General features: G+C 41.0%; 4 protein-coding genes, 1 long non-coding RNA gene, 1 other non-coding gene and 1 pseudogene across 13 annotated transcripts in view; 3 read left to right on the top strand and 4 right to left on the bottom strand.

Moving 5' to 3' along the window:
- The first annotated feature begins 84,992 nt into the window (after positions 1 to 84,992).
- On the top strand, positions 84,993 to 144,379 carry HERC4 (HECT and RLD domain containing E3 ubiquitin protein ligase 4). Its single transcript, XM_070752165.1, has 25 exons — positions 84,993 to 85,362; positions 89,018 to 89,112; positions 93,471 to 93,756; positions 95,787 to 95,946; positions 100,388 to 100,464; positions 101,457 to 101,678; positions 102,091 to 102,182; positions 102,834 to 102,964; positions 105,982 to 106,142; positions 107,189 to 107,265; positions 110,908 to 111,041; positions 113,348 to 113,407; positions 113,505 to 113,616; positions 115,472 to 115,661; positions 117,534 to 117,706; positions 120,040 to 120,159; positions 124,250 to 124,348; positions 125,753 to 125,920; positions 127,039 to 127,182; positions 133,191 to 133,357; positions 135,037 to 135,103; positions 136,251 to 136,333; positions 137,739 to 137,922; positions 138,388 to 138,490; positions 143,930 to 144,379. Exons 3-25 carry the CDS (start codon positions 93,531 to 93,533, stop codon positions 144,136 to 144,138), a joined length of 3,159 nt encoding a protein of 1,052 aa, XP_070608266.1. The 5' UTR covers positions 84,993 to 85,362; positions 89,018 to 89,112; positions 93,471 to 93,530; the 3' UTR covers positions 144,139 to 144,379.
- Positions 144,380 to 153,823: 9,444 nt separating this feature from the next.
- SIRT1 (sirtuin 1) lies at positions 153,824 to 173,057 on the bottom strand. 5 transcript variants are annotated; one of them, XM_070752172.1, is made up of 10 exons: positions 172,490 to 173,057; positions 170,938 to 171,054; positions 168,667 to 168,908; positions 167,202 to 167,354; positions 165,343 to 165,490; positions 163,563 to 163,642; positions 161,350 to 161,536; positions 159,673 to 160,248; positions 156,696 to 156,829; positions 155,771 to 155,858 (listed from the first exon to the last, which is right to left on the bottom strand). In XM_070752172.1, exons 1-9 carry the CDS (start codon positions 172,986 to 172,988, stop codon positions 156,696 to 156,698), a joined length of 2,136 nt encoding a protein of 711 aa, XP_070608273.1. In that variant the 5' UTR covers positions 172,989 to 173,057; the 3' UTR covers positions 155,771 to 155,858. The 5 variants fall into 5 exon arrangements, with proteins under 5 accessions (XP_070608272.1, XP_070608273.1, XP_070608276.1 ...); XM_070752171.1 differs by lacking the exon at positions 156,696 to 156,829 and having other exon boundaries at positions 153,824 to 155,858; XM_070752175.1 differs by lacking the exons at positions 155,771 to 155,858; positions 156,696 to 156,829 and adding an exon at positions 156,833 to 156,915.
- A 13,233-nt stretch (positions 173,058 to 186,290) lies between these two features.
- Positions 186,291 to 205,822, top strand: DNAJC12 (DnaJ heat shock protein family (Hsp40) member C12). The gene is made up of 5 exons (XM_070752177.1): positions 186,291 to 186,486; positions 189,394 to 189,472; positions 197,523 to 197,662; positions 201,751 to 201,949; positions 202,720 to 205,822. The coding sequence occupies exons 1-5, from the start codon at positions 186,409 to 186,411 to the stop codon at positions 202,803 to 202,805; spliced, it is 582 nt and encodes a 193-aa protein (XP_070608278.1). The 5' UTR covers positions 186,291 to 186,408; the 3' UTR covers positions 202,806 to 205,822.
- Positions 205,823 to 213,895: 8,073 nt separating this feature from the next.
- Positions 213,896 to 226,567, bottom strand: LOC139167570 (uncharacterized). The gene is made up of 3 exons (XR_011559157.1): positions 226,472 to 226,567; positions 215,467 to 215,571; positions 213,896 to 214,328 (listed from the first exon to the last, which is right to left on the bottom strand). It is a non-coding gene; the product is annotated as an uncharacterized lncRNA (long non-coding RNA).
- TRNAS-UGA (transfer RNA serine (anticodon UGA)) lies at positions 226,472 to 226,553 on the bottom strand. Its single transcript has one exon. It is a non-coding gene; the product is annotated as a tRNA-Ser (tRNA).
- Positions 226,568 to 237,684: 11,117 nt separating the features above from the next.
- On the bottom strand, positions 237,685 to 251,090 carry LOC139167556 (plasma membrane calcium-transporting ATPase 1 pseudogene; annotated as a pseudogene).
- An 8,541-nt stretch (positions 251,091 to 259,631) lies between these two features.
- Positions 259,632 to 263,012, top strand: part of CTNNA3 (catenin alpha 3) — a 1,220,185-nt gene continuing 1,216,804 nt past the window's right edge. For 2 of the 4 annotated variants that reach the window (XM_070752168.1, XM_070752169.1), the window contains exon 1: positions 260,841 to 260,948. The gene's annotated coding sequence lies outside the window, so the exon portion shown is untranslated. Of the gene's footprint in view, positions 259,675 to 260,814; positions 260,949 to 263,012 lie in introns of those variants that run through there. The other 2 variants (XM_070752167.1, XM_070752166.1) reach the window with 2 other exon arrangements.

Below are 263,012 nucleotides of genomic sequence, written 5' to 3'. Positions count from 1 at the left end.
GGAGGGTGGGGGCAGTCCTAATCTCTGGGGGGAGTTGATTCCAGAGGGTCGGAGCCGCCACAGAGAAGGCTCTTCCCCTGGGTCCCGCCAGACGACATTGTTTAGTCGTTCAGACCAACTCTGTGGGACCTAACCGGCCGCTGGGATTCGTGCGGCAGAAGGCAGTCTCGCAGATATCCTGGTCCGGTGCCATGAAGGGCTTTATAGGTCATAACCAACACTTTGAATTGTGACCGGAAACTGATCGGCAACCAATGCAGACAGTGGAGTGTTGGTGTAACATGGGCATACCTAGGAAAGCTCATGATTGCTCTCGCAGCTGCAGTCTGCACGATTTGAAGTTTCCGAACACTTTTCAAAGGTAGCCCCATGTAGAGAGCGTTACAATAGTCGAACCTCGAGGTGATGAGGGCATGAGTGACTGTGAGCAGTGACTCCCGGTCCAGATAGGGCCGCAACTGGTGCACCAGGCGAACCTGGGCAAACGCCCCCGTCGCCACAGCTGAAAGATGTTTCTCTAATGTGAGCTGTGGATCAAGGAGGATGCCCAAGTTGCAGACCCTCTCCAAGGGGGTCAATGGATGGACAGATGGAGTTGTCCTTGGGAGGCAAAACACACAGCCACTCCGTCTTATCAGGGTTGAGTTTGAGTCTGTTGACACCCATCCACCTAATGTGTACAAACCCATTAGGAAAGAAATAAAAGCTCGGAATTTGGATGGGAGGAGGAGGAGGAAGAAGATGAGGAGGACAGTCGCTGCTGAAGGAAGAAGGTGAGGTGAGGGGAATCAAAAAAATCCCAAAGTTTAAGGCTTAAAAAAAAAGAGAGCCTCTGAGGCAGCGAGGAGGAGCATGTGCCTCCCATACACCCGGGGAGAGGCTGCCACCCATACACTGACTGCTGCTGCTGCTACCTGCTGCCTCTTCCTTCCCATGCTGAAAGGCTCCCGTCTCCTCTCGCTCACTCACTTTGTAGCCGTCGCCTTTCCTTCGCTGTGGTGACTCCTCAGCTGAGAAGACTCTGAAGAGGGACTATGAGGCAGCACCCAGAGAAAGGAAAACACTCCGATTGCTCTGGACTGCCCAGAGCAAAGGGAGCGTTTCCTTTCTCTGGGCACTGGCAGAGGTTTATTCCCTCTCTAAGTGCCCAGAGAAAGGAAAATGCTTTGTTTGCTCTGGACTCCAAAGCCTCCTTAAGCGCCACTGAAAGGCTCCTCTGGCAGCCCAGAAAAGCCCAAGATGGCTGGGATTAAAGGGGGAATGGCAGGAAACTGGCTGGGCCTTAGTGCAGCTCTCAAATTTCCTGGGAAAAGTTTCCAGGCTTGGGCTCTTAAGTCAAAAATGGTTCTTAAGAAGAGGCAAAAAAATCTTGAACACCTGGTTCTTATCTAGAAAAGTTCCTAAGTAGAGGCGTTCTTAAGTAGAGGTGCCACTGTACTCTAACTTTCTTAAAAGCTTAAAGTAAATTTTGCTGCACAAAGTGGTATTCACAATCATCCTCTATTAGAATTTGTCCCATTTACTCATTCAATTACCTTATCCAGGTTCATCCTTCATCCATCTAGTTCCTGTATTGTATGCTTGAAATTGCTATATTTCAGAAAGCGGCATTTATTTTCCCAACATCTGATATTCTTTTCAACTGAGAGCTAGGCTTGATTTTTTATTTGCATAATAATACTATTATGCTCTCCCAAATTAAGATTCTGCCATAACCATATGACTATTCCTAGTAGCAAGTGGTCATATTTGAATGCATATATGTCATGCAAATATTTTTTTATAAACAGATGCTCATAATCAAAAAGATGTAGCTTGAATTCAGCATTTTGCCAAGCCCTAATGATAGTTTGATGGGGATGAGAAATTCTTGCAAACTTACCCAGGAATTGATTGATTGATGATCTCTGCTTTTATAAGATCATTGAAGAAATTTTCACAGTGGAATTTATTTATTTATTTATTTATTTATTTATTTATTTATTTGTTTGTTTGTTTGTTTATTTATTTGATTGATTGATTGATTGATTGATTTTGTCCATTGCACAATGAGAGTTATATTGGCTATACATATAGTAAATATATAATGAAGGTTATAGAGGATATACTCATAGTAAAATATATCTAAGAAAGAAGAGAAGAGAAGAAATAGGAATAAAATATATCAGTGAAAGAATAGAATAAATATAGGAAAGGAGAATGGTATAGGAGATATAGGAGAGCAATAGGACAGGGGACGGAAGGCACTCTAGTGCACTTATGCACACCTCTTAGGAATCTGGACAGGTCAACCGTGGATAGTCTAAGGGTAAAGTGTTGGGGTTTGGGGCTGACACTACAGAGTCCGGCAATGAGTTCCATGGTTTGACAACTCGGTTACTGAAGTCGAATTTTTTACAGTCAAGTTTGGAGCAGTTAATATTAAGTTTAAATCTGTTGTGAGCTCTTGTGTTGTTGTGGTTGAAGCTGAAGTAGTTGCCGATAGGCAGGACGTTGCAGCATATAATTTTGTGAGCAATACTTAGATCATGTTTAAGGCGTCTTAATTCTAAGCTTTCTAGACCCAGTGTTGAAAGTATAGTCTCGTAGGGTATTCTGTGTCAAGTGGAGGAATGAAGGGCTCTTCTTGGGAAGTATCTTTGAACATTTTCAAGGGTGTTAATGTCTGAGATGCGATATGGGTTCCAAACAGATGAGCTGTATTCGAGGATGGGTCTGGCGAAAGTTTTGTAAGCTCTGGTGAGTAATGAGAGATTGCCAGAGCAGAAGCTACATAGGATTATGTTTACAACTCTTGAAGCCTTCTTGGCTATATTGTTGCAGTGGGCTTTGGCACTTAAATCTTTTTTTATTAATATACCAAGGTCTTTAACCGAGTGGGGATTATCTGTGATAATTTGATTATTCAGTTCGTATTTGTAGTTCAGATTCTTTTTCCCAATGTGTAAGACGGAGCATTTGGTGGTTGAGATTTTATTGATTTCTATCTGAATAGTTTATTTTTCAGGATATTTTGGCTCGTACTGTGTTCTGCCGGGTTCTCTGATAGGAGCCTCCCGAAAATTCAAGGATACAAATTTCAGACACACGTTTGAAAATTCAAAACAATGTTCTTTATCACAAAATTCAAAATAAACTAAGCACTCTTTTTGTATTGCAAAGAGCACTCTTCCCAAAACAACTGGGTAGTCTGTACAATTTCCCTTAAGCAGTCATTAAGTACTTAGCTAGCAGCTGTGAAGAAACTTCACACCCCTTCTTCTTCCAACGAAGTGAGACACACACACGTTGCTCTGCTTTGTTTTCCAAGGTGTGAAAAAGCAGCAAAGTCCAGAAAACACAGGATTCCTGACGAACTCCGACCAGATATTCTTCCACAACGGCCAAACCCACATGCTGCTATTTATAGCAGCAGCCCTAATTACTGGAGCCCCACCCAAACACAGGTGGCCTCCCTTATTTCCTGTAATATGTTCTTACTTGGTCTCTTCTACGCATAATTCTGCGCTTGCGTGGGTCCAAAATGTCATCATCTGAATCAAGGGAAGATAAGGGAGATTGACTGCCTGGGCTGTGTGCCAAGCCCTCCTCTGCCGAGTCACTCCCACCTTCTTTTTCGTCCAAGGAAACTAAACTCTGAATTGCTTCTGTCGGCAATAACACAGGCCTGTGACATGTTGAATTTTCCCCTGCATCCACCTCCCCATTCCCTGGGGCAGGAGTTGGGCCAGAGCCAACTACAACACCCTGTATCTCAAAATTGTACATATTTGATATAAAAGTTGAGGTAGAAAATGTCAGGAAGACCTGATTTTGGATAAATATGGTCCAGTCAAGACTGGATGGATCCTGGGGAACAACAGTCTTATTTCCAGAATTGAAATGAGACAATATCGTGTGCTACTTAATGGATCCCAGAGGCACTGTGAAGCACATATAGCTCAGTTCAGTCCAACTCATCAGCACAGGCTGTTCTTGGTGAACTCTTCACCATATCTAATCTTAGGGTGAACAGCGGATGATTCCACAATCTGCACTGACATTTAAGGACGCTGCTTAACTTAGACACAAAGTCAGAAATTACTGTACTTCCTGATTTGGGGAAAACAGATATACCTCTGTTTAAGACGGAGTGGCAGGCCAAAGTCTCTAACTCAAATGATGGCTTCCTTCTTGAAGATTCAAGGTTGAGTTGGGACAGTTGTCACTTGAGTTTTTGCTATAACTTGTAACTGGACATGTAACTATTAACAGTAACTACAGTGATACCTCGTCTTACAAACGCCTCGTCATACAAACTTTTCGAGATACAAACCCGGGGTTTAAGATTTTTTTGCCTTTTCTTACAAATTATTTTCACCTTACAAACCCGCCGCCGTCACTGGGATGCCCTGCCTCCAGACTTCTGTTGCCAGTGAACTGCCCGTTTTTGCGCTGCTGGGATTCCCCTGAGGCTCCCCTCCATGGGAAACCCCAACTCCGGACTTCCGTGTTTTTGTGATGCTGCATGGGAATCCCAGCAGCACAAAAACGGGTGCTTCGCTGGCAACGGAAGTCCGGAGGTGGGGTTTTCCAGCAAGGGGAGCCTCGGTGAAATCGCAGCATCACAAAAACACAGAGGTCCGGAGGTGGGGTTTCAAGGACTTCGGTGTTTTTGCGATGCTACGATTTCACTGATGCTCCCTTCTCTGGGAAACCCCACCTCTGGACTTCCGTTGCCAGTGAAGCGCTCATTTTTGTGATGCTGGGATTCCCCTGCTGGGATTCCCCTGCAGCATCACAAAAACACAGAAGTCTGGAGGTGGGGTTTCCCATGGAGGGGAGCCTCAGGAGAATCCCAGAACTTCGGCTGGCAAAGGGGTGAATTTTGGGCTTGCACGCATTAATCGCTTTTCCATTGATTCCTATGGGAAACATTGTTTTGTCTTACAAACTTTTCACCTTAAGAACCTCGTCCCGGAACCAATTAAGTATGTAAGACAAGGTATCACTGTATTTGTTTTAAATACTTAATTTTCTGCATTTTTGGAAATGTTTACTTTGTGGCTCTCATGACCATATTATTTGGTGAAACTGATGTAGCAAAGCCAAAATGTGTGTACAGAGGCCCAAATGTACACAGAAAAGACTACAGTGCTTTCAAGGGTATCTATAGGGAGAGGTGGGGGAAAAAAGGCAAGATGATGGATGTAAGTCATATAATTACAAACACATGTTTAAAAAAGGATAGGATTTTGATCATACAATGGTACCCACTGCCTTGCCTTTTTTGACCATTTCTCTGATGCTACTCCTTGACGTTTCCCCCCCAAAACACCATTAAAGTACCACTGCCAATTTCCTATCAAAATCTGGAAATTTTCCTAAAGCATTCTGCAATTTCTTCAAGCAAAATCATGTCCACCATTATTAGAACCTGACTTCATTTACTAGATACGTTTGGCCTGGGATAATGAGGGCATTTATTTTTATGGAAAACAAGAAACAAATGGGATATAAGAAGACAAGAAGTTTCTGAAAAGTCTGAGGCAGTCGGTTCCAAAGAATTTCTTTATTTGGTTCAGCTCTTATTGGAAAGTGACTTCAGCAAGGAACGCGACTGGTTTTACACAGAGCCAGACGCTCCTTTTATACTCTCCAGCTTCCCGCCGAAACCCAACTGTCAAAGTCTCAACCAATCAGAGACGCTCAACACAATTCCAACTATTTACATTGCTTCATTGCACATTTAACAGTTTCCCTCAGGTGAAACTAAGAATGAATGCCAGGACACCGCCATGCATGGTGAAGGTCTCATTTTCAGAAGCTTGTTTTTCGATTTCTCAGTCTATGCTCCAGCCCTGAATTCTCTCGTGGTCATATCTGTAACTTGTCTCTCCTTGCTTAGCTTACAAACCTAGTCCAGGTCATTGGCCAGATGCTACATCAGCCAAACTTGGAAAACGGAGGCAAAAGGTCACAAGTGCGATGGACAAAATTTTCATAAGTAACAGCAAGCACAGCTGACCTGATATTTGTTTTTTAAAAAGCAAACAATAAAACTTAGGATTCACCTAAGAGAGGGGAAGATCTGCTCTGAACTTTTAATTTTTAAAGTTCAAACCAAATCAAATAATTCATAACAGATTCATGATACAGGGTAAAATAAGTCTTATTTATTATGATGATTATTAACTTACAGAATAGCGTTAAAATAGAACATTAAAAAACCAAACAAGGCATACAGGATAAAAAAATGTATTGTACAGTAATGCTTGCCCTCTCTTGTTATCAGCAAATATTCAATCTATGAAAATAAAATTTGCAAGAGCCACCTTCTTGTCTTTATGCATTAATAAAAACTGAGCATAAATATGAAAGTGAGGTTAGAGGAGGATTTAGCAGCTCCTTACGTACAGTATATATTGATAGAAGTTATAGTGCTGCAGGATATACCATACATTTTGGAGTATAAGATACACCTTTCCCCCCCCTAAAAGAGGCCGAAAATTTGGGTGCGCCTTATATTCTGAATGAAACTTTTACTTAGCTTTTCTTCAGCCCTAACAAAGTGCTAAGGAATGAAGCAATCTTCCCGGCTATGCTAGCTAAGCGATTTTCCCTTTGCCCATTTTTTTTCACTGCTGCTCCCTCCAACAAGCAACTGGGCTTCTGGTTTTGTGACGAAAATGCGAAACATAAACTCCAATCACTCTTTGAATAGTAAACAAATGCAAACTAGAGCTAAGGAAATAAAAGAACATAAACTAGTAAATATTTGAACCCCCCCTAATTGGTGGTGGTGGGTATTGTCAGTCGGGCGATGGGCACATGCACTGTGAACTGTTTTATGTTTGTTTTATGTTATATACAAATGTGCAAAACCAAAAAATTTTTTTTTAAAAAAACAGGGCTTCTGGGCTTTATAAGCCTTTTTTCAGCCCTAACAAGGTGCTAAAGAGTATCTTCAGTCTTTTGCTAGCAAAGTGATCTGCCTGTTTGTCTTATTGTTTCTCTCTCTGAAGAGAGAGAGAAGTGAAGTGTTTTAGGAACTGTTTTTCAATCTCCAAACAGGGGATAAAAAGCAAGCACACATGCTCAAAACCAGCAAACTAATGTGCTGAAGCTGACCAAACTAAAGATTAGTCGGATAAATGCCTGGCAGGCAGATTATTTTTTCCCTATTTTCTTTCCCCAAAACTAAGGTGCGTTTTATACTCAGGTGCATCTTATAGTCTGAAAAATACAGTAGTTTGTTTTACAATGTTATTACAGGTAGTCTTGACTTACAAATACAATTTAGACCAGATACCTGCCTGTCAAAGACTACTTCAGCTTCAACCACAACAACACGGGACCGCCTTCTGCCGCACGAATCCCAGCGACCAATTAGGTCCCACAGAGTGGGCCTTCTCTGTCAACTAAACAATGTCGTTTGGCAGGACCCAGGGGAAGAGCCTTCTCTGTGGCGGCCCCGGCCCTCTGGAACCAACTCCCCCCAGAGATTAGAATAGCCCCCACCCTTCTTGCCTTTCGTAAGCTTCTTAAAACCCACCTCTGTCGTCACGCATGGGGGAATTAAGATATTCTTTCCCCCTAGGCTTCTACAATTTATGTATGGTACGTTTGTATGTATGATTGGTTTTAAAATAAGTTTAGCTTTAAAATAAGCTAAAATTGGTTTTAGCTTCTTTAGTATTGGATTGTCGTATGTTGTTTTTACCACTGTTGTTAGCTGCCCCGAGTCTACGGAGAGGGGCGGCATACAAATCCAATAAAATGAAAAAAATGAAATGAATGAACACAAGAGCACACAACAGATTCAAGCTTAACATTAACAGCTCCAAACTTGACTGTAAAAAATATGACTTTAGTAATCGGGTTGTTGAAGCGTGGAACTCATTACCGGACTTCGTAGTATCATCCCCTAACCCCCAACATTTTACCTTTAGACTATCCACGGTTGACCTCTCCAGATTCCTAAGAGGTCAGTAAGGGGCGTACATAAGCGCACTAGAGTGCCTTCCGTCCGCTGTCCTATAGTCTCTCCTATATCTCCTATTTCTTCTCTACTATATCCTCTATAACCTTCATTGTGTATTATTGTGTATTGGACAAATTAAATAAATAAATAAATAAATAAATAAATAAATAAATAAATAAATAAATAAATAATAAAATTTCTGTTGCTAACCATGGTGATTGTTCAGTGATTTGTGCCCCATTTTACAATCTTTTTTGGCCACAATTAAACAAATCACTGCAGTTATTAAGTGAACCATATCGTTGTTAAACAAAGGCGTTCACTAGTGACTTTGCTTTTTGGAAGTTGACTGGGAAGCAGTGAAGGGCTACCAAAATTTTTACTACCACACTGTGGGCATGGCTTATGCATTTTCTTTCAATATCTTTCAGTGCAAATTGGGTGCTCTGGGGTGGAGCTCCATTTTTGCTACCCCACTGCATTCCGCCCTGTCAGGGCAGTAGCCCACCCCTGCTGGGAAGGTTCCAAAAGTTAATCACATGACCCTGGGATACTGCAACCAAAGATACGCTGGTTGCTAAGTGACCAGATTTTGATCACATGACCATGGGAATGCTGCAATGGTTGCTTCAATGACTGTGTGAGGATTGGTCGTCAAGCAACCAAATCTTGATTATATGACCATTGGGATATGGTGATGGTTTAAGAGTGAGGACTGGTTTTAGGTCATGTTTTGCACTGCTTCTGTCCAGTCACTAAAATAAAAGGTTGTAAATTGAGAATTACCTGTAACTTTAATGCATTTGGAATTTCCCACAATTTTACAAAATAATGTGGCTGTCAATATTATTATTATTATTATTATTATTTATTTATTTATTTATTTATTTATTTATTTATTTATTGGATTTGTATGCCGCCCCTCTCCGCAGACTCGGGGCGGCTAACAACAATGGTAAAACAACATACAGTAGTCCCTCGCTATACCGCGCTTCACCTACTGCGGCTTCACTTCATCGCGGGTTTCTGAGGAAGTCGATCGGCAGATTTAAACAGCCCGCCGAACTTGATCGGCAGGTTTTTAAAAAAAAAAATAAATCTAAAATTGTAAATACTGTATTTAAATACTGTATCTAAAATAAATACTGTGTGGGAAAGGTTTATAAACACTTAAAACAATGAAAACTTACCAAACAATTACAATATAAATACTTAAATAAGTACTATCAGTCGATAAATTCCCCATCGCGGATTTCACCTATCGCGGCCAGGTCTGGAATGTAACACCAGCGATAGGTGAGGGACTACTGTATAACAATCCAATTTGATAAAACAACTAAAAACCCTTATTATAAAAAAACCAAACATACACACAAACATACCATGCATAACTTGTAATGGCCTAGGGGGAAAGAATAACTTAACTCCCCCATGCCTGGTGACAAAGGTGGGTCTTAAGAAGTTTGCGAAAGACAAGGAGGGTGGGGGCCATTCTAATCTCTGGGGGGAGCTGATTCCAGAGGGCTGGGGCCACCACAGAGAAGGCTCTTCCCCTGGGGACCACCAAACAACATTGTTTGGTTGATGGGACCCGGAGAAGGCCAACTCTGTGGGACCTTATCGGCCGCTTGGATTCGTGCGGTAGAAGGCGGTTCCGGATGTATTCTGGCCCAATGCCATTTAGGGCTTTAAAGGTCATTACCAACACTTTAAATTGTGACCAGAAACCGATCGGCAGCCAGTGCAGGCCGCGGAGTGTTGCAGAAATGTGGGCGAATCTAGGGAGCCCCACGATGTCTCTCGCGGCCGCATTCTGCACAATCTGAAGTTTCCGAACACTTTTCAAAGGTAGCCCCATGTAGACAGCATTGCAGTAATCGAACCTCAAGGTGATGAGGGCATGAGTGACTGTGAGCAGTGACTCCCTGTCCAAATAGGGCCGCAACTGGTGCACCAGGCGAACCTGGGCAAATGCCCCCCTTGCCACAGCCGAAAAATGATGTTCCAATGTCAGCTGTGGATCGAGGAGGACGCCCAAGTTGCGGACCCTCTCTGAGGGGGTCAATAGTTCCCCCCCCAGGGTAATGGATGGACAGATGGAATTGTCCTTGGGAGGCAAGACCCACAGCCACTCCGTCTTACAATATATATTATTGTAAATTAATCTAGATCTATGCACTGGTGTAGTCCAATTGTACCCAGTAAAATTTAGCAGGTGAAATGAAATTCAGCAAGTTCTGACAAGTTCTGAGGAACTGGTAGTGGAAACTTTGAGTAGTTTGGAGAACTGGCAAACCACCTCTGGTTGGCCCCAGAGTGGGGAGGGAATGGAGATGTTGCAGTATCCTTCCCCTGCCATGCTTCCCAAGCCTCACCCACAGAACTGGTAGGAGAAAATTTTTTAATCTCACCCCAAATTGTACCCTTGATGAGAGTTTATTATATTGTGTAAGCGCCACCATTTGCTGATGTTGTCCCATGGGCTTTGAAAAAAAATCTCTCTCTCTCTCTCTAAATATGGAGTTTCTACAATATTATTAGCTGTGCCAGCTCTTAAGATTAGTGAAGTAGACCCAGAGGCAGGGTTCAAGCAATCGGTACTTTTATTCAGCTCAGAGAACAAGTGACAGCTCAGCAAAGGCAAAGTGACAATTCAGCGAGTACCGACTGACTCTGCCTGGAGAAACCGCTCCTTTTATACATTTGCGGTTCCCGCCAAAGCTAGAGCCGGCCGCGTCTGAGCCAATCAGGAGACACTTCCTGCTTCGGCTCAGACAGCGCTGGAAAGAGGAACAAACTATTTACAGGAATTACAAGGTAGCCATTTCAGGATACAACACCCCTCCCCTCATAGTTGGACACATCCATCAGGAAAGCCATGTGACAAAGTCGTCCAATCGGTGGGGCCTCCGTGGAGCTCGCGCTGACCTGCGCAGTTCAATTTCTCCTTCGACACTGACTGTGGAGGATGGCTCGCCGCTGTTCTCCCGGCGCGGCGGACTTGGCCTGGCGGGCCCCACGAAGGCTTCGGAGGACGAGGATGGCTCGGCGTCGCTGGATGGTTCCCCCTGGCCCGATAAGTCTCTTTGCGTGTTTCTTAACTCGGGCAATGTGCTAAAGTCTGTTGAAGGGGGAGAGTCCATGTCAGCGGTTTGTGGCAATTGATTTTCTGTTCGCTTCCGAATGTGGTCTATGTGTCGTTTCCACAAACGACCATCCTCTAGTTTTACAATATAAGTCTTTGGTGCATTTTGCTTAACAACAATTCCTTTCATCCAGTTTACATTTCCATCAAAACTTTTTACATATACATTTTGTCCCAAATACATTTCTCTTTCAGGTTTTACACACATTTGGTTATTATTAACACAGAACCTTGGGTTTAACCTGTCTAGTGGTGACCTCAACTTCCTTCCCATCAATAACTCTGCAGGGCTTACATGTGTGTGTGAGTTAGGGGTAATGTGTTGGGTTAGTAAGAATTGGTCCAAGTTTTGTTGCACATCCCCAGGGCCTGACCTGCGCAATGCCTCCTTTGCCACCCGAACGTAGCGTTCTGCCAATCCGTTAGCCCAGGGCGAATAAGGCGAGATGAGGGCATGCCTGACCCCTAGGCCATCTAAGAACAATTCGAATTGCCTGGCTGTTAGCTGTGGCCCATTGTCAGACACTAAGATATCTGGGCAACCATGGGATGCAAACAGTCTACTCAATACCTTGATGGTGGCACTTGTGGTTATGTTGTTCATTGCTATTATTTCCACCCATTTGGAGAAAGCATCAACCACTATTAAAAAATACTGGGACCCCACTGGGCCAGCAAAATCAATGTGGATTCTAGACCAAGGACCAGCAGGCTGTTCCCACTCAGCCGGAGTTGTTTTGGGGGGACTAGGCCGTGACTCTTGGCACGGTTCACACTTTGAAACCCAACTTTCAATATCAGCATCCAGCCCTGGCCACCATAAATGCCCCCTTGCCAGGCTCTTCATCCTGACAATCCCAGGATGACCCACATGTAACATTTTGAGTACCTTTTCCCTTAGGCTTTTGGGGATGATCACTCTATCTCCCCACAGCAGACAACCCTTTACATACGATAACTCAAGTCTTTTGTTTTTGAAATCACACAATTCAGGTTTCACAACATCATTTTGCCATCCCTTTAGAACACAGTTCACCACTTGTTTAAGGATTTGATCTTGCTGCGTGTGTGCAGCTACCTCTTTGGCCGTGGTTAGTGGGTTATCCTCGAGTTCTATCATTAACACATCTGTGGAAGGAACAGGGTCTTCCACTAAGTCTGTTATGGGGCACCTGCTGAGGCCGTCTGCGTGATTGATTTCCTTCCCCCCCTTGTGGGTGAGCTCATACTGGTACCCTGAGAGGAAAAGAGCCCATCTGATTAGTCTTGGAGACATAAAAGGTGGAGTGGGCTTGTTGGGGGCTAGCAGACCTAGTAGGGGCTTGTGGTCAGTGACTAGTTCAAAACTTCTTCCAAAAATATAATTGTGAAACTTCTTTACCCCTGCCACTAATGCTAGAGCCTCCTTGTCTAACTGGCTATAATTTCTCTCTGTGCTGGTCATGGTTCTTGAGAAAAATGCTATTGGGGCCTCTGTCTTATTAGGTAGAACGTGAGCTAGGACTCCTCCTATGCCGTACGGCGAAGCGTCGCACGTGAGCCTAATGGGTAGTGAAGCACTATATTGGACTACTACACTTTTAGAAGTTAATAAATCCTTTACTTGAGAAAAAGCTTCACGTTCAGTTTTCCCCCATTTCCAGCCTGCTTCCTTCTGGAGTAAACGATGGAGAGGCTCTGCTACTGTTGCCTTCTGCTTTAAAAAAACGGAATAAAAATTAAGGAGGCCTAAAAATGCCTGTAGCTCATTCTTATCTTGTGGTTCTGGGGCTTCTCTAATTGCTCTCAGCTTTTCTGTTGTGGGGTGGATGCCTTCTTTATCTATTTTATATCCTAGGAATTCTATACTGTTGGTTCCCCAGACACATTTATCAGGCTTGATTCTTAACCCTTTGTCTTGTAACCTCTTAAGTACTTCCCTTATTCTTTTGTTTACTTGTTCCTGGTTTTCCCCTGCAATTAAGATGTCATCAAAGTATGGAATGGCCCCATTTACCCCTGACAATAGGCGTTCCATAATGCTCTGGAATATTCCTGGGGCTATGCTTACCCCAAACTGTAACCTCGTGCATTTGAAAGCCCCCCTGTGCGTTACAATTGTTTGAGCGTTTGCTGTTTGTTCATCGACCGGAAGTTGCTGGTAAGCTTGCGCCAGGTCGATCTTTGCGAACCTTTTCCCCTCCCCCAGGGAGTGTAGAAGTTGTTGCACAACCGGGATGGGGTAGGGGTGGTGTTGGAGTGCCTTATTCAGGGTCGATTTGTAATCAGCGCAAACTCTTAAAGAACCATCTGGCTTCAGAGGTGTAACTATGGGGGTTTCCCATGGCCCCTGTTCCACAGGGACCAAAATACCTTGGCTAATGAGTTTATCCAGCTGTATGTCTAGTTTGGGAAGAAGCGGCAGGGGGACCCTGCGAGGTTTTAGTCTGATCGGTGGGACCTTGGGGTCAATAGAGAATGATATAGGGGGCCCCTTATACAATCCCAAGGTGGGGCTGAACACTTCAGGGAACTCTTTCACAAAGTTAGGCATATTATCACAGTTTACATTACACACACCCGAAATCTCGATCCCCAACGGTTCCATCCACGCTAAACCCAGAAGAGAGTGCTTGGCCCCCGTTACAATAAGCATGGGAAGGGTACATTTAACATTCTTGAATGCAATAGGTACATTTGCTGTTCCCAGGACCGAGATTACTCCCCCTTGAAAGTCTCTGATCACCAAAGAGGTTTGATTTAGGTCAGCCTTAGACACATTAGGCATATACAGTTTAAACTTTTCCCAGGGCATGATGGTATATCTAGAGCCCGTATCCAGCTCCATTGAGCAAGGCTGGTTATTTAGTAACAGTGAGATAACAATTTTAGCCCCCTTTTTGGTTGCCGTGTTATTCACGGAAAATTGAGAGTTACCTCTATAGTAGTCGCGGTTAGCGGTTGAGTAGTTCCTTTGACCCGAGTTGCGGAACGGTCTCCTTTCTCGCGATTGGGGGGTCTGGTTTTGTGGTCGCTGGTATTGCGGTGTGGCGAATGTTTCTTCTGGTGCTGTTGCTCTGCATGCGATGGCGATGTGGCCTCTACGGTTACAGCGGCGGCATGTAGCGTCTCGGAAAGGGCATCGATGGCGCTGGTGATTTCCCCGGCAGCCCGCGCAGGGGGCTGGGTGAGTAGCTCTAAGGTGTCTCGGCTGGTCTTGCACCAGGAGGCAGTTGTCCCCGCTGTGAGTTGGTTGGCTGAGGTCGTCTGATTCCACGGCGCTGGGAGACGCGGAGTCAATTTTGGCAATGAGTTCTCGCCTTCCGTGCTCTTTCAATTCTCTAGCCGCTGCGTCGGCTGCTTCTGCGGTTTGCGCTAGTTTAATCACGGTTTGTAGAGTCGGCTCTTCTTCGGTGAGGAGTTTATTTCTCACTGTGGCGCTTTTCATGCCGAAAACCAGGGCGTCGGTGAGGCGAGCTTCCGGGTCTTTAAACTTGCATTGAGCAAGTACCGTTCGAAGCCGCGTTGTAAACTGGTTGATTGACTCGGTTTCCTTCTGAGCCATGATGGAAAATTGATGCCGAAAAACCATGGCCGGTTTGGTCGGTTTGAAATGGCTCGCTAGCTTTTCCTGTAGGACGTCCCACACTACGGTTCTTGCTTGCTGCGGTTCGGTGAGAGTTTGGGCCAGTCCACGGATTTCTGGGCCGCAGTAATTAAGGAAAATAGCCCGTCTGCGATCGGCTTCGGCGTCCTGTATTCCCGCCGCCTCGAGGAAGATCTCGAAGGTGGTCATGTATTCGTCCCAGGTCGTTTTCTCGGGATCGAAGCGTTCCGGAGCCTGGCCGATCTGGACTTTGTTCATGTTGCACGCGATGTTTCTTCCGTCCGTTCGTCGCCAGTGAAGTAGACCCAGAGGCAGGGTTCAAGCAATCGGTACTTTTATTCAGCTCAGAGAACAAGTGACAGCTCAGCAAAGGCAAAGTGACAATTCAGCGAGTACCGACTGACTCTGCCTGGAGAAACCGCTCCTTTTATACATTTGCGGTTCCCGCCAAAGCTAGAGCCGGCCGCGTCTGAGCCAATCAGGAGACACTTCCTGCTTCGGCTCAGACAGCGCTGGAAAGAGGAACAAACTATTTATAGGAATTACAAGGTAGCCATTTCAGGATACAACAATTAGAAATGAACCTTCAACCAGTGTTAAAACCCACAGTGCAGCGAAAGTTAAGAACGAATGCAGGAATGATCACGGGAGATGGTTGAAAAAGTCACAGTGGTATTTTACATTGATCAGGAGGGTTGTGGTCACAGCTTGACTTTTTAATGATTCTCTACAGATGTCTATGGGGATTCTCAGGTATCCAAGTCATGGTGGTGCCAAAGGTATTTTTTCAAGAGGCAACTGGACTTCCTGATTTTTCTTTGAATACGTTTTGTTTCTCAAAAGAAGCTTCTTGGATGAGAAGCATCCAAGAATTGCATTCAAAAGCAGAATCCAAGAAGCATCCAACAATTACATTCAAAAGCAGGCTGCCAACCTGCCTTCCATTGAGGACCTGTATACTGCACGAGTCAAAAAGAGGGTGGGGAAAATATTTACTGACCCCTCACATCCTGGACACAAATTGTTTCAACTCCTACCCTCAAAACGTCGCTACAGAGCACTGCACACCAAGACAACTAGACACAAGAACAGTTTTTTTCCGAACGCCATCACTCTACTAAACAAATAATTCCCTCAACACTGTCAGACTTTCTACTAAATCTGCACTTCTATTCTACTAGTTTTTCTCATCATTCCTTTCACCCATTTCCTCCCATGTTGACTGTATGACTGTAACTTGTTGCTTATATCCTAAGATTTTTATTAATATTGCTTCTACTGAAAGAGTAGTAGATCCTTGGAACAAACTTCCAGCAGACGTGGTAGATAAATCCACAGTAACTGAATTTAAACATGCTTGGGATAAACATATATCCATCCTAAGATAAAATACAGAAAATAGTATAAGGGCAGACTAGATGGACCATGAGGTCTTTTTCTGCCGTCAGACTTCTATGTTTCTATGTTTTTATGTTTCTTCATTGCTTATTTGACCCCTATGACAATCATTAAGTGTTGTACCACATGATTCTTGACAAATGTATATTTTATTTTATGTACGCTGAGAGCATATGCACCAAGACAAATTCCTTGTGTGTCCAATCACACTTGGCCAATAAAAATTCTATTCTATTCTATTCTTTCATTCCCCAGTATCCAGTCAAGATCTGAAGGTGCTTCTTGGATGAGAAGCAAAACCTGTTCAAAGAAAAACCAGAAAGCCCAGTTGCTTCTTTAAAAGGATCCTATGGGATCCTCTATAGACATTCTGAAATTTTAAAAAGCAAGGACATGAACTAAATCTGTTTTTCTTCTAAGCTACTAATATTATTCATCTATTTATTTTTGTAAAAGCAAATAGACCTTATGCAATAAACTTTGATAACTGTACGCATATAAACTGGTACCTCTACCTAAGAATGCCTCTACTTAAGAACTTTTCTAGATAAGAACTGGGTGTTCAAGATTTTTTTGCCTTTTCTTAAGAACCACTTTCTTAAGAACCCGAGCCCCAAAAAATTTCCCAGGAAATTTGAGAGTGGCACAAAGGCCCGGCCAGTTTCCTGCCATTCCCCCTGGGTTCCTCTCTCTGGCACAGTGTATGGGAGGCAGCCTTGCGCCAGTGGAATGGGAGTTACATGCTCCTCCTCGCCATCTCAGAGTCCCTCTTTTTTTTTTTAAGGCTTAAAGTTTTGGATTTTTAAAAATTCACCTCAACTTCCTTTGGGAGCGACTGTCCTCCTCCTCTTAGAAACATAGAAACATAGAAGACTGACGGCAGAAAAAGACCTCATGGTCCATCTAGTCTGCCCTTATACTATTTTCTGTATTTTATCTTAGGATGGATATACCGTATGTTTATCCCAGGCATGTTTAAATTCAGTTTACTGTGGATTTACCAACCATGTCTTCTGGAAGTTTGTTCCAAGGATCTACTACTCTTTCAGTGAAATAATATTTCCTCATGTTGCTTTTGATCTTTCCCCCAACTAACTTCAGATTGTGTCCCCTTGTTCTTGTGTTCACTTTCTTATTAAAAACACTTCCCTCCTGAACCTTATTTAACCCTTTAACATATTTAAATGTTTCGATCATGTCCCCCCCTTTTCCTTCTGTCCTCCAAACTATATAGATTCAGTTCATTAAGTCTTTCCTGATACGTTTTATGCTTAAGACCTTCCACCATTCTTGTAGCCCGTCTTTGGACCCATTCAATTTTGTCAATATCTTTTTGTAGGTGAGGTCTCCAGAACTGAACACAGTATTCCAAATGTGGTCTCACCAGCGCTCTATATAAGGGGATCACAATCTCCCTCTTCCTGTTTGTTATACCTCTAGCTATGCAGCCAAGCATCCTATTTGCTTTTCCTACTGCCCGACCACACTGCTCACCCATTTTGAGACTGTCAGAAATCACTACCCCTAAATCCTTTTCTTCTGAAGTTTTTGCTAACACAGAACTGCCAATGCAATACTCAGATTGAGGATTCCTTTTCCCCAAGTGCATTATTTTACATTTGGAAACATTAAACTGCAGTTTCCATTGCTTTGACCATTTATCTAGTAAAGCTTTTGTCCCACCAAAATTCTGAGCTTTTATTTCTTTCCTAATGGGTTTGCACACATTATTTGCTGTTACATTGATTCCTATGTTGCTTCTATTTACAAACTTTTCTACTTAAGAACCTGGTCACGGAACGAATTAAGTTCTTAAGTAGAGGTACCACTGTATTCTCATCACTTTTCCCAAGTTGCACTCTCCTCCAGCCTTATCTTTCTTAAAATATTATGAGGCTGTTTGGATAATGAAATAATTGGCCCAAACTCATCCAATGAATTTTATCTGCCAATGGCTAAAATCTGAATTTTTCTGCTTCTACTTCAGTGGTTTTAAATTAATAATAATAATTAATAATAATAATTTATTAGATTTGTATGCCGCCCCTCTCCGAAGACTCGGGAGCAGATACAGTATATCCCATTCATATCTTTTGAACTACAGGTGAAACTCAAAAAATTAGAATATTGTGCAAAAGTTCATTTATTTCAGTAATGCAACCTAAAAGGTGAAACATAATATATGAGAGAAACTCACTACACGCAAGGCAAGAATGTCCAAGCCGTGATTTATCATAATATTGCAACATTATTTGGCTGACGGGACCTGGAGAAGGCCGACTCTGTGGGCACTGATTGGCCGCTGGGATGTATGAGACAGAAAATGGTTCCACAGTAATCTGGTCCTAAGCCATGCAATTCAGCTTAAATACTGCATTTCCCTGAAAATAAGGCATCCCCGAAAATAAGCCCTCCTCCAAAAATAAGCCCTCCCTAAAATATTTAGGTAGACAGAGCTAGAAATCAGGTGAGATGGCAAGAGGAACCCCGCCTTGCTCCACGCACCCCAAAATAATAAGACTTCCCCAAAAATAAGGCCTAGTGCTTATTTCATGGTTTAAAAAAATATAAGACGGTCTTATTTTCAGGAAGACACAGTAAATTGATCCAATATGAGTAACAGAGCCGGGGTGGCGCATCAGGTAGAGTGCTGTACTGCAGGCCACTGAAGCTGACTGTAGATCTGAAGGTCAGCAGTTCAAATCTCATCACCGGCTCAAGGTTGACTCAGCCTTCCATCCTTCCGAGGTGGGTAAAATGAGGACCCGGATTGTGGGGGCAATAGGCTGGCTCTGTTACAAAGTGCTATTGCTAACATGTTGTAAGCCGCCCTGAGTCTAAGGAGAAGGGTGGCATAAAAATCAATCAATCAATCAATCAATCAAATAAATAAACAAACAAACAAAGAAACACCTGATTAAATACAGTAGAACAGACAATAATAATAATTACAATTACTTTTGAGTAATAAATAAATAACGCTAAATATGTTAAAGGGTTAAATAAGGTTCAGGAGGGAAGTGTTTTTAATAGGAAAGTGAACACAAGAACAAGGGGACACAATCTGAAGTTAGTTGGGGGAAAGATCAAACGCAACATGAGAAAATATTATTTTGAGCTTCCGGTTTGGCGGAGATCGCGGCGGGACGTGTCTGGCAGGGCTCTGCCAGGCGATCCCTTCTACCCCCTCCGAAGGTCGCATCTGCGATCGGATCGGGCCCGGATGGCCCGATCCATGAACAGAGGGCTCTCCTCTGCCCGAGGACCCATCGCCAGGACTCCGGAGGCAGCGGTTCGCCCCGCAGCTTCGGAGACGGGAGAACCGCTCCTCTTTGCCTAAGAGGACCGGCTAGCGCTTTCTCCCCTCACTCAGCGGGAAGAACAAAAATCTAAGAAGTGAAAGTACAAATATCTACATTGAAAAAGAATATAGCAGAGAAAGGACCTAAGGTAAAAATTTCCATTGTGTTTCGTGTTTAAAACCAGAAGATCGTGAAAGTTCTAAGTAAAAGTCTTTTTTTCTTCAGGGCGAAAGTGAAAGTTTTTCCCTGTTTAAACTCATCCGCAAATAACAGCCGGACCTAATTTTTTTTACTTTTACTTTTCCATCTTGAACGTGAACTTTGGAACCTATAAAATAATTTTCTGACTTTATGGTTTAACAAAATAGCTTAAATTTGACATGACTATTTAGAAAATTTTAACTGCTAAAGGAAATTCCTAGTGATGATCAGAATTTGTTGTTGATAGACTCTTAAAATCATAATGTTCTGGGCTTAATTTTTGAAGCGGAGGAACACAGTCTTGCTGCCTTTTTTTCTTTCCTGCTGCTCTTTTTCACAACATGAAATAACTTAATAACTATGAACTAAATGGAATCTAGAAGAGATTGAAATCACTTCTTTTTTGGATTACTTATTGTTGGATTAACCTATTTGGATTACTTGCTGAGCCTTTTGGATTATTTGCTGACACCTTTTGGATTATTTGCTGAGAATTCTTTTGTTTAACATCTGCCTGCTGCACGGAAATTATCTTGACTCCATCTTGGGATCTGTTTCTTTGTTCCTGTCTTGAATTTGGAAAATAAACTGACTTCATTTTGAATACAAGCAAGCCTTGGATTTGTCTTACTCCTTGAATCTTGAATTGAAATCAAATATAACTTCACCCTTTGAGACTTGGATCTCCATCTCTACTTCCTAGCAAAATTACAGGATTTATAAGAAGAACTTAAGTATATAATACTGTTATTGTGTCTTTGAATAATTATTTGTTTTTTTCCTGATTTTCCTTTGACTTTCTTCCCTACTCTTGGGTATTTTTATTATTAGAAGAAGTTTGGTTTGAACTATATGCATTGTTAATAACTCTTGGGTTCCTGCTCTATTTTAAATAGTTGAATTAAAATATTACCCTCCTTCTTTTTCCTTTTGAACAACTCTTTTCACTTTATTTTTTTTCCCCTTCTCCTTTTCCTTCCCTCCTCCCAAAGTTTCCCCTCCAATTCTTTTCCTTTTGTTTTCTACATATAGTTGATATTCCTTCCCTTCCTTTATTTCTTGCCTTTCTTTTACTTGAAAAGGTTAATACCTGTTCTTTTCTCCTGTGGCATTAAATAATAATATTTTTTTTTCTTCTTTTTTGAATTTTGTCATTAATTGAATTGCTATTGAATTGGTATAGTTATATTATAAGGGAATTTCTCTTTTTAACAAAATACACTGAACAGATTTGGAATTTATAGTAATTTTTTTCTTTTTCACTATATATAAAATTGAAACTAATTTTAAAATTTGAAATAGTGGATTCTAATTTGATAATGTCCCATACTTCAACCCTTGTTAAAACAGCAAAAAAACAAACTACACCAACTACCCTCTCTCCACAAGTGTCACCGCATTCTTCTCCCTCGCATCAGGTGTTAACCATGTCTACCAAAGATAAAGACAAAGACAAAACAATGCAGTCCAACCTTGCAACTATACACGAGACTTTGAATACTTTGAAGGACTTCATGGTTAAATCACAAGAAGACGCCACTCAACAAAGAGAGGCCATAAAGGAGGAGGCAACACAACAAAGAGAAGCCATAAAGGAGGAGGCAACACAACAAAGAGAAGCCATAAAAGCTGACTTGGCAGAATTTAAAGTGGAGATGGCCCAAATGAAAGCTGATATGGGCGAGATGAAAGACCAGATAAAGCAGATCCAACAAACACTCCAAGAAAGTGATGACCGAGTTAAAAAAGTTGAAGAGCAATCTGATAAAAATGAGAAAAGAATGGATTATCTCGAAGGGAGAGCTGATGAGAGATACAGAAGATATGATGAATCTATCATCCAGCTGGAGATGCAACAAGCTTCGTACGGACTTCGATTTCAGAATATAAAAGAGGAAAAAGATGAAGACTTAAAAATGACTATGGCGGAAATTATTGGAGCTATACTTCAAGAGGATCCTATAGCCTTACAGAGAGAAATCGATGAAGTATACAGAATCTCGAATAGCTATATCCGTCGACACAACCTCCCAAGAGAGATACATATTAAGTTTACAAGAAAGGCGTTGCGAGATGAGATACTTCATTATTCAAGAAACTCCCCGCCCCAACGACAGGGAGTAGAAATAAAGATACTAAAACAAGTTCCAAGAAGTGTCAGAGAAAACAGAAGAGATTATCACTTTCTAACTAAAATTTTGATCAAAGAAAATATCACTTACCGTTGGCTTATTCCACAAGGACTTTCTCTGACATGGCGTTCTACAAGGTACAAATTGGAAAACGTAGAACAAGCCATGTACTTTCTCGAAAAGAGTGGCATTGGCCACTCCGATTACGCAAGTAAGCAACAAGTGGTCCAACTACAATCAGCTCAACAGCAACCAGGGGAAAAATTACCAACTCAGCAAGAAGAAGATCTGGGGGCTACTGCTCAAGTAATAGAGCAGGACCAAGGTCCTAGAAGAGTGCAACCTCAGCGAGAAACCAAAAAACCCATTAAATGACAACAAATAAAGACTTAAAAATCTTTTCCGTAAATGTCAATGGACTTAACGAACCAAGAAAAAGGAAGCAAATTTTTTCTAAAATTAGAAATCAAAATGTTCAGATTGCAACACTACAAGAAGTTCATATTAAAAAAGATAACCAAAAATTACTGTTGAATCCCAAAATTGGAAAAATGTACGCTGCATTAGCAGACCAAAAAAAAAGAGGTGTAGTGATGTATGTTAAGAATTCTATAAATTCCAAACAAATATATAAGGATAAAGAGGGTAGGATACTGATTGTACAAGTTGATATTGAACCTAGACCTCTAGTGGTTGTTTCTATTTATGCTCCCAATGAAGACCAAATGACATTTTATAAAAATTTACACCAAATAATAATAGATTTAGCTATTGACAATGTATTGATAATAGGTGACTTCAATGCTATTGCGAATAGACAATTAGACCATTCAGGAGGGGGAGGTAGTAAAAAAAGGGGAAAAGGTAAAAAAACAAGAAGGAATTTGCTACCTAGCACTTTTCAAAAAATGAAAGCGGAATTATTACTAAGCGACATTTGGAGGGAAAGACACCCTCACAAAAGGCAATTTACCTTCTACTCCAACCCTCACAAAATTTGGACCAGAACTGACATGTTATGGGCACCAAAAACGGTGGCAGAACAAATAAGAGAGGTCGAGATAGACGTTAATACATGGGCTGATCACAACCCAATAGTGGTCTATATGACGATGAATAATAAACAGAACAACTGGCGGATGAATAGGTATATATTAAATGATAAGAAATATAAGGATTGGATTGAAAAGGAATTAAAAATATTTTTTGAAATTAATAAAACATCAGACACTACTCCACAGAATTTATGGGACACAGTCAAAGCGTATATAAGAGGTTTAACAATATCCTATACAGCAAAACATAATAAGGAAAAGAAATTAGAGTACTTACAATTAACAAATGAACTAAAACAATTAGAATCCTTATCGCAGCAACACATTAAGAACAGAGATCTAAAGACAGAAATAAATGTAATTAAACATAAAATTAGAGTTATAGAACAAAACCAATTAACTGAAAAGATCAAAAGAGCAAAGCAACAATATTTTGAACACGCAAATAAACCCGGCAGATGGCTAGCGTATAAACTTAGAAAACAGAGTCAATCAAAATTAATCCAAAAATTAGAAGATAAAGACGGTATAATAAAATATGATACAGAAGGTAAGGCAGACATTGTGTATAATTTTTATAAAGAGTTATATGCTAAAGATCATGTTACTGAAGATGAAGTTTTTAACTATCTAAAGGCTTCAAATTTACCACAAATAACAGAAGACCAACAGGCCACCATGGATGGACCAATAACAATGGAGGAACTCCTAACAACAATTAAAAAACAGAAAAGCAATAAGGCCACAGGCCCAGATGCCATACCTGCAGAATGGTACAAGATAGACAATGAAACAATAAGAAACCATATGTTAGAAACTTTTAATTTATGTAGACTTGAGGGAAAAATCCCTAAATCTTGGTCAGAATCACTGACAACCTTAATACATAAACAGGGTACAGAACCAGAAAAAATTAAAAACTATAGGCCTATATCATTATTAAATGTAGACTATAAGATTTTTATTGCCATTTATGCAGAGAGACTCAAAAGAGTTATAAATGGAATAATACACCAAGACCAAAATGGGTTTCTTCCAGGGAGACAAATTAAAAATAATATTAGAACTGTAATAAATATACTAGAGTACTATGAACAACACCCAGACAAGACGGCATCTCTAATGTTTCTAGATGCTCAAAAGGCCTTCGACAACGTTAATTGGATATTTATAAAAATGCAATTAAATAAAATGAGATTTGGTCCAAAATTTGTTAACCTAATAGATACCATATATTCAAAACAAACAACGAATATAATACTGAATAACAGTCAATTACCAACACTTGACATAAACAAGGGAGTTCGCCAAGGATGCCCTATATCACCATTGTTATTTATTATGACCCTTGAAACTTTATTAATTAAAATAAGAGCGGACCCTAAAATAAAAGGTTTAACCGTAGGAGATGAAACCTATAAACTCCAGGCCTTTGCAGATGATCTAATGTTTATAATTGAAGAACCGATTACAACAGTTCCTACTTTACTACAAACCATTGAACAATATGGAAACGTAGCAGGTCTAAAGATAAATAAAAGCAAAACACATTACTTGACCAAAAATATGAATAAAACACTAGAAACTAAATTAGAAAGTATTTCTGGAATAAAGACTGCAAAAAAGGTAAAATATTTAGGAATAAATTTAACAGCGAAAACAATAACATTAAAAAATGATAATTATATGAAATTACTAGCAGAAATTAAAAAAGACTTAGCAATGTGGAATAATTTGAAAATATCTTTTTTAGGAAGAATTGCAACAATTAAGATGAACATTTTACCCAAGGTTTTATTTCTTTTTCAGGTAATACCAATAAACCCAGGGGGAATCTTTTTAAAAACTTTAACAAACTTAGTTAAAAAATTTATATGGCAAGGCAAAAAAGCAAGGATAAAAATGAATTGTTTAGAAGATATTAAAGAAAGAGGAGGATTTGGCCTTCCAAATTGGAAACTATATTATCAGGCCGCTGCATTAACATGGCTTAGAGATTGGATAATCTTAGATAATAAAAGAACACTTGTCCTAGAAGGACATGATTTAATGCTTGGATGGCATGCATTTTTATGGTATGATAAGGACAAAAACCATTCATATTTTAAAAGGCATACATTAAGGAAATACTTATTAGAAGTATGGAAAGACATAAAGAAAAATCATTTTTTAAGTATCCCAGATTGGCTAGCTCCTTTAGAAGCAATAACGCATCCAAAGTCTATAAAGGACAAGAAAATAACTTATAGATATAAAGAACTATTAAATGATCAGATGAAGCTTAAATCTAGAATTGAACTACAAGAAGAAGGGATAATAATAGATTGGTGGCACTACGCCCAGATCCGATCTAGATATCAGAAGGATAAAACTCTTTACATTTTTAATAAAAGTAAGAATCCTTTAACTACTTTAATTACCACTAATTCAACAAAAATGATAGGGAAAATATATAAATTACTTATCGCTCATAAAAATATAGAGTTGACTTTAAAAGATACTATGATAAGATGGTGTAGAAATATTGGCAAGGAAATAGATATAGACACATGGGAGAAAGTGTGGATTAATAATTGGAAAATGACTAAATCAGTTTCCCTAAAAGAAAACCAAATCAAAATGTTTTATAGATGGCATCTCCCACCAAATAGGATAGCAAAAATGTTTCCCAAAACATCCCCAATATGCTGGAAATGTAAGAAGGATATAGGAACTTATTATCATCAATGGTGGACATGTGGCAAAGCAAAAATATATTGGAAGATGATTGAAAAAATATTAAAAGAAATAATAAAGCAAGATATAGATAATACCCCGGAATTTTACTTACTAGGTGTCACAAATCAGACCTACAAGAAAGAAATTTTTTATTTAATTATACACATATTAACTGCGGCTAGAATAATATATGCGCAAAATTGGAAAGGGGAGGAAATCCCCAAGGAAGAAGAGGTCATAGCTAAAATATTAGATTGCGCTGAAATGGATATGATGACAAGAAGATTAAACGATCAAGAGGATACTAAATTTTATGAAACATGGAACAATGTTTATAAATGGATAGATAAGAAAAAATAAGATATATCTTTAGTTGTTGTTTTTTTTGTATTAGTTTTTACCTAGGTGATAATAATATTAATATTAGTTTAAAAGGACTTTTTGACGATTATGATATAGTAGTGTATGTATAAGTATAAGCAACATACCAAGATCTTCGATGTATAATAGTTGAATTTAGTTTTACTGTTTGGATTGAAGGTTTGACACTATTTTACTATAGTAATTAGGATTATATTAAAGGTATTTTTTGGTAATTATGTTATACTAACCCTACCTAACACCCACATTAAGATTTGTAAAACTTTAACACGAATTTATTAACTTTTTTTTTCTATAATAGTTAACATATATTTAATTATGTATTCTTTTTCTATATTTGAATGTATACTTTCATAAGAAGCGGGGGAAATACACCCCCACTTTATGTTTATTGTTTGTATGTATTTGTTTGTTTTTATGAAAAATAATAAAAAAATTGAAAAAAAAAAAAGAAAATATTATTTTACTGAAAGAGTAGTAGATCCTTGGAACAAACTTCCAGCAGACGTGGTTGGTAAATCCACAGTAACTGAATTTAAACATGCCTGGGATAAACATACTGTATATCCATTGTAAGATAAAATACAGGAAATAGTATAAGGGCAGACTAGATGGATCATGAGGTCTTTTTCTGCCGTCAGTCTTCTATGTTTCTATGTTTCTAAATAAAAACCAATCATTGTCACTAATCAAAGCTTGGGTTATTAAAATGAAAGTTTGACTACATATCTCAAGAACTTTTAAGTCATTCAGTCATAAGAACATAAGGAGAGCCATGCTGAATCAGGCCAAAGCCCATCGAGTCCAGCATTCTGTGTTACACAGTGACCCATCAATTGTACATGGGGATCTTGAGCAGAAAGAGAAGGCAAAACCCTCCCTTTCCCTTGACCCCCAACAAATGGTACTCAAGGGAATCCTGCCTGCCTCAACCAACATAGAGGTGGCACTTGGACTTCCATAACTCTGTCAACCTTCCAATCAGTAGTGTGTTATTACCAGCGGTGGACTACACACCGGAACGCTAAATTGCGCTCGCTGCCACAGCTTGTAAGTTCTTGTGAGACCAGCGCGATTTTGCTGCTGCACCTCTGGAGGCTGTAAAATCGCGCATGGAGCCGTGCCCATATTTTGGCAAGGTTTTTTTTGCTTCCTCACATGCCGAAATACGGGTGCACTTGTGGCTCCATGCGCAATTTTTCTGCCTCCATATGTGCAGCAGCAAAATCGTGCTGGTCTTCAAAGAACTTACGAGTGGCGGCAGCAAGCACAATTCAGCATTCCGGCTCGTAGTCCACCGCTGGTTATTATCGGCACGGTAGAGCAGTGTTTTTCAATTAGTGTGCCGCGAGACATGGTCAGGTGTGCTACGAAGCTCAGAGAGAGAAAGAAAGTAAGAGAGAGAGAGAAAGAGAGAAAGAAAGCAAGAGAGAGAGAAAGAAAGCAAGAGAGAAAGAAGGAAAGCAAGATAGAAAGAGTGAGCGAGAAAGAGAACAAGAGAGAGAGAAAGCAAGAGAGAAAGAGAACAAGAAAAAGAAAGCAAGAAAGAGAGAAAGCAAGAGAGAGAGAGAAAGACATAGAGGGAGGTAGGGAGGGAGAGAGAGCAAAAAAGAGGAAGGAAGGAAGAGAAAGAAAGAGGGATGGAGAGAGAAGGAAAGATGGAGAAAGAGGGAGGGAGAGAGAAATAGAGCGAAAGGGAGGAAGAGAGAGAGAGAGAGAATTTTTTTGTCCAAATTTTTTTTAGCAGCCCCCCCCCCCGCTCAATGTGCCCCAGGGTTTCGTAAGTGTAAAAAATGTGCCGCGGCTCAAGAAAGGTTGAAAATCACTGCGGTAGAGGACGGCGCACCGGTAGCAAACGGTGTGCTGCCTGCACAGCTTCAGTTCTCTTGTGTGTGCGCACGTGTGCATCCCAGTGTATTTTTGCTTTGTGCACATGCGCAGAAGCAAAGACATGCTGGGCTGCACATGCGCATATGCAAGAGAACCAAAGCGATGTGAGAGCGCATCAGTAGCAGGGGTAATGGCAATCTGCCCCTGCTTCTAAGGACTTTTCTATAGAACCACCCCATTACAGTGTTCCCTCGATTTTTGCGGGGGATGTGTTCCGAGACTGCCTGCAAAAGTCGAATTTCCGCGAAGTAGAGATGCAGAAGTAAATACACTATTTTTGGCTATGAACAGTATCCGAAGCCTTCCCTTAACACTTTAAACCCCTAAATTACAATTTCCCATTCCCTTAGCAACCATTTAGATTATTACTCACCATGTTTATTTATTAAAGTTTATTTTAAAAAATGTTTTTTAAAGGCAGACAAAAGTTTGGCAATGACATATGACATCATCGGGCGGGAAAAACTGTGGTATAGGGGAAAAAACCGCAAAGTATTTTTTAATTAAGATTTTTGAAAAGCCGTGGTATAGACGTTCCGCGAAGTTTGAACCTGCGAAAATCGAGGGAACACTGTATTACAAATCCTTTTCACTCGGTTCTCTGCAGCCCTTATTTGACTTGACCCCACCTGTGGACTGTGGATGAGGATTTAGAAGAACTCTCCTTCAAGAATGAGCAACAAATAAGGGGTTATTAGCTGGTATCACCTTCTACTTGTGATGGATTTGCTAATCATCGCAAACCAAGTCTCTCATTGAAATCAAAACATTTCTAGTTCATTTGTGAACAATTAAACACCTAAATCTCTTTACTCAGAATTACACTCCAGGCATTAATCCTTTTCTAACAGCATACATTTGATTTTAGCCAATATCTTGTCGACTCTTTAGTCAACATTCTACTTAACAGCAAATATGATCATCTAAATAAGCACGCTGTTTCCAGCTACAGCATCCAGTTGATTTTCCAAGAATATCCCAAGTTCTGCCTGGACCAGTAATGGCGAACCTATGGCATGGGTGCCACAGGTGGCACACAGAGCCATATCTGCTGGCACATGAGCCATTGTCCTAACTCAGGTCCAACCTGCATGTGAGTGCCGGCAAGCTGATTTTTGGCTTGCACAGAAGCTCTGGGAGGGTGTTTTTGGCATACAGAGAGCCTCTAGGGGGGATGGGGAAGGGTGTTTTTACCTTCCTCTGGCTCCAGGGAAGCCTTTGGAACCTGGGGAGGGTGAAACATGAGCCTACTGGGCCCACCAGAAGTTGGGAAACAGGCTTTTTCCAGCCTCCAGAGGGCCTCTGGGGGTGGGGGAAGCTGTTTTCGCCCTCCCCAGGCATTGGATTTGTTGTGGTTAGCTCTGGCCCAGCTCCTGCCCCAAGGACTGTGGATGTGGAGACATCCACATGCTGCAGGCCTGTTTTGCCCCCGGTGGAATCTGATGATGAAGGCTCCTCTGACCGAGAAGACATGAGTGACAGGGAGGAGGAGAGTGTGGCAGACAGCTCAGAAGGAGATCCATTATCTAGCTCCTCCTTGGATTCGGAACAAGAGTTAATGATACAGCCACGCATGCGGAGAGCGACGCATAGGCAATAACAACTGAGAGATTATTATCAAAGAAAATGAGGCCACCTGTGGTTGGGTGGGGCTGTGGTAATTAGTGAGGCTGCTATAAAGAGCAGCCTGTGGGTTTGGCCATTTTGGAGGATTATCTGATCGTTGTGTTTCGTGACTGCTTTACTGACTTTGACCTTTTGTGTGCTGATTTTCCCCCACTTTGAAACTAACCCAGAGCAAAGTGTGTTTCACTTTGTGAAAGAAGAAGGACTGTGAATTACCTCACAGCTGCAAGCTAAGTATCACAGAACTGATAAGGGACTTGTACAAATTACCAGTTTGTTTGGAGACCAGTGCTCTTTGCTATACCAAAAGAGGGCTTAGGTTAAGTGAATTTTCATTATAAAGAACATTGTTCTGAATTTTCAAACGTGTGTGTGTCTGAAATTTGTACCTGTGAATTTTTGGGAGGAGTGTACCAGAGAGCCTGACAGAACAGGATTATGGCTGTGGGCACTCGTACACAGACTCTTAATGTTCCCCATCAATCAAATATTCTTAGCTTTCATTAGATTATACGACATTCCAATAAATTGCCATGACTGAATCTGTTTGTTCCAGCCAAACATCTAAAGAATGCTCCACCAACTCAGATATGTTGCACAAGTGTATGATGAAGACTTCCCCTGGAGGTTTTGCAGAACCCTCCATTCTGATGCTCTATTGCAGTGTTTCCCAACCTTGGCAACTTGAAGATATCTGGACTTCAACTCCCAGAATTCCCCAGCCAGCTGGCTGGGGAATTCTGGGAGTTGAAGTCCAAATATCTTCAAGTTGCCAAGGTTGGGAAACACTGCTCTACTGTACAAATATATTTTCAACTTGCTTTTAAGATTACTTACTTAATTATGGGTGCTCAATTTGAATGGATAACAAAAAGAGAAACAAGAACCCAAACTGAACTTCAAAGATTACAAATGCTTTATTTGTATTAAGTGCTTATTCATCCTTGAAGTAAAGCATTTTTCTCAGCATATCTCTTTAAGATATGCTGCCCATTTTGGCTAGGAATTTGGGGAATTATAATCCCAATTTATAAAGGTCTGGTTAAAGAATATCCTAAAATACTACTAGAGGGAGGAGTGGCAGGACCTGGGGTAGGAGTTTAAGGAGGGCTCTGTATAGCATTTCTACATAGCCATGTGGACTAAGTCCCACCTCTCTTGAATTCTGTGGGTCCTTATCTAACGCTTAGCAGGTGCTAATAAGTGGTGAAATCTAAAAAATTCCCCTACTGGTTCTGTGGGCATGGCTTGGTGGGCATGGTCATATGACCAGGTGAACTCAAAAATCAACATTCACATTTCACAGACAAACAACACAAAAGCCACACCAGTGACTCAGCTGACTTCATACAAAATGGCCCCTGCAACAAGCAGGAACCTCACAGGGTCACAGAGAACTCAAAAAACAACTATCACTTTGCACATAAATAACACAAAGCCACACAACCGACTTACACACAATGCAAAAGCACACAAAATGGTCCCTGCAACAACAAGCAGAAACCTGACAGAGCCACAAAGAGCACAAAAACCAACTTTCACACTTTACACAAAAATAACACAAAAGCTACACAACTGTCTCCTACACAACTGACTCATACACAATGCAGAAGCAGCCAGACTTCACACAAAATGGCTCCTGCAACAAAGCAAGGACTTCAAAGCAAGAAGACTCGGGGCGGCTCACAGAATACGAAAAACAACACAACAACAAATCTAATTGATTAAAAATTACTTCTAAAATTCCATATATATTAAAATTAGTCAGCCAACTCATTCACAACCACACATTACATCTCATAAACAGGGGAAGGGGGCTTGATCTAATTGTCCCATGCCTGGCGACATAAATGAGTCTTGAGACTCTTGCGAAAGGCGAGGAAGGTGGGGCAGTGCGAATCTCTGGAGGGAGCTGATCCCAGAGGGCCGGGGCCACCACAGAGAAGGGTCTTCCCCTGGGCCCCACCAGATGACATTGTCTGGCCGACGGGACCCGGAGAAGGCCAACTCTGTGGAACCTAAGTTAAAAATGCTTTTAACTTTTTAAAAGCATTTTTACTATTGGTTTGGAGAACAAGAAGCATTTGTTACTAACAGTTCAGGCGAACTGACCGAACCGGTAGCATTTCACCCCTGGTGCTAAACATTAGTTAATATTATTCCTGTGTATAGACATGAAGAGCAATATATCAATTTAATTGTACCTTCATATGTGGACCTGACTTATATGCCTGACAAAATAATTAGATAATAGGTAATTTCTCCATTCAAATCTATACTCCATTCAAATTGATACATAAATCTGAATACTGTAGTTGGATAAATCTAGGTAGCCATCTTTTTAATTTCTAGATATGGCTACCTATCCTTTGTTACTTGTTTTGGAGAATACAATATGAAGCATGATTGGGATATTTTGACTTAAAATTGGGTCCCACTGTTTGCACATCTCCAGTTCTTAAATAAAGCCACATTATTTCCCAACTCTTAGATTTTATTTAACTTTGAACATTATCTCAAAGTATTTCTACCTTGTTAATGTAAACATACAGTGTCTAGTTTGCTCTCTTTTTCCCATACCAACAATCTTGTTCTTTTTGCTTACAAATAGAAGCACAATTTTGAAAAAATGGATGATAAAGCAAAATTTGTTTCTCGACAGTAACAGTTTTAGATCACACATTATTGATTCACGCACTACACTATATGCAACTACAGATTCTGTGGTTGATCCATTACAAGTAGTGATGGGCAAACCCAACAGTGTTCGGGTTTGGCAAGTTCGGCCGAATTTTACGCAAAATTCGGTCGAACCCGAACCGAACCCGAATGGGGAATCCCTCCCACGAAGAGATTCCGGGGGTGGAGCTTTGATGTCACCGGCAGGTTGATAAGGACGCCAAGGTGATCACTTCCTGGATTCCATGGAATCCAGGAAGTGATCACCTTGGCATCCTTAGCAACCTGCCGGTGATGTCAAAGCTCCGAACGCCGAACACGACCCCGAATTTTGCCCGAAGTTTGGAAAAAGTTTGGGTTTGTGCTCGGCATACTGAACACCGCAAAATTCAGTACGGATCCGAATTGTGCGGGTTCGGTTCGCCCATCACTAATTACAAGTATTTCCTTGCTTAACAGCTTCTTTGTTTAATGATCATTCAGGTATTTTACAACTGGAAGGCTTTTACAGTAATTGAAGCACCCTACAATCCCATCACCACCATTTGCAAGCTTCACACCCAGCTTCCAAGAAGCAGATTCAATAGAAAAGCCAACAGTAAAGTCATACGTTGTGGCCATGTGATATTCTGCTTAATGAATGCAATAGACAAGAGATAGAATGTCTGTATGGTCACTTGATATCTCACTTGACAAGTGCATTGCTTGATTGCATTGCATTGCTCTGCTAATAAAGCTATTGTAATATGGATTTTGGCATGTTGAAAAGAATTTGACATGGAATCCATTTTAATTGCCTAGATGTTTGGTGCCAATCTCTTCCTTAGATATAATCTCTAAATAATCTGTATTGGCTTGATATGATCTATTCTTAACTCTTACTGACTCCCTATTTATTTCCAAACTACTTACAATCTTTAAAAAATTCACTGACCTAGTATTAAGGTCAGCTTAATACTCCCTACTAAAACAAAATTGCAATTTTAATTGTAGCTTCAACAGATCTTATCAAAGCTTTGCATATTAACAGTATACCGTAAACCCTTTCTATCTATATGCTTTCATTATTTGTTTGTTTGTTTGTTTGTTTGATTTATTTATTTATTTATTTAATGCCGCCCTTCTTCTTAGACTCGGGGCGGCTTACAACATGTTAGCAATAGCACTTTTTAACAGAGCCAGCATATTGCCCCCACAATCCGGGTCCTCATTTTACCCACCTCGGAAGGATGGAAGGCTGAGTCAACATTGAGCCGGTGATAAGATTTGAACTGCTGACCTACAGAGCTACAGTCAGCTTTAGTAGCCTGCAGTACTGTACTCTATCTGCTGCGTCACCTCGGCTCTGATATTGATCAACTGAGTAAAATATACTAATTAAGTCTTTCTATAATTTTGAAAACATTATTTGTTAAGTGATATTCTAAAACAATCATATTTTTTCCTTTTCAATTAAGAACAAAAGAAGATTTTAATATTTTTTAGAATACTAATTAATTATAATTAATTATAAAAGATATCTTATTGCTTTTATTTTAAAAATATTCATGTGCTATACAGATTTGGAAATGTGTCTATTTCTTTTAAAAGTTACAAAACTTTGCAATAAGATACTGCACAGCAACAATAAAAACATACAGTACAAGAAGGCACATGTATTTTTCAGCCTGCACAATGAACATTATGTGTCCTCTCTTTAAAAATGGCTGCAAACAATTTAGGTATGAGATGCCAATGTCCCTCAATGATTCATTATATGATAATTCAAAGTTAATACAGGTGCTGGTTTGAGCTACAGTTGAGACAATATGAAAGCTCTCAACTGGGACAGGAGCAGAGGTGAATAAGCACAGAAAGACCAGACATGTTGAAGCACCTTTTCTGTCCCAGAAGAAAAGTATGTTGACCAGAGTTACTCTTGATACTGATTATGACGATGATGATGATGATTACTATTATTATTATTATTATTATTATTATTATTATTATTATTAATTAGATTTGTATGCCGCCCCTTTCCGTAGACTCAGGGCGGCTTACAACACAATAAAACAGTTCATGACAAATCTAATAATTTACAATTTAAAATATTAAAAAAACCCATTATTTAAGCAAACATACATACAAGCATACCATACATAAATTGAATTGAATAGGCCCCGGGGAGATATCTCAGTTCCCCCATGCCTGATGACAAAGGTGGGTTTTAAGGAGTTTACGAAAGGCAAGGAGGGTAGGGGCAGTTCTAATCTCTGGGGGGAGCTGGTTCCAGAGAGTCGGGGCTGCCACAGAGAAGGCTCTTCCCCTGGGGCCCGCCAACCGACATTGTTTAGTTGACGGGACCCGGAGAAGGCCCACTCTGTAGGACCTAATCGGTCGCTGGGATTTTTGCGGCAGAAGGCGGTCTTGGAGATATTCTGGTCCGATGCCATGAAGGGCTTTAAAGGTTATAACCAACACTTTGAATTGTGACCGGAAATTGGTCAGCAACCAATGCAGACTGCGGAGTGCTGGTGTAACATGGGCATACCTGGGGAAGCCCATGACTGCTCTCGCAGCTGCATTCTGCACGATCTGAAGTTTCCGAACACTTTTCAAAGGTAGCCCCATGTAGAGAGCATTACAGTAGTCGAACCTCGAGGTGATGAGGGCATGAGTGACTGTGAGCAGTGAGTCCCGGTCCAAATAGGGCCGCAACTGGTGCACCAGGCGAACCTGGGCAAACGCCCCCCTCGCCACAGCTGAAAGATGGTTCTCTAGTGTGAGCTGTGGATCGAGGAGGACGCCCAAGTTGCGGACCCTCTCTGAGGGGGTCAATAATTCCCCCCCCCCCAAAGTGATGGACGGACAGGTGGGATTGTCCTTGGGAGGCAAAACCCACAGCCACTCCGTCTTATCCAGGTTGAGTTTGAGTCTGTTGGCACCCATCCAGGCCCCAACAGCCTCCAGGCACCGGCACATCACTTCCACTGCTTCGTTGATTGGATATGAGCAGCATGTAAATTTTAAAAATAAATAAAAATAAATGTTGGCATAACATTTTTTGTCTTGTTGGTCAAAACCCCAACGGTAAGGCTGGTAAGTTGTGCCATCCTTTCAGTTTTAAGATGAGGAACCTTAGAAGAAGTCAGTGGGTTCTTAGGTTTCATTAAGAATCCATCCCTCGCTTGCTGTCAAGAAATCATCCATCATTCTAATGTGGGATGGGGCAGGGATGGATGAGTGCAGGTGGGTCCTTGGGACAGTGGGTTTAAACACCTGTCAACTAAGATTGTAACTTTCCTTCTCCCAAGAGGATATTGATGAGATATTTTTTTAATGTTATTTGTAATTTTGTAATTGTCCATGGTGTTTTTTGTTTGTTTTGGTGTGTATGTTTTTTTTTGTTTTTTTTTTCTCTTTGTGTATTGCAAATATTGCAAATATGCCAATGTATATACTTTTTTTGATTATGCTTTTTAAAACAATGTAATAAAAATTATTTTTAAAAAATAAAAAGAAACACCTGTCAACTTGTCCAACTAACAATTCACAGGTATAGGGGTGCTTCCTGCCTATGATCTGTTAGTTATTCTGTTTCTGAATCCCTGGCCCAATGGTCTTTTGGAAAACTTGGTGTTGGCAAAATAGTGAACTGAAAGTTTAGCGGCACAGAAGGATGAAGAGGAAAGCAGGAGAAAAAGTGGTACAGAGCTCCCTTCTATTTCATCCTGTACCCTCCTCTAAGCCTGTGATGCAGAGGTGGGTTCCTCCCGATTTGCCCGAACCAGTAGCAACCCACTGGTGATGTCTGGAACTGGAAAAGGTGCAAAAAAGGGCATCATGAATGATAAAGGAAATGGAGCACCTCCCTTATGATACCAGGTTACAACGCCTTGGTCTCTTCAACCTTGAAAGACGGCGTTTAAGAGGTGACTTGATGGAAGTGTATAAAATCATGCATGGGATAGAAAAGGTGGATAGAGAAAAATTATTTTCTCTATCACACAATACTAGGACGAGGGGGCCCTCCCTAAAGCTCATAGGTAAGAAAATGAGGACAAATCAAGGGAAATATTTCTTCACCCAGAGGGTTATTGGTTTATGGAATTCACTTCCAGAAGAGGTCATGACCGCTGTCAGCCTTGACAGTTTCAAGGCAGGATTAGACAGATTCATGGATGCCAACGGTATCGGTGGTTATTGAAATGGATGTCCAAGTGCTGCCTCTATGTTGGTTGAGGCAGGCAGGATTCCCTTGAGTACCACTTGTTGGGGGTCAAGGGAAAGGGAGGGTTTTGCCTTCTCTTTCTGCTCAAGATCTCCATGGACAATTGGTGGGCCACTGTGTGACACAGAATGCTGGACTCGATGGGCTTTGGCCTGATTCAGCATGGATCTTGTTCTGTCTGGGTCCCCCCAGATGCCAACACTAACCAAAAAGAGTAGCCAGACACACTGGTAAAAAGCAAAGGCAGTTTATATACTGGAAAGCAAACTCAGGTAACAAAAACTGTTCTTACAGACAGGAACACGATGAAGCTTTACAGAGGTTTCACGAAGGCCAGGCAATAAAACAGGATTCTTGCTGGCAAAAACAACACTGGAGATAATAAAACCCACGCCTTCCCCAAGTCTTTCAGCCTTCTAGGCCACAAGCCAAGATCAGAGACGCCAAGAATCGAAGCAAGGTCACAGGACTCCCAGTTGATAACTCTCCACAAGACTGTAAGGGTGGGCCTGCCTTTTCAATCCTGCTGAGGAGAACCACACCCAAACCCAGCTGTTGCCAATTCAGGGATGGAGATACCTTTCTAATTGGCCCCTTCGTTGAGTTGCACGTCTCTGCCTCATGTCTATTATAGCCTGTGCGTCTTCACCCAATGAATCCAGGCTACTAGCTGGGGGGAGCCCCCCCCCGGGGGTCTCAGGCTGCTCTCCCTCCTCCTCTTCCTGACGTTCCTCTCCCCCGTCTGCCTGGTCCTCCCCCTCCTGGTCACTGTCCTCCTCCTCTAGGCATGGATCCGGCAGAGCTCCAGCCGGTCCCTGAGGAGCCTCAGGCTGAATCACAACAGATCTTCTTATGTTCTTATGTCATAATAGCATCATGGAACTGGTTCGGTCGGTACCAGTCTGTGGGTGCAGCCAACAAACTGTTGTTAAGTCGGCAGCAACCCACCACTGAAGTAGACCCTCTTTATCCTAAAGCAAAGTGAGACGGATCCCAGTTTTGACCTGTTCAGCAACTACATTGTTAGTAAAGGATGCTATGACAGAAATCGTATCAGGAGAAGATAGAAAATATCACAATCAAAACAACTAAAGATGTTTTTAAGGTGGTTTGTTCTGGCATAGGAAAGAGATGAGGACAATGTGGAGGGAAGGATGTCCCCCTAAGTTTTGGAAGGCAGAATAAGAGAGAAAGAATGAAGTTCTACATCCAATTCTCCAAAGGCATAATGGCTAACCATAGGAATGGGACAGAATAGCATTCTGCTCATTGGTCATGTTGCTCTTTTTTCCAGCTGGCCTGCATGTAAACTGTTAAGTTTCAAACGTCACCAGTTTCTAGAACAAATTTGGAGATTGGGCACTGAACATTTTGACTTAACCTTAAACATGAAGCTCTATCAATGACTACGATATTATGGATCTGAATATCGAAATACATGTAAAGCTGACCTTGTCATTTCAAATAAGTAAATTGGCATTAGAATAAGGAGAGTCTGACATAAATTAAAATCACAAGTGTGGAAAAAGCCACTTTGACGTGAAAGATAGGCAGGGGGTTGGACTCGATGACCTAACGGTCCCTTTCAACTCTATTAATAAATAAATAAATGTTTTTATTTGCAAGAAATTAAAAGAAAAGAAATTGAGTTTGTGTACAAGAATGTCCATAGGGTTTAGTAAAAATAAACTCAAGATAGTGGCTGCAATGGAGCAATTGGAGTTCTTCCAGTTTTTTTCAAGGACACAGTGCTGTTATCTTGACCATTTCTAACCATATCCTATGGATCAGGAACTGGGAGTGAAATGCTCCCAGTTCGCTTATGCCTGTCTGTCATGGGGGAACCAGTTGTGAAGGCAGCGTGATGCTTTTTCCACCTGCCCGGATGCTGCCATTTGTGTTCTTTTACCCTCTGTGTATGCACAGAATGCTTTGTGCACTGCCTTCATGACGGGCTGTCCGACGACGGTGAACCGGGAGCATTTTGCCCTTGTTATGTATACTCCTATAAAGATCTGTACTAGAAGTCGGGTATTGAATTAAGCCCAAATTATCCAGATCAAATAATGCCACCGATTCTAAAAAATAAAAACTTGCAGCTTCTGGGCTTGAACTCAGTTTCTCACTGACCTCAGATGTAGCCCATGGGGTATTCCATTGCAGCTGCATTTCATAGAAGCTTCAGGAAGTTGGATCTACAAAATCCAGGGCTGGGAAGTTTCTGTCTCATATTTTGCATTATTAAACCGTCTGCTACATGCTGTTCTGTTGAAGCCATGCATGTAGCAGCACATATCAGGTGGGATTAACGGTGGAACGGCTCTAAGGCACAATTTACTCCAATGACTGGGTAATGGAAAAGAGAATCTAGCAATATTTAATATAAGTTTGGTGGCTGTCCTGTCTTATCTGCTGATAAAGAATTCTTAAATCAAAAAGAAGCCTTGGCTAGGAATTAGAAGATATAAAAAAATGCTAGACCAATTGAAAGAAATACTGTATTGGACTTTGCTTGATAGCCTAGCTGCAGTTTTGAATATATTCTAAGCATAGAAAATTTCTGCTCATGGTTTTTTGCAATAAAAGTAATTTACTGATTTAATATAAGTATTTGGGAATAGATGATTTCTAGAATTTCAGTTGTTCTTCAAACTGAATGAAAAGGTGACTTCTGTTTGTACTAATTCTAAGATTACTGGTATTGAATCATTAACCTCTTTGATATGTTGAATAATTACTTGAAGTACAGTGCTCCATAATATAATCACAAATCTATAGATAATTTATAATATATTATCTCTGGCTTAAATGTCTCAAAATATTGATAGCCAAGAGGGTGGGGGGCATTAAGAACATAATCTCTTTTGTTTGGATATTCACAAGTGGAAATAACAACAACAACAACAACAACTGCAGAACTGGGTTATAAAATGCCAAAAAAAGAAACCCACTGGAACACCAAATTCAACTTGAAAATAAAATTTTAAAAAATTACGAGAGGATGTCAGCAATTTAAAGTACTTGAAATAAGGAAAACTAAAGAACAAAAAGCTGAAAAATAGTTTGCACAAAAAATACAACTTGTAAGGAAAAAAAACAATAATGGAAATCATGGAAGAAATAAAACAATGTGTGATAGCAATAGCAAAGACAATTGAAAGATATGAAGGATGAATATGTTCGTTGATATAAAAAAAAAGTTTTGAACTTTTGGAAAGAACTGTGGGAAAACCCAGTAGAATACAACAGAACTGCCTTCTGGATCAAAGATATTCAACAACAAACAACAAACAGAAATATTATAGTAACAACTGTAGTCCTTTGGGAGTTGGATGGTATATAAATTAGATTAGATAGATAGATAGATAGATAGATAGATAGATAGATAGATAGATAGATAGATAGATAGATAGACAGACAGACATAATTGCAAAACAAGCAAAGAAGATCAAGAACTGGAGTGCACCTGGCCTGGATGAAGTGAAAGGACACTGGCTAAAACAACCTGACTAGCCTCCATCATCATATGTCCACTCAATTTGATAAAATGCTTCAAAATGCAACAAGCGAAGAATGCTTAACAGCTGGCCCAACATACTTGATAATGAAAGATCCAGAAAAGAGTACAGAACCAAGCAACTATCACCCAATTATTTGTCTTCTAACAACATTCAAACACTTTACAGCAAAATTGTGCAAACTGATTACAAAGCTAGGCACAATTAAGTTGCTAAATTAGCCCATTGCTCATTATGAGCCAACAATGTGCAGCAGCAGCCAAAAAAGCCAATACAATCCTAAGCTGCATCAACAGGGGAATACACTCCAAGACCGGGGAAGTCTTAATACCACTCTACTATGCCCTGGTCAGACCACACCTGGAGTACTGTGTTCAGTTCTGGTCACCACGCTTCAAAAAAGGCATTGAAACTCTGGAGAAGGTGCAGAAAAGAGCAAACAAAATGATCAGGGGTCTAGAATCCAAGACTTACAAAGAGAGACTGCGGGAACTGGGCATGGATAGCCTAGAGAAAAGGAGGGCCAGAGCGGACATGATAGCAGTCTACAGGTATACAAGGGGTTGCCACAGAGAGGAGGGGATCACTTTATTCTCCAGGGCACCGGAGGGCCGGACGAGGAACAACGGCTGGAAGCTGACCAAGGAGAGATTCAACCTGGAAATAAGGAAGAACTTCCTGATGGTCAGAACGATCAACCAGTGGAACAATCTACCAGCGGACGTTGTGAACTCCAATACTCTGTACATTTTAAAGAGGAAATTGGACTGCCATTTGGCTAGGATACTATAGGGTTCCTGCTTAGGCAGGGGGTTGGACTTGATGACCCGCATGGTCCCTTCCAACTCTAACAATAGATAGATAGATAGATAGATAGATAGATAGATAGATAGATAGATAAATGTAAAAAATATGACATATCTGTATTTGAAAAGTCATGTGAGCACAAAGTAGAAAAAGGTGAAATGAGATGGTGAAGATCTTGTGAGACTTTCGAATGCAACACCCTAGATATCATAGTTGTCAAGGACCGAAGAGTATAGTTTATTGATATCACTGTACCAGGAGATGCCAGAGTCGAAGAAAAAGAACTGGAAAAAATAATGAAATAGCGCAACCTGGCCGTTGAAACTATATGGCAATGAATGAAACATGTGACAACGATACCCTTTGTCATTGAGGCACTTGATACCATGTCCAAGAATTTCACAAAACACATCATAAAATTGCAGATTTCTGCAATAACACCAGCGGCACTGCAAAAAACTGTGCTACTTGGAATATCATATATTTATACTTGGTTGATACCTAGGATGCTGGCAGCAATCCGCATCAACCATTAGCACCAGTCAATTATATTTGTAACACATTTTTAAATGTTCAGTTGACTGAGTTTCATGTGAAATGAACAAAAGAGATAACAACAACAGTGACAAATATACCTAAAGTGAAATGCTACAATTTAAGCTGAGACATTGCTACTAATTTCCATGGCATTATTGGTTTGAAGCCTAAGTATAACACATTGAATGAAATAAGCTGTGAAAAATATTTCAAAGGCATATTTCTTATTATTGAAAATTGATGCCTCAAAAAATTGAACTGCAATTATTTAGTTATTCCAGCATCAACTTTCAAGAAGTCATACCAGAATATGGTTTCAGAAGTGCATCTTCAACAATTTAACAATCACAGTTCAGAACTTTTCAGATATGAACATTTTTTTTGAAGGTTACATTCATAATCTACACCAGTGTTTCCCAACCTTGGCAACTTGAAGATATCTGGACTTCAACTCCCAGAATTCCCCAGCCAGCATTTGCTAGCTGGGGAATTCTGGGAATTGAAGTCCAAATATCTTCAAGTTGCCAAGGTTGGGAAACACTGATCTACACCATAACTGGCTGGGGAATTCTGAAAGTTGAAGTCTAAAAGTCTTAAAGTTGTCAAAGTTGGACATTTCTGGTCTACACTTCTAGTTTTTCTTCAGTTTGTATAGGGCTTTTACATAATTTGTTTCCCCAGCTTTGCTTTACAAATCTAGGATTTTAATTTTTTAAATTGATTTTTATTTAAAAATAAGAAGAACTTTACAAAGAATACTTTTTATGTTATGTGCCCAATAAGAGATCTGGAAACGTAATCTAATAAAGTTCCTATATGATCTTCTCTCAATTCATGATGCTGCTCTGCTCGCTGCTTAAAATTGCATGCCAAACATTTGCCACTGACAGTCAAAAACATTTTTTTCCAGAGAGAGAAAGAGAGAGGGGATGGTGAGGGTTGAGAGAGTAATTTTCTTCAAGCAAGACTATTCCTGCAGCTGTTGTGTACATTAATCCACAGAGCCGATCTCCAAACACTAAATATAGCCAGCCGTATCATTTTACATGACACATTCTCTCTCTCTCTCTCTTTCTCCCTCCCTCCCTCTTTCACTCATGTAAACTCACACACATTAGATTTTAAATAAGAAGTCATATTAATCAAGGTTTAGTGGAAATAAGATAAAAGATCTGTGACGGGTTCTTAATTAGGGATGATGAAATAACAATTTCAACTATGTTAAAAATCATAGGCGGAGAAATGGATTTAACATCTGTGCCATTTCTCCAAATCAGCATTTGGCTCAAAATAAGTAAAACAAGCATAGATAGGCATTTGAGGGGGAGAATTTGGAACAATTGACAAGTTTTTCATGTTCTGAAGATTCCTCCGCTTCTATTTTAATCTAGTTTGATTCTGGGTAATACTGTATATCTACAGTTATTAGCAATCTGACATATTATGGATCCCACCAACCCTCTGGGCACATGCTCCATTTCATCAAAACACCATCCACTTTTGAAAATCAAATAGGTTACCTTTTCTAATTCCTCCAGATGTTGAAATCCAACTCTGGCTCTCTGGCACAGTGACAATGATTCCTGGGTAAGAGATTAAAGTAACCAAAGTGATGGTGCTTCTTCAGGTTCTTTGGCACTGAAATAATTTCAAATAACTGACTCCATCGGTCAGAAAAATAGAAGTTAACTTTATGTTTTGAGGGAAGATAGCTGTAAGAAGCTGGACAACCTGTCACGACTGAAGCAATAGCATTTGTCACTTTGCAGGTCCCAAGTTATTTTGAGACATACAAACCATGTGCCTGTGAAACATTTCTCGTCATTGGACAGGGTAATATCGAGCAAAGGGATTTCACTGCTGTGGTGGTGAGGGATTTAAACATTTTCCCTCTCCCCCCCAACCTAGAATATTTTCCTTTGATGCTTCAGCATTCTTGGCAAGACTCATTCATGAGAAAATACAAACTGGGTTTGGTATAGTTTAATGCAGAGTCATGTGAAATGAAGTGGTTTTGTTTGAAAAGTAGACAATACAGTAATAGGGTTTCAGTTGTCCTCCTCCTCTTCCTCCTCCTCCTTCTAGACTCAGATTGTTGGGGGCAGCATGCTGATTGCTCTTCTTCTTCTTCTTCTTCTTCTTCTTCTTCTTTTCTTCTTCTTCTTCTTTTCTTCTTCTTGTTCTTGTTCTTGTTCTTGTTCTTGTTCTTCTTCTTTTCTTCTTCTTCTACTTCTTCTTTTCTTCTTCTACTTCTTCTTCTTCTTTTCTTCTTCTTCTTTTCTTCTTCTTCTTCTTCTTCTTTTCTTCTTCTTCTTCTTCTACTACTACTTCTTCTACTACTTCTTCTTCTTCTTTTCTTCTACTTCTTCTTTTCTTCTTCTTCTTCTTCTTCTTTTCTTCTTCTTCTACTTCTTCTTCTTCCTTTCTTCTTCTTCTTCTTCTTCTTCTTCTTCTTCTTCTTCTTCCTCCTCCTCCTTTTCCTCCTCCTCCTCCTCCTGTCTAGTCAAATTATGCGTGACAACTACCCTTACTATCAGATTACTTTCTAAAAGTATTTTCAAAGCTCAGATTGTTTAGCCTTTTCCAACCCAGCACTTCTCTTTAAGCACAACCACTGTATTGGTTGGAATCTTGGCATTTTGGATGCTGAAACATCTGGAAGACAACCAGTGGAGTTTAAAGGAATTTAAGATCTTTATGCTCCATAACCTGAAATTACACAACATTGGGCTGCTCACAACATTTTAAAATATTACAGGTTCATCCACATTGACCAGTTAAAATACTAATCCTTCATTTGGTAGAAACTTTAGAAATGTTTGACTTCTTTTACCTTTTGTATCTATTTTATTGTATTTTTATCATTGTTGTAAACCGCCCTGAGTCCTTTGGGATTAGGTGGCATAGAAGTCGAATAAATAAAAGAATATATACTGCCCTCATCAAAGATCCCAAACCTGACACTGGAATAATATTAATTATAGATACTGTCTTTCTTTACAATATGTAGGGCTGGGATTTGTGGATTCCCTTAGCCTTCTCTTTCTCCCTCCTACTGCATATCAGCCAACAGGAAAACATCCATCAATCACTCTCCCTAACATGGAATGGAGGATAGGTCAGTCAATGAAGCAGTGGAAGTGATGTGCCAGTGCCTGGAGGCTGTTGGGGCCTGGATGGGTGTCAACAGACTCAAACTCAACCTGGATAAGATGGAGTGGCTGTGGGCTTTGCCTCCCAAGGACAACTCCCTCTGTCCGTCTATTACCCTGGGGGGAGGAAGTATTGACCCCCTCAGAGAGGGTCCGCAACTTGGGCGTCCTCCTCGATCCACAGCTCACATTAGAGAAACATCTTTCAGCTGTGGCGAGGGGGGCGTTTGCCCAGGTTCACCTGGTGCACCAGTTGCGGCCCTATTTGGATCGGGAGTCACTGCTCACAGTCACTCATGCCCTCATCACCTCGAGGCTCGACTACTGTAATGCTCTCTACATGGGGCTGCCTTTGAAGAATGTTCGGAAACTTCAGATCGTGCAGAATGCAGCTGCGAGAGCAATCATAGGCTTCTCTAAGTATGCCCATGTTACTCCAACACTCCGCAGTCTGCATTGGTTGCCGATCAGTTTCCGGTCACAATTCAAAGTGTTGGTTATGACCTATAAAGCCCTACATGGCATCGGACCAGGATATCTGCGAGACTGCCTTCTGCCGCATGAATCCCACCGATCGGTTAGGTCCTACAGAGTTGGCCTTCTCCGGGTCCCGTTGACTAAACAATGTTGGCTAGCGGGACCCAGAGGATGAGCCTTCTCTGTGGTGGCTCCAACCCTCTGGAACCAGCTCCCCCCAGAGATTAGGATTGCCCCCACCCTCCTTGCTTTTCGTAAACTTCTTAAAACCCACCTCTGCCGTCAGGCATGGGGGAATTGAAACATCTCCCCCTTGCCCATGTAGTTTTTGTGTATGATTCGATTGTGTGATTTTTTTATATATATATTGGTGTTTCTTTTTTGGACTTTTTAACCTAAAACTGTAATTTAGATTGCTAAATATTAGATTTGTTACTATGTACTGTTTTTTACCATTGTTGTGAGCTGCCCCGAGTCTGCAGAGAGGGGCGGCATATAAATCCAATAAATCTAATCTAATCTCTAATCTAATCTATCACTTAAGTATGAGTTCATACTGAAAGGTTTCAAAGCTGATTAAGCATTAAACTTCAAGAATGCTAAAGCTGTGTCAGTAATCAACCCAAGCAAGAACCAGCAAGCATGGTGTGGGTTGCACTAGGTACATAAAAATCTGGAAATAGTATATAAAGAACTGGCCTTTGGAAATTTAGCCCCATTTAGTCTCTAAACTGGAGAGCAACTCAGAAACTGGCTGGTATGTAGGAGCTGTGGTGGTGCAGTGATTAGAATGCTGTATGGCAGGCTAATTCAGCTCAATGCCAGGAATTTGATCCTCAACAGGTCAAGGTTGACTCAGCTTTCCATCCTTCTGAGGTTGGTAAAATGGGGACCCAGATCGTTGGGGGCAATATGCGGACTCTGTAAAATCACTTAGAGCAATGATGGCAAACCTTATTTGGTTTGCATGCCAAAAAGGTGTGGTGTGCATGTGCTAGCACACACGCATGTGCCTACGCCCATTCCCTCCTCCCCATGCTTGCACATGCCCCATGCTGCCCCTGCACATGTTTACTTATTTATTTATTTATTTAGTCCAATACACAATAATAATGAAGGTTATAGAGGATATAGTAGAGAAGAAATACGAGATATTAATTTATTTATTTGTTTGTTTGTTTAGTCCAATACACAATACATATTGAAGAGAGTAGACATGAAGTATTATATATAAAGAGAAGATATAAAAATAGAGGAGAAGATATATGAGGGAAGAAAAGATATGTGAGATATGAGATAAGGAGAGACAATTGGACAGGGGATGAAAGGCACACTAGTGCACTTATGTACGCCCCTTACTGACCTCTTAGGAACCTGGAGAGGTCAATCGTGGAGAGTCTAAGGGAGAAATGTTGGGGGTTAGGGGTTGACACTACTGAGTCCGGTAATGAGTTCCATGCTTCGACAACTCGATTGCTAAAGTCATATTTTTTATAGTCAAGCTTGGAGCGATTAATATTAAGTTTGAATTTGTTGCGTGCTCTTGTATTGTTGTGGTTGAAGCTGAAGTAGTCATTGACAGGCAGGACGTTGCAGCATATGATTTTGTGGGCAATACTTAGATCGTGTTTTAGGCGTCATAGTTCTAAGCTTTCTAGACCTAGGATTGATAGTCTGCTTTCATAGGGCATTATGTTTCGAGTGGAGGAGTGAAGGGCTCTTCTGGTGAAGTATCTTTGGACATTTTCTAGGGTGTTGATGTCCGAGATGTGGTATGGGTTCCAGACAGATGAACTGTATAGGAGAGACTATAGGACAGGGGATGGAAGGCACTCTAGTGCGCTTATGTACCCCCCTTACTGACCTCTTAGGAATCTGGAGAGGTCAACCATGGATAGTCTAAGGGTAAAATGTTGGGGGTTAGAGGGGATGATACTACAGAGTCTGATAATGAGTTCCAAGCTTCGACAACCCGATTACTAAAGTCATATTTTTAACAAGTTTGGAGTGGTTGATATTAAGCTTGAATCTGTTGTGCGCTCTTGTGTTGTTGTGGTTGAAGCTGAAGTAGTCTTTGACAGGCAGGACATTGCAGCATATGATCTTGTGGGCAATACTTAGATCATGTTTAAGGCGTTGTAGTTCTAAGCTTTCAAGACCCAGGATTGTAAGTCTAGTTTCGTAGGGTATTCTGTTTTGAGTGGAGGAATGAAGGGCTCTTCTTGTGAAGTATCTTTGAACATTTTCAAGGGTGTTAATGTCTGAGATGCGATATGGGTTCCAAACAGATGAGCACGTACCCAGGCCTCATTGAAGCTGGGACGGTGAAAAAATGGTCAAATGGTCAAATGGACTTCTGGTTTGCCCGTTGGGCTGTTTTTCATACTCCGGAGCTCCAGGGAACCTTCCCTGAAGCTTCCAGAGGATGAAGAGGCTTTCCCCAAGGCCAGACATCAGCTGGCTAGCGTATGCATGCATGCTGGAGCTAACATAGGGTAACGCCCCACATGCCATCCGATATGGCTCCGTGTGCCACCTGTGGCACACATGCCATGGGTTCGCCATCACGGGTTTAGAGAGTACCGTAAAGCACCATGAAGTGGTATATAATGGTGTGTGAATGGTAATGACTGATTTTAAAGCTTATTAGAATTTTTAAAAGTGTTTTAATATAATAATTAGATTTTTTGATATGTACATGGTATATTGTTTTTGTCATGTTGTGAGCGGCCCCGAGTCCTCGGAGAGGGGCGGTTTACAAACAAACGAATAAACGAATGAACGAATGAACGAATGAACGAATGAACGAATGAACGAATGAACGAATGAACGAATGAACGAATGAACGAATGAACGAATGAACGAATGAACGAATGAACGAATGAACGAATGAACGAATGAACGAATGAACGAATGAACGAAAGAACGAATAAACAAATAAACAAATAAACAAACAAACAAACAAACAAACAAACAAACAAATAAATAAATAAATAAATAAATAAATAAATAAATAAATAAATAAATAAATAAATAATGCTATTGCTACAAAAGGATCTTGATCCGACTGGTTAAAACAGACTGTACTAGGAAAAAGTATATCAACACCAAACTAACATGGCTAGTAGGTGCTGACTGATTCTAGCCCCAGAATGGTTAGTGAATTATGACAAATTGCATATGTGGCACAACTTGTCTCAAGAGGAGTTTGAGGAGGAAGGGAACACCAACAAAAACCCGTGGTCTATTGGTTATACAGTGTTCTCTCGATTTTCGCGGGTTCGAACTTCGCGAATAGCCTATACCATTAAAAAATACTTCGCAGTTTTTTTCTATACCACAGTTTTTCCCGCCCGATTACGTCATACATCATCGCCAAACTAATGATTTTTGCAAATAAATAACAAAAAAAAAATTATTGTTAAATATCAGGATCACTAAGTGTCTTATTCAATGGTGAGTACCAGTAATAATGGTGAGTAAATGGTTGTTAAGGGAATGGGAAATGGTAATTTAGGGGTTTAAAGTGTTAAGGGATGGCTTGTGATACTGTCCATAGCCAAAAATGGTGTATTTACTTCCACATCTCTGCTTTGCGGAAATTTGACTTTTGCGGGCAGTCTCAGAACGCATCTCCCGCGAAAATCGAGGGAACACTGTACAGTGTTCCCTCGTTTACCGTGGGTGTCCCTCTATATACCCACAACAACCAACCATAGCGTAGATTGCCCCATGCATGAGCCAGCACTCTCCAGTCAATCAACTACAACTGTGTGTTCTGGCCCATTGTACACTTCATTGTTCTGATTTCTAAATTAAATATCTTATTTATTTATTTATTTATTATTTATTTATTTATTAGATTTGTATGCCGCCCCTCTCCGTAGACTCAGAGCGGCTCACAACACAATAAAACAGTTCATAACAAATCCAATAATTTAAAATTTAAAATATTTTTAAAACCCCATTATTAAGCAGACATACGTACAAACATACCATACACAAATTGTATAGGCCCGGGGGAGATATTTCAACTCCCCCATGCCTGATGACAAAGGTGGGTTTTGAGGAGTTTACGAAAAGCAAGGAGGGTAGGGGCAGTTCTAATCTCTGGGGGGAGTTGGTTCCAGAGAGTTGGGTTGCCACAGAGAAGGCTCTTCCCCTGGGTATCCCCAAACGACATTGTTTAGTTGACGGGACCCAGAGAAGGCCCACTCTGGGGGACCTAATTGGTCGCTGGGATTCGTGCAGCAGAAGGCGGTCTCGGAGATATTCTGGTCCGATGCCATGAAGGGCTTTATAGGTCATAACCAACACTTTGAATTGTGACCCGAAATTGATCAGCAACCAATGCAGACTGCGGAGTGTTGGTGTAACATGGGCATACCTTGGGAAGCCCATGACTGTTCTCACAGCTGCATTCTGCACGATCTGAAGTTTCCAAACACTTTTCAAAGGTAGCCCCATGTAGAGAGCATTACAGTAGTCGAACCTCGAGGTGATGAGGGCATGAGTGACTGTGAGCAGTGAGTCCCGGTCCAGATAGGGCCGCAACTGGTGCACCAGGCGAACCTGGGCAAACGTCCCCCTCGCCACAGCTGAAAGATGTTTCTCTAATGTGAGCTGTGGATCGAGGAGGATGCCCAAGTTGCGGACCCTCTCTGAGGGGGGTCAACAATTCCCCCCCCCCAGGTTGATGGACAGAGAGATGGAATTTTCTCTGGGAGGCAGAACCCACAGCCACTCCGTCTTATCCTGGTTGAGTTTGAGTCTGTTGACACCCATCCAGGCCCCAACAGCCTCCAGGCACCGGCACCATCACATCCACTTCTTAATATTCTGATTGTCAACATGCCCACTAATCAAAGTTAGCCTGAAATCCAAATGCAATTTTCAGCAGCTAGGTGTTTTTAGAGGAGCTGGATCATACAAATGTGTCTTGTCCGTGCAAGTTTTTTGTTTTGGGTAACATAGTTTCTTTTAAGTTTGTTTCCCTTCATCAAAAAATATTTACACTTATCCTCATATTAAAGGCCGAGACTTTAGATTGCTAAAACAAAACTAATAAATATTTAGAGTTGTATGTAAATACAGATCTCTCTGTGGGCTCTTCAGAAATATAACTGACACCTCCTTATCTAATGAAGCAGACACATGTTACATGAAAGCTGATGGCATAATAAAATTATGATGCTGTGAAATGCATTATCTTTTATGTACGATAACCTATGATTTGCATTTCTCTGAAAAGAAAAAAATAGGCTTCACGCTTGCACTCTTCTTAGGAAAAGAAAAGACCTTCAATTTCTATTTTATTAATTATACCATTTGACTCATGTGCCATTCCTGGAACTAGGTGGAACATTCTTTCCAGTAATGATAAATGAAGTCATTTCTATTTTCAACATCTTTAGACATTACCTGTGGACTTTATTTGGTGTCTACATATGCATGAATAAGAACATTATTTTATTTTATTTTATTTTATTTATTTATTTATTTTATTTATTTTATTTATTTTATTTATTTTATTTATTTTATTTATTTTATTTATTTTATTTATTTATTTTATTTATTTTATTTATTTTATTTATTTTATTTATTTTATTTATTTTATTTATTTTATTTATTTTATTTATTTTATTTATTTTATTTATTTTATTTATTTTATTTATTTTATTTATTTTATTTATTTTATTTATTTTATTGTTTGTTTGTTTGATTTTTATTTATTTATTTATTTGATTTTTATGCCGCCCTTCTCCTTAGACTTATTTTATTTTATTTTATTTTATTGTTTGTTTGTTTGTTTGATTTTTATGCCGCCCTTCTCCTTAGACTCAGGGCGGCTTACGACATGTCAGCAATAGCACTTTTTAACAGAGCCAGCCTATTGCCCCCACAATCCAGGTCCTCATTTTACCCACCTCGGAAGGATGGAAGGCTGAGTCAACCTTGAGCCAGTGATGAGATTTGAACCACTGACCTTCAGATCTACAGTCAGCTTCAGTGGCCTGCAGTACAGCACTCTACCTGCTGTGCCACCCCGGCGCATCATGTATTTAGTAGAGCCATAATAGCAGGAATGTGTGTCACTACTCAGGCAAATGAGCCAAATGGATTCAAAAAGTAAAAATCTGGATTGCCATATTTTGGAGTAAAAGCTCTAGCATATGTACTGAGAATGTAGAAAATTCCTCACTAAATGTTTTAGGTTCCCTGAATGTCTCATTTTCCTCCCAGAAACATTCTGATTCATTTCTCTGGCAACTTGTAATGCTCTAGATCTGGGTTGTCAAACTCTCAGCCCATGGGCCGGATGTGTCATGCGCTGGCCACGCCCCGTTTAGCAAAAGGGTAAAAAGTCCCAATTTGTACTGTGATGTCGCTTTGACAACATGACAACACCGGACCAAATTATCTCAGGGACCGTCTTTTGCTGCACGAATCCCAGCGACCAGTTAGGTCCCACAGAGTGGGCCTTCTCCGGGTCCCGTCAACTAAACAATGTCGTTTGGCGGGACCCAGGGGAAGAGCCTTCTCTGTGGCGGCCCTGGCCCTTTGGAACCAACTCCCCCCAGAGATTAGAATTGCCCCCACCCTCCTTGCCTTTCGTAAGCTTCTAAAAACCCACCTCTGCCGTCAGGCATGGGGGAACTGAGATATTCTTTCCCCCTAGGCTTGTACAATTTATGAATGGTATGTTTGTATGTATGATTGGTTTTATAACAAGGGTTTTAAGCTGTTTTAGTATTGGATTTCTACATGCTGCTTTTATCATTGTTGTTAGCCGCCTCGAGTCCACGGAAAGGGGCGGCATACAAATCCAATAAATAAATTAAATAAATAAATAAATAAATAAATGATGGTCAGCCTCAAGTGACCGGCCTCTCAATTGTGTAATTAATTATTTATTTTCTTTGAAAATAGATTTAAGATTAAGATTTATTAGATTTGTATGCCGCCCCTCTCCGAAGACTCGGGGCAGCTCACAACAACAACAATACAATACATAGAATGCAAATCCAATAGAGTTAAAAAATGAGATTTAAAACCCATAGATACTAAAAGCAATCATTACTGCACAATCACACCATTCTCATATATTACAGTCAGGAAAAAAAGGTGGTGGGGGGGGGAGAGATAGTTATTCCCCCCATGCCTGGTGACATAGATAGGTCTTCAACATCTTGCAAATTAAAATGCAATCGCTTTTTTCTTATTCTAACACATTTGTAAAAAATTCTGATTGCTTGTTATGTTATGCTCCCTCTATTGTTCCCAATCATATATTGCAACATGCAAAAAAAAGTCCCTATTATAATTATCTTATCACAGAAAATAACTTCAGACTAATTATTTTTTACTTTCCAAGTATTTACTCCAGGTTGATCAAATTCAGTTTGATGGATAGAAAGATTACAAAGATAAATTTGACCTCCAACTCATCATCTCAACAGGACAAAGAAATTTACAAAATGATCATGACTTCAACCTTTTTTTGGTATGTATATTTCAACTACCTATATGATAGTACATTCTCAGGTCTTGTAGAAATCTGAACTGCTGATAAATTACTTGTCTGATGCTTTAAATGTTACTTTTCTGCTGGTCTATTCAAATTTTTTTAATGATGAAACCATTGAACCAATTTTAGGCATACAGTGTTCCCTCGATTTTCGCGGGGGATGCGTTCTGAGACTGCCCACGAAAGTCGAATTTCCGCGAAGTAGAGATGCGGAAGTAAATACACTATTTTTGGCTATGAACAGTATCGCAAACTTTCCCTTAACACTTTAAACCCCTAAATTGCAATTTCCCATTCCCTTAACAACCATTTAGATCATTACTCACCATGTTTATTTATTAAAGTTTATTAAAAAAAATATTTATTAAAGTCAGATGAAAGTTTGGCGATGACATATGACGTCATCGGGCGGGGAAAACCGTGGTATAGGGGAAAAAACCCGCACAGCATTTTTTAATTAATATTTTTGAAAAACCGTGGTATAGACTTTTCGCGAAGTTCGAACCCGCGAAAATTGAGGGAACACTGTATTTGTAAATATCACAAACATTACCCTTTCATATCTCAATAGGAAAAAAATCTTAGCAATAAGCAATGAAAATCAACATTAAATGTAAAAATGTTAAAAATGTAAAATAATTTCATCTGTTTGGGATGTTAAAAATTCCAAACAGGTGGAACCTAGATCTTTTAAGTTCCATAATGCAAAATTTGTAGAAAAAACATTGCTATTTTGCCTTTCAGAATTTTAAAATTTGCTTTCCCCGTTTCAGTATAGAGCTTTCTCAATTATGTACTGTATATGATAGAAAAGTTTAAAAGATTTAAAAGAGACTAAAACATATTTTAAAAGGTTGCAGGAACTTTGTATGGCTAGTGTAGTGAAGAGAAGGACCAGGGGAGACATTTTATTTATTTATTTATTTATTTTATTTATTCATTTGTCCAATACACAAATACATAGGAAGAAAAATAGACATGTGGTAATATATATGAGGTGGAAGTTAACTTAGAGGAGAGGATATATGAAAGAAAGAGAATATATATGATAGGTGAAAGAAAGGAAAGACAATTGGACAGGGGACAAAAGGCACTCCAGTGCACTTATGTACGCCCCTTACTGGCCTCTTAGGAACCTGGAGAGGTCAATCGTGGAGAGTCTAAGGGAGGTGTTGGGGGTTAGGGGTTGACACAATTGAGTCCGGTAATGAGTTCCACGCTTCGATAACTCGATTGTTGAAATCATATTTTTTACAGTCAAGTTTGGAGCGGTTCATATTAAGTTTGAATCTGGTGCGTGTTCTTGTGTTATTGCGGTTGAAGCTGAAGTAGTCATTGACCGGTAGGACGTTGCAGCATATGGTTTTGTGGGCAATACTCAAATCGTGTTTTAAGTGCTGTACATGATAGCAATGTTCCCATATTTGAGGGACTGCCACAGAGAGGAAGGGATCAAGCTATTTTCTGAGGCACCTGAAGGCCAGACAAGAAATAATGGATGGAAACTGACCAAGGAGAGATTCAACCTAGAAATAAGGAGAAATTTTCTGGCAGTGAGAACTATCAACCAATGAAACAGCTTGCCTTTGGAAGTCAGGGGAGCTTCATTGATGAAAGCTTTCAAGAAGATAGGACTGCCATTTCTCATAAATAGTGTAGGGTCTCCTGCTTGGGCAGGGGGTTGGACTAGATCAGGGATTGGGAACCTTGACTCTTCTATGACATGTGGACTTCAACTTCCAGAATTCCTGAGCTAGCATGATTGGCTTAGGAATTCTGAGAGTTGAAGTCCACAAGTCATAGAAGAGCCAACTTTGCATACCCCTGGATTAGATGACTACAAGGTCCCTTCCAACTCTGTTAATCTAATCTATTAAAGATTATATCTATGGCTAATCATCTTACATATACGAACCATGCTAATATTATTTATTTATTTATTTATTCATTCATTCATTCATTCATCCATTCATTCATTCATTCATTCATTCATTCATTTATTTGATTTATATGCCACCCCTCTCCGAAGACTCGGGGCGGCTAACAGCAATCATAAAACAGCGTACAATAATAATCCAATATTAAAAACGATTAAAAACCCCTTAATATAAAAAACCAAACATACTTACATACAAACATACCATGCATAAAATTGTAATATACATCTATGTTTAAGATATAATGGGATGAATTTATCAATTGTTGAAGAAACTCAAGCATCTTATTTGACTGATGTTATAAAATTGACAGTAGTACCAAAAAAGGAGAATATTTGTAGCTCAAAGTTGAAATGAGGAGTTCTTGGTTTTGTCTGAGCTTGGTTGTTTCCTTGCAGATGTTTCATCATCCAAATTACGTAACAAAACCAGAGCTAGTTAATATCACTGCATTGCCCTCATTGATAGTAGTACAGTGGTACCTCGAGATACGAGTTTAATTCGTTCCGGACCTGGGCTCTTAAGTCGAGCAGCTCTTATCTTGAACGACTTTTCCCCATAGGAATTAATGTAAATAATTTTAATTGGTTCCAGCCCTCAAAAAACTCACAGTTAGTCTAAATTATGCAGAAAGACATGTTTTTAATGAAGAAATGTACATGTACATATAAATGAATAATGAAGTTTCTTTCACTTAACTTGTAAACTTTCTTAAACTTTTAAATTTACATATGTTCAACTTCTCTGCCACCCAATCCTGTAGGACAGAGGTCCCCAACCCTTTTTGCACCAGGGACCGGCTTTAAGCGATCAAGAGAGGAATGGGTGAATGAATGGATGGAGGGTGGGAAGGAAGGAAGGAAAGAGGGAAGGGACAGGAACAGAGGAAGGAAGCAAGGAAACTTATGAAAGGGGAGAGTAAGAGAGGAATGAGTGAAGGGAGGGAGGGAAGAAGGTGGGAAGGAGAAAGAAAAGAAGAAATAGAGGAATGGAAGGTAAAAGAGAGAAAGAAAAAGAGCAAGAAAGAAAGAAAGAAAGAAAGAAAGAAAGAAAGGGGGAAGGGACAGGAACAGAGGAAGGAAGCAAGGAAACTTATGAAAGGGGAGAGTAAGAGAGGAATGAGTGAAGGGAGGGAGGGAAGAAGGTGGGAAGGAGAAAGAAAAGAAGAAATAGAGGAAGGGAAGGTAAAAGAGAGAAAGAAAAAGAGCAAGAAAGAAAGCAAGAAAGAAAGAAAGAAAGAAAGAAAGGGGGAAGGGACAGGAACAGAGGAAGGAAGCAAGGAAACTTATGAAAGGGGAGAGTAAGAGAGGAATGAGTGAAGGGAGGGAGGGAGGGAAGAAGGTGGGAAGGAGAAAGAAAAGAAGAAATAGAGGAAGGGAAGGTAAAAGAGAGAAAGAAAAAGAGCAAGAAAGAAAGCTGCAAGCACCCCCCCGAGCCCCCCAGGCCGGCTGCAACCTTTTAAAACACGCGCGCCGCTTCGCAGCTGTCTCCTGAAGCCGAACGCGGAAGTTAGCGTTTGGCTTCAGGAGACAGCTCCTTGGCGCTTGTATCTCGAATTTGGGCTTGTAAGTAGAACAAAAATATCTCTCCCCTCCCAGCTCTTATCTCGAGTTGCTCTTAAGTAGAGCAGCTCTTATGTCGGGGTTCCACTGTATGACGTTAGGAGAGATCAGATTATAAAAATTAGCTTTCTCTTTTACCTATCACAAATCTCATGTAATTCGTTCTTTAAGATGCTTGTAGATACAATATTCATAGAGCTATTATCTAAAAGATTGTCAGGCTGGGACATCGGCAATAGTCACCATCATGACATTTTTGGCTCCTCTCTTTACTGATGTGCCTGCGTTGCGGGGTTTTTTCTGTCTATTTCCTTAGCAGATTTTTTTGGGTTAAGAAAAAAAGGTAGAAAACTATACCTTAGAAATGATATTTGTATAATATATGGGCTTCCCTAAATATGCCCATGTTACACCAAAACTCCGCAGTCTGCATTGGTTGCGGATCAGTTTCTGGTCACAATTCAAAGTGTTGGTTAAGACCTATAAAGCCCTTTATGGCATCGGACCAGAATATCTCCGGGACCGCCTTCTGCCACACAAATCCCAGCGACCAGTTAGGTCCCACAGAGTTGGCCTTCTCCGGGTCCCGTCGACTAAACAATGTCGTTTGGCGGGACCCAGGGGAAGAGCCTTCTCTGTGGTGGCCCCGACCCTCTGGAACCAACTCCCCCCAGAGATCAGAATTGCCCCCACCCTCCTCGCCTTTCGTAAGCTCCTTAAAACCCACCTCTGTAATCAGGCATGGGGGAATTGAGATATTCCCTTAGAATAAATTAGAATAAATTAAAATAAATTAGAATAAATTAAAAATTAAATTAAATTAAATTAAATTAAATTAAATTAAATTAAATTAAATTAAATTAAATTAAATTAAATTAAATTAAATTAAATTAAATTAAATTAAATTAAATTAAATTAAATTAAATTAAATTAAATTAAATTAAATTAAATTAAATTAAATTAAATTAAATTAAATTAAATTAAATTAAATTAAATTAAATTAAATTAAATTAAATTAAATTAAATTAAATTAAATTAAATTAAATTAAATTAAATTAAATTAAATTAAATTAAATTAAATTAAATTAAATTAAATTAAATTAAATTAAATTAAATTAAATTAAATTAAATTAAATTAAATTAAATTAAATTAAATTAAATTAAATTAAATTAAATTAAATTAAATTAAATTAAATTAAATTAAATTAAACTAAACTAAACTAAACTAAATTAAATTAAATTAAATTAAATTAAATTATTCAAACCATCCATAGTACTGTGTTTCCTCCAAAATAAGACCCTGTCTTATATTTTTTGAACCCCAAAATAAGCGCTTGGCCTTATTTTTGGGGAGGTCTTATTAATTTGGGGTGCATAGAGCAAGACAGGGCTCCTCTTTCCGTCTTACCTGATTTCTAGCTCTTCCTCCCTAACTCTAATCAGGGCTTATTTTGGAGAAGGCCTTATTTTGAGGAAGTGTCTTATTTCCAGGGAAACACGCTACTTGTAGTTAATATATCCTCTGGTATATTATATATACAGTATTTTCATATATTCATAAATAACCTGTGACCCTCTTAGATGCTGCTCCCAGAAACCTTGCTAAGAATTTCTCAAACTCATCGATTCGCAGTTCTGTGACCTCAGCAGTTCAATTTTCTCCACTCATCCATCTGGAATTCTCATATTCTTCTGCCAAGTGAGTGAATCATTTCTTTGCTCTGAGCTTACACTGCAGTTATTTATATACAAAGCGATCTCTATGAAGTATGCTATAGAAATATTTAATCAACTTACGAAAGAAAAACTCCTTTGCTAGTTGGTGGTTGCAGATTGTTCTTCGAGGAGTTGTCCAAGATCAACTAATAAGGAGTCAAACCAGGTTTCATACACTGTACCTCCTGAGAAATGTTGCTTCTCATCTGTATCCAATTTGTAGACTTATCAAGGCAGATATTTGTAGTTTGTTTGTTTGTCTGTCTGTCTGTCTGTCTGTCTGTCTGTCTGTCTGTCTGTCTGTCTGTCTATCTATCTATCTATCTATCTATCTATCTATCTATCTATCTATCTATTGGATTTGTATGCCGCCCCTCTCCACAGACTCGGGGCAGCTAACAACAGTAATAAAACAGGATATAACAATAATCCAATACTAAAAGCAGTTAAAAACCCATTATTATAAAAACCAAACATACATACAGACCTACCATGCATAAAATTGTAAAGGCCTAGGGGGAAAGAGGATCTCAGTTCCCCCATGCCTGGCGGCAGAGGTGGGTTTTAAGCAGCTTACGACAGGCAAGGAGGGTGGGGGCAATTCTAATCTCTGGGGGGAGTTGGTTCCAGAGGGCCGGGGCCACCACAGAGAAGGCTCTTCCCCTGGGTCCCGCCAAGCGACATTGTTTGGTTGACGGGACCCGGAGAAGACCCACTCTGTGGGACCTAACTGGTTGCTGGGATTCGTGCAGCAGAAGGCGGTCCCTGAGGTAATCTGGTCCTATGCCATGAAGGGCTTTATAGGTCATAGCCAACACTTTGAATTGTGACCGGAAACTGATCGGCAACCAATGCACACTGCGGAGTGTTGGTGTAACATGGGCATACCTAGGGAAGCCCATGATTGCTCTCGCAGCTGCATTCTGCACGATCTGAAGTTTCCGAACACTTTTCCAAGGTAGCCCCATGTAGTTATCATGTTATTGTTGTAATCCATAGTACCAGAAGGCAGGAAAGACAATGGATACTTGGACAGAAATAAATATTTGTCCATTGTCTTTTTTCCTTTGAATCAGGGGTGTCAAACTCAAGACCAATGCTTAGGTCTGGCCCATAGGTGGGTTGCTTCTGATTCAGACTGGTTCTTAGAACCGGTACCACTGGGCTCCTCCCACTACCTGGGACGCTTCTGCGTATACGCATGAGCACACATGTGAACTGGTAGTAAAGAATTTTAGAACCCACTATTGCTGCGGGCCCTCCCTTGAAACAGCTAAAGACTTGGGTACAGTCAGCCTGGGCTCCAGTTTTGGCTGCAATGGCCTCCTGCAGCCTTCTGCCGGTGAAAATAGCCTTGATGAGTGATGTTGAGTTGGCCATGCCCACCCAGGCAGTCAAACACAATCCTGATGAAATTGGGCTTGACATCCCTGCTTGTGAAGGCTAAAATCTAGTGCTGGCCCAAGTCACTTCACAACATAGCCTTCTAAATAATAATAATAATAATAATAATAATAATAATAATAATAATAATAATAATTTATTAGATTTGTATGCTGCCCCTCTCCGAAGACTCAGGGCGGCAAACAACAATAATAAAAACAATATAACAGTGACACAAATCTAATATTAAAAGAAAAAATATATAAAACCCCAGCAATTAAAACAATACAACACATACATACCAAACATAAAATATAAAAGCCTGGGGGAGGTGTCTCAGTTCCCCTATGCCTGGCGATATAGGAGGGTCTTGAGTAATTTGCAAAAGACAAGGAAGTTGGGGGCCGTTCTAATCTCCAGGGGAGTTGATTCCAGAGGGACGGGGCCGCCACAGAGAAGGCTCTTCCCCTGGGGCCCGCCAAATGACATTGTTTGGTCGACAGGACCCAGAGAAAGCCAACTCTGTGGGACCTTATCGGCCGCTGGGATTCGTGCGGTAGAAGGCGGTTCCGGAGGTATTCTGGTCCAATGCCATGTAGGGTTTTAAAGGTCATGAATTCTGACCGGAAACTGATCGGCAATCAATGCAAGCCATGGAGTGTTGAAGAAACATGGGTGAATCTTGGAAGCCCCATGATGGCTCTCGCAGCTGCATTCTGCATGATCTGAAGTTTCTGAACACTTTTCAAAGGTAGCCCCATGTAGAGAGCATTGCAGTAATCGAACCTCGAGGTGATGAGGGCATGAGCGACTGTGAGCAATGACTCCCTGTCCAAATAGGGCCACAACTGATGCACCAGGAGAACCTGGGCAAATGCCCTCCTCGCCACAGCTGAACGATGGTGTTCCAATGTGAGCTGTGTATCGAGGAGGACGCCCAAGTTGTGAACCCTTTCTGAGGGGGTCAATAATTCTCCCCCCCAGGGTAATGGACGGACAGATGGAATTGTCCTTGGGAGGCAAAACCCACAGCCACTCCGTCTTGAATCCAAGGTGATCTCTCCTGATCTAAAACTCTGCAACTGATCTGCACAATCTGAGTTTCGGGGCCACTGAAAAATCTTAATCCCCTCCCTAAATTCTGCACAGTAGTCACAACCAAATTGTAACTTCCAATGTGATATAACAATAAAATTGTTGAATATAAGCAGAGGTTTGTTCTGCTCATCCCTCCCACTTTGTCCTGGCCTTCTCTACGTTTTAAAGAATGTCCCCTAGTATATTACCAAAAGCCAAGCACAGTTGTCATACTGGAAAATATTACATTCTCCTGCTTTACTGGGTCTCTTGCCAAGAGTGTGAGCTGTATCTTTCCTTCTGTTGATAAGGAAAAGCAGTGAGGTCTCCCCTGACCCCTGGTGACATCATGGATTTGTCCATGAGGTTTTCTTAGTAGTAAAATTGTGACTGTCAAGAGTGAGATTTATTATTTATTTATTTTATTTATTTTATTAAATTTGTATGCTGCCCCTCTCTGAAGACTCGGGGTGGCTCACAACAACAATAAAAACAATATTCTAGCGAAAACAAATCTAATATTAAAAAGTACATAAAACCCCTATCATATTTCAAAAGCAAACAACACATACATATCCAAACATAAATATAAAAAAGCCTGGGGGAAAGGTGTCTCAACTCCCCCATGCCTGGTGGTAGAGATGGGTCTTGAGTAATTTACGAAAGACAAGGAGGGTGGGGGCAGTTCTGGGGGGAGTTGATTCCAGAGGGCCAGGGCTGCCACAGAGAAGGCTCTTCCCCTGGGTCCCGCCAAACGACATTGTTTAGTCGACGGGACCCGGAGAAGGCCAACTCTGTGGGACCTTATTGGTTGCTGGGATGCATGCGATAGCACGCAGTTCCGGAGATAGGTGGATTGCCACTGTCAAGAGCAAGATAGGTGGCCTTGACAGAAATACCATATTTTTCAGAGTACCTTCCCCCACCCCCCAAGAGAGGCTGAAAATTTGGGTGCATCTGATTTATTTATTATTTTATTTATTTATTTATTTATTGGATTTGTATGCCGCCCCTCTCCACAGACTCGGGGCGGCTAACAACAGTAATAAAACAGCATATAATAATAATCCAGTACTAAAAACAGTTAAAAACCCATTACAGTGGTCCCTCGATCATCGCGAGGGTTCCGTTCCAGGACCCCACGCGACGATCGATTTTTCGCGAAGTAGCGGTGCAGAAGTAAAAACACCATCTGCGCATGCGCAGATGGTGTTTTTACTTCCACCGCAGCAGCGAGGAGCCGAAGATTGGGGTTTCCCCGCCGCCTCGCTGCTGCCGCTTGTCCGCGCGCGCGCCGCCCGGCCTTCGCCCGCCCACCCCGTTGCTCTCGCTGCTTCCCAGCTGGGAAGCGGCCCCCGCGCGCGCGCCGCCCGGCCTTCCCCCGCCCACCCCGTTGCTCTTATTGCTTCCCAGCTGGGGAAACTCCACCATCTACGCATGCGTGGCCATAGAAAAAAAGGGCACGCATGCGCAGATGGTGTTGTTTTCTTCCGGGTTGAAAACTCGCGATATAGCCCTTTCGCGATGCTCGAGGACGCGAAACTCGAGGGATCACTGTATTATAAAACCAAACATACGTACAGACATACCATGCATAAAATTGTAAAGGCCTAGGAGGAAAGAGTATCTCAATTCCCCCATGCCTGGCGGCAGAGGTGGGTTTTAAGCAGCTTACGAAAGGCAAGGAGGGTGGGGGCCCTAACAAGATGTTAATGATCCTCCTGGCTTGCAAGCTTGTTTCCATTGCTATTCCCTCCAAAACAGCTTCTTTCCAGCCCTAACAAGGGGATAAAATAATGTGCTGAAGCTGACAGACTGAGGACGCTAACCAGATGAATACCTGGCAGGGAGATCCCCCCCCCCCCCTATTTTCCTCCCAAACACTCCAGTGCATCTTATACTCCAAAAAATACGATATATTAAGAAAAGGGGGCTAAATCATTCTTTATGCTCAGAATAACAAGATAACATTAGGAAGCACCTGAGGCAGATGCCTCCCTAGCTTCATAATTATAAGGTGGCAGAGACAATATAACTCATCAGACTTGCAAAATTTTGTTATTATAGCCTTTTTCAATAAAAGTAATTTAAACATCCCTGTGGAGTTGATTTCCTGTTCTGGTCAATCAACATGCCTCAAATTTCTTGAGATTTCCCAACTGATTAATATTTTGGGAACCAGCCAGGTGTGGTTGGTCAATTTCCTGGTGCAGGAAACTAATAAAGTTTTTGAATTTTACTTTCTTCAAGTTCTGTATGAATTGTTGGTTTCATCATACCTTTATGAATGAACAAAAAAGGTGATTTATGGCCATCGGTACCAACTCAGACAGGGGCCAGACAAAGTTATTGCCTTGTTTTTTCCATCACTGATATCTAAATGACATCTGTCTCATCACTCATATGTACACAACAGAGCTATGGTAAAAATCAGATAGCAGTCCCAGCAAGTGCAAGGCAGATCTATGAAGTGCCTGAAACAACCATACAGTATCACTAAGGAAGTTAATATCAGGCCTGTGTGTACCGAGATTTGAAGGGCAAAATGAAATTCAGGGAAATGTAGACGGGTATATAGCATCTAAAGAGAACCTTAAAGGGGCAGCAAGGCCAGACAAACCTAGAAGATGATGTTTCCATTGGGTTCTATGAACGTGTCTCACTTCGTATTTTGTTCTTTAGATCTGCAGATGGGTTAATATAGTTAATACATTAATATATTAACTATTAATATAGTTAATACATTAAAATTGTTAAGATGTATGTATGCATTTCTTATTTGTTTGTTTGTTTATTATTTATTATTTATTATTTATTATTTATTATTTATTATTTATTATTTATTATTTATTATTTATTATTTATTATTTATTATTTATTATTTATTATTTATTATTTATCATTTATCATTTATCATTTATCATTTATCATTTATCATTTATCATTTATCATTTATCATTTATCATTTATCATTTATCATTTATCATTTATCATTTATCATTTATCATTTATCATTTATTATTTATTATTTATTATTTATTATTTATTATTTATTATTTAGAATAGAATAGAATTTTATTGGCCAAGTGTGATTGGACACACAAGGAATTTGTCTTGGTGCATATGCTCTCAGCGTACATAAAATAAAATATACATTTGTCAATAATCATGTGGTACGACACTTAATGATTGTCATAGGGGTCAAATAAGCAATGAAGAAGCAATATTAATAAAAATCTTAGGATATAAGCAACAAGTTACAGTCATACAGTCAACATGGAAGGAAATGGGTGAAAGGAATGATGAGAAAAACTAGTAGAATAGAAGTGCAGATTTATTATTTATTATTTCAATTTTTATGCCGCCCTTCTCCTTAGACTCAGGGCGGCTTACAACATGTTAGCAATAGCACTTTTGAACAGAGCCAGCATATTGCCCCCACAATCCGGGTCCTCATTTTACCCACCTTGGAAGGATGGAAGGCTGAGTCAATCTTGAGCCTGTGATGAGCTTTGAACCGCTGACCTACAGAGCTACAGTCAGTTTTAGTGGCCTGCAGTACTGCACTCTACCTGCTGCGCCACCTCGGCTCTTGTTTGTTACCTATGCTTACATTTCGATGCCTAGACTCACCAAAGCTGTCCTTGAAAAGCATCAGCTTCCAAGACTTGCATTTCATGGTATTGTTATAATAAAATAAAGAGTGTATTAATATGAAAATTAAAAAAAAACAGATTTAAAAAAGGGATGCCAAAGGGAAATTACACACACACACTCACATACACATTATAGAACATTACATATTGATATGATAGATATATATTAGAAAAAGACTGAGAATTGAAATATTGGTCACTTAAAAGTTGGATTTCCAGGACTGTGTTGTGTTCGTTTAAAGAAATAACAGAAAATCGCTGATTGGTTAAGACACGGCTAGTTTTAGGTTGCCGCCAAAAATAAACGGTTGTCAGTAGAAAAACCTGCGCATTAGAAAGGGTCGATTAGCCGTTGCCCTTGTTGGGAGTTACTATTGAGAGGAACAGTTGGTTGTGATGTTTTGGAAATAAATATGCTTTGAATAAGAAAGAAGTCTCCGGTGCAGTGATTTAACAGTGGCGACGAGGAGGTCGAACTCCCGCTAAAGCAACCATGACCTCGGTCATGGCGCCACCACCGCCTTTCTTCAATCCGGACACAGAATCCTGGACATCTTACATGTCCAAATTTCGGATTTTCCTACAAGCAAGTAACCTGCAGGACGCTGATGACGACAGGAAGTGAGCTGAGTGAGTGATTATGTGCCATCAAACTGGTGCTGACTGTTAGTAACCACATGAACAGACGTTTTTCAAGAGATATGTCCAGAACCTGGCCCTTTAGCTCTTCCTGAATAGTTCACCCATTGCTGCTCTAATCAAGCCCATTCATCTTACTACTGGTTTTCTTCTTTGTTTTCCTTTCATTTTAGATGAGAGCTAAGATCTAAGTTAGCAAAAATATAATTTCTGTCATTTGTGCCTCATGTGAAAACTTTGGGTCGATTTGTTTGTTGAGCCGTTTCTTTGTTTACTTGGATATCATGGTAGGCTTACTGATCTTCTCCAGCACAAACATTCAAACCCTCTTTTTATCCTGCTTCTTCTAAGTCCAATTTTTATTTCTGTAAAGTATCCCACGCAAAATCATTGCCTGCAAGTTGTATTCTTGAAAATCCTAAGATATTTCCCAACATTTTGCTTTGTAATGAATACCACAACCTATACCAATTCTTGTATTGATACCCCAACCCACCCCGAATTTATTCTTCTGGTTCTGGTTGTTGCTGTTGCTTCTACTTTTTCTTCATACTGTACTAAGATTGCCAGATACAGTGGTACCTCTACTTAAGAACGCCTCTACTTAAGAACTTTTTTTTTATAAGAACCGGGTATTCAAGATAGTCTTCGGAGAGGGGCGGCATACAAATCTAATTAATAATAATAATAATAATAATAATAGCAACAACAACAACAACAATAATATTTTTTGTGTCTTCTTAAGAACCATTTTCTACTTAAGAACCCAAGCCCAGAAACATTTTCCAGGAAATCTGAGAGTGGGACGAAGGCCCGGCCAGTTTCCTGCCATTCCCTCTTTAATCCTGGCCATCTCAGGTTTTTCTGGGCTACCAGAGGCGCCTTTCGGTGGCGCTTAAGGAGGCTTTGGCAGCCCAGAGTGAATGGAGCGTTTTCCTTTCTCTGGGCGCTTGGAGAGGGAATAGACCTCTGCCAGCGCCCAGAGAAAAGAAATGTTCCCTTCGCTCTGGGCAGCGTTTTCCTTTACCTGGGCGCTTGGAGAAGGAATAAACCACTGTGGTGACTCCCTCTCACTGCCTTCCACACACCCGGCACGAGGTTGCCTCCTGGAGTGTCTGGGCGCAGACAGTCAAAAGAGGGTGCTTCGTCCCGGCCAAATCAACTCGGCTTCAGCCAAATGGAGGAGTCACCACAGTGAAGGAAAGGCACCGGCTACAAAGCAAGCCAGTGAAAGTGGTCCCAGTGGTACTTGGCACACTGGGCGCAGTGCCAAAGGATCTCGGTGGACATTTGAAAACCATCGGAATTGACAAAATCTCCATCTGTCAATTGCAAAAGGCCGCTTTACTGGGATCGGCAAACATAATTCGCCGCTACATCACTCAGTCTTAGGTGCTTGGGAAGCGCCCGACTGGTGATGAAATATGAAATCCAGCATAGTGATCTCATTTGCTGTGTTGTATTGACATAATAATAATAATAATAATAATAATAATAATAATAATAATAACAACAACAACAACAACAACAACAACAACATCACGCAGTCTTAGGAGCTTGGGAAGCGGCCGACTGGTGATGAAATACGAAATCCAGCATAGTGATCTCGTTTGCTGTGTTGTATTGACATAATAATAATAATAATAATAATAATAATAATAATAATAATAATAATAATAATAACCTCTGCGGACCGGTCACCGATAGTGGGCGGGACAGTCACAGACAGCTGGTGGGCCAGATGCGGCCCGCGGGCCGCCCCTTACCCAAGTCTGCTCTACAGCAATATTAACTCTTTGTATCAAAAGCTGTCTTTCTATTGTTAGGTGTTAGCTGTCACCCATACATACTTCTCATACATCTTTCGATATATATAAAGTGTATATACACAAACACACACACCTACATACACAAGCTTGTAAAGTTGAGAAAGATTCCTGTTTGCACCTGTTAATTAGCTTCATGAATCAAACTGATTTCTTAACTTCTAAAGTATGGGCTGACTCACAGTCATTGGGCAAAGCAAGGTAAGTCACAGCATTTCAAATATAGTCTTCTGTGATGAACTGGGTGTGAATGCAAACATTTTAAGACTAGTTAGTACATTAGTTCTCTAGGAAAAAAAGAGTACATCTGAAGCTATGAAAGTTCCTTTCCTCCCACTAATTTTTTTAATCCAACAAGGAAGAACATTAGGGCAAATTGAATCTTAGAACAAATCAAGAAAACAAACAAAGAGATGTTTGGGTAAGTCCTTAACATTTTTATAATGCTATCGGAATTTTTCTTTTTTGTAAATACAGATTACCATATTTAATATTATTTACCACTTCCCATTTATAGAAAAAATATTGCTTTGGAAATGTATTTCCACTGTTTGTTCAAGGTTTTTTGTGTGTGTATGAAATGTAGTAAAAATTTGGGAATAATACAAAAGAAAAACAGAAAACAGATTGTGTGAAGGAAAGTGAAAAAAACCCTAGCTTGGAAGAAATAGATAGATAGATAGATAGATAGATAGATAGATAGATAGATAGATAGATAGATAGATGATAGATAACCTTTTTTAGTTGAACAAATGTACATGCAGTAAGGCTCTCACTATTAGGTTCAAATTCATCATTTTTCTATGTTGATTATGGGCATTATTTTATGAATGTAAGCTATTCTGAGAAATTATTTTTAAGGGGCGTACATAAGTGCACTGGTGTGCCTTTCATCCCCTGTCCAATTGTCTTTCCTTTCTCTCACTTAACATATATATTTCCTTTCTTTCATATATCCTCTCCTCTAAGTTCACTTTACCCTTATATATATTACTACTACATGTCTATTTTTCTTCCTATGTATTTGTGTATTGGACAAATGAATAAATGAATGAATGAATGAATAAATAAATAAATAAATAAATAAATATTTAGCATAACATTTATACACTCCTCTTGGGGGTGGGTGGGAGATTTGTTGAGTTTGTTATTTTAAACTGGAAAATGTTCAACTATTTCCATTATAGTATTTGCATTACAAGGGAAAAAAATAGGAAACATTGTAAGTTTGTTAGACTGCTGGTTTTGAACTCATATGCTGTCTTTCTATTGTTAGTGGTCACCCATGGTGACAGTTGTATGGATTTAACATCTTTCATGTAGCTGAATAATTCGTTTGATTTCTTTTTATAAAAGCAGCAGGGGGTGGCCAATAGTTCTTTTGTTCAGATTATACTTCTTCTTACACTAAAATCTGCTGGGAGGCATTTACAGAGAAAATGAGTTTACATGTGAAAGATACAGCAGAAGTGTCCCTTTGTATGTTTCCTTGGGAAAAATACAACAGTAATGAACTTAATAAGGAAAATCTCCAATTTTTCTCCATTACTATTGTCTTCTGCTATTGTGCATTACTAGAACCTGAGATCATTGTTAGTTAACTCAACCAGGGATGCATCCTTACAAAGGATATGCCTTCTTCAATCTTGAGCCTTCCAGTCATGGGGACTACAGGATACCAGAAAATAATAATTTGAGACCAGTTGGAATATATGGTGCTAAATACCATGTTTCCCCACAAATAGAATAGAATAGAATAGAATAGAATAGAATAGAATAGAATTTTTATTGGCCAAGTGTGATTGGACACATAAGGAATTTGTCTTGGTGCATATGCTCTCAGTGTACATAAAATAAAATATACATTTGTCAAGAATCATGTGGTACAACACTTAATAATCGTCATAGGGGTCAAATAAGCAATGAAGAAGCAATATTAATAAAAATCTTAGGATATAAGCAACAAGTTACAGTCATACAGTCAACATGGGAGGAAATGGGTGATAGGAATGATGAGAAAAACTAGTAGAATAGAAGTGCAGATTTAGTAGAAAGTCTGACAGTGTTGAAGGAATTATTTGTTTAGTAGAGTGATGGCGTTCAGAAAAAAATTGTTCTTGTGTCTAGTTGTCTTGGTGTGCAGTGCTCTGTAGCGACGTTTTGAGGGTAGGAGTTGAAACAATTTGTGTCCAGGATGTGAGGGGTCAGTAAATATTTTCCCCGCCCTCTTTTTGACTCGTGCAGTATACAGGTCCTCAATGGAAGGCAGGTTGGCAGCAATTGTTTTTTCTGCAGTTCTGATTATCCTCTGAAGTCTGTGTCGGTCCTGTTGGGTTGCAGCACCAAACCAGACAGTTATAGACACAGTCTTATATTTTTTGGAACCCTGAAATAAGCACTTGGCCTTATTGCCATCCACTCAAAAGCTTGATTGGGCTTATTATCAGGGGATGTCTTATTTAAATAAAGGCTTTTTATTCATTTCAAGAATAGATAATCAGCTGATGGTTTGGGATCATCTAAGCTTTATGGCATAGATATTGATGCCCACAAGAATACAAAAAAAGGTCAATTTGCATCCAAAACTATAATGGAAATAAAAGCACTGAACATGTGTGTCTAGTTATTGAAGGAAACCAGAGGATCGTGGAAAAAGATTCCACTTCCCTATCAATATTTTCTAAAAAAACCACCAATAAAAAGACTCGATTTTAGGAAAAGTAGTAAAATCGTTTATGATTCACTTAGAATTCTTAGGAGTATTCTTAGCTCTTAAATCTCCGTCGTTTGCTTCAACAGGTCTCACAGCATTGGTCAATAATTTTGCCATATGCCCTTTCATAACTCTTTTAGTGTGAGCTTTCTGCTGAACATTATGGCCTAAGAAACAGCCTAGCATCTTTTTCAATACTGATACCTCAATGTTGTCTGGCGAGACCCAGGGGAAGAGCCTTCTCTGTGGCGGCCCCGACTCTCTGGAACCAACTCCCCCCAGATATCAGAGTTGCCCCCACCCTCCTTGCCTTTCGCAAGCTCCTTAAAACTCACCTCTGTCGTCAGGCATGGGGGAATTGAAATTTTCCCTTCCCCCCTAGGCTTATAGAATTTATACATGGTATGCCTGTATGTATGATTGATTCTTTAAATTGGGGTTTTTTAGATTATTTTTAATATTAGATTTGTTTACATTGTCTTTTTTATTGTTGTTAGCCACCCCAAGTCTTCGGAGAGGGGCGGCATACAAACAAACAAACAAACAAACAAACCAAACAAACAAACCAAACAACCAAACAACCAACCAATCAATCAATCAACCAATCAATCCTATTCTTCTTGTGCATGGATCTTTGCCTGAGGATCCCATCCAACTCCTAGTTTAATTTCTTATGAAATAATACCTTTCCAAAAAGAAAACATGAAATTGCCCTGCCACCAGGAGTATTATTAAGGAAGGTTATTGTGAAATAGCCTTCCTTATTAATATACGGCTGACAAACTGTACTCAACAAGTAGTCCTTAATGGTACTATGCCTATATGGTAGGAAGTAAATAATGACAGTATGGCTCAATGAGTAGTCCTCAACGATAGTACATCTACATGGAGAGATGTAAGTAGTGGGCTACAATAAGGTTTCGTCTTAGGCCAAGTGCTCTTCAATATCTTCATAAACAACTTAGATGAGGGAATAGAAGGGGAACATATCAAATTTGCAGTTGATACTAAGCTTGCAGGAATAGCCAACTCTCCAAATGTTAAGCTCAAGATCCAAATGGATCTTGACAGACTTGAACACTGTGCCCTAACTAACAAAATGAAATTCAATTGAGAGAAAAGTAAAGTCTTGCACTTAGACAAGAAAAACCAAAAGTACAGTACCAGTAAACACCCACTTCTGATTCAGACATATTTCTTTGTGCATAGAATATAAATACCTATGAAGTGTCTAGGCCAGGTCATCTGACATATTTTTGTATTACATAAAAACAGACCCGTGCTTTAAAATATGAGAGAAGATCCAAACTCATTTCAGGAAACAGATTCGAATTAGGTTTCTCTTCCATGCTTTCAAAAGTTTGCAGATCAAAAATGCAATGAATGCTTTTTTAATGGGTGATTCGATGTCCTGGAGATTTTAAGATTTCGGGTTATGGATATTGATGAGGATCTAATGGTGTGGAATACTCATGAGGTCCAGCACAAGTTAATTGTAACCCATCATTCTTCTGATAATTCTATTACTCTCCCCTTCCAAATTGTCCAGATCCTGCACCTTTCTTTAGTAGTAGGCTGACACTCTTGATGAGCCACCATATCATTATTTGATAGGCTATTTGAAGTGTGGTTGAGGCATAAAAATGATGCATAGGAAATACAGTGTTCCCTCAATTTTCGCGGGGCATGCGTTCCGAGACTGCCCGCGAAAGTCGAATTTCCGCAAAGTAGAGATGCGGAAGTAAATACACTATTTTTGGCTATGAACAGTATCACAAGCCCTCCCTTAACACTTTTAACCCCTAAATTGCAATTTCCCATTCCCTTAACAACCATTTAGATTATTACTCACCATGTTTCTTTATTAAAGTTTATTAAAAAAATATTTATTAAAGGCGGACGTGGTATAGGGGGGAAAACCCGTGAAGTATTTTTAATTAATTATTTTTGAAAAACCGTGGTATAGACTTTCCGTGAAGTTCGAACCTGCGAAAATCGAGGGAACACTGTACTTAGGCTTAGTCACTAAAAAACCCTCCTCAGCGATTTGGCCAATCATTTACTCCTTGCCCCAACCACCTCCCTCAGTTATTATGTAATTCAGATAACACGAACACAAACCTTCAGAAAATATGGCATTTTGTACTGTTGCACATTCAAAGGACATTTGCTATTCTTCTACTTCCTTTCAAAGAGGTAGAATAATTTATAAGGACTCACCGGTTTTCCACAGTTGGTCAACCGAGAAATAAGATGTTGGATTGGTTAACACTCCGTCCTGGATTTGAGGATACAAAAAAGTGAATCCTGGTTATTTTGATAATGGTTATAACTTTATTGTGTCAAATGTATAAGTGACTATTTGTTATATTTACGATGAAAAAATACAATTTTCTATACAATCAGCTTTTACAAATTGAGCAGGGAAAGGCAGGGTCCTCGGTGAACCTCAGAATTATATGATACCTAGTTCAAATTATATGCATGTAGGAAGAACTCACAATATATTACTTTGGTTGATAATTCTGAGTTAAAGGGTGCCCTTTTTCCTATTGCAGCTTTAAAGGTTTAAAAAGTAAATAATTTAGGTTGTTAGACTCTGCTTCATTATCTAGCTCAGTGATGGCAAACCTATGGCCCAGGTGCCACAGTTGGCACACTGAGCCATATCTGCTGGCATGTGAACTGTGCCCTAGCTCAGCTCCAATATAGCCTATGAGACTAGACTCTCAATCCTGGGCCTAGAAAGTTTAGAACTAAGACACCTTAAACAAGATCTGAGTATTGCCCACAAGACCATATGGTGCAACGTCCTGCCTGTCAGCGACTACTTCAGCTTCAACCACAACACAAGAGCACACAACAGATTTAAACTTAATATTAACTGCTCCAAACTTGACTGTAAAAAATATGACTTCAGTAACCGAGTTGTCGAAGCGTGGAACTCATTACCGGACTCCATAGTGTCATCCCCAAACCCCCAACACTTTACCCTTGGATTATCTACGGTTGACCTATCCAGATTCCTAAGAGGTCAGTAAGGGGCGAGTACAAGTGCACTAGAGTGCCTTCCATCCCCTGTCCTATTGCTCTCCTATATCTCCTATACCTTTCTTCTATTCCTATATCTCTTCGTCTATTCTTTCATTGATATGTTCTATTACTATATCTTTTTTCTATTATTTCTTAGATATATTTTACTATGAGTATCTCCTCTATAACCTTCATCATGTATTTTATTATGTGTATATAGATATATACCCACTAAAACCCTCATTGTGTATTGGACTAAATAAGTAAGTAAGTAAGTAAATAAGTAAGTAAGTAAGTAAGTATGTATGTATGTGTGTGCTGGCCAGCTGATTTTTGGCTTCCAGAGGTCCTCTGGGGAGGGTGGGGAAGGGTGTTTTTACTCTCCCCCAGCTCCAGGGATGCCTTTGGAGCCTGGGGAGAGTGAAACACAAGCCTACTGGATCCATCAGAAGTTGGGAAACAGGCCGTTTCCTGCCTCCAGAAGGCATCCAGGAGGCAGGGGAAGCTGTTTTCGCCCTCCCCAGGCCCAGGCATTGAATTATGGGTGTGGGCACTCACACATGTGTGATAGCGCACCCCACACACTCTTTTGGCACCCGAAGGAAAAAAGGTTTGCCATCACTGATCTAGCGGTTCAACTTTTGTGCTGTTTTAACTTTCCCGACACTGGTGTCTCAAACAAAAGCACATTGATGATAGGAGTTGTAGTATAATAACTGTGGAGGTGTAAAATTAGGAACGGTAGCCCTACATGTATCATCTTGTCTTTTTTAGGAATCAATAGTGATCTGACTTTTCCACCTCCATTTCCTAACTGTTCTGCCGGGAGCCTCCCGAAAATTCAAGGGTACAAATTTCAGACACACACACGTTTGAAAATTCAAAACAATGTTCTTTATCACAAAAGTCAAAATAAACAAAGCACTCTTTTTGTATTGCAAAGAGCACTCTTCCCAAAACAACCGGGTAGTCTGTACAATTTCCCTTAAGCAGTCATTAAGTACTTAGCTAGCAGCTGTGAAGAAACCTCACACCCCTTCTTCTTCCAATGAAGTGACACACACACACACACACACACACACTGCTCTGCTTTGGTTTCAAAGGCGTGAAAAATCAACAAAGTCCAGAAAACAGCAACATAGGACTCCTGAAGAATTGCGATCAGATACTCTTCCACAACGGCCAAACCCACATGCTGCTATTTATAGCAGCAGCCCTAATTACTGGAGCCCCACCCAAACACAGGTGGCCACTCTTATCTCCTGTAATATGTCCTTACTTGGTCTCTTCTACGCATAATTCTGCGCTTGCGTGGGTCCAAGAAGTCTTCATCCGAATCAATGGAAGATAATGGAGATTGACTGCCTGGGCTGTGTGCCAAGCCCCCCACTTCCAAGTCACCCCCCACCTTCTTCTTCATCCGAGGAAACTAAACTCTGAACTGACTCTGTCGGCAATAACACAGGCCTGTGACATGTTGAAGTTTCCCCTGCATCCACCTCCACATTCCCTGGGGCAGGAGCTGGGCCAGAGCCAACCACAACACCTAACTTAACCATATACTGGAAAACCATTTGTCCAGAATGGTATACAGTAATCCCTCGCCACTTTGCGGTTCACCTTTCACGGCTTCAGGCATTGCGGGTTTTTATAAAATATTTAAAAAATATATACAATAGCAATTTTCCTCAGACAGGCTCCCCACCTCTGATTTCCCCAACACCCGCTTGGAGGCGAAGCTTTGTCAGCATAGTTCCCTCTAAGCTGAGCAGTGAGCAATCGCTCACTTAAAAATCATCATCAACTCAGAGTTTTCCAAACCTGCCCAGAAGCCGAGAGGGAACGAGTCAGAGGGAACGAGTCAGAGAGGAAGAGAGGAAGAGAGGAAGAGAGAGAAACAGATAGAAAAAAGAGAGGAAGGAAAAGAGAAAGAAAAAGAATGGGAGTAAGGAAGAGAGAAAGAAAATCAAAATCTAGTTTGAAACTAGCTCAACTATTTAAGTGGCATTTTGATATTGATAGAGTTGCCCTATTATGACCTCACTGTTATAGACACACAATACAGTACAGTATTTTATTTTGAAATTCTCTGAGGCAAAACAGGGTGGGTTTTTTATTTATTTGTTTGTTTGTTTATTTATTTATTTATTTATTATTTCTGTGCCGCCCAGTCCCGAAGGGACTGCCGCTCAGACACTATACTTTTCCGCCCCCCCCCCAAAAAATTAGAGGGAACACTGTTTGTCAGAGCCGTTCCGTTGCGATTCCAGTCAGAGCAGATGGGCGGGGCAAGGCGGGAGGCTATCACCACCTTCTCCCCCAACCGACAGGAAGCGCCAGCAACAGGCAAGCAGCATAACAATGTGGAAGAAGTGTCGGCGACAGCTGCAGTAGCATCCGCTAATGCTGGGAGACCCTGGTAAATTTCATTTCATTTCATTTATTGGATTTGTATTCCGCCCCTCTCCGTAGACTCGGGGCGGCTAACAACAATGATAAAAACAACATGTAACAATCCAATACTAAAACAACTAAAAAACCCTTATTATAAAACCAAACATACACGCAAACATACCATGCATAAATTGTAATGGCTAGGAGGAAGGAATATCTCAGTTCCCCCATGCCTGACGGCAGAGGTGGGTTTTAAGGAGCTTACGAAAGGCGAGGGGGGTGGGGGCAATTCTAATCTCTGGGGGGAGCTGGTTCCAGAGGGCTGGGGCCGCCACAGAGAAGGCTCTTCCCCTGGGTCCCGCCAAATGACATTGTTTAGTTGACGGGACTCGGAGAAGGCCCACTCCGTGGGACCTAACTGGTCACTGGGATTCGTGCGGCAGAAGATAATTGTGCCGAGCCTTCTTCCTTTCCTCCTTTGCTGGGCTGCCCTGCTTTCTTTGCGCAGTTTGTGTTCCCATCATCTGCTCTGAAGTGGACCCTGCCCTCTGGCTTGTCTCTCTCTCACCACCACCACCCGTCTCCTCTCCTTCTCTCCTGGTTTAAGGCACAGGTAAAAAGGAGCGCTGGGCAAGGGGTGGGCGGCATTTTTTTACATTATATTTACGTTGTAAATATAGCATCCCTACTTCACAGCTTTTTCTTTATCACAGGTGGTCTTGGAACGGAACACCTGCGATAAGCGAGGGCTCACTCTAGTCTCTTGCTTGAACAGGGGGCTGCAAGACTTTCAAGATCTCTTCCAACCCTGTTATTCTATAATTTATCTTCACTGTCATCCTATATTTGATTCTCAAGAAATTTTCAGACATGAAGATATGGGGGGGGGGGGGAGGACATATTAAAAAAATATCTGTAGAAAAGAAAAGGCAAGTTCTAGGTTTTACATAACCAAGCATCTGTTCAAACAGCGACATTTGAGAAATTTCTGGTCTTTAGAGCAGTGTTTCCCAACCTTGGCAACTTGAAGATATCTGGACTTCAACTCCCAGAATTCCCCAGCCAGCATTTGCTGGCTGGGGAATTCTGGGAGTTGAAGTCCAAATATCGTCAAGTTGCCAAGGTTGGGAAACACTGCTTTAGAGAAACTGATTACATGCAGTTTCCAAATTATGCAAAATTCTGCATAGATACCCTACTCGAGACAGGGGAGAAAGCATGACATATATCTAAATCTATTCAATTGAAATTTCATGTTTCTATCGTCGCTGTTAAAAGACCACAGGGGCAAAAAATAGATTCCCAGCCTGATGCCCACTAGATATATAGAAATATTGTGTGGATCATCTCCAAACAATGACAGCATTGCCTGGGAATAATTGACTCACGTTGCAGCCCAACCCAATTCATTTGAAGGTTGAGAGAAGTAAGATTAAAAGTAAGAAATGTGAATTAGAACTGAGGATACTCAATTATTAAGCGGTCTATCAAATAAGTGTAACCTTAATTGACTGGCTACCTAAACCAACTTCATTTTTTTTGCCTTTGATTTTAGATGGAATTATTTCCTTCTTTTTGTGTCACCTGTTCTTGCCCATCATGGGCACAATACTATTGGGTTTGGACCATTGTCTCGCTTGTCCGCCCGTACAACAAACCAGAGACTTCCATCTCCCCTTTTTCTGGGATGCCTACTTACCTTTCCCCAGCTTCCCTACTGATTCCCACCTCAAAAGACCCTCTCCCCACATTTCTGCTTCCTTTTACTCCTTCCCAGAACACTGCAGCACATCACCTTACACCTAAACAGACTAAATTCTGGAAATCTGAATAGAAGCCAGCTGAGCTCACCGTGAAGTGGCGGGATCTGCTTGCGCGCGAGCCTTCCTCCACGCTACCTCTTTGCAATTCCTCTCGGCAAGCTGCATGGTTTACGGCATGCAGTCTTGACAAACTAGTAAGGAAGCTAATTTTAGGTTACTTCATCACAGGGCCATGAAAGATAAGGTGTCCTTCCCAAGCCAGCAGTGTTGGCAACGGCTGTTTTCCAGAAGACCTTGGGCCCCACCTTGCTCTGTCGTTGGGCGGTGCTTGATAGTTTGTAGAAATAAGCCCAGGCTTAGATGTATTGTCATCTGTCCTAGAGGGAAATGGTCAGGAAATAAGGGACCTTCTTTGGTCTCTATAGAGCAGCGGTCCCCAAACTACGGCCCGTGGGCCACATGCGGCCCGCTGAGGCCATTTATCTGGCCCGCGGGTCTTTTCCAAGACCGCGCTGGAAAAGCAGTGAGAACGTCCCCCTCAATCTCATCTCACCCGGGGTAAAGTAAGGCTTGCCAAAAGCCGAGCTGGGCACAACACCCACACATACACGCACACACTCGCCTCTTCCTCTTTGAGTTGCTAGCTCCTATTTTCTGAATGGGGATTGAATGGGAGTCCGGGGTCGGAGGGTGGAGGCTTGTCAGGTGAGTCCTCCATGGGGAGAGAAGAGGGAGGGTGAAAGAGGGAAAGGAGAGAGAGAAAAGTGGAGAGAAAGAAAGAAAAGGGAAAGAGAAGGGAAAAAAGAGCGAGGGAAAGAGAAGTGGAGAGGAAGGAGGGAAGGGAGGGAGGGAAGGAAGGAGGGGGGAGAAAGAGAGGGAGAGAGAAAGGGAGGGAGGGAGGAAGAGAGATAGCAAGAGAGAGTGAAAAAGAGACAGAGAGAGCAAGAGACAGAAAGAAAGTAAGAGAGAGAAAGAGAGAGAGAGAGAAAGAAAGAAAGAGTGAGTGAGAGAGAAAGAAATAAGGTATGTGCAGTGTGCACAGGAATCTGTTCATAGGTTTTTTTTATAGTCCGGCCCTCCAACAGTCCGAGGGACAGTGAACTGGCCCCCTGTGTAAAAAGTTTGGGGACCCCTGCTATAGAGACTTCATGCCCAGTTTCAATATTCTTACTTTCATACTAACTAGATCCATGATGGTGAACCTATGGCATGCGTGCCACAGGGGGCACCCAGAGCTCTTTCTACAGGCATGAGAGCCGTTGACCAGCTCAGCTCTACTGCGCATGTGCCTCCTGCTGGCCAGCTGTTTTTCGGGTCAGACATACGCATGCTTTCTCCTGACTTTCTGTGGCCCTTGCCTTCACATATCTTTGAAGATTCCACCCCAGTGCTGTTTGGGCAGCAAGGTTTTCCCCCCCCGGCAGCTCTGTTTGGGGAAGGGAAGCTCCTCGCTGGGATTCCTTTCATTTTTGCCAGCGCTGCTTTGAATCCCAGCGAGGGGAGGGTCAGGGAAATCCCAGCAACGCAAGAACAGGCACTTCGGCTGGCAACGGAAGTCTGGAGGCGGGGATTCCCAGCGAGGGGAGGCTCAGGGAAATCCCAGCAACACACGAATGGGCGCTTTGGCTGGCAATGGTAGTCCAGAGGTGGGGACTCCCAGCGACACAAGGCAAAAGGGATGACTTTTGGGATGGGGTTGCACGCATTATTTGCTTTTACGTTGATTCCCATGGGGAAAATTGCTTCTTCTTACAAACTTTTCTACTTACGAACCTGGTCACAGAACAAATTAAGTTCATAAGACGAGGTACCACTGTGTCTTCTGCATTTTGCTGGCCCACTAATTTAGTCACTTTGTCAAAAAATGAAATAAGATTTGATTGGAATCATCTATTTGTGAAATTTCTGAAAGATGCCCTAATTTACTAGCTTTGCAGGTTGACACTATTTTTGATCTATTTAGCTTCTGGTTATAACTTTGCTTACTTCTAGGGCAGTGGGTCTCAACCTGGGGGTCGGGACCCCTTTGGGGGTCGATTGACCATTTCACGGGGGTCGCCTGAGACCCTGGGAAAAGACAAATTTCCCCTGGGATATAATCCATCAAGTCCCGGTGATCTGAACTCATCTAGAGTGGACAGGTATTCTCTTACCATATTCTTGTCTATTTTATTTTGAATTCCTAGTCTTTTATGGTTCTGTTTTTGGTAGGTTATTTTTGTGTGTATGTGTGAAGACAGATACAAGGAAAGAATGTGTGAAGACAGATACAAAGAAAGAATTCTCTCATTAGTGAACTGATTCATTTTTGCCTTTTACAGGTTAAAAGAAATTTTAAAAATTATTTTTCACATTTGTTGCAAGTCTTACTTCATTCTGACCTTCACTTCATCTTTACAGATTTGGCCTATATGCTATCTATATTTGGGCTTCAACAAAACCTATTTAACAACAAGAATATATAACATTCTACTACATGTAATCTGCAACTTACAACAGTTTATTTAGTGATGGTTCAAAGTTACACTGAAAAAAGTGCCATGATAGTACCCTTAAATAAGAGTCTTTTAAATTAATTTAAATATTAGATTTGTTACATATTGTTTCATTATTGTTGTTAGCCGCCCCGAATCTACGGAGAGGGGCGGCATACAAATCTAATAAATAAATAAATAAATGAATGAATGAATGAATAAATGAATAAATACATAAATACATAAATACATAAATAAATGATCATTTTTCACCCTTACAGTCATTGTAGCATCCCTATGGTCACATGAACAAAATTAAGACGTTTGGCAGCTGACTTGTATTTATGACAGTTACAATGTCTTGGAGCTACCTGATCATTTTTTGCAATCTTCTGATGAATCTTCAGATTCACTTAAATTCATATTACCAACTTAATAACTTGAGTGTTTCGCTTAACTGCGGTGAGAAAAAATGTAAAATGGGGCAAAATTTACTTAACAAATGTCTCATTAAGCAGCAGAAATTTTAGGCTCAATTGTAGTTGTAAGCCAAAGACTACCTCTACACAGGGGTGGGCAGCAGGCAGGACGGGGTGGAACGCAGTTCCACTGGCGGAAATGAAGATGTGTGTGCAACTCCAGTTAATCGGTGGCTGTTACTTCCTGGATTACGGGTCTCGGCTCGGCTTTCCTCTTCTTCCCTGCTGCTGCTGCTGCTGCGTCTGCGCTCCTTGCTTTTTTCCTCTTTCCTCCTTCCTGGCTTCGGATGTGCTTCCCTCTCTCCTGCTTGGCTCCCCTCCAGCCTTACGCCGCCACCTTCTGCTTGAGGTGCAAGCAGAAGGCATAGGTGGAAACGGCACTGGCAGCATTTATGCTTCTGGCAGCACCCATTCGCTAGCTACCCAGCCTGAGGTGTAGGGGGGGTGACCCAGGAAGGGGAGCATGGGAAACGCGAAACAAATTGCCACCCCATCGAACGACACTGATAAGGTTGTAAGTCAGGGACTTAACAGTTCACTTGAACAATGATGATTGTTCAAGCCACTCCCACCTGATCTTATGGCTGGCAAACCACTCCTACCCAGTCACATGACCATTAAGCCACACCCACAAAATAAGCCACGCCCACAGCATGGCAGTAAAAATTTTCGCTACCCATTACTGCCTCTACAACTATCAACACATTATTGTACCAAGGGTTTAAGCAGATTTCTTTTTTTTAAAAAAAATATTTTTTATTTGGAATATATACATATACATATACACAACAATACAGAAACAAGATTTACATACCCCCACCCCATCTCCACAACAGCCTCATAAACATCTCTTAGATGGTGTATACTACCAGTGGTAGATTATTTGGTCTAAAGTATAACCAATTTTCTGATTGCAAACTTTCAACGTTCAAATGTAGATCTAATCCGATATGATTAAAATCCAAATTTAAGCTAATATTTTTCTTTTTATATTTTACAAAATTCTATTAACTTTATTTGTTCCCTTCTGTTGCAGCAATCTTTTTATTCATTCTTTGGTTCAACGATATGTAAAATTATTTCCACACCTCATGAAATCTTGTGTCTTCCTGGCTCTTAAGCTTCTGTGTCAGCTTATCTGCTTCCGCACAGTCTAATATTTTTTAATCAAATTTCTTTCCTTTGGCAGTGTTTCATTTTTCCAATACTGCGCTATGCATATTCGTGTTGCAGCTATCAAGTGTTGTATCAGGTAGTAGTGTTCTTTCTTCATGGCTTTGTCAATAATATCAAGTAAAAATATTTCGGGTTTCATTTCAAGTTTTATTTTTAATATTTCTTTTACCCAGTTCTGTATTTTATACCAAATTTTTCTAATTGAGGGGCATGTCCACCACATGTGGAAATATGTGCCACTTTTATCCCCACATCTCCAACAATTGGGTTTGAGATTTGGGTACATCTTTGCTAATCTAGCTGGTGGTAGGTGCCACCTACAAAACATTTTTATTATATTTTCTTTATATGAGGTGGCTTATAATTAGTTTGCCAATTTCCCCCCCACTGATCTAGATGTATAACGTGTCCAATATTCTTTGCCCAACCAATCATATTCCCTTTGACTATTTCCTCTACATTTTTATATTCCATTCGTAATTTATATATATTTGTAATCGCTTTTCTTCTCAGGCCTAACAGAATTTTCTTGTCGGATTGTATTCTGGATTTAATTTGGATATATGGCGACCAATGTTCCCTCTAATTTTTTTTCAGTGTGGGCAGTCCCCTTGGGACTGGATGGCATATAAATAAATAAATAAATAAATAAATAAATAAATAAATAAATAAATAAATAAATAAATAAATAAATAAATAAATAAATAAATAAATAAATAAATAAATAAATAAATAAATAAATAAATAAATAAATAAATAAATAAATAAATAAATAAATAAATAAATAAATAAATAAATAAATAAATAAATAAATAAATAAATAAATAAATAAAAATCCCTTCTTTTTTATTAAAAGAAATTAATAATTATAAAAACCAAAATCCATTACTATTAAAACTAAATCAACCAGCAAAACCAAAAACATAACTATTAATAAAAACAGGTGAGGGCTGGGTTTTTTTTTCTCTGTTATTATTTAAGTGCTTTTACCATATGCTTTAAATCAAGAGTCACTTCTCTCTCTGTTTCTCTCTCTTTCCTGTCATTCTCTGCCTCAATCATTTTCTCATTTCTCTTTTCTCCCCTTTTTTCTATCATTTCTCTCTATCTCTTCCTTCCCCTCTTCTCTCTCTCTTTCTTCCTCTTCTCTCTCTCACTCTCTTCCTTCCTCTCTCATCTCTCTCTTTCTTTCTCTCTTTCTCTCTTGCTTTCTTCCTCTCTCTCTCTCTTCCCTCCTCTCTCATCTTTCTTTCTTTCTCTCTTTCTCTATCTTGCTTTCTTCCTCTCTCACTCTCTTCCTTCCTCTCTCATCTCTTTCTTTCTCTCTCTCTCTCTCTTGCTTTCTTCCTCTCTCACTCTCTTCCTTCCTCTCTCATCTTTCTCTCTCTCCCCCCTCTTGCTCTCTCTCTTTCTCACTTTCTCTTGTTTTCTTTCTCTCTCTCTTGCTTTCTCTCTCTCTTTCTCTCTTGTTTTCTTTCTCACACTCTTTCTCTCTCTTGTTCTCTCTCTCTTGCTATCTCTTTCTCTCCCCCTTTCTCTCTCTCTCTCTTACTTTCTCTCTCTCTTGCTGTCTGTTGCTCTCACTCTCTCTCGTTCTCTCTCCGTTCTTCTCACAGCGGAGGCCGGCGAAGGTGATATTCAATGTTGGGGGCGCGCGGGCGGTTGCGTACGCCCCCCATCCTCCTACCAGCCCGTCCGGAACATTCAAAATAAGAAAATAAGAAAAGCCTTCTGTGAAATCAAACTGTCCACTTAGGAAGCAACACTGATTGACAATCAATTTCACATGCTGTTGTGCAAATGGAATAGACAACAGATGGAAATTATTGGCAATTATCAAGACACACTCAATAAAGGAGTAGTTCTGCAGGTGGGGACCACAGACCACATCTCAGTACCAATGCTTTCTGGCTGATGTTTTGGTCACTTTTGAATGTTGGTTGTTCTTTCACACTTGTGGAAGCATGAGACAGACCCTACAACCCACACAGGTGGCTCAGGTATCGCAGCTCATCCAGGATGGCACATCAATGCAAGCTGTGGCAAGGTTTGCTGTGTCTGTCAGCGTAGTGCCAGAAGCTGGAGGCGCTACCAGGAGACAGGCCAGTACACCTGGAGACGTGGAGGGGGCCCTAGGTGGGCAACAACCCAGCAGCAGGACCGCTACCTCCGCTTTTATGCAAGGAGGAACAGGAGGAGCACTGCCAGAGCCCTGCAAAATGACCTCCAGAAGGCCACAAATGTGCGTGTTTGCACAAATGGTTAGAAACCGACTTCATTAGGATGGTATGAGCGCCCGGCATCCACAGATGGAAGACTCACAGCCCAACACCGTACAGGATACTTGGCATTTGCCACAGAACACCAGGATCGGCAAATTTGCCACTGGCACCCTGTGCTCTTCACAGATGAAAGCAGATTCACACTGAGCACATGTGACAGATGTGAGAGTCTGGAGATGCCATGGAGAGCAATCTGCTGCCTGCAACATCCTTCAGCATGTCTGGTTTGGCGGCGGGTCAGTAATGGAGTGGGGTGGCATTTATTTGGAGGGCTGCACAGCTCTCCATGTGCTCGCCAGAAGTAGCCTGACTGCCATTAGGTACCGAGATGAGATCCTCAGACCCCTTGTGAGACCATATGCTGGTGCCGTTGGCCCTGGGTTCCTCCTAATGCAGGACAATGCCACACCTCATGTGGCTGGAGTGTGTCAGCAGTTCCTGCAAGATGAAGGCACTGAAGCTATGGATTGGCCTACCTGTTCGCCAGACCTGAATCCAATTGAGCACATCTGGGACATCATGTCTCGCTCCATCCACCAATGTCACGTTGCACCACAGACTGCCCAGGATTTGGTGGATGCTTTAGTCCAGGTCTTGGAGGAGATCCCTCAGGAGACCATCCACAACCTCGTCAGGAGCATGCCCAGGCATTGTAGGGAGGTCATACAGGCACATGGAGGCCACACACAATACTGAGCCTCATTTTGACTTGTTTTAAGGACATTACATCAAAGTTGGATCAGCCTGCAGTGTGCTTTTCCACTATAATTTTGTGTGTGACTCCAAATCCAGGCTTCCATTGGTTAATAAATTTGATTTCCATTGATGATTTTTGTGTGATTTTGTTGTCAGCATATTCAACTTTGTACAGAACAAAGTATTCAATGAGAACATTTCATTCATTCAGATCTAGGATGTGTTATTTGAATGTTTCCTTTATTTTTTTGAGCAGTGTATGTTCCAAGTTGCCAGAATAGAAACATAGAAGATTGATGACAGAAAAAGACCTTGTGGTCCATCTAGTTTGCCTTTATACTATTTCATGTATTTTATCTTAGGATGGATATGTTTATCCCAGGCATGTTTAAATTCAGTTACTGTGGATTTACCAACCACGTCTGCAGGAAGCTTGTTTCAAGCGTCTACTACTATTTCAGTGAAATAATATTTTCTCATGTTGCTTCTGATCTTTCCCCAAATAACATCAGATTGTGCCCCTTTGTTCTTGTGTTCACTTTCCTATTAAAAACACTTTTCTCCTGAACCTTATTTAACATATTTAAATGTTTTGATCATGTCCCCCCTTTCCCTTCTGTCCTCCAAACTATACAGATTGAGTTCATTAAGTCTTTCCTGATAAGTTTTCTGCTTAAGACCATTTTTATAGCCCATCTTTGGACCCGTTCAATTTTATCAATATATTTTTGTAGGTGACGTCTCTAGAACTGGAGGTGACCCCTGTGAAATGGTCATTCGACCCCCAAAAGGGTCCCGATCTCCAGGTTGAGAGCCATTGCTTTAACACACTGTTATGTAGAGATGTACATTGCTTGCTTGCAGTCCCCCTGGAATCATTCATATCTCATTCAAAATGGTAAAACTGAGGTTAACTTCCAAACACACTTTTCATCCTAAACAGGACCCCACCATTATTGGTTGGGTTTTGTGCGAGAGTATCTCCTGGAGAATTCCTCGTGTTGAACTTCAGTGGGAAACCTAGGATCGCCAGACCAACTTTGCTCAGCACTCTATCCCATATGAGGCCACAATAAGCCGCTTGGAAAGCCCAAGGCTTCCCTCCACAAGCCAGTTCCATAGTGGGTGGGCTGAAACCAGTGGACCACATTACAACTTCATTTATTTATTTATTTATTCATTTGTCCAATACACAATACATATGGAAGAGAATAGACATGAAGTAATATATATAAAGATACAGTAATATGTAAAAATAGAGAAGATATATGAAAGGAAGAAAATATATATGATATATGAGATAAAGGAAAGACAATTGGACAGGGGACGAAAGGCACATTAGTGCACTTATGTACGCCCCTTACTGACCTCATACCCCCACTGGGATAAAATCGGGTACAGGGCCACCAACCAGATAAACCCTAGAGCAGTGATGACGAACCTTTTTTTTCCTCAGGTGCCGAAAGAGCATGCACATGTGCTATTGTACATGCACTAGTGCCCATACCCATAATTCGAGGCCTTGGGAAGGGTGAAAAGAAGCTTCCCCCACCCACCCCCAGAGGCTGCAAACGGCCTCTTTCCAAATTTCTGGTGGGCCCAGTAGGCTTGTGTTTTACCCTCCCCAGGCTCCAAAGGCTTCCCTGGAGCCAAGGAGGATAAAATGGCCTCCCCCAGGCTCCCTGGAAGCCAAAAACTCCCTCCCAGAGCCTCTGTGGGAGCCAAAAATCAACTGGCCGGCACAAACATGCACGTTGGAGCTGAGCAAGGGCAACGGCTCATGTGCCAGCAGATATGACTCTGCTACCACCTGTGGCACCCATGCCATAGGTTCGCCACCACTGCCCTAGAGGAAAGGCGAAGAACTACCCGCCCTGGTTCTTTGGACTGGCAAAAACTCGCCGGTCCCACAGCAAAGCCAGGCCGGCTTGGGGGTTCTGCTGAGGGGCTAACCGGGCCCTCAGCAGAACCCTGGCGGCGAGCGAGCCCCGCGGCCAGAATCGCCGAGCATCGCCTCAGCAGAAGCGATAAGAGTCAGGGAGCGCTAAGAAAGGCCGGTCTGCCCCGCGCAGCGCCTCCCGTCCTATCGGGGCCCTCCGCGAACGGAAAGGGCGCTTGCGCGTTAAGACGCGCCGAGCCGGCGCTTCTGGGCCTGTTTCTCGCCCGCCCTGCCGCATTGGAAAGCCCCCGCCGGAAAGCAGCGTCGCCGCGCTTACTCCCGAGAAAGGGAGGGGACGCCTTAGCGGCCACGGTGAGTCCAGCCCGGGCGGGGGTGCTTCCCGGAGAGGAGAGGAGGCCGTGGGCTGCGAGGGAAGGCGCGGGTGGAGCCCTCGTGCCTGGCCGGAGGGGCGGTTTGGGAGGACGGCTCGGCGGAGCAGTCAGGGGAGAGAGCCTATTGCCGGCTGCTGCCCCTCTTCCTTTCTCCCCGGCAGGGAGGCCTTCTGGGCGGAGGGCAGGCCGAGCCAAGTCTTCAGGCAGCGCGACTCCTTTCCCCCCCGTTTTGTTTCAGAAAGAACCCCTTCCCTCAAATTTTGCAGGCCCCGTTGGACCCGCAGACCGCGGAGATGGCAGGGCTGTGGGCGGAGAAGGGGAGCCAGAAAACTTAGCTCTCCCCCTGCCATTACAATTATTGTATTTGATTTGATTTATTAGATTTGTGAACCGCCCAACTGCTTTCGGACTCTGGGCGACGTACAAGTACAAATAATATAAAACAGTTAAAACCCCATTAATAAAAGCATTCAATTAGGCTGTGGGATGCTCCTAGCCATGTTGTAAGGCAGTGTTTCCCAACCTTGGCAACTTGAAGATATTTGGACTTCAACTCCCAGAATTCCCCAACCAGCATTCGCTGGCTGGGGAATTCTGGGAGTTGAAGTCCAAATATCTTCAAGTTGCCAAGGTTGGGAAACACTGTTGTAAGGTCACCCCAAATTCAAAACCAAGCAGCCTCTATTTTACTGAAAGAGTAGTAGATCCTTGGAACAAACTTCCAGCAGAAGTGGTTGATAAATCCACAGTAACTGAATTTAAACATGCCTGGGATAAACATAGATCCATCCTAAGATAAAATACAGAAAATAGTATGAGGGCAGACTAGATGGATCATGGGGTCTTTTTTCTGCCACCCGTCTTCTATGTTTCTAAGGCGTTTGCTCATTGCCTGGGCATGTTTTACCTCCACAGGCTGCTTCTATTTGGCTACTGTGAGAAACCAAGGGTTTGGGGTTGGATGGGGCTTTCCTTTTCATTTGGAAACCCTCCTGATTGTAATCTTCCCAGCGGGGTCAGAAACCCAGGCTGCCTTGTTTATTATGGGCAAATAATCCCTTGCAGGCTTTTGGTTTTCCTTCCACGGATAAAATGGCTACAGGGGGTGGTTTTGGGGGGGTTGAAAAGTGAAGGTTGAAGAAAAAGTGAAAATTCCACTGAAGGGGACAGTAACTTCATAATGATGGGAAAGCCTGTTGTTTGATAAATCATGCAGCCCAACTTTTTTAAAGTTAGTCATAGTAGGTCGCATTACTTTTAGCAAAGCTTGAAGTAAGGAACATTGGATTGTAGTTCAATCTTTGCTTCTCTTTGTATTTCATCAGTCTCAGTTACAGCACCTGAAACTTTTGCTTGGGAACTGGGCTGTTGGGAAAGACACACAAAGGTTGTTGTGGGTTGCTGTGAAAGACACACAGAGGTGTGTCTGATATTTCTTATTGCACTGGCATTCTTCCAAAGTATACAAAACTGTTTTGTGTATCCTATTACACAGACAATTCCCATTGTGAAGTCCCATTATGCTTGAAAACATACTTGCACAAAAGTGTGTATAATTGTATAATCTCAGACCTCACTATCTAATGCTCTTTTTATGATGGAGCTTTCCATTAATATGTAATAATTGAAATAGCCTATCAACATATTTCTCCTTTTTCTTTCTACATAGGTGTTTAATATACTAAATATTAACATATTGTTTAGAATGGCTTTGTAATTCTAAGCTGCAACATTAAATTAAAACAGGAAAAAATGGTATAGGGTTAGGACCTGGAAATTGAGATAGGAAGATCAAGTGTGCTCTAGGTCTTAACAGTTCTTGGTATTTACTATTCACTGTTTAATTAGGGTGTAGATAATTCAAAAGAAACTGCAGAAATGATGTAGTCCTTGCAAAAGTAAAGATGAGAAGTTGAACATATCATTTATGTATGTGCCTATATTAGGAACGTTAAAACATGTATGTTGGTCCCATAGTCCTGGCAGAAAATGCTGACTGTAATCTTGTTCTGATTGTGTGGAAATGAAACCCAAAACTGCTACCATTAAATCCATGTCTGCAGTTGCACCTAATAGTCACATCAACACTCCCAGATATCTGTTTTCTTCAGTAGATACTCCTGTTTTTCTGTATCAAGAACACTAATATATGATATCACCCATATTAATATGTATGATCAGTTACCACAATGACACATTTATAGGAGTATTGAGAACTATTACTCATATAAGAGCAGTGTTGATGAAATATGCTGAACTAAGACTTGGGGATGTTGAACTGAAGCTGTGGGATATTTGAGGTAGACAGTCATGAGAGATTTTGGAACAAGCAATAATTTTAAAATAAACAATAGTGTCACTTTTAAGTAGACATTTCCGAATCTGTCTTTCCTGATTTTATCCCAAAACCGGCAGTTAATTATTTGTTAACTCTCTTACCAATATTTGTGCTTCCCAGATTGCCTCTGGTTACTAAGATTATATTAAAGCTTTAAGAAAGAAAGAAAATGTATAAATTTATGTTATAATAAACATAAAATATCAATACTTATCTTTTTAAAATGGGGTAGAATAAAAGTATTTTCATTTGGATCTTGCATAATGAATGGAGACTATTGTATTCATCTTGAATAAAGTGATGTTGCAATAATGATTCATAATACACAGTATGCTTCTGGAAAGCTCTAAGCTTATGCAGAAGATCTTTTCAGAATTTTTAGGTGCATGAATAAAATAAATCTGTAATCCATGAAAATGGAATAGAACTGTTATCAGATTTATTCTACCTATTATTCGATTTGCAAAGAGATTTTTGTAAATGTTTAGCAAAGGCAAACAAATATTTACAGTGCATTTATAGAGATTAATTCAGTAAAGGCCCTTGTTTTCAGCATTTTATACTGGGTATTCTAAGGGAGTTTAACTGTTCAAAACTTCTGAAGAGGGTATATTCTCTTTGGCATACAGATATGTTTTTCCCTATACCAGTGTTTCTCAACTTTAGCAGTTTTAAGATGTGTTGCCTTCAATTCGCAGAATTCTGGGAATTCATATCCACACATCTTAAAATTGCTGCGGTTGGGAAATAATGTTCTACATTATATTATAACCCTTTCTTAACATGTTAGGGACGTATTAAGTGATATTGATAGAATTTTTAAATAAAAATTTGTAAGTTAGTTAAAAATACAGTATAGGAATAAATTTTATAGGCATTATGACATTAGAATTTTAATTAATTTTATATAAATGGCAATTTACTTAAAACTTCTTCTTTTCTAAGAATCCATGTATTTATTTTTCAATCAGACTATATCTTGCCACTTTTTTTGTTTTTACATGGATTTGTTTTACTATATTGGGTTATTATTTCCCAAAGCTGTGGCACAGAAGTATTACATGGAGGGAGAAACTTTGTCCATTGCAGTACAGAATACAGCTTGTTTTTTAAAATTAGTATTTTATCCTTTCTAATAAATCTCTTGCTAATTAAATGGATGTGTTACCATTTCTTTTCATTGAGAATTTTTTTAAAAAATTCTCTCTTAACTAAAAAGTTAATTTATAGATTTTTTTTTACTTAGGATTGGACAAATCTGGATTCTATTAATGTGTATCTGTTTATTTTCTTGCAGGAGATTAAAATTGCACGTGAAGTAGTTGACATGAATGCATACATATCACTATGCGCTCCTCAAGGCAACATCATCTTAAATATCTCCTAAATGTGGTAGGCTTGAATTATAAATACTTTCTGTGTTTCAGTCTGAAGCAATATATGAATCATGTTTAGCTAGGAATAAATATATAAGATTCTAAGTTTGAGCGGAAAATCATAGTTGGAATTGGTTCAGATAGGAGAAATCCATGTGAGTTGTAGCACAGGATATATCCATGTTTCCAAAATTTATTTATTTATTTATTTATTTATTTTTATTATTTAGATTTGTATGCCGCCCCTCTCCGCAGACTCGGGGCGGCTCACAACAAGATGCGGCAAATCATAACAAATCCAAATAGCTTTAAAATATTTAAAAATATTTAAAAGGAACCCCATTTACTAACAAACACACACACAAACATACCATGTATAAATTGAACATGCCCGGGGGAGGTGTTTCAGTTGCCCCATGCCTGACGGCAAAGGTGGGTTTTAAGGAGTTTACGGAAGGCAGGGAGAGTAGGGGCAGTCCTAATCTCCGGGGGGAGTTGGTTCCAGAGAGTCGGGGCCGCCACAGAGAAGGCTCTTCCCCTGGGGCCCGCCAACTCACATTGTTTAGTTGATGGGACCCGGAGAAGGCCCACTCTGTGGGACCTAATCGGTCGCTGGGATTCGTGCGGCAGAAGGCGGTCCCGGAGATATTCTGGTCCAGTGCCATGAAGGGCTTTAAAGGTCATAACCAACACTTTGAATTGTGACCGGAAATTGATCGGCAGCCAATGCAGACTGCGGAGTGATGGTGAAACATGGGCATACCTAGGTAAGCCCATGATTGCTCTCGCAGCTGCATTCTGCACGATCTGAAGTTTCTGAACACTTTTCAAAGGTAGCCCCATGTAGAGAGCATTACAGTAGTCGAACCTCGAGGTGATGAGGGCATGAATGACTGTGAGCAATGAGTCCCGGTCCAGATATTTCTGGCATGTTCCCATACCCATTTCTGATTCTAAACTGTTAACTCTAGTCTATTTTCTATTAACCTGGGCAATATGCAGCATTTCATATTTAAAATGTTTTTTTTAAAAAAATCTATAAATCTATAATCCATTTGAGAGAAGAGAAACTCTTGGAAGATTTTTATGTGAGAATATCCCATGAACTACAGTTAGACCATAGTTGCTATAATTTCTTTTGATTCAGGCTTTATTTTTAATTTTGAAAGTGCCTGAACAATCATTGCATCAGGATTTCTTCTATAAGCAGTTTTATATTTAGGAAAACTGGTCCATAGCACCAGTGTGCCCAGAGTATGTCCAGAAACACTTCAAAAGGTGTACTGTCTTCCCCAAATACTGCTTAGCAGTATTTGTGAGTGTTCAGTTCTGTATATAATTAATGTGTATTTGGGGGGGGGGGGAGCTTTTACGAATGTTTAATATAAATGTATCGGGATTTGTATTTTTCCTTTCTGTCTGAAAGAACATTCAAGGCAACTTGTAGTTAAAACAATGCAAACAAATACATCCATGTGTATGTAATCAAATATACATGTATAAGCATAGATCAAATCATAAACAATTGCCATTTAAAGATCAGTGTTCCTAAAGAAGATTGAATGTCAAACATAGCTTCTGAGAAAGTACATTTCCCAGATCGGGATCAATGCAGAAAAGGGCTTTCTTGACCATGCTAGATAAATAAGCTTTGGAGTAGATGAACTCTAGAAGGTTTTGCACGGAGATTAGTGTCCAAGCAATTTCATTATGGCAGAGATTATCCCTCTTATAATCAATCCTAAGATGTTTATGACTTTAAAAGTTAATAATGGAAAACATTTGGCTATTTGGAACAATCTTCCAAATAGGCACTTCCTTACACAATTATTTTCAGAGCTTTAACACCAGTCCTCACCAAATTGGATTACTTAATTTGAAAATCCTTGAACGGCATTTTCAAGCATTGCTTTAACTTAATTTGTAATGATTGCCCTATATTTTTATGTTACATTCTTTTGGGGTTCCAAAAGTTCACTTAGATATTTTAATAGTTAATATACATATATAATTAGAAGTAACGGAATCTTAACTTAATGAGTTATTAAACTGTTTAGGTTTACTGCTAAATATCTTAATTGGTGTTCTGTTCGTGGTTTCCTATAATACTTTTGAATTCTCGAGGTGGGGAGGGGGTTGGTTTTTCTTTGAAACAGAACAATTGATGCTATATTGTTCTAGAACAGCGGTTCTCAACCTGTGAGCCATGGACCCCTTTGGGGGTCGAACAACCCTTTCACAGGGGTGGCCTAAGACCATCAGAAAACACATTTTTTTCGCCATCTTGTTTTTGACTTTTTTGCACTTATGGGGGGCAGCCTCCCAGCGCAGGAGGAAGTGAACCGGCAGCAGAGTAAGTTAGAACCCATCCCTGAGTTTCCTAATAATTTTATTATTATATGATTGGGAATCAGCACAACATGAAGAACTATACTAAAGGGTCACGGTATTAGAAACATAGAAGACTGACGGCAGAAAAAGATCTCATGGTCCATCTAGTCTGCCCTTATACTATTTCCTGTATTTTATCTTACAATGGATATATGTTTATCCCAGGCATGTTTAAATTCAGTTATTGTGGATTTACCAACCACGTCTGCTGGAAGTTTGTTCCAAGGATCTACTACTCTTTCAGTAAAATAATATTTTCTCACATTGCTTTTGATCTTTCCCCCAACTAACTTCAGATTGTGTCCCCTTGTTCTTGTGTTCACTTTCCTATTAAAAACACTTCCCTCCTGAACCTTATTTAACCCTTTAACATATTTAAATGTTTCGATCATGTCCCCCCTTTTCCTTCTGTCCTCCAGACTATACAGATTGAGTTCATTAAGTCTTTCCTGATACGTTTTATGCTTAAGACCTTCCACCATTCTTGTAGCCCGTCTTTGGACCCGTTCAATTTTGTCAATATCTTTTTGTAGGTGAGGTCTCCAGAACTGAACACAGTACTCCAAATGTGGTCTCACCAGCGCTCTATATAAGGGGATCACAATCTCCACTGTTCTAAAACAATATTTAGTGCATGCATAAGATTTTTGGAAACCGCTTTGAAAAAGGCTTTTAGAAAAGTATTACATCACTTCCAAGTAGCAATTATTTGAAAGCAGGAATAGCCCTTTACCACAAAGATGCAACTCAGGAGGCTACTTCATTTCTCTGAAAAGACAGGTTGTGGTCTTTGGAACTTCTAAAAGTTGTTTTTAATTTTTAATGTGATACAAAGAGATCATTATAGATGTGAGGAGCAGTCACACTAAACATATTCAGCTTGTGGAAAGTAAAATGCAGTTAAACAAACTGCCCTTTGACTTGATCACGCCTAAGTTTTCTGACATATTCTCTAAAAACCAATTTACTCTAGCAATGAAATAGCAACCGCACACTTAGGCTAGTTTTGAGAGCAAACATTTTCAAATCATATAATTATTTGAAACAGTTAAATTTATTTATTTATTCAATTTTTATGCTGATCTTCTCCTTAGACTCAGGGGGGCTTACAACATGTTAGCAATAGCACTTTTTAATAGAGCCAGCCTATTGCCCCCACAATCCGGGTCCTCATTTTACCCACCTCAGAAAGATGGAAGGCTGAGTCAACCTTGAGCCAGTGATGAGATTTGAACCACTGACCTTCAGATCTACAGTCAGCTTCAGTGGCCTGCAGTACAGCACTCTATCTGCTGCGCCACCCCGGCTCCTTATATTTTTTTGGGGGGGGGAGGGGGGCTCCTTCAACTCATTGTTGACTCATGGCTACTGTCCTTGTAGTGATTGGCCCAAGGGACCCAGCTGGCTTTGTGTGGGACTAGAACTCACACTACCTTCTGGCCAGAGACCTTAACCACGACACCAAAGTGGGTCTCTATTAGATATGTACAACAGTCATGTTTAAAATGACACATTCTGCTATCATTCTGAATAGATATACATTTTAAAAATTCTCACTGATTTTATTTGGGTCAGTCGTAAAAATTGAGGGGTGAAAACGGGTGGGTTCTAACTTACCTCCTGCTGGTTCGCTTCATCCTGCACTGCTGGGCTACACCTCATGGGCACATTGTTTGCGCATATATGCAGTGGCAATTTTTTTTTGTAAAAAAGCCAAATTGGTGATGCATGCGCAGTGCTGGAAACTCAGCTTCTGTGAACAGAAGAAAAAACCCTGGGAAAAAACTTGGGATTTTTTTTTTTAAAAAAAGATGGCGGCACCCATGGACTGGCACCAACCGAACTGGTTCTGTTACATCATTGTGACATCACCAGCGGGTTGCTACCAGTTCGGAGGAACTGGTTTGAACCAGGAAGAACCCTCCTCTGGGTGAAAATAGTGTACCTTGATATAAATGCTAACCTTCTTTTCTTCTATGACAGTAATGCTGGTGGAACACTTTTGCAGAGTGAAATTGGCAGACTATTGAAAGGACTTTCAACATGTTATGTTGGGGAAATGCATCTTTTGGACAACTTGGATTGGGCGGTATTGACGAAGAGATTGTCCTGGAACCCAGAAGATGCAGCTTCTTTATAAACAAAAAAATTCAAGATGTCGGCTGTGGACTGAGGCATACGGTGTTTGTATTGGATGATGGGACTGTGTATACCTGTGGATGTAATGATTTAGGACAGTTAGGCCATGAAAAATCTAGAAAACGACCAGGTAAGATAAAAAATAATGTTGATTGGTTGGTTGGTTGGTTGGTTGGTTGGTTGGTTGGTTGGTTGGTTGGTTGGTTGGTTGGTTGGCTGGCTGGTTGGTTGGTTGGTTGGTTCGTTCATTCATTCATTCAATTTTTATGCCGCCCTTCTCCTTAGACTCAGGGCGGCTTACAACATGTTAGCAATAGCACATTTTAACAGAGCCAGCATATTGCCCCCACAATCTGGGTCCTCATTTTACCCACCTCGGAAGGATGGAAGGTTGAGTCAACCTTGAGCTGGTGATGAGATTTGAACCGCTGACCTTCAGATGGTTCAATCCTGCACAGTTTTGATCCTAAATTTTTGTACAGATTTGCACACATGAAGGCATCTAATTAATTTATAACGTCAAACATATTTAAAGAACTTGACCACAGTTTGAAAACACTATATTTGAGGAACCTTGGCTACAACTACGCTTAAATTTTTCATGGTGGTATTTTTAATCCTGGACATCATTTTGAAAATTGATTATTTGTTCCAGGAAAGGTATATAATAAGGTGGATGGGGCTGATACAGTTTCCTTTTATGAAACGCTTGATGAAAAAGAACCTTCTTTATGTAACTTTCTATTTGTATGTGCTATTTCAGGCTCCACATGTGTTTTTTTAAAAAAACAGCCTGTTTTTGGTTTATTATACTTGAATTAAAGTCAGCTAATTTAAGTTTAGATGTTGAAATTTTTCATAAAACAGCAAGCACCTAGATCAGGGGTCTTCAAACTTGGCAACTTTAAGACTTGTGGACTTCAACTCCCAGAAATCTCCAGCCAGCTATGCTAGCTGGAGAACTCTGGGAATTGAAGTCCACATTCTGGATCTTCCAAACCATCTAGGTCAGAGATCTCCAAACTTGGCAACTTTAAGACTTGTGGACTTCAATTCCCAGAAATCTCCAGCCAGGAGCCGGGGTGGCGCAGCAGGTAGAGTGCTGTACTGCAGGCCACTGAAGCTGACTGTAGATCTGAAGGTCAGCGGTTCAAATCTCATCACCGGCTCAAGGTTGACTCAGCCTTCCATCCTTCCGAGGTGGGTAAAATGAGGACCCAGATTGTGGGGGCAATATGCTGGCTCTGTTAAAAAGTGCTATTGCTAACATGTTGTAAGCCGCCCTGAGTCTAAGGAGAAGGGCGGCATAAAAATTGAATAAATAAATAAATAAATAAAGTTGCCAAGTTTGGAGATCTCTGACCTAGATGATCCAGAATATCAGTACTGTATCAGTAATAAAATAAATGTTGCATGGCTTTACCATCTGTTTCTACAGAATTATTTTCTGAGGATGAATTATAGCATTCATACTTCTAGGAAGGTTCCGGCTAATCTGCATAACTAATGGATACTTAAGAAGGCAGGCAACTGAAGATTTTTTTAAACTTTTATATCACTTGAGTGAAATCTTAGTATAATATTTGAGGAAAATGATAGAAATGACAAAATGCTTTGTTATAGCTTGGAAAATTTGGGAAGGATGAATCTTCTATTCAGTTTTGCTTTCTAGGGAGGATAAGCAGGTATAGTTTATGTTTTCATGTAATCTTTGACTTACAATTGGTTGTTCTTTTTCCCATAAAGATATTCCTGTCTGCTTCTTGACCTTCTGACCAGGGCATCTAATAGGGGTTCCTGATCCCCAATGTCTCCCTCCTCCTCTTACTCAGACCTTACCATCCTCAGGATTTCTGCAGTCTCTGGAGGTTCCTCAGGTTCCAACTCTCCCTCCCTCTCTCACTCTCTGACTCAGTAGTCAAGAACAGTGGCCTAGGGTACCAAGACAGACCTGGTTCATCTTCCTCAGAATCTGTTACTAACTGTCCCAGTCATGGACCACTCACAACACTGGGTGCAATTATCATTAGACTTAGGGTTCTCAGTCTGTGACGTATTTTAGGCCAGAAATAGTATGAAATTGACTTGATCTCTTTGTAAAGACACCTGTTTTTGCTGTTTCTTCTGCTTAATAAAAGCCACTTTTTTATATAATTGCAGAGCAAGTTGGTGCCTTGGATGCTCAAAACATTGTCACCGTTTCTTGTGGAGAAGCCCACACGTTAGCACTAAATGACAAGGGTCAAGTCTATGCCTGGGGTTTTGCTGCAGATGGGCAACTGGGCTTACCTGGCACTGAAGAATATACCAGAGTCCCCAGGTAAAACAAAATAATCAATGTTTCAAAAAACCCTTAGGAAAATGCTTACTTATGGATTATTTTAATCGCTTCATTTTTGTACATTTGGCGCATGATGGCTCAGCAGTTAAAGGCATTGAGCTTCAAGACCAAAGTGCTTTGCGATGGGATGAGCTCTTATTACTTGCCCCAGCTTTTGTGCACCTAGCAGTTCAAAAGCATGCGAGTGGATAACTAGGTACCACTTTGGTGGGAAGGGAACCGTGTTGGCGTATACAGTAGTCATGCTAGCCATATGACCATGGAAATGTCTTCAGATCCTGCTGGCTCCCTCTGCTAAGAAATGGAGCTAGCACTGCCCCCTGGAGTTGGAAATGACTGGACAAGGGAAGCCTTTACATTTAACTATAGTGTTCCCTCGATTTTCGCGGGGGATGCGTTCCAAGACCGCCCGCAAAAGTTGAATTTCCGCGAAGTAGAGATGCGGAAGTAAATACACTATTTTTGGCTATGAACAGTATCACAAGCCATTCCTTAACACTTTAAACATCTACATTGCAATTTCCCATTCCCTTAGCAACCATTTGGATTATTACTCACCATGTTTCTTTATTAAAGTTTATTTAAAAAAATATTTATTAAAGGTGGACGAAGGTTTGGTGATGACACATGACGTCATCGGGCGGAAAAAACCGTGGTATAGGGGGGAAAACCGCAAAGTATTTTTTAATTAATATTTTTGAAAAACCGTGGTATAGACTTTTCGCGAAGTTTGAACCCGCGAAAATCGAGGGAACACTGTATACATTTACAATTTTTCAGATTCAGTTTTCTATAAAGTAATTTGCATCAATATAACTCTTGAAAGCAACTGAAAGTACTGAAGCAACCACTAACATTTCCTGAACATTTCCTTTTCAGTATTTCCTGAGCTATATCCTCAAGGGTAGACGGCATACAATTTTTTGTAATAAGTAAATACAATATTTATTATGCTGATATTCTTTATGAGACTCTAATTGGGGAATTTAATGTAATTTAAGTAGCGTGATAATTTATTTGTGCATGTGGACAGGACTGAAATGCAATGTATATTTGATTTAATTAAAATTAAATGAAATGCTGATAATATTTTATTTATTTAAATATTTCCCTCCTTGGTCACATTCAGATTTAGCCATGGCTTTTGGGATGTTTTTATAAGTCACATCCAAAACATACTGTATTTTTGCTAAAGCTAGCTTGTTTTCATTATTGGTAGATGCAGTTTTTTGAGTTAAGTATAAGAATAAGATAATAATATGAAGTCAGTTTCCATTTTAGCAGTTGCAGAAAAAAGCAAAATTTGTGAGATTTTAATGATTTTGTAGAACATTTGGAGATTTATTTTGATTTATTAAGGTGCCATTCTTAAACTGTGTAAGTAGCGTATTTTTCAACATGCAGCATTTTAATTCTGAATAATTTTTTGATAATTTGAAGCCCCAACATAAGAGCTTCATGCTTACGATTATAATGTAGCTATGTTAATTTCCATCACGCTTTCTTCTCAAAAGTTACCTCTCTTTCTAAGAATTAGGGCCAATTAAAAAATAGTGTGAGGATTTACTGGAGTGGACCTGCAGGAACAAAAAAGATTGGCTGGTATCCAGTACCCAGAGCACAAAGATTTATGTATTGCAGTTGGTAACTGCTGTCTAGAATAATAGGTAATTTCCAGTAGTTACTAGAGCTTTAGGTCTCCTTAATTTAACAGCATTGCTGCATTATGTCCTGTGTGTTAATCTTGGAGCAGGTTCAAAACCATTTAGAGTCTATATAACTGGACTAAAAAGCTATGTTGGGGCTGCAAAAAGAGGGAAGGACAGTGTGTTTTAAATACACTAATTTGTACGGCATGAATCAATATATTTTGGATGATGTGAATGTTTGCTTCCATTTTGATCTTAACCCACAATTTGAAAAGCTATAAGAGTTTAATTTGAAAATAAAGTGCTTTAAACTGGTTTTAGCCATGTAGATATGTATGAGTGTGGTAAATTTTAAGTTCTATCTTTAGATTTCTGTATGTTCTAAATATATAACCTGTCCCTCCCTGTTCTTTTGCATTTGATAGAAAGAGATCAGCCTTCACTTTAGATTTTAAATTTCATGCTCTGTCCAAATGTAGTCTGAGGGGGTTTATTTAAATTCCAGTTATTTAAAATAAAATTTATTTATTTATTTATTTATTTATTTATTTATTGATTGATTGATTGATTGGATTTGTATGCCGCCCCTCTCCGCAGACTCGGGGCAGCTAACAACAGTAACAAAACAGTATAATCCAATACTAAAAACAGTTTAAACCAATCATACATCCAGACATACCATGCATAAAATTTTAAAGGCCTAGGGGGAAAGTGTATCTCAGTTCCCCCATGCCTGGCGGCAGAGGTGGGTTTTAAGCAGCTTACGAAAGGCAAGGAGGGTGGGGGCAATTCTAATCTCTGGGGGGAGTTGGTTCCAGAGGGCCGGGGCCACCACAGAGAAGGCTCTTCCCCTGGGTCCCGCCAAGCGACATTGTTTGGTTGACGGGACCCGGAGAAGACCCCCTCTGTGGAGTTAGTATGTTTTCATACTCTTTTCAGGGGTGTCAAACTCAAGGCTCGCAGGCCACATCCAGCCCGTGGGGTGCTTAGATCTGGCCCGCAGAGCCAGCCCAGCCTCCAGTACTTCTTTCAGGCAAAACAGACCACGGGGAGGCTGCATGTGGCCCGTTTTCAACCTCCATGGTCTCCTGCAGCACTCTGCCGGCTGAAACCCCTCCTCATTTTGACTGTCAGAGTGCTTCAGGAGGCAGGCCCTTCTTCGCCTTCTCTTTAGCAGCATCTGCCAACTAGAAATAGGTACCGTTCAAGATCTGAATGGCTGTTATTCAAAAGAGCCAAAAATATCTGGCTCTTCAGCCAGGTCTTTGATGAGAGAGAATGAGACTCCTCATCTCACTGAGTTTCTCATCTTTTTTACCTGTGATTGATTTAATTGTAAATTTTTTATAATTGTCGTGATCCACCCAGGATCACTGAGAATTGGGGTGGTGCCATATACAGTGATACCTTGTTTTACAAACTTAATTGGTTCCGGGACGAGGTTCTTAAGGTGAAAAGTTTGTAAGACGAAACAATGTTTCCCATAGGAATCAATGGAAAAACAATTAATGCGTGCAAGCCCAAAATTCACCCATTTTGCCAGCCGAAGCGCCCGTTTTTGCACTGCTGGGATTCCCCTGAGGCTCCCCTCCATGGGAAACCCCACCTCCTGACTTCTGTGCTTTTGCGATGCTGCAGGGGAATCCCAGCATCGCAAAAACGAACGCTTTGCTGGCAACGGAAGTCCGGAGGTGGGGTTTCCCAGAGAAGGGAGAATCAATGAAATCATAGCATCGCAAAAACACTGAAGTCCTCAAAACCCCACATCCGGACCTCTGTGTTTTTGTGATGCTGCGATTTCACTGAGGCTCCCCTCGCTGGGAAACCTCACCTCCAGACTTCCGTTGCCAGCCAAGCGCCCATTTTTGCACTGCTGGGATTCCCCTGCAGCATCACAAAAACACAGAAGTCCGGAGGTGGGGTTTCCCATGGAGGGGAGCCTCAGGGGAATCCCAGCAGCGCAAAAATGGGTGCTTCGCTGGCAACGGAAGTCCGGAGGCGGGGCATCCCAGCGGCAGTGGTAGGTTTGTAAGGTGAAAATAGTTTGTAAGAAGAGGCAAAAAAAATCTTAAATCCCAGATTTGTATCTCAAAAAGTTTGTATGACGAGGCATTTGTAAGACGAGGTATCACTGTATCAGTTTTGTAAATTATTACTAATATGAAGTCCTCCTCTAGGGCTGTGCTAGCTAATAACAAAGATTGATAGACTGTTGGATACATCTGGAGAAATTGTCAGTTCATTTATACTCTGCTCCTCTACAAAAGAGTCAAGCCCCATAGTAGCTGGGGACTCTACATGTCTTCAGTCTCTACATTATGGAATTGAGACATATTTGTGCCAGAAAGTAAATCTCCCTTTGTCTGGAATAGCTGTTTTGAATGCAAAAGGGGGAAAAAATGCATCTTGAGCCTGTATCAAACGCCCATCATGGCCACACCCACCCCTCCAACCACACCCCCGGCCCTGCCCTCCAAGGTCAAACACAACCCTGATGCAGCCCTCAATGAAATTGAGTTTGACACCCCTGTTCTAATTTCTTCTCTAGCCCGAACAAACTTTGGGTGTTCAAATTGGGGTATTATAGGAATAGGAAACACTAATTTACAGTAGTTTCAGAAGTGGAAATTTCTCATACCTCTTATTTGTATATTGAGAAATCGTGTTCTGTGGTTGCTCTTTTTGAGTATTTAATACATACTTTTACAATTTTCTTAAAAGTATTTTAACTCTCCCGTGTTTTAATTTAATATTTTTTTATTTTCTCAAAGGAACATTAAAAGCTTATCAGACATTCAAATTGTACAAGTGGCCTGTGGCTACTGCCATTCCCTTGCACTTTCTAAAGGTAAAATATGTTCTTAGCTACATTTATATCTGTCTGTTTAATTTCAAAATGATTTCACTGCAACAAAGATCATAGAAAAGGGTGTGTTTTTTTGTATAGTAAGATCTGATCATTTGCAAGGGAAGGCTTTCTCGACCACAACAATTTAAACTTTAATGGGGATTCTGGGAGTTGGAGTCCATATAGTTCAAGGTTGCTGGGACTGAGAAATACTGTGTTTGGGAAAAGGGCATTTATTTACTATGCTTAAATGCACTTACTGTCTTCCACGCCTCTTTGCCCCCCAACCCAAAAGTATCACTTCCAGTCCATATTTTATTGGCCAGTGCTATAATACATACTCCAGATTTGAAAATAAGTTCTTTGAACTATGATCTGCTTGAGAAGAGGATTTTGGAAGTGGCTCAATCTGTTCTGATTTCAGTCTTATTTTTTATATAATTCTGAATGGGCTTCTCTCTGTTGAATCTGCTCTGTTTTGTTTGAATAATAATAATAATAATAATTATTATTATTATTATTATTATTATTATTATTATTATTATTATTTATTGGATTTGTATGCCACCCCTCTCCGCAGACTCGGGGCGGCTAACAACAGTGGTAAAACAACATGAACAATCCAATTAATAAAAACAACTAAAAAACCCTTATTATAAAAAACCAAACATACACACAAACATACCATGCATAACTTGTAATAGCCTAGGGGGAAAGGATAACTTAACTCCCCCATGCCTTGCGACAAAGGTGGGTCTTAAGTAATTTGTGAAAGACAAGGAGGGTGGGGGCCGTTCTAATCTCTGGGGGGAGTTGGTTCCAGAGGGCCGGGGCCACCACAGAGAAGGCTCTTCCCCTGGGGCCCACCAAACGACATTGTTTGGTTGACGGGACCCGGAGAAGGCCGACTCTGTGGGACCTTATCGGCCGCTGGGATTCGTGCGGTAACCTGATTCTTACAGTGATTTTTAACTACTGTTTCTTTTCAACAGGAAGTGAAGTTTTTTCCTGGGGTCAGAACAAGCATGGACAATTAGGATTAGGTTATGAATATAAAAAACAAACATCTCCACAAGTAATCAAATCTTTATTAGGCATCCCCTTTGCCCAAATAACAGCAGGCGGTGCCCATAGCTTTGTGCTTACTCTTTCTGGAGCAGTCTTTGGATGGGGACGGAACAAATTTGGACAACTTGGTCTTAATGATGAAAATGGTAAATGTTAAAATGCAGATTTTTCAAATGAACTTTTATAATAAAAATAGCTCTGTTTGCTCGGTGCTCAAATTGTTTGTGTTATAGGCTAGAGCTCTCTGAAGTACAAAACTTTGCGGAAATTGGTTGTGACTCTTATTAAACTACATGACTCGGCAATGCTCTGCATTCCTTAATTATTAGAACAATAGCACTGCCAAAACAATGGGTGAATTGTGTTAAAAAGTTCTGAAATGTAGCCTAAGGCCCTGCACTGTTGCTTGATGGCAATACACTCTGCGAAATTATGAACTTTTAAATTGTGTCAAAGTTCCTACTGGAGGCAGTGATCTGTCAACGAGAACATTTCTGTATTTTTGTGCATGTGTAATTTGCCACAATTTATAATTTACTAAATTATTACAATTTTTAGATAGATACGTCCCCAATCTTCTGAAGTCACTAAGATCCCAAAAAATCGTTTATATCTCCTGTGGAGAAGATCATACTGCAGCTCTTACAAAGGTGTGTTCAATCTGTCTTTGATTTCAGATTTTGATTGGGATGTGATGCAAAAGACTTAATGGTCTTGGTGGCCTTGTCCCATATAATTGGGTTGCATCAATAACGTAGCCAGAAATACCATGTCTGCTTGTGAAACCTATTAAGCCGGTTCCTGGTACTCTGATGCCAGAAAATGGTTATCTTTTAATTACCATGGGGACTATGTTTAAGGCACTGTGCCACCACAGTTCTGCATTGCCTAAATTCCATAGTCAGGGCAGAAGATAGAATCATGGGCACCCTTTCTTTTCTTCCTCCCCATTTCAGCCCTGATCATAGAGTCAATTTGTATATTAAAATAGTATTACACTTTTTCAACCATATATACACTGCTCAAAAAAATAAAGCACTCCCTCCTTCGCTACACTAGGTGTGGGTGTGGCCAGCATGGGACACATCTTGTCCATAGGCCAGGAATTTGACAGCAGTGCAACCATTTTATTCCTTTTTAATTTGCATTAGATGCCTCAATTGTTTAGACTCGGAGATATATATTTATGATTGTAATCCATTTTAGGCAATTTTATTGTTCCTTTATACATTCTGGGTAGGTATTTGCATATATAAAAAATAGTGAAGACAGATTTCATTCCGATTCAAAATATCTTTTAGGAAGGTGGAGTGTTTACTTTTGGAGCTGGAGGCTATGGACAATTAGGTCATAACTCTACTGCGCATGAGATAAACCCCAGAAAAGTTTTTGAACTTATGGGAAACATTGTCGCACAAATTGCCTGTGGAAGGTGAGTTTGCTTGTTTGCTTGTCTTCTATTCCGCCCAATCCCGAAGGACTTGAGGCAGCTTACAACAAAATATAAAAATACAGTTAACAATAAAAAGAAGTCCAATATAAATTAAAACAATAACCCACAAAAACTCACACCTTAGCAATCCAATCAACACAACATACCATTCCATACAATTTGGCCATGAAAGATGTAAATTCATGGTTTCCAGGTCTGCCGGCAAAGCCAGGTCTTCATAGCCTTTCGGAAGGCCAAGAGTGTGGGAGAAGTATAGACATCAAAGGCGGGGGGGAGGAGTTGGTTCCATAGAGTTGGGCAGCCACAGAGAAGGCCCTTCCTCGCAGGGAGGGAGTATTGTTAGGATGGAACTATTTTATAACTATTTCCCACCCCCGAAATGAGCTTATTTGGCCCAGCTGAAGTATTAATTACTTCAGATGTTTTTTAAAAAGCTTTAATATTCAATGCAGTGGTACCTCATCTAACGAACGCCTCTTCATACGAACGTTTCGAGATACGAACCGGGCGTTCAGGATTTTTTTGCCTCTTCTCACGAACCATTTTTGTCTTACAAACCCTTGCTTCTCTCGCGAGCAGCGGCCAAAACAAGCGATTTTAAGTTTGCAGGCTGGGCTGATCCCAAGGGAACAGGAGCCGGGCTTTGCCGTGCGGGGTCTCCCCCCTCCCCATCCCTTCTGCTAGAAAATGGCACGTCCGAGGAGCTCTCCGCAGCCGTCCCAGGGTGGCGACTGGATAAAGAAAGGCTAGCGAAGTCCTTGGAAGGCAGCGAAAGAGGGTGTGTGGGAGAAGCCAGCTTACGGAGTCCTTTGAGGGCAATGGGGAGGGATGGGAGTCCCTCGCAGTCGGTGTGGTGTGGAGCGTCCCATTGCAGAGTCTCCTGTGCCAGAGCCCTCCCATAACGGGCCTCGATCCCGGGCTGCCTGGTTGCACAGCTGCCAGTAGTTTCCCTTCAGGGAGAGAGCGCGCGATTCACCTTGCCCCCCCCCCTTGGTCACTTACAGGGCGGCAGTATCACATGGGCGGTGGGGATTCCCTGCCAAACGTATGAGCGTCCGGAGCCTCCCTGAGCTTCCCGCCTGCTTCCTCGTAGTCAGGGACGGAGATTATAAAACAAAGATGTAGGATTATTGGAACTATGAAGAAGGTTTGACTTGTGGGAAATACAATGCAACGTATCCAAATTATAGCCCTGAAAGATATTTTTAAGAGAGATGGTTACAACTTTTGTTTTAGTTTAGTAAATTAAATTATGTCAGATTAAGCTGACATAAGGATCCAGATATGCTTTCTGAAGCACTCTTTTAACAGGCATCATAAATTAATAACTACTTGCTCCTATTGTGAAACCTCGTTGGGGGTTCCAGTGATGTGCTGTTAACAGAGAACAGATTGCTATGATTTAGACAATACAATAATTCATAAGACCCAAGGGATGAGTTAGTTGCTTTGGCAAAATATTGTTTCATAGGCATAATAAGCTTCTGTTCACTGAATTGCAAGCTTTGTCCTTTTTGGGGCATCTTTATTTTCCTAGCCAAGGTGGAACAGCTGAATCCAAATACAGTTGTACCTCTACTTACGAACTTAATTTGTTCAGTGACCAGGTTCTTAAGTAGAACATTTTGTGAGAAGAAACAATTTTCCCCATAGGAATCAATGTAAAAGCAAATAATGTGGAGGCCCTGTTTCCTCCCAGGAGATTTCCTCCCAGGAGATTCCTAGAGAGGCCCCACAGAGGCTTCTCCCTGCCTTTTCCGGCCCTGTTTCCTCCCAGGAGATTCCTAGAGAGGCCCCATAGAGGCTTCTCCCCGCCTTTTCTGGCCCTGTTTCCTTCCAGGAGATTCCTAGAGAGGCCCCACGGAGGCTTCTCCCTGCCATTTCCGGTTACAGTTTCGGAGGCTTGGATTTGTAAGTGGAAAATGGTTCTTGAGAAGAGGCAAAAAAATTATTTTATTTTTTTATTTTTTTTAGATTTGTATGCCACCCCTCTCCGCAGACTCGGGGCGGCTCCCAGCAGTGATAAAACAATTTACAGTAACAAATCTAATATTAAAAGTCTAAAATAACAAATCTAACATTAAAAGTCTAAAAGCCCCATTATTTAAAAATCATTACACACAAACATACCATACATAAAACTACATAGGCAAGGGGAGATGTCTCAGTTCCCCCATGCCTGACGGCAGAGGTGGGTTTTAAGGAGTTTATCAAAGGCAAGGAGGGTGGGGGCAATCCTAATCTCTGGGGGGAGCTGGTTCCAGAGGGTTGGAGCCACCACAGAGAAGGCTCTTCCCCTGGGTCCTGCCAGCCGACATTGTTTAGTCGATGGGACCCGGAGAAGGCCGACTCTGTGGGACCTAACCGGCCGCTGGGATTCGTGCAGCAGAAGGCGGTCTCGCAGATATTCTGGTCCGGTGCCAGAACACCCGGTCCTTATCTAGAAAAGTTCGTAAGTGGAGGCATTCCTAGGTAGAGGGTACCACTGTTCAAGTATACATTGCAGGTATTTCTTGATTTACAACAGTTTGTTTAGTGGCCATTTTAAGTTACAACAGCATTAAAAAAAGTAACTTATGACTGTTTTTCACAGTTATGTCCCTTGCAGCGTCCCCAAGGTCATTTATGATGGTTGCAGTGTCCCAGGGTAATATGAGCATCTTTTGTAACCTTCTGATAAGCAAATGATCAATGGGGAAGCCAGATTCACTTAATGTGTTACCAACTTTACAACTGCAATCATTCACTTAACAAATGTGGCAAGAAGAGTCGTAAAAATGTGTCAAACTCACTTAACAAATGTCTCACTTAGCTACAGAAATTTTGCACTCAGTTGTGGTCGTAAATCGAGGACTACCTGTAGTACCTGAAACGGGATGCTTGGGTTAGCTAAACTGCGATAAATAAATCATTTATATTTTTAATGTCATTTCAGAAAAGAGTCTGGAATTTTCTCCTTTCTTACTTCCTAGATGTTTCTTTCCTCTTTGTTGCAGGCAACACACATCTGCATTTGTTCCTGCAACTGGAAGAATTTACTCTTTTGGTCTTGGAGGAAATGGACAGTTAGGCATGGGAACCACCAGTAATAGGAAAAGTCCCTTCCCAGTAAAAGGAAATTGGCTTCCATACAGTGGCCAAATTCCATTGAATTCAGGTGATTATATCTACTCTTTATTGGCCTGAAGTACTATTGGAGATACTGGCTGGGTTCATGCATTATTCCACAGTGATTTACACATTTTTCTTCATTTGATTTATTTCTTGGTTTAATCTTTTTACATTTAATATAAGCCACGGTTTATGCTTTGCGTATTGTGCACCCTCAGTTGTAGTTCAGTGCAAAAACTTTGACTAGAGCATGACTTGGTGGCACATTCAAGATTTATTTATTTAATTTGACTTAAACTGTTTCAACTCCTACCCTCAAAACATCGCTACTGAGCACTGCACACCAAGACAACTGGACACAAGAACAGTTTTTCCCCAAACGCCATCACTCTACTAAACAAATAATTCCCTCAACACTGTCAGACTTTTTACTAAATCTGCACTTCTATTTCTACTAGTTTTTCTCAGCATTCCTATCATCCTTTTCCTCCCACTTAGGACTGTATGCCTGTAACTTGTTGCTTGTATCCTAAGATTTTTATTCATATTGATTGTTTCTTCATTGCTTATTTGACCCCTATGACAATCATTAAGTGTTGTACCATATGATTCTTGACAAATGTATCTTTTTATTTTATGTACGCTGAGAGCATATGCACCAAGACAAATTCCTTGTGTGTCCAGTCACACTTGGCCAATAAAATTCTATTCTATTCTATTCTATGCTGCCCAATCCTGAAGGACTCAGATGTGCTGTTGTGATAAATTTAGTTCTTGGTAATATAACTTATGTCTCATGAAAAAGTATTTATTAAGTATATAATAGTAACAATACATTGCAACACAAGTATATAGAAAAAATCCAGTCTTTAGAAAACTGCCAGCACCGATTTATTCTATAAGATTATAAAAAATAATTGTAAATATAATGCAGAACAGAAATTGTTCTTGTTGTTAAATCCTGGAATAAAAAGTGTCAACTAAGTTAGCAAATGTGTCAGAATTACAGTGGTTACCCGTATATTTCTTAAATTAATTTCACTTATAGCTAAAGTAGCTAGTCCATTGAAGATATTCTTATTTTAATTATAGATGGTGAAGATTATTATTGTGTAAAGAGGATTTTTTCTGGTGGAGATCAAAGCTTTTCACATTATGCTACTCCACAGGTATGTTCTTTATTTTGAGCTTGCTTCTGTTTCACTAAAAATAATGACATATAATATAAACAGATGCTAGTGGGTTGTTTTTTAAAAAAAAATTCAGGAGCATGATTGGTGTGCCTGTTGTATATTAGCTTGCTTAATCTTTTTTTCCAAAAAGATTTTCCTAGAATTTAGATTATTAGATGATTGTATGTTTGTTGCTTAGTATCTGCATAATTATTGAGTTTGATTAGTGCCATCAAGTTGCTTTTGACTCCTGATTACCCTAAAGATAGATTTTCTTTCCAGTCTAGTTATTTAGATGGAACATTGTCACTCTTAACTGATTCCACCCATGTTTGTTGCTGGGTCGTCCTCCTCTTCTCTTTCCTTCCATCTTTTCCAGCATTAGAGCTCTCTCTAGGGCAGTGATGGCGAAGGCACGCGGAGCCATATCTGCTGGCACGCGAGCCATTGCCTAGCTCAGCTCCAATGTGCATGGTTGTGCCGGCCAGCATAGAGACACTGGGAGGACATTTTTGGTTTCCAGGGAAGCCTTTAGAGTCTGGGGAGGGCAAAATACAAGCCTACTGGGCCTACCAGAAGTTGGGACACAGGCCATTTCTGGCCTCCGGCGGGCAGGGGAAGCCGGTTTTCCCTCCCCAGGAATTGAATTATGGGTGTGGGTACACACGCATGTGTAAATAGTGCACACCCATGCTCTTTTGGCACCCGAGGAAAAAAAAAGTTCGCCATCACTGCTCTAGGGAATGGTGCCATAATGTTTCCAGTATAAGAGCATTTGAACTTGAATTGTCATTGTGTAATTATTACATAATCTTTTGCTTTCAAACTTGATGGATTAATCTGACACTACCAGTTCCATGTTTGAACAAGTCAGCCTGCTTGGAATGAATAGAAGCGAATAATGATGCATATACATATATATATATATATTGAGAGAGAGACAGAGAGATAAAAAAGCGATAGACATCATGATCTCCAGAATGTTTAAAAAAATTATTTAAAACTACTAAAAAGCTAGTAAACTTTCGTCAGCCCCTGCTGATTTCGTCAGCGTAAAATCCTCATTGAAGAAATGTTTGGTTTTATGTAATGCTTCTCTAGTCATTGCACGCATAATAGGCCCACACCCTTTCTTCCCTCCTGCAATTAACTTTGTTGTTTTTTCCTTAGTCATGCTGACAGATGACAATGCGATTTCTGTTGCCTCTTTTCCTATTGTGTATTGCTTCTTTCCCTGGGAAGGGGGGGGGGGGTAAAGCAGGGCTATCAGGCATTGCTTTGAAGGTATTTCTCCCGGCTCCCTTCCCCTTACTTATTCCTGTCCTTTTAGGCACACCATTGCCTCTAACATCTGAGCTTGTCATAGGTCTGCGTTGTTCTTCTTCACCACCACCACCTGGGTCTCTCATTTATTTTTTTTAATTTATTTATTTATTTTATTTCTTCAATTTTTATGCCGCCCTTCTTAGACTCAGGGGGGCTTACAACATGTTAGCAATAGCACTTTTTAACAGAGCCAGCATATTTCCCCCTCAATCTGGGTCCTCATACTGCTGCCCTTCTAGCATTCTCTCTTGCACTCGATTAGGATCTATCACAGCATCACTGGGCCAATCTCTATGCCTAATGGGGGGGATTTGCCCCCGATCTCCATTCAACTATAGTGATCCATCTCCCCTTAAGTCCTTCCTGGTGTCTTAATGCCTGGTATACTGGCAGCATATCAATATGTCTATTGAGAGAGTTGTTGTTAGAGGACCAGGCTTTCAAGAGGTGGCCTCCTTTTGTTTCATTGTAAGGCCTCCTGGAGATTGAACTCATGACTATGCTCCTCAATATGCACCCAAATCTAGGAGCACTGTTCCTTGCGTTGGACTGCTAGTTTGTGTTCATGCACCCTAGTTTTTAGTCGTTTTGCTGTTTTTCCTGTATAATGACCTACACAATTGCTGCAGTTAATACAGTAGATTATTGAGGAAGTCTTCTCCTTTGATAGAGCTTTTGAGGGAGATTATGATCCCGCTATATAGAGTGCTGGTGAGACCACATTTGTAATACTGTGTTCAGTTCTGGAGACCTCACCTACAAAAAGATATTGACAAAATTGAACAGGTCCAAAGACGGGCTACAAGAATGGTGGAAGGTCTTAAGCATAAAACGTATCAGGAAAGACTTAATGGACTCAATCTGTATAGTCTGGAGGACAGAAGGAAAAGGGGGGACATGATCGAAACATTTAAATATGTTAAAGGGTTAAATAAGGTCCAGGAGGGAAGTGTTTTTAATAGGAAAGTGAACACAAGAACAAGGGGACACAATCTGAAGTTAGTTGGGGGAAAGATCAAAAGCAACGTGAGAAAATATTATTTTACTGAAAGAGTAGTAGATCCTTGGAACAAACTTCCAGCAGACGTGGTTGGTAAATCCACAGTAACTGAATTTAAACATGCCTGGGATAAACATATATCCATCCTAAGATAAAATACAGAAAATAGTATAAGGGCAGACTAGATGGATCATGAGGTCTTTTTCTACCGTCAGTCTTCTATGTTTCTATTACTTTCTTCCTCAGCCTTTGGGTCAGGTCTGTGCGCCACTTTAACCCCATGTGGTGCAAGAATGTGTGCAGCAGTTTCAGACATCCCCACTATATGTATGGGGGCGCCCTCCACGTTGATGTTCCACTTGCACCCTCAATGGGCTGCTGGGCCCTGGGTGTGATACATCATTGGATCAAATCCATTGAGCAGCCATTGAGCATGCAAATTCGGTAAAGGTGTGCATGTTCTTTTCATGGGGGCTGTTGTCAGCTCTTATTCTTATATGTTCCTCTTGGCTTCTAGGTGGTCACTAAGGATTTTTTGAAATTACCATCAGATCATTAGTATTTTTTATACACTATTATATTAACACACTTTGATACGAAGGAGTTGGACGTTCTACTCACCCTCCCTAGCTGAAAAAAATCTCTGTTCCAACTATCAGTTGCCTTAACACGCTCTGATGCTACCCCTTCGCTAAACCGGGTATGGGTGTGGCCAGCGTGTGTCTCATCTGGCCTTAGGCTGGGTGTTTAGACATTCTATTTCCCCTCCCCACTTGAAAAGAACTCTGTTCTAATTGCCAGTTTCCTTATATGCTCTGATGCTAAGGGGTTACACATGCTATATAATTTTTCAAGCTTTAACTGTCAATTTATCAAGCCCAATCACATAGTTTCATAGTGAAGCATGGGTATCCAGCTACTAGTAGTCTATATTTTACTTTTAGAACAATTTCAAAAAATAATTCATATTTTACCTATGTTTTATCAAATATGTGAACATATAAAAAGTAGTCAAGAATGAAGTGACTTAAAAATTAAAATAGGGCAAGTTTTAAAAACCTATTCTAAAGGTTATAATAGAACAACTTAAAATGGGATTGTACATGATTTGATTGTTGCTAATTATTGTAAATTGTTTTCATGGTATTAATGATTTTATTATTTAGTGCTGTGTTATAAAACATGGCTGGCTTTAATGCAGGTATAAATAAGACAATGAGTGAATGATTTCCCCCCCCCCCCAACTATGAGCCTAGGGATTTGAAATTTATGAAACAATTTATTATGATACATCGTTTATCAATTAAATGCAGGATTTGGTACCAGCAGATGACTTCAGATATCCAAATACTTCAAAACAAATCTGGACTGTGAACGAAGCTTTCATTCAGAAATTAATAAACTATTCATCATCAAGTTCAGGAAGGCTCCCTGTGGAGATAGCAAAGTAAGAATTATTCCTACTTTTTGATAAATCTTACAAACCAATCTTTCCCAACCTTGGGAACTTTAAGATGTGTAGACTAACTCCCAGAATTCCCCAGCCAATAATAAAGCTGTGTGCTTTATCATCATCATCATCATTATTATTATTATTATTATTATTAATAATAATAATAATAATTAGATTTGTATGCCGCCCCTCTCTGGAGACTCGGAGCGGCTCACAACAACAGAACACAGTACAAATCCAATAGTTTTTTTAAAAAACAATTTAAAACCTTTAATATAAAACAGTCATACATCTGAGACAAACCATGCATAAAACGGAGCGGCCCGGGAGAATCAATTTCCTCATGCCTGTCGGCAGAGGTGGATTTTAAGGAGTTTTAAGGAGGGTGGGCGCAGTCCTGATCTCTGGGGGGAGTTGATTCCACAGGGTCGAGGCCGCCACAGAGAAGGCTCTTCCCCTGGGTCCCGCCAGACGACATTGTTTTGTCGACAGAACCCGGAGAAGGCCAACTCTGTGGGACCTAATCGGTCGCGATTAGGCGACCCTGGAGATATTCTGGTCCAATGCCATGAAGGGCTTTAAACCAACACTTTGAATTGTGACCAGAAACTGATCGGCAACCAATGCAGACTGCAGAGTGTTGGTGTGACATGGGCATATCTGGGAAAGCCCATGATTGCTCTCGCAGCTGCATTCTGCACGATCCAAAGTTTCCGGACACTCTTCAAAGGTAGCCCCATGTAGAGAGCATTACAGTGATCCCTCGAGTTTCGCGATCTTGATCTTCGCGAAACGCTATATCGCGATTTTTAAAAAAACATTAATTTTAAAAAAACCCACTTCCGGGTTTGGCTTCGGGAGTCAGCTGGGAAGCGGCGCGGCTGTTTTAAAAGGTTGCAGCCGGCCTGGGGGGCTTCCCAGCACCCCCCCCCCGAACCCCGAACCTGGGTCTTCCCGGCCGCCCACGCAAAGGGGAAACCCCGGCTCCTCGCTGATGCCCGCCGCTCGCCCGCCAGCAAGAGGGGGAAGACCCAGGGAAGGTTCCTTCGGCCGCCCAGCAGCTGATCTGCTCGGTAGCGCAGCAGCAGCGAGGAGCCGAATCGGGGTTTCCCCTTTGCGTGGGCGGCGGGGAACGCAAACCACCATCTACGCATGCGTGGCCATAGAAAAAAGGGCGCGCATGCGCAGATGGTGTTTTTACTTCCGCAACCCTACATCGCGAAAAATCGATTATCGCGAGGGGTCTTGGAACGGAACCCTCGCGATAATAGAGGGATCACTGTACAGTAATTGAACCTCAAGGTGATGAGGGCATGAGTGACTGTGAGCAGTGACTCCCGGTTCAAATAGGGCCACAACTGGTGCACCAGGCGAACCTGGGCAAACGCCCCCCTCGCCATAAGCTGAAAGATGGTTCTCTTATGTTAGATGATATTGCATAATCATATGGAGTCATAAAATAAAAACTCTGGAAATGAATAGCAATAGCAATAGCCCTTAAACCACTTCCCAATGCTTTACAGCCCCCTCTAAGCGGTTTAAAGAGTCAGCCTATTGCCTCCAACAATCCTGGTCCTCATTTTACTGACCTCAGAAGGATGGAAGGCTGAGTCTCAACCTTGAACTCCTAAACACACTTCTCAAGGCAGTTTATTTGAGTATCAACATTTATTTGCCGTCAGGCATGGGGGAATTGAAACATCTCCCCCGGGCCTATACAGTTATGTATGGTATGTTTGTGTGTATGTTTGGTTTTAATAATGGGGCTTTTAGTGTTTCTTTTAAATTATTAGATTTGTTATATATTGTTTATTATTGCTGTGAGCCGCCTTGAGTCTACCAAGAGGGGCGGCATACAAATCTAATAAATAAATAAACAAATAAACAAACAAACAAACAAATCACCAACGCAGGAGATGCAAAAAAGCTATTGGTGATTTCATTGTTTAGAGAGAAAACTGGGATATTAATGCCACAAATCACGTGACTGAGGGGGAGGAAGGACCCTCAAAACATTGAATATGCATCATAAATACCATTCTGGTGGGTCCTTTGGATGGTTGCTAAGCAGTGGGTCATAAATCAAGGACTACCTGTGATAAACTTTTTAAATGTAAAGCTGATTTAATGCCTTTTTACAAATTGTTGAACACATTTAAAAACAAAAAGGAAGTAAAATGGCAGAATACAACAAACCTAGATGGGAACACACACACAATAGAGAAGAAAAGGGTATGTCGGTCACCACTCATTAATGGACATGTATGTTTGTTTTTCTTTTTTTTTTCTTTTGATATTAGTGAAATAGATGGAATGTTTTCTTCTGCTGGCTGCCTAAATGGAAGCTTTTTAGCTGTCAGGTCAGTGGATAATGAATACATAATCGAATGAAATCCTTATTTAAAATGTTTTTTGAAAAGTTGCAGAAAGTAACATTTATCTTTCTTTTTTCTGTAGCAATGATGATCACTACAGAACGAGCGCCAGATTCTCAGGGGTGGACATGAATGCTGCCAGGCTTTTATTTCACAAACTTATACAGCCTGAATACCCAAACCTATCTCAGCAGGTTGGCCTTAAAAATCTTTTCAAGTTCATTTTGATTCCATTGCATGCTATTCTGTGTTAATGTCTGTACTGTATTCTTTTTGCTGTGCCATGCATGGGGAAATTTGATTTGTGAATATATTTTAATTTAATATTTCATTTCCAAATTATCAAAATGTATACTACCTCCGGAACCGCCTGCTACCGCACAAATCCCAGCGACCGATAAGGTCCCATAGAGTTGGCCTTCTCCGGGTCCCGTCGACTAAGCAATGTCGTTTGGCGGGCCTCAGGGGAAGAGCCTTCTTTGTGGCGGCCCCGGCCCTCTGGAACCAACTCCCCCCCGGAGATTAGAATTGCCCCCACCCTCCCTGTCTTTCGTAAACTACTCAAGACTCATTTATACCGCCAGGCATGGGGGAGTTGAGATATTCCTTCCCCCTAGGCCATTACAAGTTATGCATGGTATGTTTGTTTGTTTGTGTGTATGTTTGATTTTATAATAAGGGTTTTTAGTTGTTTTATTATTGGATTGTCACATGCTACGGAGAGGGGCGGCATACAAATCCAATAAATTATTATTATTTTTATTATTATTATTATTATTATTATTATTATTATTATGCCTTGTACATCAAGGTGAAATTATTTATTTATTTATTTATTTATTCGATTTGTATGCCGCCCCTCTCTGTAGACTCCAGGCGGCTAACAACAGTAGTAAACAGCATATAACAAATCTAATGTTTAAAATAATTAAAAACCCTTATTTAAAACAAAACATACCATGCATAAAATGATAAATGACCATGTAGCAGAAATCTGGTTTGCTTATACTTTTTATCTAGGCTTGTGTAACAAACTATGACAAGTGTTCGTTGTCCCATTTTTACAAAGTGAAGACTTATTTGCTTTTATTATTTGCTTTGCAAAGACCTTGGCGAATAACAAGAATTTGCAAAGCAAGGTGGGTGGACAGAGGGCAGCAAACAAATGGTGAAGCAAAATGCAACTTTCCTGAACTATGTTGCTTTTAATTTTATATTTAGATGTAACAATACATTTTGGTAGCAGGGATGTCCAAAGGGTATGGTTTAAAAGGGGAAGAGGGTGGCCTCAACAAAGTAACATGCAAAACCAGACAAAACTTTGATTGCTCTGACATTGCCATCTTGCCTCTTTTTTTTTTTTTTCCAATCCCACCTTTATTATTTTTAAAATAAGGCAGCCGGCCAGGAAGGATGTCTTTGTGACGTCAAAGCTCCGCCCATTGAATTCCCTATTGAGATTCCCCACCTCCTTTCCAGCCTCCCGACCGGCCCGACAGCTCCGCGGCTCTTTTGAAATGCTAACAGCCGGGCGGCGGGGCTTCTCGGTGGCCTCCCGAACGCCGAACCCGGGAGTTCAGCAAAAGTTCGGGTTTGGCGTTCAGGTTCAGGAGGATGCCGAGAAGCCCCCCGGCTGTTTCAAAAGGTGACAGCCGGGGATTGGGGCTTCTCGGCGGCCATCCGAACCCGAACTTTTGCTGAACTTCCGGGTTCGGCATTGGGAGAATGCTGTGAAGCGCCTGGGTGTTTCAACAGGTGACAGCTGGGCGGCGGCATTTTTTTGCGGTTTTTTTCTTGCACGCATTAATTCATTTTACATTGTTTCCTATGGGAAACAATGTTTCATCTTACAAACTTTTCGCCTTACGAACCTCCTCTGGGAACCAATTAAGTTCGTAAGATGAGGTATTACTGTACTTAGCTTTTAAAAATAAATTTTTAAAATTGCAAAAAAATAATATGCATCTCTTTATATTATTCTTATTGGCTTGTTCTCCCAGAACATGTTTTTAATTTAAAACTAGATTCTGTCTTACACAACATCCTCAGGTGGCAGCCAGCTTGGAGAAGAATCTTATTCCTAAACTGACCAGCTCCTTCCCTGACGTGGAAGCATTACGGCTATTTCTAACACTGCCAGAATGCCCCTTAATGAATGATGCAAACAATTACATGACTTTGGCTATTCCATTTGCAACGGCTATTGTGAATCTAGAAAAAGCTCCATTGAAAGTACTTGGTAAGGTTGGTTTGCTTAGGGTCAGTTATAATTATATATGTGTTAACTTTGCTGCAAAGAAAAATTGCAAAACTCAACTAGGTGTGTATGTACTGATTCTTAAACTATGGAAGAGGAGTATTGTTATAAGTTCACTTTCATATGTCTGATATAAAAGTAGCAAAGCTGTGATGGTTATTGGGAATAAGGCAATGTAGAATAGAATTTATTTTTGGATGAAGAGTTGGACCACCTTGTTGCTAGTGAAGGACATATGTTAAGAACTACATAGATTCAGAAGAAGACTTTGATGCTTTCTACCAATGACAGTTTATACCCTTCCAACCACTGCAATGTCCTTTTTGTCTATTACAGGAATTTTGAGCACTCTTTTGCAATTTGGTTGGTTGAGAACTCTCAAGTGTTAATGCAGGGGGATTTTATTAGCTGTTGTGTTCCTAAGGATCAGTTTTATCTCATTTATTATTTTTAAAGATGATACGGACAATATCCCACTTTTATGTTTTTCAGCTAATTCTCTACATAATGTTTAAACATAATAAGAGATGTCATGTAGACTAACAACTTCTTAAATGAGATAGAATTGTAGGAATCTAATAAGCCAATCTGGTTTCAGGTGACATTGTGCTTTGACCAAAGGGCTAACAGTACATTTTGAGACCACTTCCAGGATTTTTTTATTGCTTTTGGAAGATCCAAACTTTTCTGTGACTGAAAGATTGAGGACCGCTGTTCTACATGATATGAGCCTCCTCAAACTACTGCTTTGCTGGTCCTTGTTCTGTCGGGCTCTCTGGTACACTCCTCCCAAAAATTCACAGATACAAATTTCAGAGACACACACGTTTGAAAATTCAAAACAATGTTCTTTATAATGAAAATTCACTTAAACCAAGCCCTCTTTTGGTATAGCAAAGAGCACTGGTCTCCAAACAAACTGGTAATTTGTACAAGTCCCTTATCAGTTCTGTGATACTTAGCTTGCAGCTGTGAGGCAATTCACAGTCCTTCTTCTTTCACAAAGTGAAACACACTTTGCTCTGGTTTAGTTTCAAAGTGGGGGAAAATCAGCAAACAAAAGGTCAAAGTCAGTAAAGCAGTCACAAAACACAAGGATCAGATAATCCTCCACAATGGCCAAACCCACAGGCTGCTATTTATAGCAGCCTCACTAATTACCACAGCCCCACCCAACCACAGGTGGCCTCATTTTCTTTGATAATAATCTCTCAGTTGTTGTTGCCTATGCATCGCTCTCCGCATGCGTGGCTGTATCATTAACTCTTGTTCTGAATCCAAGGAGGAGCTCGATAATTGATCTCCTTCTGAGCTGCCTGCCACACTCTCCTCCTCCCTGTCACTCATGTCTTCTTGGTCAGAGGAGCCTTCATCAGCAGATTCCACCGGGGGGGGGGAGGGGACAGGCCTGCAGCATGTGGATGTCTCCCCCACATCCACAGTCCTTGGAGCAGGAGCTGGGCCAGAGCTAACCACAACAGTCCTGTAACCTTGACAGGCACTTTTTTTCCAAGAAACTCAACTGATAAATTTCTAGGGAGCTTCTATTGATCCTTTAGTTTTTGAAGCTGTCAGTTTCTACCTGCAATTTTCATTGTTTTTAAACAGGGGTTGTATCCTGTTTTAACTGGTTTCATAGGTTTGATTTCTTTATATTTCACTACATCATAGAAATGTTTCATGATTCAGAAGCACCTAATTTTTTAGTTAAAACGTATAATGTAGTAAATGGATGTTTTGTTTGATGTAGAGTTAAACAGTTGGTGAAGTGAGGTCATAAAGAATGTTAATTAAAAACTAATTCAACTAGCTATATAATACTTCAGTAACTTTTACTTTCTTGCCTGTCTGTAGAAAACTGGTGGTCTATATTGGAACCTCCATTGTTCCTCAGAATAGTGGAACTTTACAAAGATGTTGTCGTCCACCTTCTTAAATTGTACAAGTTGGGTATCCCTCCTACAGAGCAAAGAATCTTTGCAAGCTGCCTACATGCTTCACTTAAAGTTTTGGAAATATTACATAGGGTATGTCTTGGAAATCTGTATTCTTTTTTGCAAGTTAAGGTTCAGGTTACAGTGTTCCCTCGATTTTCGCGGGTTCGAATTTCGCGAATGGCCTATACCACGGTTTTACAAAAAATATTAATTAAAAAGTACTTCGCGGGTTTTTTTTCTATACCACGGCTTTTCCCGTCCGATGATGTCATACGTCATCGCCAAACTAATAATTTTTGCAAATAAATAACAAAAAAAAATATTGTTAATAAATAATTATGTTTATAAATATCAGGATCACTAAGTGTCTTATTCAATAGTGAGTACCAGTAATAATGGTGAGTAAATGGTTGTTAAGGGAATGAGAAATGGTAATTTAGGGGTTTAAAGTGCTAAGGGATGGCTTGTGATACTGTTCATAGCCAAAAATGGTGTTTTTACTTCCGCATCTCTACTTCGCGGAAATTCGACTTTCGCGGGCGGTCTCGGAACACATCTCCCGCGAAAATTGAGGGAACACTGTATATCTATCTTCAGTGTAATTGATGCAAATATTAATTTATAGGACTAGGTTCTTTTAGAGTGCTTACTGATTTTGTAGACAGTTGGAATTTATTTGGCAACTCTAGTTGTCATTGGAGAGAACTAGTGAAGAGAAATGCTTTAATAAAGCAACTGAACTGTAAATCTAAGCAAATGAAGTACAGTGATCCCCCGGGTATCGCGATCCCGATCATTGCGAACGGCTATATGGCGATTTTTCAACCCGGAAGTCAAAACACCATCTGCGCATGCGCACCCTTTTTTTCTATGGCCACGCATGCGTAGATGGCGCCGGGCAGATCAGCTGCTGGGCGGCTTCCCTGGGTCTTCCCCCTCTTGCTGGCGGGAGGGCGAGCGGCGGGCATCAGCGAGGAGTTTCCCCACCGCCCACGCAAACTCCTCGCTGCCGCTCGCCCGCCCTTCGCCCGCCCACGCCGTTCGCTCGCGCCGCTTCCCAGCTGAGTCCTGAAGCGAATTGGCTTCAGGACTCAGCTGGGAAGCGGCGCGAGCGAACGGCGTGGGCGGGCGAAGGGCGGGCGAGTGGCAGCGAGGAGTTTGCGTGGGTGGTGGGGAAACCCCAATCTTCGGCTCCTCGCTGCTGCAGCGGAAGTAAAAACACCATCTGCGCATGCGCAGATGGTGTTTTTACTTCCGCACCGCTACTTCGCGAAAAAACCGATCATTGCGAGGGGTCCTGGAATGGAACCCTCGCAATAATCGGGGGACCACTGTAATACCAATTTCACAAGTTCAACAGAAATAAATATTTAAACCCATTTTTTAAGAAGGAGAAAATCTTATTTTGCTACAATATGCCAAGTCAAAGCTGAAGTGATCAAAGTACAGTAATCTGTAATCACACTTACAGACATTCAATTTTGATAATAATTCAAATTAGTGAATACCACTTTTAAAATCCATTGTAATGCATTACTATTACAAAAATTCAAACAGAATTTTACCACAATTGCATTCTATAACCCAGGGGAAGAGCCTTCTCTGTGGCGGCCCCGGCCCTCTGGAATCAACTCCCCCCAAAGATTAGAATTGCCCGCACCCTCCTTGCCTTTCGTAAGCTACTTAAAACCCACCTGTCGTCAGGCATGGGGAAATTGAGATCCTCTTTCCCCCTAGGCCTTTACAATTTTATGCATGGTATGTCTGTATGTATGTTTGGTTTTTATATTAATGGGTTTTTAATCTTTTTTAGTATTGAATTACTATTGTACACTGCTTTATTGTTGCTGTTAGCCGCCCCGAGTCTCCAGAGAGGGGCGGCATACAAATCCAATAAATAAATAATCAGTTTTCTGTGATTTAACAAAAAATATATATATACTATAATTACAGTGGTACTTCAATACTCACCATTAATTGGTTCAAGGAGACACAATGAGTATTAAAAACTGAGCACTAAACAAATAATGTGACTTACCACGTGACCCTTTGCGTCTGCTGGGAAGAACTTCTTGTCTGTTCCTGTCCCTGTCCCACTCCCCTCCAAGGTCAAACACCACCCTGTTGCAGCCCTCGATGAAATCAGGTTTGACACCCTTACCATACAGGAGATCATTATACTACTTGTGATATTTGGCTATAGCTGCATACAGAAAATTAACATCTTCTTAAGCATTAAATTCTTTTCATCAATTGTTCAATCATTTTATTAGTCAGATGTAGCTTTACATTGTTATACAATGGAAAAGGGACATTGTTTATATCTGAATTTTTCCCCCTAGAAACATTCATTTCAGGTAGTTTAGAAGTGAAATATGAAATACTTTTTAGCAATAGATTCTCTTGTGTTTTTTTAAACTTAGGTGAATGAAAGAGCTGGGCAGATAATACAGTATGATAGATTCTACATACATGAAATACAGGATTTGATCGATATAAGAAATGACTACTTCAACTGGATTCAACAGCAGGCATATGGAATGGTAAATGTCTTAATTTTTGCTCCCATTGTGTCTTTAAAGGTTGTTACATGTAGATAGCGCAGTTGTTACCATGTAGATAGTGCATTCTTCATTTTTATTCCTTCCAGCCATCAGGGAGCACATTGCGTAATTTTGGCCATACAAAATTAGGCTCTGGTGAGAAATGTGGGTCATTTGGGGGTTGTGTTTTCTTGTAGGGATCCCCCCCCTGGCAAAATATGCCTAAAACAGATTTATGTTGGGATAAAGGTATCTAGAATGGTTTTCAATTTTCCTGTTATTTCTATTACCTGATGGAATGTCTATGTGTCAAATATCCAAACAATGTCATCTGGCGGGACCCAGGGGAAGAGCCTTCTCTGTGGCGGCCCCGACTCTCTGGAACCAACTCCCCCCAGATATCAGAGTTGCCCCCACCCTCTTTGCCTTTCGCAAGCTCCTTAAAACCCACCTCTGTCGTCAGACATAGGGGAATTGAAATTTTCCCTTCCCCCTAGGCTTATAGAATTTATACATGGTATGTTTGTATGTATGATTGGTTCTTTAAATTGGGGTTTTTTAGATTATTTTTAATATTAGATTTGTTTACATTGTCTTTTTTATTGTTGTTAGCCGCCCCGAGTCTGCGGAGAGGGGCAGCATACAAATCTAATAAATGAATGAATGAATGAATGAATAAATAAATAAATAAATAAATATGTCTTTATGAGCATGAAAAAATGTCCCCCCAAAATACAATATTTAATTACATAATTATGGCTGCATGAATATCCTTTGCACAATTCTGGAAAAACAAAGAGACCCCCGCCAGAAAATAATACCATAGACAAAATTTATAGATGTGCAGAAATAGATAGGATGACTATAGAGATTAAGGGAATTAGTAACTCAGAGTATTCTGAGATTTGGAATAATTGTACGATTGGATTTGTAACAAGGCAAAGACAGGGATAAAATGTGAAAGGATGTATTAAAAGGAATATATAAACATGTAATGTAACATATGTATAGGTGATATAAGAAATGTAACAAATAAGAAATCGGGCACAGATCTGTTTTAAACTATAGAAATGTTGTTTTTTAAAAATTGGAAAAATTAATAAACTTTTTTTTTTTTATGTCAACTACAAACCTGAATATGAAGGTACTTTCTGTATTTATAATACAGGAAAAAGTGATATATCAGTGTTGGAAATCTGACAAATTACCTGGGTTTGAAATTTGACAATTGCCTGGATTGTGAGTGTCCCTTGTTCAGAATTGTTTATCTCAAGTTTCCAGTGTGTTTTTTGTTTTTATGAGTTGCCAAGCACTAATTGAGATAATAGCCATGGCCTCTTAGTTTTTACTGAAAGTTGTATTAAACCTGAACTTCAAAGTGAAATGTTTTGAAACTACAAAACTTTTGCAACACCAAATGACTTCAATCAAAATGCTAGGACCTTGCTATGAAGGCTTTCTGCCCTCAAGTCTTTCCATGATCTGCATTGGCTGCCGATCAGTTTCCGGTCATAATTCAAAGTGTTGGCCATGACCTTTAAAGCCCTACATGGCATTGGACCAGAGTACCTCCGGAACCGCCTGCTACCGCACGAATCCCAGCAGCCGATAAGGTCCCACAGAGTTGGCCTTCTCCGGGTCCCGTCGACTAAACAATGTCGTCTGGCGGGCCCCAGGGGAAGAGCCTTCTCTGTGGTGGCCCCGGCCCTCTGGAATCAACTCCCCCCCGGAGATTAGAACTGCTCCCACCCTCCTTGTCTTCCGTAAACTACTTAAGACCCACCTATACCGCCAGGCATGGGGGATTTGAAACACCTTTCCCCCAGGCTTATTATAATTTATGTTTGGTATGTATGTGCTGTTTGGTTTTTAATTATGATAGGGTTTTTAGTTTTGTTTTGTTTAATATTAGATTTGTGCCAGTATAATATTGTTTTTATCGTTGTGAGCCGCCCCGAGTCTTTGGAAAGGGGCAGCATACAAATCTAATAAATAATAATAATAATAATAATAATAATAATAATAATAATAATAATTATTATTATTATTATTATTATTATTATCTACCCAGATACGTTGCCTTGTTAGGTTATCCTTGTTTAATTTCACAGTCTCAATGAGAAACGACATCTGCTTTTTTTCCCCAATTCTTGAATCCAGCAAAAGCAGGCTCTGAAATCACCACCGCCATCCCACTATGTATGATTGTATTTTTAGATCAAAAACACCTCTTTCTCTTTTTTTATATCTCCGGTGTGAAATATTTTTGGAATTGTTTTGGAAGAGTAACCGAGGAACTATTTAGAATAAATGGAATAGTGATATTGATTAAGAAATCTGCTCCGGCTGTTAATAACTCAAGAAATGGAAGGCTCTGTTTAGTTTTCCCATTAAGAGTGTCATTTTGTCAAAGCCTCTTAAGGATGATTGAAGAGAATACTGGGAATAATTATTCTAAGTGGCTGATACTGGAGATCCCTGTTCTTCAGCAGCACACTGATTTATTGGTTGACATCTTGTTAGAAATTGCCCTTCTGTTTCCGCTTCATCCTTTTACTTAATGGTTTTCAGCACTTTCACAGGTAAAAACACAAGATCTTTAGTATTAAGAGCCTGGAGTGGACAAAGAACCATAAATAAAGCACAAGAAAGGACACTCCAGCGAGTCTACGGAGAGGGGCGGCATACAAATCTAATAAATAATAATAAATAATAACACTCCCACTAGCAATCTCAGGGATAGTAATCCCATTGTCCTTGGGAGGTGGCATAATGATATACTGGGGGTAGGAAGATGGGCTAGCATGGAGGCAATATGCTTAGCTTAGTCTTTGCTCCTTGTTGGCTCATCAGCTCTATTCCCCGTAAGCATAGAACAATGTAGGTACTTTAGAGCAGTGATTTTCAACCTTTTTTGAGCCGCGGCACATTTTTTACATTTACAAAATCCTGGGCACACCACCAACCAAAATGACACTCTAAGACAATACATATTATACATATTATCTGCCCCTTGTGTGTGTGTGTGCGCGCGTGTGTGTATACACACTCTTGAACCATTTCCAAAAACAGGTGAGGGCTGGGTTTTTTCCTCTCTTATTCTTTCCAAAAACAGGTGAGAGCTGGGGGTTTTCTTCTCTTATTCTTTGGATGCTTTTTATCATATGCTTTAAATCAAGAGTCACTTCTCTCTCTCTTTTGTTTCTCTCTCTTTCCTTTCATTCTCTGCCTCAGTCATTTTCTCATTTATTTTTTTCTCCCCTATTTTCTCTCATTTCTCTCTCTTCCTTCCTCTCCTCTCTCTCTTTCTTGCTTTCTCTCTCGCTCTCACTCAGTCTCTTTTTCTCTCTTGCTTTCTTTCTCTCTTTCTCTCTCTTGCTTTCTCTCTCTCTCACTCACACTCTTTCTTTCTCTCTCTTTCTCTTGTTTTCTTTCTCTTGCTCTCTCTCCCTCAGTGTCTCTCTCTTTCTCTCTCTCTCTTGCTTCTTTTCTCTCTCTCTCTTGCTTTCTTTTTCTCTCTTGCTTTCTTTCTCTCTCTCTCTCTTTCTTTCTTTCTCTCTCTCTCTTGCTTTCTGTCTCTTTCTCTCTCCCCTCTTGCAGCACACCTGACCATGTTCCGCGGCACACTGGTTGAAAAACACTGCTTTAGAGAAATGATTGACCAGAAATACTTATGGTTAGGATTTAGCACTGTAAGAAAATGGAAATTCACATGCCCAAATTAACTGCACTTTTTCCTCTTAATTACTGCTGCCTTTTGTGTGTTGTGAATAGGATATCAGCCATGGATTAAACGAGGTAAGTGATTAATTATCAGAATAACAGTTTAGGAACCAGACATAGCAAAAGTAATTTCTTGGGTTTATTCGTAGAGCTTGAGATTACACTGATCATACCCACTTGGAAACCATCAGATTTGGATTATCAAAGAAGAAACTGCATATAATTAATGTATAAATAATAAAGGTTGCTCAACTGCATCTGTTGACTTGTACGTTTAAACCTAGCTTCTTGTTGTAGTCAACCTTTGGTTCATAAATTAAAGTAATTTTTTTCAAATAATTCTCCCCCCATCTTTTTTCCTCCTTAGGTGTCAGATGGGCCAGTTACAATTTGCACCTACCCCTTTGTATTTGACGCCCAGGCAAAGACAACACTCTTGCAAACAGATGCAGTCCTGCAGATGCAGGTAAATGAATATGGCTTTACTATTTTTAAAAGAATGTGCAAAGCAAGTATGATTATTCCTTGATTAATTTGACTTAAAAAGTGCGTGCTTTGCCTTTTCGGAATAAGTAACTTCCTGCATCTTCATTATTTGAAAGGTGCTTTATAATCCTATTTCTTATAAAATGAAAACTGGGCACTGTTTCTGGCTTGAGTAGCTTGCTGTAGCCATCACCTTTCAGAATGGGAAGACATATTAGTGTAGTCAGAATCAAAGCTAAATAGGACTTAATTCAATTGATGTAAGTACATGCATAGTAATCGCATTGTTCCCTTTCTGGGATAAGGAACATTATACCAGAAAAAGTAAGAAATTATAAGCCAAAGAAATGAAGGCAAGAGATTAGGGGGAGGGAATATTGCTAACTTTAGGTTATACAGTAGTACCTCGTGATTTGAACCCCTCGTGATACGAACCCCTCGTGATACAAACCCGGGGTTCGAAATTTTTTTGCCTCTTCTTACGAACTTTTTTTGGCTTACGAACCCACCGCAGATCGCAAAATGGCGCTTCGCTGGGCGCCGCTGCCTGGCTGTCACCTTTTAAAATGGCCGGGGGGCTTCTCTGTGTTCTCCGTAACCCGAACTTTTCGGGTTCAGGAGGCCGCCGAGAAGCGCCGCCGCCTGGCTGTCACCTTCTGAAGTTAGTTGGGGGAAAGATCAAAAGCAACGTGAGAAAATATTATTTCACTGAAAGAGTAGTAGATCCTTGGAACAAATTTCCAGCAGATGTGGTTGATAAATCCACAGTAACTGAATTTAAACTTGCCTGGGATAAACATATATCCATTGTAAGATAAAATACAGGAAATAGTATAAGGGCAGACTAGATGGACCATGAGGTCTTTTTCTGCCGTCAGTCTTCTATGTTTCTATTCAATATAATGCCGTTTCAATTTATAAAACATAAGTTAATGAAATGCAGCCAGTATGGTTTTTCTCAAGGTGTTCCTTTAGTCACACTGAACATGAAGACTGAACCTTTAATGAAAAAATAATAATAATTTGGGTGTCACATTGATGGAAATTTTAGTCTTTAGGCTTTTGGCTGAGTTCTCTGACACCCTGTGTTCCTGCAGTTGCCAAACAACTCCAGAAACAACATCATCATCATTACTGTTGAGCATTTATGAGGTCAGAGCAAGCTTTAGTCAGCAAGAAATTTCTTGGTTGGGAGCCATGTGCTTGATCATCTGAGGGGTTGGGGGAGAAGATGGAGAAAAACTTTGCTCTAAGGAGCAAGTGCTGGAAATCACCATTCATCTAATTTTACTAACCTAGTATGAATTTTCTGTAAAACCCTGTCTTCGTCCCATGTTCACTACCATAACTGCTACTCCTAAGGCTTTCACTTGATTTTTCCCAGATGGCTGTTGACCAGGCTCACAGACAGAATTTCTCATCTATTTTTCTCCCAGTATTTGAATCTGTCAATCCATGTCTGGTCTTAATTGTGCGCAGAGAAAACATTGTGGGGGATGCCATGGAAGTTCTAAGGAAAACAAAAAATCTAGATTACAAGAAGCCTCTCAAGGTAGGTCATGTTGGCATATTTTGAATTCATAATACACGCATCAGCTTAAACAATTGTGATTCTTCTTTCTCCACTCTTACCTTCTAAAGGTTTGTCTTGAGAATGCCCATTTTGGGATGCCAAACTTTTGAGCGGAAAAACAACTGGCCCATAAAGGCTTCTAGTAGCCCCAGCCATTCAAAAATACTATCACTGTTATTTATTTATTTTTTTAAAAACTGGAGATTCATTAATGTATTTGAATATTAAAATTAAGAGTAATTTGAGATCCATGACGAATTTGCTTTTAAATATATATGCAGTGATACCTCGTCTTACAAACGCCTCGTCATACAAACTTTTTGAGATTTAAACCCTGGGTTTAAGATTTTTTTGCCTCTTCTTACAAACTATTTTCACCTTACAAACCCACCGCTGCTGCTGGGATGCCCTGCCTCCGGACTTCCGTTGCCAGCGAAGCGCCTGTTTTTGCGCTGCTGGGATTCCCCTGAGGCTCCCCTCCATAGGAAGCCCCACCTCTGGACTGCAGAAGAATCCCAGCAGCTCAGGGGAATCCCAGCAGCGCAAAAACAGGCACTTCGCTGGCAACGGAAGTCCGGAGGTAGGGTTTCCCAGCGAGGGGAATCTCAGTGAAATCGCAGCATTGCAAAAACACAGAGGTCCGGAGGTGGGGTTTCGAGGACTTCGGTGTTTTTGCAATGCTGTGATTTCACTGATGCTCCCTTCGCTGGGAAACCCCACCTCCGGAGTTCCATTGCCAGCGAAGCGCTTGTTTTTGTGATGCTGGGATTCCCCTGCAGCATTACAAAACCACAGAAGTCTGTAGGTGGGGTTTCCCATGGAGGGGAGCCTCAGGGGAATCCCAGCAGTGCAAAAACGGGTGCTTCGGTTGGCAAAAGGGGTGAATTTTGGGCTTGCACGCATTAATCGCTTTTCCATTAATTCCTATGGGAAACATTGTTTCGTCTTACAAACTTTTCACCTTAAGAACCTTGTCCCGGAACCAATTAAGTTTGTAAGACAAGGTATCACTGTATATATTCTGTTATCCATGCAACAAATCTGTATTTCAAAATAACAATTATAACTTAGTACGCTAACTTCATTGCCAATGTTAGGTTATTTTTGTAGATGAAGAAGCTGTTGATGCAGGTGGAGTCCGCAAGGAATTTTTCTTGCTTATTATGAGAGAGTTGCTAGATCCCAAGTATGGAATGTTTAGATACAATGAAGATTCGAGACTGATCTGGTTCTCAGATAAGGTATGTAATCTGTATGATTGGGGAAGGGGGTATTTTTGCTACTGTCCTACCAGTGAATAGAAACATAGAAGACTGACGGCAGAAAAAGACCTCATGGTCCATCTAGTCTGCCCTTATACTATTTCCTGTATTTTATCTTACAATGGATGTATGTTTATCCCAGGCATGTTTAAATTCAGTTACTGTGGATTTACCAACCACATCTGCTGGAAGTTTGTTCCAAGGATCTACTACTCTTTCAGTGAAATAATATTTTCTCACGTTGCTTTTGATCTTTCCCCCAACTAACTTCAGATTGTGTCCCCTTGTTCTTGTGTTCACTTTCCTATTAAAAACACTTCCCTCCTGGACCTTATTTAACCCTTTAACATATTTAAATGTTTCGATCATGTCCCCCCTTTTCCTTCTGTCCTCCAGACTATACAGATTGAGTTCATGAAGTCTTTCCTGATACGTTTTATGCTTAAGATCTTCCACCATTCTTGTAGCCCGTCTTTGGACCCGTTCAATTTTGTCAGTATCTTTTTGTAGGTGAGGTCTCCAGAACTGAACACAGTATTCCAAATGTGGTCTCACCAGCGCTCTATATAAGGGGATCACAATCTCCTTCTTCCTGCTTGTTATACCTCTAGTTATGCAGCCAAGCATCCTACTTGCTTTTCCTACTGCCCGACCACATTGGAAAAGCAAGTAGGAAACAAAAATAGATTTTTGTTTGCCTTGCAAACTGACCCTAAGTGTGGTTAAAAAAAACCCATTATAACTACACTAGTTCACATCAACTATTGTTTTGTGGTTCTTGATGGGATTTCTACATCTGGCTTTGTGCTTCACCTTGAATGGGTTATCTTCCCACCTTTCTAGATTGGCAGCTATATGCCCTTTCTGGCTGAGGTCTGGTATTTGTCACTTGTGGGAGAGAAGAACATTTACAATGGGGAAGGGGGGCAGGATCCAGGCTTTGTACTTAGATATGGGACTTTAAGCTATGATTGTTTTGTTCTAGGAAAACGTATGTGCTGTTTTTTTTCCATTTGCAACATTAAAATTAACCCGCACTTAAAAGCATTACAGTGATCCCCCGGATATTGCGATCCCGATCATTGCGAAACGGCTATATGGCGATTTTTCAACCCGGAAGTCAAAACACCATCTGCGCATGCGTGCCCTTTTTTTCTATGGCCACGCATGCGTAGATGGCGCCGGGCAGATCAGCTGCTGGGCGGCTTCCCTGGGTCTTCCTCTTCTTGCTGGCGGGAGGGCGAGCGGCGGGCATCAGCGAGGAGTTTCCCCACCGCCCACGCAAACTCCTCGCTGCTGCCGCGCCCGCCGCTTGTCTTGTCCGCTGCCTGCCTGCCCGCGCGCCCGCCGCTCGCCCGCCCACGCCGTTCGCTCACGCCGCTTCCCAGCTGAGTCCTGAAGCGAATTGGCTTCAGGACTCAGCTGGGAAGCGGCGTGAGCGAACGGCTTGTCCGCCGCCTGCCTGCCCGCGCACCCGCCGCTCGCCCGCCCTTTGCCCGCCCACGCCGTTCACCTCGCGCCGCTTCCCAGCTGAGTCCTGAAGCGAATTGGCTTCAGGACTCAGCTGGGAAGCGTCGCGAGCGAACGGCGTGGGCGGGCGAAGGGCGGGCGAGCGGCAGCAAGGAGTTTGCGTGGGCGGTGGGGAAACCCCAATCTTCGGCTCCTCGCTGCTGCTGCGGAAGTAAAAACACCATCTGCGCATGCGCAGATGGTTTTTTTTACTTCCGCAGCGCTACTTCGCGAAAAACCGGTCATTGCGAGGGGTCCTGGAACGGAACCCTCGCAATGATCGGGGGACCACTGTATATGAGAAACAGTAGAATAGAATAGAATTTTATTGGCCAAGTGTGATTGGACACACAAGGAATTTGTCTTGGTGCATATGCTCTCACTGTATATAAAAGAAAAGATACTATTCATCAAGAATCATAAGGTACAATACTTAATGATAGTCCAGGAACAAATAAGCAATCAAATCATATTAGGAACCAAATATGTAATTGTAATACATATATGTAAATAAATTGTAATAATTTCCTCAACACTGTCAAACCATTCACCAAGTCTGCATCACCATTAATCTCAGCAAATACACTTGTGGGACAAATAGAGCTTTCCAAAAAAAGCAAATTCTTGAATCAAAACCTGGCACCAGATGAGCTTCTAGAAATATAATTTTGCAATAGGAAGTGCAATGTGGAAAGGGCCTTCCCCCAATCATGATCTGCCCTGCTTCAGAAAATGTTTAGAATTTAAGAAATGTTTTAAGAGAAACCCATTTACCCCAAAATAAGACATCCCCTGATAATAAGCCCAATTGGGCTTTTGAGTGCATGGCAATAAGGCCAACCACTTATTTCAGGGTTCAAAAACATATAAGACAGGGTCTTATTTTTGGGGAAACGTGGGACCACCTTCTGCTGCACGAATCCCAGCGACCAGTTAGGTCCCACAGAGTGGGCCTTCTCCAGGTCCCGTCAACTAAACAATGTCGTTTGGCGGGGCCCAGGGGAAGAGCCTTCTCTGTGGCAGCCCCGGCCCTCTGGAACCAACTCCCCCTGGAGATTAGAATTTCCCCCACCCTCCTCGCCTTTCGTAAGCTCCTTAAAACCCACCTCTGCCATCAGGCATGGGGGAACTGAGATACTCTTTCCCCCTAGGCCTTTACAATTTATACATAGTATGTTTGCTTGTATGTATGATTAGTTTTACAATAAGGTAAATAGTATTGGATTTACATGCTGTTTTTTATTGTTGTTGTTAGCCGCCCCGAGTCTACAGAGAGGGGCGGCATACAAATCCAATAAATAAATAAATAAATAAATAAATTATGGTGTCCCTTCAGCCAGACTGAGTACGAAAGGGCATATAAACATTTGTCTTAAGCAGATTTAAAGATTGAAATATCTCCATTTGTGTTCAAAAGTGCACAAAGGAAGCTACTGTAGTTATGTTGGACCAGTGCATAGGCAGCATTTCTTTGCTCCAATTTTCTTTTGCAAATCAACAGTTCGTTGGGACACGTGGATCTGAAAGAACAGCTGCCTCCTAATCACCCAGTATTTTTTGTGGCTGACTGTGGACTTGAGTCTTCCCAGTACTAACCCACTACACCAGAGGTATTCAAACCTGGAACTTTAAGACGTGTGGACTTCAACTCCCAGAATTCTCCAGCCAGCATACAATTCTGGGAGTTAAACTCCACAAGTCTTAAAGTTGCCAAGTTTGAAAACCTTTCTGCCCTACACTTTGAGGCTCCAATCCTCCCCCACAGAGAAGCGGAACCGACTAGGTGGTTCCGCCCCAGAAACCTGATGGACCCAGAGGGCTTTCAGAGGGCACTTGGGGTTTTACCAGATTCACTTGTGCACAGTTCAGCAGAGTCTCTTGCTGTGGCCTGGAACAAGGCTGCAACGGAGGCTCTTGATCGGATTGCGCCGTTGTGATCTCTCTGCGACACTAGACCCTGGAGTGCTCCTCCTGGGTTCACCAAGGAACTCCGAGTGTTGAAACGCCAGAAGAGACGTCTGAAGAAGCTGTGGAGGAAAAGTAAGTCTGAGTCTGATCGAACACTTGTAACAGCTCATATTAAGACTTACAAAGTGGCGCTCAAGGCGGCAAGATGTGCATATCATGCCGCCTTGATTGCATCAGCGTAATCCCACCCGGCCACTCTGATCAGGGTGACCTGCTCCCTTCTCAATCAGAGGGGAGTAGGAGAACCCTTGCAGAGCAGTGCCGAGGATTTTAACTCGTTTTTTGCTGATAAAGTCGCTCAGATTTGGATGGACCTTGTCTCTGATTGGATAGCAGTGTTGACTGACAAACAGTCAGTTGAGGTGACTGGGGCTCGTCCTTGTCCATCTGTCTGGGAGGAGTTTGACCTGGTGACACCTGATGAAGTGGACAATGCCATTGGAGCTGTGAGTTCCGCCACCTGTTTGCTGGATCCGTGTCCCTCTTGGCTGGTTTCGGCCAGTAGAGAGGTGACACAGACCTGGGTCCAGGAGTTTGTCAATGCTTCTCTGAGGGGGTGGGGTTCCTTCCCGGCTCCCTACAATGAGGCACTTGTGTGCCCCCTCCTCAAGAAGCCTTCTCTGGACCCAGCTATACTCAACAACTATCGTCCAGTCTCCAACCTTCCCTTTATGGGAAAGGTTGTTGAGAAGGGGGTGTTGCTCCAGCGGTCCTTGGAAGAAGCCAATTATCTAGACCCTCAACAGTCAGGGTTCAGGCCCTGCTACAGCACGGAAACTGCTTTGGTTGTGCTGATGGATGATCTCTGGCGGGCCCGGGACAGGGGTTTAGCCCCTTGACCTCTCAGCGGCTTTCAATACCATCGACCATGGTATCCTTCTGCGCAGCTGGAGGGGTTAGGAGTGGGAGGCACTGTTCTTCAGTGGTTCTCCTCCTACCTCTCCGGTCTTACTCTTCCTGCATAGCTTCTCTAGATGTCTCTTCTGGCGTTTCAACTCCCGGAGCTCCTCATTGAACCATGGAGCTCTACGAGGTTTAGTGCCACAGAGAGGTCGCAACGGCGCAATCCGGTCAAGAGCCTCCGTCGCAGCTTTATTCCAGGCCACGGCAAGAGACTCTGCCGAACTGTGGACAAGTGCATCTGGAATAACCCCAAGCGCCTTCTGAAAGCCCTCTGGGTCCATCAGGCGACTGGGGTGGAACCACCTAGTCGATTCCGCCTCCCTGTGGGAGAGGATTGGAGCCAGGAAATCAAGCCGCAGTAGAAAATGGTTTGACAATGACAAAGGCAACACTTCTAAGCCCCTTAGTCTCATACCATACTCAGTTGCTCAGAGAGGAATACCATGTCGGGTGTGTGTCCCCCCTCGTGAGTCGGACCCTGTACTACTTGGGTCAGGTCCATGGTTGTCATGGTGGCCATGAACTCCTGTATTGATCTCTAAGGATGCCAAGGAGAGCCTTAAATTGCTAATTTGATATTTCTGGGAGAAAGGGATCCTATTTACTCTTTGAAGTTAGCCTCTGATCTGGGGTATCAAACCACAATCTCCATCTTCTTCCTTTGACCAACCTCATGTTGTGCCAAGGCAACATTTGACTCCTAGCCATGTAGTGGCCAATATCAGTTTAATTTATATAATATGGGAGAATTGTTAAAATTGATAAGTGTTCTTTTTTTTCTGAGGGAAAGTATCAGTTTAGAAGAATTTTTAATAATGTAAATTCCAGTCTGAAATATGAATTAACTTTCAGTGTTTTGGCTTTCCAAAAGGTTCAAATTTTACTTAAGGTTTGATATTTATTGAACACACAGATTACTTGTAGAATTTAAATAATACAGTGATACCTTGTCTTACAAACGCCTCGTCATATAAACTTTTCGAAATACAAACCCGGGGTTTTTAGATTTTTTTGCCTCTTCTTACAAACTATTTTCACCCTCCAAACCCACCGCTGCCGCTGGGATGCCCCGCCTCCGGACTTCCGTTGCCAGCGAAGCACCCGTTTTTGCACTGCTGGGATTCCCCTGAGGCTCCCCTCCATGGGAAAACCCACCTCTGGACTTCCGTGCTTTTGTGATGCTGCAGGGGCATCCCAGCAGGGAAATCCCAGTAGTGCAAAAACGGGCGCTTCGCTGGCAACGGAAGTCCGGAGGTGGGGTTTCCCAGCGAGGGGAGCCTCAGAGAAATCACAGCATCGCAAAAACACAGAGGTCCGACGGTGGGGTTTCGAGGACTTTGGTGTTTTTGCGATGCAGCGCAAAAACGGGTGCTTTGGCTGGCAAAAGGGGTGAATTTTGGGCTTGCTTGCATGCATTAATCGCTTTTCCATTGATTCCTATGGGAAACATTGTTTCGTCTTACAAACTTTTCACCCTAAGAACCTCATCCCGGAACCAATTAAGTTTGTAAGACAAGGTATCACTGTATTAAGTTCTTCATGGAACAATGTAGCTTAACATTATTTGCTTTGCTTTCTGTTGAATTATTTTTCATTTGTGTTCACAGACCTTTGAAGACAGTGACTTGTTTCATCTGATTGGTGTTGTTTGCGGACTAGCAATATATAATTTTACTATTGTAGAACTTCACTTTCCATTGGCTTTATATAAGAAGCTTCTGAACAAGAAACCTTCCCTGGAAGACCTCAAAGAGCTAATGCCTGATGTTGGCAGGTAAACACCATTGTAGTTGATATTATAATATAGAAATTAAATTACCTGTACTTTGTCTTGTCTCATTAATGAAAATAATTAAGTTCTGTATTGTTAATCAGGAGATGACTTATAAATGTTGCTTATTTTGCACTGCTTAGAGTGTTAATATACACACATTTGTGGTTTAATCAATTTTGATGTAGCGTTCTTGATTAAAAACACAAATTTGATGATGATGATGATAAATATTTGGTGGGTGTACTAAGAAATTGGTGCTACCGACTTGAGATCATTTCTTCCCTTTGGACCAGCCTGTTATTTGGCTTCATATTTTTTCTGAAATCTGACTTAGAGAAAGAGCCATCACTTTGTCCTCTGTTGTCATGGTCAGACTTTATAAGGTGCTGAATGAACATACAAAATCTGCCTGGCATTTTCATTGCTTTTCCCGGGTTTGGAATTACGGTACAACTCAATAAAATTCAAAGCATTTTAACAAATGTATTTGTGCCTATTTAAAAACACATCCTTTAAGACTTTGGGATGAAGGTTATCAAAATAAAAAAGCAGGCAATGTAACAGGGTTTGCTTTAAGACAGTGCCGTCAAAGAGAATTTTTGCATAGTTGAGAATTGTGCCATATTTATCTATCTATCTATCTATCTATCTATCTATCTATCTATCTATCTATCTATCTATCTATCTATCTATCTATCCATCCATCCATCCATCCATCCATCCATCCATCCATCCATCCATCCATCCATCCATCCATCCACTTTTTATGCCGCCCTTCTTCCTAGACTCAGGGCGGCTTACAACATGTTAGCAATAGCACTTTTTAACAGAGCTAGGCTATTGCCCCCACAATCCAGGTCCTCATTTTACCTACCTCGGAAGGATGGAAGGCTGAGTCAACCTTGAGCCGGTGATGAGATTTGAACCGCTGACCTTCAGATCTATAGTCAGCTTCAGTGGCCTGCAGTACAGCACTCTACCTGCTGCGCCACCCCAGCTCATATGTTGGAATGTTAGAAAAAATGCCGGCAAGTGCCATAAAATGGTGCCTGGAATTACAATAAGTACTGTTGTAGTACTGTGAATGAAATAGTTACATATGGAGCAGTGATGAAATCCATATTTTGTTTACTACCGGTTCTGTTGATGTAGCTTGGGAGGTGTGGCAGGGGCAGGGTACTGTAAAATCCCCATTCCCTCCCCACACTAGGGGAAGGTTACTGCAAAATCCCTGTTCCCTCCCCATTCAGGGGCCAGCTAGCGGTGATATTTTCCAGTTTTCTGAACTACTTAAAATTTCCAATACCAGTTCTCCAGGATCTGTCAGAACCTGCTGGATTAACTCCTGATATGAAGTGATTGCAATGTAATTGTCAAAACAGATTTCAATATCATTGTCAAAACAGCATGCACCATCTAAGTTTGCAAAAACAAAATATATTTAAAGAGGGGAGGAAGCATGAAGAGTTGGGAGGAGGCCAGAAGAGGTACCATTAGAGCTGAAAATCCTGAAGGATGGATAACTGAACTGAAGGTGCTTATATTCTGCATTGCAGTGTTTCGTGGATGTATCTCATTGGGTCTCAGTTTTGGTAGAAAAATACCAAATACTTTCAAGTTTGTAGAGTCTAAGTAAGTTCTGTTGCTGAAATGAAAGATTAGAATATTTGATTTTCCAGGAGTATGCAACAATTGCTAGATTATCCAGAAGATGATGTGGAAGATACCTTCTGCCTCAACTTTACAGTAAGCATTATCCATTAGCACATTTGTCAGTTCATTTCAAAATGGAATGAATATTAATCTACAAATGGATTACTTTGTTGATCAAGTGTGATTAAACACAAGGAATTTGTCTCTGATGCATAATTTCTCAGTGTACATGCCAAAACAGCAAAGTAATAATATTCATAATAATGTTACAACATATAATTAAAACATAATGAAGGATAATCATAATAATGATACCAATAGAGAAGGTTAGTGAAATGGATGAGAAGGATAAAAGTAATACTGTACAGTGATACCTTGTCTTACAAACTTAATTGGTTCCAGGACGAGGTTCTTAAGAGGAAAAGTTTGTAAGACGAAACAATGTTTCCCATAGAAATCAATGGAAAAGTGATTAATGCGTGCAAGCCCAAAATTCACCCCTTTTGCCAGCCGAAGCACCCATTTTTGCGCTGCCGGGATTCCCATGAGGCTCCCATGCATGGGAAACCCCACCTCCGGACTTCTGTGTTTTTTCAATGCTGCAGGGGAATCCCAGTAGGGGAATCTCAGCATCGCAAAAATGAGCGCTTCGCTGGCAATAGAAGTCCAGAGGTGGAGTTTCCCAGCGAAGGGAGCATCAGTGAAATTGCAGCATCACAAAAACACTGAAGTCCTCGAAACCCCACTTCCAGACCTCTGTGTTTTTGTGATGCTGCGATTTCACTGAGGCTCCCCTCGCTGGGAAACCCCACCTCCGGACTTCCGTTGCCAGCGAAGCACCCATTTTTGTGCTGCTGGGATTCCCCTGCAGCATCACAAAGACACGGAAGTCCAGAGGTGGGGTTTCCCATGGAGGGGAGCCTCAGGGGAATCCCAGCAGCACAAAAACGGGTGCTTCACTGGCAACGGAAGGTCTGGAGGCGGGGTATCCCAGCAGGGGCAGTGGGTTTGTAAGGTGAAAATAGTTTGTAAGAAGAAGCAAAAAAATCTTAAACCCCGGGTTTGTATCTCAAAAAGTTTGTATGACGAGGCGTTTGTAAGACAAGGTATCACTGTATAACCATACTACATGAGTATATATGTTTCTGTCTTGAGTGAAAATTTGATGCAATGCTCCTTACAAAACAACGTTGAAATCTTCTGCAAGCCAACAGTAAGGTACTTGTTCTCTCCTGAACAGATTACGGTTGAAAACTTTGGTGCCACAGAAGTTAAAGAGCTAATTCCAAACGGTGCTGATATCCCTGTTGTCAAACAGAATAGGTAGGTTTTAATAGTTTACTTCATTTACCATTTCATGTTTCTATTTTTAATTCAAAATTAACTAAAAAGAATCAAGGCATCAACACACTAATGATCAGATATAAGCCCTCTCTGATTTCATAAACTCTGGCTAATAAAGCTGGGGATGAGCTGTTCTTAATTTTGGTGCTCTATCCCAGTGTTTCCCAACCTTGGCAACTTGAAGATATTTGGACTTCAACTCCCAGAATTCCCCAGCCAGCAAATGCTGGCTGGGGAATTCTGGGAGTTGAAGTCCAAATATCTTCAAATTGCTAAGGTTGGGAAACACTGCTCTATCCTGTGATGTAGGGGAAACCATTAAAGAAGCTAGTGCTATGTTAACTTAACCTACTTTAAATCAGACATAACAAGATGTTTGGGCTAAATGTATGTTATAAATGAAACTTCAGAATAAGGAGGAGAAACTGCTCTTCCATAACTATATCTGTTCATGACTTAGCTGAACCAAGCCTTTGCCTGACTAAATATTTTGTAGAATATAATAATAATTTATAGACTTGTATGCCGCCCCTCTCCGAAGACTAGGGGCGTGTTCTGTCGAGCTCTCTGGCAGAATCCTCCCGAAAAGTCAGATACAAATTTCAGACACGCACACGTTTGAAAATTCAAAACAATGTTCTTTATAACGAAAATTCACTTAAACTAAGCCTTCTTTTTGTATAGCAAAGAGCATTCGTCTCCAAACAAACTGGTAATTGGTACAAGTCCCTTATCAGTTCTGAGATACTTAGCTTGCAGCTGTGAGGCAATTCACAGTCCTTCTTTCACAAAGTGAAACACACTTTGCTCTGGTTTAGTTTCAAAGCGGGGAAAAAGCAACAAACCAAAGGTCAAAGTCAGCAAAGCAGGCACAAAACACAATGATCAGATAATCCTCCACAATGGCCAAACCCACACGCTGCTCTTTATAGCAGCCTCACTAATGACCACAGCCCCACCCAACCACAGGTGACCTCATTTTCTTTAATAATAATCTCTCAGTTGTTGCTGCCTATGCATCACTCTCCGCATGCATGGCTGTATCATTAACTCTTGTTCTGAATCCAAGGAGGAGAAAGATAATTGATCTCCTTCTGAGCTGTCTGCCACACTCTCCTCCTCCCTGTCACTCATGTCTTCTTGGTCAGAGGAGCCTTCATCAGCAGATTCCACTGGGAGCAAAACAGGCCTGCGGCATGTGGATGTCTCCCCCACATCCACAGTCTTTGGGGCAGGAGCTGGGCCAGAGGTAACCACAACAGGGCGGAACTTCAATATTTTGTAGAAGGAAGAAGAAATGTTCATAAGAAAAGAAAAATTGCCACTGCTAAATGGATTGTCTACGAATTCCTTCTAATGGGCTTTTCTTTTAATTTGATTTTAGGCAAGAGTTTGTGGACGCCTACGTGGACTACATCTTCAATAAATCGGTGGCTTCGCTCTATGATGCATTCCATGAAGGCTTTCACAAAGTGTGTGGCGGTAAAGTTCTTCAGCTGTTTGAGCCTAATGAACTGCAAGCAATGGTGATTGGGAACACAAACTATGACTGGAAAGAACTAGAGAAGGTTTGTGGCTCTGCCAGAAATTAGCTGCTGTTCAGGAATTGCCAAGATTATTTCCCAAGATTTCTTGTCCTTCCCTATGTATGACCTTTGGTAATACAGAACACTGTCATGAAAAGAAAGGAAAATTTAATATCTGTCAACTCACTATAGATATTGAACCTTTATGGTTGGTGGTAAACGTTCAAATAGTGGGTTAGAAAATGAAAAATTATGTATGCTGCAGTCCTTTGCATGTTTCCCCAGATATCTCATGATAAATATCACTTAATAGAAGATTGTAGCTAAAGTTTTTAAATAGCTTATTGAAGCATGCATATTGCACAGTTCCTTACAGTGTCCTTGCCTGCGCTTCAGTGTCTGTTTGATGGTCAACCTAGCCTACTATTAGCAGGAGAGAAGGAAGAAAGAATCCCAGAGATAATGTTCTTTAATAGTGTGATTTTGATTTCCCCCCCCTCTCCTTAGAATACTCAGTACAAAGGAGAATATTGGGCAGACCATCCAACAATTAAATTGTTCTGGGAAGTTTTTCATGAGTTATCACTGGAAAAGAAGAAACAGTTTCTGTGTAAGTATCTTCATAAAATGAATACATCTGGACCATTGGGATCCTATTTTGCATATACAATGGTACCTCTATTTACGAATTTAATTCGTAAATAGAGGTACCATTGTAGAAACATTCGTAAGTAGAAGCGATTTTTCCCATAGGAATCAATGTAAAAGCAAATAATGCGTGCAAACCCATTAGGAAAATCCAAAACTTTAAGGCTTAAAAGAAAAAGCGGCAGGCGGACGAAGCGAAGGCAAACGGAGTGGAAACAGGCAGCGAGGAGAAGCGAGGAATGGAGGTCCTAATGAAGACAAACAAGTGGAGACAGCAGCGAAGGAAGTGTCTGCCCCAAATTGCTTCCAAAATCACCCCTCCAGACGCTTCCTTCGCTGCCTGAAATCGCTTCAAAATTCACCCCTCCAAATGCTTCCTTTGCTGCCCCAAATCACTTCCTTTTGAAGCGATTTGGGGCAGTGAAGGAAGCGTTTGGAGAGGTGAATTTTGAAGCGATTTGGGGCAGCGAAGGAAGCGTTTGGAGAGGTGAATTTTGAAGCGATTTGGGGCAGCGAAGGAAGCGTTTGGAGAGGTGAATTTTGAAGCGATTTGGGGCAGCGAAGGAAGCGTTTGGAGAGGTGAATTTTGAAGCGATTTGGGGCAGTGAAGGAAGCGTTTGGAGAGGTGAATTTTGAAGCGATTTGGGGCAGCGAAGGAAGCGTTTGGAGAGGTGAATTTTGAAGTGATTTGGGGCAGCGAAGGAAGCGTTTGGAGAGGTGAATTTTGAAGCGATTTGGGGCAGCGAAGGAAGCGTTTGGAGAGGTGAATTTTGAAGCGATTTGGGGCAGTGAAGGAAGCGTTTGGAGAGGTGAATTTTGAAGCGATTTGGGGCAGCGAAGGAAGCGTTTGGAGAGGTGAATTTTGAAGCGATTTGGGGCAGCGAAGGAAGCGTTTGGAGAGGTGAATTTTGAAGCGATTTGGGGCAGTGAAGGAAGCGTTTGGAGAGGTGAATTTTGAAGCGATTTGGGGCAGTGAAGGAAGCGTTTGGAGAGGTGAATTTTGAAGCGATTTGGGGCAGCGAAGGAAGTGTTTGGAGAGGTGAATTTTGAAGCGATTTGGGGCAGCGAAGGAAGCGTTTGGAGAGGTGAATTTTGAAGCGATTTGGGGCAGTGAAGGAAGCGTTTGGAGAGGTGAATTTTGAAGCGATTTGGGGCAGCGAAGGAAGCGTTTGGAGAGGTGAATTTTGAAGCGATTTGGGGCAGCGAAGGAAGCGTTTGGAGAGGTGAATTTTGAAGCGATTTGGGGCAGCGAAGGAAGCGTTTGGAGAGGTGAATTTTGAAGCGATTTGGGGCAGCGAAGGAAGCGTTTGGAGAGGTGAATTTTGAAGCGATTTGGGGCAGCGAAGGAAGCGTTTGGAGAGGTGAATTTTGAAGCGATTTGGGGCAGCGAAGGAAGCGTTTTGAGAGGTGAATTTTGAAGCGATTTGGGGCAGCGAAGGAAGCGTTTGGAGAGGTGAATTTTGAAGCGATTTGGGGCAGTGAAGGAAGCGTTTGGAGAGGTGAATTTTGAAGCGATTTGGGGCAGTGAAGGAAGCGTTTGGAGAGGTGAATTTTGAAGCGATTTGGGGCAGCGAAGGAAGCGTTTGGAGAGGTGAATTTTGAAGCGATTTGGGGCAGCGAAGGAAGCGTTTGGAGAGGTGAATTTTGAAGCGATTTGGGGCAGCGAAGGAAGCGTTTGGAGAGGTGAATTTTGAAGCGATTTGGGGCAGCGAAGGAAGCGTTTGGAGAGGTGAATTTTGAAGCGATTTGGGGCAGTGAAGGAAGCGTTTGGAGAGGTGAATTTTGAAGCGATTTGGGGCAGCGAAGGAAGCGTTTGGAGAGGTGAATTTTGAAGCGATTTGGGGCAGCGAAGGAAGCGTTTTGAGAGGTGAATTTTGAAGCGATTTGGGGCAGCGAAGGAAGCGTTTGGAGAGGTGAATTTTGAAGCGATTTGGGGCAGCGAAGGAAGCGTTTGGAGAGGTGAATTTTGAAGCGATTTGGGGCAGCGAAGGAAGCGTTTTGAGAGGTGAATTTTGAAGCGATTTGGGGCAGTGAAGGAAGCGTTTGGAGAGGTGAATTTTGAAGCGATTTGGGGCAGCGAAGGAAGCGTTTGGAGAGGTGAATTTTGAAGCGATTTGGGGCAGTGAAGGAAGCGTTTGGAGAGGTGAATTTTGAAGCGATTTGGGGCAGTGAAGGAAGCGTTTGGAGAGGTGAATTTTGAAGCGATTTGGGGCAGCGAAGGAAGCGTTTGGAGAGGTGAATTTTGAAGCGATTTGGGGCAGCGAAGGAAGCGTTTGGAGAGGTGAATTTTGAAGCGATTTGGGGCAGCGAAGGAAGCGTTTGGAGAGGTGAATTTTGAAGCCATTTGGGGCAGCGAAGGAAGCGTTTGGAGAGGTGAATTTTGAAGCGATTTGGGGCAGTGAAGGAAGCGTTTGGAGAGGTGAATTTTGAAGCGATTTGGGGCAGTGAAGGAAGCGTTTGGAGAGGTGAATTTTGAAGCGATTTGGGGCAGCGAAGGAAGCGTTTGGAGAGGTGAATTTTGAAGCGATTTGGGGCAGCGAAGGAAGCGTTTGGAGAGGTGAATTTTGAAGCGATTTGGGGCAGCGAAGGAAGCGTTTGGAGAGGTGAATTTTGAAGCCATTTGGGGCAGCGAAGGAAGCGTTTGGAGAGGTGAATTTTGAAGCCATTTGGGGCAGCGAAGGAAGCGTTTGGAGAGGTGAATTTTGAAGCCATTTGGGGCAGCGAAGGAAGCGTTTGGAGAGGTGAATTTTGAAGCCATTTGGGGCAGCGAAGGAAGCGTTTGGAGAGGTGAATTTTGAAGCCATTTGGGGCAGCGAAGGAAGCGTTTGGAGAGGTGAATTTTGAAGCCATTTGGGGCAGCGAAGGAAGCGTTTGGAGAGGTGAATTTTGAAGCCATTTGGGGTGGCGTGGGAAGTGTCTGGAAGGGTGATTTTGGCAGCAAGATGGAGCGAAGGAAGCGGTAGGTGAGGGGGGGATTTTGGCAGCGGGATGGGTCGGCTGTGGGGAGCGAAGGAAGTGGAGGGCGAGAGGGGAAAGTGGCAGCGAAATGGGGCGGCTGCGGAGAGCTCCTTAGAAGCACCGTTTTGGCCGCTGCTCGCAGCAGCAACCGAAAGAGAAGTGAGGGTTTGTAAGTAGAAAATGGTTCTTGAGTAGAGGCAAAAAAGTGTTAAAGACACGGTTCAATATCTTGAAAACTTCATAGGTAGAGGCGTTCATAAGTAGAGGTACCACTGTAATGCTAAATCTGTCCTCCTTCTCCTTTCCAACATAAGCAAGAGCCACCCAGAATTATTCAGTTTTACTTTTAACTATCCAGAAGGCAGGTGACTGACTTACTTTGCTTTTTAACGGTTTTTAATTTATGATTGAAGTTTTTTGTTTTTGTCTTCATTGAGTACCCTACCCTGTGCAAAATCACATGCAAGTGAGAGGAGAAGCTGTATAAATTGAATAAATTGAGGGATTTTTTTAAAAAAAAAGAAATGAAAACCATTTTAGCTCTTGGAATGGGAAAGTCTGTTCCCCCCCTTCAGCAGTCCCTGGTACAAGATATGCCGATGTAAAGATTGGGTAATCTTACTGCAGAATTGGGTGTCTAGTTATGTATTTTTGTAGTCTATGTCTATCTTACAATTTATTCAAAGAAGCCTGGGTCAGTGATCAGAGTTTATTATCAAACCATAGTTCAGATAAACCAGAATTCCGGGAATCATGTAGAAAGCGGTTTTTCTCACCCCTTCACACTAGAGAAGAGAATATACCAGCTTGAAAATATCAGCCAATGTTGCCCATAAAATGTAGAATGTATTGTGGGAAGCATAAGTACAATACATTTTTAAAAAGCCGAGAAGGGGAAAAGTACAAAGTGAATATTTCAAACAAATACTATAGACTTATTATTTTAAGTTTTCTAAGAATCCTTAGCATTCTCTCATTTTATTAAACATAACTTTGTTAAACATTCCTTTTAATTCATAAACGACGTTCTTTTTTACTCTTAGGAAAAATCAAAACATTTTTCCTCCTAAATGGAGGAATGTATTTCTTTAGCTTATTTTAGAATTAACACGGAGTTTTGGATATCTGGTGTGTAAGTGTTGGGGTGATGGGTGGTAGCACCATGATAATAGTCTTCCCTGTGGTTAACTGATTCACTCTCTTAACGCTAAATTATTTTGTGGAACAGTTTATTTTCCCCCTACAATCTCCATGTACGCATCCGTGCATATATCATAAGTCATATCAAAACATACATAATTATCTACAGTAGTACCTCTAGATACGATCTGCTCCACATGCGAGTATTCCAAGTTACGAGCCATGACGGGAGCGAAATTTCTGTTCGACACCCGAGCTCAAATTCGGGATACGAGCCGAGCTTCCACTAGGTGGCGCAAGAATCCTTGCTTCTGGTTATCTCGGCGGGGAAAAACAAAGTCTAAAGTCATTTGTTCCAGATACAAGTTGATCGACATACGAGCTCCGTTCTGGAACGAATTAAACTCGTATCTAGAGGTACTACTGTATTTCTATTCAATATATCATAAATCAATATCCTAGTTTTGCACCCATTTATACCATTTATTAATCTGTTTTCCCCTCATTTCATAGCACCGTCCCCTCTCCTACTTCCCTCTCCTCCCCTCCCTTACCTTTCTACTTCCTCTTTCTCCCTCTTAACTTTTCCCTGAGTGATCCTAATCTGAGTTCACCTTATGTTTAACAGACTGAAAACATATATCCCTACCTGAACCTTCTTGAAGATTTAAATATCTTGTCTACCCATTTCCTGATTAATATAGATTCCATAAAAGTAAATAATTCTGTATTTAGCCAAAAGTATTTTAAAACAGTATGTTAACAAAAACTCTTTATATTGTAATCCAGTACAGTGTTCCCTCGATTTCCGCAGGGGATGCGCTCCGAGACCGCCCGTGAAAGTCGAATTTCCGCGAAGTAGAGATGCGGAAGTAAATACACCATTTTTGGCTATGGACTCACAAGCCATCCCTTAAGACTTTAAACCCCTAAATTACCATTTCCCATTCCCTTAACAACCACTTACTCACCATTATTACTGGTACTCACCAATGAATAAGGCACTTAGTGATCCTGATATTTATAAACATAATTATTTATTAACAATAATATTTTTTTTTGTTATTTATTTGCAAAAATTATTAGTTTGGCCATGAAGTATGACATCATTGGATGGGAAAAACCGTGGTATAGGGAAAAAACCACGAAGTATTTTTTAATTAATATTTTTTGAAAAACCGTGGTATAGGCTATTTGCGAAGTTCGAACCCGCGAAAATCGAGGGAACACTGTATATCATACACTGGTACACTGATAAACTTTTGATATTTGACTTAAATTATTCCATTTTCTTCCTTTTTAGTGTTTTTGACAGGGAGCGATCGTATTCCTATACTGGGAATGAAGAGCCTTAGTCTTATTATCCAACCAACTGGAGGTGGAGACGGATATCTTCCAGTATCTCATACATGTTTTAATCTACTTGATCTTCCAAAATATACCAACAAAGAAATACTCAGATCGAAGTTGATCCAAGCAATCGACCACTGTGAAGGCTTCAATTTAGTATAATGTAAAAACCCAGCACCATCCAATCATTTAATTGGGAACATTAAGCTAATGCTTAGATCTGCTTTGCAGTGTAAAATGAGTGATACCCAAGCGGTGGTGATTATACGAAGCTTGTTCATGAACTATGTTCAGTGATCTGATTCTTTCACAGGAGCCGAAAATCCTTATATTAATGATTGTCTTGATGCAAACTGTGGAATTGCATTTTGCCATCTTAATAAAAATGCAACGTTGGAATAAACACAAGTTTCATAACTAAATTTTAGTACTTCACATATTGCAAAAATGTTGCTGTGTGTGTGGAAGATGTGCTTTTCTTTTCAAATCACTGAAAATCAGACTAGGTTTTCATTTTGTTAAACTTTTTTTTTAAAATGCTCCAGCAGCAGCACCAGTAGAATTATCTAATGTAGAGGGCTTCAAACTTGGCAACTTTAACACTTGTGGACTTCAACTCAGTGAAGCAGTGGAAGTGATGTGCCGGTGCCCGGAGGCTGTTGGGGCCTGGATGGGTATCAACAGACTCAAACTCAACCCGGATAAGACGGAGTGGCTGTGGGTTCTGCCTCCCAAGGACAATCCCATCTGTCCGTCCATCACCCTGGGGGGGGGGATATTGACCCCCTCAGAGAGGGTTCGCAACTTGGGTGTCCTCCTCGATCCACAGCTCATATTAGAGAAACACCTTTCAGCTGTGGCAAGGGGGGCGTTTGCCCAGGTTCGCCTGGTGCGCCAGTTGCGGCCCTATTTGGACCGGGAGTCATTGCTCACAATCACTCATGCCCTCATCACCTCGAGGCTCGACTACTGTAATGCTCTCTACATGGGGCTGCCTTTGAAAAATGTTCGGAAACTCCAGATCGTGCAGAATGCAGCTGCGAGAGCAATCATGGGCTTCTCTAAGTATGCCCATGTTACTCCAACACTCCGCAGTCTGCATTGGTTGCCGATCAGTTTCCGGTCACAATTCAAAGTGTGGGTTATGACCTATAAAGCCCTTCATGGCACCGGACCAGAATATCTCCGGAACCGCCTTCTGCCGCACGAATCCCAGCGACCGGTTAGGTCCCACAGAGTTGGCCTTCTCCGGGTCCCGTCGACTAAACAATGTCGTCTGGCGGGACACAGGGGAAGAGCCTTCTCTGTGGTGGCTCCGACCCTCTGGAACCAGCTCCCCCCTGAGATTAGGATTGCCCCCACCCTCCTTGCCTTTCGTAAACTCCTTAAAACCCACCTCTGCCGTGGGGGAATTGAAACATCTCCCCCTTGCCCATGTTGTTTTGGTGTATGATTGATTGTGTGCTTGTTTTTTATATATATTGGGGTTGCTTTTATGAATTTTTTAACCTAAAACTAATTAGATTGGTAAATATTAGATTTGTCACTATGTACTGTTTTTGCCATTGTTGTGAGCCGCCCCGAGTCTGCGGAGAGGGGCGGCATATAAATCCAATAAATCTAATCTAATCTAACTCCACAAGTCTTAAAGTTGCCAAGTTTGAAGACCTCTGATCTATTGCTTTATGGAATTGGGGCTGCTTTGTTAAAATAAACAAAGTTACAATAAATAGAAAGAGAAAGCAAGTACAACATATTTCTCCATGTTTGGAGATGGGCTTGGTGAAAAGGCAGTAATTTACCATGATAATGAGGAAAAATTATATAGCAATCATTTTATCTTGCAACTATGATAGTTCATCATCTTTTACAATGAAAGCAATCAAGGGGATGTCAATGGTGTTTTCATTGGCAGTTCCTTCAAATGTCCAGAGAGCTGTTATTTGTTAATTAAAACTATGAAAAAAAAAATCCCTTAAATTTTGAGATTTCATTCATGGTAATCCAAACTCAGTTGCTTGGCATGAGTCCGGAATTATCAGCAAATTCTTATTTTCTCTTGGGCAGAACTAAGATTTTATTTTTCTTAGTCTCAATTATTGGAGTAGTTTTAAAATTTTAGTTAAATTATTTACTTTTTTCACAGTTTTTTAAAGACTTTGGTCAGGGAAGTGATACTTTGAACCAAGCAGATAAGAGTTATTGGAGGGTGGGTGTGGGAGTATGTCACGTTCCTGAATGTTTACATGTTATTAATAGCTGTGAAATAAATATTTATTTTTTTTAGATTTATAAACTGCAGTGAAACAATTCAAGCATAAAATAAAAATATTTGAATGAAAACGTTGGATAATGTATACATGGAAAAGTTTGATTTTTAAAAAAACATGGAGAAAATTTAAGTCGTGTCAAAATTATTTTATGATGGTTCAAACTTTATTGGAATCCTGTCAGACATACTCAGTTGTATATTCAGTTCTGCTGAAGTAATGTGTAATGGTATACATAGAAACATAGAAGATTGAAGGCAGAAAAAGACGTCATGGCCCATCTAGTCTGCCCTTATACTATTTCCTGTATTTTATCTTGGGATGGAGATCGTGCAGAATGCAGCCGTGAGAGCCATCGTGGGGCTTCCAAGATTCGCCCATGTTTCTTCAACACTCCGTGGCTTGCATTGGCTGCCAATCAGTTTCCGGTCACAATTCAAAGTGTTGGTCATGACCTTTAAAGCCCTACATGGCTTTGGACCAGACTACCTACGGAACCGCCTGCTACTGCACGAATCCCAGCGACCGATAAGGTCCCACAGAGTGGGCCTTCTCCAGGTCCCGTCGACTAAACAATGTCGTTTGGCGGGCCCCAGGGGAAGAGCCTTCTCTGTGGCGGCCCCGGCCCTCTGGAACCAACTCCCCCCGGAGATTAGAATTGCCCCCACCCTCCCTGTCTTTCGTAAACTACTCAAGACTCATTTATACCGTCAGGCATGGGGGAGTTGAGATATTTCTTCCCCCTAGGCCATTACAAGTTATGCATGGTATGTTTGTGTGTATGTTTGGTTTTATAATAAGGGTTTTTAGTTGTTTTATTATTGGATTGTCACATGCTGTTTTTATCATTGTTGTTAACCGCCCCGAGTCTACGGAGAGGGGCGGCATACAAATCCAATAAATTATTATTATTAATTATTATTATATGTTTATCCCAAGCATGTTTAAATTCAGTTTCTGTTGGTAATTTCTTCCTCTTTTGAGGCTTTAGCAGCATATGTTATCTGTTTTGCCTCCTTCTGTCTCATTTTATACACCACTCTGTCAGCTATACTTCCAGGCTCTTTATACCTCCTATAGGCAGACTTTTTTTCATTGACCATAGCCCTTACATCGTTACTTCTTCCTTTTACCTTTACATACAATCCAGTGGCTTTTAAGATAGCCTTTTTAAATCACTAGGCACTCGCTCCTGCCGTTTTATCCCTCCCCTTTAATTCATTATTTAAATATTCCCCCATTTCATTAAAATTTGTTTTTCTGAAATCCAATACTTTGGTTGTAGTATAGGATTGCTCACAATCAGTTTTTACATCAAACCAAAAACAGGTGGTCACTGCAACCTAAATTTTCTCCCACCTTAACCTCTGAAACCCAATTCCCATTCGTAAAAACTAAATCTAGAATATTCTCCCCTCTAGTCGGTGTCTTAACCACCTGTGCTAGAGCTGTTCCTGTAAGGGCCTCTACTATATTCTTACTTTTGCATGTAAGGGCACAAGGGATATTCCAGTCAACGTCAGGCATGTTGAAATCACCCATAACCACAATATCTCCATTTACTGCCATTTGGGTAATTTCATCCACCATCTTGTTGTCATATTCCTCAGATTGCCCTGGAGGCCTATAGATCACCCCAATTCTAATGACAGAACCCTCTTTAGTTTGCATGCAAATCCAGAGAGTCTCTAGCTCTTTACATGTATTTTGAATTAGTGTTGCTTTTAGACTTTCCTTAATGTAAATGGCTACTTCATCTCCCTTCACTCTACTCTATCCTTCCTATACAATGTATATCCTGGTACGGATATTTTCCATTAATTGGAGTCAATTCAATTCAATTCAATTTATTAGATTTGTATGCCGCCCCTCTCCGAAGATTCGGGGTGGCTCACAACAGTAATAAAAACAGTATAACTATGGAACAAATCTAATAATAAAATATATAAAAACCTCAACAATTAAAAACCATACAGCACATACGCATCAGACATGAAATATAATAAGCCTGGGGGAGATGTCTTAGTTCCCCCATGCCTGGCGATATAGGTGGGTCTTAAGTAACTTGTGAAAGAGAAGGAGGGTGGGGGCCGTTCTAATCTCCGGAGGAAGTTGATTCCAGAGGGCCGGGGCTGCCACAGAGAAGGCTCTTCCCCTGGGACCAGCCAAACGACATTGTTTAGTCGACAGGACCCGGAGAAGGCCAACTCTGTGGGACCTTATCGGCCGCTGGGATTCGTGCAGTAGAAGGCGGTTCCGGAGGTATTCTGGTCCAATGCCATGTAGGGCTTTAAAGGTCAACACTTTGAATTGTGTCCTTAAACTATGTCTCAATTATGGCAACCAGATCCAAATTATCTCTAGATATTATGGCCAGTAACTCACAGAGCTTGTTGCTCAACCATAGACGCCTTACAACGCCATGGGTTATCAATAAATCTTTCCAAAAGTCAGCTAGTCCCTTCCACAGTCGTCCAACATTTAGGGACTCAATTTGATCAGTTCAAGACGCAGTCTCCTTATCCCAGAATAGGTAAAGCAGCATCAGAGATTTAGTTAATCAGGTAAAAAAAATCAAAGTAGGCTCCTATAGCCCAACTATCATCTCTCCTAGGCAAAATGATTTCATGCATTGGCATCACTCCATGGGTGAGGTTACATCCCAAAGAACTACAATGGTGGTTATTACCGTTTCAGAGAACCAGCCAAAGCACCTCTTAGTGCATCATGGTGCTTTGGCTGGTAGGTGCACAGTCAGTGATGCGGTCTGGTAGCCCAGGGACAGGGTCAGCAACAGAAGCACAACCCATAAATTGGCTCGAACCTAGGGCAGTTTCATTGGCCCTGAAGCAATTCTGCCACCAAGTAGCAGGCAAACACATCTTAGTCCTCACAGACAACATGGCAACGAAGATCTACATGTTGCCAAGGGGGGACTCATTCCAAGGCCTTGATGTGAGAGACCATATGAGATTGGGATTGTGGGCAGAGATGCACATACAGTCTAACACCAGACCACATCTCAGGGAAACTCAATCTGCAAGCGTACTGGTTATCCCACCTGACTCCCGCATGACTCCCAGCGATCAGTTAGGTCCCACAGAATTGGCCTCCGGGTACCATCGACTAAACAATGTAGTTTGGTGGGACACGGGAAGAGCCTTCTCTGTGGCGGCCCTGACCCCCTGGAACCAGCTCCCCCCAGAGATCAGAATTGCCCCCACCCTCCTTGCCTTTTGTGAGCTCCTTAAAACCCACCTCTGTCGTCAGGCATGGGGGAATTGAGATATTCCTTTCCCCCCAAGACTATACAATTTATGCATGGTATGTTTGTGTGTATGTTTGGTTTTTTAATAAGGGTTTTTAGTTATTTTAAATATTAGATTTGTCATATGTTTTATTATTGTTGTTAGCCGCCCCGAGTCTACGAGAGGGGCGGCATACAAATCTAATAGACAAACAGACAGACCCCCCTGGAGAATGGAAACTTCTTCCATCCACATTCAATTAGAGCTGTCTCCAATTCGGGCACCCCACGGTCGACCCCGCAACTGCATCAAACTCTCAACTCCCTTGATTCTTCTCCAGGTTCTCAACTCCAGGAATGGAGGAAATCAAGCCCCCAAATATCCTCTATGCCTTCCCTCCAATTCCAATCCTATCGGATTTCATCCAGAAATTTTTATTTATTTATTTATTTATTATTTAGATTTGTATGCCGCCCCTCTCCGCAGACTCGAATACTTTTGGAGAACGCTCAGATCATTGTAGTCGCCCCACATTGGCCAAGGCGCACTTGGTTTGCAGACCTCCAGGCTCTATCCATTGTGCCACCTTGGTGATTCCCCGTTTTGGAGGATATGCTTCAATAAGGAGCATCATTTCACCCAGATCCAGAGCGGTTCCACTTGTCTGCATGGAGATTGTCCAGAGAGATTTAGAATCCCAGGACTATGAGCCTGATGCCATAATTGTGATGCAAGTATCCAGAAGGCCCTCTACAAATCGCATATATGGCCACACCTGGTCAAAATTTTGCAAGTACAGTGATCCCCCGAGTTTCGCGATCTCGATCTTTGCGAAACGCTATATCGCGATTTTTCCACCCGATGACGTCACTCCCTTTCTCATCTTTCTTTCTCTCTCTCTTTCTCTATCTTGCTTCTTCCTCTCTCACACTCTCTTCCTCCCTCTCTCATCTCTTTCTTTCCTTCTCTCTCTTTCTCTATCTCTCCCCCTCTTGCTCTCGAGCAGCGGGTGGCACCCAGGGAAGGTTCCTTCGGCCGCCCACCAGCTGATCTGCTCGGCAGCGCAGTAGCAGCGAGGAGCCGAAGATGGGGTTTCCCCTTTGCGTGGGCAACGGGGAAACCCCATCTTCGGCTCCTCGCTGCTACTGCGCTGCCGAGCAGATCAGCTGGTGGGCGGCCGAAGGAACCTTCCCTGGGTCTTCAACTCCCAGAGCGGCGGACAAGCGGAAAAGCGGCGGACAAGCGGGCAGGCAGGCGGCTCTTCAGCTGCTGGGTCTTCCCAGGTGTGGAAGTAAAAACACCATCTGCACATGCGCAGCCATGGAAAAAGGGGCGCGCATGCGCAGATGGTGTTTTTACTTCCGCACCGCTACATCGCGAGAAATCGATTATCGCAAGGGGTCTTGGAACGGAACCCTCGCGATAATCGGGGGATCACTGTAGTGCCTATCTGAAGGATTTTCACCAATTCACATACCACTTCCAAAAATAGTCCGGTTTCTTATGCAAGGCTTCCACAAAGGCCTCTCAGCCAATACCCTGCAGAGACAACTAGCTGCCCTGTTATCGGTCCTTGCAGGCCCTAGAGGCGAATCGCTCCAGAATTTTTCCGCAATTCAAGAATTATTTAAGGGGATATCCAACATTTGGCCCCCAGTCATTCACAGATATCCAACTTGGGACTTACCTCATGTTCTGTCGTCTCTTACCACTTCTCCATACAAACCTCTCAAAGAAGCTTCCTTAAGGCATCTCTCCTATAAGGTGGTGTTCCTCGTAGCCATTACATCAGCATGATGGATTTCTGAGTTGGTGGCTTTCACTTAGACAGGATCTCTGGCAATTCCATCTGGACAAGGTGGTTCTCAGATTAGATCCAACCTTCCTACTTAAGGTCAACTCTATGCATCATAGAACCCAGGAAATTACACTTCCTTCATTTTGCTCAAGCAGAACACCAGTTGAGCATCAGATGGCACACCCTAGATGTCAGCAGAGCTCTACAGATTTATATTGAGCGTACCAAGACGTTTAATAAGTCTGAAGCTCTCTTCGTAGCCTACCACCCATGTTCCCTAGGTAACAAAGGGTCATTTATCAATAGATAGGTCAGGAGCACCCATTACAATTCCGAGAGGCATCACAGCTCATTCAACCTGTAGTGCTGCAACGTCAGCAGCATGGGCAGCGCAAGTTCCTCTAGAAGTGTGCAGAGCAGTCACCTGGTCCTCTCCTAACTCAGTTATTAGCCACTACAAAATTGACTCTTACGCACCTGCAGATGCGGCATTTGGACAGAGGGTACTTCAGAGTGTGGTGGCACATGACCTATAACGGTTATCCCCACCCTATTGGGACACTTCTCTTTGGTATGTCCCACGTGACTACTGGATCCGTTCAGAATAGGCTTGGAGACTTACCTGAACACCTCTTCTTATATATTGGAGATAGTAGTCACCACCCTTCCTATTATGCCTTTCTTCCTCTTAATTTTTTCCTTATTCTATTCTGATTATCTGGCTGGGAGTCGACTCAGTCAAAAGCCAACAGGAGCCAAGTCTACGGATTTGTGAAACCTGGGAAAGGGGCGGATCCGGCTGTGTTTTAAAGACTTCTGGCTTGGTCCTGATTGGTTAGGACAGCGAGCTTACCCACGTGACTACTGTCTCTGTTCAACATATGAGAAGAGGCGTTCAGGTTAGTCTCCAATACCTGTTTTATTCTTCGCCTTCCTGCTTTACAAAAGAACCCCAAGCAAGGTAACCGGGGTGGCGCAGCAGGTCGAGTGCTGTACTGCAGGCCACTGAAGCGGACTGCAGATCTGAAGGTCAGCAGTTCAAATCTCATCACCGGCTCAATGTTGACTCAGCCTTCCATCCTTCCAAGGTGGGTAAAATGAGGACCCGGATTGTGGGGGCAATATGCTGGCTCTGTTAAAAAGTGCTATTGCTAACATGTTGTAAGCCGCCCTGAGTCTAAGGAGAAGGGCGGCATAAAAAATGAATGAATGAATGAATGAATGAACAAACAAATAAATAAATAAAACCTGGTATGTAACAAAACCAGGTTTATTTGATGACAGCTAAATTTTTTGTAGTGCTTTAAAATGTTGCTGTTATAGGGCTCAGATGATAAACGTGAATTGGTTTCATTACTAATATTGGTGTGATAGCATGTATGTGTTTCTTTGATCTTAAATGCTTAGTTTTAAAGAAAATTTTAAGTTAATTATTCTATTAATTGGCCTAGAAATGTTTTATTTATTGTATTTTTACTAAAATGTTGTAAGCCGCCCCGAGTCCACCGAGGGGCAGCATATAAGTCCAATAAATAAATAAATAAATGAATGAATGAATGAATGAATGAATAAATAAATAAATAAATCCACAAGGACTAACTACTAATTTTGTCTGACCTGGTTAGAAATATGCAAAATAGTGTATGAGTGATATTTTATGTCCATATATTAGTTTCATCTGTGTTCGGATCAAAGCCTATGTATTTTGAGGTGTAAAAGGCATTTGGAAAAAGCCTAAGGGTAGTAAATACAGGGAAGTAGAAAAAAGAGGGAATGGTATTGTAAGCTATGTAAGATGAAGAGAATCTGAAGCCTGCAAATATTTGCTAATCAGTGGCAGACCATAGTTCGCCTCAAGTGTACAGTATCGAATCTCTCTTCCTCCACCACTGTAGCCTTACTGCCACCCCCCTTTACATCAGTGGTTGAGGAACCTCACTTCAATAGGACCCAGAATTTGTAAGTCTGCTGCTCTCATCATCTTTTGTACTTCCCGTTTTGCTAGTATCAAGACTGTATATACCTGTTGAAGGTAAGTGCATGATGTTATCAGGAGCAAACAACCGGAGGTATAGAAAGCCCATATCCACCACTGGTAAACAGCATGTACACAATACACAGCAAGTTCAAGTGTCTTAGAACCAGTCAGGGTCTGACCATTCAGTGAGGAAACTAGCAAAGCACTATTAAATTCCCAATAATGATTAAAAAAATTGGCATAAAAATCCACGGAAGAGTATTCAATATTTAAAAAGAAGCTCCTTAAAAATTCCCTCCAAGTTGCTATGGTAATTTGGCTAAATAGTCCTGCCAGCCACAGCAGAAGTTGCTTGCCAGATGTCTCCCCACCCTAAGGGGTCAAAGCTTTTGGCCCAGTCTTTATTACATCAGAGGTCCTGGTTTTGGAGAGATTGTTATAAAAAATTTAAAAAATGACTGGAACAATATAGGAGCAGCAGCATATTACTTCTCACCAACTACATTACTTTGCATACTTAATCATATTGCATGCAAGATGTGCACACATTGTAACAGCGTCCAAAAGTTAACAATTTAATAGATTTAAATCAGACTGAGTATAAAACACTGGTTTTGTATTTCAAAAGTTGCAGGAAGAGAGCTAGGTCAATTTAAACAATCTTCTACAAAACATCTGCCAGTTGGTTACATAAAAGACACTATATACAATATAAAATCAGAAAATAATCCACACTGTAAAAATAATTTAAAACAAAATATTTCCATTTAAAATATCTCCTATAGCACAAATACAGTTTGACATGCATGCCAAGCTAAACATGTTGCATTCTTTAAGTGTCGTTGTTCAAGTTCTATTTATAACTTGGACAATAAGAAAACATGCCAACATTTCAAAAGAACACAAAATGCCATTTTTAACACTTTGTTATGCTGTGTTACAAATTGGATGTCCTGACTTGAAAAGAACAGCTGTCTATATATTTCAAAATGGAATATTAAAGAAATGCGAAAGAATTATTGGCAACTGGTTTTAACTACGGGTCCAACTGAAAAGTGGTTTGAAGAAATTAAGAACTTACAATCAAACAAAGCACAAAGGATTGAGACCATCTACAGCTGTAAAATTTGACATATCTACTTCAAGAGGCAATTTTGAAGCAGCATTGGAACTCATTTCTATTGCTGCTTTTTCTACTTCAGTCTATCAAGGGAGTGGTATGAGGTTCTCTGAACAGAGAAGCCTTTCAGCAGCATACTTTAAAATTAAGGTGAAATTAAATTTTGTGTTTTACTGAGTAGCTCTCATTGAATGTTGTATAAAAGTACTGAAAAGTATAGAAACATTTTTGTTCTTGGGCAAAAATTCTATCTATATCCTGAACATTATATATACACCTTCCAACACTTAAATATTCACATCTTGGCAGTGTACACAAAGATTTTATACATTGTTTTATATACCAACTTCCTGCACTAAATACTCATGTTAACAGGTTTAATGATTTCTTATCTAATACTTTTTTCCTGTAATTTTGTAAGCCAATAAGCATTATTGTGTATCTACAGAAAGTTGCTTTATTTTAGCCTTTATTTTAAAAATAGCATTTTCATTTATTTAAATAGGTTTTTAAAATGCTATTTTCTGGTAATTTAAGGAATTTTCAGATGCTCACTGATGTCTAATTAACTTCTAATATGATTGCATGCAAATATACCCAACATGAAGAGTTCAGAAAACATAGCTGCCATAGGTATTTGGGAAAATCTTCATATTTAACAACATATTTTTGCAGCAGCAGACTAAGGAGAGACATAAACTGAAATGTTGCAAAGCAAGAGAGGCATGAACAATACCATTCTTTGGTCTAGATTAGCTGTTCCCTTTATATTATATTAATATTATGATGGCTTTTTAAATGGTTCAGAAATAACACAGGGAGAAATTTATAAAGCCAAAAATATTGTATATGTGTGAATACACACACACACAAATAAAAGTGAATGTAGTGACAGTAAAAGATACTTAGTACCTTCCACAAAACTCAAAATGCAATAAAGATTAGTGTTGAGTGTGTCTTTATAGAATTCAATTGGAAAAGTTAGAAAACTATGCATGAAAATCTACTCTAATGTTTATAAACATCGTCATTTGCCTTGTTCTGAATTCAGTACACATTCATTCCAACATGCCCAAAATTGCTAACGGTGGTGGAAAAGTTCCTGAAATAAATCAGTAATTATCTTACAACTTGTCTGGCGAACTGTCAAATTCTATTGTCTGATTTATAGAAATTGATTCATCAACAGATGATTCTGGAAGGTCAGTTCCATCTTCTTCAAATCCATTCTCCTCTTCTCTGTCAGGAGTATCTTCCTCCTCTTCCTCATCCTCGTCTTCTTCTATGCCATTGTAATAATCTTCCAGTTCACTCTCCTCTTCTACATCTAAGCTTGGGCTCCGACATGATCCACTACCGCTGCTACTTCCACAAGAGCTGGAGGAGATGACATCATCTTCCGAGTCTGAATAAACTTCAGCACCATGGAAAATATAGCGATTTGGTGGTGAAAACAAATATTGAGTACCTAAAACAGGTTTGATCATCAACAAATGGAAAAAAGATGGCATCATCATTAAGAATACAATCTTACATAAATGCATGACACTTATGGTTCTGAGCTCTCCATCTTATATTTTAATAAGGAAATATTTATTTGTGTCAGTATCGTAAAGGACCAAGGGAAAACTATTACTATGCAGCACTAAATTAACTTGCTTTTCTCTCTTTTCTCTCTGCTTTCCCTCTTGCGTTTTACAACCAACAATAGTATGTTGATGTTTATTGCAATTTAGTTACAGTAACAAACGCATTGACAAATGTATCTTTTCTTTTATGAGCACTGTGAGCATATACACCAAAGACAAATTCCTTGTGAGTCCAATCACACTTTGCCAATAAAGAATTCTATTCTAGTTTCAAATGCTTCAGAAAAAAACACCGTTCCATTTTAATGACTCATGGCCTTTCCGAATTAACTTTAATTAGAACAGTCCTAACTTTTCACTATGCATTAACATGTATACAGTATTACGTCTCTTTAAAATGGCTCTGACAAATTCTGTTTATGGGGGACCAGTTTCTAAGACTTTTAAAGCAAGGCAAACATAAAGAGTTATTTATCTGTTACATTTATTTCCTGCCCATCTTCCTACACTGATGTACGATACATCAATACGATAACAGAAAAGATGGATGAGTCAAGAGCAAAAGGCACAGAGGAGGGGAAGTGGAGTCTGCCATCTATCTAGTAGCCACCCCCAGCGTGGACCTCCCCCACCTGGTCCCCAGGCCAATCGCTAACAGCCCGGTCTTCTTCAAGTTGTTGTGGAAGGATATGAGTTTGGAGGGGGGCGGATCTTACTTAGAGGGCAAGATGTTCCAAAGGATGGGCACGGCAGCAGAGAAGGGCTCTTCTCCTGGATCCCGACAATTTGAATTCTTTGACCAACAGGATCTGAAGTAAGCCCTTTGAAACAGCATGAGGACAGCTATGTCCTAAGCGGGACAAATTGGCTCATTAGGCAGCCTGGACCTATAGCATTAATGGCTTTAAAGGTCATAAGTGACTTCTTGAACTGCATCTGAAAGCAGACCATATGCAATTTATGTAATTATCTAATTGCCAAGATGTGTTTTAAGTCCAAATTAAGTCCAATTATTTTTCATTTCTTAAAATCAACTTCTTCTCTAAAAGTCAGGAATTATGTAAATCCAGTCTAATGACATAAATATGGCCCTAAGCTTCAGATCTCACCATAAAAAAAAAATAATTAAAAAATCAGCATCACAGACTGAATAACAGGACTGCAATAGGTCTAAGATTACCACAAAGGGTTTGCCCTACAAATATTCTCACAAAAACTAAGCAAGGGGTATGATAAAAAAAAACACATTTTTTTTTAAAAATAGGATTTTATCTTTAGCATACTGACATTCTGAAATGGAAGAAAAACAAACGAAAATATTAACAAAATGGATAATGTAAGAAATACAAAACACATTCCCACATTACATCTTGTAGGCAAAAACAAAAGCTTGTGAATAATATGCCTGCAGCAATATATCATATACCGGCTTCTACCTAATGCTGTAGAAAAAAGTATGAAGATAAATGATACAATTCACTTTATTACATAAGCTAATATGCACTTACAGCCTAAAGAAAAGATCACTTCCAATTTTTTTTCTATTTATCTTACAAGACTTGTTCTAAGGATGATAAGGTTTTTCATTCATTTAGTTTGAAAGCCTGTGGGCAGGGTTATATTTATTGAATGCATATTGGTCTGAAATGCTTTTTTTAAAACTTGAGGGTTCTGAAACTGCTCCTGCTCATTGGAACATCTTGCCACAGGAGATAAGACCCCCCCCCCCTCTTTTAACCTTCAGGAAACAAAACCTGATTGTGAAAGCTAGGGTCCTGAAGGAGAGGTTGTTAGCTAGAGATGGTTGGTGCACCAAAATATATTCCCTCCTCCTAACCCTTGTTTTTTAGTTTGTCTTAATTTTGTAACTTTAATCAGTTTTTATATGTATTACTGTTGAAATTGGATTTTATCTTGTAAGCCGCTCAGAGTCACCTTGAACTTTGAGATGGGCAGGAAATAAACACACTATAGCAAGATTTTAAGTAAATATTTACTTTATTAAGTAAATAAATTAGAACAACATGAGCTAAAACTTTCATTGCCTCAATTTCAAGCCCTTCTATAAAACCTTTGGGGAGATGTTGCAATGAAATGTACATTTATCCATAATAGTGACATTTCTATTCCAAGAGTCATAGGGATTGTGCCGTCAGAAAACAGAATGGGATCTCTTGAACTAGGCCTGTGATGGCAAACCTATGGCACGTGTGCCTGAAGTGGCATGTAGAGCCATTTCTCTAGGCATACCAACCATTGCATGTTGCTCTTCCGGGTTCTGGTGTGCATGGCAAAGACTGGCCAGCTGGTCTTTGCACATGCAGGAGTGCCAAAACGGTAGCACCAGAAACCGGAAGAGCAGCTTTTCCTGAGCTTCTGGTTTCTCGCAGCCGTCTGCTGGTCTCTGTGCACGCATGCAGGGGGAACTGTGGGGGAACGTGCATATGCGCATCGGGGGAACTGCTCTTCTGGTTTTTGACACTCCCGCACATGTGCGCTGCAGAGCTGATCTTCCAATTTCCGGCGCTCACTTCGCCAACCATGAACTAGGTGATCAAGCATGATGTTTATCTCTTAATATGCTATAAAACGTTTATTTCTCCTCCCCATTTTCTAAATTGGGCTAAAAAGATAAAAGAAAGTTTGAAGGAGTAGATTCTCTAGATTTCTGAAGATGCTTTTAGAGGATTGTTAGGCCTTAATTCTAATATTCCATTATCATAAAGAATATTACTGCACCTGCTGATGAATATGAATGAGGTGAAGTAGACCCTGCAAACCTGAAACCTGATCACTTCAGCCACACTTATCTATTCAGAGCCAAGCCTCCTGTCTAAGAGAAATGACTACAGGGATTCCTGCTCCTCTAAACCAACTCTGATTTAAAAATAAAATCCATTAATTGGAATAGTTTATATACAAAATAGTTAATTCATTTCAGGTTTTTAATAATAGATTAGCTCTTTGGCTATAATCCATTTAATTCTCTATTTTCTGTCCTGTGTTAGTATTTCTCAAAGTGTATTCACCCAAGGATCCCTGCGGGTCCCCAAAACCCTCTCAAAGATCTGTAGAAGTAAATTATTTCCCAGCCTGCTGAACAATAACAACCCCATCAAATTATGACAAACAGTAATAGCAACAGCACTTAGACATATACCATTTTACAGTGTTTTACAGAGTCAGCCTATTGCCCCCAACAATTTGGGTCCTCATTTTACCCACCTTAGAAGGTTGGAAAGTTGAGTCAACCTTGATCCTGGTGAGATTTGAACTGCCAAATTACAGGCAGCCAGCAGTCAGCAGAAATAGCCTGCAGTACTACGCTCTAACCGCTGTGCCACCCCGGCTCATAGGAACTGGCTAATGGCAATAAACTAATCAATATTAAATATTTAGCATGATAAATATTGATAAAATATTTTACAAAAAATGGGGACGAGGACATGCTACATAATTTTTAAAATTGGGAAGGTGGTCCTGACAGGAAAACAATTTAAGAAACACTGCTATAACATAATTACATGATAGCAGGCTAGTGTAGGCGTTGGTTTTTTTGACCAATGTTTAACTGAATGATACTATGTTACATTGAAGCATTCAAGACAGAATTTATTTGAGTACCCCAAGTTATTCTAAAGCATACTATGAAAATACTCAAAGCGGTGCTTTTAAAATAGATTTAGCACTTACCATCAAGTCGCTTGCTAATTTGCTCTTTTGCACATCTATTCAAGCAATATTTTCTCACTGTTTCAACAGATATTTTTTCACTTCTTTCTTTGTTTTCTTTTTGATTGGATCCAGGTTCCTTCACCTGTTCTGTAGTTTCTAACTGACCAAGAGTACTTTCTGAATTTTCTAAAGAGTTATGGACTTCTAGTGGTTTTTCTTCTATAGAGTTTTCTTTAGATTCCAAAGCAACATCAGACTTTCCTGCTTTATATTGACCAAAATGTTCTGAATGTATCACCTGAGAATCTTGTGATGGAATTCTGTCAGATGAACCAGAGGATTCAGAAATGTTTAAAGGAGTGGGTGGTAACTCCGTTAAATGTTTTTCAAACTCTCTGTGAGGCCGTGGAGGTTTCTCTGTTATTTCTGAAAGCTGAATGGAACTATTACAAAGTTTTGAATATTCTCCACCCAATCTATGACATAATTCGTTGATAATAACATCACAGTCACCAAGAAGCTCGACATCAAAGTGTAGATGAGGCAATGGTTCCCTATTAATTAGAATCTGAGGCACTTCATGTGGGATGGAACCTACATATTGAAAAAAAAGATAAAGTTAACTATTAACAACTGGATAGTTTTAGGTGAATATATGTAACTATACATATAATGAATGCTGCCTAATTCTATGGTATTTTTCCCCCCAATAAATTTGTAGTTTTCATAAAATAGACAATACTGACAAACATAGAAACACAGAAACATATAAATCTGACGGCAGAAAAAGACCTCATGGTCCATCTAGTCTGCCCTTATACTATTTTCTGTATTTTATCTTACAATGGTTATATGTTTATCCCAGGCATGTTTAAATTCAGTTACTGTGGATTTACCAACCACGTCTGCTGGAAGTTTGTTCCAAGGATCTACTACTCTTTCAGTAAAATAATATTTTCTCATGTTGCTTTTGATCTTTCCCCCAACTAACTTCAGATTGTGTCCCCTTGTTCTTGTGTTCACTTTCCTGTTAAAAACACTTCCCTCCTGGACCTTATTTAACCCTTTAACATATTTAAATGTTTCGATCATGTCCCCCCTTTTCCTTCTGTCCTCCAGACTATACAGATTGAGTTCATTAAGTCTTTCCTGATACGTTTTATGCTTAAGACCTTCCACCATTCTTGTAGCCCGTCTTTGAACCCGTTCAATTAACATTAAACATAAAAATGGGGTTGTATCTTCGCCGCTTATTCAAAAAGTAAAAATTTCAATACAGAAAAAAGAATACTTAAGAAAAAATACTTAAAGTTAACTTATTAATATAAATGAAAAGATGAAATTTGTTTGACTTTTTATAATAGGTCTTAATACATAAACTAATTCTAACATAATTCTAAAATCTTATCCCTAATTCTAATATAACACTTAAATCATATCTCTACTAATACAATTCTCTTATTTGTTTATTTGTTTGTCTTAGTTTTTTATTCATTTCTTCTTATTTATCCATAATTCTATGGTATTTAAGGTATATTAATATATACATAATATTTCTTTTTTTTCCTAACATCCTTCCACATCTACAAGGTTCTCTACATTCTATGGTTTCTGGCACCATTCATCATGAACACTAAACATATACTGACACAAGGACTCTCTGTTGTTCTTAATACATACATAATCAATACTCACTTGGAATCAATGCTACTGGTCTTACTTTAAGTGAAGACCCAATAACAATCAGAAGATCAACTTCATCTTTGTCATATTTCATGGCTCTGTGAAACTGCTCCGGTAGATTTTCACCAAAGAATACTATTTCTGGTTTCATGATAGCAAGGGGTTCATCAGGTGAACATCTGGGACATCTAGGAACAACCTGATTAAAGAATATGCATTAGCAGAGTTCATTTTATAGGAGTAGCATTCATAAGTGACAAACTTTTAATAAAAGAATGAAGCACAACATAGGTTGCATATTGGTGTGTCATAATAATCTGCCAGAACTGAAATTGCCTATAAAACCTTTTAAAATTACAGCAATTATGTCCAATTATAGAGCAATTAGCCATCTTATTGTCTTCAACCTTCTAAACATTCTTTTGCAAGATTCATCTCTCCTATTCTAGCATTGTTATTTGCTTAGATATCATTCTGCAACACTCCGTGGCCTGCATTGGCTGCTGATCAGTTTCCGGTCACAATTCAAAGTGTTGGTTATGACCTTTAAAACCCTGCATGGCATTGGACCATAGTACCTCTGGAACCGCCTGCTACCGCACGAATCCCAGCGACTGATAAGGTCCCACAGAGTTGGTCTTCTCCGGGTCCCGTCGACCAAACAATGTCGTTTGGCGGGCCCCAGGGGAAGAGCCTTCTCTGTGGCAGCCCCGGCCCTCTGGAATCAACTCCCCCGGAGATTAGAACTGCCCCCACACTCCTTGTCTTTCGTAAATTACTCAAGACCCATCTATACCGCCAGGCATGGGGGAGTTGAGACACCTTTCCCCCAGGCTTTTTTATATTTATGTTTGGGTATGTATATGTTGTTTGCTTTTTTAAATATGATAGGGTTTTATGTGCTTTTTAATATTAGATTTGTTTTCATTGGAATATTGTTTTTATTATTGTTGTGAGCCGCCCCGAGTCTTCGGAGAGGGGCGGCATACAAATCTAATAAATTGAATTGAATTGAATGTGAGTTCACTTCCTTTTGTCACATTATCACATAACCTCCCCGCAGATTAATTATGTCCTTGTAAAAGGCTGCTATGTGATGCTCCTTGAACTTGCTTTTTTGCTTGCAGACATTTTATTACCAAATTAGGTAAGAATCATCAGCACTGCAGTGTTTTGTTCAATTAGCCTATTACTACAATGTTTTTACTGAGTGAGGTTGTGACTTTTTGTAAAAATTCCCCTAGGAAAAGACAGATGAAATCTATTTTCATTTCCATGTCATTGGAATATTACTGAAAATCAAAATAAACTCTAGCACAGCTACTGTAATAATTACCAGAGCTATTATAAATGTGGTGTCAGACCTGCCTCAGATTGAGCCTCTAAGTAAGAAGAATCCTTAACATTATTGGGTGGAGCAAGGTAGTTTACTAGCAGCCATGTGAAATAGTGGTGTAAAGCCAGAACTGAAATTCGCACATGAAATTCTGACACTGCAAATTTTACATTTGTGAGGTGGTAATTTTTGTAATAACATACAAAGACCATGTAGGCCAACCCTAGCTGATACATGAAAATCAAGAGTAACGGCACCACCATCAAACTACTAGCAGTCTTACTTAAAAACCTTTATTAAAGGAGAGGTTGCCTTTAGCTTTCACTGACTTTATTAAAAAGTAATGTTTAACTTAATTGTACTCCTGTCATTTAAGAAATTGGAGACAGTGCTTTGGGTGTTCAAAGAATACTATGGTGTCCTGGTGAAGCATACATACTTTCTTCAATACTTCTTAAATATATGTTCGAGCAGAACATGATCTTTAAGGGGGAACTGCAAAACTATTTCAATTGATCCTTTTTAAAAATTCAGTACTTTGTACTAGATATCATTAGTCAGTTTCACTATTAAGCAATGAACTATTCTTTGCATTTAACTCCCATTGTCTTTTTCAAATGGAGAACTGATCAGATGCAAAGATAAATAAATAATTATATATAATGCCACTATGGAGCCTCCAACTGGCTCTTTGTAAAGAAAAGTAATCACAATAATTACTGTATATATAGCTACGATTCACATATTTAAAGTCAGAGAATGCTATATTTTAAGTTGCATGGGATCAGTTTTAACAAAAAGGTTTTGCATGCTTACAGTATATTTTCAATGTATTTAATAGCATTTCTAATATAGTTTTTTCACCAGTCAATTCTAAACCAATAATTACCTGATTAAAAATATCTCCTCGTACAACTTCACAATCCACCTTGTATTTACAGATGAGGCAAGAAGCCATTGCAAAGGAACCTGAAATAAACATACCAGCATATAGTAAAGGAATCTGCTAGTTGTCAAGGCTTTTTTCCCACTCAGGGATTTTATCAGTAATACATGTACTTTTAATATATTCATTTGTATGCAGTATATGAAATCAAGCAAGTAGCTGAATATTGTAATAGTTGGAGTGTTGCCTTTGATAGAGGAATAGGACCCTCAAATTTGAAGATGATTAGAGAGAGCACATCTGAAAGATTTTAATTAGAGAGTTGATATATATGTTTAAAAATGGTGCTAGAATACGTCTGTACAGTTTGAATAAAGTTGGAAAGATCTCTGGTTGTATGTAAGGCTGGATGTTTTTTGCAGTTTATTGATTAGGAACATGTTTACAAACGCCTGTGCCTGACAAAGCAGGGCTTTTTTGTCTATAGAGGATCTGTTCAGAATGTCTCAAACTGTTACTCTTGATATATTATCAAAAACTGCGTTAAAATCAATAAATGGCTGCATAGATTCAAGTTAAGGGTGGTTGGTATATTATTGGCAGATGTTGAAGCACTACTAGTCTGCAGTAGATTGTCCCAGTTGAAACTCTACTTGTTCAAAATTATTATTCCCTTTTTTATTACCCACATTTGGAGTTTGCTAAATAGGTACCTGGTTTATAGTTTACTATAGTACTGGACCTAGGACTGTATTTGAGCCTGAAGGTATGGATTTAAGTTATGCTGCTAATAAGTGCTTCATCAACATAGCAGATCCATTTAATGGCATTTTGCTCAGTATTAAACAAATCTACGGTTATTGCCAGGTCTTTAAGTAAATGCATTATTCACAATGGGCAGGGTTTTTTTTTGCCAGAAACAGAAGTAAATATTTTTGTGGGGAGTCAATACTAACTTCAAACTGTCACTAAGTAACCCATTTTAAGTTGAGAACTACCTTTATGATGCAATAGGCATATAATTAGATATAAATTATTTAATTTATAATTAAATTCCTATCACCCTTTTTATATAAGGGGACAATTATGGCTTCTTTCCAGTTCTCTAAAATTTTGGCTGTGTGATGAATGTATGAGGCTAATACAGGGACATGACAATATGAATTTGATTTAATTAGCCAGTGGGAGGGGGGAGGAAACATAGTCACTGAACTTTATCACACTTATTCTAGTTAATGAGAGTTCTGACTTCCCTGTATATTATTGGGGGCCACTGTGATGGTGAAGATAATGGTATATCCAGGAGACATACTAAAGGTGTTAGCATGTAGCAATAGCACTTAGACTTCTATACTGCTTTACAGTGCTTTTAAAGCCCTCTCTAAGCGGTTTACAGAGTCAGCATATTGCTTCCACCAACCTGGGTCCTCATTTTACCCATCTCGGAGGGATGGAAGGCTGAGTCAACCTTGAGCCTGGTGAGATTTGAACTGCCAAATTGCAGGCAGCCTGCAGGCAGCAGAAGTAGCCTGCAGTACTGTACTTTAATCACAGCGTCACCGTGACTTGATGGTGTCAATCACAAAAAGCTTAAAAGGAGTGTACCTAGGTAATTGAGGAGATGCAACAATGGAATTGTGGAAAGTTGTTATGAGTTTGTTATAAAATGTCACAACAGGGGAGGATTTTTAGACAGTGTGGCTTTGATTAGTTGTGACCATTTTCTCCTCATCTTTATTATAACTCTGTATCTAGGATAGAAAAGAAGGTATATTTCACTTACCATGGCATTGGATTATCCTTTGAATTCCGGCAACTTGTTCCAGTGTATCTATGTTCTGAGTATAATTGCGAAGGAGTTTTCTTTCTTTATCCATTAAAGCAATAAATTTATGACAAAGAGATGGCTGAAATTGTCCAGGATATATTTCCTGCAAAAGAATGCAAACAAGGTTTTGTCAATAATCTCTGCAATTGTTACATGGCACTACATCTACAATTTCAACATACAATAAATACTATTACAGTGGTCCCTTGATTTTCGCGTGTTTGAACTTACCACGTTTTTTCAAAAATATTAATTAAAAAATACTTTGCTGTTTTTTTCCCTATACCACGGTTTTTCCCGCCCGGTGATGTCATACGTCATGGCCAAACTTTCGTCCGCCTTTAATAAATATTTTTTTTAATAAACTTTAATAAATAAACATGGTAATAATCTAAATGGTTGCTAAGGGAATGGGAAATTGCAGTTTAGAGGTTTAGTGTTAAGGGAAGGCTTGTGATACTGTTCATAGCAAAAAATAGTGTATTAACTTCCGCATCTCTACTTCGGGGAAATTCGACTTTCGCAGGCGGTCTCGGAACGCATCCCCCGCGAAAATCGAGGGAACACTGTATTGAAAAATTCATCAAATGCATTTTTTCTTACATATCTACTATTTGGTAAGGGAAATGAATTGTTGGGGCACATAGTTTGGAAACTGTATCTTGCTGCAGCTTCCCATAGTTATTGGGAACAGAATACTAAAAGAGCAACCCTACACATTTAATACAGCTCACTTCTGAGTATATAAATAGGATACCACATATATAATCCAAATCTCAGAATTTAAATTAATGTTTAAGAAATTTCACAAGCTTGAAATATTACTGAGACAACAGAATTCTCCCCACAAATATTACTGACCTGTGAATTTACCAAACAATACAACTTAATTGTAGAAAATCATGCCCTTAAACACTGCAAATTGCATAAATATTGATTGGGAAGGACAGAAAACTGCCGTATCTACTTTGCTAAAGGCAAAATAATCCAGAGCACAATCTGTATTAGCACTGAATGTTAATGTAGAATCTACATGGATCTAGAAAATGTGAATTTTCTGTCATAGCACCCCTTTCCCATCGCCATTATAGCATCCTTGCAGATAGAATCTCTCATCTAGGGTTTCAAAAAGTCTTTAAAATCTAGCTTTGTTACCAGGCCAGGGGAATATTATTTTGAAGATGGGGGCTGTCATGCTTTATTTTAATGACTGTTTTTAGTCTGGCCATTTGTTTTGTATCTTTTTAAAGTATACTTTGTAAGCAGTCCAGGGTCCGTCTAAGGAGGTGGCAATAATATATTTAATGAAACTAATAGATCCTAAATCCTAATTCGTCTATCAACTAACTTCAATGATGACCTCTAAGTCATGCATTATGCTGGGGAGAAAACCTACAGAATTTCCCAAATCTAAGGAATTTAATCTATCACTGTCCTTATTCATGCTGAACCTCAAGTTGAGGTTGATTGGGTATACGTGGGTTTGTGGATTTGTGAAAATAATAAGATACACTCCATAAATAGGTGCAGTATCAAATTAGTACATCTCTCCTTTGTGTCCTCTCTATGTCTCAAGTTTGTTCCAAATCCCCTCCTCATCCAGGGCAGATTTATGATGCAAGCAGATATATGAGGGGGAAAATCGATTTTGCTGGTGGATCTATAGTATTTCACCAGGACAACTTCACTGGATCTTTCCCAATGTGACCTAAATGGGGTGTTCAAATAAAAAGATTTAGATGTACAAAGTCTGTTGGAAGTTTTTAAATGATTATCTTCCAAAGATTAAAAAAAATCAACGAGACAATTAGCACCTTAGCAAATTTGAAAAATGGCCTTGGATCTTTCCTGAAGTATTCTATGTCAAACATTGCTTGAGGATCTGGAAGATCTGGGAAATCAACTGCTAGGCGAGCATAGATACCATCTCTTGATCGGAAGTCAGGAATACCACAAGAAACTGATACCTAAAACGAAAAGCAAAACATAGAATATGTAGCAGACAGTTGCTAACATTATTGAAATTACAGTAACAAAGATTATTTGATCCAGAATGACCTGTGAAATACTCACTGATAAACTTAAAAAAACCTACATGAGGAAAGTCTAACTGCAAAAGAAACAGTGTACAGTGCTACCTCATCTTACGAACGCCTCTTCTAACGAACTTTTCAAGATACGAGCCCGGTGTTTAAGATTTTTTTGCCTCTTCTTCCGAACTATTTTCACCTTACGAACCCAAGCCGCAGCTGCTAAGATGAAGGGGTTTCTTCCCCCCCCCTTTTTTTAAGAAAGAAAAGGGAGGGGTGGCTTGGAGTGGGGAAAAGACTCCATTCAATTAACTAGGAGAACGGCGTGTTTGCAAGCAATGAGGGGGATGTCTTTTTAAGAAAGAAAAGGGAGGGGTGGCTTGGAGTGGGGAAAAGACTCCATTCAATTAACTAGGAGAACGGCGTGCTTGCAGAGGCACTGAAAGAGTGTCTTTTGAAGAAAGAAAAGGGAGGGGTGCCCCCCTTGCCTTTCTTCCTTCCCACTCACCCTTTAGCCTAGCCTTGCTTCTTCCACCCTCCCCCTTTAGCTGCTCCTCCCTGCCCTCTGTTCGCCTCCCTTCTAAAGTTTGGGATTTTCCTGAAGGATTTGCACGCATTATTTGCTTTTACATTGATTCAAACTTTTCACCTTACGAACCTCCTCCTGCGTATCATGAGGTACCACTGTATTTCTTTGTAACTACAGGAAAAAATTACCATGTGAGGAAATGCTAATATATAACGGTAGCAACATAGTAATGTAGTAATATAACCAGCAAATAGAATAGAATTCTTTATTGGTCAAGTATGACTGAACACACAAGGAATTTGTCTTGGTGCATATGCTCTCAGTGTACATAAAAGAAAATATAAATTTGTCAGGAAACATGTGGTACAACACTTAATGGTTGTCATAGGGTCAAATAACTTGAACTACAACACTAAGGGTTGCTGCTATTTCAAAAAGTTACAGAAACTATTACCAATTTGGTGCTTTTCAGAAATTGGTCCCAATCAGCATAACCAACAGCAAAAAATTTTTTAAAATCTGAAGGGTCCAGGGTTGCCTCTTACTGTCTAAAATTGATTAGAGCATTGGCTTCACCCTTATACTTAATTTATAAAATTGATCATGCAAGTAAAATATGCACCTTAGCATTTGCAGGGTTTGACATTTTTACATAGCATTTATACTGAATGAGCATATTAAAACATCAGAGTAGGATATATTCTATTTGTGAATACATACCCCAGCTCCAGTCAATACAATTATTTTTTTGCATTCTTGCAGGAGTTTCACTGCATCCTCTATAGTATTAATATCTTTTCTCTTTTTTCTTTTAGGTGGTTCTGAGAGAATATTGACGACAATTTGCCATAAGGTCATATTATCCAATTCAGGAGGAGGAATTGTTTCTGGTAATAGGTCTTTCAGAATTGCACGTGGATCTGTGCCTATCATGAGATGTTGTTGGACAAAGGTGTATGGACCTATTACAGAAAATAAAATAAAATGAACACAAGATAGTATAAACAGATTAAATGAGAATATGAGTACTGTACCTCACTACACTTTGAGTGCTTCTGGATTGAAACGATTAGCCAGCTATAGGTTATTGCTCAGGGGATGCCCAAATGTGTTAACAGCAGACATTTTTCAGGGAAACTCTTAACTTCCACATATTTTAATCTTGTATTTTATATTTTAATTTTATGTCATATAGTATGACTTATTTTAATTGTGGTGTTTCTGACAGAATAAGCAAATGAGAAAATTGTGCAGACAATTTCACCTGCTGTACTTTGAATAGGAAAACATGTCATAAAAAGCAGAGGCAGTGATATTATGAGTAACTTCCAATTCAGCAACCTTAAGCTTTTTCACCTTCTAACATCTTATCAGCAGTCAGGAATATGCAACACCCAGAATCACCTTATTCAAAGATGTGTCACTCTTACTCGGGAAAGATTTCAATTTTTTCCCATCCAGTTGTCCTTTTGATGTTGTCTGTGTTTGTGTGTTTATCTCCTCAAATTTATCTATAACACCCCTTCATTATTTCCACAAGATCAAAAAAGCCCTAATAAAATATCATAAAATTGCCCTAATAAACTACCAATGTGATTGCCATTATTTTACAATCTTTGCATGCAGTGAGTACCACAGTTATCAAGCAAAGCATTCTTTGCTATGACTATTCTTGCCAATAACCAACACAAAATTTCAAATTTTTGCCAAACTGCTGCAAAAGGCCTCATGTGACCATAGCAACCAGCTGTGTTGCTGAGCACCCAAAATGTGACTGCCTGAGGGGAAAGGACTGTCAGAACTTCAGAACCAACTTGCTTGCCTCAGGTAGGTCATAACACTGAATGATTGCTAAGTGATGTTGTGATTCAGCCTGAGGCTCCTCAGGGACCGGCTGGAGCTCTGCCGGATCCATGCCCAGAGGAGGAGGACAGTGACCAGGAGGGGGAGGACCAGGCAGATGGGGGAGAGGAACGTCAGGAAGAGGAGGGAGAGCAGCCTGAGACCCCCGGGGGGGGGGCTCTCCCCAGCTAGTACCCTGGATTCATTGGATGAAGATGCACAGGCTATAATAGACATGAGGCAGAGATGTGCGGCTCAAAGAAGGGGCCAATTAGAAAGGTATTTCCATCCCTGAATTGGCAACAGCTGGGTTTGGGTGTGGTTCTCCTCAGCAGGGTTGAAAAGGCAGGCCCGCCCTTACAGTCTTGTGGAGAGTTATCAACTGGGAGTCCTGTGACCTTGCTTCGATTCTTGGCGTCTCTGATCTTGGCTTGTGGCCTAGAAGGCTGAAAGACTTGGGGGAGGCGTGGGTTTTATTATCTCCAGTGTTGTTTTTGCCAGCAAGAATCCTGTTTTATTGCCTGGCCTTCGTGAAACCTCTGTGAAGCTTCATCGTGTTCCTGTCTGTAAGAACAGTTTTTGATACCTGTGTTTGCTTTCCAGTATATAAACTGCCTTTGCTTTTTACCAGTGTGTTTGGCTACTCTTTTTGATTGGTGTTGGCGTCTGGGGGGACCCAGACAGAACAAGTGATCAGTGATAAGTTGAGGATTACCGATATAACATCTTCTCATATGTATACATGGAGATAAGTATGTAAAAAAGCAGATGAGGAAAACAATTTGAAAAAGAATCAAAGATTGTTGTGCCCACAACTTTTAACCATGGATTTAATGTGCCATAGAAAGAATCGCCGAGAATACTATAGTTCCATGCTTCTGTGAAGGTGGCATTCTTCTCTTCAGATGTTAATTTAAGATTAAGTGCTATCAAACTCAGGGGAATAAAAATTACAGACATTTCAGAAGCAGCAAATGGCAGATTGTATAAAACATTCAATGCCATGAATGTTGATAGGAAAATAAATGAAGAACTGAGCTGATTTTAATCCAAAAGAGGCTGGCTGGAGAATTTTGAGAATTGAACTCCACATATCTTTAAGTTGTCACAACTGAGAAATACTGCCTTAGATTAATAACTAAATTTTACCTATCCGTGGCCTTGGAGTCCAATCGCTGGAACTTGCATGAGAGGTTCTATCATCTTCATCACTGTCACAAGAATGGAAGCCATTTGCAATAATTTCATCACTAAAAAATATATTATCTGTAAAACAATGATAAAGTTATTGTACAAAAGTAGTGCCATCATATTTGTAATATGCTATATTGTAATAGTATTGGGTAGATAATAGTAATAGTATTGGGTAGATAAAAATCAGTAAATGTAAGTTTTATTTTGTATAGAAAGAAATCTACGATAAATTTAGTTTTAATTTTGGCATTTTCAATGAATGGAAAACATGTGGTTGAAAAGTTTTTTAAAAATATTTTAATGAGCCCTCTTAAAATCCTCTACATCTTTAGAATGTAAATGCAGATTACATTTCTGCTTACATTTCTACAATTAGATGTATAAGGATTATTAATATCTGCAGTATAAACAGCAAATGTTAAAAACAAGTCCTGAGACTCATTTAGAATAGTTTTTTCTGTTTTATACTATTGTGCATAATTTCTATAGAAAGTGTTGTAAAAATGATTTTAAGATGGCAATATATTTTCAATCTTTTAAATTACTCCAACAATTATTTCAGAAAAATACATTTTCTCCTTAATTTCAAATGAAGCTTTATCAGTTTATTCAGATGTATTCATAGGTTTAAACTCATTAAGGTTGCACTCTTGTACAGTATTTGCTTAAAAATATCTTCCAATTATGTAATACGATGACTTTCAAGCAAACATTTATAGAACAGGATACTGAAGCAATTGTTCTATATCCTATATGATTGTGCGTTGGTGCTTATGTGCAAGTGTGTGCACACACACCACACAGAAGTGATACTGAACTGATTTAATTTTCTGACAAATCCATACAGCATTGCAGTCTAAAATTAGACAATGACTGTCTATGCATGTCCATTTTTTAAATGGACATGATTATCAATCTGTCTAGTACAAGTTAAGTATCTCAAAATCAAGCCAATTTTAATAAAAAAACACTTGCACTACTGAACTTCACACATTCTGCACTAACAGTGTTATAACTTTTCTTCACCTTCACTAAAAAAAAAGAGCTAAAGTTTTCCTTTGCAATTTTCTAAGTCCTGTCAGTCATTAGGATAAATTCTCGTGAATCCAGTAAAGATGATTGATTGCATCGCCATAAGGACATGCTGTAAATAAATAAATAATAATAATACAGTACTTGGATTGCAAGAACGAGAATAAGCTCCACTCTTCAACCACGTGTTACCATAAACAAGAAATGAAGAGTTAAAAGGGGCCGGGATATCTATCTACCGATAGCGACCAAGAAAGCCCAGATACAAGCAGGAGAGGCGCCGGTTTTGGATGAACCGAATGACTTTTGAGTCAACCTGTCAAGGGCCGGGAGGGAGACTCCTATCAGAGAAGCCCCGTTTTAAAGAGGGGGGCAGCCACTACCGGACGCCAAACTGCCTCGCTGTCAAGACTGAGGAGCCGCTGCTCCGGACAGCTGGCTCCCCTCCCTCAGTCCATCCCCGGAGGCTTCTCACCGGTTTGCGGCGCCCTTTCCGCTTCAGCCTCGCCGTTCGAAGACTGCGCCGGCCCGCAGCCAATGGCCGTCTCCGACGCTTCTCCGGCGGGCACCGCCTCCGCGCCCTCCCCTTGGCTCTGCCCCCACGGCAGCTGCCGTTGGTGCGGCGACAGCGGCGGCTCCTCTCGGACCAGGCCCCACCAGCGGGTCCCGCTTTCCGCGCAACTCCAGCCTTCTCCCGCCCCGGCCGGCGCGGCCACCTCGCCGCTGACACAGGCGGCAGGGACCGCCCTGTCCCCTTTCAGGCCCTCTTCGACAGCCCTTCCCGGCAGAGGCGCCGCGTCTGCCTCCCCGCCGGCTCCCGCCGCCGCCGCGCAGCTCTGCTCAACCGAAGCCTGGCGTTGACGCTTGAGAGCGGGCTCGGGGCTCTCGGCGTCAGCGGCCGCCACGGCGCCGTTGTTGTTGTCGCGGCGGCTGCCGCTCCGGGAATGGAGGAGTGGCATCTCCTCGTCGGCCATCTTGGAGCAGGAGCGACTGCCTCCTTCCCCCTCCTCCTGTTTCTTCCCCCCCCCCCTCCTCCACCCGCCGTCAGTGGCTCGTAGTGGCGCCGCAGATAAAAGCGGCCCCCACCCCCACCTCAGAGAGAGAGAGAGAGATTTAAACGCAGCACGTGACCCGGCCGACGCCCACGCGGGCAGTAGCCCTGCGTAGCGCCGCAACAACAACAAACGGGTCACATGACGAAGCAAGGTTTGAATTAAAAAAAAAGCGGTGGCAGCGCAGGAGGAAGTAGAGGCTTTGGCTGCGGAGGCGTCGGTCACGTGATGCCACCGTCCTCTTCCTCCTCGATCGTTTCCGAATGGCAGTTCGGGTCGGATTCGGGGCTGCTTTGCGCGTGGCTCCCTTCTGTGCTCGGCGCGGAATCCCGTCATTCTCCACCCCCACCCAGCTCCTGAAAGCCGCCTTAATGTGGCCTTTCTTGATTCTGGTCGGCCAACGTGGGGAAGAGCCAGGGGAAAAGAAGGACGTGGTGTAAACCAAGCATTGTGGTGCTTCTTTGTTTTTTTAATTACATTTTACACGCCCTTCAAAGTCAAACCCGTACCACGCTAAGTTGGAGATTTTAGGACTGAGGGAATCTGAAATGCCATAGATGTGCTATAGTATGGTTCTCAACCTGGAGGTCGAGACCCTTTGGGGTTCTTGAACTGAATTAAGGGGCCACGGCATTGGAAAGGTTGAGAACCACTGCACTGTAGCAAGGAGACTCCAACCTTGGCAATTTTAAGACTCCTCCACTCGAAACAATACCCTACGAGACTAGACTTTCAATCCTGGGCCTAGAAAGCCTAGAACTAAGACGCCTTAAACATGATCTAAGTATTGCCCACAAGATCATATGCTGCAACGTCCTGCCTGTCGGCGACTACTTCAGCTTCAACCACAACAACACAAGAGCACACAACAGATTTAAACTTAATATTAACCGCTCCAAACTTGACTGTAAAAAATATGACTTCAGTAACCGAGTTGTCGAAGCGTGGAACTCATTACCGGACTCCATAGTGTCATCCCCAAACCCCCAACAATTTACCCTTAGATTATCCACGGTTGACCTATCCAGATTCCTAAGAGGTCAGTAAGGGGCGAGTACAAGTGCACTAAAGTGCCTTCCGTCCCCTGTCCTATTGCTCTCCTATATCTTCTATACCTTTCTTCTATTCCTATATCTCTTCTATTCTTTCATTGATATGTTCTATTACTATATCTTCTTTTCTATTCTTTCTTAGATATATTTTACTATGAGTATCTCCTCTATAACCTTCATCATATATTTTACTATGTGCGTATATATATATATATATATATATATATATACCCACTAAAACCCTCATAGTGTATTTGACTGACTGACTGACTGACTGACTGACTGACTGAATAAATAAATAAATAAATAAATAAAGTCCCAGAGTTCCTCAGCCAAATTTGCTTTGCTTTGCTTTTCCTCAGCCAGCTCTCTGCTGGTTGAGGAACTCTGGGAGTTGAAGTACACAAGTCTTAAAATTGCCAAGGTTGGAGACCCCTGCCATAGAGCCACTATAGCAGTGATGGCGAACCTTTTTTTCCTCAGGTGCCAAAAGAGTGTGGGTATGTACTATCGCACATGCGTGAGTGCTCACGCGAGGGCAAAAACAGCTTCCCCTTTGCCCCTGGAGGCCGGAAACGGTCTGTTTCCCAACTTCTGGTGGGCCCTGTAAGCTTGTGTTTCGCCCTGCCCAGGCTCCAAAAGCTTCCCTGGAGCCAGGAGAGGGTAAAAACAATCTCTCCCATTCCCCCAGAGGCTCTCTGGAAGCCAAAAATGCCCTCCCAGAGACTGTGCAAGCCAAAAATCACCTGGCCGGCACACACATGCATATTGGAGCTGAGCTAGGGCAATGGCTTGTGTGCCAGCAGATATGGATCTGCGTGCCACCTGCGGCACCCGTGCCATAGGTTCGCCATCACTGCACTATAGGAATCTTCCTTTATAAACTTCCTTGGACAGCGAACAAAGGGATGAAAACGTAACTTTGCAACTGATCCCCACCTTTGCCCCCTTTGTAATTCTGGGGAGGAAAGCTGAATCAGAGAGTAAACACAGTTGAGGTTTCACTTAGTGACCACTTCGCTTAACGGCTGAGGTGCCATCCCAGTTGTGGTTGCTGAAAGAGGAGTACCTGTAACTACAAGTCATGCTGGCTCAGGAATTCTGAGAATTGAAATCCATAAGTCACCCACCCTCTGCCTTTCTTCTTGTACCATATCAGTCATCAGACGTTGGCAATCCTATTTTTATCAACAGCCGCACAAAAACGTTCTGTTGAGTTTTGTCCAAATCTGTCTGTCTGTCTGTCTCTCTCTTTATCTATCTATCTATCTATCTATCTATCTATCTATCTATCTATCTATCTATCTATCTATCTATCTATCTATCTATCTATCTATCTATCTATCTATCTATTTGACTTATATGCTGCCCAATCCTGTAGGACTCAGAGCAACTTACAACAATAAAGCAATACAAAAAATTAAAGTCAAATATTAAGCAATAAAACCCCATTAAGCTAGTCATTCAATATTAACAACAATAAAACCCCTAGACTAAACAATACACTCATACATACCAATCGAACCATGATTCAGCCAGGAATAAGATGTAACTTCTCACCACTCCCAGGCCTGCCAGAAGAGCCAGGTCTTTAAGGCTTTTCAGAAGGCCAGTAGGGTGGGAGCACTATGGACATTGGGGTGGGTAGTTGGTTCCAAAGGGCTGGGGCCGCCACAGAGAAGGCCCTCCCCCACAAGCCCACCAACCAGCACTCCTTAGTCGACGGGACCTGGAGAAGGCCAACCCTGTGAGATCTAATTGGTCTCTGGGAGGTAAGCGGCAGCAGACAGTCCTGTAAATAGTCTGGTCCTAAGCCATGTAGGGCTTTATAGGGGATAACCAACACCTTTAATTGTGACCTGAGACCAATTGGTAGTCAGTACAGTACACAGTGCTGGTGTTATGTGGGTTTCCCTAGGTACACCCATAACAGCGTGTGCAGCTGAGTTCTGGATTAACAGCTGCGAGAGCAGTCATGGGCTTACACCAACACTCCGCAGTCTGCATTGGTTGCCGATCAATTTCTAGTCACAATTCAAAGTGTTGGTTATGACCTATAAAGCCCTTCATGGCATCGGACCAGAATATCTCCGAGACCACCTTCTGCTGCACAAATCCCAGCGACCGATTAGGTCCCACAGAGTGGGCCTTCTCCGGGTCCCGTCAACTAAACAATGTCGGTTGGTGGGCCCCATGGGAAGAGCCTTCTCTGTGGCGGCCCCAACTCTCTGGAGCCAGCTCCCCCCAGAGATTAGAACTGCCCCTACCCTCCTTGCCTTTCGTAAACTTCTCAAAACCCACCTTTGTCGTCAGGCATGGGGGAACTGAGATATTTCCTATATAATTTATGTATGGTATGTTGTATGTATGTCTGCTTAATAATGGGTTTTTAAAAATATTTTAAATTGTAAATTATTAGATTTGCCATGAACTGTTTTATTGTGTTGTGAGCCGCCCCGAGTCTACGGAGAGGGGCGGCATACAAATCTAATAAGTAATAATAATAATAATAATAATAATAATAATAATAACAACAACAACAACAACAACAACAACTGCAGTTTCATCATCTGCCTGGATCTTGTTTGCCTTCAATCTTTCCTTGGAGGATTAAATGAAGTATACCATATTTTTCTGGGTGTCACATCACATGTCACACCTCTGCCCTAAAGACTAAGTAGAAAATTGAGACTGAGTCGAAGAAAAAATTGTCTGGAAAGGTGGGAAGACTCATCAGTTCCCACAATGGAATGAGAATGACTGGCGAAGATAGTGGCGATGGCAAAATTGACGTTTATTTAAGATCTATCTACTTTAGTTTTCACCTGGAAACTGCTTCTAGATTTATGCTCAAAATAGAAAATTAAAATTTGATGTTAGGCTTTATTGACTGGATCAACTTTGTTATTATCGAAATGTTTGAATCAATTAGAAATGTAAATCAAAAGATTGATGTTTTAATTTTATTTGCACTGGGGGGGGGGGGAAATCAGAACCCCCTTTTTTTCTTCATTCTTTGTACAGTACTATCATAAGGAATATTCTTCTGGTTTCAGCTCCAACTGGGAAAAGGCACTGGATTCATGGAAGTTGCTAGGAAAGAAGGTTTAATAGTGGACAGGAGCACATGGCATGAATTTCTGAACAGAAAAGGTGGATCACATGCTTCCAGATGTTGGGTGAAGAGAAAAATAAAGAAAAGATGCGGAATCCCTTGATTTTATGCCCTCTCTTGGGCCCTGCTTCAGAGTTTTCTGTTCCTGTACAAGTAATGCACTCCCATTGGTGGTCAGCCCCCCCCCCCCGGGTGGAGGTCTTAGCTAACCTTTTATTTTATTTTATTTTATTTATTTATTAGATTTGCATGTCGCCCCTCTCCATAGACTCGGGGCGGCTAACAACAATAGTGAAACAATATGAACAAATCTAATATTTAAGTTAATTTTAAAAACCCTTATTTAAGAAACCAATCATACACACAAACATACTATGCATAAATTTTATAAGCCTAGCGGGAGGGAATATCTCAATTCCCCCATGCCTGACGACAGAGGTGGGTTTTAAGGAGATTACGAAAGGCAAGGAGGGTGGGGGCAACTCTGATCTCTGGGGGGAGTTGGTTCCAGAGGGTCGGGGCCGCCACAGAGAAGGCTCTTCCCCTGGGTTCTGCCAGACGGCATTGTTTAGTCAACAGGACCCAGAGAAGGCCAACTCTGTGGGACCTAACCGGTCGCTGGGATTCGTGTGGCAGAAGGCGGTCCCGGAGATATTTTAGGCTGTCTCCCAGGCTTGTTTGAGTACTGCTAATTTTCCAGGTGCCATGGAGTTCCACAAGCATTTCAGCCAGTGCTGACAGGGCGTTGAATAAATCAAGAGGGATGTCTGTGTCCTGTCTTATTTATTTATTTATTTATTTATTATTTTAATTTATTACTCATAGATTTTTATCCTACCCTTATTATTTTATAAGTAACTCAAGGAAGCAAATATACCTAATGCTCCTTCCTCTTCCTAGTTTCCCCACAACAACAACCTTGTGAGGTAGATTCAGCTGAGATGCTCCAAAGTCATCCATTCAGATTTCCTGTCTAAATCAGGACAAGAACTCAGTCTCCTGATTTCTAGGCCAGAACCTTAAACACTAAACCAAACTGGCTCTCCAGTTTTCAGTGCAAATATTTACATTTCAACTCTGCTTCCATCAGTATACGTAACTGCACATCAGAACTAAAACGGGCCACTGTCACCTCGACTGACTCGTTGTCAGCCGACACCGCATTCCAATTGGAGTCAAGGTCCATCCGGATCTGGGCGATTTTATCTGTGAAAAACTTATTAAAATCCCCAGCACTACCCTGCACTGGCTATACACTGCACTACCTCAGTGAGACAGCTGAACTGGTTCCATTATGTTACACCCAGCAAAGCTGTAGTTTCTTATTCTAATTTGGCGAGGGGGGCGTTTGCCCAGGTTCGCCTGGTGCGCCAGTTGCGGCCCTATTTGGACTGGGAGTCATTGCTCACAGTCACTCATGCCCTCATCACCTCGAGGCTCGACTACTGTAATGCTCTCTACATGGGGCTACCTTTGAAAAGTGTTTGGAAACTTCAGATCGTGCAGAATGCAGCTGCGAGAGCAATTATGGGCTTCTCTAAGTATGCCCATATCACTCCAACACTCAGCAGTCTGCATTGGTTGCCGATCAATTTCCGGTCACAATTCAAAGTGTTGGTTATGACCTATAAAGCCCTTCATGGCACTGGACCAGAATACCTTCGGGACCGCCTTCTGCCGCACGAATCCCAGCGACCGGTTCGGTCCCACAGAGTTGGCCTTCTCCGGGTCCCGTCGACTAAACAATGTCGTCTGGCGGGACCCAGGGGGAGAACCTTCTCTGTGGCGGCTCCGACCCTCTGGAACCAGCTCCCCCCTGAGATTAGGATTGCCCCCACCCTCCTTGCCTTTCGTAAACTCCTTAAAACCCACCTCTGCCGTCAGGCATGGGGGAACTGAGACATCTCCCCCTTGCCTATGTTGTTTTGGTGTTAGATTGATTGTGTGCTTGTTTTTTTAATATTCTGGGGTTGTTTTTTATGAATTTTTTAGCTTAAAATTGTAATTGGATTGGTGGGTATTGGATGTGCCACTATGTACTGTTTTTACCATTGTTGTGAGCCGCCCCGAGTTTGTGGAGAGGGGTGGCATATAAATCCAATAAATCTAATCTAATCTAATCTAATCTAATAGTTTACAGATAGTACTACATATGTCCATTTTGATTTCTATTAAATTAGTCTGCTTGCTATTAGTTTGCAAACACTGCCCTGTGAGCATAGATTTTAAACACAGTTGATCTCTATTTTGTAACAAACAAGGTGCAAAACATGTTGTCCATGTTTAAGAGGAACTGCAAATACCAGATTTCATCATCACTCACGTAATACTAGTACCCTAAAGTTGTAAATACCGCTGAGTAAATAGAATTGTTAGTAATTATTTCAACAATCGATAGGATAAATCGATAGGCTAAATACTCATGCGGGTGTTTTCTATGCTTCTGTTGCAGTGAAATCCATTATATAAACAGTAATAATGTTTCACACTCAAATTGCAACCATTCGTTTAGTGAGCAAAGCTACAAAAACACGGAACAAAGTAATTTATAATTGTTTTTCACACTTACAATCATTGCAGCATTTCCAGGGCACATGATCAAAATCAAGAGTGAAATCCAATAGGTTGTGGGGTTACCTAGGTTCGCCCACGTTTCTTCAACACTCCGTGGCTTGCATTAGCTGCCGATCAGTTTCCGGTCACAATTCAAAGTGTTGGTAATGACCTATAAAGCCCTACATGGCATCGGACCAGAATATCTCCGGGATCGTCTTCTGCCGCATGAATCCCAGCGCCCGATAAGGTCCCACAGAGTTGGCCTTCTCCGGGTCCCGTCGACTAAACAATGTAGTCTGGCAGGCCTTAGGGGCGACCCCAGCCCTCTGGAACCAACTCCCCCCAGAGATCAGAACAGCCCCCACCCTCCTTGCTTTTCGTAAAGTGTTGAAGACTCACCTTTGCCCCTTCTTTTTTGCTGACCTTATTATGTTTGTTTTTTATTTCATTAGACTGAGTGTGTATGACTATGTAAATTAGTTTTTAAATTAGTTTTTTTCAATTTTTTAACAGATTTGTATCTATATTGTATTGCTATTGTGTTGTGAGCCGCCCCGAGTCTTCGGAGAGGGGCGGCATACAAATCTAATAAATTATTATTATTATTATTATTATTATTATTATTATTATTATTATGATGCCACATCGGAAGGCACATGAAGTGTTGCCCTATTTCAACTACAGCATGTGCTGGCCAGCTAGTTTTCAGCCTTGGGGAAGACCGTTTCGCCCTCTAGAGGCTTCAGGGAAGCTTCCTGGAGCCTCGGAGTGTGAAAAACGGTTCAACGGGCAAACTAGAAGTTTGGAAAAATGCCCGTTGTGCTGTTTTTTGTACTCTTGGGCTTCAGGATGCTTTCCTAAGTCTCCAGAATGCAAGAAACAGCACAACGGACAAACCGGAAGTCTGTTTTTCTGAACCTCCAGTTTGCTCATTTGGCTGTTTTTTCACCGTGCCAGCCATCAGTGAGGCTTGTGCATGGGGGTGGGGGGTTGAGCACATGTGCAGGGACAGTGTGGGGTGTGTGCATGTGTTGGGGGGAGGGAATGAGTGTGCGCACATGCATGTGTGCTAGCGTGCACACACACACACACCCTTTTGGCACGCAAACCGAAAAAGGTTCGTCATCACTGCTATAGTAGTTTGATGATATCTTGATTAGGTTACCTTGATCGACAAGATACCACAACAAGATTAGGGACTAAAATTACGTGATCACCTCTGAGTTCTCTTAGTAGAAAGTGCTGCATGAATCCCAGCAACCAGTTAGGTCCCATAGAGTGAGCCTTCTCCGGGTCCCATCAACTAAACAATGTCGTTTGGCAGGGAAGAGTCTTCACTGTGGCGGCCCCGGCCCTCTGGAACAGCTCCCCCGGAGATCAGAATTGCCCCACCCTCCTCGCCTTTCGTAAGCTCCTTAAAACCCACCTCTGTTGTCAGGCATGGGGGAATTGAGATATTCCTTCCCCGTAGGCCTATACAATTTATGCATGGTATGTTTGTGTTTATGTTTGGTTTTTAATAAGGGTTTTTAGTTATTTTAAATATTAGATGTGTTATATGCTGTTTTTATTATTGTTGTTAGCCGCCCTGAGTCTACGGAGAGGGGCGGCATACAAATCTAATAAATAAATTTTTTAAAAATATTATTAACTGGTCAAGCGCTTTTGTTTACAGAGGAGATTATACACAGTACCTGTAACCGTAGCTTTTGGAGGAACGCCACTTTTTGCAAGTTAGGCCTCTCCTGTACCTGGGAGCACACCTTTATGGTAGTAGCCCCTCCCTCTGTTATGCCTCTCCAAGGGCTCTTTAAAAACTTTGGCCTCCTGGAAGTTGGACTCATGACCGTGCTCCTCCATGTGCATCCAAATCTGGGAACAGTGTTCCTTGTGTCGGAACACTAGCTTGTGTTCATGCATTCTTGTTCTTAGTCATTTAGCTTTTCCCCCTATGTAATGACCTGCACAATTGCTGCAGTTAATACAGTAGATCATTGAGGAAGTCTCCTCTTTCCATAGTGTTTCTTTCGGGTGCATTACTGTCTTCCTCAGCGTTTGGTCTGGTTTGGGTACCACTTTAACCCCATGTGATGCTAGAATACATGCAGCAGTTTCAGATACCCACTGCTTGTATGGGAGCACCTTAGAAACATAGAAACATAGAAGACTGACAGCAGAAAAAGACCTCATGGTCCATCTAGTCTGCCCTTATACTATTTCCTGTGTTTTATCTTAGGATGGATATATGTTTATCCCAGGCATGTTTAAATTCAGTTACTGTGGATTTACCAACCACGTCTGCTGGAAGTTTGTTCCAAGGATCTACTACTCTTTCAGTGAAATAATATTTCCTCACGTTGCTTTTGATCTTTCCCCCAACTAACTTCAGATTGTGTCCCCTTGTTCTTGTGTTCACTTTCCTATTAAAAACACTTCCCTCCTGAACCTTATTTAACCCTTTGACATATTTAAATGTTTCGATCATGTCCCCCCTTTTCCTTCTGTCCTCCAGACTATACAGATTGAGTTCATTAAGTCTTTCCTGATACGTTTTATGCTTAAGACCTTCCACCATTCTTGTAGCCCGTCTTTGGACCCATTCAATTTTGTCAATATCTTTTTGTAGGTGAGGTCTCCAGAACTGAACACAGTATTCCAAATGTGGTCTCACCAGCGCTCTATATAAGGGGATCACAATCTCCCTCTTCCTGCTTGTTATACCTCTAGCTATGCAGCCAAGCATCCTACTTGCTTTTCCTACTGCCCGACCACACTGCTCACCCATTTTGAGACTGTCAGAAATCACTACCCCTAAATCCTCCTCTTCTGAAGTTTTTGCTAACACAGAACAGCCAATGCAATACTCAGATTGAGGATTCCCTTTCCCCAAGTGCATTATTACCTTCCTCGTTGATGTTCCACTTGCACCCTGCCAAGCCCTGGGTGTTATACATTGTTGGATAAAATTCATCGAATAGCCATGGAGCATGCACATTTGGTAAAGATGTACGTGCTCTTTTGCTTTGGCCACCCCGTGTGCTGCAGTGTGTATCTATCCTGCAAAACAATGTCCGAATGCTGCTGATGTTGTGCGCATTAGGGTGATTCAGGGTTGGGCAGCAAAGGGGGACGGCGTGGAATGCCGTTTCACCAATAGAAATGAAGCTACGCCTGCAGCTTCGTCATCGCCAGTGGTGCACGTGTGTGCATGCACGATTCGACTTCTGCACATGTGCAGCAGCTGAATTTCACTGTTCCACCCAGAAAGGAGAGATGTTTGTCGTGGAGACCATTGTTTCTTTTCTATTTAATATTTCATTTGGGAAACTACAAGGAATTTAAGTATATACAGTGTTGCCTCGATTTTCACCGGGGATGCTTTCCGAAACCGTCCGCGAAAGTCAACTTTCCGTGAAGTAGAGATGCGGAAGTAAATACACTATTTTTGGCTATGAACAGTATCACAAGCCTTCCCTTAACACTTTAAACCCTTAAACTGCAATTTCTCATTCCCTTAGCAACCATTTAGATTACTATTCACCATGTTTATTTATTAAAGTTCATTTAAAAAACTATTTATTAAAGGCAGATGAAAGTTTGGCGATGACGTATGACGTCATCGGGCGGGAAAAACTGTGGTATAGGGGGGGAAACCGCAAAGTATTTCTTAATTAATATTTTTGAAAAACCGTGGTATAGCCGTTTCGCGAAGTTCGAGCCCGCGAAAATCCAGGGACCACTGTATACACATGTACTTTATGTATAGAAATAATGATTTTTAAGTTACTAATAATAAAGATAACCTTAACATAAGGCGGTAAACAAATAATAAACATATAGATAAACTCTTAATTAACCAAAAAGAATGATGGAACACCGATAATCCATTATTGGCCGAATGGAAAATGAAATTTAGACTTTTGTCTTTCGTTTCTTTAATTCTCTCTTACTACCCACGAAATATGAAATAAGTATAATATGTATTTTTGTTTCTATTCCCTTTTTTTTTGTGTGTGTGTGTTTTCCTCTTGTTTTGTTTTGTTTCACGTTGGTTGTTGTAATTGCTGTTGTTTTTGATTATAGTTTCCTGATGGTATGTTATATGTTTTGTTTAATGGAAAAATTCAATAAAAATATTTTTTTAAAAAAGAAAAGCAAAAGAAATGAAGCTACGCATGCAGCTTCGTCATTGCCAGTGGTGCATGTATGTGCATGCATGATTCGACTTCTGCACATGTGCAGCAGCTGAATTTCACTGCCCCACCCAGAAAGGAGAGATGTTTGTTGGGGAGACCATGTCGCTCCTGCTTTACCTGCTTACCAGAGTCTCCCCGAAGAGCTGCTGTCCTTCCTAGCAAGCGGGCCAAGCGGGAGCCACATCATCTTCCCGATGAGCTGCTCTCCTTTCTAGAAGATTTCTTCCCGCCAGTGGCTCATGGGCAGGATTGACCGGGGTGCCTCTGCCACTGCTGCTGCTTCCTGCTGGTGGCCCTGGAGCCACCAGCGGGAAGAAACCTGCAGGAAGGAGCTCAACTCGTTGGGGAGACGACAATCATCCACGTCGCCAGGTTGCCAGAGGCAGGGAGCATCGTCTCCCAACAAGCTGCTCTTTTTCCTGCAGGATTTCTTCCCGCTGGTGGCTCCTGGGTGGGACTAACCGGGGTGCCTCTGCTGCTACTGCCAATGCAGCCAGCCATCAGCCACAGGGCTGGGTTCTGCTCGGCTCTGGCGGTCCATCCTGGCAGGAAGCCACCAGCAGGAAGAAATCCTTTCCTTCCTGCAGGATTTGTTCCCGCTGGTGGCTCCAGGTCAGGACGGCTTTGTCCCACACTCCCCCCTCCCGAGCATTCCAGTAGGGCTGCGAATGGCTGCCCCTTACTGGAGTGATTGCTCTTGTTGTACAATATGCTTGTGATCTTTCGTTACACCTGTCTGTTGATGTTCCCACCTGGGTTGCGGCTGATTTGCACATCCAGGAAGGCCAATCTGTTATTGGCTTCCTCCTCCATTGTAAATTGGGTATCTAGATATATGGAATTGAGGATTCCCATAAATCTAATTTTACCCCGTTATTTGATGCCCAATGGGGATTTTATACTCTGATGATGTCAGCAGGGGCTGATGAAAGTTTAGTATATTATAATTGGAATAGTATATTAAAAAAAAATTAAACGTTCCAGAGATCGTGATGTCTATTGTCTCTTCATCTATGGAACTTACATTTTTAGGACAATTCATTATATGTATGTATATGTGTATGTGTATATGTATGTGTATGTGTGTGTATCATATTTTGCTGATAATGAAAATGAAGGGAAACTAGTATCAATCTATTTTGTACCTCTACCTAAGAACGCCTCTACTTACAAACTTTTCTAGATAAGAACTGGGTGTTCAAGATTTTTTTTGCCTCTTCTCAAGAACCATTTTCTACTTACAAACCCGAGCCTCCAAAACTGTAACTGGAAAAGGCAGGGAGAAGCCTCCATGGGGCCTCTCTAGGAATCTCCTGGGAGGAAATAGGGCCGGAAAAGGTGGGGAAAAGCCTCCATGGGGCCTCTCTAGGAATCTCCTGGGAGGAAACAGGGCCTCCACCAGTAATGGGCAGCCAAACTTTTTACTGCCATACTGTGGGTGTGGCTTAATTTGTGGGTGTGGCTTAATGGTCATGTGACTGGGCAGGAGTGGCTTGCAGGCCATTTGACCAGGTAGGAGTGGCTTGAATGATCATCATCGTTCAAGTGAATTGTTAAGTACTCAACTTACAACCTTACCAGTGTCGCTCACTGGGGTGACAATTTGCTTTGCATTTCCCGCGTTTTCTTCCTGGGTTGCCCCCCTGCCTCAGGCTGCGTAGCTAGGCGAACGGGTGCTGCCAGAAGCATATATGCTGCCAGCGCCGCTTCCACCCACATCTTCTGCTTGCACCTTAGGCGGGAGGTGGCTGTGGGAGGCTGGAGTTGGGCAAGAGAGAGGGAAGCTCATCTGAGGCCAGGCAGGAGGAAAGAGGAAAAAAGCAAGGAGCGCAGCAGCAGCAGCAGCAGCAGCAGGTAAAAAAAGGAGAGCCGAGCCGAGACCAGTAATCCAGGAAGTGACAGCAGCCAAGCTGCTGGAGCTGCGCACGCATCTTCATTTCCGCCGGTGGAACTGCGTTTCACCCTGTCCTGTCTGCTGCCCACCCTGGCCTCCACCCTCCCTGTGGTTTCCCCAGTCACACACATTATTTGCTTTTACATTGATTCCTATGGGGAAAATGGGTTCTTCTTACAAACCTTTCTACTTAAGAACCTGGTCACGGAACGAATTAACTTCGTAAGGTACCACTGTATACATAAAACCAACTCTGAAGAATCCCACCTCCACTCATTGAAAGTTCTTGGAAATAGCTTGTTACTTTTAACATGACATGGAAAACTACTTCTCCCATGAAGCTTTGCAGCTGCAGTTTGTCCTTTGTTTTCACCAATAAAAGCAGGCTTATTCAGGGGTGTAACTTCAGAGTCTCGGATGACATTTGCACTGTGTATAAAGCCAACTGTAATTGAGCTTTAGCTCTCTGTTATATCTGTGGATTGTCTTGTAAATATTTTAAATAACCCTTGGCTGTTTATTGTATAAAATGGATGCAATATTCAGCTGCAGACTGGAGGATATGGAAGATTATTACAGCTTGCTGGGATGTGATGAATTATCTACAGTAAGATAACTTTTAAATTTATATATATATATTCCCTTTGCACCTTTGCCAATTGGTTGAATTTGAACTGCGTGTATAACAAGAGTGTTGACCTTTTTTATTTTCCTATAATGTTCTCAAATCTGTATCTATTATAGTAATTAATGTGTTTAGTCTTTTTCTTTAGCCATCTTCTGTAGACTGCTGGAAAAGCAATAGAGTAATTATCTGCTATAGTATAATTATATATATACTGTATATATTATTTATTAGATTTATATACGTATGTATGTATGTATGTATGTATGTATGTATGTATGTATGTATATATATATTATAGGAGATGAATTGTGGAATATTGACAAATCTTTTAGACTTTTAAGAATATCTAAAACCTTGGATACATTACAAAATATTCACAGTTGATCATACGTGATAAACACCCTTCAGTTATGAACTAATAGGACTGTATTGTTCAAAAGGCTGGTGTTCCCCAAATTGGACAGCAATTGTAAAATTTGTTGGCAATGTTTTTCTCAATGAAATAGTAATGGTCAGTAGCATGTTTTTAAAAAATGTTTTCTTTTATGATGCAACTCTATATCACTTCTTTATTTCAAGTCCTACCACTGCGCTTCTCAGAAACTAGTCATGACTAATTTCAGACTGCAGGTGCCAAAAATTTAACCTAAAATATTTATCAGCTGTTCTACTACCGAGCAATGACCCTTTTTTGAGGTTGTGACATATTGAAAATGGAAATATCTAATTGCTTGAATGAATGTTGTAATCTCTTGGAGTGAAAATATTGATTTTTGGAGTGGAGTAGGATGTAGTAACACTTATGTTGTAATATTTCGTGTTTCTTGAATTTTATCCACTATTCATTTTATGATCCTACGAACACTGAAGCTTTAGTCACTGTTGTTGATGGAAATGATTAAGAAGAATGTAATTTTAGCTACTCTAGTAAAAATATTTTTCAGTTGTCTTAAACAGCAACCAGGTATTATGAAAGAGTTTGATTCTTAAAAATGTGGATTTTGAATTAAGATTTCAAGATTTCCTGTTATCATAATGAAGTAGTCAAAAACCTGTCTCTTTTATTGCCTTTCACCTGGTTATTTTTAATTTGCATCAAGAATCAATAACTGACAAGGTATCAATTTGTTATTTTATAAGTATAGAAAAGTATTTCAAATTTGCTAAATTGCTCAATTTGCTCAATTTGTTTATTTTTCAGGGGAAATATAAATAATAGTTGATTTGGCTACAAAGAATGTTAAACTGGAAACTACTTGAACTACCTTACTTTCCACAAATACAAGTATAAATGATCTCAAATGCTAATCAAAGATTTAATTTTAAATTAGATAAACTTGTAATCAGGTTTTATAAGAAAAGAAAATGTGGAAATTTTCTGAAAACAGAATAATACAATATACTTTTGTAAATTTCAGTATGACAATTTAAAATCAATATAAATATAAATTTTCTTTTTATGTACACTGAGAGCATATGCCTCAAAGACAAATTCCTCGTGTGCCCAATCACACTTGGCCAAGAAAGAATTCTATTCTATTCTAAAACTAATCAATTACAATATAATGAAAGAGATTATAACAGGTAACATGGATTCACATTTTTAATATTATATTTAAGTGGTGATCTGTTACTGCATACCTATTTTAGGCAGCACAATTTTTTACTGGGAATTCTAATCTAAGATGCCTTAAACAAGATCTAAGTACTGTATTGCCCACAAGATCATATGCTGCAACGTCCTGCCTGTCGGCAACTACTTCAGCTTGAACCACAACAACACAAGAGCACACAACAGATTTAAACTTAATATTAACTGTTCCAAACTTGACTGTAAAAAATATGACTTCAGTAACCGAATTGTCGAAGCATGGAACTCATTACCGGACTTCATAGTATCATCCCCAAACCCCCAACATTTTACCCTTAGATTATCTACGGATGACCTATCCAGATTCCTAAGAGATCAGTAAGGGGCGAGTACAAGTGCACTAGAGTGCCTTCCGTCCCCTGTCCTATTGCTCTCCTATATCTCCTATTCCTTTCTTCTATTCCTATATCTCTTCTTCTATTCTTTCATTGACATGTTCTATTACTATATCTTCTTTTCTATTATTTCTTAGATATATTTTACTATGAGTATCTCCTCTATAACCTTCATCATGTATTTTACTATGTGTATATAGATATATACCCACTAAAACCCTCATTGTGTATTGGACAAAATAAATAGATAGATAGATAGATAGACAGACAGACAGACAGACAGATAGATAAATAAAAATAAATCTTCATTCCAACCTTTGAGTTAAAATTAAGAGTATCTCAACTGTAAGCTAAGTTCCACATTTTTACTATTTAATGAGGACTTTAGCTCCATTTTGTAGCACAGAAATATCTCTTTTAGTCCTCAAGTTAATGCTCTCTAGTTTGTTGGGAGTGGAGGTTTTGTAAATTCGATACATGGTTGTTTAAGTGAATCACTGCAATTATTGAAAGAATCACACAGCCGTAACTTTGCTTGTTGGAAACTGGCTGGGGAGGATCGAATGCTGATAACTTGAATTTTGATTAGAGGACTGTGGGAATGCTGCAGCTGTTGTAACGACAAGGACCAATCCTAAGTTAATTTTTTTCGGTGCTGTTGTAACATCAAACGGTCATTAAACGATTGGTTGTAAATTGAGGACTGCTTCTAAATAATTTCATAATCTTGAATAAGTAAAGTCCATAATTTTACATGTATAATGGTATGCTAATATTTTACTTTCTTGCCCTTCCCTTGCATGCAGTGAGGATGTGAGCAATTCTTTAAAAGATGCCCAGAAAAAGAAAAATGCTAAAAAGACTCAACTTTCATAAATTGTTTTGGTTGTTCTTGCATAGGTTGAACAAATTGTCGCAGAGTTTAAAGTTAAAGCTCTTGAATGCCATCCGGACAAGCATCTCGGAAACCCTCAGGCTGGTATGTCTTTCTCTTTTTCTTTCTGTAAACCATCAGTGGATGCTCTTGGGCAAAGAAAACATCCTCAGTAGCACCCAGTGAACCAGAAAAAGGGAGTGATGTTCAAATGTGTAATTCCCGCATCATCCATAGATAGAAACATAGAACATTGACGGCAGAAAAAGACCTCACAGTCCATCTAGTCTGCCCTTATACTATTTCCTGCATTTTATCTTAGGATGGATATATGTTTATCCCAGGCATCTTTAAATTCAGTTACTGTGGATTTATCAACCACGTCTGCTGGAAGTTTGTTCCATGCATCTACTACTCTTTCAGTAAAATAATATTTTAGAAACATAGAAACATAGAAGACTGACGGCAGAAAAAGACCTCACAGTCCATTCTAGTCTGCCCTTATACTATTTCCTGTATTTTAACTTACAATGGATATATGTTTATCCCAGGCATGTTTAATTTCAGTTACTGTGGATTTACCAACCACGTCTGCTGGTAGTTTGTTCCAAGGATCTACTACTCTTTCAGTAAAATAATATTTTCTCATGTTGCTTTTGATCTTTTCCCCAACTAACTTCAGATTGTGTCCCCTTGTTCTTGTGTTCACTTTCCTATTAAAAACATAAAAACACTCCCCCCTGAACCTTATTTAACCCTTTAACATATTTAAATGTTTCGATCATGTTCCCCCTTTTCCTTCTGTCCTCCAGACTATACAGATTGAGTTCATTAAGTCTTTCCTGATAAGTTTTATGCTTAAGACCTTCCATCATTCTTGTAGCCCGTTTTTGGACCTATTCAATTTTGTCAATATCTTTTTGTAGGTGAGGTCTCCAGAACTGAACACAGTATTCCAAATGTGGTCTCACCAGCGCTCTATATAAGGGGATCACAATCTCCCTCTTCCTGCTTGTTATACCTCTAGCTATGCAGCCAAGCATCCTACTTGCTTTTTTCTCACATTACTTCTAATCTTTCCCCCAACTAACCTCTTGTTACAATGGCAAGAATCCACCCATCTCCTTCCGTGCAGGTGCAGGAGTATTAAGACAAAGCACAACCTTGACTATCTAGAAAGAATTTGTTGTGGCTACATACAGACAGCCCTCATGCAATTCACCCTCTCAAATTCCCACAGTAAATAAATGCACATTAAAATACTATAAAGTGTGGCAGGCCAAAGATCCCAACTAAAACAGCTTAGGCCTGACAGATATTCCAAATCAAAGTTAGCAAAGAAGCAATTTTGAGAAATGGGAGAATACTTTTTAACTCATCGCATCAGCATATATTTATTCTTCAAGCAATAGGTAACAAAGCTGAACCTCAAATGCGTGTGGGTGCTGCTTGCACTTGGGACTATTGTTTATGTGATAAACTGTGGTAGAATAATCTTTATTTTTACATATTTTTTCATGTAAAGCTGTGAATGATTCAAAAGTGAGTAGGAATGTCCTTGCTGATCCCCTTCCTTGAGGCTCTGGATAGAATATATCTAATCGTGATGACTAGGGACATGGCTCTGTTTGGATTTGGATTAATCAAAGCCCTACATGGTATTGGACCAGAATACCTCCGAGACCGCCTTCTGCCACATGAATCCCAGCAAACAGTCAGGTCCCACAGAGTCGACCTTCTCCAGGTTCCGTCAACTAGACAATGTCGTTCGGTGGGGCCTGGGGGAGAGCCTTCTCTGTGGGGGCCCCGGCCCTCTGGAATCATCTCCCCCGGAGATTCATACTGCCTCCACCCTCCTCGCCTTCCATAAGAGTCTGAAGACTCATTTATGCTGCCAGGCCTGGGACCATTAGATCTTTGCTTCCTGGGCAATGAATGTGTTGAGAGAATGTTGAGTGAATGGAATGATTGTTTTTTATGCTTTTGGGGTTTTTTAGATTCTTAATTAATTAATTGGATTCAAGATTTACTGTGTATTATATGTTGTGAGCCGCCATGAGTCCTTGGAGAGGGGCGGCATAGAAATCCAATGAATGTATGAATGAATGAATGAATGAATGAATTAATTAATTAATTAATTAATTAATAAATTAATAAATAAATAAATAATGCTGGGCTATCAATATTAGGCAATGGGACCCTTCCCTGCTTGCAGTACAAATGCTGCTTAGTTTTGTGGCTTTTATTTAATCCGCAGGATGTGACTGTGAGGATCTTAAGCCCTCCTTAATTATATAAACTCCTTTGTCCAGCCCCAGCCATATGCATCCATTTCGTGGGAGGGAAGTTAGGGGACGAAGTTAGTTAGAAACAGAACTAACAGAGGCAAACCCCCAACACTTTACCCTTAGATTATCCATGGTTGACCTATCCAGATTCCTAAGACATCAGTAAGAGGCGAGTACAAGTGCACTCGAGTGCCTTCCGTCCCTGTCCTATTGCTCTCCTATATCTCCTATACCTTTCTTCTATTCCTATATCTCTTCTTCTATTCTTTCATTGATATGTTTTATTCCTATACCTTCTCTTCTATTCTTTCTTAGATATATTTTACTATGAGTATCTCCTCTATAACCTTCATTATGTATTTTACTATGTGTATACCCACTAAAGCCCTCATTGTGTATTGGACAAAATCAATCAATCAATAAAATAAATAAAGATCAGCAATGGAAAAAACCCACATTTCCCGTTACTAGAGTTTTCAGCTGATTCAAGGCTGGCTGGAGAGCACTTGAGATACACTGGTGTGATTTTGTTGGCATCACCTAGTGCCTAATTGGTGATAATGTGCAAAGGAGTTCCTCTTCCTGCTTGTTTATTAGCATAAAAGCTTGGGAAGGGGGCTATTTTCAGCAGTAAAACGCCACTGAAACTATTACACGCCTGCTGTCAATTGATCCCTAGTGAATTGCGCATCCTGAGCCCTCAGGGTAAGTCCACTGCAACACTATAAAAAGCCTATCCTGCCCATTAATCTCAATGTCTTTCAAAGCTGTTCCTCTTTTTATTTTTAAAAAATGTTGATATTCCTGGAGGCGTCTGTAATATGGTAAATGATTTAGCTTTACTAGATAAATGGTCAAAGCAATGGAAACTGCAGTTTAATGTTTCCAAATGTAGCAAATACTTCAGAAGGATTTAGGGGTAGCGATTTCAGATAGTCTCAAAATGGGTGAACAGTGCAGTCAGGCGGTAGGGAAAGCAAGTAGGATGCTTGGCTGCATAGCTAGAGGTATAACAAGCAGGAAGAGGGAGATTATGATCCCGCTATATAGAGTGCTGGTGAGACCACATTTGGAATACTGTGTTCAGTTCTGGAGACCTCACCTACAAAAAGATATTGACAAAATTGAACGGGTCCAAAGATGGGCTACAAGAATGGTGGAAGGTCTTAAGCATAAAACGTATCAGGAAAGACTTAATGAACTCAATCTGTATAGTCTGGAGGACAGAAGGAAAAGGGGGGGACATGATAGAAACATTTAAATATATTAAAGGGTTAAATAAGGTCCAGGAGGGAAGTGCTTTTAATAGGAAAGTGAACACAAGAACAAGGGGACACAATCTGAAGTTAGTTGGGGGAAAGATCAAAAGCAACATGAGAAAATATTATTTTACTGAAAGAGTAGTAGATCCTTGGAACAAACTTCCAGCAGACGTGGTTGGTAAATCCACAGGAACTGAATTTAAACATGCCTGGGATAAACATATATCCACCCTAAGATAAAATACAGGAAATAGTATAAGGGCAGACTAGATGGACCATGAGGTCTTTTTCTGCTGTCAGACTTCTACGTTTCTATGTTTCTCCATGAACACAAATCAATGCAGATGCACAAGATTGTATCAGCCTCAGAGGTGATTTTTTTCCTTCAAAAGGCAACTGGAGTGTGAATGTGTGGATAAACAAGAGCTGGGGAAATTACTGCATGTTAATTAAAATGAATGGCGTGTGTGCGTCCTCAAAAAACCCAAACCCAACCATTCAATAATTTATGATTCCTCTGTGTGTGTGTCACAAAATTTGCGTCACTAAAAATAAAAGCTATCACCTTCCTTTTGTCTGCATCGCTTCCTGTACGAGCGCTTTCAGACTGCAAAATGGTAAGAAGCAATTTAACCAGGAGAGCAATCTCTGCAATGTTTGTGTTTGTCAGCCCTTGTTAGCATTTGAATTTCATGTATTTCCAAACAAATATCCGTTTTAGTAAACTCGCATAAATGACGGATCACTGCTGGAGCCAAAGAACAGAACGGTGACTCATAGCTAAAACAAATATTTTCATAATCTTTAGAGATGCTATTTCTGTTGCCAGGAGGAGAAGGACTAGAAAGATTTAAATCCCCTAGAGAGAAAATACAAAGAGATCACCACCATAATGCAACCCACCAGATTGGTAATCTGTTACTCGACCTTGGCCTCTTGAAGATGGGTGGACTTCAAAGCTGGCTGAAGAATTCTTGGAATTGAAATCCACCTAGGACTAGAGGAGGACAACTGGGTCATCTCCAGGTGGGTTGCTCCACAGGTTCTCCAGCCAGTCGTCCTCCAAGAGACAACAGTTGATCCTTTGGTTCAGTGATAGAAACATAGAAACATAGAAGATTGACGGCAGAAAAAGACCTCATGGCCCATCTAGTCTGCCCTTATACTATTTCCTGTATTTTATCTTACAATGGATATATGTTTATCCCAGGCATGTTTAAATTCAGTTACTGTGGATTTACTAACCACGTCTGCTGGAAGTTTGTTCCAAGCATCTACTACTCTTTCAGTAAAATAATATTTTCTCATGTTGCTTTTGATCTTTCTCCCAACTAACCTCAGATTGTGTCCCCTTCACTTTCCTGTTAAAAACACTTCCCTCCTGGATTTTATTTAACCCTTTAACATATTTAAATATATCGATCATGTCCCCCCCTTTTCCCTTCTGTCCTCCAGACTATACAGATTGAGTTCATGAAGTCTTTCCTGATACGTTTTATGCTTAAGATCTTCCACCATTCTTGTAGCCCATCTTTGGACCCGTTCAATTTTGTCAGTATCTTTTTGTAGGTGAGGTCTCCAGAACTGAACACAGTATTCCAAATGTGGTCTCACCCACAAAATCATATGCTGCAACATCCTGCCTGTCAATGACTACTTTAGCTTCAACCGCAACAACACAAGAGCACGCAAAAAATTCAAACTTAACATTAATCGCTCCAAGCTTGACTGTAAAAAATATGACTTTAGCAATTGAGTTGTCGAAGCGTGGAACTCATTACCGGACTCAGTAGTGTCAACCCCTAGCCCCCAACATTTCTCCCTTAGACTATCCACGATTGACCTCTCCAGGTTCCTAAGAGGTCAGTAAGGGGCGTACATAAGTGCACTACCCTGCCTTTCGTCCCCTGTCCAATTGTCTCTCCTTATCTCATATATCATTATATCTTTTCTTCCTTTCATATATCTTCCCCTCTACTTTTATATCTTTTCTTTATATATAATACCTCATGTCTATCCTCTTCAATATGTATTGTGTATTGAACAAAATAAATAAATAAATAAATAAATAAAATAAATAAATAAAATAAGAATCAACCTATTCTCCAAAGCACCTGAGTGTACATATGTAAATTTACACATACATATGTAAATTGAAAGAAAATAAAAGCAGTCACCTCCAAAGTAAAAGCAATCCATGAGAGCCAAACAGGGTCAATTCAAAGAGCCAAATATAACTCCAGGGGCCAGGTCTGATCTTTGCTAATGGGTAGGCATGAGGTTAGGACTTAGCCTGAATAACAGAGCTGGAAGGGACCCTGGAGGTCCTTTAGTCCAGAGGTCCCCAACCTTTTTTGCACGAGGGACCGGCTTTAAGCTAGACCAGTTTTCCACGGCCCGGGGGGGGGGGCTTTGGTCAAATGGGGGTGGGGTTATGGAGGGGTGGAGCTTAGTGACGCAGGCCTCCACACTTCTCCACAGGGCGGGGAGAATCAGGAGGCTCCTTTGGCGGCTGGGGGCTGCCTGGCTTTGTGATTTTGGCTGGGGGGGGGGGGTTAGGAAGGTCCTACTTCTCCCCCCCCCCAGCCAAAAATTCAAAGCCTATCTGCTGGATACGGGCGATGAGTGGGACAGAGCAGCGCGGAAGCCTCTTGCAGCAGCTGCCACAGCCACCGGCTTCGGCGCCGCTCGTCCCGCTCATCGCCCGTATCCAGCAGATAGGCTTTGAGTTTTTGGCTGGGGGGGAGAAGTAGGACCTTCCTAACTCCCCCCCAGCCAAAATCACAAAGCCAGGCAGCCCCCAGCCGCCAAAGGAGCCTCCTGATTCTCCCCGCCCTGCCCGACGCCCCACCCTGTCCTGCATAATGTCCTCTGACGGGAGGGCAGCGGCGCCGCGGACCGGCTGGAAAACCCCAACGGCCCGGGCCCGGGTCCGCGGACCGGCGGTTGGGGACCTCTGCTTTAGTCCACCCCACTGCTCAAGCAGAAGACCTTGTACCATTCTAATCTCTTCTGGAAAACCTCCAGTGATGGAGCATTCAGTACTTCTGGGCTGAGTGAGTTTTTCTTGGAGCTGAAGGTCTACTTGATAATAATAATAATAATAATAATAATAATAATAATAATAATAATAATAATAATTTATTAGATTTGTATGCCGCCCCTCTCCGAAGACTCGGGGCGGCATACAAATCTATAATGCCTTCAGTACAGTACCATCTCCCAAATACAGATTAGATTAGATTAGATTTATATGCCACCCCTCTCCGCAGGCTCGGGGTGGCTCACAACAATGGTAAAAAACAGTATATTGTAACAAATCTAATATTTAGAAATCTAAATTACAGTTTTAGGTTAAAAAGTCCAAAAAACCCCCTCCAATATATAAAAAAACAAACACACACAATCGAATCATACACAAAAACTACATGGGCAAGGTGGAGATGTTTCAATTCCCCCAAACCTGACGGCAGAGGTGGGTTTTAAGGAGTTTACGAAAGGCAAGGAGGGTGGGGGCAATCCTAATCTCTGGGGGGAGCTGGTTCCAGAGGGTCGGAGCCACCACAGAGAACGCTCTTCCTCTGGGTCCCGCCAGACGACATTGTTTAGTCGACGGGACCCGGAGAAGGCCAACTCTGTGGGACCTAACCAGTCGCTGGGATTCATGCGGCAGAAGGCGGTCTCAATTTTCTAAATAATATGCAGAAGGAAAAATAATTCTGTCTTAAATTGCAAATATATCATTGGTGATATAAACACGAATTCTTTGCATTTCAGTCAGGACTGAGTATCTGTTGTCTTTTGAAAATAATAATAATTTATTAAACTTGTACCCCGCCTGACTCTGTCTGCTGCAGAGGCATTGAAGGCTGAGCAAACAAATTCCCTTTTATATTTATTTATTTGTATCACCCATTTATTATTTTTATAAATAACCCAAGACGAATATACACTTCCTCCTCTTATTTTCCCCGCAGTGACCCTGTAAGGTGGGTTGGGCTGAGAGAAAGTGACTGGCCCAAAGACACCCAGCTGGTTTCATACCTAAGGCATTTTGTTGTTATGTACATGTATGTGTGCATCTTGTAGTAAGTCAAAAGTACTATGCCACTGATCAGATCAGGGATATCCAACCTTGGGAACATTTAAGACTTGTGAACTTCAATTCCCAGAATTCTCATGCTGACTGGGGTACTCTTGGAATCGAAGTCCACAAGTCTTTAAGTCACCAAGGTTGGACACCTCTGGATCAGACACCTACAAAAAGTGATTCTAATCATATAGAGTAGTACCTCTAGATACGAGTTTAATTTTTTCCAGAACGGAGCTCGTATGTCGAACAACTCGTATCTGGAACAAATGGCTTTAGACTTTGTTTTTCCCCTCCGAGATAACCAGAAGCAAGGATTCTTGCGCCACCTAGTGGAAGCTCAGCTCGTATCCCAAATTTGAGCTCGGGTGTGGAACAGAAATTTCACTCCCGTCGTGGCTCGTAAACTTGGAATATTCGCACGTGGAGCAGCTCGTATCTAGAGGTACTACTGTACTAGAAAAAAGTTATGAATGCTTTCCTTTATAAAATGTCCTTCTATTTCTGTTTTACAGTGGACAATTTTCAGAAGTTACAACATGCAAAAGAGATTCTTTCTAATGAAGACAGCCGAGCCCGTTATGATTACTGGCGAAGGAGCAAAATTGCTATTCCATTCCAGCAGTGGGAAGCCCTGAGCAACTCAATTAAAACAGTTAGTTTTGTTTTGTGCAACCACATATCACGGTTTGTGGGTGGGAAAGCTGGGTGGCAGAGTTATGGGTATTTTTTGTTCTCCGTTGCTCCTGTTACAACTCAAGAAGTGATTGTCACTTCTAATATCTTAGCTGGCATAGCATCAGGTTCAATGGCCGTGGCAACACGGAGCTGCCCTCGGTCTCTAGAGGGTAGCTCCAAATCCCCACCGTCTAGGGGTTTCGGTTCTGATGAACCGGACCCGATACTCCCTGAAGGGGAGGTGACTTAGGGGATGCTATTGGAGGCCTGGTAGGGGGTCAGATGTCAAAAGTAAAGGTGGTAGCATTGTATTCTATAACTTCCTGAAATTGATTTATCATAAAACAATTTGATGTTGTTGTTATAATTTTTATTGCACTGTGATTGGAGAGAAAAAAATAAAAAAAATTCTTTGCCACAGGTTCATAGGTGAAATATTACTGGTTTGATCCTGCGGATGTTTAGAAAGGCCATCTAGATCTGTCTTTCTCTAGAGGCTTTTAGGTTAGGATGAATTCCCAATATGAGGAGTTATAATGTAATAACAACAACAACAACAGTAATAATAATAATAATAATAATAATAATAATAATTTATTAGATTTGTATGCTGCCCCTCTCCGCAGACTCTGGTCACCATTTTATTTTATTTTTTAAAGGAGGCTTTAATTATGTGACAAGACAAATGCCTTGTGTGTCCAATCACACTTGGCCAATAAAATTCTATTCTATTCTAATAATAGAATAGAATAGAATTTTATTGGCCAAGTGTGATTGGACACACAAGGAATTTGTCTTGGTGCATAATGCTCTCAGTGTACATAAAAGAAAAAGATACATTTGTCAAGAATCATGTGGTACAACACTTAATGATTGTCATAGGGGTCAAACAAGTAATGAAGAAACAATATTAATAATGTTATTTCTGTATTGTCCTTCCTTCCATTCTTCCTTCCTTCCTCCCTCCCCCCCTCCCTCCCTTCCTTCTGTATGTTATCCAGAATCACATTATTTTGAATTGAGTAGCTATATACCATATTTTTTAGACCAGTAGGATGCTCCAGACTATAATACACACCTAGCTTTTGGGGAGGAAAACAAGAAAAAAAATTCTGACTCTGCCTCCCAGCAATTTGCCTCCTTGCAGCAAACCGCTAACAGCCTGGTCAACTTCAGCACAGCCTGATTTAGCATGACCAGGTGGTTGGCGGTTGGATCTGCCTCCTAGAATACTACTGATCAGCTGTTCCAGGCTGTGGGGATTGCTGCCACCGATCAGTAGCATTGCCCAGCTGTTGCCACCTAATGCCGCCTCCACACACCCCATTATTTCTTTCTCATGCCCCGTTTTGGCCTGTGGGTGCCCCATTTTTGACCTCCGCGTGTCCCATGTTTGCTCCGTTCCACACAGTGGGGATAGGTGGCAATAGGTGATAGAGGCTGAAGGGTGGGGGCTATGGGTGGGCGGGGCTTTCACAACGTTTGCTCTATAAGACACATAGACATTTCCACACACTTTTTTTGGGGGGGGGGGAGTGCATCTTATAGTCTGAAAAATACGGTAAATGTTTCAAATAAATATATAAATAAATATATAAATGATGATAAATATACAAATTCTGATGACAGGGTTGCAAAGCATGCTGAGGACACAAAGACAACTCATCTAATTTAAAAGGAAAATGAGCAGTATTATGTATCATCTTATGCCAAACCAGATTTTTATTTACATTCCTCAGTATTTCCTATACCAGTGTTTTTCAACCAGTGTGCCACGGGACATGGTCAGGTGTGCTGCGAGCCTGGCCCGGCTGGAGCTTCCCTGGCGGTGACGGCAAGTGAGCTTTTGGGGCAAGAGAGAGAGAGAGAAAGAAAGCAAGAGAGAAAGAGAAAGAGAGAGAGAGAAAGCAAGAGAGAGAGAGAGAGAGAAAGAAAGCAAGAGAGAAAAAGTGTGTGAGAGAGAAAGCAAGAGAGAATAAAAGAGATAGCAAGAGAGACAGAGAAAGAGAGAGAGAAAGAATGCAAGAGAGAGAGAAAGCAAGAAAGAGAGAAAGAGGGAGGGAAGGAGGGAGAGAGAAAGAGCAAAAAAGAGAGGAAGGAAGGAAAGAAGGAAGGAAGGAAGAGGGAGGGAGGGAGGGAGAGAGAAATAGGGCAAAAGGGAGGAAGAGAGGGGTTTTTTGTCCAAACTTTTTTTAGCCCCCCTTCCGCCCCCACCCGCTCAATGTTCCCCAGGATTTTGTAAATGTGAATAATGTGCCGCGGCTCAAAAAAGGTTGGGAAACACTGTCCTATACAATAAGCCGGCATTTTAACAGAAGAGAATACCCGTAGCTCTGGATTGAACTGTGGGGTCCTTGGTTTCCTGAACTTGGTGGGTTTCTTGCAGATGTTTCATTAGCAAACTAGGTAACATCAATGCACTGAAGATATTTATTATTTATTTTTATTTTATTTTATTAGATTTGTATGCCGCCCCTTGCCTAGTTTGGTAGTGAAACATCTGCAAGAAAACAAACAGTTCAAGGACCCTCGCAGGCATTTTGCACAACAACTTTAATAATCTATTGACCATGATGTCTGAGACTTATCGGAACTGTAATTGAAAAGATCAGATGGCAGGAATTCTTCAGGACCCATGTGGTGCCCTTTTAGCCTTTCTGTAATGCCAGATAGATGGCATAGACTCCACCATGGATATAGGACTGTTCTTTCCCAAGCGAAGAACAATTCTGTGTGCAAAAGGGGTCATTGACTTTGCAACATACCTATGAGGCAAAACTGCCCTGTGATCATAGTTCCCTCTAAGCTGAGCAGTGAGCAATCGCTCATTTAAAAATCATCATCAACTCAGAGTTTTCCAAACCTGCCCAGAAGCCGAGAGGGAAAGAGTGAGAGGGAAGGAGAGAGAGAGGAAGAGAGGAAGAGAGAGAAACAGATAGAAAAAAGAGAGGAAGGAAAAGAGAAAGAAAAAGAATGGGAGTAAGGAAGAGAGAAAGAAAATCAAAATCTAGTTTGAAACTAGCTCAACTATTTAAGTGGCATTTTGATATTGATAGAGTTGCCCTATTATGAGCTCACTGTTATAGACACACAGTACAGTATTTTATTTTGGAATTCTCTGAGGCAAAACAGGGTGGGGTTTTTATTTGTTTGTTTGTTTGTTTATTATTTCTGTGCCGCCCAGTCCCGAAGGGACCTCCGCTCAGACACTATACTTTTCCGCCCACCGCCCCAAAAAATTAGAGGGAACACTGCCTGTGATAGTAAAAACACTCCTTCCCTCTATGTGAAAACTAAGAATAACATTTCCTTAAGCTGTATGAAAATTGCTACAATTACTATCACTATATTATCACCACCACTATCTCTACCACAATCAATTGATTTGGTCAAGTAAACAAAATAATTTATTAATGATTCCCCTGAGTTCTTTATCTATCTAAAGACAAGTGTCCAATCACACTTGGCCAATAAAGATGTCAGTCAGTCAATCAGTCAGTCCTGTCTGTGTGTGTCCGTCCATCTGTCCATCCATCCATCCATCCATCCATCCATCCATCCATCCATCCATCCATCCATCCATCCATCCATCCATCCATCTACATAGGCAAACACATTCATTCCTCAAAGTATCACTGAAAATAACCAATATCATCATCATAACTTATTCTAGTCATTGAATAACAAAATTAAAGCCATCCCACTGTGTCATTTGTCAAATCTATATACAGTGCTTTAAGAATAACTAAAATTTAAGGGTTGGCAGATATATAAACATGTACAATACCATAAGGTTAATCCAGTATTTCCCAACCTGGGCAACTTGAAGATATTTGGACTTCAACTCCCAGAATTCCCCAGCCAGCATTTGCTGGCTGGGGAATTCTGGGAGTTGAAGTCCAAATATCTTCAAGTTGCCCAGGTTGGGAAACACTGGGTTAATCTATAGTATCATCCTGACAATTTTCTGTTCATTCACTCTGTGTGAATATGCTTGTTTGGTATTAGATCCTCATTTTGGCAATCAAATTACTGTATATTAAACTTTTTTTTTTCTTGTTCTAGTCAATGCACTGGGCTGTTGGAGATAAAAAAGCGCCAATGCTGGATGCTCCCGATTCAAATCGTAATGACAAGACGGCTGATCACTTTTCGCTGAAAACGGAAATCAACAGGGATGATTTATTAAGTGATAGGAAGGAAACGGAGGATTTTCAAATCTTTGATGGGAAACCGATGTCACCAAAAAGCCCAGATTCACCAGGTAAATCTGATTATAGCACGTTTTATAATGTAGAACAGTGATCTTCAACCTTTTTTGAGCCGCAGCACATTTTTTACATTTACAAAACCATGGGGCACATTGAGGGTGGTGGTGGTGGCTGAAAAAAGTTTGGGAAAAAAATTCTCTCTCTCTCTCTTCCTCCCTTTCGCTCTATTTCTCTCTCTCTCCCTCTTTCTCTCCCTTCCTCTTTTTTTTTCTCTCTCTCCATCCCTCTTTCTTTCTCTCTTCCTTCTTTCCTTTTTTGCTCTCTTTCTCTCTCCCTTCCTACCTCCCTCTATGTCTTTCTCCCACCTTCCCTCCCTCTCTTTCTCTCTCTTTCTCTTTCTTTCTTTCTCTCCCTTGCTTTCTCTCTTGCTTTCTTTCTCTCTTGTTCTCTTTCTCTCTCTCTCACTTTCTTTCTCTCTCTCTCATTGTCTTTCTTTTTCTCTCTTGCTTTCTTTCTCTCTCTCGTTCTCTTTCTTTTTCTCTCTCTTGCTTGCTTTCTCTCCCTCTTGCTCTTTCTTTCTCTCTCTCTCTCTTTTTTTATCTCTCTCTCGTTTTCTTTCTCTCTCTGAGCTTCGCGGCACACCTGACCATGTCTCACAGCACACTAGTGTGCCGCAGCACACTGGTTGAAAAACACTGATGTAAAACACCATTGCCATCACAAACCCCACCTTACAAAATGTAATTTTATGCAGAAATCTTCTTAACCATCATAACAATTTCTTGTCTTATAAATAATTTGTTTTCTTTTCACGATTTTTCAGATCCAAATTGCTGGCACTTGCGCTTCCGTTGGTCAGGTGACACTCCATCTGAACTTCTGCGGAAGTTTAGAAATTATGAAATATGAAATTGAATGTGCACGAAGGATGAAACATTTTTGAATGTGGTTTTCGCTGTTTCAATATTTTTGTATATGTTTATTATAGAGTGGCTGCTTGTATGTATTTATGTTTCTTCATATAAATATACATAAACTTTATGTAAGGGATGTATCTACTTTGCAAATGTTTCAAAAGAGCTGCTTCATAACGTGTGCAACATATGCAAGGGAACCATTCAGTTGTCCATCTTTTTTCAGGTGAACTAGAGAAAAGATGTAGCTCTTTTAAAACTTGCATTTACAATGGGTTTCTTAAAGCAACAGCAGCAGCATTTTTCAAGCTTGCATGTATGCCTGAAGAAGGGGAAAAAGCAGGCTGCTGTAATGAATAGCAGAGAGATGCTGTGTTTATTCAAAGTTTGAAGCACCATTTCTGAACAGTTTTTGAAATATGTATGGCTTCAGAGATATGTATAACTTGTGCAGTTATGTATAGTATTTTAAAGTTTGTAATATTATTCTTATATAAATTATAATGTAAAACATTTTTGAACAAGATTTATGGATAATATGTTGATGCATTTAGTCTTGTTTCCAAAGCTGTATCCTTAACTGTTCTGCCAGCGTGTTTCAACCGCCTGTAATTACAGGGTAATTAGTCCAGGAAGACACACACCACACGATAAAAGCCCAAAAGTTTTTATAAACAGAAAAACAGAAACAGCTCCCTTTTTAAATGTCAAAGGGATTTTCTGGTACACACAAGGCACAGGTTAAATGCAATCCAATTGCTCACCCAATAACTGGGAAATTGAGTCCGATTCTAAAGTCCAGAGAGTCCACACACAATCTTGAACAGCACAAAAACCACGATCTTGACGAAACAATGAATCAGATAAACTGCCATGAGGCTAAAACACCAGGTTGCACTTTTATCTGTAGCACTAATTACAGCAGCCCCACCCAACCACAGGTGGCCTCATTTTCTCTTGTAATAATCCTTCAGTTGTTGTCTCCTATGCATCACTCTACGCATGCGTGGATGTGTCATTAATTCTTGTACAGATGATTGATCTCCTCCTGGGCTGTCTGCCAAACTCCCCTCTTCCCTGTCACTCACTCTTCCTTGGTCAGAGGAGGCTTCGTCGGCAGATTCCATCGGGATAAAAATAGGCCTGCGGCATGTGGATGTTTCCCCCACATCCACCTGCACATTCCTTGGGGCAGGAGCTGGGCCAGAGCTAACCACAACACTTAACTAAATCCATTTCTTATAATTTGTAGAGCCATTAAGAAAATTATCTGCAGTCATCTTAACATTCTTTATTTCTAACTTCTATTTCCAGCTATATTCCATTCTATGCAGCAATGGGCTGTAAATCCTGTCACTACCAGATCACTCATGTACGCAATGCTTCTGAGCATGCACAGAACATTCCTGGGTGGGTGAGCGGAGCCTCCCACCACTGCTGCTACCGGTTTGCTGAACCTGGAGCAACTCATCACTGATACTATGGAAATGTATTCACAAATTTTAGCCCTTCAGCCCTGTCATTCCCATCTCCTAAAAGCCTACTTATAATGACTCCTTTTTTTTCTTGCTATATCCTGTTGCTTGCAAAACCTTCGAAATTATAATGGTAATACTATCTCCATATCACTCTTCAAAGTCCATCTTTTCTAAGAAACATATAATCTAACTCTTTACATCGTTCCCCCCAGCAAAATTGTATATTTATCTTGCCATTCTTAATATTCAGGGTCAAAATACAATACCATGTTAGAGTTACATGTATTTTTACTACCATGTTTTCCCCAAAACAAGACAGTGTCTTATATTAATTTTTGCTCCCAAAGATATGCTACATCATATTTTCAGGGGATGTCTTATTTTTTTTTCAATGAATTGTATCCTGTATCCTGCTGCAGCAAAAAACACACAGCCGCATGTTGGATGCGTGTTGGATGTGTTTTAAATCTGATCGATGCAGCGTTTTGGGATGCAATTTATGGACAGCAGTGTATATATGTTCTGTTCGGGAATGCTGTGAAACGAAACGTCTCCCACATCTTATTTTTGAGGGATACTTTATATTAGCCAATTCTACGAAACCTCTCATATGTCTTAATTTCGGAGTGACTTATTTTCAGGGAAACAGGTTACATGTAAAAACAACTACAAGCCTGAGGTTCTCCAGTGCTAATCAGGGCTTTGATACATGGAATACAGTATACAGAATAATAAAGATAGGTATGCCCATGTTTCGCCATCACTCCGCAGTCTGCATTGGCTGCCGATCAATTTCCGGTCACAATTCAAAGTGTTGGTTATGACCTATAAAGCCCTTCATGGCACTGGACCAGAATATCTCCGAGACCGCCTTCTGCCGCACGAATCCCAGCGACCGATTAGGTCCCACAGAGTGGGCCTTCTCCGGGTCCCGTCAACTAAACAATGTCGGTTGGCGGGCCCCAGGGGAAGAGCCTTCTCTGTGGCAGCCCCGGCTCTCTGGAATCAACTCCCCCCAGAGATTAGAACTGCCCCTACTCTCCCTGCCTTCCGTAAACTCCTTAAAACCCACCTTTGCCGTCAGGCATGGGGGAACTGAAACACCTCCCCCGGGCATGTACAATTTATGCATGGTATGTTTGTGTGTGTGTTTGTTAATAAATGGGGTTCTTTTTAAATCTTTTTAAATCTTTTAAATTTATTTGGATTTGTCATGATTGCTGTATCTTGCTGTGAGCCGCCCCGAGTCTGCGGAGAGGGGCGCCATACAAATCTAAATAATAAATAAATAAATAAATAAATAAATAAATAAATAAATAAAAAGATGGAAAGGACCTTCTAATCCACTCTCTGCTCAAATAGGATGAGAATAGACTGCCAATGGCTGTCCAATCTCTTCTTAAAACCCTCCAGTGACGGAGCACCCACAACCTATGGAAATGAATGGAATGAGATGAAAATGGATAAAGAGGCTAATGTGCCTGAATCTTCTGCACCCCGTGGCGATTTTAATAAAAAGAGAATTATGCTAAAAGTTTTTCTGTTGAAAACATTTTTGTGTAATGTGACATTTTCCTTTCTTCTGGACCTCTGTTCTCTCACTGCCAGCATTTAGTAAATAATTTATAGATGTGACTTGCCTTTTTAAAAAAAAATAAAAAATGACACCTTGTAAATATTATCTATTTGGATGTCACTAAATAAATATCAAATAAACAAAAGGATATCCCTCGGAATTGGAAGAATTACTAATCTTGTACAGAATCAACTTTTGAGGTTTGAGTGTAGTTTATATATGTTTCAGTTGAATGTATGGATTTTCATGTTGTATATTGTTCAGTCTTCAATAAACTGGTTGTTGAGATTATTCAGTTAGAATCCTGGCGGGAGGCAAGACGCTACCCTTTTTTGTTAAGATTAGATTAGATTAGATTTATTGGATTTATATGCCGCCCCTCTCCGCAAACTCGGGGCGGCTCACAACAAGTAAAAACAATACATAATAACAAATCCAATACCCACCAATCCAATTACAATGTTAAGCTAAAAAATTCATAAAAAACAACCCCAGAATATTAAAAAACAAGCACACAATCAATCTAACACCAAAACAACATGGGCAAGGGGGAGATGTTTCAGTTCCCCCATACCTGACGGCAGAGGTGGGTTTTAAGGAGTTTGTGAAAGGCAAGGAGGGTGGGGGCAATCCTAATCTCAGGGGGGAGTTGGTTCCAGAGGGTTGGAGCCACCACAGAGAAGGCTCTTCCCCTGGGTCCCGCCAGACGACATTGTTTAGTCGATGGGACCCGTAGAAGGCCAACTCTGTGGGACCGAACCGGTCGCTGGGATTCGTGCGGCAGAAGGCGGTCCCGGAGATATTCTGGTCCGATGCCATGAAGGGCTTTATAGGTCATAACCAACACTTTGAATTGTGACTGGAAACTGATCGGCAACCAATGCAGACTGCGGAGTGTTGGAGTGATATGGGCATACTTAGAGAAGCCCATAATTGCTCTTGCAGCTGCATTCTGCACGATCTGAAGTTTCCGAACACTTTTCAAAGGTAGCCCCATGTAGAGAGCGTTACAGTAGTCGAGCCTCGAGGTGATGAGGGCATGAGTGACTGTGAGCAATGACTCCCGGTCCAAATAGGGCCGCAACTGGCGCACCGGGCGAACCTGGGCAAACGCCCCCATCGCCACAGCTGATAGATGTTTCTCTAATGTGAGCTGTGGATCGAGGAGGACGCCCAAGTTGCGGACCCTCTCTGAGGGGGTCAATAATTCCCCCCCCCCAGGGTAATGGATGGACAGATAGAATTGTCCTTGGGAGGCAAGACCCACAGCCACTCCGTCTTGTCTGGATTGAGTTTGAGTTTGTTGACACCCATCCAGGCCCCAACAGCCTCCAGGCACCGGCACATCACTTCCACTGCTTTGTTGACTGGACATGGGGTGGAGATGTATAACTGGGTATCATCGGCGTATTGATGATACCTCACCCCATGTCCATGGATGATCTTGCCCAGCAGTTTCATGTAGATATTAAATAGCATATTAAATGGAAATGTCAGGATTTTGAAGGGGTAATAGAAGATCCTCTTTTAAGAGGGGAGAATAGGATATCATTACTTGCTGAGGAGACCAGATCCGCTTTGTGACTCTTGCAATCACAGGCAATCACTCTGAACACAATCACAGGCAATCACTCTGAAGACATCGCTGTAGAGCTGTGTCAGTCCTGTGGGTGGAGCCAAATTCTCAAATGGGGTAGACTTTGGTTTAAATACGAATCTATGATCTGATGAAAAATGGAATGCGCTTCTATTGTTTGCAGCCGATTAGGAACTGGGGGCTTGTTTCATATTTTCTCTTTAAGCCTGCCTGGATTTCTCAGTATCATTTATCAAAATAAGAACCTTCTATATAGTCTGCCTAGCAGGTGGCAGCGTCAATCTTGCCCCTCTCAGAAATCAAGCTGGGTTGGATAGGGTTAGTACAGTGGTACCTCATGATACGAACCCCTCGTCTTACGAACAACCCAAGATACGAACCCGGGGTTCAGAAAATTTTTGCCTCTTCTTACAAACTTTTTTATTCTTATGAACCCGCCGCCACCGCCGAGAAGCCCCGCCGCCCAGCTGTCACCTTTTAAAACAGCCGGGGGGCTTCCCAGCAGCCTCCTGAACCCGAACGCCAAACCTGAACTTCTGGGTTCGACGTTCGGGAGGCCGCTGAGAAGCCCCCGGCTATTTTAAAAGATGACAGCCGGGTGGCGGGGCTTCTCAGCGGCCTCCTGAACCCGAACTTTTGCCGAACTTCCAGGTTCGGGGTTCGGGAAGCCGCCGAGAAGCCCCGCCGCCCGGCTGTCACCTTTTAAAACAGCCGGGGGGCTTCTCAGCGGCCTCCCGAATGCCAAACCTGGAAGTTCGGGTTTGGCGTTCGGATTCAGGAGGCTGCCGGGAAGCCCCCCGGCTGTTTTAGAAGACGACAGCCAGGCTGCGGCATTTTTTTGCGGGGTTTTTGTTGTTGTTGCACGGATTAATTGACTTTACATTGTTTCCTATGGGAAACAATGTTTCGTCTTACGAACCTCCCCCGGGAACCAATTAGGTTCGTAAGACGAGGTATTACTGTATTTGAATGGGAAATTAAGTACTTTGACTTGGAATATTATTTTTTAAAAAATGGAAGAAGACAATAGCTGTTGATATCTGTATTGCTTCCAAGAAACATGCATGTTCATAACACATCCCAGTTCATGAAGGCATTCTTGCAGTCAAAAATAATAATAATTGATGGATGAAATAAAATCATTTTCTATATAGTTGAGAAACAGTAATGATGAGCTTCTTATGACAGTTTCATAACTAGCATTGCTAATAAAACCTTAATATAAAACCTTAACCAGACTATTTTCTCCTGGAGTTGTGGGTAGTCCATGTTTTCAAGAAAAGATTGGACAATGATTTGTCCACGATGAAATAAGAATTCTTGCCTTGGGCAGAGATTGGATTAGAACGGTTGTGCAGAAATGTCACACCCATGCACGCGATGGTGCCGCGTTCCAGAAAGCTGAACTTCCGGGTTCTAGTACACATGCATACCTGCCCATCAACTGCCTGGCGTGCACACACAGGCTGGTTTTTGGTACTGCCGCTTGCACAAAGGGATCATGCTCTTGAAAAGCCAAACTTCTGGGATCTGACGAATATCCCCACCTATCAATCAGCTGGCCGGTGTGAATGCGCACACTGGTTTTTGGCATTGCCACAGGTGTGAAGCACAACTGATCGTCATGTATGCATGCACATCAGAAACCTATAAAAATAGAAGCCGAAAACAAGATGGCGACTGCATGCACAGTGCTGGGGGAAAAATTAAAAAGTTCAAACAAAATTTAAACAATTTTTTTAAAAAAGATGGTGGTGCCCATGGACTGGCACTGACCAAACCGGTTCCGTGACATCATTGTGACATCACCAGTGGGTCGCTACTAGTTCAGGTGAACCAGCCTGAACTAGGAGGATCCCACCTCCGGTGCAAAAGATCTGCTTCTTAACTCACTTCCTGTGGAACTGAGCTGGGACCAACCTAGTTCTTGTGGATGTAACAGAACTAATCAGGAATTGGACCAGGTCACTGGGATTCTGGAAAGTGATTTTTAATGTAGTAAAAAGAGATTTTCAATGTCTAAGTGTGGAGCTGGGTAAAATAACTGATTCAGTGACTTTCTCAGAGGTGTTACCGGTTTGTGGCCAAGAGGATAAAACAACGTGTATCAGAGAGTTTAATGTGTGGTTAAGGCAGTGGTGTAAAGCTGAAGGTTTTGGCTATGTAAGTCATGATGTCAGTAGGTGGTCTAATAGGGAGTTGTTTAAGAGGGATGGTTTGCATCCATCATACAGAGGTACCCAGGTGCTCGGTGAGGAATTCAGAACTTTTTTGGACAGGCATTTAAACTAGGTAAAGGGGACAGAGATGTAACTGATGTGGGTGATTTCTGTCCCCGACCAATGAGGATAAAGCAGTTTTTGGAAGCTTATGAAAAGGGAGCTGCAAATAATATAGATGTAGTTGTTGATGATAAGGGGCAAACTAATAACGAAAATAATGTTCTTCGGGTAATGTGCACAAATGCTCGAAGCTTGAGCAACAAGCTCTGTGAATTAATGGCCATAATATCTAGAGATAATTTGGACCTGGTTGCCATAACTGAGACATGGTTTAAGGATTCTAATGAATGGGAAATATCCATACCAGGATATACACTGTATAGGAAGGATAGAATAGAGAGAAGGGGAGGTGGAGTAGCCATTTATATTAAAGAAAGTCTAAAAACAACACTAATTCAAAATACGTGTCAAGATCTAGAGACTCTCTGGATTTGCATGCAAAATAAAGAAGGTTCTGTCATTAGAATTGGGGTGATCTATAGGCCTCCAGGGCAATCCGAGGAATATGACAACAAGATGGTGGATGAAATTACCCAAATGGCAGTAAAGGGAGATATTGTGGTTATGGGTGATTTCAACATGCCTGATGTTGACTGGAATATCCCCAGTGCCCTTACATGCAAAAGTAAGAATATAGTAGAGGCCTTTACAGGAGCAGCTCTGGCACAGCTGGTTAAGACACCAACTAGAGGGGAGAATATTCTAGATTTAGTTTTTACGAATGGGAATTGGGTTTCAGATGTCAAGGTGGGAGAAAATTTAGGTTGCAGTGACCATCTATGTTTGTGGTTTGATGTAAAAACTCATTGTGAGCAATCCTATAATGCAACCAAAGTATTGGATTTCAGAAAAACAAATTTTAATGCAATGGGAGAATATTTAGATAATGAATTAAAGGGGAGGGATAAAATGGCAGGAGCGAGCATCCAGTGGACTGTATTAAAAAAGGCCATCTTAAAAGCCACTGGACTGTATGTAAGACAAATAACTAAAGGTAAAAGGAAGAAGAAACCGCTATGGTTTAGCAATGATGTAAGGGCTATAGTCAATGAAAAAAAGGCTGCCTATAGGAGGTATAAAGAGTCTGGAAGTATAGCTGATAGGGAGGTGTATAAAATGAGACAGAAGGAGGCGAAACAGATAATATATGATGCTAAAGCCTCAAAAGAGGAAGAAATTGCCAAATCTGTAAAGAAGGGGGATAAAACCTTCTTCAGATATATTAATGATAAGAAGAAGAAAAACTGCGGCATCACGAAGCTTAGTACCGGGAATAATACATGCATTAATGGGAATAAGGAGATCGCTGACCATTTCAATAGCTACTTCTGTTCAGTTTTCTCAAAAGACACCTTACAAAATAATACTATAGAAGGATATAGCATTGCTTCCAACTGTACGGATTCAGCTCCAGTGATCTTAGAAGCCGATGTCTTAGAAGAACTTGAACGATTAAAGATAAATAAGGCAATGGGTCCAGATGGCATCCACCCCAGAGTTCTTAAAGAACTCAGATCTGTCATTACTACCCCCCTGACTGATTTGTTTAACCAATCGTTGTTAACAGGAGAAGTTCCTGAGGATTGGAGAATGGCCAGTGTTGTGCCTATTCACAAGAAGGGCAGTAGAGAAGAAGCTGGTAACTACAGGCCAGTTAGCTTGACATCAGTTGTAGTTAAAATGATGGAGACTCTACTCAAAAAGAGGATAAATCAGCACCTAAAAAACAATAACTTATTGGACCCAAATCAGCATGGCTTTACTGAAGGCAAATCATGTCAGACTAATCTCATTGATTTCTTTGACTATGTCACAAAGGTGTTGGATGAAGGTGGTGCCGTGGATATTGCCTACCTGGACTTCAGCAAAGCCTTTGATACGGTTCCACATAAAGAGCTGATAGATAAATTAGTGAAGATTGGACTTAATCCCTGGATAGTTCAATGGATTTGCAGCTGGCTGAAGCGTAGACATCAGAGAGTTATTGTTAATGGCGAGTATTCTGAGCAGAGTCAGGTTACAAGCGGTGTGCCACAAGGGTCTGTTCTGGGTCCTATTCTTTTTAATATATTTGTGAGTGACATAGGGAAAGGTTTGGTAGGGAAGGTTTGCCTATTTGCCGATGACTCTAAAGTGTGCAATAGGGTTGATATTCCTGGAGGCGTCTGTAATATGGTAAATGATTTAGCTTTACTAGATAAATGGTCTAAGCAATGGAAACTGCAGTTTAATGTTTCCAAATGTAAAATAATGCACTTGGGGAAAAGGAATCCTCAATCTGAGTATTGTATTGGCAGTTCTGTGTTGGCAAATACTTCAAAAGAAAAGGATTTAGGGGTAGTGATTTCTGACAGTCTCAAAATGGGTGAACAGTGCAGTCAGGCGGTAGGGAAAGCAAGTAGGATGCTTGGCTGCATAGCTAGAGGTATAACAAGCAGGAAGAGGGAGATTATGATCCCACTATATAGAATGCTGGTGAGACCACATTTGGAATACTGTGTTCAGTTCTGGAGACCTCACCTACAAAAAGATATTGACAAAATTGAACGGGTCCAAAGACGGGCTACAAGAATGGTGGAAGGTCTTAAGCATAAAACGTATCAGGAAAGACTTAATGAACTCAATCTGTATAGTCTGGAGGACAGAAGGGAAAGGGGGGACATGATCAAAACATTTAAATATGTTAAAGAGTTCAATAAGGTTCAGAAGGGAAGTGTTTTTAATAGGAAAGTGAACACAAGAACAAGGGGACACAATCTGAAGTTAGTTGGGGGAAAGATCAAAAGCAACATGAGAAAATATTATTTTACTGAAAGAGTAGTAGATCCTTGGAACAAACTTCCAGCAGATGTGGTAGATAAATCCACAGTAACTGAATTTAAACATGCCTGGGATAAACATATATCCATCCTAAGATGAAATACAGAAAATAGTATAAGGGCAGACTAGATGGACCATGAGGTCTTTTTCTGCCGTCAGACTTCTATGTTTCTATGTTTCTATTTCTGATCATTTCTTTCTCCATGTGACTTTTTAATTCATCTGAGTTGAAGACGAGATTGTAATTCCACATTCCAAATTAAAAATGACCCAAGGCCATATCTGGGCTACAAAACTCTCATTTGCAACAATATAGCCAAGAAGGCTTCAAGAGTTTTAAACCTAATCCTACGTAGCTTCTGCTCTGGCAATCTCACACTACTTACCAGAGCTTACAAAACTTTTGCCAGACCCATCCTCGAATACAGCTCATCTGTTTGGAACCCATATCGCATCTCAGACATTAACACAGTTGAAAATGTCCAAAGATACTTCACCAGAAGAGCCCTTCACTCCTGCACTCGAAATAGAATACCCTACGAGACTAGACTTTCAATCCTGGGCCTAGAAAGTTTAGAACTAAGACGCCTTAAACAAGATCTAAGTATTGCCCACAAGATCATATGCTGCAACGACCTGCCTGTCGGCGACTACTTCAGCTTCAACCACAACAACACAAGAGCACACAACAGTTTTAAACTTAATATTAACCGCTCCAAACTTGACTGTAAAAAATATGACTTCAGTAACCGAGTTGTCGAAGCGTGGAACTCATTACCGGACTCCATAGTGTCATCCCCAAACCCCCAACACTTTACCCTTAGATTATCTACGGTTGACCTATCCAGATTCCTAAGAGGTCAGTAAGGGGCGAGTACAAGTGCACTAGAGTGCCTTCCGTCCCCTGTCCTATTGCTCTCCTATATCTCCTATACCTTTCTTCTATTCCTATATCTCTTCTTCTATTCTTTCATTGATATGTTCTATTACTATATCTTCTTTTCTATTATTTCTTAGACATATTTTACTATGAGTATCTCCTCTATAACCTTCATCATGTATTTTACTATGTGTATATAGATATATACCCACTAAAACCCTCATTGTGTATTGGACAAAATAAATAAATAAAAATAAATAAATAAATTTTCAGCCTTCCAGATTTTCAGCCTTCCAACATGGTTTTCCATATCTAAGCTATAATCCATCTGGAAATATTTTTTGCAAGGCAATCAAGCTGTCATTCAAAATGCTTACCTCGCTCTTATGACAAAACAGTGTTACTGTCTTTTATTCCCAGACATGGGAACAATAGGATCTGCATTTTGGCAAGTTGATGAATAACGTTATCGGTTTCTTTCTTTCTTTTTTTAATTTCCTGAGGCAGTCTCCCATCCTTTGGCTAAATTCATAAGAAATGAGCAACAGCACAGTTTGATCGGATGTGCTTGCCAGTGAAAGCAATGTAATAAATGGATGTACTGTAATTGCAAAGCAAGTGATAAATCTGTCTTCACCAGAGCAGGCATTTTATATTTACAGATTTGGATTCTGCGATATCCATCAGCTGGCGTTATTAGTTTCTTGGCATCTGCTTGATCTATTGCTATCAGACACGTTGCTAAGGCGGCACATCAAGGAGGGGGGGTATTGATGTTTGGGTGGTCACTTTATGCTCTTCTTCAATTTTCTTCACTTCTAGCTACTTCAGCAGTTGCCTGTATATTTGTTATGCTCCAAGGGCTGAGTTAAACAGGTGTTATTCCTGGGCAAAGGAAGAGAATTTGTAGAGAAACAGAGACAGGCTGACATGTGGAATTAAAAGACCAGTGCATATTATTTGCAACTGAACTCCAAAAAAAAATGTAGTGGTCTAGGAAAAAGAAGGCCTTTTTAAAAAAAATATAATTTTATTGATTTTTTAAATTTTTTACAAAGGACAAAACATAAAGCATAAAGTGTACCATCACCAAACAGAAAAATAAAAATTCCCTTCACCAGGGAAGATTCAATTTTTTATTCTTCATTTGCTTCATCTCTGGGTTACATTGTTCATTCTTTATAAAGTGATTGAATTTTATTTCTTACATTTGCATCGCTTACTGATGTTGTTAATATATAATTTTTGACCTTCTCCCACCGTCTCATTGTTGCTGCTAATTTCTCTTCATTATAATTATGTAGTCTAATTTCCATAATTTCATAGTGAATGTGGTCCACCATGTATCTGTACCAATTTTTTATCGTCCATTTATTGTCATCTTTCCACCCAAGCACTATAGTTGCCTGGGCACTTTCTATCGCTGCAGTTTTGATTTCTTCATATTCTTTTACCTCACTATTTTTTAATCAATAATGCTGCTTCTTTGGTTATTTTCCAATTACCATTCATAATTTTATTCACTTCCATTTGTATTTGTTTCCAAAATTTTTGAACTTTATTACATTCCCAAAACATATGCATAAATACTCCTTTTTCCTTACACCCATGCCAACAATTTCCTTTCTTCGTTGTTTGAAAACATGCTAATTGTACTGGTGTATAATACCATTTATGTAATATTTTTCTTCTCATCTCTTTTATTCTTGTGTTTTTAATTCTTTTAATATTTTCAATTATGCCTTCCATATCCCATTCACCAATTTCTAATTCATCCTGCCAATATCTCATCAATCCTTTTACTACTTGTTCTTCTGCTTGTAATAATTCTCTATATAGTATATGTTACCTGTTTGTGCTTTTATATTCTTACTCTTTTCCCTTAATATCTTCTCTAAATTTGTTTCTTGTCTAATGAATATTTCTTTATTTTCCCTTTTACTTAAGTATGTGCTTATTGCGTTGATTTGTAACCAATTGAAAAAGAAAGCCTGACAATAAAAAGCAACACGCCTTGTCTTACCTTCTTTTCTTCCTGCTCCGGTTGGTCCATTGGGGTTCAGTTCCAAGTGGGGAAAAAGACACTGGAAACATGGAGGCTAATTGGAAGGTTTGCTTTTATAATTTGCTAAAAGAAAGAAAGAAAGGATAAAAGAAAATAAACGATATAGAAAGACAGTTTAAAAGATTAAAATCTAAGTTTGTAGAAAAGTAAGCAAATATGTAAATAAGCAAAGCAGTATGCTAACCAAAGTAAAAATGCATATATCTCCAATCGAAATTCTGAATGAGATGGGGATGTAAATATCCCAAATGTATTTTTTATTCATGTCTGTTTTTTTTCTTTTTTGCTGTTTTTGTTTTTTTCTTTCTCTGTTTTGTTCTTTGCTTTGCTAGTATTCATTATGTTTATACAAATTTATTGAAAGTTTAATGTTGTTTTGTGTTTTGTTTTTAATTTTTTTTTAAAGGAAGGGAGGTTTAATGGTGAACAGGACCACAGGGGTTTGAAGCCCTGGGTAATTGACCACATGGAGTGGAAAGTGAATATTATCTGTACACTCTCTTGGAGCTTCCTGTTTCTGTGATAAAGGTGAGGTCATCCAAGGGCACGGGGTGAATTACCATCAGTATGTTGATGATACTCAGCTATACATTTCCACCCCGTGTCCACTCAGTAAAGCAGTGGAGGTAATTTGCCGGTGTCTGGAGGCTGTTAGGGTCTGGATGGGTGTTAACAGACTCAGGCTCAACCCCGACAAGACGGAGTGGCTGTGGGTTCTGCCTCCCAAGGACATTTCTATAGTGGTGTTGGGTCCACAACTAGCGGCCTGTCAGCTCTGTTGCGAGTGGCAGGTCCATCGGCTCATAAATCATACCATGTGACCACGAAAGACTGCAACTCGCTATAAATTTAGCCGATGATCATGTGACTCTGAAGGGATATTGCCACCGGAACTCCATAAGTGGGTGGTAAGTACCTTTTGGGAGTCCATAGTAAACTCAAATTGTTGCTGTGACTGGTCATTAATTGAGGACTATTGGATATCTGCAAATGTTAAAATCACCGTTATAACCCTGTCTTATTTATTTATTAGATTTGTATGCCACCACTTTCCGTAGACTCGGGGCGGCTCACAGCAATAATAAAGACAATGTAAAAACAAATCTAATAATTTAAAAAACACTAAAAACCCTATTATTAAAAGCAACATACCATGTATAAACTGTATAGGCCCGGGGGAGATGTCTCAGTTCCCCCATGCCTGATGGCAGAGGTGGGTCTTAAGAAATTTACGAAAGGCAGTTCTAATCTCTGGGGGGAGCTGGTTCCAGAGGGTGGGGGCTGCCACAGAGAAGGCTCTTCCCCTGGGTCCCACCAAACGACATTGTTTAGTCGACGGGACCCGGAGAAGGCCAACTCTGTGGGACCTAACTGGTTGCTGGGATTCGTGCGGCAGAAGGCGGTCCCGGAGATTTTCTGGTCCAATGCCATGAAGGGCTTTATAGGTCATAACCAACACTTTGAATTGTGACTGGAAACTGATCGGCAACCAATGCAGACTGCGGACACATTAGTCCAGGGATGTCAAACTGAATTTATTTGAGGGCCGGATCAGTGTTGCAGTTGTCCTCTACAGAGCCGGACTGGACATGGGAGGAGGAGACAGGACGGACGTCAGATGGGATCGACGCAGGTGTGGGCTGCTGCCCGGATGGGGGGGGGAACCCAGGGGGGTAGCGAAAATGGAGCTCCACCCAGACCACCCAATTTGCACTGAAAGATGTGGAAAGAAAATGCAGGACATCCTGCATAAGCCACACCCACACTGTGGTAGTAAAACCTTTGGAAGCCCTTCACTAGATTGACACCTCCTGCAGCATTCTGCCCGCCAAAATGGGGTGTGCTTTCGCTGGCCAGAGTGCTGCAGGAGGCTGTCCAAGCTGAAAACAGGGCGCAGCTGAGGTACCGTGGACTGGTCCTTTGCTATTTCCAGGTGAGGCCCCAGGCCTAGATCTAAGCACCTTGTGAAGAATACCTGAGACAGTCGGTTCTTAAAAGCTCTTTTACGAGTAACGGCAGCACAGCTCTTTTTGTAAGTGATTTCGAGTAAGAACACGACTGGAATAAACAGTGCCAGTGCGCTCCTTTTATACTTTATTTTTCCCGCTAAAATCCGGCTGTCAAACTCTCAGCCAATCAGGACGCAGCAACCATTTCAACTACTATTTACATTTACCTCAGTGCATATTTAACACCTTGAGTTTGACATCCCTGCATCCCTTGAGTCTATCCCTCCTTTTAGAAGGCCAGTATCTATTTACAGAGAAGCAATGCACCTCCAATCTAAGATGTTTGTCTCAGAGGTAGGTTCCTTACAGGTACAGACTTGCTGGTGACATCATGATGACATCACCGAACCAGATCAGTCAATGACAATCTGTGGGCGCCGCCATCTTTTAAATTTTTTTTATTTTTTTAAATTTCTTCTGCGCATGTGTGGAAGCTAAATTTCCAGCCATTTTGTTTTTGACTTACTTTAAAAAAAAAACAATTTTGGGGTTTTTTTTCCACTGTGCTGCATGCATGTGCAAAGTGTGTGCATGCCCACAAGGTGTGCCCACGCGGCACAGGAGGAAGCGAACTGGCAGTGAGGTTAGTTGGAACCCACCCCTGGTTTGTAGGGTGTTGCTTTGGATATTTTGGAAAAGGTTACCCTTCATGGCATCGGACCAGAATATCTCTGGGACCGCCTTCAGCCGCACGAATCCCAGCGACCGGTTAGGTCCCACAGAGTTGGCCTTCTCCGGGTCCCGTCGATTAAACAATGTCGTTTGGCGGGACCCAGGAGAAGAGCCTTCTCTGTGGTGGCCCCGACCCTCTGGAACCAGCCTCCCCCGGAGATTAGAACTTCCCCCACCTTCCTTGCCTTTCATAAAGTTCTTAAGACCCATCTCTGCCGTCAGGCATGGGGAAACTGAGACATCTCCCCCGGGCCTATACAGTTTATACATGGTATGTTTGTGTGTATGTTTCCTTTTAATAATGGGGTTTTTACTGTTTTTTAAATTATTAGATTTGTTCTTACATTGTCTTTGTTATTGTTGTGAGCCGCCCCGAGTCTACGGAGAGGGGCGGCATACAAATCTAATAAATAATAATAATAATAATAATAATAATAATAATAATAATAATAATAATAATTTTAAAGGGAGCGTTTAGTCAGAAGATCTCTCTTGCGATGTGAAGCAGAACATGTGATACAGCAGCAGGTCACTAAGCATTCATCTATTTGTAGATGCAGAGCATTGCACTGGGGGCGGGGGAGTGTCTTTGAGGCAGGTTGGATTCTGCTCCAGACCTGTCCATTTCTTCCAGGTCAGAAAAATCCAGCAACTGTGTTATTTTTAGCTCTGCTGCGTTTTTTGGTAGCCCTTCACTGGGGGTGCCTGTACGGGCCTCTGCCACCAAAAACTGGCTCATGAGCTCCATTTTGGCTGCAACGGCCTACTGCAACTTTCTGCCAGTGAAAATGGAACTCAGGAGGGGCCGTATTCAATTTTTGCTGGCAGAGGCACCACGGGCCAGTCCTTCACTGTTTCTAGGACAGCCTGGAGAGCCTTGAGTTTGAACTGCTGTACTACACCAAACTAGCTGTGCAACAAAGTTGAATGTATTTGAGGAAGAGCTTTTAACTTGGCTGTATCTACTGTGTGGAGCATCACAAAGATTCCTAGGAACCTTTGAAATACAGCAATGCAGTCTACCTCTCTATCTGTCACAATAACCACACAGGTTAGCAATCTAGCTGTGTAAAGATGGCGAGTACACAAGACTAGGATAAAACATGTTTGAATAGTGTCGTACTTAAGAATAAGTCTCTAGAATTTATGGATTAAAAAAATTTGACACCATGTTCCCCATGGTGTCAAATTTTGTAACCCATACACTTTTTTTAAACTTTCATTGTCTCGCTTTATGTAAATTCACTTTATGTGGGGGTTTGATGGATGATAATGTAGGAATAATGCAACTGAATATGCTGTGCAATTGCTATAAAGACATTGCATGTTGTACAATTATTTATTTATTTATTTATTTATTTATTTATTTATTTATTTATTTATTTATTTAGATAGTTAGTTAGCCCAATATACAATGAGGGTTTTAGTGGGTATATACTGTATCTATATACACATAGTAAAATACATGATGAAGGTTATAGAGGAGATACTCATAGTAAAATATATCTAAGAAATAATAGAAAAGAAGATATGGTAATAGAACATATCAATGAAAGAATAGAAGAAGATATACAGTGGTACCTCAAGATACGAACCCCTCGTCTTACAGCAGCCTCCCGAACGCCGGTTCGTAACTCGAAAAAAGTTCGTAACAAGAGGCAAATTTTTTCTGAACCCCGGGTTCGGTTCGGGAGGTTGCTGGGAAGCCCCCCAGCCCGGCTGTGACCTTTTAAAACAGCTGCGCGGCTTCCCAGCTGTCTCCGAACGCCGAACGCGGACGTTCGGGTTTGGCGTTCGGCTTCAGGAGACAGCTGGGAAGCCGCGCGGCTGTTTTAAAAGGTCACAGCCGGGCTGGGGGGCTTCCCAGCACCCCCCTGAACCCTGAACTTTTGCTGAACTTCCAGGTTCGGGGTTCGGGGGGATGCTGGGAAGCCCCCCAGCCCGGCTGTGACCTTTTAAAACAGCCGCACGGCTTCCCAGCTGTCTCCGAACGCCGAACGCGGAAGTTCGGGTTTGGTGTTCGGCTTCGGGAGACAGCTGGGAAGCCGTGCAGCTGTTTTAAAAGGTGACAGCCGGGCGGCGGGTCTTCCCAGCAGCATCCCGAACGCCGGTTCGTAACTCGAAAAAAGTTCGTAAGAAGAGGCAAAATTTTTGTGAACCCCGGATTCGGTTCGGGAGGTTGCTGGAAAGCCCCCCAGCCCGGCTGTCACCTTTTAAAACAGCCGCGCGGCTTCCCAGCTGTCTCCGAACGCCGAACGTGGAAGTTCGGGTTTGGCGTTCGGCTTCGGGAGACAGCTGGGAAGCCGCGCGGCTGTTTTAAAAGGTCACAGCCAGGCTGGGGGGGCTTCCCAGCACCCCCCGAACCCCGAACTTTTGCCGAACTTCCAGGTTCGGGGTTCGGGGGGGTGCTGGGAAGCCCCCCAGCCCGGCTGTGACCTTTTAAAACAGCCGCGCGGCTTCCCAGCTGTCTCCGAACGCCGAACGCGGACGTTCGGGTTTGGCGTTCGGCTTCGGGAGACAGCTGGGAAGCCGCGCGGCTGTTTTAAAAGGTCACAGCCGGGCTGGGGGGCTTCCCAGCACCCCGCCGAACCCCGAACTTTTGCCGAACTTCCGGGTTCGGGGGGGGGTGCTGGGAAGCCCCCCAGCCCGGCTGTGACCTTTTAAAACAGCCTCGCGGCTTCCCAGCTGTCTCCGAAGGCCAAACGCAGAAGTTCGGGTTTGGCGTTCGGCTTCGGGAGACAGCTGGGAAGCCGCACAGCTGTTTTAAAAGGTGACAGCCGGCCTGGGGGGCTTCCCAGCAACCTCCCGAACCCCGAACTTTTGCCGAACTTCCGGGTTCGGGAGGTTGCTGGGAAGCCCCCCAGCCCGGCTGTCACCTTTTAAAATAGCAACGCGGCTTCCCAGCAGTCGCCGAACGCCGTTTTTTTTGCGGGTTTTTTTTTTGGTTGCACGGATTAATTGACTTTACATTGTTTCCTATGGGAAACAATGTTTCGTCTTACGAACCTTTTGTCTTACGAACCTCCCCCTGGAACCAATTAGGTTCGTAAGACGAGGTATGACTGTATAGGAATAGAAGAAAGGTATAGGAGATATAGGAGAGCAATAGGACAGGGGACGGAAGGCCCTCTAGTGCACTTGTACTCGCCCTTTTAACTGGACTACGAAATTTTAAACAATGAAAAAATGGAGTCTTATTTCTTTGCATAAATTTATCAGTGAAGGGCTATCAAAATTTTTACTACCACACTGTGCAGGATTGTGCTTATGCAGGACGCTCTGCATTTTCTTTCAACATCTTTCAGTGCAGATTGGGTGCTCTGGGCAGTGTTCCCTCTAATTTTTTTGGGGGGTGGGCAGAAAAGTATAGTGTCTGAGCGGCAGTCCCTTCGAGACTGGGCGGCACAGAAATATTAATTAATTAATTAAATAAACAAACAAACAAACAAATTTTAAAAAACCCCACCGTTTTGCCTCAGAGAATTTCAAAATAAAATACTGTACTGTTTGTCTATAACAGTGAGCTCATAATAGGGCAACTCTATCAATATCAAAATGCCACTTAAATAGTTGAGCTAGTTTCAAACTAGATTTTGATTTTCTTTCTCTCTTCCTTACTCCCATTCTTTTTCTTTCTCTTTTCCTTCCTCTCTTTTTTCTATCTGTTTCTCTCTCTTCCTCTTTTCCTCTCTCTCTCCTTTCCTCCCACTCTTTCCCTCTCGGCTTCTGGGCAGGTTTGAAAAACTCTGAGTTGATGATGATTTTTAAGTGAGCGATTGCTCACTGCTCAGCTTAGAGGGAACTATGGCTCTGGGGTGGAGCTCCATTTTCGCTACCCCACTGCGTTCTCCCCATCGGGTCAACAGCCCATCCCTGATAAATATTAAATGCTGGTAAAAATTCCAAAACAAAGAACTGAATGCATCAAAACTATGGAATTTTGTGTTTTTTATTAAGATGTAAGGACCTGTTGTACTTGTTTTAATAAATGTCAGTTTTGGAATATTAAAATTAATAGCACATGCTTTGATGATGTGGAAACCTTTTTAATTAAATCATGGTGCCACAAATATTGCTTAATTTTTACAAATAGGTCTGTACTGCACGTAAGCATTTAATGAACACATTTCGTCAAAGTTATGCAATTTCTTACTGCTGTCAATAGGGAACAATTGGTTTAAATGTAAGGGTCACTTAAATAAAAGAACTGCCTTGTACATGAACCTAGACAAGAAAATGTATTAAGGCTTCATATATTTGATGTGTGTCATGGTGCTTGCACAGAGCAATGCAGATGAAAACAACTGCACTTTCACTGATCAAAAACTTTGGGAGAAATAAGCATAGTTTTTCTTAAGAAAGCAAGCTGTTTTGTAGAACCTCAGAGCTCTTTTAATCTCAGTAATAGGATGAAGTAATAGACACTGCAATTAATTCCAAATAAGCAGGACATGGGTTTTGGATGGGGTTATGTTTTCCTAAAGAAGCACACTCACTATTTGGGACACCTTTTTATTAATTGGGAGCTATCACAGGATCTGCAAGTGACAGCTATGACAATGAATGTCTTTTCTCAATGATGGATAATGAACCAACACTGGCATTTCCTGAACTTAGCACCAGGTTAATTATGCCTTTGTTGCAGTTAAGCTTGCTTTCTGCAATGCGTTGTGTTTGTGTGTGTGTGTATGTTTGTGGGCTTCTCTTGAGAAGCCTCCAGAAAGGGCAAAAAAAGTGGCAGGTAGCCTGCTGATTGGCACAAAAGGAAGGGCTCCTTATACCAGTGTTTCCCAACCTTGGCAACTTGAAGATATTTGGTCTTCAACTCCCAGAATTCCCCATCCCAGTTTATTTTTGAAAACCTCCAATGATGGAGCACCCACAACTCTGGGAGTCTTAGTTCTAAACTTTCTAGGCCCAGGATTGAAAGTCTAGTCTTGTAGGGTATTCTATTTCGAGTGGAGGAGTGAAGGGCTCTTCTGGTGAAGTATCTTTGGACATTTTCAAGGGTGTTAGTGTCTGAGATGCGATATGGGTTCCAAACAGATGAGCTGTATTCGAGGATGGGTCTGGTGAAAGTTTTGTAAGCTCTGGTAAGTAGTGTGAGATTTGACCTCTCTTCCTAAGATTTGACCTCTCCCCCTTTCTAAGAGGTCTGTAAGGGGCCTGCATAAGCGCACCACTGTGCCTACCGTCCCTGTCCTATTATCTTCTTTTGTTACTTTTATCATTATTTATCTAATGTTTTATTTGTACAAATTACCACAAGTACAAGTGCACTAGAGCAGTGTTTCCCAACCTTTTTTGAGCCGCGGCACATTATTCATATTTTCAAAATCCTGGGGAACATTGAAAGGGTGGGTGGGGGGTGGGGGGTGGGCTAAAGAAAAGTTTGGACAAAAAACCCCTCTCTCTTCCTCCCTTTCGCTCTATTTTTCCCTCTTTCTCTCTTTTCCTTCCTTCCCTTCTTTCTCTCTCTCCATCCCTCTTTCTTTCTTCCTCTCTTTTTTGCTCTTTCTCTCTCCCTCCTTCCCTTCCTCTGTCTTTCTCTCTCTCTTGCTATCTCTTTCTTGCTTTTTTCTCTCTTTCTTGCTCTCTCTCTCTCTCTCTTTCACTGTCTCTTGCTATATGTCTCTTTCTTTGCCTCTTGCTATCTCTCTGTCTCTCTTGCTATGTCTCTCTTTCTTTCTTTCTTTCTCTCTCTCTGCCTCTCTTGCTATGTCTCTCTTTCTCTCTTGCTATGTCTCTCTTTCTTTCTCTTTCTCTCTCTGCCTCTCTTGCTATGTCTCTCTTTCTCTCTTGCTATGTCTCTCTTTCTTTCTCTTTCTCTCTCTGCCTCTCTTGCTATGTCTCTTTCTTTCTCTTTCTCTCTCTGCCTCTCTTGCTATGTCTCTCTTTCTCTCTTGCTATGTCTCTCTTTCTTTCTCTCTCTCTGCCTCTCTTGCTATGTCTCTCTTTCTCTGCCTCTCTTGCTGCCTCTCTTTCTCTCTCTGTCTCTTTCGCTGCCTCTCTTGCTGTCTCTCTCTCTGCCTCTCTTATATGTCTCTCTTTCTTTCTCTCTCTCTCTCTCAGCTGACTGCAAGCGGGAGCCCTGACGGCAGCTGGACGTGCTGTTGGACGCCGTATATGCCAAGCCCACAGCGCCAGCAGTACGGCGTCCAGCAGCACGTCCAGTCGCCACCGTCAGGGCTCCCACTTGCAGTCAGCTGAGACAGAGAGAGAGAGGTCCTGCCGCCTGGAGCTCCCTCTCGCCGCCGCCATCTCCCCGCGACTGCCTGCGGCCGCTGCAGCCGCCCCCTCCCGCTCCCCCCGCCAGTGCCCTCCCGCCGGGCCCCAAAGGACACTTGCCGCCGACGCCAGGGCCCGGCGGGAGGGCACTGGCGGGGGGACCGGGTGTGTGTGGCTGCAGCTGGGAAAGGCGCAAGGAGGGAAGCTGCCTGCCCGCCTGCCTCGGGGAACCGCGCTTGCAGCCGCAAACCAAAAGGGCAACCCCCGCGCGCTCCCCAGCCCCGGCCCGCCTCTGCGCCCCCGCCCGGCACGCGCTCTCTCCTGTCCTCTCCTGCCCGATGTCGTGGTTTCCGGCGCTCTCCTGCTGGGCCCCAAAGAAGGAAGGCGGGAAAAAGGCGCAAAGAACGAAGCTCTCCTTCTTCTTCCTGCCTTCCTTCTTTGGGGCTCAGCAGGAGAGCGCCGGAAACCGCGGCATCGGGCAGGAGCTGGGGGACAGCTGTGAGCGGGCGCTCCAGGTCGGCACCGGCAGTGCCCCGCCCAGCTGGAGCTTCCGTAGCTCTGCGGCACACCTGGCAGTGTCTCGCGGCACACTACTGTGCCGCGGCACACCGGTTGGGAAACGCTGCACTAGAGTGCCTTCCGTCCCGTCCTATTGCACTCCTATATCTCCTATTCCTTTCTTCTATTCCTATATCTCTTCTACTATTTTTTCATTGATATGTTCTATTACTATATCTTCTTTTCTATTCTTTCCTAGATATATTTTACTATGAGTATCTCCTCTATAACCTTCATCATGTATTTTATTATGTGTGTGTATATGTATATATATATACAGTACCTATATATGCCCTACGAAAGCAGACTATCAAGCCTAGGTCTAGAAAGCTTAGAACTACGATGCCTAAAACACGATCTAAGTATTGCCCACAAAACCATATGCTGCAACGTCCTGCCTGTCAATGGCTACTTCAGCTTCAACCGCAACAACACAAGAGCACGCAACAAATTCAAACTTAATATTAATCGCTCCAAGCTTGACTGTAAAAAATATGACTTTAGCAATCGAGTTGTCGAAGCGTGGAACTCATTACCGGACTCAGTAGTGTCAACCCCTAACCCCCAACATTTCTCCCTTAGACTCTCCACGATTGACCTCTCCAGGTTCCTAAGAGGTCAGTAAGGGGCGTACATAAGTGCACTAGTGTGCCTTTCGTCCCCTGTCCAATTGTCTCTCCTTTATCTCATATATCATATATATTTTCTCCCTTTTGAGTCTACGGAGAGGGGCGGCATACAAATCCAATAAATAATAATAATATATCTTCTCCTCTACTTTTATATCTTTTCTTTATATATAATACTTCGTGTCTATCCTCTCCAATATGTATTGTGTATTGGACAAAATAAATGAATAAATAAAAATAAATAAATAAATATATATATATATATACCCACTAAAACCCTCATTGTGTATTGGACAAAATAAACAAACAAACAAACAAATAAAATTGTTTTACAAAATAATAAATAAATAAATAAATAAAAATATAAAATAAAATACCTCAGCCAGCAAAGCTGAGCTGGCTGAGGAAAAGCAAAAGCAAAGCTGAGGAATTCTGGGAGTTGAAGTCCACAAGTCTTAAAAGGAGCCTAAGTTGGAGACCCCTGTTCTGGTCAAACCCCCTGCTCAAGCATGAGACCACCCGGAGATATATGCCCGTTTTTCCGGAGGACTTTTTCTTTTCTCAAGAGAAGTGAATATTTAAGAACGCCCCATCTATTGCCGCCTTCGTGTAATGCCCACCCCACAGAAACCTGCCCTCCATGAGGCGGGCTCGTCCACTGAAGGAGGGGGAAAAAAAACACAAGGCCATGGCGCGGCGCAGGTTCATAGGAGGCCGCGTGGATGCGCGCACTGCTTCGTACCTTTTAAAGTGCCGGCGCACAAGGGCACGAAAGGGACGCTCTGGAGGCCGAGCCCAGTGAAACGTTTGAGTCTAAATGTATTTGAAATTACTCTTAGGAGAAAAAAAAAAGAGGAACCCGCATACCGCAGCGAGCAGGGTTCGAACCTGCGCGGGGAGACCCCATTGGATTTCAAGTCCAACGCCTTAACCACTCGGCCATCGCTGCTGCACGAGAACAGCTTTCCAGCACAAGCATTTAGCGAGGCCTGGAAATGACACGCAGTGTTCTTCCTTTCTGTCAGTCATACCATAGCTGGCCAATCAAAAAGCAGGTCGCCTCCTCTTGTCCAATCGAAATTGAAAGCAGACTGACAGGGGCGGGGAGAAGGGGAGGAAATTCTGCTCTTGCTGGAGTCGCTGGGGTTGTGGCGTCATTATTTATTCTGTAATTTCTTCCACCCTGCTGCTGCTGCAGGGAGTTTGCAGATTTCTTCCATTGCGGTTTTAGAGTCCTCCAAAATGCTTTGATTAAGCAAAGCAAGTCCGGGCTCTCGGCTTGCGTGCCTGTGAATGTAGCTCCCGCTCCAGTGGCTGAAGCGCAACTTACCCTAGTGTGTGTGTGTGTGTTTAGGGGAGTCCCCTTTTGTGTTGGGAGGCCTTGGACGTGATGTATTAAATTAGCATGTCGTTGCAAAGCCCAATGCAAAGCATGGCTGTGGGGGGGTGGGTGAGTGCCCAGGTCAGTCTCTGCCCATCATTTTATTTATTTATTTATTTAGTTTAGTTAGTTAGTTAGTTAGTTAGTTAGTTAGTTAGTCCAATGCACAATAATACACAATGAAGGCTATAGAGGTTATACTCGAGTAAAATATATTAGAGGACAAATAGAAGTGAAAATTTAGGAAGAGAATATATCAATTAGAGAATAGAAGGATATTATGAGAGTAATATAAGAATAGAACAGAAGAATAGTAGATACAATATATGAGATATAGGAGAGACAATAGGACAGGGGGCGGGAGACTATGTCTTCTGCAGGGCTCTGGTGCTTAAAAATCTATCTTTTAATCTGTTTATTTATTTTATTTATTTATTTTGTCCAATACACAATGAGGGTTTTAGTGGGTATATATCTATATACACATAGTAAAATACATGATGAAGGTTATAGAGGAGATACTCAGTAAATATATATCTAAGAAATAATAGAAAAGAAGATATAGTAATAGAACATATCAATGAAAGAATAGAAGAAGAGATATAGGAATAGAAGAAAGGTATAGGAGATATAGGAGAGCAATAGGACAGGGGACGGAAGGCACTCTAGTGCACTTGTACTCGCCCCTTATCATCATCATCATATTGTTCATAGGCTCAAATTAGGGATCAGGTAGTGCCCCCCTTCCCCCAAACACAGGAGTCTTCAACCTTGGCAACTTTAAGCCTGGAGCTGGCTAGGGAATTCTGGGAGTTGGAGTCCACCAGGCACAAGGAGACCCCAACACAAGGAGGAGGTAGGGATCAGTTGGATAGTTGCCTTCATACTTAGGGTCACAATTGGGCCCAGGATTTCTGTTGCTAAACAATTTTGTTCGGTGAATTGTGCTTGGTTTTACAACCTTCCGCGCCATGGTCATTAAACAAATCACCGCAATTAAGTGAATCTGAATGGAATGGAATAAATATTGGAATGAAGAACAGAACAAAATTCTTTATTAGCTAAGTGTGATAGGACACACAAGGAATTTGTCATTGGTGCATATGCTCTCAGTGTACGTAAAAGAACAGATACATTTGTCCAGAATCATAAGATGCAACACAATGATAATCCGGGTACAAATAAGCAATCAAATCATATTAGGAACCTGTCAATATAAATTGTAGGGATACATGCAACAAAGTCATACAGTCATTTGCGGGAGGAGATGGGTGATGGGAATGATGAGAAGATTAATAGTAGTGCAGATTTAGGAAATAGTTTGACATTATTTGTTTAGCACAGTGATGGTGTTCAGGAAAAAACCTGTTCTTCTGTCTAGTTATCTTGGTGTGCAGTGCTCTACAGCGTGGTTTTGAGGGTAGGAGTTGAAACAGTTTGTGTCCAGGATGCGAGGGGTCAGTAAGTATTTTCTTTCCTTTTAAAAATTTTTTTTATTATTATTTTCAAAGTAAAAGACAAAACATGTCAAACAAACAGAATAGACAAAACAAAACAGGAGCTACAGTTGCTCCGCTCAGTATAGAAGTCTTCTTAATACAAAAAGGAAAAACTAATTATAGTTTAGATCAATTCAGAAAAGTAAACATATCTGTAAAATATCTTTATATAATATTTTCTATCTAGCAAATTTTACTATTAAACTCTTTATTTTAACATCTTTAAACATTTTTTTATTCCACCAACTATAAACTTTCTGCCAAGCTTTATAAAATTCTGTTTCTACTTGGTTATTCATCCGCCTCGTCATCATATCTAACTCTGCACACTCCATAATCTTGCTAAGAACATCTTCATCTTTTGGGATTTCCATTTCTTTCCATCTTTGTGAAAAAACAATCCTTGCATCTACTAAAATGTGAATTATTAAATGATATATTTCTTTTTTATATTTATTATTTGTGATACCTAATAAAAAAAATTCTGGAGTCTTCCTAATTTCTTGTTCTGTTATTTCTCTTAGCCATCTTTCTACCTTATTCCAATAGTTCTTTGCTTTCGGACACGTCCACCATAAATGAAAATATGTACCAATTTCTTTTTTACCTTTCCAACAATTGGGCGAAGTACTTGGAAACATCTTTGAAATTCTATTAGGTGGCAAATGCCATCTATAAAACATCTTAATTTGATTTTCTTTAAAAGAAACTGATTTAGTTATTTTCAAATTATATGTCCAGACCTTTTCCCACGTGTCTAAGTCTATTTCTTTTTCTAGAAAAGTAAGTAAGCATTTTCACCGCCCTCTTTTTGACTCGTGCAGGATACAGGTCCTCAATGGAAGGCAAGTTGGTAGCAATTGTTTTTTTCTGCAGTTCTGATTCTCCTCTGAAGTCTCTGTCGGTCTTGATGAGAAACTCAATAATTTCGCTGTAGATCTGTATCAGCAGCTCCTTGGGCAGTTTCAGCTTCCTGAGATGGCACAGAAAGAACATTCTTTGTTGTTTCTTTGTTTTGGTTTCCCCCATTGGCTTTGCCTGTTTAAACTTTCAAGGGTCCCTAGATCAGTGTTTCCCAACCTTGGCAAGTTGAAGATATTTGGACTTCAACTCCCAGAATTCCCCAGCCAGCGAATGCTGTTTGTTTGACATGTTTTGTCTTTTACTTTGAAAATAATAATAATAAAAAAATGGTGCTTGTATACTGCTATCATGTCCACCCTGGCCCTCTTTTTTTGCTAGACTATGTGTTCTGTCAGGCTCTCTGGTAGAATCCTCCCAAAAATTCACAGGTACAAATTTCAGACACACACATGCTTGAAAATTCAAAACACTTTATAATGAAAATTCACTTAAACCAAGCCCTCTTTTGGTATAGCAAAGAGCACTTGTCTCCAAACAAACTGGTAATTTGTACAAGTCCCTTATCAGTTCTGTGATACTTAGCTTGCAGCTGTGAGGCAATTCACAGTCCTTCTTTCACAAAGTGACACACACTTCGCCCTGGTTTAGTTTCAAAGCAGGGAAAAATCAGCTCACAAAAAGTCAAAGTCAGTAAAGCAGTCACGAAACACAACAATCAGATAATCCTCCGCAATGGCCAAACCCTAATTACCACAGCCCCACCCAACCACAGGTGGCCTCATTTTCTTTGATAATAATCTCTCAGTTGTTGTTGCCTATGCATCACTCTCCTCATGCGTGGCTGTATCATTAACTCTTGTTCTGAATCCAAGGAGGAGCTAGATAATTGATCTCCTTCTGAGCTGTCTGCCACACTCTCCTCCTCCCTGTCATTCATGTCTTCTTGGTCAGAGGAGCCTTCATCATCAGATTCCACCGGGGGCAAAACAGGCCTGTAGCATGTGGATGTCTCCCCCACATCCACAGTCCTTGGGGCAGGAGCAGGGCCAGAGCTAACCACAACACTATCCATGCCCAGTTCCAGTAACCTCTCTTTATATGTCTTGGTTTCCAGTCCCCTAATCATTCTGGTTGCTCTCTTCTGTATCCTCTCTAGAGCTTCAATGTGCTTCTTATAGTGAGGTGACCAAAATTGCATGCATTACTCCAGGTGTGGTCTGACCAGGACATTATGCAGTGGTATAAGTAATTAGTATTAATTAGAGTTGAAGTCCAACAGGCTTAAAGTTGCCAAAGTTGGAAACACACTTTCCCAGATCAGTTGCAAACCTGATGCTGCTACATGCACTGCCATGCTAAACTTGATCTAGTTTTTAGCATCCCACGGAAACTCACCTAGTTTACGATGCAAGAACATTGTGCAGATTTTAAATAACCATTTTAATTCTTAATTCAGCTTGTTGTATGAATAAACTAGAGGCATCTCATATTGGTAATCTGAGTTTTAATCACTTTTCTCATTTAAGTGAGAGACTACATTGGTTGCCGATCAGTTTCCGGTCACAATTCAAAGTGTTGGTCATGACCTTTAAAGCCCTACATGTCATTGGACCAGATTACCTCAGGAACTGCCTGCTACCGCACGAATCCCAGCGACCGATAAGGTCCCACAGAGTTGGCCTTCTCCGGGTCCCGTCGACTAAACAATGTCGTTTGGTGGGCCCCAGGGGAAGAGCCTTCTCTGTGGCGGCCCCGGCCCTCTGGAACCAACTCCCCAACTGCCCCACCCTCCCTGTCTTTCATAAACTACTCAAGACTCACTTATACTGCCATGCATGGGGGAGTTGAGATATTCCTTCCCCCTAGGCCATTACAATTTATGCATGGTATGTTTGTGTGTATGTTTGGTTTTATAATAAGGGTTTTTAGTTGTTTTAGTATTGGATTGTTACATGCTGTTTTTATCATTGTTGTTAGCCGCCCTGAGTCTACGGAGAGGGGCGGCATACAAATCCAATTAATAATAATAATAATAATAATAATAATAATAATAATAATAATAATAATAATTTCTCCCTCAAACTGGGGAAATGACTTCATTGAAACCGATGCTATAGTCAAGCTCTTTTTAATTTGTTAAAATTATTTCACATTCCTTAAATATCCGCAAATTCTGTTCACAAATAAATGGTCTCCATGTGTATCAATCATCTCTCTCAACCCAGAGATAATATTAAATTGTTTCCCGTGTTTACATTACCCCTAGGCAGGTATGATACTATAGTCACAATTATATCATTTAGATTTAGAAAGTGAAGCTTCACAAAGACCATGTGGTAGGATTTGATAGGAAACATAACATCTATTAGATCACATGGGAATAATTAAAGTGGTCAAATGTAGCATTTCACTGCCTGGAAAAGATTAAAATAAAATGTGGTTACTTGCAAAAAATTAGGACAATGTTGTTTACAATCTAAGGAAATGGAATTATTCCTATTGTTTCAAAGACCTTATATTAGAAAATTATATGCATGCGTTACTCATCATTTTCATTTTCTGGAAATAAAGCCCATTTCCTAGCATGGTAATCATCTTAGAAAATATTGACGCATTTGTATAACTCCTTTATTATACACTTTACCACTTGAAGGGTTTCTAACGTTTTAGGACGGAAAGACATTTTTCCATTCTAACGGCATATTTATTTTGCAACTATCCTGTTATTCCATGCCAGATTTTAATTTACTAACTGGAAACAACGCGAGCTTTCAGTATGAGACCAACAATGCATTCAATTCCAATTTCTCTTTTTGACTGTTCAGGGGAAAAGCATTTAAACTGCGGATTATATTAAAAAAAATCTGGCGAAAAGGTAATAATTGTTGATTGTAGAAGATTGTAGTAATACTTTAAAAATTGTTGAAATAGAAAATAATAATAATAATTAATAATAACAATAATAACAATAATAACAATAATAACAATAATAACAATAATAATAATAATAATAATAATAATAATAATAATAATAATAATAATAATAATTTATTGGATTTGTATGCCGCCCCTCTCCGCAGACTCGGGGCGGCTAACAACAATAATAAAGACAACATGTACAATCCAATAATAAAAAACAACTAAAAACCCCTATTATAAAACCAAACATACACACAAACATACCATGCATGACTTGTAATGGCCTAGGGGGAAGAGCTATCTCAACTCCCCCATGCCTGGCGGTATAAATGATCTTGAGTAGTTTATGAAAGACAGGGAGGGTGGGGGCAGTTCTAAACTCTGGGGGGAGTTGGTTCCAGAGGGCCGGGGCCGCCACAGAGAAGGCTCTTCCCCTGGGGCCTGCCAAACGACATTGTTTAGTCGACAGGACCCGGAGAAGCGACCTTATCGGTCGCTGGGATTCGTGCAGTAGCAGGCGGTTCCGGAGGTAATCTGGTCCAATGCCATGAAGGGCATCAAAGCTTGTTTGATAGTTTATGAGATCAGTACATGCTATACATTGAAAAAGCGCTAACCCATTATGAGTTATGGACCAGTGAACAAACTGAACAATGAGTGACTGATCCAGAAATCACTTTGCTTGCAAGCTGATAGCACATTTTCTTGGTGGACAGAAGCTCAGACTGGATTTTAAAGTAGCATATTAATATGGATATATTTTGTCAATTCAGAACAAGCTTAATTAACCACAGAAAACTGAGGACAGTATGAATCACATATTGAAGTCCAAATATTTTCAAGTTGCCAAGATTGGGAAACACTGACTTAGAACAATGACAGAGGACTGGGTTTGGGGACCGGCTCTGGGCAACTTTACATCCTGTCATAGTGGCTCAGGAATTCTGGGAATTGAAGTCCATAGGTCATAAAATTGCCATAGTTACCCACTCCTGACTTAGAATGTTAGAGGTAAACGCATCTGATTTTGCTGAGCTCCTAAATTTGGACATCAGCCAAATATGAGTTCTAAAATACGTTTTGTGACCATTATACAACACACAAAGTATAAAAACTAACCCCCTGCTGTGCTTGGCAACTAAAAATTTCCCTGTAGGTTTTTAATTGTTTCTTTCTAGTAGAACGCTTACCAATATGTAATTATATTAATCTTAAAGATTGTATTCTGTTTAAAGATATATAAGGACTTGATAAAATATGATGATCATTTTAGTGTTGTGTTCTTCCAGCAATCTTGTATGACAGAAATGAGTTGGATTTTAAAACTCCATTATTATTCAGTGTCACAGTGCCACCAAGAGGTCTTTGTCAAAATTGCAGGCAAAGCTGCATTGCTGGGAAATTAGCTAAATAGGTACTCCTCAACTTACAACAATTCATTTAGTGACTGTTGGGAGTTACAACAGCACTAAAAAAATGGACGTGTGACCATTTTTCACACTTTCGAATGTTGCAGCATTCCTATGGTCACGTGATTTATATTTGGATGCTTGGCAACTGATTAGAAACATAAAAACATAGAAGACTGACGGCAGAAAAAGACCTCATGATCCATCTAGTCTGCCCTTACAGTATACTATTTTCTGTATTTTATCTTAGGATGGATATATGTTTATCCCAGGCTTGTTTAAATTCAGTTACTGTGGATTTATCTACCACGTCTGCTGGAAGTTTGTTCCAAGGATCTACTAAATAATATTTTCTCATGTTGCTTTTGATCTTTCCCCCAACTAACTTCAGATTGTGTCCCCTTGTTCTTGTGTTCACTTTCCTATTAAAAACACTTCCCTCCTGGACCTTATTTAACCCTTTAACGTATTTAAATGTTTCGATCATGTCCCCCCTTTTCCTTCTGTCCTCCAGACTATACAGATTGAGTCCATTAAGTCTTTCCTGATACGTTTTATGCTTAAGATCTTCCACCATTCTTGTAGCCCGTACAATTTTGTCAATATCTTTTTGTAGGTGAGGTCTCCAGAACTGAACACAGTATTCCAAATGTGGTCTCACCAGCACTCTATATAGCGGGATCATAATCTCCCAAGAAAAGTTGTAAACTGGGGCAAGGCTCACTTTACAATTTTCTCACTTAGCAACATAAATGTTGGGCTCAATTGTTTTTATGTCCTGAAGAAGTTGGGAAATTTTCATTCCAGTCCTACAGGGAAGTAAAGTAGAAAAATTCTGATTGGTTCCCTGCCGTATTGACTCTCTATTTAAGTCCCCGGCCTTTTGTATACGGCTGCTGGAAGTTACTTCCTGTAACCTAATAAAGAACTGAAGTCACTCCACCAGTCTTTGAGCCAGGAATTCTGGTATGCAAGTCTGATTGAATATAAAGCTCATGCACAGCTAAGCTTCACATGCAAAACATGTCTGTTCAAACCGGGAAATGATAGAACTTCTCATCGGTTTTGTTTTTCTCAGATTTGAATAGATCATTTGCATTTCACACTTTGTTTCAGGCTACAGGGGTGCCTCTACTTAAGTACTTGATTCGTTCCATGACCAGGTTCTTAAGTAGAAAAGTTTGTAAGTAGAAGCAATTTTTCCCATAGGAATCAATGTAAAAGCAAATAATGCGTGCAAACCCCTTTAGGAAAGAAATAGAAGCTCGGAATTTGGGTGGGAGGAGGAGGAGGAAGAAGAGGAGGAGGACCAGCAGTGGGCTACGAGCCGGAACGCTAAATTGCACTCGCCGCTGTGGCTCATAAGTTCTTGCGGGACCAGCGCGATTTTTCTGCTGCATCTGTGAAGGTAGCAAAATCGCGCATGGAGTCACCGCTAAAACCTTGCTGAAACACGGGCGCAATTTTGCTACCTCCACAGGTGCAGCAGCAAAATCGCACTGCAGCATGTGGATGTCTCTCCCACATCCACAGTCCTTGGGGCAGGAGCAGGGCCAGAGCAAACCACAGCACTTTATCTTCTTTGTCTCTCCTCTTTCCTTTTCTCCTTTCCTGTTCCTTCTTGGATGCTCAAATGCAAGAGAGGAAACATTTCTCCTTTTTTTTTGCTTTGCTTTTAGTTTAATTTAGGCTAGTCCTCTGCCAGTGAAAATGGAGCCCGGGAGGGATGTGCACAGCCCTCCCTCCAGGCCCCGTTTTTGGCTGCAATGGCCTTCTGCAGCCATCTGCCAGTGAAAACAGAGCTGGGGAGGGCCATACGCAGCGGTGGGTTGTTACCGGTTTTGGACCAGTTCTTTAGAACTGCAGCGGAAATTTATTGATACTTACCAAAGCGGCAGCGATGACTAGCGGTCCATGCTCCCGGACCAATCCTTTAATAGCCATGGCTTCCAAAAAAAACCCCTTCTGTGCATGTGCAAAGGCTTCTGCAGCAGGGGTGGCACAGCGGGTCGAGTGCTGTACTGCAGGCCACTGAAGCTGACTGTAGATCTGCAGGCCAGCGGTTCAAATCTCATCACCGGCTCAAGGTTGACTCAGCCTTCCATCCTTCCGAGGTGGGTAAAATGAGGACCCGGATTGTGTGGGCAATATGCTGGCTCTGTGAAAAGTGCTATTACTAACATGTTGTAAGCCGCCCTGAGTCTAAGGAGAAGGGCGGCATAAAAATCGAATAAATAAATATGTTTCCAGGTATTTTGCACGATGTGACAGGGTGCAAAATAGACACTTCCATGGTGATATGAACTAGTAGGGAAGGTAAGCGGAACCCACACCTGACCGTGGACCTCCCCCCCAGGCCCCATTTTTAGCCTCAATGGCTTTCTGCAGCTCTCTACCAGCAAAAACAGGCCAGAAGGGCAACACAATAGCCGCAATAGCCGCCCCGAGTCTACAGAGAGGCGCGGCATACAAATCTAATAAATAAATAAATAAACACATGGCTCCCTCAGGCCCAGTTTTTTCTGGCGATGGCCTCCCACAGCAAAGTGAAAATAGAACTTGGTGAGGGAGTGTATGTGTCGCTTGCAAGCTTCGTATTTATTTATTGATTTATTTATTGATTTTGTCCAATACACAATGAGGGTTTTAGTGGGCATACACATAGTAAAATACATGATGAAGGTTACAGAGCAGATACTCATAGTAAAATATATCTAAGAAAGAATAGAAGAGAAAATATAGGAATAGAACATATCAATGAAAGAATAGAAGAAGGGAATAGAAGAAAGGTGTAGGAGATATAAGAGAGCAATAGGACAGGGGACGGAAGGCACTCTAGTGCACTTGTACTCGCCCCTTACTGACCTCTTAGGAATCTGGATAGGTCAACCATAGATAATCTAAGGTAAAGTGTTGGGGGTTAGGGGATGACACTACGGAGTCCGGTAATGAGTTCCACGCTTCGACAACTGGGTTACTGAAGTCATATTTTTTACAGTCAAGTTTGGAGCGGTTAATATTAAGTTTAAATCTGTTGTGTGCTCTTGTGTTGTTGTGGTTGAAGCTGAAATAGCCGCCGACAGGCAGGACATTGTTGCAGCATATGATCTTGTGGGCAATACTTAGATCTTGTTTAAGGCGTCTTAGTTCTAGGCTTTCTAAGCACCATGGGACAGTCCTTTGGTGTTTCCAGGGTGTTCTTGTGGACCAGATCTAAACACTCTGTGCGCCGGATCTGGCCCGCAGGCCTTGAGTTTGACACCCCTAATCTATATATTTCTGGAAGATATTATTAGAGGAAAAATTATCCACAATACATAGGTTCGCAAAGATCATTGGACCAGAATACATCTGGAACCGCCTTCTACTGCACGAATCCCAGCGGCCGATAAGGTCCCACAGAGTTGGCCTTCTCCAGGTCCCGTCGACCAAACAATGTCATTTGGCGGGCCCCAGGGGAAGAGCCTTCTCTGTGGCGGCCCCAGCCCTCTGGAATCAACTCCCCCCAGAGATTAGAACGGCCCCCACCCTCCTTATGTATGTGTTGTATGGTTTTAAATTGTTGGGGATTTAGATATGTTTTATTTTAATATTAGATTTGTCTCACTGTTATATTGTTTTTGTATTACTGTTGTGAGCCGCCCGAGTCTCCCCCCAGAGATTAGAACGGCCCCCACCCTCCTTATGTATGTGTTGTATGGTTTTAAATTGTTGGGGATTTAGATATGTTTTATTTTAATATTAGATTTGTCTCACTGTTATATTGTTTTTGTATTACTGTTGTGAGCCACCCCGAGTCTTCGGAGAGGGGCGGCATACAAATCTAATAAATAATAATAAATAATAATAGTTTATAGGACTCATTTCTTCATTTTTGTAAAAAAAATGACTGTTCTGGTTTCTCTGATTCTGTAAATTAACCAACCAAAGCAAAGCAAAATGTGAGCCACCCTGAGTCCTTGGAGAGGGGAGGGGGCATAAAAATCCAATAAATAAATAAATAATTAATTAATTGTTTGAAGCATTTTTTTATTATTATTGTTCATACAATACTTTTTGCTCATAAGGAACTGCCAACAACAAAATAAAAGTACATTCAGCCTGCTTGTAGCCATATCTATCCTGCTTCCTTAGATTCACAGGAAAGTACTGTACTTGGGAATTTTGGGAAGGTGGCCCAGATGAAAGGCCTTGGGCAACTCAGTCAATGGACACAAAGTTATAGGCATAAACAGGAGCAAAGATAAATGCTGTTATATGCACTGTTTAACATCTATCATTTATTAAGAATATCATCTTTCAATTAATAAATATATAAATATAAAAAAATTAAGGACATGGGCTCTTGGCTTCATCACTCCTCTTTTCTCTGAAGGCATCTTTCCTGCAAACAGAAATTAATGTCTCAAAATCCAGGGCAAGTCTGCTAACATAATGATTAGACCCCTACGTAAAGGAAGTGTTCATTGTATTGCTGTATTGATTTCTCATGCTTTCTCTCACCTACTTGGAATTAAAGTTCAGACCAGAAACTTCTATTTTGCTAGATAGCTTCAAAAAAAAAAAACACGTGTCCCCTTCACCGCCTGCTGTGAAGCCCCATTCCCCATCCATTTCTTACTGGAGCTAATGTGCACATTGAAATCAACATTCACCCATCATAAAACCACCATTTCAGAATCTGGTTTAGTGCCTGGTCAGATAGTTTTACTGCTCATTGCAGAGTGGGGACTTCTATATGGAGGATAGCGAAAGGCATTCACTACTCTGCATTGAGCCTGTATTCTGCTTAAGCCCCTGCACCATAAAATTTGGCTGTGACGCAGTTCCTGTTCACCAAAGTCAATCACTTCAGTTACTTCCTCTGTTATCTCCTCTTGGAGTGGCTTCTCTCCAACCTCTTTCAGGAACCACATGTATCTAGTGGGAATACAAATGATGACTTGTCCCCATACCAAGGACCCCAAGCCAAAAAAGATGGACCACATCCATTGCTCTAAGCTAAGTGATGTGCAACTAAAGGGCTTCCCCCCAAATTGGACAATAATAACTTGTACAATCAAAGTTCCTAGAGTGACACCGCAAAAAATGCTATTTTTGAATATCCCCGAAAAAACATTCCGTTCTCCGTGAATCTTTCGGGCATTGATTTCATTACAAATTTGCATAATTACAAATGTGTTAAATATAAGAGTGTAATGTTGGGTGGGTGGGGACTGTAGCGTTGACAGCCGCCCATTTTCAATATCAAATAATTGCTCTCCCACAAACAGAAGTGAAAAGACCACGGTCATCTGGTAAAGGGCGTGTAAGAAAATATTTTTCATCATTATACGGGAGATGAGTGGTTTATTTCTACCGTAAGGCTTCCGTTTCAGCAGCGATTCGGTTGGCTTTTCGGTGGCTAAAGCAAGGGAAGCAAAGGTATCCATAATGAGGTTGACCCACAACATCTGGACTGCCTTCAGAGGGGAATTCTGGGTGATGCAAGCCCCCGTAAAGGCAACTATCACAGCTACTACATTGACTGTAAGTTGAAACTGAAGAAATTTGGAAATGCTATCATACACATTTCTACCCCACATCACTGCTTTTACAATGCTTGAGAAATTGTCATCGGTAAGAATGATATCAGACGCTTCCTTAGCTACATCCGTTCCAGCAATTCCCATGGCAAAGCCAACATCGGCCTTTTTCAATGCCGGCCCGTCGTTAGTACCATCCCCAGTGACTGCTACCACTTGTCTTTGCTCTGTGACGTTGCTGTTGATGATCCCTTCCACCAAGTTATACTTATCGGCTGGGGAGGATCTTGCAAGCACAGCTAGGGTAGGCCAGATCCTGTCCATCAACTCTTGTTTGATCTCCCCCTTCTGATTACGGATCAATCTATTAAACTCATTCCCTTCTAAACACAGAAAGGTCTCCCCGGGCCGCAGGATCCCACATTTGGCTGCGATTGCCCGCGCTGTGTTAATATTGTCCCCGGTGACCATACGGACAACGATGCCGGCATTCTGACACTTCCTGATTGCGTCTGGAACTTCGGGTCTTACCGGATCTTCAATGCCCACAATTGCAAGGCAGGTTAACTCCTTAATAATATTTTCCTCATCGTCCCATGCTGGTTCTTCTTCGCCACCCGGAAAATCTTTGCAAGTGATGCAGATGGTCCGGAGTCCCTCGGAAGCCATCGGGGCAATCACATTTTTAATCACGTTTTCCTTATCCTTTCTGGAAAAAGGTTCACGCTCCGCAGCGGAGTTCAATATTTTGTTGCATTTTTGAAGAAGTATTTCAGAAGCACCTTTGCTGAAGAGCTGATAGCCGCCGCCAGCGTTTTTCAAAACTGTGCTCATAGATTTCCGGTCGGAATTGAAGGTATACACTTTATACAATGCTTCTTCTGGGATCTTAGTCCTCATGGCCTCATAATTCAGATTTAATTCAATAAGCAAGCCCAGCAGAGCACATTCAGTTTTGTTGCCAATGTGACGGGGCAGTGCTCCTTCTATTTCAGGTTTCAGGATTTTGGATGTATAAGCACAGTTAACAGAAATACCCTTCAACAAATAAGACAACAAAGTCGGATGGATTAAAATAGGGGCAGGGACGATTTTATAATGTTTACCCCCAACAAAAATCTGGACCACTGTCATTCTGTTCATGGTTAAGGTCCCGGTTTTATCTGAGCAAATGGCTGTTGCGTTGCCCATAGTTTCGCAGGCATCCAGATGCCGGACCAAATTATTATCTCTCATCATTTGCTTCACAGAATAGGCGAGGGAGATGGTTACCGCAAGAGGGAGGCCCTCGGGGACGGCTACAACCAAAATCGTCACGCCGATGATAAAGAATTTCACCATATGTTGTACATACACAGGCGTACACTCAGCAGTCCAAACGCGCTTCTCTATCACAAATGTTCGAATGAGAAAAGAGGATATAAGAACAGCGACCGTGACTACAGACATTGCCAAACCGGCTTTGCCAATTTGCACGGCTAATCTGGTAAGTTTTCCCTGGAGGACAGATTTTTCTTTTTTGTGCTTTGGGCTTTCCTCAGCTTCCTCTGTATCCTTCGCTTCAACTTTTTTCCGTTCTTTGTTCTTAGGGGAGCCGTTCTTGTGGGCCTCTTTCGGTTTCTCATGGTCTCCAACTCCAAGTAAAGTAAGGATAATGCCAGTTTGTGAGTTGATGCCAACAGCTGTAACGAGCATTTTTCCAGAGCCCTCCATCACGTGGGTACCTGACAGCAACATAGGATCCTGTTTTAAAGACTTCTTGACTTGATCAGATTCACCCGTGAGGGAGCTTTCGTCTATTTTCAAATCGTAGCCTTGGAGAAGCAGGCCATCAGCTGGTAGAAGATCCCCATATTTGATCTGCATGATATCCCCAACCACTAAGTCAACTACTGGGACCTGCGTTACATCCCCGCTCCTGATGACAGTAACTCTTTGCTCCTTTTCAATGCGACGCTGTAACCCCCTGAACTGTTTTTCCTTGCTCCAGTCATTGAAAGCCGTTACCATCACCACACAAACAACTGATAGAAGAATAGCAGCACCTTCAATCCATTCGGTGTTCCCTTCTTCTTCTATTTCTCCTTCAAATTCGTCCAAACGGCATGCAGCAAGGTTTGCCCCTGAAGGATGATAAAATGATAGTCCCAATGATATCAGGGCTGCAATTTCCAAGATACATAATGTCATATCCTGTAGTGCTTCCCATATCAGTTCAAGGAATGTTAGGGGCTTTTTAGGGGGTATAAAGTTCTTTCCAAACACAGATTTCCTAAGCTCTACTTCTGATGAAGATATCCCACTTATAGGAGATGTTTTCAGACGATTACAGATTTCAAAGACGTCGCCGTATAATTCTCTTATTTTGGTCACCGCTTCTTTCTTTCGAAATTGCATCAGACTTTTCAGCTCTGCGGTGGTGATATGAAAGTCAGCTGACGTGTGGCGGGCTGGGGTCACCATCACTGTGCCTTCCTGAAATTTACAAGGATATTTACAGAGAAAGTTACTAGCATTTATAAATTGAAGCTTGGAAACACATTCCTTGCATTTATGTAAAAGCACTACCAGTATTTATAGAGGAAAGTACTTTTAAAAAATCAGAGCAAGAAGATTTTTTTTCTCAATTATTGAAGTAATTCTTACTGGTACAATTGTAACTAACAATGTGGAAAAGCATATACAGTGATACCTCGTCTTACGAACTTGATTGGTTCCAGGACGAGGTTTGTAAGGTGAAAAGTTTGTAAGACGAAACAATGTTTCCCATAGGAATCAATGGAAAAGTGATTAATGCGTGCAAGCCCAAAACTCACCCCTTTTGCCAGCCAAAGCGCCCATTTTTGCGCTGCTGGGATTCCCCTGAGGCTCCCCTCCATGGGAAAGCCCACCTCTGGACTTCTGTGTTTTTGTGATGCTGCAGGGGAATCCCAGCAGCACAAAAACAGGTGCTTCGCTGGCAACAGAAGTCGGGAGGTGGGGTTTCCCAGCAAGGGGAGCCTCAGCGAAATTGCAGCACTTCCGTGTTTTTGTGATGCTGCGATTTCACTGAGGCTCCACTCGCTGGGAAACCCCACCTCCGGACTTCCATTGTCAACGAAGCGCCCATTTTTGCACTGCTGGGATTCCCCTGCAGCATCGCAAAAACACGGAAGTCCGGAGGTGGGGTTTCCCATAGAGGGGAGCCTCAGGGGAATCCCAGAAGCGCAAAAACGGGCACTTCACTGGCAACAGAAGTCTGGAGGCAGGGCATCCCAGTGGTAGCGGCTTGGGTTTGTAAGGTGAAAATAGTTTGGAAGAAGAGGCAAAAAAATCTTAAACCCCGGGTTTGTATCTCAAAAAGTTTGTATGACGAAGGGTTTGTAAGACGAGGTATCACTGTATATTTGTACTTGAGACTCAAAAACCATGGCATGTTGTAAAATTGCTTGGGGATTCCTCATTTGTTTTTAATTTGAAAAAAAAAAATTGCACTGAGTCCTGGAGAAGGGGGGGGGGACCTTTTATTCACATTCTATTTATACCAGGAAAGTGCAATAAAATAAATTAACCATAATAGACAATTTTGGCAGTGAGAGGCCACATATTCTAAAAAGCTATAGGAGGCTATTTGGTGGCATTATATTATTACTGATATGGGTGGAGTTCCAATCAAAAGTTGTGTGTTTAAAATTATATTAAGCAGAATTGGACATGTTACTTTCTATACTCCCCCCTCCTCCCCCAAGGAATCTTCGTTTTTGGCCTGGAGTTTCTCTTGACTGGAAAAACCTAGCTAGGATGTTTGATTTTGTGTAGTTCAACTGAAAACCATTCCAACTCCATTTGGTGTCACTTGCAACGTGACACAATTCTACTAAGGAATAAGTCTTGCTGAGGTCAGTAGAAGTTACACCTGTGTAAATCGGTGTACAACTGCACTATTACAAGATCATTTCCAGTGTGTACAAAGATACCAGTAAACAGAAATCTGTCTTACAGATTTCTTGCAGGTTTTAAACCTGCAACCCAGATGTGCTTTTAGCAACTGGGCCAATAAAACCAAACACAGGACCAATGTTTTCAATTTCTCCTCAACTGTGTAAGGATCACTCAGCCCCAAATCCAGAAAGTACATTTGAAAAAAGAATAAATAGTTTACATTGATATTTTTCTTATTGTTGTTTTGAAATAACAAACATTTTAAACGAACAACATTGGACTTCCTAAAGTGCTATATTTTACATAAATTGTATTATTGTTAGGGACAATTTAGTTATTATTGGTCCCCTCTCACCATGAATTAGTATACATCTCAATATGAAGAAAAGTTGCAGGAACTGGGTATGTCAAGTTTAATGAAAAGAAGGACAAGGGGAGATATGATAGCAGTGTTCCAATATCTCAAGGTATGCCACAAAGAAGAAGGAGTCAAACTATTCTCTGGAGCAGTGTTTTTCAACCAGTGTGCTGCGGCACACTAGTGTGCCGTGAGACATGGTCAGGTGTGCCGTGGGGAAATTAAAAATGGGTCCCCAAACTACGGCCTGCATGCCGGATACGGCCCGCGGAGGCCATTTATTCGGCCCGCCGCCAGCTGCCTCCATCCAAACATAAACATTCCCCTCACAATCCCTCCAGCTATCAGCGACAGGAAGAGTGGAGGCACAGGGAACGTTCACTGACCAATCACCTTCTAGGATTCATCCCGACCACTAGCGATGAACCAATAGCAGGCCGCCTCTCAACCTTACCCAGGAAGGTCCCCACTTGTCATTGTGTGGCCGCGGCAAGTAATTAAAGCTGCTACTCCTCCCTATAGTCCCGATTTCTAATCCTGGTCAGGACTGGAGGTAAATGTTGCCACCACTAGATGAAATCTCAGCCTCAGCTAGTTATGTCTATCCTGATGATGTATATAGATGTATACATATGTATAATATGTACTGTGTTAGAGTGTCATTTTGTGTCATTTTGGTCGGTGGTGTGACCCAGGATTTTGTAAATGTAAAGAATGTGCCGCGGCTGAAAAAAGGTTGAAAATCACTGCTCTAGAGCACTTGAGGGTAGAACAAGAAGCAATGGGTGGAAACTAATCAAGGAGAGAAGCAACTTAGAACTAAGGAGGAGTTTCCTGATAGTTAGAACAATTAATCAGTAGAACAGTTTGCCTCCAGAAGTTGTGAATGCTCCAACACTGGAAGTTTTAAAGAAAATGTTGAATAACCATTTATCTGAAGTAGTGTAGGGTTTCCTGCCTAAGCAGAGGGTTGAACTATAAGACCTCCAAGGTCCCTTCCAACTCTGTTGTTGTTGTTGTTATTATTATTGTTGTTATTGTTATTATCATCAATAAGAATCTGATTGGAATACTTATATGCTTCAGGGTATGCCTGAGCTATAAATGAGAATAGTTCTCATGCATCTTTCTTCGCAAACTAAGCATGAAACTAGAATGCAAACATGTTTCATAATAAGAACATGTTTCAATAATAAGAAATTCCAAGTACAGTGTTCCCTCGATTTTTGCGGGGGATGCGTTCCGAGACTGCCCGCGAAAGTCGAATTTCCGCGAAGTAGAGATGCGGAAGTAAATACACTATTTTTGGCTATGAACAGTATCACAAGCCTTTCCTTAACACTTTAAACCCCTAAACTGCAATTTCTCATTCCCTTAGCAACCATTTAGATTATTACTCACCATGTTTATTTATTAAAGTTTATTAAAAAAAATATTTATTAAAGGGGGACAAAAGTTTGGCGATGACGTATGACATCATCGGGCAGGAAAAACCATGGTATAGGGGAAAAAACCGCAAAGTATTTTTTAATTAATATTTTTGAAAAACCGTGGTGTAGACTTTTCACGAAGTTCGAACCCGCGAAAATCGAGGGACCACTGTAATCTCATCCCTATACAACAGGAAGAGGAGATTTGACTAGAGCACAGGTATCAAACTCGCCACGCCACTGTACCACCATGTGCAGTTTTGTGATGTTTTGCCCATTCACAGTGCTGGCGTGGGCACAGCCTACATGTGATACATCTGGCCTGTGGGCCACCAGTTTGATACCCCTGGACTAGAGCATTCACTCACTGGAGATAATTTTTTTCAAGTAGAAATTTACCATCTTGATATTCCTTCTGATGAAAGCAAGGTTGCTCTCAAGCTTTTCATTCATAGAAAATATGGATTTGGATGGGTATTTTGGCTCAGGAAGTGACCTGCTAAAAAGATTTGCTGCTCTCCCACACAAAGACCTGATCCATCCTGACAGAGCCAATCAAAAATAATCAAGATGGCAGTTGCTATACATGTTACAAAGAGGTAGAGCTTTCTCTAGAGTAACCCTTATTGTATTTCACTGATGCTTTGAAATACAGGAAACATTGGGATATACTGTGATACCTCGTCTTACAAACTTAATTGGTTCTGGGACGAGGTTTGTAAGGTGAAAAGTTTATAAGACGAAACAATGTTTCCCATAGGAATCAATGGAAAAGCGATTAATGTGTGCAAGCCCAAAACTCATCCCTTTTGCCAGCCGAAGCACCCATTTTTGCACTGCAGGGATTCCCCTGAGGCTCCCCTCCATGGGAAACTCCACCTCTGGACTTCCGTGTTTTTGTGATGCTGCAGGGGAATCCTAGCAGTGCAAAAAAGGGTGCTTCACTGGCAACGGAAGTCCGGAGGTGGGGTTTCCAGCGAGGGGAGCCTCAGCGAAATTGCAGCATCGCAAAAACACGGAAGTCCGGAGGTGGTGTTTCCCATGGAGGAGAGCCTCATGGGAATCCCAGCAATGCAAAAACGGGTGCTTCGCTGGCAACAGACGTCCGGAGGCGGGGCATCCCAGTGGCGGTGGCTTGGGTTTATAAGGTGAAAATAGTTTGGAAGAAGAGGCAAAAAAATCTTAAACCCGGGTTTGTATCTCGAAAAGTTTGTATGACGAGGGGTTTGTAAGACGAGGTATCACTGTACTATTACTGATTTGGGCTGAGAGTATTGGTGAGAGAAGCACTAAGAGTACACAGGCCCTACTGCAACTCTCATTCCAGGACTTCTCTGGTTTTCCCCAGGAACATGAATGATGATTAAACTTTCTCAGCTTTTTTTTTTCAGAAATAAAATGCTTTCTTAGTAGAGGTAGGCTGCACAGTCGAGCAACATGCTTCTTGAGCTTCTGGATGAAAGATGTGATTCAGATACTGGCTCATCTATACTATCAACTTTGTCAATTGATGGCATGATGTTAATGTGTTTATGTAATTCTGAAATGTCTCTTTAAGTGTTTCATAATTATGGAATTGTTATAATGGAATTGATATACAGAGGAACCTTAGTACTCAACTACTTGAATTTGGTACTCAATGCATTTTGATGAGAAATTTTTTGCCTGGTACTCATCGTTTGTTTGGAAGTCAATGGACAAGCTAAAATTTGATGGTGTTGGCTGCCTTGTGACTAACTATGTTATTCCTTATGGGAAAAAATTGTTTGGTACTCTTCATTTTGGGTACTCATTGCGCCTCCCAGAACCAATGAATGATAAGTAGCGAGGTGCCACTGTATGCTGTTATTACTATGTCAGCTGCATATATTATTTCAGCGGATTAACCTATAAGTGGCATGAGTGGGTTTTACCCTCTTGAGGATGACTCTCAAGTTCCTGTGAACACACACAGGAGGAAAATTGGGTTTCATCATATGAAAGATATTATTGATTGATTGATTGATTGATTGATTAGATTAGATTAGATCAGATCAGATTAGATTTGTATGCCGCTCCTCTCCGAGGACTCAATAACACACATATCATGCAGAAGGCGGGCATGTTCAAGTTGTAAAAGTTTCGTAAATTACTCAAGACCCATCTATACCGCCAGGCATGGGGGAGTTGAGACACCTTTCCCCCAGGCTTTTTTATATTTATGTTTGGGTATGTATGTGTTGTTTGCTTTTTAAATATGATAGGGTTTTTATGTGCTTTTTAATGTTAGATTTGTTTTCGCTGGAATATTGTTTTTATTATTGTTGTGAGCCGCCCCGAGTCTTCGGAGAGGGGCGGCATACAAATCTAATAAATTGAATTGAATTGAATTGTACAAACATTCAATCTCCTGCATATTTGCATATTAGCTAAATATCAGAATTATAGCCAGAGGAAGTCACAGTATATTTCATTACTGATCTCAGAGCTACCATTCTTCAGGAAAGGAACTTTGCAGGGTGGCTCCATAATAGACTTAGCTTAGAAAATACCAAGAAACCTGAAGACTATTGAGATATTAATTAACTGCATTCCAATAACACAGCGAGGAATGATTTATTGCTCCATGGTTTAGTGAATAAAGCCTAGTTGGCTGGGTTTACACCATGTGAAACCAGAGTTTACAATCACAGCCTTCTAAATACTTCCACCTTCTGACTAGCTTACTCCATTGAATATTGACATAACTTTGTTTTATGAAAATTGTCATGCACTGTATTTCTATAAACACAACTGGAAGGGGGAAAAAAAGGCAATGTTTTAATTATAGGTAATTCCATTATTGGCTTACCTGAACAGGGAACTTCAGGCAGTAGAGGGCACTTTCATCTCAAAGATGTAGCATTTTCAAGGGAAAGCAGAAAGAAAACCTCTTGAAGGGAAAGAGAAAGCAGGAAAATCAGAATAGTAATGAAGAAAAAATAGGAGAGGAATTAACTTCTAAAAATTAAATTAATTTCAGATAAATTAGCACATCTTTCTAGTAATATGGACCAAACCATTAATTAACAGCTTTCTCTTAAGGAGGTGGTGGGGAGAGGCACCTTAAGCATCTAGGAATCATTTAAACTTTCCACGTCTGTTCAGAAAAAAGACATACTTTTTTTGTGAAGTTCTACAATGTCGGTTGGCGGGCCCCAGGGGAAGAGCCTTCTCTGTGGCGGCCCCGACTCTCTGGAACCAACTCCCCCCAGAGATTAGAACTGCCCCTACTCTCCTTGCCTTTCGTAAGCTCCTTAAAACCCACCTTTGTCGTCAGGCATGGGGGAACCGAGACATCTCCCCCGGGCATATACAATTTATGCATGGTATGTTTGTATGTATGTTTGCTTAGTAAATGGGTTTTTTAAAATATTTTAAACTATAATTTAGATTTGTCATGAATTGTTTTACTTTGTTGTGAGCTGCCCCGAGTCTGCGGAGAGGGGCGGCATACAAATCTAAATAATAAATAAATAATAAATAAATAAATAAATTGAAGCAATTGGTTGTGTTCATTCCCAAATTAGGTAATGGTTGCTCAATCAGATAGTAGTACCATTAAGGATTGTTAATCAGATCCAGCTGTTTTATTTTGATGATTAGGATTAATTTCTCTTTTCCATTTACTACCTGTAGGTATATATGTCTTACAAATGTTGAGTTTGCAAAACTTATTGAAGCCAATTAATTACATGGGCAGCTTGCATAATTTGCTAAACTAAACTTTGTTTAGTTAGCTTATGGATCAGACTATAGTAGGCCTACACTCCAGAGATAGTCAGCAGATGTTGGCTTCTCCAAAATTCATCTTCAAAATGCAGATTGATTGATTGATTGATTGATTGATTGATCGATTATTGATTTGATTTGATTTGTATGCCGCCCCTCTCCGTAGACTTGGGGCGGCTGACAACAGTGATAAAAAACAACACATGGTAACAAATCTAATATTTAAAATCTAAAAATAACAATTTTACATTAAAAACGTCTAAAAAACCCCAATACATAAAAACATACATACAATCATATCATACACAAAAACTACATAGGCAAGGGGGAGATGTCTCAGTTCCCCCATGCCTGACGGCAGAGGTGGGTTTTAAGGAGTTTACGAAAGGCAAGGAGGGTGGGGGCAATCCTAATCTCTGGGGGAAGCTGGTTCCAGAGGGTCGGAGCCACTACAGAGAAGGCTCTTCCCCTGGGTCCCACCAGCCGACATTGTTTAGTCGACTAGATCCTGTTGTCATCCAAGGTTGCTGAATTACTTTCCCCAACAGTTACAAATTGCTCAGCATATCAACACCATCGTTATTTGGTTAAAAGTATAGCAATTTTTTTTGATTATTGTGAAAAGGCAACAAATATTTATGTTCTGTTACTGAGTTTTTACTGGTGACGGAGAGATGGATGGAGTTTTAAAAATTTGGCTGTCATACATCTCAAAACCTTTACATGAAAAATCAATCTCAAGTTTTACACTAGTAGTTACAACAACATTTTCATTTGTATTCACATTTTGAACAATATTTCCTATACTTTTTTTCTATAGAAAAATGGCTTCATTTGTGCTAATACAAACCTACATATTTTAACAACTATGAATATTGAGAAAATAGTACACACATATTGTATTATCTTTAAAATTCAAGGAGCTTAGATACCACAACCAAAGTATCCCTCCAATGTCTGTTTAATTATGGTCTGCAGTAAAGGGGGAAAATAGCCAGTGATCATTGATTAATCCTTAAAAAAGTGTTTAAACTAGAAAGCAAGAAGGTGTGTGTGTGTGTGCATACTTACCTGGTTTTATAGGGATATGAGCTGTAGGAATTAAAAACTGAAATGTTTTGACCTGGAAGTAATCATTCTTACTTATATACACCTGAGTGTCATGTGGCTGTTAGAAATTCAAAGGCCTCTTTTTAAAAAAAGAGCAATCTAATTAAAAGTGAAAAAAAATGCTACAGTTACCTGGAATTTTAGGCTTAGTTACTAGCTTTTTAAAAAAAGGTAATACTAACATTTTAGCATGTCATTCATGTCTCTTTCTGAAGGTCAGGAGATCATGTTTTCCTTTTAGTCAAAACCATTTCTTTTTGTGTTGTTCTTTATGTGCAAAAATAGCCTTTTTAGTAACTAAACAATAGAGAATATATTTTGGAAGTCCTTGAACATACTTGCAAATATATTAAGAAAAATGCAGACTAGACTGGAAAGAAGGCAACACCACCCATAAAATTGCCACTTGTGGAATGTTATATATAGGATCAAAATTTTCTATTATTTAATTCTCACATCTAATTGATTTTGTGTATCATTGATTTGTTACCTGTGGATGCATGACATATGTATGCATCTATTATTTGTTTATGTACCCTGTATAAAGATTTGACTTCCCCTTAATGTTTTTTTTTCTTTGCCTGAGTTATGTTGTGATTCATATTTTGGGGAAAATAAAACCTTTAAGGGTTTTCTCACTCCCACTCAGGGAACAAGTTCCTTAAACCCCATGCCTCACAAATTGCCTGAGTTTAAAATTCACACACACACACACACACACTCACTCACTCTCTCTCTCTCTTTTTGGCTGGAAAGTTTCCATCGCTTTTAACAGCTGGTTGCTAGGTACAAATTTAGTATATAAAGTGTTTTTCCTAATTTCATCTTCATAGCAATAACATTCTTACAAAGATTATGTCCACACTGTCAGATAAAGGTTGGGATATTTAGGTAGGTGTTCCTTTTAAGCTACAATCCTCCCCATTCCTGCAATACTTTTCTTGTCAAACTCTTGCCATTTTGAAAAGGGGATGCCACATATTGGAATAAAATTAGCTAGAGGCTGGAAATGAAGAAATGTTAAATATTTTAAACAATCTTGGTCAGAAAGGAAAATAGCCCCTGTAAGACAGAGGTGGGAAGTGATGGAGGGCATTTAACATTTTTCACAGTACAGTATAGAAATTATTCCACATGTATGTATAATAAAAAATCATTTGTGGTTAAGTCTGCTTTGCAAAAATAATATTTTGGCCAATGTAGCAATAATAGTAGAGTTTAATGTGATTTGTATAGTTCTAACCTGCATTTTGGCTTCAGTTCTGTCCATGTTCCTCGATCCCACGCTAATCCTGTCCCAACTGACCCAGCATTGCTTTGGCCTAGCTCCAAAGTCCAGGAAGATATTTTTTCATATTGGCCAGTAACTGTTCAAAGTGGCAGTTACAACAGGAAGAGACAAATTGGAATGCTACCAGCAGCCAATGAGACCATTGCTACTAATCACATTCTCATGAACTCTGACTCTTGATGGCATCCACATCTGTGCAACCAAACAGGATAGCCCGCTTCCCTGATAAAATGAATATAGCAGTGTTGGCGAACCTATGGCACAGGTGCCACAGGTGGAACGGGGGAGCCATATCTGTTGGCATGTGAGCTGTTGCCCTAGCTCAGCTCCAGCGTGCATGTGTGTGCTGGCCTGATTTTTGGCTCACACAGAGGCTCTGGGAGGGCAATTTGGCTTCCAGAGAGCCTCCGGGGGGGGGGGGGGATGGAGGAGGGCATTTTTACCCTGCCCCAGGGGAAGAGCCTTCTCTGTGGTGGCTCCGACCCTCTGGAACCAGCTCCCCCCAGAGATTAGGATTGCCCCCACCCTCCTTACCTTTCGAAAACTCCTTAAAACCCACCTCTGCCGTCAGGCATGGGGGGTATTGAAACATCTCCCCCTTGCCCATGTAGTTTCTGTGTATGATTCGATTGTGTGCTTGTTTTTTATATATTGGGGTTTCTTTTGGATTTTTTAACCTAAAACTGTAATTTAGATTGCTAAATATTAGATTTGTTACTATGTACTGTTTTTCACCATTGTTGTGAGCCACCCCGAGTCTACGGAGAGGGGCGGCATATAAATCCAATAAATCTAATCTAATCCAAGGAAGCCTTTGAGCCTGGGAAGGGCAAAACATGAGCCTACTGGGCCCACCAAAAGTTGGGAAAGAGCCGATTTCTGGCTTCCACAGGGCCTCTTGGGGGCGCAGAAAACTGTTTTTGCACTTCTCAGGCATTGAATTATGGGGGCACTTGGGCTTGTGTGATAGTGCACGCCCACGCTTTTTCGGCACCCGAGGAAAAAAATGTTCGTCATCACTGATATATAGAGTCTTACTGTAGCCTGGATTTTAAAGGGACCACTTTATTGGGTAGATTGAAAAAACTAAAAATTGGTCATTTTATAAAAAGAAAAGGTCTACCTATGTCAGGGCGGTCCAACTTGCAGCCCGCGGGCCAGATACATAATTTATTTTATTTATTTATTTATTTATTGGATTTGTATGCCGCCCCTCTCCGGAGACCCGGGGTGGCTAACAGCAACAATAAAACAGCATATAATAATAACCCAATACTAAAGAAAGTTAAAAACCCATTATTATAAAAACCAAACATACATACAGACATACCATGCATAAAATTGTAAAGGCCTAGGGGGAAAGAGTATACAAAGAGCATACAAATCTAATAAATAAATAAATAAATCTCAATTCCCCCATGCCTGGCGGCAGAGGTGGGTTTTAAGCAGCTTACGAAAGGCAAGGAGGGTGGGGGCAATTCTAATCTCTGAGGGGAGTTGGTTCCAGAGGGCCAGGGCCACCACTGGCCACACCCACACATGGTTTGGCAAAGGAGAAAAAAGTCCTGGTATGTCACGTGATGACGCCATGATGATGCGAGCTTGACACCTTCGATCCATGTGGTCATGAAGTGTGAACACAGAGTTGATGGCCAATATTTAACACCCCGGATCTATGTGGTCATTAAGTGTGAACACAAACTTGATAACTATACTGTAGCATAGGAATCAGTTCTGATTTTTGAAGGCCTTAATCTGTTCAATAACATTTCTTTTTTAAAAAATAGTTTTTAATGAAATATATACATTAAAAACAAAACATACAAACAGTTAGGACAAACAATTGTACATACCCCACCCTGGTGGGCTTATACAGTTTATGTATGGTACGCTTGTGTTGTATGGTTTTAATGATGGGTTTTAGATGCTTTTAAGTATTAGATTTGTTATATTGTTATTATTGTTGCTGTGAGCCAGCCCGAGTCTATGGAGAGGGGCGGCATACAAATCTAATAAATGCAATGCAAATGCAAAATATCCATTAAACACAACATCTACTTGATCATTTTTACGGCTATTACAGAAGATGATATTTTTAAAAAGAATTAATTCCGGTTATTTGATCTACAGTGATCCCCCGCTCGTTGCGAGGGTTCCGTTCCAGGACCCCCCGCAACGAGCGGGTTTTCGCGAAGTAGCGCTGCGGAAGTAAAAACACCATCTGTGCATGTGCAGATGGTGTTTTTAACTTCCGCAGCGCTAGCGAGGAGCCGAAGATTGGGGGCGGCGCGGCTGTTTTAAAACGTCGCCGCCAACATGGGGGGCTCGCTAGCACCCCCCCGAACCCCCAACCCGGGTTTGGGGGGGTGCTAGCAAGCCCCCCATGTCGGCAGCGATGTTTTAAAACACCCGTGCGGCTTTCAAATGAGTCCCGAAGACAAACGCGGAAGTTTGATGTTTGTCTTCGGGACTCATTGGAAAGCTCCGATCGTTTTAAAACAGTTCCCGGGCGAAGGGCGAAGGGCGGGCGAGCGGGTGCTGGGGGGGGGCTTCGCCCTCCCGCCAGCAAGAGGGGGAAGACCCAGGGAAGCCGCCCAGCAGCTGATCTGCCGGGCGCCATCTACGCATGCGTGCCCATAGAAAAAAGGGCACGCATGCGCAGATGGTGTTTTGACTTCCGGGTTCAAAAATCGCAAATTACCCTGTTCGCAATGGTCGGGGACGCAATAACCGGGGGATCACTGTATATGCATATTTATTTTGCTTTCAATCACCTTAGATCAATCAATATTACAATTATCTCAATTAGTACAAATCAAATAGTTCATAATTTATCTTTCAAATGTTATTAGTTAAGTAATTTCATCCTTTTTATTTTATATTTAATTCATAACTATATATTAGTTTTGTTCTTTTCTTGTTTCTAACCATTCATAAAAAAGTGTTCCAGATTCAATAACATTTCTATTAAACTGCCCATTATCAGGATTGCACCTACTACCAGTGCGCTTGTACAGGAAGGGGACGTATGCAAAAAACCCATCAAAATCTCACATGCGCTCATTACCCCTTGAGAGATTTTGTTTCTTGCGCATGCGCAAAAGCAAAAACATGCTGGGATGCACACACACATGCAACACACCCAAAGTTGCACGTGCAGCTCAACTTTTGCTACCAGTGTGTTGTGGTTGGCTCTGGGCCAGCTCCTGCCCCAAGGACTGTGGGGGTGGATGTGGGTGAATCCTCCCAGTGTCAGAGGCCTGTTTTACTGCCGACTGCTTCGGACAGCGAAGCATCGTCAGAAGCAGGGAGTGAGTGTGAAATGGGACCCTCATAGGGGGTCATGGCAGACAGCCCATTAGGAAGCAATTCATCCTCCTCCTTATCTTCGCTGGACTCTGATGAAGAAGCAGTTATTGATGTATGTAGGAGAAGGGCCATGAATAGAAAAGAGCGGCTACGTAGGTATTACAAGAGATAAGAGAGTTCACCTGTGGTTGGGTGTGGTTCAACTAATTAGGGCTGCTGTTAAATGGGCAGCATGCCGGCCTCTCAGTGTGGAAGATTATCTGTTCGTGATAGTAGATGTGGCTTTACTCTCCGGATTCTACAAGGACTCTGTGCTTTAATATCAGGACTATGAACTTAAATCATAGTCAAACGTGTGAGTTGGAAAACGTTTGAAGGAGAGCATTGCTTTGAGTTTGTTTTGTTTGTTTTTTCACTGCATTCAAGTCTGTTTGCTTTGAAGGTGAGCCCTTTGACTACCAAAAGGGTGTTCTGCTTCTATTTTTCTTTGGATAAAGACAGTGTTCTTGACTTTTCACGTGTGTGTGTCTGCTTTTTCTACCTTTGCATTTAATTAGGGGCTCGTGTCGAGAGCCCGGCAGAACACAGTGCGGTGTACTTTACTGTTCCGGTAGCAACCCACTACTGACTGCCATCCATATTTATATCTTGACAAGAACATAATGTTTGTTTTTAGGTGGTTCATGACCAGCTCACTATCTATATTATAAATACTCAACTTATGACTGTTCATTTAGTGACCAAAGTTACAACATACTGAAAAAAATGACTTATGACTGTTTTTCACACTTGTGGCCAGTGTTCCCTCTAATTTTTTTGGGGGGGTGGGCGGAAAAGTATAGTGTCTGAGTGGCAGTCCCTTCGGGACTGGGCGGCACACAAATAATAAACAAACAAACAAACAAACAAACAAACAAACAAAAAACCCACCCTGTTTTGCCTCAGAGAATTTCAAAATAAAATACTGTACTGTGTGTCTATAACAGTGAGCTCATAATAGGGCAACTCTATCAATATCAAAATGCCACTTAAATAGTTGAGCTAGTTTCAAACTAGATTTTGATTTTCTTTCTCTCTTCCTTACTCCCATTCTTTTTCTTTCTCTTTTCCTTCCTCTCTTTTTTTCTATCTGTTTCTCTCTCTTCCTCTCTTCCTCTCTCTCTCCCCTTCCCTCTCACTCTTTCCCTCTCGGCTTCTGGGCAGGTTTGGAAAACTCTGAGTTGATGATGATTTTTTAGTGAGCGATTGCTCACTGCTCAGCTTAGAGGGAACTATGATGGTGGCCATTGCAGCGTCCCCATGGTCATGTGATCAAAATTCAGATGCTTGGCAACTGACACATATTTGTGACCATTGCTATGTCCGAGGGTCATGTGATCACCTTTTGTAACTTTCTGACAAGCCAAGTCAAGGGGCAATCCAAACTCACTTAACAATCATATTAATAATTTAACAGTGATTCACTTAACAATTGTCCTGCTTAGGAACCATAAATTTTGGACTCAGTTGTTGTAAGATCTTTGTTATGTAGAATAGACTGGTCCAAGGTGTGTGGGGGATGAGTGAGCTGGGCCATTCCTTGATGGCACATTGACAATGAGTCTTTTTTTCCTGCCTAAAAGCATGCTTCTGGGGATATTCTATATAATATTCTACCTTTTTTAATGTTTTCCGGGGTATTTCATTTTTCTAGGAGAGGGGTGGGTGCTAACTTCCTACAATGAGAAGTGAAACATCTTCAAGCAAAACAAGGAAAGTCCAGTTATATTTCCTACCTTCCAGGCAAAACTCATAATTCACTGTGTTTGCGTTGCTGAAAATGGATTATGGATGTACGTATGCCTCAAAGACACAGGGAAAAACAAACACCAGGACTCAAAGAACTTAAAAAAAAATGTTAATAGAGTACTTTTTGGTGAACCTTGTAAGGGACATCAAAAGAGTGAGCCTAATTTAAGAATCTTTTCTTAAAAGGTCAGAGATCAAGTTTACATTGAGCCTGTAGCTCTAATTTAACAAGTCTGCAATTACTTTAAAATAATTGGATTTCAGGTTGGGTAGAATGGTGATGCTTATTGAAGATCTAGTTCAGTAAAAATTCTAACACTGAACCAGGTTTCTGCAATCTAAATCGCTCTATAGTTAGTCCTTGACTTGTGTCAAGTCCAGTTGTGTGGACTTGACTTGTGTGCGTAATTGAGCCCACATTTATGGTTATAGGGCAGTGATGGCGAATCTATGGCATGGGTGCCACAGGTGGCACGTGGAGCCGTATCTTAAATGCAACTAGTTGTAATTTCAGGACTATTTGTACACATATGAGGGTATATTCATGGCACCGGACCACGATATCTGCGAGACTGCCTTCTGCCGCGCGAATCCCATCGACCGGTCAGGTCCCACAGAGTTGGTCTTCTCCGGGTCCCGTCAACTAAACAATATCGTCTGGCAGGACCCAGGGGAAGAGCCTTCTCTGTGGTGGCCCCGACCCTCTGGAATCAGCTCCCTCCAGAGATTAGAACTGCCCCTACCCTCCTTGCCTTTTGTAAACTCCTTAAAACCCATCTCTGTCATCAAGCGTGGGGGAACTGAGACATCTCCTCCTGCCTATGTAGTTTTAGTGCATGATATGACTGTATGTATGTTTTTTTATATTGGGGTTCTTTGCTTTTAGATTTTTAAATGTACAAGTGTTATTTTAGATTTTGAATTATTAGATTTGTCAATGTATATTGATTTGTCACTGCTGTGAGCCGCCCCGAGTCTACGGAGAGGGGCGGCATACAAATCTAATAAATAATAATAATAATAATAATAATAATAATAATAATAATATATTAGATTAAAAATACAGGGTCATTTATGTCATGGTCCTTGGTTAACAACCACTGACCCAATGACTGCTTAAACCTGCAACAATTGTGAACAAGTGGTATTTATGCACAGTTTTCAAAGTTGTGGCCACTGCAACCTCTTCACAGTCATGCAATCACCATTTGCAATTTTCCATGCCAGCTTCACACAAACAAGTCAATGGGGACTTTTGTGACTGTGTGAGGCCTTTGCTTAATGACAACATAGATTTCACTTAATGACAACAGCCAGAAATGGTAGAATTGCTGTTACCAAGTGGTACAGTTACCTGGCATCATATTTTATGACTGTCACTTAGCAACAGCAATTCCAATCCCCATAATTGCTGTCATTAACTTAGGATTACTTCTATGAGTTATATAATATCTTAGTAGCAGGCAAGAGAATAACAAATATTATTTTCAGAAATGTATTAAGATGAATTGTATATCAGAATACATGAATAAATGTAGTTTTCATTGATTTAGGATTGTTTTTTTGGTGTGTGTGTGTGTGTATGTGAGAGAGAGATAGTAGAAGTATTTAATAGAAGATTTAAGTATTGCCCACAAGATCATATGCTGCAACGTCCTACCAGTCAATGACTACTTCAGCTTCAACGACAACAACACAAGAGCACGCAACAGATTCAAACTTAATATTAACCGCTCCAAACTTGACTGTAAAAAATATGACTTTAACAATCGAGTTGTCGAAGCGTGGAACTCATTACCGGACTCAGTAGTGTCAACCCCTAACCCCCAACATTTCTCCCTTAGACTCTCCACGATTGACCTCTCCAGGTTCCTAAAAGGCCAGTAAGGGGCGTACATAAGTGCACTAGTGTGCCTTTCGTCCCCTGTCCAATTGTCTTTCCTTTATCTCATATATCATATATATTTTCTTCCTTTCATATATCTTCTCCTCTGTTTTTACATATTATCTTTATATATATTACTTCATGTCTATTCTCTTCCATATGTATTGTGTATTGGACAAATGAATGAATAAATGAATGAATGAATGAATGAATGAATAAATAAATAAATAAATAAGTGATAATTTCATCCAGATTTTCTTTTCTTTTTAATTTCAGAGACTAGCCTTCAGCCTTGGGATTTCCTGGTGGTGTCCTGTTCAAGTGCTAACCAAATCGGACCAGGATTAGTTATTGGAGACAAGCCATTGTTGGCTGAGTACTGTCAGTTTAGCTGAGTAAAAGCTAGCAACAATAATATCTCATTTAGTATCTGCCAGGAATGCCCTGGCATCCTTTTGTCTTGCCTAGAGTTGAAGTTGTTTTTCATCTCTACCTTAAGGAATAGAATAGAATAGAATAACAGAGTTGAAAGAAACCTTGAAGGTCTTCTAATTTATGTATTTATTTTTATTTATTAATTAAATTTGTATGCCGCCCCTCTCCGTAGACTCGGGGCGGCTCACAACAGTAATAGAAAACAATATATAATACAAATCTAATAATTAAAACTAAAAACCCATAATTAAAAAAAACATGCACACAACATACCATACCTAAACAGTATATGCCTGGGGAAGTTATCTCAGTTCCCCCATGCCTGACGGCAGAGGTGGGTTTTAAGGAGTTTACGAAAGGCAAGGAGGGTGGGGGCAGTTCTAATCTCAGGGGGGGAGCTGGTTCCAGAGGGTCGGCGCCACCACAGAGAAGGCTCTTCCCCTGGGACCCACCAAACGGCATTGTTTAGTCAACGGGACCCGGAGAAGGCCAACTCTGTGGGACTTAATTGGTCGCTGGGATTCGTGCGGCAGAAGGCGGTCCTGGAGATATTCTGATCCGATGCCATGAAGGGCTTTATAGGTCAAAACCAACACTGAATTGTGACCGGAAATTGATCAGTAACCAGTGCAGACTGCGGAGTAATCCAACTCTCTGCTCATATACCATTCTAGACAAATTTCTGTACAACCTTTTTTTTTAAAAAAACCTCCAACTATGGAGCTCCCACAGGAGGCAAGCCATCCCACTGATTAATTCAGAGGGGTAATGAAATAGATTCAATGCACATGTGGGATGAATTCTAGGGGGTGGAGGTCAAACACTCCCCCCCTTTCCTCTGTGTATGGCTTCAGCCTACTGTATTTTTTGGCCTCCTAAAAGAGGGTGAAAATTGGGTGTGTTTTATACACCAAATGTAGCCCAGCCCAGCCTCTCAAATGGAGGTTTCAGAGGCTAAAAACAGTATGTGAAGCCTTTGTTTCAGGCTTTCTTTTTTCAGCCTCTGAAACCTCAGTTTGAGAGGCTGGGCGGGGCTACAAGGAGCTTTCAGAGGCTGGAAATTTAAGGCACAAGGCTCCCAGTCAACAAACCTGTTGCTAAAGTTCACCTCTGGGAACAGTTGATTGAAGGTATTCAGGGAGGCTGATCCACCCCCCCCATCAGCTTTGAAAAAAATTTCCACCTCTAAAACTAAGGTGCATCCTTATGTGTATGTGCTGTATGGTTTTTAATTGTTGAGGTTTTTATATATTTTATTATTAGATTTGTTCCATTGTTATACTGTTTTTATTACTGTTGTGAGCCGCCCCGAGTCTTCGGAGAGGGGCGGCAAACAATTTTTTTTAAAAATTTTTAATTTTTAATTTTTAATTTTATTTTTAATTTTTAATTTTTAATTTTTTATTTATTTATTTATTTGTTTGTTTGTTTGTTTGTTTATTTATTTATTTATTTGGTTGGTTGGTTGGTTGGTTGGTTGGTTGGTTGGTTAGTTAGTTAGTTAGTTAGTTAGTCCAATACACAAAGAGGATTTAGTGGGTATATATCTATATACAGTACACATAGTAAAAGACATGATGAAGGTTATAGAGGAGATACTCATAGTAAAATATATCTATGAAAGAATAGAAAAGAAGATATAGTAATAGAACATATCAATGAAAGAATAGAAGAGATATAGGAATAGAAGAAAGGTATAGGAGATATAGGAGAGCAATAGGACAGGGGATGGAAGGCACTCGAGTGCACTTGTACTTGCCCCTTCAATCTAATAAATCTAATAAATTGAATTGAATTGAATCCTATACTCCGGTGTGTTTTATAGCTCAAAAAATATGGTGTATTTTTCCAGGCCTTCTACCAACAAGGGGGTGGACATGTTCTAGGTATCTCAAAGGGTGGGGTAATGAAAAACATCTCCAATAACGCACACACACACACACACACAATTGGATATTGTTTGATACATTCATGCTTCTGTTTATCATTGGGGGAACAACAAAATATCCCTTATGAGCCTGCAGTGGGAATGGGTGAACATTTTATTCCCGAGGCAGTGGGTGGAATCTCCATGAACCTTCTGAGACTGGCACAGTGCCATATGGTAGGAGGGATAGAAAGCAGAAAACAAAGATCTTTTTTTTGGTCTGGCAAAGCCTCTTTCATCTCCATAGTTTTCCTCTACTCCATGTAAACAACAAGAAGAAAGTTTTGCATTATGACGGCAGAGTTATTCCTTCCTAATTATATTAGCCTGGTGTAACTTTAAGGATTGCCCATCCTCCCCCGCAAACCCCAGCAGCCACTATGTCCTGAAATACTCTGGAGTCTTCGCTCCCGCTTTGTCTGCAGATATATGATAAGCCAAGGACTGTGCTAAAATAAGTTTGCACAACTTCCAATCTGCGGAAGAACTATCTTGGCACTGGCTGGGTATTTGAATATTGAATAGGCTTGCGTCCTGAGACAGGTGAGTGATTGGCTATTAGCATCTTTGAGCAAAAGAAATGAATAAACAAAAAGCTAAGCAGCCCAAATTACAATGTATTGAATTTTGTGATTGAAACAAGCTACTTTTTTGTTGTTTTAATTGGTATTTAGGCAACAGGCCTTGTGATAGCTTTGTGAAAGATACACCTGTTTAAGGGGTTTTTTTTTTAAACAAAAAAAGCTTTAACAACTGAAATGCTCTTTTTATTGGCTTATTCATTATTTAGAGTGGAGACAAAGTAGTTTTGTACATTGTTTTGTATTAAACATTGTGAAAAATAGTTCTAATTCTGTTGAGAGACTTATGAACCCAAATAATAATTGCTTTAAAAAAACCTGAGTATAGAAACGTGTTCTTAGATCCATGTATATTTGCATTTCAGTGCTAGGACGATTTTCTGTAATCAAAAGAAATAAAGAACTAATTAGGGCAATTGCAAATGTCTTTGTTTTGTGCCACTTGTGCTGCTACTGAGTCCTTTCTAAATAACTTGTTTGTAAGAAGGAGGAGATAATGCTGACAATAATGTAAAATTGCTAGTCAAAAGTTGGAATTCTATGTCTAATTGCTTGTAAATATATAGAACTTGTTCATGCTGACAAATAGAATAGAATAGAATAGAATTTTTATTGGCCAAATGTGATTGGACACACAAGGAATTTGTCTTGGTGCATATGCTCTCAGCGTACATAAAATAAAATATACATTTGTCAAGAATCACGTGGTACAACAATGATTGTCATAGGGGTCAAATAAGCAATGAAGAAGCAATATTAATAAAAATCTTAGGATATACGCAACAAGTTACAGTCATACAGTCAACATGGGAGGAAATGGGTGATAGGAACGATGAGAATAACTAATAGAATAGAAGTGCAGATTTAGTAGAAAGTCTGACAGTGTTGAGGGAATTATTTGTTTAGTAGAGTGATGGCGTTCAGAAAAAAACTGTTCTTGGGTCTAGTTGTCTTGGTGTGCAGTGCTATGTAGCGACGTTTTGAGGGTAGGAGTTGATTACATAGATTAATAGTTGCAACTTGTAAAACATGGAAAGGTGTGGAATGAAAGCCACCATCTCTGACTTGATGGGTAGACTAATATAAAATTGATTAACATTTGATCTTTTTATTAAGGTGTTAGCAATAGCAATGGCATTTACACTTGTATACTGTTCCATAGTGCTTGTATAGCTCTCTCTAAGTGCTTTACAAAGTCAGTATAATGCCCATTATAATGTAAATAAATAACAATCTGGAGACCTCACCTACAAAAAGATATTGACAAAATTGAACGGGTCCAAAGACGGGCTACAAGAATGGTGGAAGGTCTTATGCATAAAACGTATCAGGAAAGACTTCATGAACTCAATCTGTTTAGTCTGGAGGACAGAAGGAAAAGGGGGGACATGATCGAAACATTTAAATATGTTAAAGGGTTAAATAAGGTCCAGGAGGGAAGTATTTTTAATAGGAAAGTGAACACAAGAACAAGGGGACACAATCTGAAGTTAGTTGGGGGAAAGATCAAAAGCAACATGAGAAAATATTATTTTACTGAAAGAGTAGTAGATCCTTGGAACAAACTTCCAGCAGACGTGGTTGATAAATCCACAGTAACTGAATTTAAACATGCCTGGGATAAACATATATCCATCCTAAGATAAAATACAGAAAATAGTATAAGGGCAGACTAGATGGATCATGAGGTCTTTTTCTGCCATGAGTCTTCTATGTTTTTATGTTTCTATGTTTATTTGACCCACCTCAGAAGGATGGAAGGCTGAGTCAACCTGGAGCCTGGGGAGATTTGATCTGCCAAACTGTTGGGCAGCCAGCAGTCAGCAGAAGTAGCCTGCAATACTGCATTCTATCCACTGCGCCACTGTGGCTCTTAGGATTTTATTAGCCTATATTAAATCTGATGCAAAGTTACAATAGAGATGGCATTGATTGCACTCATAGATGACCTCTATATTTCCCAGAGGCCGATTAGAGCCCACAGAGTTGGCCTTCTCCTGGTCCTGTCAGCCAAACAGTGCCGACT

The sequence above is a fragment of the Erythrolamprus reginae genome, chromosome 5 (assembly GCF_031021105.1).
Source record: "Erythrolamprus reginae isolate rEryReg1 chromosome 5, rEryReg1.hap1, whole genome shotgun sequence".
NCBI classification, from domain to species: Eukaryota; Metazoa; Chordata; class Lepidosauria; order Squamata; family Dipsadidae; genus Erythrolamprus; species Erythrolamprus reginae.
The sequence above is the reverse complement of the archived record's forward strand: the minus strand, read 5'-3'. Positions and strand labels throughout refer to the sequence as shown.

What these genes read in the sequence shown, in the direction of transcription:
- HERC4 (XM_070752165.1), top strand. Translation starts at nt 93,531, where the DNA reads ATGTTATGTTGGGGAAATGCATCTTTTGGACAACTTGGATTGGGCGGT. An exon ending in TTTTGGAAATATTACATAGG is followed by an intron (nt 117,707 to 120,039) that starts GTATGTCTTGGA and finishes TTTTAAACTTAG; the next exon opens with GTGAATGAAAGAGCTGGGCA. An exon ending in TGATCTGGTTCTCAGATAAG is followed by an intron (nt 127,183 to 133,190) that starts GTATGTAATCTG and finishes TTGTGTTCACAG; the next exon opens with ACCTTTGAAGACAGTGACTT.
- SIRT1 (XM_070752170.1), bottom strand. Translation starts at nt 172,988, where the DNA reads ATGGCCGACGAGGAGATGCCACTCCTCCATTCCCGGAGCGGCAGCCGC. An exon ending in GAGGAGATATTTTTAATCAG is followed by an intron (nt 161,537 to 163,562) that starts GTAATTATTGGT and finishes TTCTTTAATCAG; the next exon opens with GTTGTTCCTAGATGTCCCAG. An exon ending in AATTAGCAAGCGACTTGATG is followed by an intron (nt 158,526 to 159,672) that starts GTAAGTGCTAAA and finishes TTGATCACCTAG; the next exon opens with TTCATGGTTGGCGAAGTGAG.
- DNAJC12 (XM_070752177.1), top strand. Translation starts at nt 186,409, where the DNA reads ATGGATGCAATATTCAGCTGCAGACTGGAGGATATGGAAGATTATTAC. An exon ending in TGAGCAACTCAATTAAAACA is followed by an intron (nt 197,663 to 201,750) that starts GTTAGTTTTGTT and finishes TTCTTGTTCTAG; the next exon opens with TCAATGCACTGGGCTGTTGG. An exon ending in AAAAAGCCCAGATTCACCAG is followed by an intron (nt 201,950 to 202,719) that starts GTAAATCTGATT and finishes ACGATTTTTCAG; the next exon opens with ATCCAAATTGCTGGCACTTG.